The following is a 281709-nucleotide window of genomic DNA, read 5'->3' on the forward strand; positions in this document are numbered from 1 at the left end:
TGGGTAGATCACTACCTTGTTTGAGTACGCTACAAACGTAATGGGTAGATTCATACCTTGTTTGAGTACGCTACAAACGTAATAGGTAGATTCATACCTTGTTTGAGTACGCTACAAACGTGATGAATAGATCAATACCTTGTTTGAGTACGCTACAAACGTAACGGGTAGATCCATACCTCGTTTGAGTACGCTACAAACGTAATGGGTAGATCACTCCCTTGTTTGAGTACACTACAAACGTAATGGGTAGACCAATACCTTGTTTGATTACGCTACAAACGTAATGGGTAGATCCGTACCTTGTTTGAGTACGCCACAAACGTAATGGGTAGATCACTACCTTGTTTGAGTACGCTACATACGTAATGGGTAGATTCATACCTTGTTTGAGTACGCTACAAACGTAATGAGTAGATCCATACCTTGTTTGAGTACGCTACAAACGTAATGGGTAGATCACTACCTTGTTTGAGTACGCTACAAACGTAATGGGTAGATTCATACCTTGTTTGAGTACGCTACAAACGTAATGAGTAGATCCATACCTTGTTTGAGTACGCTACAAACGTAATGAGTAGATCCATACCTTGTTTGAGTACGCTACAAACGTAATGGGTAGATCACTACCTTGTTTGAGTACGCTACAAACGTAATGAGTAGATCAATACCTAGTTTGAGTACGCTACAAACGTAATGGGTAGATCCGTACCTTGTTTGAGTACGCCACAAACGTAATGGGTAGATCACTACCTTGTTTGAGTACGCTACAAACGTAATGGGTAGATTCATACCTTGTTTGAGTACGCTACAAACGTAATGGGTAGACCAATACCTTGTTTGATTACGCTACAAACGTAATGGGTAGATCCGTACCTTGTTTGAGTACTCCACAAACGTAATGGGTAGATCACTACCTTGTTTGAGTACGCTACAAACGTAATGGGTAGATTCATACCTTGTTTGAGTACGCTACAAACGTAATGGGTAGACCAATACCTTGTTTGATTACGCTACTAACGTAATGGGTAGATCCGTACCTTGTTTGAGTACGCCACAAACGTAAGGGGTAGATCACTACCTTGTTTGGTACGCTACAAACGTAATGGGTAGATCACTATCTTGTTTGAGTACGCTACAAACGTAATGGGTAGATCACTACCTTGTTTGAGTACGCTACAAACGTAATGGGTAGATTCATACCTTGTTTGAGTACGCTACAAAAGTAATGGGTAGACCAATGCCTTGTTTGATTACGCTACAAACGTAATGGGTAGATCCGTACCTTGTTTGAGTACGCCACAAACGTAATGGGTAGATCACTACCTTGTTCGATTACGCTACAAACGTAATGGGTAGATCCATACCTTGTTTGAGTACGCTACAAACGTAATGGGTAGATCAATACCTTGTTTGAGTACGCTACAAACGTGATGGGTAGATCAATACCTTGTTTGAGTACGCTACAAACGTAATGGGTAGATCCGTACCTTGTTTGAGTACGCCACAAACGTAATGGGTAGATCACTACCTTGTTTGAGTACGCTACAAACGTAATGGGTAGATTCATACCTTGTTTGAGTACGCTACAAAAGTAATGGGTAGACCAATGCCTTGTTTGATTCCGCTACAAACATAATGGGTAGATCCGTACCTTGTTTGAGTACGCCACAAACGTAATGGGTAGATCACTACCTTGTTCGATTACGCTACAAACGTAATGGGTAGATCCATACCTTGTTTGAGTACGCTACAAACGTAATGGGTAGATCAATCCCTTGTTTGAGTACGCTACAAACGTGATGGGTAGATTAATACCTTGTTTGAGTACGCTACAAACGTAATGAGTAGATCAATACCTAGTTTGAGTACGCTACAAACGTAATAGGTAGATTCATACCTTGTTTGAGTACGCTACAAACGTGATGAATAGATCAATACCTTGTTTGAGTACGCTACAAACGTAACGGGTAGATCCATACCTCGTTTGAGTACGCTACAAACGTAATGGGTAGATCACTCCCTTGTTTGAGTACACTACAAACGTAATGGGTAGACCAATACCTTGTTTGATTACGCTACAAACGTAATGGGTAGATCCGTACCTTGTTTGAGTACGCCACAAACGTAATGGGTAGATCACTACCTTGTTTGAGTACGCTACATACGTAATGGGTAGATTCATACCTTGTTTGAGTACGCTACAAACGTAATGAGTAGATCCATACCTTGTTTGAGTACGCTACAAACGTAATGGGTAGATCACTACCTTGTTTGAGTACGCTACAAACGTAATGGGTAGATTCATACCTTGTTTGAGTACGCTACAAACGTAATGAGTAGATCCATACCTTGTTTGAGTACGCTACAAACGTAATGAGTAGATCCATACCTTGTTTGAGTACGCTACAAACGTAATGGGTAGATCACTACCTTGTTTGAGTACGCTACAAACGTAATGAGTAGATCAATACCTAGTTTGAGTACGCTACAAACGTAATGGGTAGATCCGTACCTTGTTTGAGTACGCCACAAACGTAATGGGTAGATCACTACCTTGTTTGAGTACGCTACAAACGTAATGGGTAGATTCATACCTTGTTTGAGTACGCTACAAACGTAATGGGTAGACCAATACCTTGTTTGATTACGCTACAAACGTAATGGGTAGATCCGTACCTTGTTTGAGTACTCCACAAACGTAATGGGTAGATCACTACCTTGTTTGAGTACGCTACAAACGTAATGGGTAGATTCATACCTTGTTTGAGTACGCTACAAACGTAATGGGTAGACCAATACCTTGTTTGATTACGCTACTAACGTAATGGGTAGATCCGTACCTTGTTTGAGTACGCCACAAACGTAAGGGGTAGATCACTACCTTGTTTGGTACGCTACAAACGTAATGGGTAGATCACTATCTTGTTTGAGTACGCTACAAACGTAATGGGTAGATCACTACCTTGTTTGAGTACGCTACAAACGTAATGGGTAGATTCATACCTTGTTTGAGTACGCTACAAAAGTAATGGGTAGACCAATGCCTTGTTTGATTACGCTACAAACGTAATGGGTAGATCCGTACCTTGTTTGAGTACGCCACAAACGTAATGGGTAGATCACTACCTTGTTCGATTACGCTACAAACGTAATGGGTAGATCCATACCTTGTTTGAGTACGCTACAAACGTAATGGGTAGATCAATACCTTGTTTGAGTACGCTACAAACGTGATGGGTAGATCAATACCTTGTTTGAGTACGCTACAAACGTAATGGGTAGATCCGTACCTTGTTTGAGTACGCCACAAACGTAATGGGTAGATCACTACCTTGTTTGAGTACGCTACAAACGTAATGGGTAGATTCATACCTTGTTTGAGTACGCTACAAAAGTAATGGGTAGACCAATGCCTTGTTTGATTCCGCTACAAACATAATGGGTAGATCCGTACCTTGTTTGAGTACGCCACAAACGTAATGGGTAGATCACTACCTTGTTCGATTACGCTACAAACGTAATGGGTAGATCCATACCTTGTTTGAGTACGCTACAAACGTAATGGGTAGATCAATCCCTTGTTTGAGTACGCTACAAACGTGATGGGTAGATCAATACCTTGTTTGAGTACGCTACAAACGTAATGGGTAGATCCATACCTTGTTTGAGTACGCTACAAACGTAATGAGTAGATCAATACCTTGTTTGAGTACGCTACAAACGTAATGGGTAGACCCATACCTTGTTTGAGTACGCTACAAACGTAATGGGTAGATCCATACCTTGTTTGAGTACGCTACAAACGTAATGGGTAGATTCATACCTTGTTTGAGTACGCTACAAACGTAATGAGTAGATCCATACCTTGTTATAGTGCGCTACAAACGTAATGCGTAGATCCATACCTTGTTTGAGTGCGCTACAAACGTAATGGGTAGATCAATACCTTGTTTTAGGACGCTACAAACGTAATGAGTAGATCCATACCTTGTTTGAGTACGCTACAAACGTAATGGGTAGATCCATACCTTGTTTGGTACGCTACAAACGTAATGGGTAGATCACTACCTTGTTTGAGTACGCTACAAACGTAATAAGTAGATCAATACCTTGTTTGAGTACGCTACAAACGTAATGGGTATATCCGTACCTTGTTTGAGTACGCTACAAACGTAATGGGTAGACCCATACCTTGTTTGAGTACGCTACAAACGTAATGGGTAGATCCATACCTTGTTTGAGTATGCTACAAACGTAATGGGTAGATTCATACCTTGTTTTAGTGCGCTACAAACGTAATGACTAGATCCATACCTTGTTTGAGTGCGCTACAAACGTAATGGGTAGATCAATACCTTGTTTTAGTACGCTACAAACGTCATGAGTAGATCCATACCTTGTTTGAGTACGCTACAAACGTAATGGGTAGATCCATACCTTCTTTGAGTACGCTACAAACGTAATGGGTAGATTCATACCTTGTTTGAGTACGCTACAAACGTAATGAGTAGATCCATACCTTGTTTGAGTACGCTACAAACGTAATGAGTAGATCCATACCTTGTTTAAGTACGCTACAAACGTAATGGGTAGATCACTACCTTGTTTGAGTACGCTACAAACGTAATGAGTAGATCAATACCTTGTTTGAGTACGCTACAAACGTAATGGGTAGATCCGTACCTTGTTTGAGTACGCCACAAACGTAATGGGTAGATCACTACCTTGTTTGAGTACGCTACAAACGTAATGGGTAGATTCATACCTTGTTTGAGTACGCTACAAACGTAATGGGTAGACCAATACCTTGTTTGATTACGCTACAAACGTAATGGGTAGATCCGTACCTTGTTTGAGTACGCCACAAACGTAATGGGTAGATCACTACCTTGTTTGAGTACGCTACAAACGTAATGGGTAGATTCATACCTTGTTTGAGTACGCTACAAACGTAATGAGTAGATCCATACCTTGTTTGAGTACGCTACAAACGTAATGAGTAGATCCATACCTTGTTTGAGTACGCTACAAACGTAATGGGTAGATCACTACCTTGTTTGAGTACGCTACAAACGTAATGAGTAGATCAATACCTTGTTTGAGTACGCTACAAACGTAATGGGTAGATCCGTACCTTGTTTGAGTACGCCACAAACGTAATGGGTAGATCACTACCTTGTTTGAGTACGCTACAAACGTAATGGGTAGATTCATACCTTGTTTGAGTACGCTACAAACGTAATAGGTAGATTCATACCTTGTTTGAGTACGCTACAAACGTGATGAATAGATCAATACCTTGTTTGAGTACGCTACAAACGTAACGGGTAGATCCATACCCTGTTTGAGTACGCTACAAACGTAATGGGTAGATCACTACCTTGTTTGAGTACACTACAAACGTAATGGGTAGACCAATACCTTGTTTGATTACGCTACAAACGTAATGGGTAGATCCGTACCTTGTTTGAGTACGCCACAAACGTAATGGGTAGATCACTACCTTGTTTGAGTACGCTACATACGTAATGGGTAGATTCATACCTTGTTTGAGTACGCTACAAACGTAATGAGTAGATCCATACCTTGTTTGAGTACGCTACAAACGTAATGGGTAGATCACTACCTTGTTTGAGTACGCTACAAACGTAATGAGTAGATCCATACCTTGTTTGAGTGCGCTACAAACGTAACGGGTGGATCCATACCTTGTTTGAGTACGCTACAAACATAATGGGTAGATCCATACCTTCTTTGAGTACGCTACAAACGTAATGGGTAGATCACTACCTTGTTCGATTACGCTACAAACGTAATGGGTAGATCCATACCTTGTTTGAGTACGCTACAAACGTAATGGGTAGATCAATACCTTGTTTGAGTACGCTACAAACGTGATGGGTATATCAATACCTTGTTTGAGTCCGCCACAAACGTAATGGGTAGATCACTACCTTGTTTGAGTACGCTACAAACGTAATGGGTAGATTCATACCTTGTTTGAGTACGCTACAAAAGTAATGGGTAGACCAATGCCTTGTTTGATTCCGCTACAAACATAATGGGTAGATCCGTACCTTGTTTGAGTACGCCACAAACGTAATGGGTAGATCACTACCTTGTTCGATTACGCTACAAACGTAATGGGTAGATCCATACCTTGTTTGAGTACGCTACAAACGTAATGGGTAGATCAATACCTTGTTTGAGTACGCTACAAACGTGATGGGTATATCAATACCTTGTTTGAGTATGCTACAAACGTAATGGGTAGATCCATACCTTGTTTGAGTACGCTACAAACGTAATGAGTAGATCAATACCTTGTTTGAGTACGCTACAAACGTAATGGGTAGACCCATACCTTGTTTGAGTACGCTACAAACGTAATGGGTAGATCCATACCTTGTTTGAGTACGCTACAAACGTAATGGGTAGATTCATACCTTGTTTGAGTACGCTACAAACGTAATGAGTAAATCCATACCTTGTTATAGTGCGCTACAAACGTAATACGTAGATCCATACCTTGTTTGGGTGCGCTACAAACGTAATGGGTAGATCAATACCTTGTTTTAGGACGCTACAAACGTAATGAGTAGATCCATACCTTGTTTGAGTACGCTACAAACGTAATGGGTAGATCCATACCTTGTTTGGTACGCTACAAACGTAATGGGTAGATCACTACCTTGTTTGAGTACGCTATAAACGTAATGAGTAGATCAATACCTTGTTTGAGTACGCTACAAACGTAATGGGTAGATCCGTACCATGTTTGAGTACGCCACAAACGTAATGGGTAGATCACTACCTTGTTTGAGTACGCTACAAACGTAATGGGTAGATTCATACCTTGTTTGAGTACGCTACAAAAGTAATGGGTAGACCAATGCCTTGTTTGATTACGCTACAAACGTAATGGGTAGATCCGTACCTTGTTTGAGTACGCCACAAACGAAATGGGTAGATCACTACCTTGTTCGATTACGCTACAAACGTAATGGGTAGATCCATACCTTGTTTGAGTACGCTACAAACGTAATGGGTAGATCAATACCTTGTTTGAGTACGCTACAAACGTGATGGGTAGATCAATACCTTGTTTGAGTACGCTACAAACGTAATGGGTAGATCCGTACCTTGTTTGAGTACGCCACAAACGTAATGGGTAGATCACTACCTTGTTTGAGTACGCTACAAACGTAATGGGTAGATTCATACCTTGTTTGAGTCCGCCACAAACGTAATGGGTAGATCACTACCTTGTTTGAGTACGCTACAAACGTAATGGGTAGATTCATACCTTGTTTGAGTACGCTACAAAAGTAATGGGTAGACCAATGCCTTGTTTGATTACGCTACAAACGTAATGGGTAGATCCGTACCTTGTTTGAGTACGCCACAAACGTAATGGGTAGATCACTACCTTGTTCGATTACGCTACAAACGTAATGGGTAGATCCATACCTTGTTTGAGTACGCTACAAACGTAATGGGTAGATCAATACCTTGTTTGAGTACGCTACAAACGTGATGGGTATATCAATACCTTGTTTGAGTATGCTACAAACGTAATGGGTAGATCCGTACCTTGTTTGAGTACGCCACAAACGTAATGGGTAGATCACTACCTTGTTTGAGTACGCTACAAACGTAATGGGTAGATTCATACCTTGTTTGAGTACGCTACAAAAGTAATGGGTAGACCAATGCCTTGTTTGATTCCGCTACAAACATAATGGGTAGATCCGTACCTTGTTTGAGTACGCCACAAACGTAATGGGTAGATCACTACCTTGTTCGATTACGCTACAAACGTAATGGGTAGATCCATACCTTGTTTGAGTACGCTACAAACGTAATGGGTAGATCAATACCTTGTTTGAGTACGCTACAAACGTGATGGGTAGATCAATACCTTGTTTGAGTACGCTACAAACGTAATGGGTAGATCCATACCTTGTTTGAGTACGCTACAAACGTAATGAGTAGATCAATACCTTGTTTGAGTACGCTACAAACGTAATGGGTAGACCCATACCTTGTTTGAGTACGCTACAAACGTAATGGGTAGATCCATACCTTGTTTGAGTACGCTACAAACGTAATGGGTAGATTCATACCTTGTTTGAGTACGCTACAAACGTAATGAGTAAATCCATACCTTGTTATAGTGCGCTACAAACGTAATACGTAGATCCATACCTTGTTTGGGTGCGCTACAAACGTAATGGGTAGATCAATACCTTGTTTTAGGACGCTACAAACGTAATGAGTAGATCCATACCTTGTTTGAGTACGCTACAAACGTAATGGGTAGATCCATACCTTGTTTGGTACGCTACAAACGTAATGGGTAGATCACTACCTTGTTTGAGTACGCTATAAACGTAATGAGTAGATCAATACCTTGTTTGAGTACGCTACAAACGTAATGGGTAGATCCGTACCTTGTTTGAGTACGCCACAAACGTAATGGGTAGATCACTACCTTGTTTGAGTACGCTACAAACGTAATGGGTAGATTCATACCTTGTTTGAGTACGCTACAAAAGTAATGGGTAGACCAATGCCTTGTTTGATTACGCTACAAACGTAATGGGTAGATCCGTACCTTGTTTGAGTACGCCACAAACGAAATGGGTAGATCACTACCTTGTTCGATTACGCTACAAACGTAATGGGTAGATCCATACCTTGTTTGAGTACGCTACAAACGTAATGGGTAGATCAATACCTTGTTTGAGTACGCTACAAACGTGATGGGTAGATCAATACCTTGTTTGAGTACGCTACAAACGTAATGGGTAGATCCGTACCTTGTTTGAGTACGCCACAAACGTAATGGGTAGATCACTACCTTGTTTGAGTACGCTACAAACGTAATGGGTAGATTCATACCTTGTTTGAGTACACTACAAAAGTAATGGGTAGACCAATGCCTTGTTTGATTCCGCTACAAACATAATGGGTAGATCCGTACCTTGTATGAGTACGCCACAAACGTAATGGGTAGATCACTACCTTGTTCGATTACGCTACAAACATAATGGGTAGATCCATACCTTGTTTGAGTACGCTACAAGCGTAATGGGTAGATCAATACCTTGTTTGAGTACGCTACAAACGTGATGGGTAGATCAATACCTTGTTTGAGTACGCTACAAACGTAATGGGTAGATCCATACCTTGTTTGAGTACGCTACAAACGTAATGAGTAGATCAATACCTTGTTTGAGTACGCTACAAACGTGATGGGTAGATCAATACCTTGTTTGAGTACGCTACAAACGTAATGGGTAGATCCGTACCTTGTTTGAGTACGCCACAAACGTAATGGGTAGATCACTACCTTGTTTGAGTACGCTACAAACGTAATGGGTAGATTCATACCTTGTTTGAGTACACTACAAAAGTAATGGGTAGACCAATGCCTTGTTTGATTACGCTACTAACGTAATGGGTAGATCCGTACCTTGTTTGAGTACGCCACAAACGTAATGGGTAGATCACTACCTTGTTTGAGTTACAAACGTAATGGGTAGATTCATACCTTGTTTGAGTACGCTACAAACGTAATAGGTAGATTCATACCTTGTTTGAGTACGCTACAAACGTGATGAATAGATCAATACCTTGTTTGAGTACGCTACAAACGTAACGGGTAGATCCATACCTCGTTTGAGTACGCTACAAACGTAATGGGTAGATCACTCCCTTGTTTGAGTACACTACAAACGTAATGGGTAGATTCATACCTTGTTTGATTACGCTACAAACGTAATGGGTAGATCCGTACCTTGTTTGAGTACGCCACAAACGTAATGGGTAGATCACTACCTTGTTTGAGTACGCTACATACGTAATGGGTAGATTCATACCTTGTTTGAGTACGCTACAAACGTAATGAGTAGATCCATACCTTGTTTGAGTACGCTACAAACGTAATGGGTAGATCACTACCTTGTTTGAGTACGCTACAAACGTAATGGGTAGATTCATACCTTGCTTGAGTACGCTACAAACGTAATGAGTAGATCCATACCTTGTTTGAGTACGCTACAAACGTAATGAGTAGATCCATACCTTGTTTGAGTACGCTACAAACGTAATGGGTAGATCACTACCTTGTTTGAGTACGCTACAAACGTAATGAGTAGATCAATACCTTGTTTGAGTACGCTACAAACGTAATGGGTAAATCCGTACCTTGTTTGAGTACGCCACAAACGTAATGGGTAGATCACTACCTTGTTTGAGTACGCTACAAACGTAATGGGTAGATTCATACCTTGTTTGAGTACGCTACAAACGTAATGGGTAGACCAATACCTTGTTTGATTACGCTACAAACGTAATGGGTAGATCCGTACCTTGTTTGAGTACGCCACAAACGTAATGGGTAGATCACTACCTTGTTTGAGTACGCTACAAACGTAATGGGTAGATTCATACCTTGTTTGAGTACGCTACAAACGTAATGGGTAGACCAATACCTTGTTTGATTACGCTACTAACGTAATGGGTAGATCCGTACCTTGTTTGAGTACGCCACAAACGTAATGGGTAGATCACTACCTTGTTTGAGTACGCTACAAACGTAATGGGTAGATTCATACCTTGTTTGAGTACGCTACAAACGTAATAGGTAGATTCATACCTTGTTTGAGTACGCTACAAACGTGATGAATAGATCAATACCTTGTTTGAGTACGCTACAAACGTAACGGGTAGATCCATACCCTGTTTGAGTACGCTACAAACGTAATGGGTAGATCACTACCTTGTTTGAGTACACTACAAACGTAATGGGTAGATCAATACCTTGTTTGATTACGCTACAAACGTAATGGCTAGATCCGTACCTTGTTTGAGTACGCCACAAACGTAATGGGTAGATCACTACCTTGTTTGAGTACGCTACATACGTAATGGGTAGATTCATACCTTGTTTGAGTACGCTACAAACGTAATGAGTAGATCCATACCTTGTTTGAGTACGCTACAAACGTAATGGGTAGATCACTACCTTGTTTGAGTACGCTACAAACGTAATGGGTAGATTCATACCTTGTTTGAGTACGCTACAAACGTAATGAGTAGATCCATACCTTGTTTGAGTACGCTACAAACGTAATGAGTAGATCCATACCTTGTTTGAGTACGCTACAAACGTAATGGGTAGATCACTACCTTGTTTGAGTACGCTACAAACGTAATGAGTAGATCAATACCTTGTTTGAGTACGCTACAAACGTAATGGGTAGATCCGTACCTTGTTTGAGTACGCCACAAACGTAATGGGTAGATCACTACCTTGTTTGAGTACGCTACAAACGTAATGGGTAGATTCATACCTTGTTTGAGTACGCTACAAAAGTAATGGGTAGACCAATGCCTTGTTTGATTCCGCTACAAACATAATGGGTAGATCCGTACCTTGTTTGAGTACGCCACAAACGTAATGGGTAGATCACTACCTTGTTCGATTACGCTACAAACGTAATGGGTAGATCCATACCTTGTTTGAGTACGCTACAAACGTAATGGGTAGATCAATACCTTGTTTGAGTACGCTACAAACGTGATGGGTAGATCAATACCTTGTTTGAGTACGCTACAAACGTAATGGGTAGATCCATACCTTGTTTGAGTACGCTACAAACGTAATGAGTAGATCAATACCTTGTTTGAGTACGCTACAAACGTAATGGGTAGACCCATACCTTGTTTGAGTACGCTACAAACGTAATGGGTAGATCCATACCTTGTTTGAGTACGCTACAAACGTAATGGGTAGATTCATACCTTGTTTGAGTACGCTACAAACGTAATGAGTAAATCCATACCTTGTTATAGTGCGCTACAAACGTAATACGTAGATCCATACCTTGTTTGGGTGCGCTACAAACGTAATGGGTAGATCAATACCTTGTTTTAGGACGCTACAAACGTAATGAGTAGATCCATACCTTGTTTGAGTACGCTACAAACGTAATGGGTAGATCCATACCTTGTTTGGTACGCTACAAACGTAATGGGTAGATCACTACCTTGTTTGAGTACGCTATAAACGTAATGAGTAGATCAATACCTTGTTTGAGTACGCTACAAACGTAATGGGTAGATCCGTACCTTGTTTGAGTACGCCACAAACGTAATGGGTAGATCACTACCTTGTTTGAGTACGCTACAAACGTAATGGGTAGATTCATACCTTGTTTGAGTACGCTACAAAAGTAATGGGTAGACCAATGCCTTGTTTGATTACGCTACAAACGTAATGGGTAGATCCGTACCTTGTTTGAGTACGCCACAAACGAAATGGGTAGATCACTACCTTGTTCGATTACGCTACAAACGTAATGGGTAGATCCATACCTTGTTTGAGTACGCTACAAACGTAATGGGTAGATCAATACCTTGTTTGAGTACGCTACAAACGTGATGGGTAGATCAATACCTTGTTTGAGTACGCTACAAACGTAATGGGTAGATCCGTACCTTGTTTGAGTACGCCACAAACGTAATGGGTAGATCACTACCTTGTTTGAGTACGCTACAAACGTAATGGGTAGATTCATACCTTGTTTGAGTACACTACAAAAGTAATGGGTAGACCAATGCCTTGTTTGATTCCGCTACAAACATAATGGGTAGATCCGTACCTTGTATGAGTACGCCACAAACGTAATGGGTAGATCACTACCTTGTTCGATTACGCTACAAACGTAATGGGTAGATCCATACCTTGTTTGAGTACGCTACAAGCGTAATGGGTAGATCAATACCTTGTTTGAGTACGCTACAAACGTGATGGGTAGATCAATACCTTGTTTGAGTACGCTACAAACGTAATGGGTAGATCCATACCTTGTTTGAGTACGCTACAAACGTAATGAGTAGATCAATACCTTGTTTGAGTACGCTACAAACGTAAGGGGTAGACCCATACCTTGTTTGAGTACGCTACAAACGTAATGGGTAGATCCATACCTTGTTTGAGTACGCTACAAACGCAATGGGTAGATTCATACCTTGTTTGAGTACGCTACAAACGTAATGAGTAGATCCATACCTTGTTATAGTGCGCTACAAACGTAATGCGTAGATCCATACCTTGTTTGAGTGCGCTACAAACGTAATGGGTAGATCAATACCTTGTTTTAGGACGCTACAAACGTAATGAGTAGATCCATACCTTGTTTGAGTACGCTACAAACGTAATGGGTAGATCCATACCTTGTTTGGTACGCTACAAACGTAATGGGTAGATCACTACCTTGTTTGAGTACGCTATAAACGTAATGAGTAGATCAATACCTTGTTTGAGTACGCTACAAACGTAATGGGTAGATCCGTACCTTGTTTGAGTACGCCACAAACGTAATGGGTAGATCACTACCTTGTTTGAGTACGCTACAAACGTAATGGGTAGATTCATACCTTGTTTGAGTACGCTACAAAAGTAATGGGTAGACCAATGCCTTGTTTGATTACGCTACAAACGTAATGGGTAGATCCGTACCTTGTTTGAGTACGCCACAAACGAAATGGGTAGATCACTACCTTGTTCGATTACGCTACAAACGTAATGGGTAGATCCATACCTTGTTTGAGTACGCTACAAACGTAATGGGTAGATCAATACCTTGTTTGAGTACGCTACAAACGTGATGGGTAGATCAATACCTTGTTTGAGTACGCTACAAACGTAATGGGTAGATCCGTACCTTGTTTGAGTACGCCACAAACGTAATGGGTAGATCACTACCTTGTTTGAGTACGCTACAAACGTAATGGGTAGATTCATACCTTGTTTGAGTACACTACAAAAGTAATGGGTAGACCAATGCCTTGTTTGATTACGCTACTAACGTAATGGGTAGATCCGTACCTTGTTTGAGTACGCCACAAACGTAATGGGTAGATCACTACCTTGTTTGAGTTACAAACGTAATGGGTAGATTCATACCTTGTTTGAGTACGCTACAAACGTAATAGGTAGATTCATACCTTGTTTGAGTACGCTACAAACGTGATGAATAGATCAATACCTTGTTTGAGTACGCTACAAACGTAACGGGTAGATCCATACCTCGTTTGAGTACGCTACAAACGTAATGGGTAGATCACTCCCTTGTTTGAGTACACTACAAACGTAATGGGTAGATTCATACCTTGTTTGATTACGCTACAAACGTAATGGGTAGATCCGTACCTTGTTTGAGTACGCCACAAACGTAATGGGTAGATCACTACCTTGTTTGAGTACGCTACATACGTAATGGGTAGATTCATACCTTGTTTGAGTACGCTACAAACGTAATGAGTAGATCCATACCTTGTTTGAGTACGCTACAAACGTAATGGGTAGATCACTACCTTGTTTGAGTACGCTACAAACGTAATGGGTAGATTCATACCTTGCTTGAGTACGCTACAAACGTAATGAGTAGATCCATACCTTGTTTGAGTACGCTACAAACGTAATGAGTAGATCCATACCTTGTTTGAGTACGCTACAAACGTAATGGGTAGATCACTACCTTGTTTGAGTACGCTACAAACGTAATGAGTAGATCAATACCTTGTTTGAGTACGCTACAAACGTAATGGGTAAATCCGTACCTTGTTTGAGTACGCCACAAACGTAATGGGTAGATCACTACCTTGTTTGAGTACGCTACAAACGTAATGGGTAGATTCATACCTTGTTTGAGTACGCTACAAACGTAATGGGTAGACCAATACCTTGTTTGATTACGCTACAAACGTAATGGGTAGATCCGTACCTTGTTTGAGTACGCCACAAACGTAATGGGTAGATCACTACCTTGTTTGAGTACGCTACAAACGTAATGGGTAGATTCATACCTTGTTTGAGTACGCTACAAACGTAATGGGTAGACCAATACCTTGTTTGATTACGCTACTAACGTAATGGGTAGATCCGTACCTTGTTTGAGTACGCCACAAACGTAATGGGTAGATCACTACCTTGTTTGAGTACGCTACAAACGTAATGGGTAGATTCATACCTTGTTTGAGTACGCTACAAACGTAATAGGTAGATTCATACCTTGTTTGAGTACGCTACAAACGTGATGAATAGATCAATACCTTGTTTGAGTACGCTACAAACGTAACGGGTAGATCCATACCCTGTTTGAGTACGCTACAAACGTAATGGGTAGATCACTACCTTGTTTGAGTACACTACAAACGTAATGGGTAGATCAATACCTTGTTTGATTACGCTACAAACGTAATGGCTAGATCCGTACCTTGTTTGAGTACGCCACAAACGTAATGGGTAGATCACTACCTTGTTTGAGTACGCTACATACGTAATGGGTAGATTCATACCTTGTTTGAGTACGCTACAAACGTAATGAGTAGATCCATACCTTGTTTGAGTACGCTACAAACGTAATGGGTAGATCACTACCTTGTTTGAGTACGCTACAAACGTAATGGGTAGATTCATACCTTGTTTGAGTACGCTACAAACGTAATGAGTAGATCCATACCTTGTTTGAGTACGCTACAAACGTAATGAGTAGATCCATACCTTGTTTGAGTACGCTACAAACGTAATGGGTAGATCACTACCTTGTTTGAGTACGCTACAAACGTAATGAGTAGATCAATACCTTGTTTGAGTACGCTACAAACGTAATGGGTAGATCCGTACCTTGTTTGAGTACGCCACAAACGTAATGGGTAGATCACTACCTTGTTTGAGTACGCTACAAACGTAATGGGTAGATTCATACCTTGTTTGAGTACGCTACAAACGTAATGGGTAGACCAATACCTTGTTTGATTACGCTACAAACGTAATGGGTATATCCGTACCTTGTTTGAGTACGCCACAAACGTAATGGGTAGATCACTACCTTGTTTGAGTACGCTACAAACGTAATGGGTAGATTCATACCTTGTTTGAGTACGCTACAAACGTAATGGGTAGACCAATACCTTGTTTGATTACGCTACTAACGTAATGGGTAGATCCGTACCTTGTTTGAGTACGCCACAAACGTAATGGGTAGATCACTACCTTGTTTGAGTGCGCTACAAACGTAATGGGTAGATTCAGACCTTGTTTGAGTACGCTACAAACGTAATAGGTAGATTCATACCTTGTTTGAGTACGCTACAAACGTGATGAATAGATCAATACCTTGTTTGAGTACGCTACAAACGTAACGGGTAGATCCATACCCTGTTTGAGTACGCTACAAACGTAATGGGTAGATCACTACCTTGTTTGAGTACACTACAAACGTAATGGGTAGACCAATACCTTGTTTTATTACGCTACAAACGTAATGGGTAGATCCGTACCTTGTTTGAGTACGCCACAAACGTAATGGGTAGATCACTACCTTGTTTGAGTACGCTACATACGTAATGGGTAGATTCATACCTTGTTTGAGTACGCTACAAACGTAATGAGTAGATCCATACCTTGTTTGAGTACGCTACAAACGTAATGGGTAGATCACTACCTTGTTTGAGTACGCTACAAACGTAATGGGTAGATCCATACCTTTTTTTAATACGCTACAAACGTAATGGGTAGATTCATACCTTGTTTGAGTACGCTACAAACGTAATGAGTAAATCCATACCTTGTTTGAGCACGCTACAAACGTAATGAGTAGATCCATACCTTGAGTACGCTACAAACGTAATGAGTAGATCCATACCTTGTTTGAGTACGCTACAAACGTAATGGGTAGATCAATACCTTGTTTGAGTACGCTACAAACGTAATGAGTATATCCGTACCTTGTTTGAGTACGCTACAAACGTAATGGGTAGACCCATACCTTGTTTGAGTACGCTACAAACGTAATGGGTAGATCCATACCTTGTTTGAGTACGCTACAAACGTAATGGGTAGATTCATACCTTGTTTGAGTACGCTACAAACGTAATGAGTAGATCCATACCTTGTTTTAGTGCGCTACAAACGTAATGACTAGATCCATACCTTGTTTGAGTGCTCTACAAACGTAATGGGTAGATCAATACCTTGTTTTAGTACGCTACAAACGTAATGAGTAGATCCATACCTTGTTTGAGTACGCTACAAACGTAATGGGTAGATCCATACCTTGTTTGAGTACGCTACAAATGTAATGTGTAGATCACTACCTTGTTTGATTACGCTACAAACGTAATGAGTAGATCAATACCTTGTTTGAGTACGCTACAAACGTAATGAGTAGATCCATACCTTGTTTTAGTGCGCTACAAACGTAATGACTAGATCCATACCTTGTTTGAGTGCGCTACAAACGTAATGGGTAGATTCATACCTTGTTTGAGTACGCTACAAACGTAATGAGTAGATCCATACCTTGTTTGAGTACGCTACAAACGTAATGAGTAGATCCATACCTTGTTTGAGTACGCTACAAACGTAATGGGTAGATCACTACCTTGTTTGAGTACGCTACAAACGTAATGGGTAGATCCATACCTTTTTTAATACGCTACAAACGTAATGGGTAGATTCATACCTTGTTTGAGTACGCTACAAACGTAATGAGTAGATCCATACCTTGTTTGAGCACGCTACAAACGTAATGAGTAGATCCATACCTTGTTTGAGTACGCTACAAACGTAATGAGTAGATCCATACCTTGTTTGAGTACGCTACAAACGTAATGGGTAGATCAATACCTTGTTTGAGTACGCTACAAACGTAATGAGTATATCCGTACCTTGTTTGAGTACGCTACAAACGTAATGGGTAGACCCATACCTTGTTTGAGTACGCTACAAACGTAATGGGTAGATCCATACCTTGTTTGAGTACGCTACAAACGTAATGGGTAGATTCATTCCTTGTTTGAGTACGCTACAAACGTAATGAGTAGATCCATACCTTGTTTTAGTGAGCTACAAACGTAATGACTAGATCCATACCTTGTTTGAGTGCGCTACAAACGTAATGGGTAGATCAATACCTTGTTTTAGTACGCTACAAACGTAATGAGCAGATCCATTCCTTGTTTGAGTACGCTACAAACGTAATGGGTAGATCCATACCTTGTTTGAGTACGCTACAAATGTAATGTGTAGATCACTACCTTGTTTGATTACGCTACAAACGTAATGAGTAGATCAATACCTTGTTTGAGTACGCTACAAACGTAATGAGTAGATCCATACCTTGTTTTAGTGCGCTACAAACGTAATGATTAGATCCATACCTTGTTTGAGTGCGCTACAAACGTAATGGGTAGATTCATACCTTGTTTGAGTACGCTACAAACGTAATGAGTAGATCCATACCTTGTTTGAGTACGCTACAAACGTAATGAGTAGATCCATACCTTGTTTGAGTACGCTACAAACGTAATGTGTAGATCACTACCTTGTTTGATTACGCTACAAACGTAATGAGTAGATCAATACCTTGTTTGAGGACGCTACAAACGTAATGGGTAGATCCGTACCTTGTTTGAGTACGCCACAAACGTAATGGGTAGATCACTACCTTGTTTGAGTACGCTACAAACGTAATGGGTAGATTCATACCTTGTTTGAGTACGCTACAAACGTAATGAGTAGATCCATACCTTGTTTGAGTAAGCTACAAACGTAATGAGTAGATTCATACCTTGTTTGAGTACGCTACAAACGTAATGGGTAGACCAATACCTTGTTTGATTACGCTACAAACGTAATGGGTAGATCCGTACCTTGTTTGAGTACGCCACAAACGTAATGGGTAGATCACTACCTTGTTTGAGTACGCTACAAATGTAATGGGTAGATTCATACCTTGTTTGAATACGCTACAAACGTAATGGGAAGACCAATACCTTGTTTGATTACGCTACAAACGTAATGGGTAGATGCATACCTTGTTTGAGTACGCTACAAACGTGATGAGTAGATCAATACCTTGTTTGAGTACGCTACAAACGTAACGGGTAGATCCATACCTTGTTTGAGTACGCTACAAACGTAATGAGTAGATCAATACCTTGTTTGAGTGCACTACAAACTTAATGGGTAGATCAATACCTTGTTTGAGTACGCTACAAACGTAATGAGTAGATTCATACGTTGTTTGAGTACGCTACAAACGTTATGAGTAGATCAATACCTTGTTTGAGTACGCTACAAACGTAAAGGGTAGATCCATACCTTGTTTGAGTACGCTACAAACGTAATGGGTAGATCAATACCGTGTTTGAGTACGCTACAAACGTAATGAGTAGATCAATACCTTGTTTGAGTACGCTACAAACGTAATGAGTAGATCCATACCTTATTTGAGTACGCTACAAACGTGAAGAGTAGATTCGTACCTTGTTTGAGTATGCTACAAACGTAATGAGTAGATCCATACCTTGTTTGAGTAAGCTACAAACGTAATGAGTAGATTCATACCTTGTTTGAGTACGCTACAAACGTAATGGGTAGACCAATACCTTGTTTGATTACGCTACAAACGTAATGGGTAGATCCGTACCTTGTTTGAGTACGCCACAAACGTAATGGGTAGATCACTACCTTGTTTGAGTACGCTACAAATGTAATGGGTAGATTCATACCTTGTTTGAATACGCTACAAACGTAATGGGAAGACCAATACCTTGTTTGATTACGCTACAAACGTAATGGGTAGATCAGTACCTTGTTTGAGTACGCCACAAACGTAATGGATAGATCACTACCTTGTTTGAGTACGCTACAAACGTAATGGGTAGATTCATACCTTGTTTGAGTACGCTACAAACGTGATGAGTAGATCAATACCTTGTTTGAGTACGCTACAAACGTAACGGGTAGATGCATACCTTGTTTGAGTACGCTACAAACGCAATGGGTAGATCACTACCTTGTTTGTGTACACTACAAACGTAATGGGTAGACCAATACCTTGTTTGATTACGCTACAAACCTAATGGGTAGATCCGTACCTTGTTTGAGTACGCCACAAACGTAATGGGTAGATCACTACCTTGTTTGAGTACGCTACAAACGTAATGGGTAGATTCATACCTTGTTTGAGTACGCTACAAACGTAATGAGTAGATCCATACGTTGTTTGAGTACGCTACAAACTTAATGGGTAGATCACTACCTTGTTTGAGTACGCTACAAACGTAATGGGTAGATCCATACCTTGTTTGAGTACGCTACAAACGTAATGGGTAGATCCATACCTTGTTTTAGTGCGCTACAAACGTAATGACTAGATCCATACCTTGTTTGAGTGCGCTATAAACGTAATGGGTAGATCAATACCTTGTTTTAGTACGCTACAAACGTAATGAGTAGATCCATACCTTGTTTGAGTACGCTACAAACGTAATGGGTAGATCCATACCTTGATTGAGTACGCTACAAACGTAATGGGTAGATTCATACCTTGTTTGAGTACGCTACAAACGTAATGAGTAGATCCATACCTTGTTTGAGTACGCTACAAACGTAATGGGTAGATCACTACCTTGTTTGAGTACGCTACAAACGTAATGAGTAGATCAATACCTTGTTTGAGTACTCTACAAACGTAATGGGTAGATCCGTACCTTGTTTGAGTACGCCACAAACGTAATGGGTAGATCACTACCTTGTTTGAGTACGCTACAAACGTAATGGGTAGATTCATACCTTGTTTGAGTACGCTACAAACGTAATGGGTAGATCCATACGTTGTTTTAGTACGCTACAAACGTAATGGGTAGATTCATACCTTGTTTGAGTACACTACAAACGTAATGGGTACTCAATACCTTGTTTGAGTACGCTACAAACGTAATGAGTAGATTCATACATTGTTTGAGTACGCTACAAACGTTATGAGTAGATCAATACCTTGTTTGAGTACGCTACAAACGTAAAGGGTAGATCCATACCTTGTTTGAGTACGCTACAAACGTAATGAGTAGATCAATACCTTGTTTGAGTGCACTACAAACTTAATGGGTAGATCAATACCTTGTTTGAGTACGCTACAAACGTAATGAGTAGATTCATACGTTGTTTGAGTACGCTACAAACGTTATGAGTAGATCAATACCTTGTTTGAGTACGCTACAAACGTAAAGGGTAGATCCATACCTTGTTTGAGTACGCTACAAACGTAATGGGTAGATCAATACCGTGTTTGAGTACGCTACAAACGTAATGAGTAGATCAATACCTTGTTTGAGTACGCTACAAACGTAATGAGTAGATCCATACCTTATTTGAGTACGCTACAAACGTGAAGAGTAGATTCGTACCTTGTTTGAGTATGCTACAAACGTAATGGATAGATCAATACCTTGTTCGAGTACGCTACAAACGTGATGAGTAGATCCATACCTTGTTTGAGTACGCTACAAACGTAATGGGTAGATCAATACCTTGTTTGAGTACGCTACAAACGTAATGGGTAGATCAATACCTTGTTTGAGTATGCTACAAACGTGACGGGTAGATCAATACCTTGTTTGAGTACGCTACAAACGTGATGGGTAGATCACTACCTTGTTTGAGTACGCTACAAACGTAATGGGTAGATTTATACCTTGTTTGAGTACGCTACAAACGTAATAGGTAGATTCATACCTTGTTTGAGTACGCTACAAACGTGATGAATAGATCAATACCTTGTTTGAGTACGCTACAAACGTAACGGGTAGATCCATACCTTGTTTGAGTACGCTACAAACGTAATGGGTAGATCACTACCTTGTTTGAGTACACTACAAACGTAATGGGTAGACCAATACCTTGTTTGATTACGCTACAAACGTAATGGGTAGATCCGTACCTTGTTTGAGTACGCCACAAACGTAATGGGTAGATCACTACCTTGTTTGAGTACGCTACATACGTAATGGGTAGATTCATACCTTGTTTGAGTACGCTACAAACGTAATGAGTAGATCCATACCTTGTTTGAGTACGCTACAAACGTAATGGGTAGATCACTATCTTGTTTGAGTACGCTACAAACGTAATGGGTAGATTCATACCTTGTTTGAGTACGCTACAAACGTAATGAGTAGATCCATACCTTGTTTGAGTACGCTATAAACGTAATGAGTAGATCCATACCTTGTTTGAGTACGCTACAAACGTAATGGGTAGATCACTACCTTGTTTGAGTACGCTACAAACGTAATGAGTAGATCAATACCTTGTTTGAGTACGCTACAAACGTAATGGGTAGATCCGTACCTTGTTTGAGTACGCCACAAACGTAATGGGTAGATCACTACCTTGTTTGAGTACGCTACAAACGTAATGGGTAGATTCATACCTTGTTTGAGTACGCTACAAACGTAATGGGTAGACCAATACCTTGTTTGATTACGCTACAAACGTAATGGGTAGATCCGTACCTTGTTTGAGTACGCCACAAACGTAATGGGTAGATCACTACCTTGTTTGAGTACGCTACAAACGTAATGGGTAGATTCATACCTTGTTTGAGTACGCTACAAACGTAATGGGTAGACCAATACCTTGTTTGATTATGCTACTAACGTAATGGGTAGATCCGTACCTTGTTTGAGTACGCCACAAACGTAATGGGTAGATCACTACCTTGTTTGAGTACGCTACAAACGTAATGGGTAGATTCATACCGTGTTTGAGTACGCTACAAACGTAATAGGTAGATTCATACCTTGTTTGAGTACGCTACAAACGTGATGAATAGATCAATACCTTGTTTGAGTACGTTACAAACGTAATGGGTAGATCACTACCTTGTTTGAGTACACTACAAACGTAATGGGTAGATCAATACCTTGTTTGAGTACGCTACAAACGTAATGGGTAGATCCGTACCTTGTTTGAGTACGCCACAAACGTAATGTGTAGATCACTACCTTGTTTGAGTACGCTACAAACGTAATGGGTAGATTCATACCTTGTTTGAGTACGCTACAAACGTAATGAGTAGATCCATACCTTGTTTGAGTACGCTACAAACGTTATGAGTAGATCAATACCTTGTTTGAGTACGCTACAAACGTAAAGGGTAGATCCATACCTTGTTTGAGTACGCTACAAACGTAATGGGTAGATCAATACCGTGTTTGAGTACGCTACAAACGTAATGAGTAGATCAATACCTTGTTTGAGTACGCTACAAACGTAATGAGTAGATCCATACCTTATTTGAGTACGCTACAAACGTGAAGAGTAGATTCGTACCTTGTTTGAGTATGCTACAAACGTAATGGATAGATCAATACCTTGTTCGAGTACGCTACAAACGTGATGAGTAGATCCATACCTTGTTTGAGTACGCTACAAACGTAATGGGTAGATCAATACCTTGTTTGAGTACGCTACAAACGTAATGGGTAGATCAATACCTTGTTTGAGTATGCTACAAACGTGACGGGTAGATCAATACCTTGTTTGAGTACGCTACAAACGTGATGGGTAGATCACTACCTTGTTTGAGTACGCTACAAACGTAATGGGTAGATTTATACCTTGTTTGAGTACGCTACAAACGTAATAGGTAGATTCATACCTTGTTTGAGTACGCTACAAACGTGATGAATAGATCAATACCTTGTTTGAGTACGCTACAAACGTAACGGGTAGATCCATACCTTGTTTGAGTACGCTACAAACGTAATGGGTAGATCACTACCTTGTTTGAGTACACTACAAACGTAATGGGTAGACCAATACCTTGTTTGATTACGCTACAAACGTAATGGGTAGATCCGTACCTTGTTTGAGTACGCCACAAACGTAATGGGTAGATCACTACCTTGTTTGAGTACGCTACATACGTAATGGGTAGATTCATACCTTGTTTGAGTACGCTACAAACGTAATGAGTAGATCCATACCTTGTTTGAGTACGCTACAAACGTAATGGGTAGATCACTATCTTGTTTGAGTACGCTACAAACGTAATGGGTAGATTCATACCTTGTTTGAGTACGCTACAAACGTAATGAGTAGATCCATACCTTGTTTGAGTACGCTACAAACGTAATGAGTAGATCCATACCTTGTTTGAGTACGCTACAAACGTAATGGGTAGATCACTACCTTGTTTGAGTACGCTACAAACGTAATGAGTAGATCAATACCTTGTTTGAGTACGCTACAAACGTAATGGGTAGATCCGTACCTTGTTTGAGTACGCCACAAACGTAATGGGTAGATCACTACCTTGTTTGAGTACGCTACAAACGTAATGGGTAGATTCATACCTTGTTTGAGTACGCTACAAACGTAATGGGTAGACCAATACCTTGTTTGATTACGCTACAAACGTAATGGGTAGATCCGTACCTTGTTTGAGTACGCCACAAACGTAATGGGTAGATCACTACCTTGTTTGAGTACGCTACAAACGTAATGGGTAGATTCATACCTTGTTTGAGTACGCTACAAACGTAATGGGTAGACCAATACCTTGTTTGATTACGCTACTAACGTAATGGGTAGATCCGTACCTTGTTTGAGTACGCCACAAACGTAATGGGTAGATCACTACCTTGTTTGAGTACGCTACAAACGTAATGGGTAGATTCATACCGTGTTTGAGTACGCTACAAACGTAATAGGTAGATTCATACCTTGTTTGAGTACGCTACAAACGTGATGAATAGATCAATACCTTGTTTGAGTACGCTACAAACGTAACGGGTAGATCCATACCTTGTTTGAGTACGCTACAAACGTAATGGGTAGATCACTACCTTGTTTGAGTACACTACAAACGTAATGGGTCGACCAATACCTTGTTTGATTACGCTACAAACGTAATGGGTAGATCCGTACCTTGTTTGAGTACGCCACAAACGTAATGGGTAGATCACTACCTTGTTTGAGTACGCTACATACGTAATGGGTAGATTCATACCTTGTTTGAGTACGCTACAAACGTAATGAGTAGATCCATACCTTGTTTGAGTACGCTACAAACGTAATGGGTAGATCACTACCTTGTTTGAGTACGCTACAAACGTAATGGGTAGATCCATACCTTTTTTAATACGCTACAAACGTAATGGGTAGATTCATACCTTGTTTGAGTACGCTACAAACGTAATGAGTAGATCCATACCTTGTTTGAGTACGCTACAAACGTAATGAGTAGATCCATACCTTGTTTGAGTACGCTACAAACGTAATGAGTAGATCCATACCTTGTTTGAGTACGCTACAAACGTAATGGGTAGATCAATACCTTGTTTGAGTACGCTACAAACGTAATGGGTATATCCGTACCTTGTTTGAGTACGCTACAAACGTAATGGGTAGATTCATACCTTGTTTGAGTACGCTACAAACGTAATGGGTAGACCAATACCTTGTTGGATTACGCTACAAACGTAATGGGTAGATCCGTACCTTGTTTGAGTACGCCACAAACGTAATGGGTAGATCACTACCTTGTTTGAGTACGCTACAAACGTAATGGGTAGATTCATACCTTGTTTGAGTACGCTACAAACGTAATGGGTAGATCACTATCTTGTTTGAGTACGCTACAAACGTAATGGGTAGATTCATACCTTGTTTGAGTACGCTACAAACGTAATGAGTAGATCCATACCTTGTTTGAGTACGCTACAAACGTAATGAGTAGATCCATACCTTGTTTGAGTACGCTACAAACGTAATGGGTAGATCACTACCTTGTTTGAGTACGCTACAAACGTAATGAGTAGATCAATACCTTGTTTGAGTACGCTACAAACGTAATGGGTAGATCCGTACCTTGTTTGAGTACGCCACAAACGTAATGGGTAGATCACTACCTTGTTTGAGTACGCTACAAACGTAATGGGTAGATTCATACCTTGTTTGAGTACGCTACAAACGTAATGGGTAGACCAATACCTTGTTTGATTACGCTACAAACGTAATGGGTAGATCCGTACCTTGTTTGAGTACGCCACAAACGTAATGGGTAGATCACTACCTTGTTTGAGTACGCTACAAACGTAATGGGTAGATTCATACCTTGTTTGAGTACGCTACAAACGTAATGGGTAGACCAATACCTTGTTTGATTACGCTACTAACGTAATGGGTAGATCCGTACCTTGTTTGAGTACGCCACAAACGTAATGGGTAGATCACTACCTTGTTTGAGTACGCTACAAACGTAATGGGTAGATTCATACCGTGTTTGAGTACGCTACAAACGTAATAGGTAGATTCATACCTTGTTTGAGTACGCTACAAACGTGATGAATAGATCAATACCTTGTTTGAGTACGCTACAAACGTAACGGGTAGATCCATACCTTGTTTGAGTACGCTACAAACGTAATGGGTAGATCACTACCTTGTTTGAGTACACTACAAACGTAATGGGTCGACCAATACCTTGTTTGATTACGCTACAAACGTAATGGGTAGATCCGTACCTTGTTTGAGTACGCCACAAACGTAATGGGTAGATCACTACCTTGTTTGAGTACGCTACATACGTAATGGGTAGATTCATACCTTGTTTGAGTACGCTACAAACGTAATGAGTAGATCCATACCTTGTTTGAGTACGCTACAAACGTAATGGGTAGATCACTACCTTGTTTGAGTACGCTACAAACGTAATGGGTAGATCCATACCTTTTTTAATACGCTACAAACGTAATGGGTAGATTCATACCTTGTTTGAGTACGCTACAAACGTAATGAGTAGATCCATACCTTGTTTGAGTACGCTACAAACGTAATGAGTAGATCCATACCTTGTTTGAGTACGCTACAAACGTAATGAGTAGATCCATACCTTGTTTGAGTACGCTACAAACGTAATGGGTAGATCAATACCTTGTTTGAGTACGCTACAAACGTAATGGGTATATCCGTACCTTGTTTGAGTACGCTACAAACGTAATGGGTAAACCCATACCTTGTTTGAGTACGCTACAAACGTAATGGGTAGATCCATACCTTGTTTGAGTACGCTACAAACGTGATGGGTAGATTCATACCTTGTTTGAGTACGCTACAAACGTAATGAGTAGATCCATACCTTGTTTTAGTGCGCTACAAACGTAATGACTAGATCCATACCTTGTTTGAGTGCGCTACAAACGTAATGGGTAGATCAACACCTTGTTTTAGTACGCTACAAACGTAATGAGTAGATCCATACCTTGTTTGAGTACGCTACAAACGTAATGGGTAGATCCATACCTTGTTTGAGTACGCTACAAACGTAATGGGTAGATTCATACCTTGTTTGAGTACGCTACAAACGTAATGAGTAGATCCATACCTTGTTTGAGTACGCTACAAACGTAATGAGTAGATCCATACCTTGTTTGAGTACGCTACAAACGTAATGGGTAGATCACTACCTTGTTTGATTACGCTACAAACGTAATGAGTAGATCAATACCTTGTTTGAGTACGCTACAAACGTAATGGGTAGATCCGTACCTTGTTTGAGTACGCCACAAACGTAATGGGTAGATCACTACCTTGTTTGAGTACGCTACAAACGTAATGGGTATATTCATACCTTGTTTGAGTACGCTACAAACGTAATGAGAAGATCCATACCTTGTTTGAGTACGCTAAAAACGTAATGAGTAGATTCATACCTTGTTTGAGTACGCTACAAACGTAATGGGTAGACCAATACCTTGTTTGATTACGCTACAAACGTAATGGGTAGGTCCGTACCTTGTTTGAGTACGCCACAAACGTAATTGGTAGATCACTACCTTGTTTGAGTACGCTACAAATGTAATGGGTAGATTCATACCTTGTTTGAGTACGCTACAAACGTAATGAGTAGATCCATACCTTGTTTGAGTACGCTACAAACGTAATGAGTAGATCCATACCTTGTTTGAGTACGCTACAAACGTAATGAGTAGATCCATACCTTGTTTGAGTACGCTACAAACGTAATGGGTAGATCAATACCTTGTTTGAGTACGCTACAAACGTAATGGGTATATCCGTACCTTGTTTGAGTACGCTACAAACGTAATGGGTAGACCCATACCTTGTTTGAGTACGCTACAAACGTAATGGGTAGATCCATACCTTGTTTGAGTACGCTACAAACGTAATGGGTAGATTCATACCTTGTTTGAGTACGCTACAAACGTAATGAGTAGATCCATACCTTGTTTTAGTGCGCTACAAACGTAATGGGTAGACCCATACCTTGTTTGAGTACGCTACAAACGTAATGGGTATATCCGTACCTTGTTTGAGTACGCTACAAACGTAATGGGTAGACCCATACCTTGTTTGAGTACGCTACAAACGTAATGGGTAGATCCATACCTTGTTTGAGTGCGCTACAAACGTAATGGGTAGATCAATACCTTGTTTTAGTACGCTACAAACGTAATGAGTAGATCCATACCTTTTTTGAGTACGCTACAAACGTAATGGGTAGATCAATACCTTGTTTTAGTACGCTACAAACGTAATGGTTAGATTCATACCTTGTTTGAGTACGCTACAAACGTAATGAGTAGATCCATACCTTGTTTGAGTACGCTACAAACGTAATGAGTAGATCCATACCTTGTTTGAGTACGCTACAAACGTAATGGGTATATCCGTACCTTGTTTGAGTACGCTACAAACGTAATGGGTAGACCCATACCTTGTTTGAGTACGCTACAAACGTAATAGGTAGATCCATACCTTGTTTGATTACGCTACAAACGTAATGAGTAGATCAATACCTTGTTTGAGTACGCTACAAACGTAATGGGTAGATCCGTACCTTGTTTGAGTACGCCACAAACGTAATGTGTAGATCACTACCTTGTTTGAGTACGCTACAAACGTAATGGGTAGATTCATACCTTGTTTGAGTACGCTACAAACGTAATGAGTAGATCCATACCTTGTTTGAGTACGCTACAAACGTAATGAGTAGATTCATACCTTGTTTGAGTACGCTACAAACGTAATGGGTAGACCAATACCTTGTTTGATTACGCTACAAACGTAATGGGTAGATCCGTACCTTGTTTGAGTACGCCACAAACGTAATTGGTAGATCACTACCTTGTTTGAGTACGCTACAAATGTAATGGGTAGATTCATACCTTGTTTGAGTACGCTACAAACGTAATGGGTAGACCAATACCTTGTTTGATTACGCTACAAACGTAATGGGTAGATCCGTACCTTGTTTGAGTACGCCACAAACAAATGGGTAGATCACTACCTTGTTTGAGTACGCTACAAACGTAATGGGTAGATTCATACCTTGTTTGAGTACGCTACAAACGTGATGAGTAGATCAATACCTTGTTTGAGTACGCTACAAACGTAACGGGTAGATCCATACCTTGTTTGAGTACGCTACAAACGCAATGGGTAGATCACTACCTTGTTTGAGTACACTACAAACGTAATGGGTAGACCAATACCTTGTTTGATTACGCTACAAACGTAATGGGTAGATCCGTACCTTGTTTGAGTACGCCACAAACGTAATGGGTAGATCACTACCTTGTTTGAGTACGCTACCAACGTAATGGGTAGATTCATACCTTGTTTGAGTACGCCACAAACGTAATGAGTAGATCCATACCTTGTTTGAGTACGCTACAAACGTAATGGGTAGATCACTACCTTGTTTGAGTACGCTACAAACGTAATGGGTAAATCCATACCTTGTTTGAGTACGCTACAAACGTAACGGGTAGATCCATACCTTGTTTTAGTGCGCTACAAACGTAATGACTAGATCCATACCTTGTTTGAGTGCGCTACAAACGTAATGGGGAGATCAATACCTTGTTTTAGTACGCTACAAACGTAATGAGTAGATCCATACCATGTTTGAGTACGCTACAAACGTAATGGGTAGATCCATACCTTGTTTGAGTACGCTACAAACGTAATGGGTAGATTCATACCTTGTTTGAGTACGCTACAAAAGTAATGGGTAGATCCATACGTTGTTTTAGTACGCTACAAACGTAATGGGTAGATTCATACCTTGTTTGAGTACACTACAAACGTAATGGGTAGATCAATACCTTGTTTAAGGACGCTACAAACGTAATGGGTAGATCCGTACCTTGTTTGAGTACGCTACAAACGTAATGGGTAGATCCATACCTTGTTTGAGTACACTACAAACGTAATGAGTAGATCACTACCTTGTTTGAGTACGCTACAAACGTAATGAGTAGATCCATACCTTGTTTGAGTACGCTAAAAACGTAATGGGTAGATCACTACCTTGTTTGAGTACGCTACAAACGTCATGAGTAGATCAATACCTTGTTTGAGTACGCCACAAACGTAATGCGTAGATCCGTACCTTGTTTGAGTACGCCACAAACGTAATGGGTAGATCACTACCTTGCTTGAGTACGCTACAAACGTAATAGGTAGATTCATACCTTGTTTGAGTACGATACAAACGTAATGGGTAGACCAATACCTTGTTTGATTACGCTACAAACGTAATGGGTAGATCCGTACCTTGTTTGAGTACGCCACAAACGTAATGGGTAGATCACTACCTTGTTTGAGTACGCTACAAACGTAATGGGTAGATTCATACCTTGTTTGAGTACGCTACAAACGTAATGGGTAGACCAATACCTTGTTGGATTACGCTACAAACGTAATGGGTAGATCCGTACCTTGTTTGAGTACGCCACAAACGTAATGGGTAGATCACTACCTTGTTTGAGTACGCTACAAACGTAATGGGTAGATTCATACCTTGTTTGAGTACGCTACAAACGTAATAGGTAGATTCATACCTTGTTTGAGTACGCTACAAACGTGATGAGTAGATCAATACCTTGTTTGAGTACGCTACAAACGTAACGGGTAGATCCATACCTTGTTTGAGTACGTTACAAACGTAATGGGTAGATCACTACCTTGTTTGAGTACGCTACAAACGTCATGAGTAGATCAATACCTTGTTTGAGTACGCCACAAACGTAATGCGTAGATCCGTACCTTGTTTGAGTACGCCACAAACGTAATGGGTAGATCACTACCTTGCTTGAGTACGCTACAAACGTAATAGGTAGATTCATACCTTGTTTGAGTACGATACAAACGTAATGGGTAGACCAATACCTTGTTTGATTACGCTACAAACGTAATGGGTAGATCCGTACCTTGTTTGAGTACGCCACAAACGTAATGGGTAGATCACTACCTTGTTTGAGTACGCTACAAACGTAATGGGTAGATTCATACCTTGTTTGAGTACGCTACAAACGTAATGGGTAGACCAATACCTTGTTGGATTACGCTACAAACGTAATGGGTAGATCCGTACCTTGTTTGAGTACGCCACAAACGTAATGGGTAGATCACTACCTTGTTTGAGTACGCTACAAACGTAATGGGTAGATTCATACCTTGTTTGAGTACGCTACAAACGTAATAGGTAGATTCATACCTTGTTTGAGTACGCTACAAACGTGATGAGTAGATCAATACCTTGTTTGAGTACGCTACAAACGTAACGGGTAGATCCATACCTTGTTTGAGTACGTTACAAACGTAATGGGTAGATCACTACCTTGTTTGAGTACACTACAAACGTAATGGGTAGATCAATACCTTGTTTGAGTACGCTACAAACGTAATGGGTAGATCCGTACCTTGTTTGAGTACGCCACAAACGTAATGTGTAGATCACTACCTTGTTTGAGTACGCTACAAACGTAATGGGTAGATTCATACCTTGTTTGAGTACGCTACAAACGTAATGAGTAGATCCATACCTTGTTTGAGTACGCTACAAACGTAATGGGTAGATTCATACCTTGTTTGAGTACGCTACAAACGTAATGAGTAGATCCATACCTTGTTTGAGTACGCTACAAACGTAATGAGTAGATCCATACCTTGTTTGAGTACGCTACAAACGTAATGGGTAGATCACTACCTTGTTTGAGTACGCTACAAACGTAATGGGTAAATCCATACCTTGTTTGAGTACGCTACAAACGTAACGGGTAGATCCATACCTTGTTTTAGTGCGCTACAAACGTAATGACTAGATCCATACCTTGTTTGAGTGCGCTACAAACGTAATGGGGAGATCAATACCTTGTTTTAGTACGCTACAAACGTAATGAGTAGATCCATACCATGTTTGAGTACGCTACAAACGTAATGGGTAGATCCATACCTTGTTTGAGTACGCTACAAACGTAATGGGTAGATTCATACCTTGTTTGAGTACGCTACAAACGTAATGAGTAGATCCATACCTTGTTTGAGTACGCTACAAACGTAATGAGTACATCCATACCTTGTTTGAGTACGCTAAAAACGTTATGGGTAGATCACTACCTTGTTTGAGTACGCTACAAACGTAATGAGTAGATCAATACATTGTTTGAGTACGCTACAAACGTAATGGGTAGATCCGTACCTTGTTTGAGTACGCCACAAACGTAATGGGTAGATCACTACCTTGTTTGAGTACGCTACAAACGTAATGGGTAGATTCATACCTTGTTTGAGTACGCTACAAAAGTAATGGGTAGATCCATACGTTGTTTTAGTACGCTACAAACGTAATGGGTAGATTCATACCTTGTTTGAGTACACTACAAACGTAATGGGTAGATCAATACCTTGTTTAAGGACGCTACAAACGTAATGGGTAGATCCGTACCTTGTTTGAGTACGCTACAAACGTAATGGGTAGATCCATACCTTGTTTGAGTACACTACAAACGTAATGAGTAGATCACTACCTTGTTTGAGTACGCTACAAACGTAATGAGTAGATCCATACCTTGTTTGATTACGCTAAAAACGTAATGGGTAGATCACTACCTTGTTTGAGTACGCTACAAACGTCATGAGTAGATCAATACCTTGTTTGAGTACGCCACAAACGTAATGCGTAGATCCGTACCTTGTTTGAGTACGCCACAAACGTAATGGGTAGATCACTACCTTGCTTGAGTACGCTACAAACGTAATAGGTAGATTCATACCTTGTTTGAGTACGATACAAACGTAATGGGTAGACCAATACCTTGTTTGATTACGCTACAAACGTAATGGGTAGATCCGTACCTTGTTTGAGTACGCCACAAACGTAATGGGTAGATCACTACCTTGTTTGAGTACGCTACAAACGTAATGGGTAGATTCATACCTTGTTTGAGTACGCTACAAACGTAATGGGTAGACCAATACCTTGTTGGATTACGCTACAAACGTAATGGGTAGATCCGTACCTTGTTTGAGTACGCCACAAACGTAATGGGTAGATCACTACCTTGTTTGAGTACGCTACAAACGTAATGGGTAGATTCATACCTTGTTTGAGTACGCTACAAACGTAATAGGTAGATTCATACCTTGTTTGAGTACGCTACAAACGTGATGAGTAGATCAATACCTTGTTTGAGTACGCTACAAACGTAACGGGTAGATCCATACCTTGTTTGAGTACGTTACAAACGTAATGGGTAGATCACTACCTTGTTTGAGTACACTACAAACGTAATGGGTAGATCAATACCTTGTTTGAGTACGCTACAAACGTAATGGGTAGATCCGTACCTTGTTTGAGTACGCCACAAACGTAATGTGTAGATCACTACCTTGTTTGAGTACGCTACAAACGTAATGGGTAGATTCATACCTTGTTTGAGTACGCTACAAACGTAATGAGTAGATCCATACCTTGTTTGAGTACGCTACAAACGTAATGAGTAGATTCATACCTTGTTTGAGTACGCTACAAACGTAATGGGTAGACCAATACCTTGTTTGATTACGCTACAAACGTAATGGGTAGATCCGTACCTTGTTTGCGTACGCCACAAACGTAATTGGTAGATCACTACCTTGTTTGAGTACGCTACAAATGTAATGGGTAGATTCATACCTTGTTTGAGTACGCTACAAACGTAATGGGTAGACCAATACCTTGTTTGATTACGCTACAAACTTAATGGGTAGATCCGTACCTTGTTTGAGTACGCCACAAACGTAATGGGTAGATCACTACCTTGTTTGAGTACGCTACAAACGTAATGGGTAGATTCATACCTTGTTTGAGTACGCTACAAACGTGATGAGTAGATCAATACCTTGTTTGAGTACGCTACAAACGTAACGGGTAGATCCATACCTTGTTTGAGTACGCTACAAACGCAATGGGTAGATCACTACCTTGTTTGAGTACACTACAAACGTAATGGGTAGACCAATACCTTGTTTGATTACGCTACAAACGTAATGGGTAGATCCGTACCTTGTTTGAGTACGCCACAAACGTAATGGGTAGATCACTACCTTGTTTGAGTACGCTACCAACGTAATGGGTAGATTCATACCTTGTTTGAGTACGCTACAAACGTAATGAGTAGATCCATACCTTGTTTGAGTACGCTACAAACGTAATGGGTAGATCACTACCTTGTTTGAGTACGCTACAAACGTAATGGGTAGATCCGTACCTTGTTTGAGTACGCCACAAACGTAATGGGTAGATCACTACCTTGTTTGAGTACGCTACAAACGTAATGGGTAGATTCATACCTTGTTTGAGTACGCTACAAACGTAATGGGTAGACCAATACCTTGTTGGATTACGCTACAAACGTAATGGGTAGATCCGTACCTTGTTTGAGTACGCCACAAACGTAATGGGTAGATCACTACCTTGTTTGAGTACGCTACAAACGTAATGGGTAGATTCATACCTTGTTTGAGTACGCTACAAACGTAATAGGTAGATTCATACCTTGTTTGAGTACGCTACAAACGTGATGAGTAGATCAATACCTTGTTCGAGTACGCTACAAACGTAACGGGTAGATCCATACCTTGTTTGAGTACGTTACAAACGTAATGGGTAGATCACTACCTTGTTTGAGTACACTACAAACGTAATGGGTAGATCAATACCTTGTTTGAGTACGCTACAAACGTAATGGGTAGATCCGTACCTTGTTTGAGTACGCCACAAACGTAATGTGTAGATCACTACCTTGTTTGAGTACGCTACAAACGTAATGGGTAGATTCATACCTTGTTTGAGTACGCTACAAACGTAATGAGTAGATCCATACCTTGTTTGAGTACGCTACAAACGTAATGAGTAGATTCATACCTTGTTTGAGTACGCTACAAACGTAATGGGTAGACCAATACCTTGTTTGATTACGCTACAAACGTAATGGGTAGATCCGTACCTTGTTTGCGTACGCCACAAACGTAATTGGTAGATCACTACCTTGTTTGAGTACGCTACAAATGTAATGGGTAGATTCATACCTTGTTTGAGTACGCTACAAACGTAATGGGTAGACCAATACCTTGTTTGATTACGCTACAAACTTAATGGGTAGATCCGTACCTTGTTTGAGTACGCCACAAACGTAATGGGTAGATCACTACCTTGTTTGAGTACGCTACAAACGTAATGGGTAGATTCATACCTTGTTTGAGTACGCTACAAACGTGATGAGTAGATCAATACCTTGTTTGAGTACGCTACAAACGTAACGGGTAGATCCATACCTTGTTTGAGTATGCTACAAACGCAATGGGTAGATCACTACCTTGTTTGAGTACACTACAAACGTAATGGGTAGACCAATACCTTGTTTGATTACGCTACAAACGTAATGGGTAGATCCGTACCTTGTTTGAGTACGCCACAAACGTAATGGGTAGATCACTACCTTGTTTGAGTACGCTACCAACGTAATGGGTAGATTCATACCTTGTTTGAGTACGCTACAAACGTAATGAGTAGATCCATACCTTGTTTGAGTACGCTACAAACGTAATGGGTAGATCACTACCTTGTTTGAGTACGCTACAAACGTAATGGGTAGATCCATACCTTGTTTGAGTACGCTACAAACGTAACGGGTAGATCCATACCTTGTTTTAGTGCGCTACAAACGTAATGACTAGATCCATACCTTGTTTGAGTGCGCTACAAACGTAATGGGTTGATCAATACCTTGTTTTAGTACGCTACAAACGTAATGAGTAGATCACTACCTTGTTTGAGTACGCTACAAACGTAACGAGTAGATCCATACCTTGTTTGAGTACGCTAAAAACGTAATGGGTAGATCACTACCTTGTTTGAGTACGCTACAAACGTCATGAGTAGATCAATACCTTGTTTGAGTACGCCACAAACGTAATGGGTAGATCCGTACCTTGTTTGAGTACGCCACAAACGTAATGGGTAGATCACTACCTTGCTTGAGTACGCTACAAACGTAATGGGTAGATTCATACCTTGTTTGAGTACGCTACAAACGTAATGGGTAGACCAATACCTTGTTTGATTACGCTACAAACGTAATGGGTAGATCCGTACCTTGTTTGAGTACGCCACAAACGTAATGGGTAGATCACTACCTTGTTTGAGTACGCTACAAACGTAATGGGTAGATTCATACCTTGTTTGAGTACGCTACAAACGTAATGGGTAGACCAATACCTTGTTGGATTACGCTACAAACGTAATGGGTAGATCCGTACCTTGTTTGAGTACGCCACAAACGTAATGGGTAGATCACTACCTTGTTTGAGTACGCTACAAACGTAATGGGTAGATTCATACCTTGTTTGAGTACGCTACAAACGTAATAGGTAGATTCATACCTTGTTTGAGTACGCTACAAACGTGATGAGTAGATCAATACCTTGTTTGAGTACGCTACAAACGTAACGGGTAGATCCATACCTTGTTTGAGTACGCTACAAACGTAATGGGTAGATCACTACCTTGTTTGAGTACACTACAAACGTAATGGGTAGACCAATACCTTGTTTGATTACGCTACAAACGTAATGGGTAGATCCGTACCTTGTTTGAGTACGCCACAAACGTAATGGGTAGATCACTACCTTGTTTGAGTACGCTACAAACGTAATGGGTAGATTCATACCTTGTTTGAGTACGCTACAAACGTAATGAGTAGATCCATACCTTGTTTGAGTACGCTACAAACGTAATGGGTAGATCACTACCTTGTTTGAGTACGCTACAAACGTAATGGGTAGATCCATACCTTCTTTGAGTACGCTACAAACGTAATGGGTAGATCACTACCTTGTTTGAGTACGCTACAAACGTAATGTGTAGATCCATACGTTGTTTGAGTACGCTACAAACGTAATGGGTAGATTCATACCTTGTTTGAGTACACTACAAACGTAATGGTATTCAATACCTTGTTTGAGTACGCTACAAACGTAATGAGTAGATTCATACGTTGTTTGAGTACGCTACAAACGTTATGAGTAGATCAATACCTTGTTTGAGTACGCTACAAACGTAAAGGGTAGATCCATACCTTGTTTGAGTACGCTACAAACGTAATGGGTAGATCAATACCGTGTTTGAGTACGCTACAAACGTGATGAGTAGATCAATACCTTGTTTGAGTACGCTACAAACGTAATGAGTAGATCCATACCTTATTTGAGTACGCTACAAACGTGAAGAGTAGATCCGTACCTTGTTTGAGTACGCTACAAACGTAATGGGTAGATCAATACCTTGTTTGAGTACGCTCCGAACGTGATGAGTTGATCAATACCTTGTTTGAGTACGCAACAAACGTAATGGGTAGATCAATACCTTGTTTGAGTACGCTACAAACGTAATGGGTAGATCAATACCTTGTTTGAGTACGCTACAAACGTGACGGGTAGATCAATACCTTGTTTGAGTACGAAACAAACGTGATGAGTAGATCAATACCTTGTTTGAGTACGCTACAAACGTAATGAGTAGATCCATACCTTGTTTGAGTACGCTACAAACGTAATGGGTAGATCACTACCTTGTTTGAGTACGCTACAAACGTAATGGGTAGATCCATACCTTGTTTGAGTACGCTACAAACGTAATGGGTAGATCAATACCTTGTTTGAGTACGCTACAAATGTAATGAGTAGATCCATACCTTGTTTGAGTACGCTACAAACGTAATGGGTAGATCAATACCTTGTTTGAGTACGCTACAAACGTAATGAGTAGATCTATACCTTGTTTCAGTACGCTACAAACGTAATGAGTAGATCAATACCTTGTTTGAGTACGCTACAAACGTAATGAGTATATCAATACTTTGTTTGAGTACGCTACAAACGTAATGAGTACATCCATACCTTGTTTGAGTACGCCACAAACGTAATGGGTAGATCAATACCTTGTTTGAGTACGCTAAAAACGTAATGGGTAGACCCATACCTTGTTTGAGTACGCTTCAAACGTAATGAGTAGATCCATACCTTGTTTGAGTCCGCTACAAACGTAATGGGTAGATCAATACCTTGTTTTAGTACGCTACAAAGGTAATGGGTAGATCAATACCTTGTTTGAGTACGCTACAAACGTAATGGGTAGATCCATACCTTGTTTGAGTACGCTACAAACGTAATGAGTAGATCCATACCTCGTTTGAGTACGCTACAAACGTAATGGGTAGATCCATACCTTGTTTGAGTACGCTACACACGTAATGGGTAGATCTATATCTTGTTTGAGTACGCTATAAACGTAAAGAGTAGATCCGTACCTTGTTTGAGTACGCTACAAACGTAATGAGTAGATCCGTACCTTATTTGAGTACGCTACAAACGTAATGGGTACATCCATACCTAGTTTGAGTACGCTACAAACGTAATGGACAGATCCGTACCTTGTTTGAGTACACTACAAACGTAATGGGTAGATCCATACCTTGTTTGAGTACGCTACAAACGTAATGGGTAGATCCATACCTTGTTTGAGTACGCTACAAACGTAATGGGTAGATCAATACCTTGTTCGTGTACGCTACAAACGTAATGGGTAGATCAATACCTTGTTTTAGTACGCTACAAACGTAATGGGTAGATCCGTACCTTGTTTGAGTACGCTACAAACGTAATGGGTAGATCAATACCTTGTTTGAGTACGCTACAAACGTAATGTGTAGATCCATACCTTGTTTGAGTACGCTACAAACGTAATTGGTAGATCCGTACCTTGTTTGAGTACGCTACAAACGTAATGGGTAGATCCATACATTGTTTGAGTACAATACAAACGTAATGGGTAGATCCATACCTTGTTTGAGTACGCTACAAACGTAATGGGTAGATCCATACATTGTTTGAGTACGCTACAAACGTAATGGGTAGATCACTACCTTGTTTGAGTACGCTATAAACGTAATGGGTAGATCAATACCTTATTTGAGTACGCTACACACGTAATGGGTAGATCCATACCTTGTTTGAGTATGCTACAAACGTAATTGGTAGATCCGTACCTTCTTTGAGTACGCTACAAACGTAATGGGTACATCCATGCATTGTTTGAGTACGCTACAAACGTAATGGGTAGATCAATACCTTGTTTTAGTCGCTACAAACGTAATGGGTAGATCCGTACCTTGTTTAAGTACGCTACAAACGTAATGGGTAGATCCGTACCTTGTTTGAGTACGCTACAAACGTAATGGGTAGATCCATACATTGTTTGAGTACAATACAAACGTAATGGGTAGATCCATACCTTGTTTGAGTACGCTACAAACGTAATGGGTTGATCCATACATTGTTTGAGTACGCTACAAACGTAATGGGTTGATCACTACCTTGTTTGAGTACGCTACAAACGTAATGGGTAGATCAATACCTTGTTTGAGTACGCTACAAACGTAATGGGTAGATCCATACCTTGTTTGAGTACGCTACAAACGTAATTGGTAGATCCGTACCTTGTTTGAGTACGCTACAAACGTAATGGGTAGATCCATACATTGTTTGAGTACAATACAAACGTAATGGGTAGATCCATACCTTGTTTGAGTACGCTACAAACGTAATGGGTAGATCCATACATTGTTTGAGTACGCTACAAACGTAATGGGTAGATCACTACCTTGTTTGAGTACGCTACAAACGTAATGGGTAGATCAATACCTTGTTTGAGTACGCTACAAACGTAATGGGTAGATCCATACCTTGTTTGAGTACGGTACAAACGTAATGGGTAGATCAATACCTTGTTTGAGTAAGCTGCAAACGTATTGGGTAGATCAATACCTTGTTTGAGTACGCTACAAACGTAATGGGCAGATCCATACCTTGTTTGAGTACGCTGCAAACGTAATGGGTAGATCAATACCTTGTTTGAGTACGCTACAAACGTAATGGGCTGTCGGGAACCGTGTGCAAATGTAAGCTCCACCCATCAACACCTCCTACGTATTATGTTAATTATATGTCACTCATTTAAGTTTACTCATTAATATTCATAGTGTTATTGTTATATAAGCATTGTACATTGTACTTGATTTTGAGTGCTGTGTTAGAATAAAGCGTTGTGATAACCAACTCCACTTCACGCCTTTGTTGGCCATTCTTTTTCTCTCCTCTAACGGACCCTATCTCAAGTGCGTAAGCACATGGGCAGATCCATACCTTGTTTGAGTACGCTGCAAACGTAATGGGTAGATCAATACCTTGTTTGAGTACGCCACAAACATAATGAGTAGATCAATACCCATCACATTGTTATTTGTCATTCACAGTCAGCACTTGCAATAAAACAATAGTTATGTACAAGGAACAATAAAAGCTGCTTAATGCAACTGTAAACAATGCGGGTTTCGTCTATCAGGGTTGTTATAGGTGGATGGCTCGCCAGGTTGAATATATGGGAAGTGGTTGTAACGGGGAATGGGTAACTCGCAAGGCAGTGAGTGGTACTCTAGGATCGCTCGACACTTATACGCACCATTCAGTCATAAGGACATCAGTAGTATAGTAGAGCCAGATATTTATTACAACTTCAATCGTCGCCATAAGCCCTCGGTCCTCTTCCCTCCTATTGCGCTACAACCCCCCATTTTTAGAATCGACAGTGTTAATCGTTCAACCAATAGTCTTAATATTTTTCACGCGTTGTCATGACGGCATGTGGACTTCAGCCTGAGAGCCACCACATCCTTCAGAGAGTGACTGCCATAATTACATTGTTGTTTAAAAGTTGTATAAATATGTTCACCCATTTTAATATTTGACACCAGCTGCTTGAACGCGATCTTCATTACACCATAATAATACATAATCACTGAATAAAAGCTTGCCAATTTGTAACAGTCTTTTTTGATTGGCTGCTGTTAAGCTGTTGAGTTTTAATATGTTCTAATCTACGATCATAATTGTATTCACTTCCAAAATTTAGGGGGCTCGACTGAACCCATCTACGGGCCTGGCAATTATGCAAATATTGACAGTTTGGGCTTACTTCTTCGCTACACAAACTGCCACACCATATATCAACTAGCTCTGTATCTTTTAAAAGTTTTCAAGCGACGGGATGAATATGAATCCAGCTTAACTTAGTACCATATGTTTACATGAATGTTGTATTGTTTTTAAAACGTGTTGTGCACTTTTCTACCCATTACATTTTGTACGATGGCTGAGGCCCTGTACAGAAATAAAATTACACCACCTTTTCCTGCTGTACATGTCTGAATGAATGTACCCGGATGAGGGTGTACTTGTTGCATCTTCATAGTGAGAAGCATACTAGGACTGAGTGCGAGCGGGTCATTGGCATCTGAAGATATGGTGGTTATGGGTCGAGCGTTGACTATGGCGCAAACTTCAGCCATTAGTGTGGAGAGCAAATCATGCGTGAACTGCGGTTTGCCAAGTTGGACGTACATAGAGTTAAGGACTTGTCTGACAGTACCAATCTGTCTCTCCCATATGCCCCCAAAATGTGAGGCATGAGGTGGATTGAACACCCATTCACATTGGCGTTCTGTTAGAAACCTTTGCACTTGATGCTGGTCAAGTTCTTCGAGTGCTGCTTTTAGTTCGTTCTTCGCTCCTATGAAGTTGGTGCCCTGGTCACCATCTCAGTTTCTTAACAGGGCCACGAATGGCTATGAAGCGACGCAGTGCGTTGATGAAGGCGGAGGTATCTATTGAGTTGATGATCTCAATGTGTATGGCTGTTGTATATAGACATACATAGATCATGGCCCATCGCTTGGCTTCTGATGAACCCCCTCTCGTTCTCCTGTTCACTACACTCCAGGGGCCGAAGACATCCATCCCCACATTTGTGAATGGTGGGGTGTTTTCAGCTCTGTCTGCAGGAAGGTCTGCCATCACTTGGATTAGATGTTTCGTTCTCAGCTTTCTGCAGGTTGTACATTGATATAGGATGGTTCTTACTAAGTCATGTAGGCTAAGAATCCAGAAACCTTTTGCTCTGATAGCTGCATGTGTGAGTTGACGACCTTGATGTTCAGTCTCATGGTGAATGTGTTCAGCGATAAGTCGAGAGATGTGGCTGTTTTTTGGCAGTAGTATTGGATGGCGGCCGCAGAGATCAAGATCGGTTTGACGAAGTCTGCCTCCAGCACGAATGATTCCATCCTTGTCCAGGAATGGGTTGAGTCGATACAGTGGGCTCCCTCATTTTATGTTATTGTTACCATCATCAGCTGTGTCTGCAATCATCAATACCTTGAGTTCATCTGGGAACGCCACTTCTTGTACTGTGCGGAGGATAATGATCTCTGCACATGCAGCGGTGACAATCTTCGATGGAAGTTCACTATTGTCACTCTGGTGTTTCTGTAACTTGATTATAAGGGTCGCTACTGCTCTCTTAAGAGCAGTCCATGTTGAGAATCGGCGGAATCTCTCAGACCCTAGACAATTAACGTTAGGCTTGTGCTGTTTGGCAGACGTGGCTAGGATGCGTGGTTGTTTTCGAACTTCTGGGTCTTCTTCTGTTATTGCATACTGGATGCTTTCTGTTGTGGGTCCAGATGTTGGGTCAGATTCCCATAGGAAGGAAGGGCCTGTAAGCCATACAGTAGACATCAGTTGTTGGGCTGAAACAGATCTCGTTGCTAGATCGGCTGGATTCTGTTCAGTGGACACATGTCGCCATTGGTTTGGTGAAGATACATTATGTATCTTCTGTACTCGATTTGCTACATATACGTGGAAGCGCTTCGATCGATTGCTCAAGTAGCCAAGGACGATTGTACTGTCAGTGTGATAAACTGTGCGGTCTATAGTACTTCCAATTTCTATAGCTACCTTTTGTGCCAATTGTGTTGCTAAAACGGCTGCACAAAGTTCTAAGCGAGGAATTGACACGGCATGTGAGGGATTGACTTTAGCTTTGCCAAAAAGAAATGCTACATGAACTTTACCATCTTGGTTCACTAGTCGTAAATAAGAGACAGCTGCTATGGCTGCATTGCTTGCATCGGAAAATACATGACATTCACTTTGAATTATGGGACCTAAATCAGGTGGAATGTAACAGCGTTGTAGATGTACTTTCTCTGCATATGTAAGTCTGTTACACCAGTGGGTCCAGCGAGGTAGGTATTCAGCTGGAAGCACATCGTCCTATCCAACGCTGGCCATCTCACGTCCCTTTGGCATTTCTGACATGAGTCCCTTGAGAATGCACTTCCCTTCTATTGTAACTGGAGCTAGTATTCCTATTGGGTCATAGATGGAGTTTATGGTCGCTAATACTCCCCGCCGTGAGAATGGCTTGTCCTTCAAGTCCACTTTGAATGTGAAAGTGTCCGCTTGAAGGGACCATTGTATCCCGAGTGATTGCTGTGAGGGTAGAGTGTCTTGACTAAAATCTAGACATTGCAGGTCCTTGGCGCGTACTTCACTTGGGAGGGCGATCATTACATCCTTGTCATTGGAGACTATTTTGTGGAAATTAATGTTCTTGGTGGCTAACATGTCTCTTGTTCTTTTGATGAGGCTTATTGCTGTCGCTGCATCAGGTTGAGATGTTAAACCGTCATCTACATAGAAATCATTGTGTATGAAGTCTTTCACGTCTTCACCATAGGTGGATTGGTTTTCTGTGGCAATCATTCTTAGGCCTAGTGTGGCTATGGCAGGGGAGGAAATGTTCCCAAAGAGGTGAACATTCATACGGTATTGTATCACAGGTCTCATGGGGTCGTTGTCCTTGAACCAGAAGAAGCGAAGATAATCTCGGTGTTCCTTGTTGACATGAAAGCTGTGAAACATCTGTTCCACGTCACCCATTGTACCTATTGGCTTGCGTCGAACTCGCAGTATGACACCAAGTAGGCTATTCATCTGATCAGGTCCCTGAAGTAGTGCATCATTCAGTGAGACACCTTTAAATCTAGCGCTTGAGTTGAATACTACTCGTATCTGAGATTTCCTAGGGTGGTAAACACCAAAGTGTGGCAAGTACCAAGAATTGTTGTCATCCAATTCTGACTTTGGAACTGGACTAGCATGTTTACGTTCAATGACTTTGCCCATGAACTGCAGGTACTGTTGCATCATTTCTGGTTTGCGTTTGTGCTGGTTCTGGAGATTGCTAAAGCGATTGAGTGCCGACTGTCGGTTGTTTGGTAGTTCGCTCGGATTTTGTTTGAAAGGTAGAGGGAATTCAAGGTTTCCCTGAGGGTTTGTGTGAGCACCCTTTTTCATAATGTCAAGGAACTGTTTGTCTTCAACAGAGAGGGCAACTTTCTCATCATCTGCTGTCTCTTCAAATATGTCTATGTTGGCAGGTTTAGGGGTGACTGGGTCTCTAATATGCAAGTGGTGATCACATTTGAGTGTTGTTCTGTCTGTCGTTTGTGTGTCCAGGTAGTTCACTGTTGCTGTTGTACGGTGTACTGAAGCTCTGATAGCGCCCCTTACAGTTTCCATTCACAGTTCACCAGATACCGTCCACCCTAGGACGGTGCGTTGAGCCCATGGTGAGTTGGTCGGTCCATTTCTGGTCTCTCTGACTTTCAGTGGTTCTGGACAGTTCCTGCCAATAAGGAGATGTATACCAATGTGTTCTCTCAATTCAGGAATTTTGTCGGCTATAGGTTTTAGATGATCAAATTTATTACATATTTCCGGTGAAGGTATTTCATCTTTGTCACTGGGTATGTAATCGTTCTCGAGTAGGACTGGAAGTGTGAACTTCTTCTTGCCATCGATGGATTCAATTATGATGTGGTCACCGTGTCTTCCAGTTCTGCGTTCGCCCTTGGCACTGCATGTTGACAGTTCGTACTCAAGTATTGGACCCTGTATCTCCAATGCATTAAACAGATGGGTGTCCCCCATACATGCAGTGGACTGATCATCAAGTACTGCGTAAGATTCTATGAAATGTGTTGGGTTGGATTGTTTGTAGACTTTGCTAAAACTATTTTGCCACACGAACGTCCAGCTGTGCACTTAATGAGTTTTGTGCAATTTGATGTTACTGCTTGAGCTCCGTCAGTTTTCTTTGGTTCGGTTTCTGCACCATGTTTAGTTGTGTCACCAGGCTTGTGTAGACAGGTTATGTGTTTGGTGCTCTGACAGATACCACACTTGATGCTTCAGTTGCAGTCTCTTGCGAGGTGTTTCTGTGTGCACCTAAAACACAAGCCTTTGATTTTGCATAGATTGATTCTTTCATTTATCGATTGCTTAGCGAATGCCTTACAGTCGGATAAATCATGTCCGGTTACTTCATGGTATACACACTGTTTAACACCTTCAGATGACTTTGTAGCGTGTATACGTGCGGTTGTTCTCGTCTGGATTGGTCTAGTCTTCTCTAGTGCGAAGTTGCTAGGTTTTGGAATGTCAGGATCATTCTGTGATCTTGCAACATCTTTCATGTAGGAGGCAAAGAAACTGAATGGTGGGAATGTTCCATGGCTTAGTTTGTATGTTGATACTTTATCTCTCCACTTGTTGACGATGAATGACGGTAATTTCTCAATTATGGGATTCAATACGTGAGGAGAATTCAGCGTGTTTAGATGTGGGAGTTCTTCCATATGAGCTTCAGTATCTACGCATAGATCTGCCAGGTCACGTAGTCTTTGAGAGTCATCAGCTCTAAATCGTGGAAAGGAGGTTACCTTTTTATAATAACCGCCGTGATTACTTCTGGGTTGCCGAATCTCTCTTCTAATTCCTTCCAGGCTTCTATGTAGGCAGTGCTGGCATCTCGAACATATCTTAGACAGAATCTGTCTACTAATGTTTTCGATTCTCCCTTTGTATATCTGGCTAGGAATAACAATTTCTCTGATGTGGGTACACAAGCTGTTTGCACCATGCATTCAAATGACCGGCGCCAGGGTAAAAACATGACTGGGTCCCCTTCATATATCTCTGGCTCCTGTACAGGTAAACGTTGACGGGCTAGAAGACGAATGTAGTGGTTAGGATCTGGTTGAGTTTGATCGTTAACCTCGGTTGACGGGTTGGTTTGATAGTCTGGGGCTGTCACTTCCGTTTTAATTTGCTCAGAATGTGGCTTGATGTGAGTTAGATTGTGTGGAACACCCAAGGTGGGTTCTTGTTCTGAATAATGTTGAGCCTGTGAACCTGCATTGTGTTCAGTACGGTCACGAAAACGTTGTGCATGATCGTTTGCCGACTGTAGTGGTGAAGTGTACATTTGTCGACAGTTGTTCCGAGGTCCAAGTGCATTAGTACTCGTACTGGTGTCAACCACTTCCCAAATAACTCTTACACAGTTGCGTTAGGGTAACCAGTTTAGTCTAGTGTTCTTTTAGAAGGACTTTATGTAGCGATCTTCAGTCGTACAAAACGCGATTGGCGTACGCGTATGAGACTCTAGCTCATAATAGTTATAGCGAACTCTGACCTACGCTTAACGTAACGCCCGCGCCTAAAGAGGGCGGTATACTGTTAAAAGTGAAAGGGCGTCCAGCACAAGTCTGTTAAAGCGCGGTAGTCGTCGCGCTGCGCATGTTCGACATTTGTGTTGATAAACATTGATTTTCTCACAATCCAACGCGCTCTTCAAATGGAAATCACAAGTATGAGGTTTGACCTGGGCGCGACTTGCACTAATTACCGCCGGTGACTCTTTCGATACCTTCCAATCACATGAAAATTACCTAATTAAAACTTGGAAACGTGTCAGTTCGTACTCGTTGATCTGCGCAACAGTCAAAGTCGCCATCTTTGTTTATACGAGACCCATATATCTCGCACATGCGCATCGCGACGACTACCGCGCTTTAACTGTTACAATTTGGGCACGGTTTCACAAAAGTGGGCGGGGTTTCAAATATATGGGCGTGGTCATTTCTGTAACCTGATGTTTTTGTAACTCGATTTTCGTAACTCGAACAATACAGCATCTCGTCTGCGTGTACTAGAGATGCTGAATTGTCTTGCGTGGCATCTGCATGCCCGCACAACTCACCCTTAGATATGCTTCTGAGGTCAAGGTACCCGTACATACCTCGACTGTTCTACCTTCACCCGGGTACTTTCCTCTCGAATTTAACTGATTTACGTCAGTAATTTGTCAAGAGAACACAATACGCGGCATTATCCATGAAATAATTAGTTTGCTAGGTTTGCTTTTATCGTTTGACTGTCTTATTGGGAAGAAAACTGATTTTGCAGCGATTTCGCCATTACGCCGGCAGTTCTAAGGAATCTTAAAGTCATGGGCTTTGCCGTAATACGTTACCGCTTTGTTTAATTTTGTTACGTATGTGTGTTAGTATATATTATGTGCAGTGTATTTGTTGTGTTCTAATGCGATTTTTATAACAATTGTTCCTGACTGACAGGCTGAAAGTGTTATTATTTGTTTGTTCTGTAATCCCAATTTTCTCTTTCATCTTTCCTCTTACAGATTGTGACCCTTTGCTGTGCTGTGAAAATGAAGTCTATTGTTCTATTTTTTCTTTTAGGTATGTACATAATTTGAAATATCTAAATAATCATAATTTACTAACACAGATATATTCCCTTCATTTACATTATCACGGAGCACCTGAAACCATTGTCATTGCGTCAAAGACTACCCTTGTATCTCTTCATACTCCTGGCATATGAAACAGAATATGACATAGTTTTCACATTAAACACATCGTTTCCTATAGTCCGAGTAGTATTAATTTATCGTTATATGAGATTGGAAAAGCTAGTCATTCCTAAATATATCAGCTTACTACAGTTGGTTGTTTAGACGTATATATTTCCAAGACATGCAGATTTAAAATGAAGTCTAGACATTTACTCTATAGTTAAAATGTAAAAATGCATTTACGAATGGGGGATTCCTCAGTGAGAACGTTACATTGCAATCGACATTATTTAATATTCAACTACAATGTACGTGAAATTACTCCATCCAAATAATTCATTGTTCTCTGTAGTGGAAACAATGATTATTTATTTATTTATTTATTTATTTATTTATTTATTTATTTATTTATTTATTTATTTATTTATTTATTTATTTATTTATTTATTTATTTATTTATTTATTTATTTATTTATTTATTTATTTATTTATTTATTTATTTATTTATTTATTTATTTATTTATTTATTTATTTATTTATTTATTTATTTATTTATTTATTTATTTATTTATTTATTTATTTATTTATTTATTTATTTATTTACATTCTCAGGCATTGTATGCCAGTCATACGCATTGGAGTGTTACAGTTGTTCAAGTGCAACGACTTCAACTTGTAAGTCAGATTACACTACGGCAAGTAAGGAAACCTGTGCCGGTGTGCTCTTCACGGACCCCGTGTGTCAGGTCAGCAATTTCATGTATTTCATGTATATTCATCTGTCATTGAAAGTATCAAGTTTAGAAATAATGTCAAATTGTTTTTACAGGTAAGCAGAACAGATGGGGATGTGAACTTATTAATTCGGTCTTGTAACATCAAATCAGTTTGTGACCAGGCCGATGGATGCATCACTGCTGAAGGTTAGTAACGGTTACCAACACCGTATGGTATGGTATGGTCACGAATAATCACTAAATGTAACCATATACATAGTATGATCACGAGTAATCACTCAATGTAACCATATACATAGTATGATCACGAGTAATCACTCAATGTAACCATATACATAGTATGATCACGAGTAACCACTCAATATAACCATATACATAGTATGATCACGAGTAATCACTCAATGTAACCATATACATAGTATGATCACGAGTAATCACTCAATGTAACCATATACATAGTATGATCACGAGTAATCACTAAATGTAACCATATACATAGTATGATCACGAGTAATCACTCAATGTAACCATATACATAGTATGATCACGAGTAATCACTAAATGTAACCATATACATAGTATGATCACGAGTAATCACTCAATGTAACCATATACATAGTATGATCACGAGTAATCACTCAATGTAACCATATACATAGTATGATCACGAGTAACCACTCAATATAACCATATACATAGTATGATCACGAGTAATCACTCAATGTAACCATATACATAGTATGACCACGAGTAATCACTCAATGTAACCATATACATAGTATGATCACGAGTAATCACTCAATGTAACCATATACATAGTATGATCACGAGTAATCACTCAATGTAACCATATACATAGTATGATCACGAGTAATCACTCAATGTAACCATATACATAGTATGATCACGAGTAATCACTCAATGTAACCATATACATAGTATGATCACGAGTAATCACTCAATGTAACCATATACATAGTATGATCACGAGTAATCACTCAATGTAACCATATACATAGTATGATCACGAGTAATCACTCAATGTAACCATATACATAGTATACAAATTACACAGTGTATATTAGTATTTGTGAACTGTAAAGCTTCACGGCTTGTATAACATATATAAAATAATTACATTTCTTACACGTTTTGAACAAACAATTTTAGACACGTTAGTGTTGATAACTGTTATAAACATATTTTAATCCACGTTCTTTCACTCAACAGGTGTGACTGTATGCACCAGTTGTTGTGATAGTGATTTGTGCAACACTGGTAATTCTGCTACTGGACTGGTCTTCAATTACCGCCTGATGGGCGTTCTGGCTTTGATGGTACTGAGCTCTCTATTTTAATATTGCACAGCCAGTAATATATCAGTAGTAACAAGGACGTTCACTCTGTTAATGTCAGTGTAAAATATACGATGTTTATTACATACAATGTGACAGAGAAATCGACAATAAAAGATTCTGTGTTAGATCATAGCTTTTAGTGAATTTCAATGATTGTTTTGGAATAAAAATTGCAATTAAAATTTTCAAATTGATTTGGAATTAAAGTCAAGGTATTCTTCTCTTTGTACTCTTTCAACAATAACAGCAGCAGCAACAGCAATAACTAATTTCACTGCAATGAGTATTATTCTTTTTGCTAGTTTCAATCTCGCCAAAACCCCTTCACGTTGACACAGGGTAGATGTGACAGGTGCATGCATGGAGTGCGACAAACACATCAGTCAACTTCAATTATGGTAAAGGACACAGGAACATAATAACTTTAGAAACTTTGCACAGTGGGACAAACAGCAAAATATTGTTTATTCACTATAAGCATAGAAAAAACATAAACTTCTACATCAACACAATGATATGCGCTCACACCTAGGATGTGACTCCAATCCAGACCTGGTATCCATGCTGAAGTATAGCTTTTCAAAAAAGCCTCTAAACACGTATTTATTTTGAGAAATCATACCCCTTTTCAAGTGCAAAAAATTGAAATAGAAACCCTATATACATACTTAAAATCATAGTTGAGATAACATGAATACCTTTTTCCACACTTTCGGCCCTAAACACCATAGACGTATTCCTTCAAGTTGGAGAAAAGTATGTATAAGAATAAGGTTATTACGAGAATACTGCAAAGTATGCACGAAGACAGTACAGCAGCAGTATCAACCGACGCGCATATTATTCGGTAGCAGAACTTTGATTGCGCCCTCACAGTTCCCGTTGATCTCGTATGCGAAAAATATATTTATAATATATATATAATTGATGGTTGTATTTTAGTTCCTATGATATTATGCAATATCTCAAATTATGAGTAGGCTTCTACCTTATTACAGACAGTCGCACGAATTCATTGGATTTAGGACACCAAAGTTCAAATCGTCATCAGTAATAATCTGTTTATCTGTAGTTGACAAGTCACCAAGTGTAACAATATATCTTTTCATTTAACTACGAATATTCAGATGTGAAATCATAGTATAGAAAACACAATTTAATATAATGGGTAGAGTAAACTTTAAAATAATTCTAGTTTCAAGCACGATGTATTATTTTCAATATGGTTATTAAATATAATCATACATCTGTCACCGTAACACCATAAGTTTCAGCGTGCCGTAATTTTGCGGTATTTTACAGGATATTTTTATCCTACCATATTAGGAAATGCGAATTCCATATATGGAATGATTACGCTCGTAAGCGTCCTTTAATGATAAAAACAAACATAGCTGTCACAGGGGTTTGACGGGACTACACACAAAGATGTTCGCTGATTCTGTTGTAAATTTTTTGGATTTCGGTTTTCCTATGATGTACTTTTGGAAGGAAAAGATGTTTAATAATAAGACAGACGGTACGCTGCGCGTCGGTCGATACTCCCGTCTTCGTGCATACTTTGAAGTATCCTCGTAATAACCTCATATTATCCAGAGTTATGGGAACTAGAACAAACTAGAAATTGGTGAAGTTCACTGAAGTAGAAATGGATGACCACTTGTTGAATACTTGTTGATTGTTTTTTACGAGAAAGAAGGATCTGAAAATGAGATAATTGAACTGCAGTTCACGGTTTCTATCATACTAAACTGGTCACCAGATTTAACAAGTGTCGCTGATTTTTACTAAAAGTCTACTTTGGGAGCCACTGAAGATTTTAAAACTATACAGTGTCAGTTGATGTTCCAGGTTTGCGATAGTTTGCGACTTTCCCGCCTCAAATGTCATGGCGAACTAGGCCACACCACGTTCTCATTCTTTGTACTATTTCCCTTGGTTACCTGACGTCAGCGTTTACGCATGTGGCACTTCTGTATAGAAAGCAGGGTTTTCCTGTTACCCCAAAAGTTGTGTGAATATGAAAATGTTTCTTTTGTTACACAAATTGCGAGAAATGCCAGAATCATCTCATATAGGTAGTCTAAGCAGACAGACTAAATAGGCATGGCAGTAATACCCAATATTTTAAAATAATTTGTAGTCATAGTACGACGTGCCTAGTTAAAAGCTTAAGCCATAAATATGATAAATTGATTCATAGATAATGTACGCATTAAGAATGGAAACCCATAGTCCGAGTAGTATGTGTATACGAGAATGCAGTTGCTTCGTCGAACGAATAATTGGATGTCTACATCAAGAACAGCGGTCCTGCATTCATCAAAATACAGTGTTACAAAAGACTAAACGTGACCATACGTACCAGCACCAGACGAGGCAACATAGGAATACATAAATACTACCGTAGAGGGACTGTGCGTACACCAATCAAAGAAACTACACATATTGCTTAATGCATACAACTTATTTTAGTAAAAGCATAGAGCATCCACAAAAAAGACAAAACAACTGAAAAATGAAAGAGAACATCTAATAATTACAAACATTATACCTTACAACAGATATTTGAAACTCGCTACACATAAATTTGCATGAATGAAAAAGTGTGTTTGTTACTTACTGTAAACAAAATCGTTAGCTGTCACGATATCCCCAGTCACGGTCATATCGTCGTCCCCGATCATTACAGTACTGTTTTTCAAACGGTGAAGAAAGTCGAAACGGGTGCCTCTTTGTGTCATATTTTATGTCTTTATTGTATTTTAGTCAAAATCCCATAGTAGATACGATATCAATAAAGGTTATTATTATTATTATTATTATTATTAAACGCCTCTGGTGTTTTTCCCGCAAAATTTGCATTTGCAAAATTACAAAGTCGTACTGAATACAAATAAATTTCAATCATTGATACCTAGTTGTAATAGGGTCTTGTAGCAAAATTTCTAATGTTCATCTACAATTATAATTTCATGCTTGGTAAATCTAATCACTATGATTACAGTTTCCTAACACAATGTTGTTACCAGAGGAAACATCGTGCATTGCCAACACTGTGTGTATTGCCGTTTAGTTCTCCTAAATTATTGACATATCACGGAGGATTGTTCTCATTTTTTGACACTCCACATTCGAACCGCATTCGTTGACAAAGTTTATTTTGAAAACAAATACTTCGGGTCAGATTGTTTACAGTCAGTATTAGGCCAAGCAATGCATCTCTTAGAACAGCAAATGTTTCTGGTCAGCTATTTCATCATTGCACAGCGCTCTCTAATGACGAATAGATTAAACCACCGTCCGACGGTGATTAAACATGTCGCGGCAACGACGACGAACCTGGCAAGCTGACGAACCCGTATGGTGTGAATGGTGTGAATTATACACTGCATCGGATTGCTGCTCCATTAATGTGGTCCTCCCTGCTCAGTAAACAATGAACACTCCCTGAGAATACATAAATGCTGCACAATATAACAATAGGACGATTTACTGTCACGCTGTTTTTATTTGATAATTTGTGTGCAATAAAAATCCTTTTTTTGAGTGACAGTAAGAAAAAATGTCAAAATTGTTATGCCCTTTAAAATAAAATTAAATATACGTACAAAAAACGACAAACTCAACAAGCGACGACAAATCACATAAAGTGTCACTCTAACAGTACGGAATTCGTTACGTGAACGTCCTGTTGCAGAATTCATTAACGCACATTATTTTACTGACAATATTTTGTAGAAAACATGGCTTTCACTTGGAGATATTAAATTATAGACTTGTAGTGTATATAAATTCGCAAGACGGACGAATTTTCGAACTGGTGGTTCATGAATACATAAATATACTCAGCGTTAACTCGGTTTCATTGGATTCGACAGCGACTCTCAATGTGCAATGAACAGTATTGTCGTCGTCGTTTGAGTTACCGGTGTTTTTTGATAATGTAGCAATCAGAAACAATTTCCATGGGTTTCTGACATCCTGGACTTACTATATCGTTACTGTAGTGTTATTGGATTCTACCACACACCGTTATTATGCCTGGCTTGGTCGTATTTCGTCGTCGTTGGGCGGTTGGCAGCGACGATCTCATCCTGTCGGCGGGATTCACTCTCTTCATTCACATTGTCTGGTAAGTCATCTGCCGAAATCTCAGCTCTCCTTCATCCCGATTAACTTTGCATTTCCATCTTGTGAGATAATGTTACATCATTCATGTTAATTCGATCGCTGCTACTGGCATACGTATTGGATCGCAGTATCCTGTACGATCGTCTAGTCATTTATCTATGAACATTGTCTTTAACTCATAGGTATTAGTAGCAGACATCATTACGGGTGAGCCCCGGGCGTTACAACCCTATCACTTTTCGCTTCTATATTAATGTTCGCTACATACCTCACCTGCTAATACATGGCCGACCGATTCACTGACAAAGGCTTTTTTAGGGGCAATAATCGAAAGACGTGATATGAGTTTTGAACAGAGAAGTCGTGCCTATACGTATTGTGTGTAATACAGTGTGTAACAACAACCTCACTGACCACACCCCCTTCGGCGGCCTCCCCCGGCAGGGTCGATTACGCTACATTGAATATAATATTAAAATTCTCACTAAATCAATAATTAAATACAAATACTGTTACATATCAATTAGTAAAATAAGTGTTTAGGTTAGCTTGTTTGAAAATGATATATGCCCTGCCCTATATTTGTCACATTTTTATAGGTATTCAAATAAAGTGGTATCATCAATTAAATAGAATAATATGATTCCATGTTGTGATATGATAGATTAACTCCATATTTAACCAGTTTGCATTTTATAATTTCAAACAAATGAATTTTCAGATCTGCTTCAGTGCAGATCTCGTCTAAGTAACAATAATTTTTATTTATATCTGAATTTATTATCATTATTTGTTATAGTACTACTTTGGATAATTAACACCAATAACATTTGCAATTACTGTATGAATATTTTGTTGTAAGTCTTTGATTGCAGTCCCAGTTAGCCCTGCATACATGAACTGTGTGTTTGGTGTTCATATCATAATACAAACAGGTGACCCCCCCCCCATCTGTGTGTAGGGGCATTGACCATTAGTTCGCCCTGATCATCACGGGGCAATAGTTCCCAATATGGGTTTCAAGCAGTTTTACACATGTACCATAGGCATATTGTGACATACTGACTTGCTTGGTACTCAAGTTAGCATTATTGAAATAGTCAACACCACTAGATATTGTCTATTAGTATATTAAATGTCTTTATACTTAAACCATGTGTGTATCTCAGTTTATTTTGTTTCTATTGTCACATGTCAGCTTATTGTATACAGATTGAACTTGTTACAATGTTGTCTAGGCTCCACTGTTTGGTTAATCATAGAAGTACAGTATTAGCTGTCATACTGTCTCAATATCCAAAATGATAGGTAAAAATTAGTATAGAATTATTTTTAGAAAATAATATTTTCTTAATATTGTCAATTTGTCTCACAAATACTTTTCTACCTATGATGCAGTTTACTCTTTGCACTGCTTACTGCATTGTATTATGGGTAAATTGAAAATGACACTTGTATATCGTTAGGATATCAGTTCTATTATTCAAACATATCTCATCATTTATGTCAATTTACCAGCTATGATTGGCTTGTTATAAACATGTCCTTACTTGTTTTCATGTAATTCCTGTAAACTGAAACCACATGTGAGTATGTGAATAGGAATTCACATATGCCACTAAATGATAGAATGTAATGTGATACACATCAATTATTTTTTATTTTTTAATAATGTTTTATTGGTGAATAATAGACAACAGAATGAATGCTTGATTTTCTTGATGTGCATCTCACCTAGAAATTAATCATCCAAAAAAATCGTCTGTATTCTGTTTTGGGTTGCCACATATCGGTATATGGTTGTGATTCATGATACAAAGTTTTCACGTAACCCTGGATATAGTCTAATTTAAGAAAATAATTAAACTGTATCCTGAAAATAACATCCTTAGAAGTGCACGTAATCTAAAAATTGTGTTATTTTCTACTGAGTCATCAAAATTATGCAGATGCATATGCCCTTATAATAGAGTGAATACGGTATTTAATTTCCAACAAAAGGGCATACAAAGCCACATTACTGTTTTTTTTTGTATTTTGAAGACTAAATTCACAAAATAATCAAGAAATGCTAGTATATTATTAGCATGATATTTAGATAAGCTCTTCGAATAGAGCAAATACATAATTTGCATAAAAGTCCTAGTTGTTGGTTGGCAAAATATATATATAAACTATGTTCAAAAAAGCTGAGAATTCTGCTCAGAAAATCTAGATAATTTAGATGGCCTTCAACATTTTCAGTCAAAATATAATGTACATGTATGTTAATAGGTTTTCCCAAAAAATACAAGCAGTTTCCATTGAATTTCAAAAACAGTTTGATAAAAATAGATTTACCTGTGTTACATATTATTTATATTCTAAATTGCAATAAAGAACGAATAAATTCACTTTTTTTCACACACACAAAAAGATTTTAAAAAGGGCTATAATATTAGAAAGTGTGATTGTTAGCACCCCATGAAAATACCAGAATTTGTGACCTTTAGGGGTCATGCAGCAGAGACTTAATGTTTAGGTCTGGATCAAAACTTGTCATCTGAAAAATCAAGGTACTAAATATTGTAGACTTCATTTTGTGTAAAATGACTAACAATGGCCTTGAATAGGGATGTCTACGGCACAATGTATGTATTCAATTTGAATGAAAATACAGTAAAAGCAAATAATAAATGATATTGATCAACTGTAAAAAGTAGACTTATTGCTGTCTGAGAATTTAAACCATACAGGTTTCAACCCATAATGAACATGAAGTTTTCAATTAAAATCTTTTCAAATGAAGTTTGTGCAAATATTACAACTATACAGATGTTCTTACAGATGGTAGTTGGCTACCATTAAAACCAATGTGTTTTTATTGTATTCTGTTATTTAGTGCAAAAAAATGGATTAAACTTTCTTGAAAAAAATGTTTTCTTTTTAGCAATTCAGCACTGGTGTCCAAATCATAACGTTTGATGTTTTATTTGGTAGCATATTGTGAAACACATGTAGTTATAAGATGGTTACCTAATGTTGTCATGGATACCTATGGTTGTCATGAATTAATATTTTACTGATTAGTATTTGATTTTTATGAATAATGCTTTAACATATGCTATGATACATTCTTTCATTCAGTGTGAAACAATTTAGAAAATTGTTTTATGCTAGATGAAAAAAAAACACATGAATAATTACATACTTGTACATATGTAGCCATTACATTTTGAGAAAAAAGGTTGTCTCTATTTGATGTAGGTTAAATACTCACACAGTCAACTGAATTCTCTAGAGATGTCTAGAGATGTCCTACAGAACATTTGTAATATTATGTGCTATTGAATATCATGTGTAATAAAATGATAATACAAAGTCACAATAGTTTTATGTTGGAGATTTTAGATTGCAGAAATTGAACACGATTTTTAGTAATGCGAATCGCAATTTAACCACACTTTAATTAACATGTGTAGAAATGAAAATAAAATATGTCTCTTTCATTTAATATTGAACAACATAAAGCACAAAGTGAAAGCCTATTTTTACTGTATTCATAATTATATACTCAATACATGAAATAACATTTTGAAATGCAGTTTTCATCCCCTCGGCTATTATCCCTGATTTTTCATCAACAGGGCGATTCATGTCCAAATTTGTTGTTCCCCTGGGTCTTTAATAAATAACCTATCTAATGATTTGACAGAATTCATAAGTTTATCAAAAATAGACCTTTTTTCCATTTTTTCACTCGGAAACACAAGAACATTAGGATTTGATTTTCAAAGACGCAGACGTCATTTGAATCAAAACAATTTATTTTATTTCTGAGTTTGTTGTACGTCTAGAAGCATATACAGAATATGAATACAGAAACAAAAGTATGTCTACATATCATCAATGTCCAAATTTTAACAATTCTTTATTGAATATTAACAATTCTTTATCTACTATTCTGTAACGACTCTTGTATGTTTCAGTCTTCATCTCTAATTTAATTATGGTACAACCCAAAAGTTCACCACACTCATGGGAAAATTTGGCTCACCAATTAAGACAAGGATTCCTCATATCTGATTTGGTGAGCAATACTCCAAGGGTAATTACATTTTCACCATTTGTGAAAGGTCTCTATGGAAAGATAAACAAATATGTGCTAAAGATGCTCATAGCCAAGTGGATAGCATTACTTAAAAATGTTAATATTTTTTTAGATTTTATTGCATTAAATTGAGTATTTTTTTTACTTTGCATATTAGTTTAAAGGAGAGTGAAGGATTTTGATAACCTGTGTCGACGTTTGAGCTATTTGGTCGACATTTTACAACTTGTGCTTTTTTTTCTAATTGTGTCTTGATTGTTTTTAATTGAGAGTTGGTATTTTCTAGAAATCTTGTTTTTTTTTGTTCTCTGCTATTCATTTGTGTATATAATTTAAATTTGAACAGAGTGTGGTGTATACAGGCATCCATAGAGTACTCACATCAATAATTTACAAACAACATAGTGTGTAGAAATCTATAGTGTCTAGCAACCTGCAGGGGTCATGGTATTTGCATAACTATGAATAATCATAGCATATTTACATAGTTTCTGAATGACTGATGATAGAAAACAAAATCATTGTCCGATTCTCACAGATGAGAAAAAAAAAAGAACAACACTGAATAAATGCTGTAAACATTCCTACAAATCAATCCAAAACTATAGAGAGCTTTTAATTTCTATGACAACTTTTATCTGATATGGGCTTAGAGAACCCAGTAAATATTGGTGATGATAGTGGGATGGACACTGCGTACCTAGTAAATATGGGTGATTGTAGTGGGGTGGACACTGGGTACCTAGTAAATATGGGTGATGGTAGTGGGATGGACACTGGGTACCTAGTAAATATGGGTGATGGTAGTGGGATGGACACAGGGTACCTAGTAAATATGGGTGATGGTAGTGGGATGGACACAGGGTACCTAGTAAATATGGGTGATGGTAGTGGGATGGACACTGGGTACCTAGTAAATATGGGTGATTGTAGTGGGGTGGACACTGGGTACCTAGTAAATATGGGTGATGGTAGTGGGATGGACACTGGGTACCTAGTAAATATGGGTGATGTTAGTGGGATGGACACAGGGTACCTAGTAAATATGGGTGATGGTAGTGGGATGGACACAGGGTACCTAGTAAATATGGGTGATGTTAGTGGGATGGACACAGGGTACCTAGTAAATATGGGTGATGGTAGTGGGATGGAAACTGGGTACCTTGTAAATATGGGTGATGGTAGTGGGATGGACACTGGGTACCTAGTAAATATGGGTGATGGTAGTGGGATGGACACAGGGTACCTAGTAAATATGGGTGATGGTAGTGGGATGGACACTGGGTACCTAGTAAATATGGGTGATGGTAGTGGGATGGACACAGGGTACTTAGTAAATATGGGTGATGGTAGTGGGATGGACACTGGGTACCTAGTAAATATGGGTGATTGTAGTGGGGTGGACACTGGGTACCTAGTAAATATGGGTGATGGTAGTGGGATGGACACTGGGTACCTAGTAAATATGGGTGATGTTAGTGGGATGGACACAGGGTACCTAGTAAATATGGGTGATGTTAGTGGGATGGACACAGGGTACCTAGTAAATATGGGTGATGGTAGTGGGATGGAAACTGGGTACCTTGTAAATATGGGTGATGGTAGTGGGATGGACACTGGGTACCTAGTAAATATGGGTGATGGTAGTGGGATGGACACAGGGTACCTAGTAAATATGGGTGATGGTAGTGGGATGGACACTGGGTACCTAGTAAATATGGGTGATGGTAGTGGGATGGGCACAGGGTACCCAGTAAATATGGGTGATGGTAGTGGGATGGGCACAGGGTACCCAGTAAATATGGGTGATGGTAGTGGGATGGACACTGGGTACCTAGTAAATATGGGTGATGGTAGTGGGATGGACACTGGGTACCTAGTAAATATGGGTGATGTTAGTGGGATGGACACAGGGTACCTAGTAAATATGGGTGATGGTAGTGGGATGGACACTGGGTACCTAGTAAATATGGGTGATGGTAGTGGGATGGACACTGGGTACCTAGTAAATATGGGTGATGTTAGTGGGATGGACACAGGGTACCTAGTAAATATGGGTGATGTTAGTGGGATGGACACTGGGTACCTAGTAAATATGGGTGATGGTAGTGGGATGGAAACTGGGTACCTTGTAAATATGGGTGATGGTAGTGGGATGGACACTGGGTACCTAGTAAATATGGGTGATGTTAGTGGGATGGGCACAGGGTACCTAGTAAATATGGGTGATGGTAGTGGATTGTCTGCACATGTAACCCTCGCTGCGGCCAGTGGATGTATATTCTCTCTTTTCAGATTTAAAAAAACTTTGTTCATATTTTTTGAACATGTAATTTGTGGCAAACCTCTGTAAGAATAGACAATGTGTTGTACAGTAATATTAATTAGAAATCACAGTTATAGATAAAAAAAAATGAATTCCAAGCATGTTTTTAAAAGTAGTCTTTTGTTATTGTTTTCAATACTGCTATAGAGGACTATATAAAAATGTATGTTTCAGAGCAAAAAAATCTAAAGCTAATTAATATGCAGATGATTCAGATGCTCACTGGTCATCAGCAATTTTTCAATAGTTCACAACAGAGCTTACAATGTAAGTGTTTTTAAATTTACATCTGTAATTTTTCAGTAGTTCCAGACAGAGACTCTGAGAGAGCCTACAATGTATGTGCTCTTTAATTTAAGAATTTCACAAAAAATATAAGAAATAATTAGAAGTGTCCCATAATTTTAATTGTCATTTTGTAACAAATGTCCTAAAGTAATTTTGAAACTAGTGAATCCCTTGGATGTCTGTTTTTTTTGCCAATGAGGTTAAAACAGTTGATGTATTTAATCTGTCATCGTATGTAGCAGACTCTATGTCTACAACATGCAGGATCAGGTAGATGTGATGTACGATCAATGAATTATTAATTTGTGAAAACAAGACTTAGATTTTAAGATTTAGATTTGGTACTAATAAATATGTATCCATTAATAAATATGTATCCAGTAATTTGTGTTTTTATACTGATGTGTCATCAACAATGACATCAGTTATGACATCACTATGACCTCACCATTAGAGTACTATGACATCATACTAACACCAGCATCATATGACATCAGTCTTCTAGTCCTAGAATAATTCTCAGTTAAGAATGGTAATTGAGAAATTATGTCAGTGACCAAATGTTTTAGAAATGTATTACATGCAGTATTGTGTTGAAATATTCAAAACTCAAGGGGTAAATTTAAAAAAAAACAAATAATCAAGACAGAGAAAACAAACTTTGACAAAAGAAAATTGCAGAAAAAAATATTTAATATATTTAATAAAGAAAAGACAGAGAAAACAAACTTTGACAAAAGAAAATTGCAGAAAAAACATTTAATATATTTAATAAAGAAAAGACAGAGAAAACAAACTTTGACAAAAGAAAATTGCAGAAAAAAATATTTAATATATTTAATAAAGAAAAGACAGAGAAAACAAACTTTGACAAAAGAAAATTGCAGAAAAAACATTTAATATATTTAATAAAGAAAAGACAGAGAAAACAAACTTTGATAAAAGAAAATTGCAGGAAAAACATTTAATATATTTAATAAAGAAAAGACAGAGAAAACAAACTTTGACAAAAGAAAATTGCAGGAAAAACATTTAATATATTTAATAAAGAAAAGACAGAGAAAACAAACTTTGACAAAAGAAAATTGCAGAAAAAAATATTTAATATATTTAATAAAGAAAAGACAGAAAACAAACTTTGATAAAAGAAAATTGCAGAAAAAACATTTAATATATTTAATAAAGAAAAGACAGAGAAAACAAACTTTGATAAAAGAAAATTGCAGAAAAAACATTTAATATATTTAATAAAGAAAAGACAGAGAAAACAAACTTTGACAAAAGAAAATTGCAGAAAAAAATATTTAATATATTAAAGAAAAGACAGAGAAAACAAACTTTGACAAAAGAAAATTGCAGAAAAAAATATTTAATATATACATTTAATAAAGAAAAGCAAATAAAGATGAGTATAAAAATATAAGATCATGACAGTAGATTTGGTTCGGTGCAGAGTTTGACCTTTTAATACAAATAAAAATGTTGCAGAAACAACATAAGCAGATTAATTAACTGTAAACTCAAGAGACTGCCATTATTAATTTAATTTACATATAGCAGTCCAGTGTGACGTTATATCATTTATCGTCATGGCTACTGATGTAACGATGTACACTGTAGTATCATACAAGTTACAAAAATAATCAATAATTGAAAAACAACAGATATCAAATCATAATCAATAAGTAATAAAATAAATGAAAAAATAAATATGAAAATAATTATAATATGAAAATTAAAATTTTGTTGAAAATATTAGGATCAGTACACAAAACATTTGAGAATATTCATTGTAATAAAAAATAAATATGTTAAATTAATTATTCATAGCAAAAATATATTTACAGCTTTACAAAGCTAATAAAATTAATTAATTGATTAAATATTTATTAACTTCCTTTAAATGAAAGTATTTAATAAAGAAATATGTTCACTATGATTTCTGATCACTTTTATGTTCATGAATTAGTCATTCATTAACTACTGTGAAATACTTTATTTCAGCTGTAATTAATTTTCGCTGAAAAATCTTTTTGGGCGTTTTGTATGGAATTTATTTTCACTGATTTTTGACAAGTTGAATGTGAGACATTGGAAAAAAAATATATTCGCTGGATTTTATTTTCACTGAAGCATCCCTTCAGCGAAAATAGCGAAAATAAATTCCAAGCGAAATTAAAGTACTGTAAAATGACTAAAATTCACTGGGTTTAAATTTCACTGATTTATCATTTCAGGCATATTCAGTGGGTTTTAAATTCACGGTTTCATCATTTAGATAATGTGTTCTATGCTAAATTTTACATATTCACTGTGTTTTAATTTAGCGCATTTTTCCAGTCAGCGAAATAAGCTAAATTAAAACCCAGTGAATAATTACCCCCTTTACAGTATTCTACAGTATTCTATAAAATTTCAAAAAATATGGCAGTAGACAAATGATGTGACCTAGGGAGTCTGGCTATTTTCGGATATGCCTAGGGAGTCTATTCTCTGATATGCCTCGAGTCTAGCTATCTTCTGATATGCCTAGAGAGTCTAGTTATCTTCTGATATGCCCGGGGAGTCTAGCTATCTTCTATGCCTAGGGAGCCTAGCTATCTTCTGATATGCCTAGGGAGTCTAGTTATCTTCTGATATGCCTGGGGGTCTAGCTATCTTCTATGCCTAGAGAGTCTAGCTATCTTTTGATATACCTAGGGACTCTAGCATTTTACTAATATGCCTAGGGAGTCTAGCTATTTTCTGATATGCTTAGGGAGTCCATCTGTCTTTCGATATGCCTAGGGATTCTAGCTATCTTCTGATATACCTAGGGAGTCTAGCTATTTTCTGATATACCTAGGGAGTCTAGCTATTTTCTGATATACCTAGGGAGTCTAGCTATCTCACCTTACATAACCTTTAAAAGTACATGCACTTCCTAACACTATGAGTATGGTATGGGTTAACTCCATACTAAATTTTGCAAAGAATTGTTGGATAGAAAATTGAACTATAGGGTTGTAGGGTTGTATATGGCTGTATAGAACAGATATGAGCTCAACCCCCAAACACCCTCTGTAGTTCAATTTTCTATCCCACAAAATCCAATATGGAGTTAACGCATTTCTTTCCTGTACATTATATCAGATGACCCCTATTCAGGAAAACTAGTTAGTTCCTTCAAGAAAAATCTGTACAATCGATCCCGTTATTTTGCTTTTGAATTAATTATGTGAATCTCATAAATTGTATCGTTATGGGGATTACATTTTATTAGCTCCACTGTCAACATAACAGAACTTTTTTCTTAGTACTTATTGTCTGTCGTCTGTTGTCTGTCGGTGTTAACTTTAGAACTTTATCTTTGACTTCTTGGAAACACCCAGTCTGTTAGTTTTCATACTTGGTATATATGTACCTTGGGTGGATCTCTCTCAGATTTGTTTTCATCTTGTGAAGATACATGTATCTTCAAATTTGTAATTTTTGGTAAAAAGTGCTATTTTTGACTTTTTCAGATTAGCCTGATTGTGTTAATGCTTTATATGTAGGATCCTTAAGTGGACCTTAGTAAAATTTGTTCATTTTGTTAGGATACCTTCAATTCTTTAATATTAGGCAATGTTTTTGTCATTTTTGATAAAAGTTGTATTTTTGACTTTTCTTAAAAATAGCTAGCTTGATGGCTTCAATATTTTATATGTATAGACACTTCAAGTGGACCTTAATAAGATTTGTTTATCTTGTGATGATACCTAAAATTCTCCATTTTTAGCTCCGCTTTCGACTTTGTCGAGCGGAACTTATCATATGAGTGATTGTCCGTCGTCCGTGTCAATGTTTTACTTTTTCAACTTCTTCTTGAAAACTACAAGCCTGAATGCTTTGATACTTGGTGTATATGTACCTTGGGTAGACCTCTCTCAGATTTGTTCATTTCATGATGATATCTTCAATTCTCTAATTTTGGTGAATATTTTTGTCATTTTTGGTAAAAAGTGATATTTTCAACTTCTTGTTGAAAATCGCAAGTCCAATTGTTTTGATATTACATATATAGGTACTACATGTGGACCTCTCTCAGATTTGTTCATTTCATAATGATATCTTCAATTCTCTAATTTTGGTGAATATTTTTGTAATTTTTGGTAAAAAGTGATATTTTCAACTTCTTGTTAAAAACCGCAAGTCCAATTGCTTTGATATTACATATATAGGTACTACATGTGGACCTCTCTCAGATTTGTTCATTTTGTAATGATATCTTTAATTCTCTAATTTTGGTGAATATTTTTGTCACTTTTGGTAAAAAGTGATATTTTCGACTTCTTGTTGAAAACCGCAAGTCCAATTGCTTTGATATTACATATATAGGTACTACATGTGGACCTCTCTCAGATTTGTTCATTTTGTAATGATATCTTTAATTCTCTAATTTTGATGAATATTTTTGTAATTTTTGGTAAAAAGTGATATTTTCGACTTCTTGTTGAAAACCGCAAGTCCAATTGCTTTGATATATTATACATATAAGTACTACATGTGGACCTCTCTCAGATTTGTTCATTTTCTAATGATATCTTCTGTTCTTTAATTGCCATGTGCATTGCTAACAGCGGAGCTATCTCAGCCGAGAGGCTGCTTGTTTATAAAAAAAAGCATTATTTTCCACTCAGTGAAGCTGAAGCGGACAGACTGCTTGTTGTTCATGGAGCAGTGGATCATTTACTTGATGGTAGTAACAATTGACAGCTTTGATTGTCAAATGACCAAGGTTATCCAATATGCAAATTCTATTGAAGATGGCACAACATACATACAAGGACACTTAGACAAAGCAATCATATATAACTGGGTGTAGTCAAACCCTATTACTTTCATTCATAGTCTCATGTATTTACTGTTATTGGTAAATAAAATAAGTGGTGACTTGTTTACAATGTTTTTTCAACTTGTTTACAATTTGAGGTGAATGACATGATCAAATAAACAAAAGAATATGCAATAATGTGACACAAATTCAATTGACGATGAAGTACATGAATTGCCCAAAATATAAGGCACACAGAGAAAACTTCATCCAAAAAATTGCGATACTACTTTCAACCAAAAAAATACACAATTAACATATATACTCTCAAGCAAAGATCCCAACATAATTAAATTTATAATTAATTATATTATTCAACATTTAAATACTACTCGATAATTACATACATTTTATAATATTTTTGCATATATCTTGTTAGTTTTTTGAAACTTTTTTTTGCTGTATTTATTCTATGTAAATCTTTTTACATGGAGGCAATAAAGTTATTATTAATATTCATAAGGCATTGAAATAGAAGGAGGGAGGAGAGAGAGGAGATACTTTTATTGTAAAGCCATATTGTAGTGAGCCACTGAGACTGAATAGGGTCTGCTTTTTCATTGAGATAGGTAGACATTACTTGCAAGCTGGAAATACTCTTTTGAAAATGTACATGGCTGGTTTGGAAATCAACAACAAAAACTGACAAAAAAGAAATCTATAAAGGGGTGTCCATTTTGGTATTTACCAATAGACAATGATTCTTCTAAACTAAATGTATATAGCTGGCGGTGGTTCAGTTTCATATCAATGGTATATTACACAATCAGCTAGTCTGTATTTAAGCATGAGAAATCTTGCTAATTACCTGAAAAGAGAGAATATTGATTACCATCTAGTTTTTGGTGTCCAATAGTACTATCAGGTTGGGTAATATCACCTTAGTGATTTGTACAATTACAAATTTTCCAAAAAATAGGGAGCATGTACTTTTTAGCTCCGCTGTCGACTTTGTCGAGCAGAGCTTATCATATGAGTGATTGTCCGTCGTCAGTGTCCGTCGTCGGTGTCCGTCGTCCATCGTCCGTTGTCCGTGTCAATGTTTTACATTTTCAACTTCTTCTTGAAAACTACAAGCCTGAATGCTTTGATACTTGGTGTATATGTACCTTGGGTAGACCTCTCTTAGATTTGTTCATTTCATGATGATATCTTCAATTCTCTAATTTTGATGATTATTTTTGTCATTTTTAGTGAAAAGTGATATTTTTGAATTCGTGTTAAAAACCGCAAGGCCAATTGCTTTGATATTACATATATAGGTACTACATGTGGACCTCTCTCAGATTTGTTCATTTTGTAATGATATCTTTAATTCCCTAATTTTGATGAATATTTTTGTCATTTTTGGTAAAAAGTGATATTTTCGACTTCTTGTTAAAAACCGCAAGGCCAATTGCTTTGATATTACATATATCGGTACTACACGTGGACCTCTCTCAGATTTGTTCATTTTGTAATGATATCTTTAATTCCCTAATTTTGATGAATATATTTGTCATTTTTAGTAAAAAGTGATATTTTCGACTTCTTGTTAAAAACCGCAAAGCCAATTGCTTTGATATTGCATATATAGGTACTACATGTGGACCTCTCTCAAATTTGTTCATTTTGTAATGATATCTTTAATTCCCTAATTTTGATGAATATTTTTGGCATTTTTGGTAAAAAGTGATATTTTCGACTTCTTGTTAAAAACCGCAAGGCCAATTGCTTTGATATTACATATATAGGTACTACATGTGGACCTCTTTCAGATTTGTTAATTGCGTGGTGATATCTTCAATTATCTAATTTTGATGATTATTTTTGTCATTTTTAGTGAAAAGTGATATTTTTGAATTCGTGTTAAAAACCGCAAGGCCAATTGCTTTGATATTACATATATAGGTACTACACGTGGACATCTCTCAGATTTGTTCATTTTGTAATGATATCTTTAATTCCCTAATTTTGATGAATATATTTGTCATTTTTGGTAAAAAGTGATATTTTCGACTTCTTGTTAAAAACTGCAAGGCCAATTGCTTTGATATTACATATATAGGTACTACACGTGGACCTCTCTCAAATTTGTTCATTTTGTAATGATATCTTTAATTCTCTAATTTTGATGAATACTTTTGTCATTTTTGGTAAAAAGTGATATTTTCGACTTCTTGTTAAAAACCGCAAGGCCAATTGCTTTGATATTACATATATAGATACTACATGTGGACTTCTTTCAGATTTGTTAATTGCGTGGTGATATCTTCAATTATCTAATTTTGATGATTATTTTTGTCATTTTTGGTAAAAAGTGATATTTTCGACTTCTTGTTAAAAACCGCAAGGCCAATTGCTTTGATATTACATATATAGATACTACATGTGGACTTCTTTCAGATTTGTTAATTGCGTGGTGATATCTTCAATTATCTAATTTTGATGATTATTTTTGTCATTTTTAGTGAAAAGTGATATTTTTGAATTCTTGTTGAAAACGGAAAGTCTGATTGTTTTGATACTATACATATTGTTCATTTTCTAATGATGTCTTCAGTTCTTTAATTGTAATGTGCATTTCTAACAGCGGAGCTATCTCAGCCGACAGGCTGCTTGTTTGTTCTTTGAGTAATTTATCAACATAGAGATTCATATTTCTAAATTATGATATTAGACATGTTTTATATATATGTACAATAGTTTTTCAAATCAAATAGTAAAAATAATACCAATAATATTAGCATGTATACATTCGTAATCATAAACACATATCGTATAATAATATGCCGCAAGACATTGACAAAAAAATGTTAGTAAAATAAATGACTTATTGTTGTTCATGTTGTGTCTTTATTAAGTTTGCTTTCATCATGGTGCATTGATTATTTCTAATCCAGTAGAGAAATCTTTTACGCATGGATTGCTTTTAGAGAAAGTCACGTAAATGATTGTCTGATTACTCACAGCATACCTCGTCCAACACCATGGCACTCAAACGTAAATGTCACACTGTGCTGATACATTATTGATTGCCTGATTCTCATGGGTGCCATACTATAATGATGTCATCTCAAAGTAACAACTATTTGTGAATTCAGATGAAGTGTAGTTATTCTCTGAATTGCAAATTTGAAATATCAACTTTGTCTTTATATTGCTCCCTGTTATTACCTTACTCCATCTTCATTGATTTATTCGTGAGCAATTCTACATACACATGTAATTGTACTGCTTCTCACATGTACATCTGCCATAAACAGAACACTGGTAAACACTATAATTCCTTCTGAAATTATTCAAAAATTATTTAACCTAATTTTTTTATTTTATCATTCTTACCTTGGTGGATCGCATTCATATTTTTAAATATATTTATGGATGTTTTTTTTTTTTTATTTTTTAATGGAATACTTATTCGTCCTATTAATATATTTTCTCAATCCAATGTGTGAGTGGGTAGCTGTACATGTACATAAAAATTTATGTCTGCAATTAAATTATTTTTACTGTAAGTCAGTTCTGATAAAATCTTATTATGTAATATTGAAATGCAAAGCTTTTAGATGTTTTTCAAATCTAATTTGTTCATTATTTTGGGTTTGAATATTAAATGAACAATGTACATTTAAATATGTACTAACAGGTTATGTGTTTGCATGTCAAGTTTTATTATCTCCATGACAACATAACGCATGATATTTTTTAATTTTTGTATAGACTATGGTATGTTAATTCATCCAACCCTTAAAACACCATGATTCAAGGCCATTATTGTGTCACATACCAACATTTTATGTATAGGCTTCTAAAAGCATAAATATAATGAATGTGGTCTTGTCATCATAATAAACACTACAAACTGGTTTTTCTACAGAATCACACAAATAAACATTATTATGGTTCATAGTGAACTGAAAATAAAATGACATTGTGCATCGACTGTAACACGTTTTATTTTAGTTGCTAGAATTTTCATAATTCGATGATATAGTGCCATTTATAAAAAAAAAAACTTGCAAAAGACGCTTTGACTTCAGAAACCGAGTAAAAGTTAGCAAGTGATGGATTTAATATTATGTGGTTTGTGAATGCAGTCATGGGTGACTCTGTTTGATCGGTTCTTATGTACAAATATTTCTAGTAGTCAATTGACTGCAGACTACCGGTAATTCATATTCAACTCGTCAGAATTCTTCATACAGCTGAAATTTGTAATCACAAATTGTCAATCATTTTAGCTTATTAACCAATCAAAAATCCCCAAACGTCTTAGCTTAGGCTAAATGAGCCAATCAAAAATCCATTAACATCCCAGCTTTGACAAAATGAGCCAATCAGAAATCCTTAAACATCCTAGCTTAGGAAAAAAAGGCCAATCAGAAATCCCTAAACATCCTAGCTTGGGAAAAATAGACCAATCAGAAATCCCCAAACATCTCAGCTTAGGCAAAATAAGCCAATCAGAAATCTTCAAACATCCTAGCTTAGAAAAAATAGGCCAATCAGAAATCTTCACACAATCAACATCTACAATTGACTGTCAGAATTAGCTTAGATGGATTGGTCCCTTGGTATGTACATGTAGCTTGTAAAAAGTGTTGACATGATTTATAATCATGGACAATAGAACCATAGGCATCCAATTAATTATATTAATTGCCTTTCTCATGGCTGCATGCATTATGAGGTGTGAAGCAGTACTATTACCTTCTCACAATCATGTACGTAAGTCTTACATTACATTATAAGCTAGTTGACTCTCTGGTTGGCAGGCAAAGTAAAAATCATTCAGTATTATATACTTCATACTTAGTTATTCCATGCGAAAATAATGTTGTTATAAAATATTGTGTTATATTTAATATTGGCAGCTTATCCATTTTATCTTCAAATAATTTTAATTGTGACTATTGATTACTGTATCTATAGCGTATAATTTCAATATCTCTTTTTTTTTTTCTATAATATACAGTATATTGTTTCTATGTTAAATCATGGTTACGGTCTATAAACCACAAGTGTGAAAGGTGATTGGTTAATAATAATGTGTCGTAACCAGAAAATGAGCATGATTTAACTAATTTGTATAGTGGCTGTTTTTAATTAGAAAGGTTTCAACCAATCAAATTGTTTTTTGTAAATACATGTAGTATAATTAGTAGTTGCTTATTCAGAGTTGTCGGTACTTTGATCTCATTCAGAATAACTAGGTCACGGCTTATAACCATGGAAATTTAGGACAATTTGTCATCTATGTAGTAAATAAATATAAATATAAAATTGATATACCCAGTAATATTTCTCTAGTGTAATGTAGCATATACTCATTTTTACAATCATGTTTTGTCACCACATGCTCCTACTTTGCTTTGAAGTGTCCGCACTTTTATGTACTTGAAAGCAAAAATATATATAATTTAACGTCATGGAGTGTTATACTATGATATGACAGCTGTATGTACTATGAATAGTCTGAATACATGTTTTAATATGACCTCATTAACTTGATTATTATGACTGTTGTGTTTGCTGTATTGCACGGAAACGCTGTGTATATAAATCACTATCAGCAATACAGTCCTTATATTTGCTAACATAATATAAAATAAGTGAGGCAGAAAATTGTTAAATTGGGATTATTGTTGTTGATATTATAAATGATATTGAACGCACAGATGTCACTATGTAGGCAATGAATACAGTGGACATTGTAATGATAGTGTACGTGTACATGTGTAACGACTCAACTACTGGTATAGAAAACTAGTCAATGTTTTACCATCTACCTTAAAATTTCAGAAAGACAATGCGTCTGTCCCCATCACCAACTTTTAATAAAAATCAATTTTATCCGTTCATTATCAAACTATTTTCATAAAAATATAATTGGTATTACATGTAACCATTTCACCACCAGACTTTCTCGCCCACATTTTTCTCCACTTTTTTCTCAAAACATGTCGCAAATAACCAAAATGAAAGGAAAAAAATGGCATTAGCCGTCTCAACATATTAATTTGATTTTTAGTTATTGTCATGCATGTTTTATGTTTTTGTTTATTTTTAGAATTGTGAGGTTAAAACACATTTTATTAACAAATTGTTTTTCTAAGCATTCACAAAATGTGAAGTGAATTTAATAATTTTATAGCTTTTTTCCAAGTTGGATTTAAATGTACCATATGTAATGTGAAATTACAGACTGAGGTGTTTCTCTGATCAAATGTGATTGTTAGTCTATACATGTATGCACATGAATTGGAGATGCACTTCTAATAGAGCAAATACTGTATTTGAAGTTTTTTCAAAAAAATTAAATTCTGAATATTGCATTGATGGTTTCATCATTCAGTTATTCATCTGAAAAACATAACACCCTTCGTACGATTCTTCCTGAGCATGTCCAGAAGGTGACTGTCAAATTGAAACATTTTCAGCTTACATATACATGTATGTCACATACACAAAATGAGATCACCGTGTAAGTACCTGATACAGATTGTCTCCACACTCAAGACTGCATGCTGAATCCACCAGCAGCTTTCCATTCACACTAATGCCGTCACTATAATCTAATTAAGAATTTATCACTGCCATACTGTCAACATATTCTGAAGGACAAATCCAATCATGACTTAATATATAGCACTTATTCACATATTTATACAGATGTGAAGTAGCTACATTCATTTGTCATTTGAAAATCTCAAAATCCATGATTAGTACTTGACTTACAAACAATTATTGTAGAAATACTGGAAATCAGACAAATAAACCCTTTGTGCCTCAATTCAGAAGTCAATGCTTTCAGCTCAACTTCTCTCAATTTATTTTTCTTATTTTTCTATTTTAAACTTTCTATTTTTAATGCGCATACTACATTAAATAATTAATGATTCCTCATTTCCTTTAATCATTTAATTATTTCTCTTAGTTTTTTAATGAGAACGGTTTTACTGTCACCGTCATATTGTTCCGAACACCAATACAGCAACATTGCCGGCTAAGATGCTGACTGGTTTGCTACATGTATGCGTGCCTTTTATGCGATTAGAACAAGCTGGATCAAACCAAATTCAACAGGAGACTTCAAGTGTTTAATATACTGGTAAATAGATGATCATGATGCAATTGCCTTTCAATTTATTTCACTCAGTCGTATACATTCCTATATACATGTAATAAATGGTCATGTGATCCAAATAAAATGTATGTATTGAAATATGAAATATCAGGACATAGTTGATGGTTTGTTTGGTGCATGTCATAACACTCGTGAATGTGATAGTGCATTTAGCTGAACGGCACACCCTTGTAAAAAGTGGTTTGAACTAACCAGTTCTAATCAGGTAACAATCTGGAGATGCACATAACAAACCATTCAGCAACTTAGCCCAATGTTGATGTTTTGGTGTTTGGAACAATATGGCGGTGACAGTAAGACAGTTATAGTGACAAATTTGAATTTATCATCAACACTTTTAATCACATACATTAAAACATATTATTACCCATTTATAGTCATTGTTTTACTTTTCATTATTTTTCTCTTTGTCTTATCATTTTTTTTAGCTCCGCTGTCGACTTTGTCGAGCGGAGCTTATCATATGAGTGATTGTCCGTCGTCGTCCATCGTCCGTGTCAATGTTTTACTTTTTCGACTTCTTCTTGAAAACTACAAGCCTGAATGCTTTGATACTTGGTGTATATGTACCTTGGGTAGACCTCTCTTAGATTTGTTCATTTCATGATGATATCTTCAATTCTCTAATTTTGGTGAATATTTTTGTCATTTTTGGTAAAAAGTGATATTTTCAACTTCTTGTTAAAAACCGCAAGTCCAATTGCTTTGATATTACATATATAGGTACTACATGTGGACCTCTCTCAGATTTGTTCATTTTGTAATGATATCTTTAATTCTCTAATTTTGGTGAATATTTTTGTCATTTTTGGTAAAAAGTGATATTTTCTTCTTGTTAAAAACCACAATCATTTATGTTGAAAAATGATATTTTTGAATTCTTGTTAAAAACCGCAAGTCCAATTGCTTTGATATTACATGTATAGGTACTACATGTGGACCTCTCTCAGATTTGTTCATTTTGTGATGATATCTTTAATTCTCTAATTTTGGTGAATATTTTTGTCATTTTTGGTAAAAAGTGATATTTACGACTTCTTGTTGAAAACCGCAAGTCCAATTGCTTTGATATTACATATATAGGTACTACATGTGGACCTCTCTCAGATTTGTTCATTTGGTAATGATATCTTTAATTCTCTAGTTTTGGTGAATATTTTTGTCATTTTTGGTAAAAAGTGATATTTTTGACTTCTTGTTAAAAACCTCAAGTCCAATTGCTTTGATATTACATATATAGGTACTACATGTGGACCTCTCTCAGATTTTTTCATTTAATGATGATATCTTCAATTCTCTAATTTTGATGAATATTTTTGTAATTTTTGGTAAAAAGTGATATTTTCCACTTCTTGTTGAAAACCGCAAGTGTGATTGTTTTGATACTATACATATTGTTCATTTTCTAATGATATCTTCTGTTCTTTAATTGAAATGTGCCTTGCTAACAGCGGAGCTATCTCAGCCGAGAGGCTGCTTGCTTACATTTATTACATATCAGTCTTATTTCAATTCAATATTTTTATGATTGTTTTGTAAAAAATAATATTTTAAAAATGTTTTAGTGTGCATAAATATTCACAATATATTTTTTTGTTTTGTGTTTTGGTATATTTATCGAATTTGTTTCTTTTTCTGTCATTAATAATTTGCATATAAATTATCATAGTATATTTGAAATACATTGTATATTTGAACAGTCCTGTTTCTCTGCTCTATACATCTATTCAGTTGTCAGGGGAATATAGAACTTGTCTGAACTTAATTTGCATAGTATGCACTTTATAGTCTCGTTCTAGTTCAGTTGAGATGTAATTTGTCCTTTAACCGATGGATATCTTATAAAGCTCACCCAGAAGACAAACAAAATGTTTACTCAACTACTTCAATCTCTTCAAACTTGGGTGTTTTTTCAAATGAATGAACTTCAAACTATGTTATCTGTTTTGAAATCATCTTGTAAAGTACTAAATATAGAACTCATTTGGATAAGCTGTGAGTAAGCATCTATTAGGTTTGCTTTTAGGAAGTATTCTGTATATTACTGTTACACCGATCTGTCATTGTCTCTTATAATCCCCTCCTCCCCAGGATGCAGCAACCATGCAGAATACTGCATACGCTCTGTATATGTCCATGCACAATGTCTATATATATAAGGATACATGTATGTGATTGGCTTATACTCCACGCTGTATATGTCCATGCACCATGTCTATATATATAGGGATACATGTATGTGATTGACTTATACTCCACGCTGTATATGTCCATGCACCATGTCTATATATATAGGGATACATGTATGTGATTGGCTTATACTCCACGCTGTATATGTCCATGTACCATGTCTATATATATAGGGATACATGTATGTGATTGGCTTATACTCCACGCTGTATATGTCCATGTACCATGTCTATATATATAGGGATACATGTATGTGATTGACTTATACTCCACGCTGTATATGTCCATGTACCATGTCTATATATATAGGGATACATGTATGTGATTGACTTATACTCCACGCTGTATATGTCCATGTACCATGTCTATATATATAGGGATACATGTATGTGATTGGCTTATACTCCACGCTGTATATGTCCATATTCTACTATGATAATGATTATAATCTTCATTCAAACCGTATCCCGATGTTGTAGAGAAAACAATAAAGTAACAACAACTGAGGACCCCAAAAAAAGCACTGATAAAAAATAATAAACAAAAATGTGAAAAACAAAAAAAAATAATTTGCTTTCTGTATGTGGTGTTTGGTTGAGGCAGCTGGCATTTTAGGATTTTAGTATAGGTGGGACATGTGATTGGCGTTTACTGTATGTACACTGTGTATGTCTATGCACCACTATACACATGTATAGAGATATGTGATTGGCTTTCATGTATATATTTCTCTTTTATAATATGCTTGGGTAGTACAGCTATATAAGCTTTTACTTTTAGTTTCAAGCAGCCTAAGGCCAGTGTACTATGAACCATAGTAGTTTAAGTATGGGTTGGGAGTTAAACTGAATGTATGTCACTTACTTATTTATTTATTTATTTATTAACACACAACATCCCTCGGAGGGGATGAAAAGGGTTACAAATCAGATATTAGTAAAAGAAAAATAACCACATAAAGAGTAAGGGAACAAAAAGGCATAAAAAAAAAAAAAAGATAATAAGTTGAATACAAGGAATGTATTACTGGCTTAGTTTATGTAGGTGCTGCTGTCTTGTATTAAAACAGTTTTTTAAATATTGCGCTAAAGGAATTGACATTTTCTCGTCACTTAGTAATGATATGAATTTATTTTCATTACTAAATTTGTCAAAATTTGGTATACGTTTATTAGCTACAATGTAAAGTTTTGATCTTATTTCATTGTAATGAGGACAATTTGTGACAAAATGTTGTTCATCTTCAACATGGTCATTGTCGCACATATTGCAGACTCTGTCTTTAAAATCCAATCCTGTATGCCGGCCTGTTTCAATTTTCAGACAGTGGTTGCCAAGTCTAAATTTTGTTAAGGATTTGCGAAGTTCACTGTTTTTCATAATTGTTAAGTAGTTTTCTTGTTCTATTTTGGTTTTAAAAAGTTTGTAGGTTCTTAGTTTATTTTTAGAATTTGATTTTTTCCTATTGTCATTATTTATTTCATTTTTCCACTCAGTTGTAAACTCTTCTTTTAATTTCTCATCAATTGTTTTTAATTTTGATAATGAGATAATATTTGTTTCATTTAAAAGATAAGAATGGTTAATATTATTTAATATCAGATCAAGTTTTTTAAACCATTTACTTTTAATAATTTTATTGACATAGTATGCTTCTTGAAGTAGAGTATTTGTGGAATTTGCAATACGATTGGCATATTTTATCATTTGTTTCTTAATAAAAGAGTCAAGAGGTAATTTTCCCAATTCACTATATATTGCCATGATTGGTGTATTTTTTGAGATACCAAGAATGTACCGATAGTATGTAAGCTGAACATCCTCTACAATTGATTTTGTAGAGCTTTCTTCTCCCCAAATGTCACTGCCATACACAATAACTGGTCTGATAAGTTTATCAAATAGTGACAGTAGTATGGACATGTCCAGATTACCAGATCCAATTTTGGTCTTTAATGAGAATAAGGCTTTTATTCCTTTTCTTTTTAGGTTTTTCATTGCATCTTTAAATTTACCATTTGGACTCATAGTTAAGCCAAGATAATTGAAATCTTTAACTATATTGATTTCTTTTCCTTCATAAAAGAATATTTCCTTGTTAAGGAGTCTGTTACACTTATTGAATATCATTATTTTTGTTTTATCTGTGTTGACAGACAACTGCCATTTTGATGTGTAGGCTGATATGTTGGATATGCTTCAAGTGACTAGTCACATAAATGTATTCTTGAAGGTCATACATACCTTGAGGCAAATCTACAAAAATGTAACTATATACTTGGTTGGTTAAACCACAAAGCTAAAACATCATTTTCAGGTGAATACATGTATGTCAACTTTACTGGTCTAGCAGGATACTGCAAACTCAAGTGTCTATATGGCATTATCAGTATTAATCTTACACATTCAGTCATATTTCCTTACACCCAATCGATAGTAAGATATTGATTGAAACTGTGAGCTTTACTATATCATGAATTTTAATATTAACTGTCACCTTCTCTGTGCCTCATTCTATGTAAATGTGCATGTGTGATCATTAATGGTGATGCCTCTGACTTAATGCCTGCCTTAATCGTGAGAAAAGTCACGTCTGTATTCAATCCATCATGAAGTCTGAAATGACAAAACGATGTCTTGCTGAGTATGACAGACAACATGTCTTTCTTTGATATTATTTGAGTCAGATCACATTGTACATTTGTACGTGTAGCTCTCATTATAAATCAGTTTTCTTTTTATCTTAAGTTTAAAAGGTTGTTGATTTACCTCAGTGTGGTACCAACAATTTTTATGTTAATTTAAGAAACGGTACTGTTTAATAATGTGACAAGCTATATATAATCTACTGGTAGTTTCACATTTCAACATAATTTCCACTTCCTGTTTTTGTTCCCCGACTTCCAATCATTTTGCATCTATACACTATCAATCAGTTGACAGCATTACAATTGCAGCAAAGTAATATTCATAAAATAAATAAATAGTTTAAAAAGACATGTATAACATGTGTGGATGTCTGTCTTTTATTCTAATTTCAAACAAAGTATTCACTACCTTAGTTTACTTATTTTTTTTAGGATTAAGGATATTTATTTTAAGAAAATTCAAAAATTATATAAGAAACTGTGAATACTACAAATTACTTGTATCTGAGTTAAAATATGTACATCGTGATGTCCTCGTAATAACCTTATTAGTATACACCAACTATACATGTACATGTATTATGTAGTGTTTGAATCCCATGACTGCAGGGACAGGTGGTAAATTTAACATCAACAAATTGACAGTCACAGAGGTGTATGCTGTTGATAATGAAGCAAAGTTTGTATCAAACATTTTTTTCTCCATTTTGTTTGTGAAGCGTTATATGACATATTTGTAGTTTACATATAGTGAACATATTTCATGTTTAGCAGTTGCAGCTGTCATTTCTATTGTACATTATGTGTTCAGTTCAGCTTACTCATTTCTAAATGAACATTATGTGTTAAGTACAGCTTACTCATTTCTAAATGTACATTATGTGTTCAGTTCAGCTTACTCATTTCTAAATGTACATTATGTGTTCAGTACAGCTTACTCATTTCTATTGTACATTATGTGTTAAGTACAGCTTACTCATTTCTAAATGTACATTATGTGTTCAGTACAACTTACTCATTTCTAAATGTACATTATGTGTTAAGTACAGCTTACTCATTTCTATTGTACATTATGTGTTAAGTACAGCTTACTCATTTCTAAATGTACATTATGTGTTAAGTACAGCTTACTCATTTCTAAATGTACATTATGTGTTCAGTACAACTTACTCATTTCTAAATGTACATTATGTGTTCAGTACAACTTACTCATTTCTAAATGAACATTATGTGTTAAGTACAGCTTACTCATTTCTAAATGTACATTATGTGTTAAGTACAGCTTACTCATTTCTAAATGTACATTATGTGTTCAGTACAACTTACTCATTTCTAAATGTACATTATGTGTTAAGTACAGCTTACTCATTTCTAAATGTACATTATGTGTTCAGCACATCTTGCTCATTTCTAAATGTACATTATGTGTTCAGTACAACTTACTCATTTCTAAATGTACATTATGGGTTCAGTACAACTTACTCATTTCTAAATGTACATTATGTGTTCAGTACAACTTACTCATTTCTAAATGTACATTATGTGTTAAGTACAGCTTACTCATTTCTAAATGTACATTATGTGTTCAGCACATCTTGCTCATTTCTAAATGTACATTATGTGTTCAGTACAACTTACTCATTTCTAAATGTACATTATGTGTTCAGTACAGCTTACTCATTTCTAAATGTACATTATGTGTTCAGTACAACTTACTCATTTCTAAATGTACATTATGTGTTCAGTACAGCTTACTCATTTCTATTGTACATTATGTGTTCAGCACAGCTTACTCATTTCTAAATGTACATTATGTGTTCAGTACAGCTTACTCATTTCTATTGTACATTATGTGTTCAGCACAGCTTACTCATTTCTAAATGTACATTATGTGTTCAGCACAGCTTACTCATTTCTAAATGTACATTATGTGTTAAGTACAGCTTACTCATTTCTAAATGTACATTATGTGTTCAGTACAACTTACTCATTTCTAAATGTACATTATGTGTTCAGTACAGCTTACTCATTTCTATTGTACATTATGTGTTCAGCACAGCTTACTCATTTCTAAATGTACATTATGTGTTAAGTACAGCTTACTCATTTCTAAATGTACATTATGGGTTCAGTACAACTTACTCATTTCTAAATGTACATTATGTGTTCAGTACAACTTACTCATTTCTAAATGTACATTATGTGTTAAGTACAGCTTACTCATTTCTAAATGTACATTATGTGTTCAGCACATCTTGCTCATTTCTAAATGTACATTATGTGTTCAGTACAACTTACTCATTTCTAAATGTACATTATGTGTTCAGTACAACTTACTCATTTCTAAATGTACATTATGTGTTCAGTACAACTTACTCATTTCTAAATGTACATTATGTGTTCAGTACAGCTTACTCATTTCTATATGTACATGTGTTCAGTACAACTTACTCATTTCTAAATGTACATTATGTGTTCAGTACAGCTTACTCATTTCTAAATGTACATTATGTGTTCAGCACAGCTTACTCATTTCTATTGTACATTATGTGTTCAGTACAGCTTACTCATTTCTAAATGTACATTATGTGTTCAGCACAGCTTACTCATTTCTAAATGTACATTATGTGTTCAGCACAGCTTACTCATTTTTAAATGTACATTATGTGTTCAGTACAGCTTACTCATTTTTAAATGTACATTATGTGTTCAGTACAGCTTACTCATTTCTAAATGAACATTATGTGTTAAGTACAGCTTACTCATTTCTAAATGTACATTATGTGTTCAGCACATCTTGCTCATTTTTAAATGTACATTATGTGTTCAGTACAACTTACTCATTTCTAAATGTACATTATGTGTTCAGTACAGCTTACTCATTTCTAAATGTACATTATGTGTTCAGTACAACTTACTCATTTCTAAATGTACATTATGTGTTAAGTACAGCTTACTCATTTCTATTGTACATTATGTGTTAAGTACAGCTTACTCATTTCTAAATGTACATTATGTGTTAAGTACAGCTTACTCATTTCTATTGTACATTATGTGTTAAGTACAGCTTACTCATTTCTAAATGTACATTATGGGTTCAGTACAACTTACTCATTTCTAAATGTACATTATGTGTTCAGTACAACTTACTCATTTCTAAATGTACATTATGTGTTCAGTACAACTTACTCATTTCTAAATGTACATTATGTGTTCAGTACAACTTACTCATTTCTAAATGTACATTATGTGTTCAGTACAACTTACTCATTTCTCAATGTATATTATGTGTTCAGTACATCTTGCTCATTTCCATTGTACATTGTGTTCAGTACATCTTGCTCATTTCTATTGTACATTATGTGTTCAGTACATCTTGCACATTTCTATTGTACATTATGTGTTCAGTACAGCTTACTCATTTCTATTGTACATTATGTGTTCAGTACAACTTACTCATTTCTAAATGTACATTATGTGTTCAGTACAGCTTACTCATTTCTATTGTACATTATGTGTTCAGCACAGCTTACTCATTTCTATTGTACATTATGTGTTCAGTACAGCTTACTCATTTCTAAATGTACATTATGTGTTCAGTACAGCTTGCTCATTTCTATTGTACATTATGTGTTCAGTACAGCTTACTCATTTCTATTGTACATTATGTGTTCAGCACAGCTTACTCATTTCTATTGTACATTATGTGTTCAGTACAGCTTACTCATTTCTAAATGTACATTATGTGTTCAGTACAGCTTGCTCATTTCTATTGTACATTATGTGTTCAGCACAGCTTACTCATTTCTATTGTACATTATGTGTTCAGTACAGCTTACTCATTTCTATTGTACATTATGTGTTCAGTACAGCTTGCTCATTTCTATTGTACATTATGTGTTCAGTACAGCTTACTCATTTCTATTGTACATTATGTGTTCAGCACAGCTTACTCATTTCTATTGTACATTATGTGTTCAGTACAGCTTACTCATTTCTAAATGTACATTATGTGTTCAGTACAGCTTGCTCATTTCTATTGTACATTATGTGTTCAGCACAGCTTACTCATTTCTATTGTACATTATGTGTTCAGTACAGCTTACTCATTTCTATTGTACATTATGTGTTCAGTACAGCTTACTCATTTCTAAATGTACATTATGTGTTCAGTACAGCTTGCTCATTTCTATTGTACATTATGTGTTCAGCACAGCTTACTCATTTCTATTGTACATTATGTGTTCAGCACAGCTTACTCATTTCTATTGTACATTATGTGTTCAGCACAGCTTACTCATTTCTATATGTACATTATGTGTTCAGTACAGCTTACTCATTTCTATTGTACATTATGTGTTCAGCACAGCTTACTCATTTCTATTGTACATTATGTGTTCAGTACAACTTACTCATTTCTAAATGTACATTATGTGTTCAGTACAGCTTACTCATTTCTATTGTACATTATGTGTTCAGTACAGCTTACTCATTTCTAAATGTACATTATGTGTTCAGTACAGCTTGCTCATTTCTATTGTACATTATGTGTTCAGTACAGCTTACTCATTTCTATTGTACATTATGTGTTCAGTACAGCTTACTCATTTCTAAATGTACATTATGTGTTCAGTACAGCTTGCTCATTTCTATTGTACATTATGTGTTCAGTACAGCTTACTCATTTCTATTGTACATTATGTGTTCAGTACAGCTTACTCATTTCTATTGTACATTATGTGTTCAGCACAGCTTACTCATTTCTAAATGTACATTATGTGTTCAGCACAGCTTACTCATTTCTAAATGTACATTATGTGTTCAGTACAACTTACTCATTTCTATTGTACATTATGTGTTAAGTACAGCTTACTCATTTCTAAATGTACATTATGTGTTCAGCACAGCTTACTCATTTCTAAATGTACATTATGTGTTCAGTACAGCTTACTCATTTCTAAATGTACATTATGTGTTCAGTACAGCTTGCTCATTTCTATTGTACATTATGTGTTCAGTACAGCTTACTCATTTCTATTGTACATTATGTGTTCAGTACAGCTTACTCATTTCTAAATGTACATTATGTGTTCAGTACAGCTTACTCATTTCTATTGTACATTATGTGTTCAGCACAGCTTACTCATTTCTAAATGTACATTATGTGTTCAGTACAGCTTGCTCATTTCTATTGTACATTATGTGTTCAGTACAACTTACTCATTTCTATTGTACATTATGTGTTCAGTACAGCTTACTCATTTCTAAATGTACATTATGTGTTCAGTACAGCTTGCTCATTTCTATTGTACATTATGTGTTCAGTACAGCTTACTCATTTCTATTGTACATTATGTGTTCAGTACAGCTTACTCATTTCTATTGTACATTATGTGTTCAGCACAGCTTACTCATTTCTAAATGTACATTATGGGTTCAGTACAGCTTACTCATTTCTATTGTACATTATGTGTTCAGTACAGCTTACTCATTTCTAAATGTACATTATGTGTTCAGTACAACTTACTCATTTCTAAATGTACATTATGTGTTCAGTTCAGCTTACTCATTTCTAAATGTACATTATGGGTTCAGTACAGCTTACTCATTTCTATTGTACGTTATGTGTTCAGCACAGCTTACTCATTTCTAAATGTACATTATGTGTTCAGTACAGCTTACTCATTTCTATTGTACATTATGTGTTAAGTACAGCTTACTCATTTCTATTGTACATTATGTGTTCAGTACAGCTTACTCATTTCTATTGTACATTATGTGTTCAGCACAGCTTACTCATTTCTATTGTACATTATGTGTTCAGTACAGCTTGCTCATTTCTATTGTACATTATGTGTTCAGTACAGCTTACTCATTTCTATTGTACGTTATGTGTTCAGCACAGCTTACTCATTTCTAAATGTACATTATGTGTTCAGTACAGCTTACTCATTTCTATTGTACATTATGTGTTCAGTACAGCTTACTCATTTCTAAATGTACATTATGTGTTCAGTACAACTTACTCATTTCTAAATGTACATTATGTGTTCAGTTCAGCTTACTCATTTCTAAATGTACATTATGGGTTCAGTACAGCTTACTCATTTCTATTGTACGTTATGTGTTCAGCACAGCTTACTCATTTCTAAATGTACATTATGTGTTCAGTACAGCTTACTCATTTCTATTGTACATTATGTGTTCAGCACAGCTTACTCATTTCTAAATGTACATTATGGGTTCAGTACAGCTTACTCATTTCTATTGTACATTATGTGTTCAGTACAGCTTACTCATTTCTATTGTACATTATGTGTTCAGCACAGCTTACTCATTTCTAAATGTACATTATGGGTTCAGTACAGCTTACTCATTTCTATTGTACATTATGTGTTCAGTACAACTTACTCATTTCTATTGTACATTATGTGTTCAGTACAACTTACTCATTTCTAAATGTACATTATGTGTTCAGTACAGCTTACTCATTTCTATTGTACATTATGTGTTCAGTACAACTTACTCATTTCTAAATGTACATTATGTGTTCAGTACAGCTTACTCGTTTCTATATGTACATTATGTGTTCAGTACAGCTTACTCATTTCTATTGTACATTATGTGTTCAGCACATCTTGCTCATTTCTATTGTACATTATGTGTTCAGCACAGCTTACTCATTTCTAAATGTACATTATGTGTTCAGTACAGCTTACTCATTTCTATTGTACATTATGTGTTCAGTACAGCTTACTCATTTCTATTGTACATTATGTGTTCAGCACAGCTTACTCATTTCTATTGTACATTATGTGTTCAGCACAGCTTACTCATTTCTATGTGTACATTATGTGTTCAGCACAGCTTACTCATTTCTAAATGTACATTATGTGTTCAGTACAGCTTACTCATTTCTATTGTACATTATGTGTTCAGCACAGCTTACTCATTTCTATTGTACATTATGTGTTCAGCACAGCTTACTCATTTCTATTGTACATTATGTGTTCAGCACAGCTTGCTCATTTCTAAATGTACATTATGTGTTCAGCACAGCTTACTCATTTCTATTGTACATTATGTGTTCAGCACAGCTTACTCATTTCTATTGTACATTATGTGTTCAGTACAGCTTACTCATTTCTATATGTACATTATGTGTTCAGCACATCTTGCTCATTTCTATTGTACATTATGTGTTCAGTACAGCTTACTCATTTCTGTATGTACATTATGTGTTCAGTACAGCTTACTCATTTCTATTGTACATTATGTGTTCAGTACAGCTTACTCATTTCTATTGTACATTATGTGTTCAGTACAGCTTACTCATTTCTATTGTACATTATGTGTTCAGTACAGCTTACTCATTTCTAAATGTACATTATGTGTTCAGTACAGCTTACTCATTTCTAAATGTACATTATGTGTTCAGTACAACTTACTCATTTCTAAATGTACATTATGTGTTCAGTACAGCTTACTCATTTCTAAATGTACATTATGTGTTCAGTACAGCTTACTCATTTCTATATGTACATTATGTGTTCAGTTCAGCTTACTCATTTCTAAATGTACATTATGTGTTCAGCACATCTTGCTCATTTCTATGTGTACATTATGTGTTCAGCACAGCTTACTCATTTCTAAATGTACATTATGTGTTCAGTACAGCTTACTCATTTCTATATGTACATGTGTTCAGTTCAGCTTACTCGTTTCTATATGTACATTATGTGTTCAGCACATCTTGCTCATTTCTATTGTACATTATGTGTTCAGCACAGCTTACTCATTTCTATTGTACATTATGTGTTCAGTACAGCTTACTCATTTCTATTGTACATTATGTGTTCAGCACATCTTGCTCATTTCTATTGTACATTATGTGTTCAGTACAGCTTACTCATTTCTAAATGTACATTATGTGTTCAGTACAACTTACTCATTTCTAAATGTACATTATGTGTTCAGTACATCTTGCTCATTTCTATTGTACATTATGTGTTCAGTACAGCTTACTCATTTCTAAATGTACATTATGTGTTCAGTACATCTTGCTCATTTCTATTGTACATTATGTGTTCAGCACATCTTGCTCATTTCTATTGTACATTATGTGTTCAGTACAGCTTACTCATTTCTATTGTACATTATGTGTTCAGCACAGCTTACTCATTTCTAAATGTACATTATGGGTTCAGTACAGCTTACTCATTTCTATTGTACATTATGTGTTCAGTACAGCTTACTCATTTCTAAATGTACATTATGGGTTCAGTACAGCTTACTCATTTCTATTGTACATTATGTGTTCAGTACAGCTTACTCATTTCTAAATGTACATTATGTGTTCAGCACAGCTTACTCATTTTTAAATGTACATTATGTGTTCAGCACAGCTTACTCATTTCTAAATGTACATTATGTGTTAAGTACAGCTTACTCATTTCTAAATGTACATTATGGGTTCAGTACAGCTTACTCATTTCTATTGTACATTATGTGTTCAGTACAGCTTACTCATTTCTAAATGTACATTATGTGTTAAGTACAGCTTACTCATTTCTAAATGTACATTATGGGTTCAGTACAGCTTACTCATTTCTATTGTACATTATGTGTTCAGCACAGCTTACTCATTTCTAAATGTACATTATGTGTTAAGTACAGCTTACTCATTTCTAAATGTACATTATGGGTTCAGTACAGCTTACTCATTTCTATTGTACATTATGTGTTCAGTACAGCTTACTCATTTCTATTGTACATTATGTGTTCAGTACAGCTTACTCATTTCTATAGTACATTATGTGTTCAGTACAGCTTACTCATTTCTAAATGTACATTATGTGTTAAGTACAGCTTACTCATTTCTAAATGTACATTATGGGTTCAGTACAGCTTACTCATTTCTATTGTACATTATGTGTTCAGTACAGCTTACTCATTTCTAAATGTACATTATGTGTTAAGTACAGCTTACTCATTTCTAAATGTACATTATGTGTTCAGTACAGCTTACTCATTTCTAAATGTACATTATGGGTTCAGTACAGCTTACTCATTTCTATTGTACATTATGTGTTCAGCACAGCTTACTCATTTCTAAATGTACATTATGTGTTAAGTACAGCTTACTCATTTCTAAATGTACATTATGGGTTCAGTACAGCTTACTCATTTCTATTGTACATTATGTGTTCAGTACAGCTTACTCATTTCTATTGTACATTATGTGTTCAGTACAGCTTACTCATTTCTATTGTACATTATGTGTTCAGTACAGCTTACTCATTTCTAAATGTACATTATGTGTTCAGCACAGCTTACTCATTTTTAAATGTACATTATGTGTTCAGCACAGCTTACTCATTTCTAAATGTACATTATGTGTTCAGTACAGCTTACTCATTTCTATTGTACATTATGTGTTAAGTACAGCTTACTCATTTCTATTGTACATTATGTGTTCAGCACAGCTTACTCATTTCTATTGTACATTATTTGTTCAGTACAGCTTACTCATTTCTATATGTACATTATGTGTTCAACACAGCTTACTCATTTCTATATGTACATTATGTGTTCAGTACAGCTTACTCATTTCAAGGCTACATTTCCTTCTGAGAGATTACAATCTAATATTTTGCTGTGTTTGATGTTATCACATTTTGCGTAGGAGTCTTCGCTGAATAATCAATAAACAGTAAAAGTAACGTTCTATAAATTAATCACTCTTGTGTACAGTATAGTGCCTGTCAAGGTGAATCTTGTAGTGAGTCGTGTGTTATGTTTAGTTCTTGTTTAGTTAATTTCCAAAAATCTGTAATTTCTCATCTGTGCATACCAGTATGCACTTTCATTCATTTCACGATTTGATTCAAGATGGCTGAGTGGTGGCCATTTTGATGCTTAAAATTCATCAAAATTGAGCATTTCTGCAATTCTGCAACCTGATCTTTGTAGTGTATGGATTGGGTTTTGTTCAAACTTGGTACCTACATTGGACATAATGAGACCTTGATGCACGTCTTTTTGTTTTTAAGATCTATTCTATTTTTTTTTAACAAATGCTGTTCCAGATCCATATCTCTTACATGCCTTGACCAATCACGTGTTATCTCTATAAATATATACAATCATACATATATAGTACATCCTGTCAAACATGTGCTCATGTATTTGTTTGACAGTCAGATTCAAGATGGCCAAACGACAGCCATTTTAATGTTAAAAATTCCACAAAATCAAAAATTTCTGATATTTCGGATCCATTCATAAATGGACAGCTTTTGTCTATCTTGGTACATACAATGAACATATATATACATGTATATATAAAACAATGTATATATAACAAGACCATAATGTGTTTTTTTAGATGAGATTCAAAATGGCCGAATGCCAAATGCTTTTCTATGCCATGTCATACATCTGGTTATTGCAACTTTGACTACATTATATATCATGTAATTTGGTTCATGTCCTGATTAAAAAAGGCTGACTATTTCAGTTTTGTTTACTAATACTTGTTGTTTTATTTTTCATATCCTTATCACAACAATCATCCAGTAATATTGAAAGCATGAAGAAGATGAAATATCATTTTCAGCTTGAACTTCTTTATTTCTGTACTGTAAAATAAAATGTTGATAAATCAGACTGAAACAGCGAACTGTTTTAGTTGAGCATGTAGCTTAGGGTTCCAGTGTGCTAAGGTTACCATGGTGATAGTGCTTGTGATAAATTACTATAGAGTAATTGCCTACAGACAGCTCACACAATATACATGCCAGCACTGTAATTGGCATACATGTACATGTAATACTTTTTCCCAGTGTTGGGTCACAAGTTTCTTATTAGCTTCCCTCATAAAAACCTGTTTACACCTGGATTGATGTCACCTTAGTTGAACTCCTGTAACTTGAGACCACCTTGATACAATCATATAGTCTAAAGTCATGTCCTACAATATTCATGAAACTCTGGGGAACTCGACAGTCTCCATTTGTCTACTTCCTCCCCTGTATGGACAGTCTCCATTTGTCTACTTCCTTCCCTGTATGGACAGTCTCTGTTTGTCTATTTCCTCCCCTGTATAGACAGTCTCCAGTTGTCTACTTCCTCCCCTGTATGGACAGTCTCCATTTGTCTACCTCCATCCCTGACTGGACAGTCTCCATTTGTCTACTTCCTCCCCTGTATGGACAGTCTAGTCTCTGTTTGTCTATTTCCTCCCCTGTATGGACAGTCTCCAGTTGTCTACTTCCTCCCCTGTATGGACAGTCTTCATTTGTCTACCTCCATCCCTGACTGGACAGTCTCCATTTGTCTACTTCCTCCCCTGTATGGACAGTCTCTGTTTGTCTACCTCCATCCCTGACTGGCCAGTCTCCATTTGTCTACTTCCTCCCCTGTATGGACAGTCTCTGTTTGTCTATTTCCTACCCTATATGAACAGTTTCCGTTTGTCTACCTCCATCCCTGACTGGACAGTCTCCATTTGTCTACTTCCTCCCCTGTATGGACAGTCTCTGTTTGTCTACCTCCATCCCTGACTGGACAGTCTCCATTTGTCTACTTCCTCCTCTGTATGGACAGTCTCTGTTTGTCTACCTCCATCCCTGACTGGACAGTCTCCATTTGTCTACTTCTTCCCCTGTATGGACAGTCTCCATTTGTCTACTTCCTCCCCTGTATGGACAGTCTCTGTTTGTCTATTTCCTCCCCTGTATGGACAGTCTCAATTTGTCTACCTCCATCCCTGACTGGACAGTCTCCATTTGTCTATTTCCTCCCCTGTATGGACAGTCTCCATTTGTCTACCTCCATCCCTGACTGGACAGTCTCCATTTGTCTACTTCCTCCCCTGTATGGACAGTCTCCATTTGTCTACTTCCTCCCCTGTATGGACAGTCTCTGTTTGTCTATTTCCTCCCCTATATGGACAGTCTCCGTTTGTCTACCTCCATCCCTGACTGGACAGTCTCCATTTGTCTACTTCCTCCCCTGTATGGACAGTCTCCATTTGTCTACTTCCTCCCCTGTATGGACAGTCTCTGTTTGTCTATTTCCTCCCCTATATGGACAGTCTCCGTTTGTCTACCTCCATCCCTGACTAGTCTCCATTTGTCTACTTCCCATTTGTCTACTTCCTCCCCTGTATGGACAGTCTCTGTTTGTCTACTTCTTCCCCTGTATGGACAGTCTCCATTTGTCTACTTCCTCCCCTGTATTGACAGTCTCCATTTGTCCATTCCTACCCTATTTCTCACCCATTCCTACTACATAGTCCAAATTTGTTTAACCCCCATGCCATCTACAGTCTTCATCTATCTACCTGCTTTCCCTCCTGGACAGAGTCTCTGAGTCTGTCTATACTCTATATGATGTATATTGATAATTTGTGTCCCCATGTATTGGTCTACGGATCATTGTATAATTTTCCGATACCCTGATGTCTATACTTAGCATGTGACCAGTCATGATTGTGTTTATTGACTTTATATGGATAATGATGGCTTTTGTATTACCTGTACATGATTGGTATGAGAATACCTCATACTTGTACCAGGTTGTCTCTCAAATCAAACATGCACATGTTTCTATTGCCATGGTAATCTGAGATTGCAAATATAAATTGATTTGATTTTTGGCATGTTTAATAGATTGGCGGAATCTGTTTTCCATGGCAACACTTCCAAGTATTTCTATCAAGGATTAAATTACTCTACCTGATTGCAGTACATGCACTTCACATAATCAGACTGCAGTAGTTGCCCATAGCAACAGCCCCTCGATATCTAATGACCTTTTAACTACTGCATGCTTTCCTATGAAATACAGATTTATTTTTTATCGTTATCCATTGATTTTGTTGTTGCATATTTACTATTTATCATAGATGACAGCTGGTGTCTAAATACTGTACAATAGTTTGCTGATGTGTGTGTTATATTGGATATAGTTCTATTGTACAGGTGTCTGTGCTTTTCACATATTCAATTCATAATTGTACTACCATACATTCCCATGCTTGTAAATGCTGTTGAGTATTAAGTATGGATTATATGGATGGATTATTGTGGTAACACACAATTGAAAATTACAACAGAAAATAGAATTTGTAAAAATGTATGATGTACATGTATCCTATTTTAGTTGGGTGTCTGGGGAATGGTGGTAGGGTGGGGGTAAGGTGGTGCTGACAGTAGTGTCAGTAGGGGTAATATTAGTGGGTGGGTATCAGTTGGGTGGGTGGGGGAAGGGTTGGGATGCTAGATGTGCCATGTAATTTTATGTAATGTAATATGGGTTATGTAATCTTTATGGAATTTAAAAATTATTTTTTCAAACTATGTTAATAACTGTTGTATTATTAATAATGTCATATGGCATGTTACATGGATCTATGCTGAGTCAAATTCTCTCCATTAAAACTGATCCCTAAAAAAAATGGAACCCAACCTTTACTTAGATATATTTTTTTTTAAATGTATTACGGTAGTTGAAATGCTTCATGATCACGGTATTAGCATCTCTTATGATAGGGTGCTTGACATATCTGCTCAACGAGGCGATGCAACGGTCTCCCAGTTCAATATGGAAGGTGTTGTTTTTCCATTAATTCTTGGAAAGGATATTTTCACTACTGCTGCTTTGGATAACAATCTTCAACATCATTTCACATAACTAGTATTTCCATCTTTAAGCATCCAACATCGGATAACAATTTCATTTCCAGTATGTATTTTAAAAATGCTGATTATTAATGCTTTTGTAGTAGACATCTGTTATACGCATATTGTTTGTATATTTGTTATAAATGGTGACATGATATTCATATTTATAATGTACATGCAGTGACTACCAAACTGTCACATGCCAGCATATTTCATCAACAATGTATTTGTATTTGACCTTGGTATTGGTCTATTCCCAATTAACCAGGACATATAGGCGGTTTATATTAATATGTTGAATATATCGGTTACAGTTCATAGATGCTGCTGGAAGGCAAAATAAATGATGGTAACTGTAATGAGGTGAAATGTAACATATGTGGGTTTAGCTATCCTCTGGCAAATACCCAACCACACTGATGACGTCTCATATACCCCTCCCCCATTTCCCCAGCTGACACCACTGCTACTGACCCCCTTCTCCACCCTTCTCCACCCACCCCTCTCCAGACACTACCTTAACAACTGGAAAAATAAATACCATTAAATCCCATATTTAGTATTTTAGTGGCACATATGCTTACATAAATAAAAGAGGTGTGACTGTGGTCAAAATAAGTCATACTTTGAAAGGCAGTGGTCGTCTTACAGCACATGTTCAAATTTTGTGTAAACAAACAGTGTATTTTACACTTGTATATACGTCACTATGGATACCATATCAAAAGGACCCAGTATACCAAATTTTACATGCAATTTTATTTGAGATACACTTCTAATTGAAAAAATTAAATTATGTTAGTTAAACATACTTTAATTTGAATCATTTTTTCGTCATTCCTGAACATATTTTTTCCCAGTTTTTTTTCTTAAATTGTCTATACATTACCTATGCTGTGTGCATTGTTTCATTACAATGGCCAATTAATGTTAACAGCATATCTGATTTGAATTACTAAGTCACAACACTTCAGTAAGCTCAGTTAGTTTCTAAATATTTGCAATTATAAATAATTATGACCACCTCTCAATTAAATAACATGCCAAGGTTCAAAAAAGAACTCAAAATATATTTGTTTTCACTATAAGTTTGCAATTTTTGGTTGGTTAAATGATTGATTAATTGGTTAGTGATTGTTTGATCAATTTGTTATTTAGTTGGTTGATTGATTGGCATATTGGGTAATTGATTGGTTGATTGATTAAATGGTTGATTAGCTGCTTAATTAGTTGATTGGGTGGTTGGTTATTTAGTTGATTGATTGATTGATTGATTGGTTGGATGCCAGGTTAATTGGTTGATTGATTGGTTAATTGGTTGATTGATTGGTTAGTTGGTTGGTTGATTGGTTATTGGTTGGTTGATTGGTTAGTTAGTTGATTGATTGGTTGGTTGGTTGGTTGGTTAATTGATTAATTAATTTATTTATTTCCTTATTTATTTACTCTGTATTTCTATATATAGCTCTATGTATTATTTATTTACTGTTATAATTAGTCTTTGTAGCATATTTTGTAATAATCAATTTTGTTAGGCGTGTGAATACTACGCCCTTGTATTGTTTTCCCATTGAAATAATTTTATACATGGAAACAGACTTACAGAGCATTACGATTGCTATCTTCTGTTACCCCAGCCATGGATCAGTTGCTCATTCATTTTTACCTTGTCCATACCATCAAAGATGGAAGGGAAAGGTATATTAAGGGAAAAATTTCTGTCCGTCGTTGTCATTGTCGTCAGCGGCGTCGTCGTTAATAATTGTTATTGTGTGCATAATAACTTTACTAATTCTATTCCAAACTTCATCAAACTTGGTCACCTTATTCATCAATTTAAAGTCTTCCCTGAGTTTGAACAACAGATGTCCTGTATGAAAATATCATGCAAAAATTGAGAAAATCAGTTTCTACTTGACTGATCACTGGTGATACACATTCAAAGGTCACTGATCTCAGTGGAAATATGCATTGTTGTATGTGTTCAATGAAGCAAATCATTTATCTTGTATTAATATCCTTGGTAATGTATCTCCCAAATCCCATGGGAATACTATACTGGGTTTCAAAACCAACTCATGGAGAGATTTTTTGTACAGTCTGATACACATTTACAAACCTACCAATAAAATCTTTACAGAAAACAAGATGTCAGAAAATCAATATAAGCACTCCTATGAACTGGGTGCCAAATTTTGATCAAGATCTGAAGCTAATAGAAATTCTGTTTAGTTCAAAGTTATCAAATCAAAAACAATACATAAAAAGCAAAACGTTGCATCCACATTTTGAAAAGAAAATTGTAAAAAACAATACATGAAAAATACATTAAAAGAAAATTGTACTAAAAAATGTGTATTTTGTAGTTGACAAACAGTTCATTTGACAAATGAAAATTCACAGGAATTTGTTTCAGCTATTAGAACAGAATGGTAGCGCTTTTATAATAATAATTTAAAAGCCACTTCAAAAACAAAGATTGCAGTGTTTGAAGATGTAGATTCTCAGGAGGCAACAGTACTGTTGACTTCTCTCTCCACTGGACACCAACTAACTATTTAAGTTGATTTGCAACATGATAGCTATTCATAGAGGATGTTTTTTTTTACTTTTCATATAATACAGTACCGTTAAAGTCCTAATATAAACCGCATACGTAATAGTAACCGCACCCCCAATTCTGGCTTCGAGGTTGAAGAGTTCTTAACAAAAATTGAAAACTTGAAAAGTACCTATTACTAACCGCACCCCCAATTCAACAAGACCGTGACTGACTTCATTGTTTCAACCAGCTGGTCCAAAACGGCATTGTTCCTAATCCTATTCATTTGTTTCGACAACGTGCCTAAAAATAGTCACACCTATTTATTGTTCAGTGGTGATAGGATGTCAGACACACAATGAAACTGCTTTTGTTCTGGCGGCAACCTCTGTCAATACTCTTTCTGAATACGTCTGTGTTTCGTAAGTTTTCGACAATGAGCTGTTATCACCGTAAAAGTGTTAAATTCTTCTTCAATGCTCAGTTTATCTTTCGAAAACAAATAATTTCTTGATTTAAAAAAAAAAATCATGCCGTTTTCCCATGGAAATCAAAGCCAAGAGATCGCACTATATTATCGGTAAATCTCTTCCGTGTTCACCATGAGGTCGCTGAACTTTCATTAACATATTTAAATGAGCTATGTAATTTAGACACGTGGGCACCATCCACCATTTTGATTGGTTAATTAGCGACATGACCTATTCGGTCAATAAAACGTCACGTGTGCATTCAAAAACATGGCGGATATCGTATCGTATCGACCGTTTACATGTGACTGAAATCATTCGTTTACGGTGAAACTAAGTTTAATTTTACTTGCATTTCATAACAATTCAACGGATTTATTTTTTGTGCGTTATTGTAATCACTACTGAATAATAATCACCAATTTAAACACTTCGAAAACAAGTAAGTTTATTCACTTGTGAACCACAGCATGGCCGGATTGCGCTACCGTTCCGTGATCATTTGCTACTAAAGCAGTACATTTGTGTTTGTTTTTATTTGAACCTTCTGTTAGAATATACTTTTCGTTACCAAGAAAATTTAAAAAAATCAATGCATATTACATTAAATATACTGAGTATTTTTTTATCATGTGTACAGTTTTTTTGATTGACTGTAATTTTTCAACATTTCGTAACGCCTATTTTAGAACCAAAGTAAGGCCTTTCACTCTTCCCTGACGCCTATTCAAGAGATTGTACGGTGTATTGTTTGTTTTGTGCAAGTGTTGTGGGCAAAAAATGACCATGCCCATTTAGTGATTGCAATATGTACGTAATAGAAACCGCACCCCGAACTTGAACTTTTGATCCCAATTTTCAAATTGATACATTGTAATATAAACCGCGGTTTATATTAGGACTTTAACGGTAGTCACACAATGAATATAATAAGGCAGTTCATATTTGTCTCAGTAAATTAATTTTTGACAGACATCTGTACAAAATACTTGTACAAAAGCCAGCTAAGATTTTCTGTTATCTTGCATGTTTTATTAATCTATTCACATCTAAATGCAGCACTTTTTTTCTGAGATGAGGCATTTGTTTTTATACTAAAATATCTGAATTACTTTGAATAAAGCTGGAAATTATGTTCCTTAGAATAATTAAACAAATTAGGCACCAATGTTTTTGTAAGATATTTACATCTATCAAGAACATTCAGTAGACGCATGTGTGATTTTTCATTCAAAGTCTTTGTCATGCAGTCTTTGCCACAATTGTGGTTTATAAAAATATTAATTTCACCTATAGGCAGACCCGAAAATGTTAAGTTGCCAATATTCCCATAGTCTGTAATTCCAAATTATTTTTTATCTTTGCACTCAATCCTCTCCTCATATAGAGGGCAATATATTCTGAATATATCATAGCTTCCCTAGAGTTTGTAATGACTTGTCCCTACAACATCCACGCCATACATGGTTTTTGATATCTAAGGTGTTTATATAGCAAACTGTCTGAAATACAAATACATTTGTCACAAAGCAACTAATTACTAGTAGTCTCATTATGAGAAACTTGTCTAAATTTGCCTCATTGTGAGAAACATATTTAAATTCACCTCATTATGAAAAACTTACATTTACAAACTAGCCTCTTTGTGAGAAACATGTAAATTTGTCTCATTGTGAGAAAATCCTGCACAGCAAAAATATTAAAAATGTGTAAGAAAAACTACATTGAAACAGTTCATACCTTTAAACAAAATACATAAGTTATCTACATGACACAGATAATTAAAGATAATTAAAGAGTTAAATTGTCAGACACATGTACTCTCATCATATACAGAGCAAGCCATTTTTGGTTTAACTATGTTTTTTGCTGCTATTAATTTAGTCAGTCTGTGTCTTAAAGTGGGGAAGTCATCACCTGTGCATACAACAGAAAACCATAGCATGTTGTTGTTTACAAACAAGCATCTACCAATTAGGATTTGTGTTATTTTTATGCATTTTTATCATCGCTTAGGACTCAAATCCCACGTGTGCACAGGTGACAACCTCTACACTTTAGGATCCCAAATTTTTAGTGTAAAATATTTGATTTTTTATTAGAATTGATTTTCGCTGAAGGAATGATTCAGTATTTGTATTTCAGACAGTTTGCTATATAAACACCTTAGATATCAAAAACCATGTATGGCGTGGATGTTGTAGGGACAACATTCGGGGTCACATTCGGCAAAGCGCCCACCCCTTCAAAATGCAACTAATTTAAAACTTGGTCTTGCGTAACGAATCTTGGTAATCGTTTTTATATGATATAGCGTGGATATCGACCGTTGTGAACATGTTGTGAATGCGTAGAACGCGGTAACCGTGCGTAAACTACGCGTCGACAATGACCTGTTAATACAAGTAAAATGCGGTAAATATTTCATGCCATATTCAGTTTACCTCTCAAAAATGGCGAGTTACTAGTTTTTTGGAAAAACTATGTCGTTTATTCGCTGAAATCAATTCCAACAGATCGTACTTCGACATCGATAATTCACTTCCGCATTGCGTTACCGGAAAGTCTTCGGGAATTTCCGAAGAATTGCGTCAGTACAACACAGCATTGTGATTGGTTAATAACCAACTTGACCCATTAGGTCAAAGGACGCCACTGCAGGTGAAATCTGCAGGGCTCATACCACTAATTGAATTTCCATAGACGACAATGTTAACATATGACGAGATTGCTATATGAAAATGACGAAGAAAGTTGAAAATATGGCTCAAAAATGGGAAATCAACATGCCAGTAATCAACCATATGAAAAAAACTAACATGTTGGCCAGCTCAAACTCTTGCAAATCTCAGGTAAACAAGACACACCTACTGTATTTGGATTGCACCAAGAGAAATCACTGGAAAAACACCAAGATTAGAACATCCATTAACACACAGAATAAACCCACAGGTACACAGCCGCTAAGTAGTAAACAAAAGACCACATGTTGGTCTCACCTCTGACCCAGGTGATTACGCCCTCAAACAGGGAGCACCTGAGAAAAATAATATTTAAAAAATTTCATTGGTTCTTGCTGGGCATTTAAATTGAGGGCTACGAGCAGCCATTGGTTAATTAGTGGCATGAGACCTGCAAATGCATCATGGCGGAAAGTGATTTTCATCGAGAGTTTGCGTACGATCCAACACCTTCGTCAGTGGAGATAATATGACAATTTTGACTTCGACTGTGTTCCAACAGACTCAAATGTTTTTAATTTCGTAAATTCTGGTGGTACGTAATTAATATTGTAATAAAATGTGCATATTTTTTGTGATCATTTCTGTTTCTTCATTGTGAAAATCAATGACGACTCAATTAATTTCGTAATTTGATTTCCCTCAAAGACGTAATCTGTTACTTGATGAATCAAATTTTTCATTTGCACTCTTTTTCGAGGGGGGTGCTCGGGTAAGCGCCCACCCCTAAAAAATAGTGATTTTCTGAGTTGAGGCCCCTGGGCGCTAACGCGGTCGAGTACGGTATAATTATATAAACTCCGCACATACAGACATCTAAAAACAAAATTCACTTTTGAAAAATATTTAGAAACTGTGCAAAATCCCTTCCACAGGTCATCCATGACCAAACTAAGAATTAGTGCTCATGTGTTAGGAATAGAAACTGGAAGACATAAAAACATTGACATTTCAAAAAGAAAATGTCAGTTTTGTCAATTAAACGAAATAGAAAATGAAGAGCACTTCCTTCTTAAATGCGGTCTCTATAAAAAAGAAAGAAATGAGCTTCTCAAAAATTTGATGCTACCTCCAAAACTTCCAGACAAAGAAAAAGTAGTTGCAATACTAAACAATGGTAGTAAAAAATTAGCTCCTCAAATTGCTAAGTACATAGATGATTGTTTTAAAATCAGGGAGAACAACCTGAAAAAAGTACTACCAGCTGCCTCAAAATGAATAAAAAACATTTACTTTCATTTATTATATTTTATTAATACCTTTGTTTTATACTCTTTTAATCTCATTTAATTTTTTTGTTTTCATTGCTATACCTTTATTGTATTCTTCAATCAAAGTCCCATAGAGGATACGATAACAATAAAGATGATTATTATTACACAAGTCATATACACACTGAAAATTTGAACAAAATTTACATTCTGTATTTTTCAAATTATGGATGAAATCATTTCCCTAATATTTTGCAACAGATGTTGTTATGTCCATATATTACCCATAATTCATTGCTGTAAAACCAAAGTGATGGACAACTTATACTAATTAAAAAGTTGATTATTTATAAAACGAGACATAATAGAGAAAAGCAGTAAATTGCATTTCCTTTCATTTGTGGAGTTCTTTTTATCTAGGAATATCACGCTGTTAGCCAATACTTCCCCTTTAAATGTTGCATTGAGTTTAGCGGTACTCTGAATACAAAGCAAAAGCTGTCACCTACTTTTTTTATGAACTGAATGTCTGCATTTAGATGTGGCTATTAATATCGTAATAAAACACTACAGTAAGCTACAAAGGTTTTGTGCTACATCCATATTTCATTGTAGACAATTTTGCTTGATTGCCTCCTTCATCGAAGGCTGACCAATTTTCCTAGAGCTTCCTACCTAGAGAATCAAATGTTTGTTTATTTATCAATTGATTCATTAAAAAAATGTGTGTCTCACTTGAGTGTATATTCAACAGTATAAGTGAGGTTGCCATAACTCTCCAGTTAGCAGTTAGTTTTTTTTAGTTACATCATATACATGTAAGTGAGTATGTAAAAGTAACCAAGACATTTCATTTCATTCATTGCTATATCTGTTCTACTATATGATAAATTGCATGACAAGTTTCATGGGTTTATTTTGTACACTTATGCAGCTATAGTTGAGAAAAGTGGTCCGATACTTTTTCAAAAATTGGTAGCATTTTGAACTTTTTAAAACAGTCTCTTGCAATTATTCAAAATAACAAAAATCAGTCCCAGTTTTTTAACCATATATCACCTGCCAAATATCCCATAATATCTCCATGGTAGCAATCTATGGTTAAGCACTCAACAAAATGGTCACCGTTCACTATTAAAAGACAACAATCATTTTCTCAAAAAATAGTTGGTTGACCAATACAATTACAGTACAGCCAGTACAATTTATTGCAAAATAAATAAATTCTGGGTGTTTGTATTTATGAGTAGGCTTCTACCTTAATGCATTATATCCCACATTCCCTTCTTTTTGTTGATGGCAAGCTATTGTATCCTGTTTTGTCACTATTATATTGGAATTATCAATTGATTTTAATTTCACAATTGTTGCAAAATCAATCCATAAAATTGATTGAATAATCTTTTCGAATTTAAAACCAATTAATATGCTTTAAAATATTAAAATTATTGTGAAACACACCATTCCTATAAATTGCACCGTCTAGTGATATACTGTAAAATACTTTAGTTGGAATTAATTTTCCCTAAAAAGAATTTTTGGGTGTTTTGTATATGGAATTTATTTTCACTTATTTTTGACAAGTTGAATGTAAAATATGGGGAAAAAGGTATATTCGCTGGATTTTATTTTCACTGAATTATTCCTTCAGTGAAAATAGCAAAAATTAATTCGTATTAATTAAGTATTTTACAGTATATGGGTGATGGCACTATCGCTCAAATTGCCAACTGTGTAGTCATTCATCATTTAGAATTAGGTAAATCTCAACATATAATCTTTATGATTGGATGACCACAACTGATTAAAATGGCGTGCACTGCTTTTGTTGTACCCATACATTTTCTGTATACATCATAGAAACACTTCGTACTAAAAAACACAATGTATATAAATGGTGTATTAAATATGAACAATGTATTTGTTTATTTGTAGGTTAATTGTGCTGTCTGTAGTGCTAGGTGTTGTAGAGTTTGACATGTCAGTATCCTGTATACGCAATCTACATGACCATGTCTTAGGATATATAGTTATTCTGTGTGTGTGTATAACATTAGAAGCTCTCATATCATGGTTGAGTCTACGCGGTACTATCATGTATACCAGACCAAGAGACAAGATAGCTTATATTTTATATGTCAGATTAGGTAAGAACTACAATGAATTCATTCACTTATCATGTTTCACTGGTCATGTTTATTTTATTTTGATGGGAAAACCCAAATTTCTGCATCAATACTGTAGAACACGTTGTAATAGCGGTATGCAATTTTACCGAATTTGATTCTTGGCATGAATTAACAGAATCTTTATTTAGCTAAAGTGTTGACTATCTCCCTGTGAAAATATACTTTCTGTTAAATTAGCTGCATTTTGGCCAAATTACAGATTAGCTAAATTAGCTAAAATAACATGTTTTACAGTAGAAGCAAATAACCATAGTATGCAGGCTTCCATGGTCCAATCTATTTGTCATAATTATGGTCTGACATCTATCAACCGAATGCCAATTCAATATTTGTATGCAATATCTTGTGATACCTTTAATGCATCATGTTTGTTCCTTTCTTTACAGCTGTGTTAGTTGTTGAACTTGTTTGGTTAATTTTTGGTTTAGTATGGGTAGCAGATCATTATAATGTATGTCCAGCTGGTATGGCCAAACGAACAGTCTTAGGTAAGTAATCAATATTCAACCAAATAAATAGTAATTATTCATGCAAAGGATTGGAGAGTTGATGCACTCAACCAGATGCTTACGATGCTTACAAGCTGCTGCTGCTCCTGGGAATGCAAAAATAGTTGCATTTGTTATGTGTGGTTTCCGACAGTCACATGGTGGTCACATGGCAATCACATGTTGGTTACCTGATGCATGGCCACATGTGACATGTGACCCTTCGTCCAGTTTCTGCAGCCATTCACCAGCAGAGATTTTATGCTAAGATTAACTATTAGTTCTGAGAATGTCCTAATGGCATTTTGTGATTTATTCTGATGAACAGCTTTTTGACCTATAATGATTTCAACCTGTACAGTTATTATCAATTCATCTTTTTGAATAAAAGCTCTTATTTTCAACCACAACATATTCTGTGAGAGTGTTCCAGTCATTTATAATTCTCTGGTTAATAACATTTTTAATTTTTAATTCAGGTCTGCTAAATTGCTTATAAAACTGCCCTGTAAACTCTACATAACCACTCAAAAAAATGATTATAGTGAACTTTCCCAATGCCTGCTCTGAGTTCAAAGACTTCAATTACATTCCCTCGTCTTCTGTAAAACCATTTATTTTCATTAGCATTTTATTTCACTATTTTGATGTTTCATTGAATTTTAATTTGGCGTAGAAACAAAAAGTTCTATATTTGTTATTTTTCATGTTCATATGGATTTAATTTAGCGAATTTTATTTATCAAAGAAAATATCAAAATTAAAAACGATTGAATAATTAGTGCATTTTAATACAGTATTTGGACTGCTACCTGCTGCACAGCAATTGCCATTGTGTACTGTAAACAGATTAATTTATACTGATTTTCTGTGTTGTGGGACCCCAGAAAAAAATTGGCAATATTCACGAACATTTGTCTTGTGAAATTAAAGCAGTTTACAGTATAATTTTTCTATAAGTATATAGCAATAACAAATCATTTGTAGATAAGATTACTTTCTAATTAAGAAGGCATGGTGTATGAATTCATCTACAGATTTGATAATATTTTTATTTGTGCTTTGTAAGAAATGAATGATTTTTTGTATTTCAATGGAAATCTTACTGATGACAAATATTTTCGATGTGATAGATACATGAGGCATTCCATGAAAAAGTCATCCTCTATTTCTTGGAGTGAGCATTGACCACAAATTCTATTTTCTAAAGGTGTTTTGGGATTAGTATGTCTTCCCTTTTCAATAGGTAGGTTATGGTTGCTTGTTCTAGACTTGGCTACTGAAAAACTTTGTTTTGTATTCAGAATAGTATTCTTCAAAATTGTATTTTGTTTTAATGTAGCATGTGTCCTCAGTTAATTTTTTTCTTTCACCTTTTTTTGGCTCCATCGATTAACATGAAATCATGTATGAAATCAAACTACCAGTACCGAATCAAACTACCAGTACATGTACTTTATTATGTTGGTAGTCTGATCAGTCTTGAAAGGACTTATCTTAACTTATTGCTGTTGCCTGGTTACTACTTCACCATGGCAACACACCCAAACCATGTTTAATCAATTTTTCTGCATTGCAGGTATAGTGGTGTGTAATTGGGTTGTCATGTTTACATTGTTTTGGATTCTCTGGTGTACGTTTGATAGAGCAGGAAGAAGTTGGGTCAAATTAAAACGTGACAAAAAGCAAGAAGCAATCAAACGATCAATGAGTCGAGTGGAAAGAAGAATGAGCCGAGCCAAGTGAGTCACTTTATTTTTACTTTGTCCATATCATTCTAGATTGTTCACTCTATTGTACAACTTTCTTTTGTGGTTACAATTACTCATCTTTATCAAACTTCTTTTAAACTTGGATATTTACAATATTCATTTGTGTTCTATATATATATTTCAATATATTCATCAAATTTCCACAGTTTCTACAATAACTCAAACAATTTTTATCTGACCATTTCAAATTTGAAAATTTTATGAATTGCTATGAAATGTCAACACAGTTAATTTTGGTGTAACTAACAAATACAATTTTCAAGATACATGTATGAGGTAAGATTTGGCTGAAATAAAACATTTGTTAGACATAGAAGTAAGTGGATAGAATAAATACATTTATACTGCTTGATAATAAGAAAGAGATGTTAGTAATATGCTTTCAAGATCTGTTAATTAGATAAGTGTAGTGAAGTGATATGTTCATTATATAGTATAGATAAAAAAAAAGTGACAAGTACAGTGTACTTTTCCTGAAAAATCGAGCTAGTATTTCATTTTGTTTAATATATATTACTGGTATGTTGATGTTATTATTATCACAAATTATTAAGAGAATACTATTCAATGATAATACTATGGATTCCCATAGCAGTTGTTTCAGAAAAGTCCATTTTGTCACTAGATTTTCTCTGAAATCACTCCATGGTATTTCCATGGTATATGTTCTAATCTATAATTAAATAGTGTTTTTAAAACAAGATATTGTGATGAAATAACAGTGAACAACCTTAACTGGGTGTGTGATTTGATTTATTTTATTAGCAATAGAAATTTATGCGACATCCTAGTCTATCCCTGGTGATAATTACTCATGTGAAATATGCACTGGGTAGTCTAGTTTCTATGGTTACTCATATATTGTATTTTATTTCCAGGGAAACTCAAGATTTGTATGAGCAGAACTGGGATCGTCGGTTTCGACTTCTATGTTGTTGTGCGGGAGTGGGAGAGTCCAAACAGGTGATTTAAACTGCTTTACTATTTACCACAAAATTCAAGGTTATTATGAGAGTACAGCGAAGTATGCATAAAGCAGTATGGTGATCATATTGATCAATGCATAGTGGAGGTTGATGCGGTTCCATGCTGCCTGAGTGCATACTTTGCGGTGTTCTCATAATGACATTATACATCTTTTTTCTGCTTGTAATAATAATGAGAGATAACAGCCTAAAATGGCAATGAGAAACAGTTTACACTGTGTGAACATTTGCATTCAGTGATGTTTTTTTTCATTTTCGTCATGCACTATAGCACTTCTACATCCAATGTAAACAGTGAAAAGTTTTTGAATGTGACGTGAATGTGACACATTTTCCAAATAAGGAAAACATTGAAATGTATTCGTAACACTTTCTACCACGATCGTACATTATTTTACGCACAGATAAAGTTTTTTTTTCAGTATCAGATGTATAATAATTAGGTTTATCTGCTTGTTTTTTGATAATTTTGCAAGCAAGCAGAAACTACTGTCACAAACATATTCATAATAATTCTATTGTAACTTTTTTCCAGAATGCATTCGGAGATGTTGCCAGGCTATTTTCTGAGTTTTTCCATGAATTAGATGTGGTACCATCCGATATCATAGCAGGTCTATTGCTTCTTAGAGAAGAACAGAAAAGGCGACGTAGAGTCATTGTAGAAAGTCAATCAAACAACGTCTTTCAATTTTTATCCGGTGTTCCTATAGCACCAAGCACAAATTTTTTAAATCTTCAGGACCCTGTGAGTGTTATCATCTCTTGATATATCCTGTGTAAACTGTTTCAAGTGTTACAATAGACCATTTTCTGTTATTGCGAGATCCCGCATTATGCATAAAATCAAACCTAAAAACAGGGCAAACAAAGGTCATAGCTTCGTAGTGGCGACAAACATTGCGTGGAATTCGACAAACGAGAAAGTATTTTGGGGAATATTTCCATGCTTGATAATGTGCTGTACACATTTGATGATGGTCAATTTCGATGAAGTAAAGGTATTCAAACGCAATATTTCCCTGTCAAAAATCGGCCTTTCAATGTGAACTACAAAATAAAAAAATTTAAGTTCAAAACCAAATCTTATGATTTTTTGCTGCAGATGGTAGGTGCTCGTCTTTCACGCAACTCGCGAGATCTTGCAGTTGAACGGAAAATCACCTATTCCAGAATATCTTGATGTAAAATTGGTTAATTTTTTTAACCTTATTCCCACCAATTCCCTATTTGCATTATGTATTCACAAAATAGTCCTGTTATTGTCTGCACTTTCTTTCAGAAGATTGGGACAAAAATAGCCAAATTTTTTGAGTATAAAATGAAATTGATTCAAATTTTGTCTGTTGGCTTCAAATTTAGGGTTCCTTTCCAGAAATATTGAAGAATATACAAGAAAAATGTGCAGAAAAATTTGGGCGAGTCTGGTGGTGAAAAGGTTTATATTGTCTTTTATACCATGAGATGTTAGTAAAATCACTATCATCTTATTTTGTCTGTTGAAAGAACACCTTTGAAGTACATGTATCGGTATGAGCCTAAGGCTTCTATAATTTTCTATTTACATCTGTCTGTTACGCTAGTCTGATTAGATCAATAACCTAACTTGCTGGTTAGCAGGGCAGTTTAGAATCGCTTTTTGAGTATATTTCACTGTGTTTGGCTGCAGGAAATTTGCATGCCCTTAAATGGAAATAGACATAACCATTGTCATTGGTCGCAGGAAATTTGCATGCCCTTAAATGGAAATAGACATTCAATATGTGTTGACTAGTTGGTTGGCTAAATGCCGCCCTCTAAATAATATCTATGAATTCATGTCCAAATGTACTAGTATTAGGATTTCAAAAAGTGTATTTTTAAAACTTTGTGAATAGGTCACAAGAGCTTGCATGACAAAGATTAGATGGGATGTTATTCCAAGATGTGGCTGCTATTCAGGCAACAATTTTGCTTCCCTTAGGTTTTGGATAAAACATGTGGCGATTTTAGTTGTCTGCCTAGAGTATATAGCTGTAGAAGTTCTGTCATATATTGTGGCCTGGTATCATCTGTGGACTGAGTACATTGACAAATACAACCAACTTTAAATAGTATGCAGTAAGATATTAGTAGTCAGTGTTGAGATTGGAGAAGTGAACTCACATGTGCCGACTTGCTGACTTCTTGGCTTTACACATACAGTAAACGAGAGGCTGCTTAATCCAGTCATGAGTAGATAAAGGTCTATGTTGTGCACACACATCTCTAATAATTTTCTAACCAGTTTATGTTGCCTATTTTCTTGTCTGTAGGAAACAAAAAATGAATTTTTAGAAATAACGCATTATTTTAAGTATGCATTAGCAGCTTATGGCTGGCCATTATTCATGATGATGAATAAAGCTACTGGTTTATGTAGAATAGCAAAGAGTTGTACACGGTAAGAGAAATAAGTTCAATATCAAACTAGTTTCTTTCCACAGTATTTTTCATTTTGTCTAGGTTCTTAAAATCAGCCAATCCATGGCCAGGTAGTATCATTCATTTTGTCTAGGTTCTTAAAATCAGCCAATCCATGGCCAGGTAGTATCATTTTGTCTAGGTTCTTAAAATCAGCCAATCCATGGCTAGGTAGTATCATTCATTTTGTCTAGGTTCTTAAAATCAGCCAATCCATGGCCAGGTAGTATCATTCATTTTGTCTAGGTTCTTAAAATCAGCCAATCCATGGCCAGGTAGTATCATTCATTTTGTCTAGGTTCTTAAAATCAGCCAATCCATGGCTAGGTAGTATCATTCATTTTGTCTAGGTTCTTAAAATCAGCCAATCCATGGCCAGGTAGTATCATACATCTGGTCTAGGTTCTTAAAATCAGCCAATCCATGGCCAGGTAGTATCATTCATTTTGTCTAGGTTCTTAAAATCAGCCAATCCATGGCCAGGTAGTATCATACATCTGGTCTAGGTTCTTAAAATCAGCCAATCCATGGCCAGGTAGTATCATTCATTTTGTCTAGGTTCTTAAAATCAGCCAATCCATGGCCAGGTAGTATCATACATCTGGTCTAGGTTCTTAAAATCAGCCAATCCATGGCCAGGTAGTATCATTCATTTTGTCTAGGTTCTTAAAATCAGCCAATCCATGGCCAGGTAGTATCATTCATTTTGTCTAGGTTCTTAAAATCAGCCAATCCATGGCTAGGTAGTATCATTCATTTTGTCTAGGTTCTTAAAATCAGCCAATCCATGGCTAGGTAGTATCATTCATTTTGTCTAGGTTCTTAAAATCAGCCAATCCATGGCTAGGTAGTATCATTCATTTTGTCTAGGTTCTTAAAATCAGCCAATCCATGGCTAGGTAGTATCATTCATTTTGTCTAGGTTCTTAAAATCAGCCAATCCATGGCTAGGTAGTATCATTCATTTTGTCTAGGTTCTTAAAATCAGCCAATCCATGGCCAGGTAGTATCATACATCTGGTCTAGGTTCTTAAAATCAGCCAATCCATGGCCAGGTAGTATCATTCATTTTGTCTAGGTTCTTAAAATCAGCCAATCCATGGCCAGGTAGTATCATACATCTGGTCTAGGTTCTTAAAATCAGCCAATCCATGGCCAGGTAGTATCATTCATTTTGTCTAGGTTCTTAAAATCAGCCAATCCATGGCCAGGTAGTATCATACATCTGGTCTAGGTTCTTAAAATCAGCCAATCCATGGCCAGGTAGTATCATTCATTTTGTCTAGGTTCTTAAAATCAGCCAATCCATGGCCAGGTAGTATCATTCATTTTGTCTAGGTTCTTAAAATCAGCCAATCCATGGCTAGGTAGTATCATTCATTTTGTCTAGGTTCTTAAAATCAGCCAATCCATGGCTAGGTAGTATCATTCATTTTGTCTAGGTTCTTAAAATCAGCCAATCCATGGCCAGGTAGTATCATACATCTGGTCTAGGTTCTTAAAATCAGCCAATCCATGGCCAGGTAGTATCATTCATTTTGTCTAGGTTCTTAAAATCAGCCAATCCATGGCTAGGTAGTATCATTCATTTTGTCTAGGTTCTTAAAATCAGCCAATCCATGGCCAGGTAGTATCATTCATTTTGTCTAGGTTCTTAAAATCAGCCAATCCATGGCCAGGTAGTATCATTCATTTTGTCTAGGTTCTTAAAATCAGCCAATCCATGGCCAGGTAGTATCATACATCTGGTCTAGGTTCTTAAAATCAACCAATCCATGGCCAGGTAGTATCATCCATCTTGTCTTGGTTCTTATGATCAGCCAATCCATGGCAAGAAGTCGTTCATATAAGAACCACTTTATTTTTAGCTAGGCTCAAAAAACAACATGTCATCATTCTCGTCAGTTATTAAAAGTGTGCTTTTTTTTTAAATATTTAATTTGTAATTTATTCTAATCATAATCCGTTTTATTTGCAGTTGTTGCTGCTGCCTGTTAAAGCATGCCACTGCCGAGGTGAACAAAGACAACTGCTGTCAGTGCAATTTTATAGCTTTGAGAAAACAACTTGGACTTCCTGAATCGGATATTATCTATGCAACGTTTCATTCAGCGGTTAGTACTCATCCTGATCTATCAGACATAGACAGTTGCATGCCAGCAGGATTGAGAGATCTTACCATGGATAGAGTAGGTGGAACAGAGTTAGTGGGAGAAGTCTGGGATTCTGATGGGAATGAGAGTAGTCTGGATGATTATGTAGATCCTAGTTGCATGTCAAATAGAGATAACAGTAATCTGTGGGACACTCAGGACTTGGAAGAAGAATTTTTTGATAAGTTTGCTTCAGATTTACAGGAAAGAGCTGAAATTGGTGGAGATGGAAGTAGCGGACGTGGATCACATTGCAGCACTCCGTGTGATGTAGTAACACCAAATATGGTAATAATGTGATGCAGTCATAAATGCTTCAAGTGATGCAGCCTTTACTATGTCATCAACTGCAGTCTCTTCATTCCAAATCTACCTATACTTTAGTCTCAGTTATTAAGTGCTTTCACTCACAATATTTTGTTTTATTTCGATATGAGCTTAGAATTTTGGAAAAAACAAATGCTTTGTTGGCAGTGTAAAACTCAAGTGTGTCATTAATTGTGAGGGTTATATTTAGTAACTGAGAATTATTGTTGATGTTTCCATGTATTATCACTGACCCAATGTAACCAAATATGGAAAATACCATATATGCCAAGTTATGGATGGCTTACCAAATATGGCAAGTGTACCAAATATGGGGGTGGCTTGCCAAATACGGCAAGTATGCCAAAAATTTATCCATTCTTGTGATATTCATGTTGACATCATCATCAAGACTGACCAATCAACACACACCAATTTCCAATAACCATTTCTCTTTTAATCTTTTCCAGGTCAGCTTACTAACTACCTTTAATTTAACAAATCATTTCACCATTATGTACTAATAATAACAATAATTTGTCAATATATTGCACATTGATCTCCATAAGGCAAACTGAGCTCACATTTTTGTCAAATTTGTGTTTTTCTTTTCTATTAAAGCTGTATTTTCTGTATTTGCTTTCAAATTTATTTATAAAATTGAAATTGAAGTTATAAAAATAAATGTTCATTGAAAAAAGTATTAGTGATTAAAGGAATTACATTGTATTGACAATAATTAGTGATCTCCAAAAAAGCAGATGTACTTAACAAGCTATATCCTGCAAAGGGCACCTTCATTAAAACAAATTGAAAATTGGGCAGCACTACAGAAAATACAGCCACAGGATAACTCTCACAGTCATTTTTCATATAACTGAGTAGCTCAAGAGTGTCAGTCTGCAAAAGCTGGTGGCGCTGGGAATAAATGTCATAATGTTCTATTTTGTTTCACTTAATTCATATATATGCTGGTAACAAATGTTGTCATTTGTGTGATATGTATGCTTATTTCACTGTGAAAGGAATATGTGTTTGTTTGTTCTTGTTGTTTTCAGTCAATAAATATATTGATTTGAAAATACAAACAAAAATACAATTGTAAAATGGAGTAAAATTTAATTTCAGGTTTCAGAAATACCATTCTTTGTGGCTTTAGATCATGCCCGTAAAAAGGTAGTAATATCTGTGAGAGGAACTCTATCATTACAAGACTGCTTAACTGATTTAAGTGCAGATATATCAAAGTTACCGGTAGAAGGAAACCAAGATGACTGGCTTGGACATAAGGTAAAATTTGTGATGGTGAAAAACATAATAAATCTTTATAATAACGAGGACTGTGAATACAGTAAAGTTTTAGCATGGCTTAAGCTGGCTTTGCTTTTTTAGCTCCGCTGTCTACTTTGTCGAGCGGAGCTTATCATATGAGTGATTGTCCGTCGTCCGTGTCAATGTTTTACTTTTTCGACTTCTTCTTGAAAACTACAAGCCTGAATGCTTTGATACTTGGTGTATATGTACCTTGGGTAGACCTCTCTTAGGTTTGTTCATTTCATGATGATATCTTCAATTCTCTAATTTTGGTGAATATTTTTGTCATTTTTGGTAAAAAGTGATATTTTCGACTTCTTGTTAAAAACCACAAGTCCAATTGCTTTGATATTACATATATAGGTACTACATGTGGTCCTCTCTCAGATTTGTTTATTTCATGATGATATCTTCAATTCTCTAATTTTGATGAATATTTTTGGTAAAAAGTGATATTTTCGACTTCTTGTTGAAAACAGCAAGTCCGATTGCTTTGATACTATACATTTAGTTCATTTTCTATTGATATCTTTTGTTCTTTAATTGCAATGTGCATTGCTAACAGCGGAGCTATCTCAGCCAACAGGCTGCTTGTTTTAACTTTTTCTACCACCAGTTCCCTTTATTCATCACCAATTCACAAAAAGTCCTGTTTATAGTCTGCACTTTCCTTCAGAAGATTGGGACAAAAACAGCCAAATATTTTGAGTAAAAACTGGAAATTGACTCAAATTTTGTATGTTGGCTCCAAAATTTGGGTGCATTTCTGGGAATAATGAAAAATATAGGAAAAAGGTACAGAATTATTTGGGCAAGAAAGTCTGGTGGTGAAAAAATTAAAAACTTATTTATTGTAGTGTTTTAATATGCGATATATTACTCTGTACAAGTTAGATATGTATCAGTAAGCTGGCTTAAAGCTAGCGAAATTGGATGGATGGCAAGTCCCTCAAATACTGTAGTGATGAGGTACTTTTACCAATTCATTTAAATACTGGACCATATTGGGGTACTTTTGACCAATCCATTTTGGTATTGGACCATATTGGGGTACTTTTGACCAATCCATTTTGGTACTGGACCATATTGGGGTACTTTTGACCAATCCATTTTGGTATTGGACCATATTAGGATACTTTTGACCAATCCATTTTGGTACTGGACCATATTGGGGTACTTTTGAGCAATCCATTTTGTTACTGGACCATATTAGGATACTTTTGACCAATCCATTTTGGTATTGGACCATATTAGGATACTTTTGACCAATCCATTTTGGTACTGGACCATATTGGGGTACTTTTGAGCAATCCATTTTGTTACTGGACCATATTAGGATACTTTTGACCAATCCATTTTGGTATTGGACCATATTAGGATACTTTTGACCAATCCATTTTGGTATTGGACCATATTAGGATACTTTTGACCAATCCATTTTGGTACTGGACCATATTGGGGTACTTTTGACCAATCCATTTTGGTATTGGACCATATTAGGATACTTTTGACCAATCCATTTTGGTACTGGACCTTAATGGGATACTTTTGACCAATCCATTTTGGTATTGGACCATAATGGGGTACTTTTGACCAATCCATTTTGGTATTGGACCATAATGGGGTATTTTTGACCAATCCATTTTGGTACTGGGCCATATTGGGATACTTTTGACCAATCCATTTTGGTATTGGACCATAATGGGGTATTTTTGACCAATCCATTTTTGTACAGGATAATATCGGGATACTTCTGACCAATCCATTTTGGTACTGGACCATATTGGGGTACATTTGACCAATCCATTTTGGTATTGGACCATATTGGGGTACTTTTGAGCAATCCATTTTGTTACTAGACCATATTAGGATACTTTTGACCAATCCATTTTGGTACTGGACCATATTGGGGTACTTTTGAGCAATCCATTTTGGTATTGGACCATATTGGGGTACTTTTGAGCAATCCATTTTGTTACTAGACCATATTAGGATACTTTTGACCAATCCATTTTGGTACTGGACCTTAATGGGATACTTTTGACCAATCCATTTTGGTATTGGACCATAATGGGGTACTTTTGACCAAACCATTTTGGTATTGGACCATAATGGGATACTTTTGACTAATCCATTTTGGTATTTAACCATATTGGGATACTTTTGACCAATCCATTTTGGTACTGGACCATATTGGGATACTTTTGACCAATCCATTTTGGTACTGGACCATATTGGGATACTTTTCACCAATCCATTTTGGTATTGGACCATAATGGGGTACTTTTGACCAATCCATTTTGGTACTGGACCATATTGGTATATTTTTGACCAATCCATTTTGGTATTTGACCATATTGGGGTACTTCTGACCATATTGGGGTACTTTTGACCAATCCATTTTTGTACTGGACCATATTGGGGTACTTTTGACCAATCCATTTTGGTACTGGGCCATATTGGGGTAGTTTTGACCAATCCATTTTGGTATTGGACCATATTGGGATACTTTTGACCAATCCATTTTGGTATTGGACCATATTGGGATACTTTTGACCAATCCATTTTGGTATTGGACCATATTGGGATACTTTAGACCATATTGGGATACTTTAGACCAATCCATTTTGGTACTGGACCATATTGGGGTACTTTTGACCAATCAATTTTTTTATTCAACCCACGACTGGAAAACTAAAATACGATTATTTATTCAGGGAATGGTTGAGGCTGCCATGTATATAAAAAGAAGACTGAAAAATGAAATGATACTTGCACGGGCTTTTGGTCATGATAAGGTTTGTTCATTTATTTGCCATGGCAACATGAGGTTGCGACTCATTGCGATTCCAAAACACTTACCACTTACAATACCAAATGTAACCATAATGTATATGGACATTACAATGTATATGATTTGTTTTCTTCAGGAGAAAGGAACACATACGTATGACTTGGTGCTAGTTGGTCACTCATTGGGTGCAGGTACAGCTGCTATTCTTGCCATATTATTGAGACCTGAATTCCCGTCTCTATTTTGTTATTCATATTCACCTCCAGGTGGACTTTTAAGGTAATAACTGTTTTGTATATGAATATTTACAATATACCACTCCGTGTTTGTTTTATTCAGAATAAAAATGCTGTATAGGTTTTTGGTATTGATTCTCTAAACCAATTTTTCCACATAAAATATTTCCTGCTGTCATATATAAACTTTCAGATTTGAGTTGTGTATTTGAAATAGAAATAACAATCATACCAATCCAATATCCAAATCATATGTCTAATGGGGAAAAGTATAAGTCCATGGACAAAAAACGCTGTACAAGAGACACAAACAACACAACACAAACACAGACAAGTCAGTGAAAGAATGACATCTGAACCCAAGCCATGAAATGGCAGTCTAAAAAAATTCTGTGTGATCCTGGAAAATTATTTTTAAGTTATTTTAACATTGTTGCTATATGTGTATTGTGTGTTTGTTGCAGTATGTCAGCTGTGGAATACACCAAATCATTCATAACCTCTGTTGTAGTGGGTAAAGATTTAGTGATTAGATTAGGATTAGCACAGATGGAATATATGAGATCTGATCTTATATCCTGTATTAAAAGGAGTCAAGATCCTAAAGTAAGTCTTTCAACAAGTGGAATACTCGTATTTGTGACATGTGCTAGTAATTTCAACCACTGGAATACTGGAATAGTGATTCAACCAATGAAATAGATACATTGAAATATGCTAATTAGTATTGTGATGATAATTCAACCAATGAAATACCTTTGTTTGTATCACATGATAGTCATTCAACCAATTAAATGTCTCTTTTGTGATGCTGCAACTGCTTCATATTGAAGAGTTAACTTAGGTATAAAATGGCTGGAATACCGTATTTGCTCTATTTATGCATGTACATTATCGGTGTGTTTCTATGGTCAAGTAATATTTCTATGATTTAGTATACAACATTTTGTACCATAGCCTAGTAGTTGTCTGTATTGTACCATTCTTTTTGTTTTTTGAATGTTTGTTAGACTTCAACTTATTTTTAACACTCTCAGAAAACTGAATATATACCGGTAGTAAGACTAGGAGATTTGCTTATTTTGCATAAATTATCATTTACTTTGTTTCAGTGGCGTATCATCTTAGCAGGTCTGTTCTGTTGTTGTAATATTAGTGAAGAGAATATGCTGCCAGCTGGAGATGACTTCTCTCCATCACCAACTAGAGTTGATGTTGCTGTTCATCCCAGTGATTTATCAATATTATTATCTACACATGTACCACTTTTTCCTCCCGGAAAAATCATCCACATTGTCCGCAGCCATCCCAAAGATTTGGGGTAAGTTTATTTGTACTGGTCATTTCTTTCTGGAATCATCTGGACGTCATCTGTGATACATGGATATATTTGCATCTAGTTTAATAATACTCATGACTGCTAACTTTGCTAACATTGTAAATATTTCTACTTTAAGGTGTATAAGAAATGGGGCTATATATCATGCTATATTAGTGGACAATAGATCTTTTGATGAAGTCATTGTTTCACCTGTTATGATGAATGACCATCTGCCATATAATGTCATGGATGCATTGGAAAAGGTCAGTTAAACCACTCTTTATCTTCATTGATTCATTATCAATGTTAATTTTTCATTTATTCACATCAGAGACTGGTGTGTATGCAGGTGTAGTCCCATTGATTCAATGTTTTTGAAGCCTTTCATTGATTCACTTTCTGTAAAATGCTGATAACCCTGCAGAGTCTGTCATTGAATCACTATATGTAAAGCCTGTCATTAATTCACTGCATGTAAAGACTCATCAATTTACTGTATTGAAGCCTGTCATTGATTCACTATATGTAAAACATGTCACTAATCAATGCATGTATAGTCTGTCAATGATATACTGTATTGTCTGTCATTGATTCATTTCAAATTTGATTGAAGGAAAGAGCAAATTAAAAAAATTAGTGTATTTCAGAAGTGGCATGTAGTATTGCTGTGAAATTGTGTGTTAGTTTACAGTGGTTGGCATGGTAACAATATTTGCAACAGACTAACTCTTTATGTACAGTGTCGCTGACTGCTCATTTGTGTTTATCACTTTATTCTATGATGTTGAACTATTCATATTTATTATTTTTGTATTTAAACTTTGTTTTTAATTACATTTCAAGTGTATGAAACATGCTCTTAAAAGAAAGTCTGCAATTGTCATTCCAAAAGACCTGCCAGAATGTGATTCGATCAGTGATCAACTCACTATGGATGCAGTCAATCCAACCAATGGACATGATGATGTCTCCAGGAATGGCTATTACCCAGAAACTGTGAGAAGAACGGAATCCCTGTCAAGTTGGGAATACCAGAATACGGAAGAGAAAGAAAGCGATGAATGTCCATCTGCTAGGATACCACCGCAATGTCAGGATATGTATTCTGGAAAACAGAGTTCTGAAGCAAGTAATGATATGGAGAGTAGTGGCAATGATGAATGGCATAGAGCTCCTCTTGCCAGACCAGAAAGTCTATCAGCATCAAGTTCTATGTATTCTGTTGTCTCAGAATCCCGGAAATCTTCATTTAATGCAAAAACTGGAAGGGCATTTCGTCCTGAAGGATACTGTTATTATGTTGATCCTGTGGAATCACCGGAAGAAGCTTACGGAAGAACATTTGCACCAGCACCTTTATCCGGCCGAAATCAGATAACAACATTAGCCACAATAGAAGGGACACCGACACACTACGTGGGCGGTGTGACACCTGACTATACAAACAAAGCGTCAGGTTTGGAGTACGTAAATGAAACCCCACTTAGCACAGTTCAAAGTTCAGACTCAGGTGTTATTACAACAGGTGAAGATATCCCATTAACAGTTTTGACACGTCCCTTGCCTGAAGGTTCACCTCCACCCAAACCACCACGTTTACAATCAAAATCAAATCAAGATAATCCAAAAGGTGAGTACTATATTCCTCTCTCCTTTAGTTAAATGGTATGACTTTCTTTGCATGAGTAGATAGACATGAGTGGACAATTCCATTCACTGTGGGGGTGGTCAGGTCAAATGAAACTATTAAAACTATTTGAGTTGAAAATTTGAAAAATGTACGGTATTTGTTTTAAAGCTTCAAACTTAATAAATTCTCCACCAAAATATAACAAAGTTATTCAAAAATACATAAGGGAACATACTCACTCACTCTAAAAATGAAAATAAAAAGAAATATGAGTGTTCTGAGTCAATATATGAGTACTGACATTAAAATTTGGGTCTCCCTGATATCTGATTTGTCTAAAATATATACAATTGTAAATTGTTTAATTTTTCTATACTTGGGATTCTAATGATTTTATGATTATATAGCATTAGTGAAGACAAAATTAAGACACCAGAACAATTTTCACTGCTATAAAACGATTTCCAATGACTTTCAAAATTTGTCTATCACGAAATTAACCCTTTTGAATGCCCTAGTCTACTTTTGTCACTATTCACAAAAATGAATTTGCATATTATTTTTTTTCCATATTTTTGCAAAGATTTTGACCAAGGTCTGCATCCAATGAGAAATTATGTTCATTTGATGCAAAATTAAGAAAAACAAATTATATAAATGTGGAAATATATGGTTCTCAAAGAGTTGACCTTTTCACCACCAGTTCCCTCTTTTCATCACAAATTCACAAAATAGTTCTGTTTATAGTCTGCACTTTCCTTCAGAGACAGAAATAGCGAAATGTTTTGAGTAAAAACTGAAATTTGACCCAAATTTTGTCTGTTGGCTCCAAAATTAGGGTTCATTTCCAGAAATATTGAAGAATATAAGAAAAAAAGTGCAGAAAAAATTGGGCAAGCAAGTCTGTAGTATTTTTGTTGCTAAATCTCAAAATTACAGTTGACATATTTAACATGACAGCCAGGTGACCTTTTGATATTTTTATGAATCTCAGAGTTAAAAATAATGTATTAGAAATAAACAAATATCTTGTCACCATAATCCTGAAAATAGTTGTAATTTGTTTAATGAGAAGATATCAAGCAAACAATAAAATTAAATTTGCGTCTTTTACTCCTTTTCATTCTTGTACAAATATTTTGTGAGATCTTTGCAACATTGTTTATGAGTACAAACTATGAACCAATTAACGTAAAATATATATTACAATTTCAATTATAAATATTTTAAACTCAAAACAATGATAATTATCATCAGCTGATATTTCACAATTGTAAACAATGTACTGTATGATAACAGATTAGAATGTCAAGTACAATCCTTGCTGACTAGGTCATGTGTATGTGAATGTTACCACATGGAGTAAGGGTGGAAAATCACACTTAGAGATATTTTGTCCTTTTTAGATGATGGTTTTTAATTCCTGGTAAAGGTTTATCCAAGTTGGTAAGATGTGAATTTTTTGAAAAGCTCACAGAGCATGGTGAATTATCATGTAGAGGTCAAAGGTTAAAATGCATGACATCCATCTGTAGGGGGCAGTGTTTATAAGTCTTTTAGGCTGTGCGAACAAATACATAGACTCTTCTCCCGTGTTTATGAGTGTATACACACCTTATATGGTATGCTAGAGTGAGTTCTAATGAATATTTATTAAATCATGTGTATCTTCCTCTATTATTGGAAGCATATACCATATTTAGTGATATCTTGATAAAGAGCAAATACTGCCCCCTACAGTTGAAACCGCATGCCCAGAAATGAACTTAGTCATGGATCAATAACTGGATTAAATAATAATAATTCAGTTGGTGTGAAGACACATGAATAATTGACGACTTCTTCATTTGCATACTAAATTCATCTTCTTTTTCAGGTGTTATGGTATATGGATGTTCTAAGTTTTCATTTCTCCTTCATTCTGTAATTCTCATACTAACTTCATGTTTGTTTCATTTTAATATCATCATTGTTATCCATTGTTTTAATCAATTATGCTAATCAATTAATGGCTTGACTTTATTTTCACCATGCGTTCATTGTATTCACTTGTGGCTGTTGCTCCCACACAGTTGTTCATTTTGTTGAAGATTTATACTACCCGCAAATACCCCAAGTTGGTAGGTCTTGCATCGTTGATTTTATCTTAGTTTGTAGTATGTAGATTTCATTTGTAGCCATTAACAGATTAACACAATGTTTCTTCCTGCACTCGTTAGTTCAAGTCATACTGCCCTCTGTGTTGTCTTTCCTGTTACACTGTCCTCTGTCGTTTCATTTCATAATATTATGCCTTTTGTGTTTTCATGGGTAGAAATCTAGATAGAGAGATGACATTGTCTTCAAGTCTCTGGAAATTAATGTCGTACAATACCGTATGTGAATGTAACATGGTATCAACTATGTTTACCTAGCTAATAAGTTTACTACCAGTACTATTTTATTGTTATTCATTGTCTGTCAGTCAGTTCAAGGGTGGCAGGCAAAAGTGCCTGGGTTAATACAATACTAGAAATAATACATGAATATTTTCATTCTTGGATAAAATAAGTTATTAGTAACATTCTAGAAATGGGAAAAAAACAGTACTACGAGCATTGCCGTGGTGACATGTTTTGATCAAACTCATACATGTAGTGGTTTTGCTCAAACTCTGAGTTTTAGAATACGTCTAGTGCGTACAAAACATGGCCACGCGCTTTTTGACAATGTTCAAATGTAGGACGCTTTCACCCCACTTTTCATAATAAATAGACGGGGTATGACACCTCCAAAGCTGACCAATAGGTGATCGTCATATAGAACATGTGACCTGCAATTTTTCGTCCAATGTTCGTACCAGTGCATACGTGTACTACTGGTATGCTCTTCTTCGCATTATTAAGCATGTTATTAAGCATGCCATTTATAAAACAAAGTCCAAAAAAATCAAAACCATCACATAAAAATTACGTACTATTTTACATTAAAACAATGATGATGTGGTTATTAGGCAATCGACTGTCAGCTACGAATACCACAAATAATGTACGAGAAGTCTGGTACGTGATGTGTCCGAAAATGGGATGCGCCATGTCATACCCCGTCTATTTTATAGTTTAGCGAGATTTCTCATTTATAGCGGAACACAGATGCACACACAATTGTGAAATGGAAGCACGTGCAATTCATTGATAGCGGCGCTGTTAAATATGTATGCTGCTATTGATAACTTACAACTTATCTTATTAAATAACTTATCTAATACGTGTCAAATTGGTAAGGAAATTAAATTTACATATAATGGCGCAGTATCTAGTTGGTGTGTATATTTAATACGAATATTATTTTTTAAATCTTTCAAAGCAGAATGTATCACTGATCCAACACTTTTGCCTAACGCCTTTGGTTAGTTTCAAAAAGTTGTATATTGGCTATTGTGCATACTAATTAACTGATTTGCATTTTGTGTTGCAATTGTTATTTGCAGATATACCTCACCGTTCGTCACTGCCGACCTCACCCGCACCGACTCTTGGACGAGGTTATACAGAGTACATGCCTCTGATTTATCCTGACTTTGACGATGGAATGTTTAGTCCAATTGTGAAAGATGACAATGCCAAGGAGACTGACAGATTAACTGGTGATGAGAGACAATTTGTAACATCCACACCAAGTGTCAAAAGAAATCTATCAAAGGAATACCAGGGACTTAAGGATTACCAGGGACTTAAGGAGACAAAGTGTTGATATTACCTAGGACTTAAGGAGACAAAATATTGATTTTTAAAATCATTTTTAATGTTGTCTTGAAATCAAGATATTTTTTTTTCAAACCTGCTCTGGATTTTTGTTATCATTATTTACAAACTGTATGCAATATATGTTTTATTTATGATTTATTTTGCAATAAGTGGTGGCCCTGTAAGTTACTGGTTTATATTTTTTTTTGAGAAGGTGTATATCACATGTGAATACATTTGTTAAGTTCATATAACCAGTTTGGGTGAGTCAGGATTCAGAATACAAGACGAAATGTGGATCACAAACACTGCGAATACTTTGTTTTTTTAAGTTTGATACATGCTGTGTATTTAGTATGACACTGGTAAATATAAATTAATTTAAGAATTTTAAAACCCCAAACAATGAAAAAAAAAACCCAACCCCAACCCCAACCACAACCCTTACAACTATACAGACCCCTCACTGACCTCCAACCCCAACCCTTACAACTATACAGACCACTCACTGACCTCTGACCTTAACCATTACAACTATACCGATTCCACACTGACCTCTGACCCTAACCCTATTTGCTCACCACTAAGGTTCTCTGTTTTATTTGAAGCTCATGTAAATTACAGATGTGTTTTTTGTCTAAATGAGTCATAATGAAGTAAACTAGGGTACCACAAATATGATTTTAGGTTTGTATAAACCCACATTGCCATCCCACTTCATCAAGAAGCAGTTTATGTTCATTATTGCAATTCATTTTCTAAAACCGTGTGATGTAGATTTCATAGATTTGGTTCTGCATAGGCCTAGTGTATACATGAATATATAAACAGATACTCTCAACTGATATGTGTAATGTATATATCTCAATCATAGTTCAGCAGACTTATTCAGTAAATAACCCATTTTGAATAACTATTTTGCTCCATACATCAATGTTTAGTGGCAGTGATTCATTCCAGCCTTACTGGACTGTGATATACCCAGATGATCCTATTCTGAACTGTGTATTTAATTTGAATAGAGTTGAATTGACACTTGTCCACCCGAACTTACCATGTACATATACCCAACAGTCACCTGACCTTACCCTGTTCCCAGCAATCACCTGACTGCATGCACACCTATATGACCACCTGACCTTACCCTGTACCTACCATAGTCACCTGACTGTACAGGTGTATGACCACCTGACCTTACCCTGTACCCACCATAGTCACCTGACTGTACAGGTGTATGACCACCTGACCTTACCCTGTACCCACCATAGTCACCTGACTGTACAGGTGTATGACCACCTGACCTTACCCTGTTCCCAGCATTCACCTGACTGTTCAGGTATATGACCACCTGACCTTACCCTGTACCCAAGTCACCTGACTGTACAGGTGTATGACCACCTGACCTTACCCTGTTCCCAGCATTCACCTGACTGTACAGGTATATGACCACCTGACCTTACCCTGTTCCCACCGTAGTCACCTGACTGTGCACTGTAGCCATGCTAAATATCACATAAATTACACAGCACTGCCACTATATCCAGTCACATGCTGTACTTATTATTATTTTATTATTATTTACAAAACAGGAGCAATCTAATTTATGGTAATTGTGAAGGGTATTTTTTTTTTTTTTTAAATCTAATTTTTAAATTATTTCAGTCTTTGATAGTACAAAGATCAGACTTTTTTGTAAGGGTGACTGTAATTGTTTCCTTTGCTTCTCATGTAGAGTGATATGACACCTAAAAAATGCAATGTTTCTGCATAGCGCCCTCTGTTGACATGGTGACTGTGTGCACCGTCAAATATTTCAGCAAAAAAAAAACAAATTTGGTTAGTTCTGGTTGGAGAAAGGAATGAAATAAGTTTTAATAAAATATGCAGATAATAGTTTTATCCATTTCTATCACAATTTGTGTGTAAACTAATGATTTATTAAATGTCAGTACTGTATGCATGTTTTGAAAAAAATTCAAATATCAGCATTTTTCTTTTCTATCATATTTAATACTTATTGCCATGCGTCAATGGAAGATAAGGGTAAACATTGAACTGTGGCATTCTGGGAATATTTCATCTTACAAAATCATATCAAATATAGAAAAACAACATTGGTGATCCAGTACATCCACAGCGACTGATTTTATCAAACCTTTATTACACACATACTTCCAACTGATGTCATTTTATTGTTGATTCAACCAAGATTGTCCTGTGTGTGTATGTGTCTTTGGATGTTTGTCACTTCTCAACTTTTGTATTAACAGTTTTTTATGGAGCTTGGTTGCAATGACCTAATGAGGACGTGGTTGTGGCATGCACAATGTGATTGCTAAAAAACCACTGGTTACCTAGCATTGGCAAGAAAAAACAGAAATCAGTACTATTGGCACTATAATCATCCCCTGAAATTTTTATAGTATCATTTTCCAATTGTATCATACCACTGCTCAATTTTTGAAATTTTGTTTTATTTCCAAAATGGCAAGCCTTTGAATTTTCGCTTGAACTATATTCGACTACCAACTTGTGCTCTAGTTCGTTTGGCACTAATGCCACAAACCTTTAGCGACATCCACCTGTGATTACATGTCTGTCGAATTGATACGGTATCAATGAAATCATTGTTGACTATCTGAGGTTGCATGCCCTTACTAAAATGTACCTATGATTACACTTGTATTATATTTTTCAATGTCAATGTCACTCATTTGCATATTCGTTCATTTTTCAAGTGATGTAATTAGTTGACTTATGACATTATTAGATAATTCTGTAAATAATTTGAGCTTCCATTTTTTATGTAGTTTTATATCATTGGTGAGATGAATGTTTTTTCTTCATTTACTGTTTTCTTCGCTGATGTATTTATCCAAATCAAGCCATATTCCACACAGTGTTTGTTCAAAGTGGATAATAATGTCCAGTAGTGTTGCCATGGAAATAAGCATCAGTACCACATCCACATTTCTGTAACCATCATTAAGAAAATACCTTCTTCCTTCATACCACAGCCATCATATCACAACATGTTATTGATATCACACACAAATAGAATATATCACAGCTTTCAAATCACAACATATTGTTTTCATTCATACTAACATTTTTCAATAGCTATATTAATTTTCTCTTTTAAGCTGCATCGCGTCTCTCTTAAAACCCAATTAGTATGCAGGGACTGTTGTGTTGATTTATGCATATTCCTACTGTGACACTTACCCCAACCATGGAACTTGGTGTAATTTTTATCCTGCTAGTAGAACTTTATTTTTGATGTATACATAAAATACCATGGCAACAAAAATTATCTTAAGACATTTGTAAATAGCATTTAGTGATTTGCACTCCATTACACCCCCCTCCCACTCTCCCACCTCTTAGTAGTCCATGCTGAAAAAACTTTTCTGTCTTGATAAGCATTATGAAAGCACTTTCTTCAAATATATTTAGTTTGGTTCCAGCTATTGAACATCAATAAATAAATAACAATTTGTTTTTATTTAAATATATGCAAATTGTATCAACTATCTGTGTCCATTTATTTTTAATTCTAACAGCATATATTAACAATGTAGCAAATAATTAAATTGATATCTCTTGCCAGATAATTTATTCTTGCCATTATTGTTTTGTAAATATTTCCTAGAAAGTGCAATGCCTTTTTTGATGGTCAGTTATGACAGTGTCCGCTGTTATTTTAGCTTATATTACAAATTATATTGTAACTATTCTATGTGCTTTTTTAAAAAAATGGTTGGCCCAAGTTGATGGAATATTTTTCACAAATAAAAACACATTAGTTTGTTTATTGATCTCCTTGTGTACATCTTAATTGTCAAAATTCTATAACCCACCAGACCATTTTCCTGTTTAAATACTTTCTATAACCCACCAGACCATTTTCCTGTTTAAATACTTTCCATAACCCACCAGACCATTTTCCTGTTTAAATACTTTCTATAACCCACCAGACCATTTTCCTGTTTAAATACTTTCCATAACCCACCAGACCATTTTCCTGTTTAAATACTTTCTATAACCCACCAGACCATTTTCCTGTTTAAATACTTTCCATAACCCACCAGACCATTTTCCTGTTTAAATACTTTCCATAACCCACCAGACCATTTTCCTGTTTAAATACTTTCTATAACCCACCAGACCATTTTCCTGTTTAAATACTTTCCATAACCCACCAGACCATTTTCCTGTTTAAATACTTTCTATAACCCACCAGACCATTTTCCTGTTTAAATACTTTCCATAACCCACCAGACCATTTTCCTGTTTAAATACTTTCTATAACCCACCAGACCATTTTCCTGTTTAAATACTTTCCATAACCCACCAGACCATTTTCCTGTTTAAATACTTTCCATAACCCACCAGACCATTTTCCTGTTTAAATACTTTCCATAACCCACCAGACCATTTTCCTGTTTAAATACTTTCCATAACCCACCAGACCATTTTCCTGTTTAAATACTTTCCATAACCCACCAGACCATTTTCCTGTTTAAATACTTTCTATAACCCACCGGACCATTTTCCTGTTTAAATACTTTCCATAACCCACCAGACCATTTTCCTGTTTAAATACTTTCCATAACCCGCCAGACCATTTTCCTGTTTAAATACTTTCTATAACCCACCGGACCATTTTCCTGTTTAAATACTTTCCATAACCCACCAGACCATTTTCCTGTTTAAATACTTTCTATAACCCACCAGACCATTTTCCTGTTTAAATACTTTCCATAACCCACCAGACCATTTTCCTGTTTAAATACTTTCTATAACCCACCAGACCATTTTCCTGTTTAAATACTTTCCATAACCCACCAGACCATTTTCCTGTTTAAATACTTTCTATAACCCACCAGACCATTTTCCTGTTTAAATACTTTCCATAACCCACCAGACCATTTTCCTGTTTAAATACTTTCCATAACCCACCAGACCATTTTCCTGTTTAAATACTTTCCATAACCCACCAGACCATTTTCCTGTTTAAATACTTTCCATAACCCACCAGACCATTTTCCTGTTTAAATACTTTCCATAACCCACCAGACCATTTTCCTGTTTAAATACTTTCCATAACCCACCAGACCATTTTCCTGTTTAAATACTTTCCATAACCCACCAGACCATTTTCCTGTTTAAATACTTTCCATAACCCACCAGACCGTTTTCCTGTTTAAATACTTTCCATAACCCACCAGACCATTTTCCTGTTTAAATACTTTCCATAACCCACCAGACCATTTTCCTGTTTAAATACTTTCCATAACCCACCAGACCATTTTCCTGTTTAAATACTTTCCATAACCCACCAGACCATTTTCCTGTGTAAATACTTTCTATAACCCACCAGACCATTTTCCTGTTTAAATACTTTCCATAACCCACCAGACCATTTTCCTGTTTAAATACTTTCCATAACCCACCAGACCATTTTCCTGTTTAAATACTTTCCATAACCCACCAGACCATTTTCCTGTGTAAATACTTTCTATAACCCACCAGACCATTTTCCTGTTTAAATACTTTCCATAACCCACCAGACCATTTTCCTGTTTAAATACTTTCTATAACCCACCAGACCATTTTCCTGTTTAAATACTTTCTATAACCCACCAGACCATTTTCCTGTTTAAATACTTTCTATAACCCACCAGACCATGTTCCTGTTTAAATACTTTCCATAACCCACCAGACCATTTTCCTGTTTAAATACTTTCTATAACCCACCAGACCATGTTCCTGTTTAAATACTTTCCATAACCCACCAGACCATTTTCCTGTTTAAATACTTTCCATAACCCACCAGACCATTTTCCTGTTTAAATACTTTCTATAACCCACCAGACCATTTTCCTGTTTAAATACTTTCTATAACCCACCAGACCATTTTCCTGTTTAAATACTTTCTATAACCCACCAGACCATTTTCCTGTTTAAATACTTTCCATAACCCACCAGACCATTTTCCTGTTTAAATACTTTCTATAACCCACCAGACCATTTTCCTGTTTAAATACTTTCCATAACCCACCAGACCATTTTCCTGTTTAAATACTTTCCATAACCCACCAGACCATTTTCCTGTTTAAATACTTTCCATAACCCACCAGACCATTTTCCTGTTTAAATACTTTCCATAACCCACCGGACCATTTTCCTGTTTAAATACTTTCCATAACCCACCAGACCATTTTCCTGTGTAAATACTTTCTATAACCCACCAGACCATTTTCCTGTTTAAATACTTTCCATAACCCACCAGACCATTTTCCTGTTTAAATACTTTCCATAACCCACCAGACCATTTTCCTGTGTAAATACTTTCTATAACCCACCAGACCATTTTCCTGTTTAAATACTTTCCATAACCCACCAGACCATTTTCCTGTTTAAATACTTTCTATAACCCACCAGACCATTTTCCTGTTTAAATACTTTCTATAACCCACCAGACCATTTTCCTGTTTAAATACTTTCTATAACCCACCAGACCATGTTCCTGTTTAAATACTTTCCATAACCCACCAGACCATTTTCCTGTTTAAATACTTTCTATAACCCACCAGACCATGTTCCTGTTTAAATACTTTCCATAACCCACCAGACCATTTTCCTGTTTAAATACTTTCCATAACCCACCAGACCATTTTCCTGTTTAAATACTTTCTATAACCCACCAGACCATTTTCCTGTTTAAATACTTTCTATAACCCACCAGACCATTTTCCTGTTTAAATACTTTCTATAACCCACCAGACCATTTTCCTGTTTAAATACTTTCCATAACCCACCAGACCATTTTCCTGTTTAAATACTTTCCATAACCCACCAGACCATTTTCCTGTTTAAATACTTTCCATAACCCACCAGACCATTTTCCTGTTTAAATACTTTCCATAACCCACCAGACCATTTTCCTGTTTAAATACTTTCTATAACCCACCAGACCATTTTCCTGTTTAAATACTTTCCATAACCCACCAGACCATTTTCCTGTTTAAATACTTTCCATAACCCACCAGACCATTTTCCTGTTTAAATACTTTCTATAACCCACCAGACCATTTTCCTGTTTAAATACTTTCCATAACCCACCAGACCATTTTCCTGTTTAAATACTTTCCATAACCCACCAGACCATTTTCCTGTTTAAATACTTTCTATAACCCACCAGACCATTTTCCTGTTTAAATACTTTCCATAACCCACCAGATCATGTTCCTGTTTAAATTCTTTTTATAACCCACCAGACCATTTTTCTGTTTAAATACATTTTACATTTATCTGACCATTTTAATGGCGTTTATTCAGCATGAAAGCTAGTTGATTAGCGAGTTGTGCTGATTTTCATGGAAAACTTGTACTGCTAAATTTGCGTGTAAAATTTGTTGAGTTAGTTGTACTGACAGATTTGTGTGTACGATTTATTATGCGAGTTATACTGGTAGACTTTTATGAAAGACTAGTTGTATCGGCCGATTTTCATGAATAACTTGTACAGGCTTATTTGTTTGCATCCCCATCTTTATCTAATTACAAACTCAAAAGATACCGTTTTATACATCAGTGGAATTGGTATGTGCTGTATTGCACATGCATTTTAGAGAATTATCCAAAGCGTGGTCTGGATATCATGTATGGCAAATGTACTCAATTATTTTTAATAACATTTTCATTTCCGCAGACTATATCGCATGGCATTGAGTTGGCTAAATTGGTGTATATATATGGACATATAAATTTGGTGTTTACTGATAATAATCTTCCATAACTTGCATCAAAGACGGACTGATTAGCGTGATGTGAAATACCAGACAAATGACATCATATCTAGATTGTATCATCCGCGCGAACCACAAATTAAATTTAAGGCAAGCCCAATCGTACAGCAGCTCAACCTGTGTCGAATTGTGTTGGATAGGGATGAATTCTAATTTTGTGTATCCGTGTTTGCAACAAGTTATTTGGGGTTATCCGTTTTATTTTTTATGTGTGTATTAAAGTATAGAATAAAAATATCATAAAATAGGTAGTCAGTTTGACAGAATATATGTTTCCAAGAATCGCTGGAATAATTTTCTAGTTGTGATTATTAGTAGGCAATAAATTCCAGTCAGATGTTGCTGCATATGTCAGGCTATGTTGGTTTACGGTGAGGTTCATCTTGGCGATAAAAAAATGACTTGCTGAAAAAAATCTGGTTTGATAGTTTTGAGACTAAAAATAATGGTTAAGTAATATTATATATAATAGTGGTTAATAATCTGAACGAGAACAAAAATAAAAGATTGAAATTTTGTGAGTTTGTAGATGTCTAAAATGTTGAGTTGTTGCAAGAGAGGTGCATTATGGGCTTTGCAATCCCAACACGTGATAAGGCGAACAGTTAGAAAGGAGATGTTTCTTATCAGGAACTCTTACAAGTTGTATAGTCTGGCCCGAACGTAAATTCCGGTACTATATACCGGTAAGGCGTATACTTATCTTACCTTTTGTCGTCCTTGTCGTTGTCTTCCTCTTGATTTGGTCTTTGCGATTGTCATATAACTATAACACAAATTGCATTTAATTGTGAACTGACAATCAGTATATAATCTTAGTTGGTTGCCCCGTGCATAAATTATTAACGTACCCAAAGACCCTCTATCACATTGAAATACACAGTAATGTCAAAAAAGAGGTTTTAATTGTACAGCCGTTTTACAATATCAATAGTACACAGGGAAACATGAATTTACTGTACCATAGATAAATTACCACACATGTCAGTGCAGAACAAATGGGATGATTCGGGGTGGGCAAAGCCCTCTCAACATAGAGAACGACGCCACCAACGGTGCCGACAGGCGAGTAAAACCTTGAAGCAGGAAACGGGCTGTTATAAAAAAACAATGAAACTACTGTTATTATAATTTCAGAGCTCCCGCAATTAAGAATACAATAAATTGACCAATACTAGTAAATTACACGAATAATTACCAAAAATAATATTCAAAACACAAAGCCAGTAATCCCGAGCCTAATGTGTGTGTCCGACACTAATATGAAAATTTGTGCTTACAACTCTTTCTAGGAGATTTGGATTATAACACGATCTAAATCCAATGTAAAGCCTATAAACGTTCCATTGTTTTTAGTGCCAAACCCCTTTGTTAAATACAAAAAACAAATATTTCGAGGCTCCAAAAGGAGCCGCTATTCCCCGTTAATCTACGAGGAGGGGTAGTATAACGAAGTTATACTGCGAATTTGACGAGTTTTGCACGGCTTATTTTAAATCCTGTGGTCATGGCGGATGTTTACAGCGCTATTGTGTAAATCGCAATTCTAAACCAGGTGTAGTCAAACGCAATTATCAGCCGTGCTCATTGGCTATAACAGATGTGTTGAAAAGCTCTAGCCAATCGGCATTTACTCAGCAGAGTTTGTTTTGTTTAACAATAGAATCCACCAACAGTGGACTTTATTGTATTACCATAACCAACACTGATTGGACCACGTAGAATTGCATAGAAAACATTCGATCACGTGAATTTGGTGCTCATTTGTGAGAACAGTGTAGCACGTTGTTGGGTGAACTCCGGAGATCCGCCAGAATCATGTCTGCTCAAGAATTTGCTGCTCCGGAAATTGACTGGGATTTGGAAAACTGGTTGTCCCAAATTGATGTGGACGACGCCGAGGACTTTAAACCACAGTCACTTGGGGGCTGAAAATCAATAAATACTAATTTTCAAAAAAAATCATCCGCTATACGTATATAAATATTTATATATTTATAACTGTGACTGTGATTTACCGCTATCTGCGCGATGATTGTAACCGCCCTGACCTAAATTTTATGGACCAGGGCAACCACGACTCCTTAGGTTTCAGAAATACGCTGGATGGTGTCATGAAGACACTCTCTCACTCTGGTATTGGTATCCGAAAAAAACAAGCCGAGCCATTTTCGCTAAATGATGAAGAAAAGCTATGGGCACACGCGTTTGGTACAAATACCGCATTAGGCATGAGTTATGCAACCTACTTTTACATGTGTAAAATATTTGGACTGCGTGCCGCTGATGAACATCCAACACTAACGGTGGACCAACTCACCATGCACAGCGACGATATGGGGGAGTACATGGTATTCCAGGGAAAACCATCGAAAACTGACCAGGGAGGATTCTAACGCAAACCAGGGCAAAAACACTACGCGCAACCAGAAAACTCGCGCTGTGTTGTAAACTTGTTTCGGACATATCTGTCATGTATCCCAAACAGCGGGCCATTCTATAGAAGACCACTGAAGTCAAAGAATGGCGAAATAAAGTTCTCTGCACAAAAGCTTGGTGTTCATACATTGCAGGGATACAGTAAGATGACTGATCTCGCTGGGATAAAAGGTTATCATACTGGGCATTCAGGAAAGGTACATATTAGAATTTGCACTTTAGTAATGCAATGTTCGATTTCCGCGCTGACGAGAAAGTCATAACTTTATGTCGAAAATAATCACTACTCGTTAACTCCATTTTTTCATGCAAACTGTTTGGTGGAATACCATTTAAATATTATATTCACTGGCACGATATGCCGGATTCATTTCACGCGATAAAGATTTAATGCAAACTGCTTTGGCGTGTTTTAAAAAAGCTGAACGATTGAACGTACTATAACAATATATTGATATTTTAAATTGCTATGAGGTGGACTGTTACAAGCTATTGTACTTTCATATTAATACATTGTATTTTATTTTAATTAAACAGGTTACACAGGCAACCACGCTGTTCCGGCAAAATTTCGACGAGCAGCTAATAGCAGAAAGAACGGGTCACTCCAGTCTAGCAATTAGAAGCTACAAGCGGACGAGCAACGAGCAGACGAAAGCGGTGTCAGACGCATTGCAGCCACCCAAACAGAAAACTGCGAAAGAAGCGCAAACGCATGACATATCCACCACCCCAACAGACGAGGACTAATCTAATACCACTGTCATAACCGATTTTTCCCAAGTGTCCGTGAATTTTGTAAAAGGAAATATGAAACTTGAAATACGTTTTTAAAATGTATCGTATAATCGTATAATTGCGTATTTAAATAATTAAATGAAAATTCCACCTTGTTCTTTGTTTTCATTCAGTGGCCACCTGTTATGTTAATCAGCTTTCCACTCCTGTTGTGCTCATGAATATTTAAATTAACCCATTCATTATTAACAGTCCCGGCTTGTTAATCCATTGATAAAACAGTACCGTTAACAGGAATGCATAATTAATTAGGTTGAAACTGTCCGCTAACGAAAGTAAGAAACATAGTTAGAACAATGGCGACGAGACAAAAAGTAGTATAACTATTCTTAGCCACACCCAGACCATTCATCAAAACGCGTGGTCTGGGGTATACTAGTACTCTGACCCATGCCGAGAACTTCCTGTTTGTAATGCTATATGATAAATCAGATTAACTATCACGTGAAACCAAATGAAAATCATTCTAAAATAACCACGGTTACTAAAAATGACGGTTAGGAAACGCTATTGTTAAAAGGTGTGAATCTGCCTAATCCCTCAAGGATACGTGTCTCGCTGTGTACGCCCTCTATTGCTTGAAATTTCAAGGCCCACCATTTTGTTTCTTTTTTGTGTCGATCACTTGATGTTCCGCGAATTTGAAATTTTAAGCTCGTTTTCGATAGAATATCCACGTTTAGTGAACAAGCTCTACGAAGAACCTCGCGTACATTTCGGATGAGTACTCTTTGTGACTGTGAAAACATTCAGAATCGAGAATCGTCATTTATCGTTTTCACTGTTGTCGTGAGAGTAAGCATGGGTCCCGGTAGAAAAAGTGACAAAAATTCTAACCCCTAAGTCACTATTTTAAAATACATTATATTATAAAAAATACTACCAAATGAATTTTTAGTATACTACTGTGCGTACTTATGAAGGTTGTGTGCGATTTGGGGGCTTATTAGAGTAAATTTTATCGTTCTGCTTTCTAGCTGCAGTTCTGTAGCTCGCTTGGTTTCGCTGTCGGTTATTTTGTTCGTCGTGGTGTTAACGCGAAACCAGGTTTCGAGCGAGCTACAGAACTGCAGCTATCTGCTTTCGCGTCACTGTATCAGCCATTTTGTTTAAAGTCGTAACACTTTTTTTGTAGACGCCGTAGAAATTGTTGAAAATGTATTCAACATTTTCCGCCAGTTTCATAAAATGCCTGTTTAATTGTTCTTGTCTGTCCTTGTTTCAGTTTTTTGGAAAATTTTTCATGTTGCAATATTCAGCGTGCCGTTAAATGTGGTTTTAGTCAACGCTACAATTTTTGAACACATTGAACTGTCGGTACAACTTTCTAGCAGTCTCTTCGCCAAATCATTTTTTCGAACCCTTTTTAACCGTTCTTAATTTCATTGGAACTGCCTGTTGTTGCATATTTGGTCTGCTTACATGCATTTTGTAGAGCATGGGCGGGTCATTTCAGTTATCTTATCGCATATTTTGTTTATTTCCAACAAAATGTACGTGGTATCATGGCTCCTCATTAAAACTTTCGTTTGGCTGAAATATAAACACTTGTATGGTTTCTTTGACGTCTTTTTTTCTGATCATGTTTTGTTGGTTTTTTTATTTCAGTTTTCTGCCGATCTTGTTATTTAGAAACGAAAATGCCATACAAGACAGGCAAATTTGTATTGAGTTTAAACCGAGCGACAGGTTTTGTCAGGATTCACTGTAACAACTTACACTGAAAGTATCTTACAAGTATCTTACAAGTATCTTACAAGTATCTTACAAGTATCAACTTACACTGAAAGTATCGACAGAGACACAATAAAATGGCGTGCAGTTGTTGATTGTAATGAACTCTGGGAAAAATGACATCATAATTGCGTGATTTCCTGTCTACATTTTATCACAGATTAGTACGTCTTTTGTTTCAAATGTTTACCCGCGACACGCATCCAATGAAAAGAACATGGTTCGTTTCCTAACCGTCTTTTTTAGTAACCGTGAAATAACGTATTTATACTCAATCTTCAGCAGAACGTAGCCGTTAACACTTGCAAAACGAGTCTGTTTCGATCGATCATCGCTTAAGCAGCATACAATTTTTGTTTTGGCTCATTTAAAAAATGCGAACGGTGTCAATATTCAAAACTGCATTTAGTCTGTCTCTGGCGTGCTTCAGAATGATAGATCTTGGCCGATCGTATTTTTTTTTACAAAGGACCTGAATGTACAGCACTAATTTCACCCATGGACGTACTAGAGTACTAGAGTACGTCCATGTTTCACCCAACCTCCTGCTCGCTTCTGCTTTTCGATAATATTTTTCACTCGCTTTTGCAACCGCTTGTTGAATAATTTACGCTTTATTTTTCGACCGCGCGAACCCAGAAATATCGCCCGTCTGCTCGCTCGCATTTTAAATCTTTGTTTTTTTTTGGAAAACACATCAATATGTTCCTGGTTCCTGGGCGATTTTTCGGCAGTTTTTAAAGTTTTTTTTTAAATATTTTGGCGTAATTTTTTGGACATTTAAATTTTTCCTGACGCCTAAAATAGTATGGTTATTGTGACTAGCGTGAATAGGTTAGCTTCGTTTTGACAATGCCCTGTTATCACTGTAAACAATGTTAAATTGTTTTTCTAATGCTCAGTTTATCTTTTGAAAACAACTATTTTTTTATTTGAAAAAAAAAATCATGCCATTTTCCCATCAAAATCCAAACTACAACATCGGCAAATCTCTTCCGGTAATTTGAACACGTTGGCATCATCCAGCATTTTGATTGGTTAATCAGCGATTTGACCTATTATGTCAACTATGCAAGAGAAAGGACATGGCGGATACTCTACAGCATCGAGCGTTTATATGCGACCGGAATCTTTTGCTTACAATGAAACCAAGTTGAATTTTATTTGCATTTCATAACAATTCAACGAATTTATTTTTTGTGCGTTATTATAATCACTACTGAGTAATAATCAACAATTGTAAAACGCATGACCGGGTTGCGCAACTATGATTGTTTGCTACTACGCATTGCAGTTAGTTGGTTTTCGTTTATACTTATTTGAAACTTCGTTTAGAATATACTTTTGTTACCAATAAAATGTATTTGAAAGATGACACTGGGTGACATTGTAATGAATATTTCAGGCGGTCTACTTTTTAATTCAGCAAGAATTATTAGTTATTTTTAATTCTGTAATGATTTCTTTCGTCTTGGGTGGCCCAACTGCCGGCGTTGAAAGTCGCGTGGGTGGATTTTTTAATGAAAATAGAAGTACCCAAACAATATTTGATGATAATTTTTTTGAAATTTTGAACCCCAAATAAGCGCCCACTTCGCGATATTTCGGATGGGTGAATTGACGGCAGAATCAGGTACTAGTATACGCGGGGAGGGAGTCCAGAGAGGGAACAGCCAGCATCCCTTTTACGGGGAAAACGTGAAATCTCGACGGATTTGTTTCGTTCTCACATGCAATATTAGGTTTTGGGGGCTTCTGGGTTCAAAAAAGATGAATAAATCAACCAAAAAGCAAGCGTTTAGAGACATACCTATGCAGAAGTTGGTTTGCCAGTACTTAATCCATTTTTAACACCTAGGCTACTTTATTGACATTGGTTGTTTATTTCATGGATTTGGCACTTGAGGTGGCTGATAAGCCGTGTCGAAAACGTGCACAAAACGACCATTCTGTGCACGTTTTCGACACGGATTAAAAACCAGTTGTAAGCACAAATTTTCATATTCAATTTTCACGAGTGCAATAATTATCGGCTTCTATCGGGCTATAGTAGAAACGTTGCTACACGTAGGATTCAGTTCGATACCCAGCCTCGGTTTCTCGTAGATTAACTCGTAGAATTTGTGCCGAACACAGAATGACCGTACACAGTCCCTCTATCACCGGTCTCGAAACGGCCGCTGTCCTATTGTCCTATTGCGCGTAGCGGGTAAATAAACCATTGACACCTATACGTAATCCGCAGTTGACGCAACTTGTCAGGGGTCATCTTCAAGTTGACCCGCATATCATTACCATTAATGATTTACCCGACATGCTTTGCGAAAAAAAATTGTGCGGTTGCGCAGAAGTTTTCAGAACCAGAATCAAAACATTGGAAGTCGATTTTTGAGCAGCATGTCGTGGAAGTACGGAAATGATTTTGTTGGCTTCGAGGACGAAGATATCGAATGGGATTTTGTGATGGGACAGGAAGACTTTTTCCCCTCTAATGCTGCCGATGTTCCAGACGATATGAAAGTACATGTACGCGAATCTGCTAAACGGAGAAATTTCGTCTACGTCTGCCCGACTTGCGACAAGCAGTACAAAAGTTTAAGTGGCTTCAAGGGGCACATGAAAAATGTTCATGATACAAACGTCAAAGGTATGTCCGTTACTATTGCTGTATGATCGAGGGGAATTAGTAAATGTTTGGTCTAAATGTTGTTCGAATTTTTTTTCATATTTTTAGCACAGTTGCATCAGGCAGCTGGTTGCATCTCCAACGATTATTAGTTGTCTGAGATTGCATGTACTTCCGTTTCACGGCGCTCCTGTGACAATATCTTGGGCAAGGAGGAGGCAATAAATTTGAGTACAATAATTATACGAAAAAGAGCCTATTGCTTTTTATTTGGGTCGGCAGACTCGCCGTGTATGAATCAAACTGGGCAGACACGATAACATGAAGTCGACATCACTACCAACTTGTCGCCTCTTGTGAAAGTGTGAATGAGTATTGTTGACCGAAAATCCTCACGATGTCTTGACGAATATGAAAATATGAATGATTTATTATGAATATATTTATTTATAAGTTTTAGTTTCTATCTATGGTAATCTGTATACTTCATGGTTATATTACATTGTTTTCAGTTCCTGAACACTAGCAAACTGGCAATATACAATCTGTGAAAAGAAGGTCCAGTGAAGAACACAGCAGATCAGGTAGACATTTTTTTATTACAGGTTTAATCTCCATAGAGCCACGTTATAATTTTTTTTAAGATAGGCTCAAAGAATTTTTTGTGGGCCTGATTATTTTTTTTAGATAAGCTTAATAAATATTTTTTTCAACTCAAATGTACTGAATATGAATTATTACTAGCCATCTAGTATCCATGAAGGAAGAGCATTGTAATATCCTAAAATAAAAATATAGTAATTTAAAAAATGCAATTACCATGTGCAATAATTAAGTTTTTCCGTTTCAGGTTTTACCAGACCCAGCAGTGTATAACAAATTGTTGTTGCAAAGGCCTTACACCACAAGATGGTTTGGCATGCTTTTTTTAATATGTGGGTAGACAGAAAAACCACAGATGACATAATTAATGTATTTATGGATTTTCGGCCCAGTGACACAGATATAGATGAACTGTTCAGAACATGCATTTTTAACTTTGCAGTGTTGGCAAGAACCCGAAGGGACACCATGGACTACCAGTCTGAAACAGTTGAAGCAGCAAGCACAAGTGAACTAAGTATTGAGGAAGAGCAGGCACTCAGATATTTTGCTGATTACATTCCCTACAACTTAAAGAAAATGGCAATGAAAGCACAAAAGCAAAATTAATTAAAATTTGTATTTATTTATTTATTTATAACTTATTTACATCTAACAATAAATACAAAAAACAGCAATATATTAGTATATCTTGTTTTTTTACTATTTTACATTGTTTTCAAAAACAGAAATACTAACACTTCTGTTTGGAAAGAGAAGAGGAGGAGTATCATCTACTATATGCTGTAAGGGCCTTCTCTTGTGTCTCCCTGTATTGCCTGTGATGCACTGCATGTGATAAGATTTTTGAAGTCTGATGACATTCTCTTGATACCCAAAAGCCATAACTGTTGGGTGGTTATTTGCTCCTCCTCCTCTGTGCCGATGCTTACTGAAGTGGGCTTGTAGTGGGTCTTGACGGAACCTCTCACTCAATATAAAATCCACTCCATGGTTTAGTAGGTATTTAGATACTTCTACAAAAGAATGCACTGGGAAAAACAAAACAAAAATAACTCGTAAGATAAATTTTAAATTACTAGCATATTACCAATTTCTGGAAAACTTTACAGTGAATAACAATTTCACATAAAATAAAAATAAGTGCGACTCAACTCACCAGTCATTTTCAATTCATCAACCGTTTGTTTACTAAGACACATAGCATTTCCAGCACTTTGAGAATATAATAACTTCCACATTTAATTCTTACATGTTGCATTGTAGCATCATTAGCAATGGTAACATGCGATTGTGAAAAGTCATCACATTCACTGGACTTTTTTTTCAAATTGCTTGTAGTAACTCTTGGGCCTCCGAAAACTGTTCTTCTTACGAGGCATGGTTGTCAAGAGCTTGTATGGCTTCAACAGCTGCACGTTCTCGTCCGACAATATAAAAATAAAATAAAAATGTAAACAAAGATATTTCACCGAATATAACGAAACAGCAGATACCCAAATATACCTTAACCCCACAACTCATTTGTTAATCTTCATAACAACCAGTATTGGGTATTATTATCTACACCGGATTTGTATTATTCTCAAAAAAGGAACCGAAACGAGAAACTCTCGTTGATGTATTTACGCACAGTTCGGTATCTAAAATGGCGTCGAGTTGAACCACGAGTTTCGAAAAACACACACAGAAAATCTATTTTTCGGGACACAAAAAAAATGTTGGCAGCACAGAACATCTTTTACCGTGAATGGCACCTTCAACAGCACATAAAATAGTGAATTTAGTGATCATAACGTAAGAATATCTGATTTAAAAAACACGACCCATTATCGCAACAATCGACTATTCTCAGGATGTTTGGTCGTATGTGAATAACCAAGATCACACAGTTTTCAAGAATTCGACAAAAAATAATACGATATAAACACTCCCACTCGAAGCAAATACACTTCCACCCGCCAAAACGATGCGAGTTGAAGATTTTGCTAGCATATCAAGCGAGAAAAGGGAACCGAAAAACTACCGACATGTTTTGAGCGATGAACTTTTTGACAAAATGGAGGTCAGAAAATCGAGGTCAAATTTTCAAGATCGAAAAAACTACGAAATATTCGAAATGAAAGAATGGATAATAACTCACCTGTTAACTAATGGTATTTCGCTTCGGTAATAACAAAAAGTTGTTAAATATATGAAATTTTACAGCTAAGAGCAAGGAATAAAATACGGAGCCCTCGATCATACGTTGTCCAAAATGGAAAGCGACGCTATACTGTCACGTGACTATGCGACGCCAACAACCGCTACACGCACTCACTGGATGTTTATTGCTAATCCCCCCTAAGACAATAGGCGTTTCGAGACCGGTGATAGAGGGACTGTGGACCGTATAATGAATATCCGGCACGCGCGTGACACGCGTCTCTTTTGAATGGACGATCGTGTGTGTCAAAATCTGCTAGATCGGCTGTGAAATAATCCGACCTCTGGCTGTATAGTACATTTCCCGCATACACTAAATTTAACACAACATATATATCATGACAAACCTTGTGACAGTAGGTAAATGGTAATTTCAACCAATCAATCAATCAATCAAATATTTATTTTACCTAATAATCTACACTTGTAATTTACAAAACAAATTAAAAGAATCAATAATAAATAGGTAAATCTAGTCTGATTCCTCAACAAATGAAATGTAATATTAATAATAATAATAAAAGGGCTAATTGGAACTGGTGTTGTTGTTATATGCCAAGTATATTATATCTGTTAAACAATGGGAGAGTATGTGAAAATTGAGGTGAACCAGAAATAGTACGTACAATTCGTTTTTGAATAGTAAGTATTGGATGTAAATGAGTTTTATAGGTATTTCCCCAGGTTTCTAACATATATGAAATATGTGGCAAAATAAATGAATTATACAATAATAATAAAGTTGACCTTGGAACATTTTTTTTCATTTATATATGATACCTGCTTTGACACTTGTTTTGCTCATCACATGATCAATATGGTTTTTTTTTCAATTTAAATTGTGGTCCAGCAGCACACCAACATATTTCATACACTCTACCTCACTAATGATTTGGTTTCCAATTGTCAAACTCCCAAAAGTCGCTACTTTTGTATTTTTTTATCTCTGAATAGTATATATTCAGTTTTGTTAGTATTTATTGTCAGTTTATTACCGTGAATCGCACCAGTCAACTATTTAAATTTTCATTAACATAATGTAGGTTAATACTGTTCCCAGATTAAAACTTTGAATGTATGAAATAAACTGGTGTCGTCTGCAAACAGACGGATATTAAAGTACGTAGATGCAAATGCAATATCATTAACATAAAGAAGAAACAAAGAAGGACAGAGTACATACCCCTGCGGGACACCGCTTATTGTTACATGTTGTTCCCTGTTTTTTAAATAGCTCTCGATCAAGTCTAAATGTAGGCCTCGAATCCCATATCCAGATAATTTTCTAAGTAAAACTGAGTAATTATTATTATATCAAGTTTGGAGTAGTCCCGAAATGAGATTTTACCAGTTTCCGGAAAGTGCGTTTCTAAATCTTGGAAAATTCCAAAGATTGGTAGGTGATCGGATATTTCCACCTCTATTGTCCCGGTACTGACAAAATTTGAATATTTGTGAATAAATGGTCAATTACACTATGCGAGTTAGTTGTTATGTGTGTGGGTACAATTTAATAATTTTTTTAAAGTTGTAGCATGGCAGTGTATGACAAAAGTATTTAACATGACTAGAGTAAATTGTTTAAATTAATATTCAAGTCACCAACTAAGACACATTATTTAAATTTAAATTTTCAACGACCTACATGGTACCGCATACACTATGTCAGCGGGGGGTGTCACTGACATGAAATACTACAAATGTCTGATGGTAAGTATCTTTATTGCCCAAATGACGGTGGATTTAAGTTTCAAGTTACCATATTGCTGTCAATAAGAATCACCACTGTCATTTGCACTAATACATTGGTTTATGTGTGGGTGATTCAAAAACATAACTGAAGTATGATTCCTGTTTGCAGGGTCTTGAATTATGTTTTTAATCCCAGGTCTAGGCTAAACTATTTAAATGCTACTTTACCTCCATATTCATCAGTAAGGTGATCAGTATTCCATATTTTGTCCATAAAATATCAGGTTTTGAATATAAGGACCTTTGAAAAAGTAAATAAATGCTTCACACTTCTAAACCAAAACATTGATAATTTACTACCTACTTCTAAACAAAACAAAATGACACTCCAGTCGGGCGGCACATACCCCATCTTAGCCAGCCAAGAACCATTTATTCGGCCGAAACCTCAACATTAACTGTTCGTGGGCCGGTTATGAATGGCCGGCTTTAGCGAAACAGTGCGATTCGGACGATGCACATACCCGTATTGCACTTCTATGGAATTACCCCCCCCCCCCCGGGTAAATCACCAGGCACGCGATATTGTGCACTAACACAACGCTATTATTTATACCACATTTTCCAATCATGAAATCACCACCACATCCCACACCCCAGGAAAACCCCAACTGATCGTTGTCGGTGGGGGTGGTGGGATCGATCGTCATAGGGCCAAGCCAGCCGTATACGTACCCACTTGCAAATAGAATATTCCGCGCAAAGGGGTCTGGGTAAACAAGGTTAACAAACGCTGTGTTTCGGTGAGTAGCTTATTATATTGATGTCTATTTTACCCTGTGTCTATCTAGTATATTCCTTTTATATTTGCACAGGACACGATCCATATTTACGAAGCGATTTCTGTCCATTAGCCAGTCATTTTACATAAGTGTATTTACAATAATATATTGGTTTTCCAATCACAAATCCCATCACCCGCTTTTGTGGACGTGACGCCATTTTGTTTCCGCGTTTGTTTGGAACCACATGTCCAGTAGTGTATTTGTACGATGTGGGCGATGGAGTTTTCCCTCCGAAAATCTGTCCGGCAACGGTCTGAGTATTTGTGTCGCGTGGTCACATGAATTTCTAATCGGCATCGGTTTTATTCATTGGAATAATAAATTAAATGTTACTAGAATTTGGTGTAAATTGAGTTTATTTAAAAAGTAAGTAATAGTCTTTATTGAAGTCGTATCCTAAAAATGGACATAGATCTAAGTACAATAAAGCATGGTTGTCATTCCATGTTAGAAACATTCAGAATAAAAAAGAAGATACATTAGTATAAAAAAACTAAACTAAACAACAAACTTGCCAGAAAGTGGGTTAGAAATGCAAATTCATAAAGTAAATGTTGGGATTATTTATTTCGATATCTGTGAGGCAGCTGTTTTTTTAATTTGCTTTCTTTTAGGTTGAAACATTCGTATATGTATTTTGCTAGACATTTTAGCATGACAGTATTCTTTGTGCCTAGTATGTTGTTAAAGCTTGTATCAGTGTTTCCCTCAGAACACTGTCTAATTGTGTTGAGAAAGATCTGTCTTTCACTATTGTATAACTGACATTTTAACAGAAAGTGCTCTTCATCTTCAATATCATTTGTATCGCATACAGGACAGCTTTTTTCAGTAATATTAATTTTATGGTATCTGCCCATTTCAATTTGTAAAACATGTGCACTTAATCTTAGTTTGGTCATTGATGATCTGTGTAGTGGGTTATTTACTGTCAGCAGATAATTTTCAAGTCCAAATTCAGTTTTTAATTTTCTATAAGTACATAGTTTATTTCTGTGGTTAATACCTTTATTGTCATTGTTTAGAGAATCCCTACTGTTTATTTTGAAGTTTGTTTCAAGTGCTGTAGTAATATTATTTATTAGGTATTTGTTCTCATTAATCTTTCCATTTTCCCACTCATGTTCCATATTAAGGTCTTTGAGAATTGAGTTGTGAGTGAATCTTTCGTTTAACGTACAGCAAGCTATATTCAAAATCGTGTAGATCCACTGTTAACATCGTAGTTGGGTGTGAAAAGTTGGATTGACCCCAACAAGAAATCAGAATAATTTTGTAAAACAAACATAAAGGACAACTGTTGTGTCATGTTCTGTCTATTTTGTGTCCCACTAAACAACTAGCCCGGGTACTACCGGGAAGTAAATTATGTCCTAAAAGTGACCTGTAAGTGGTGGAGTTTGTAAAAAACATGTACAGTTCATTAAATACACGATGTACAGCAAAAAAATATGTATTTGTAGAAGATCGTTGACACGAATGGCAATAACCTTCCGGTTGATCGACTGTGCCCGATCCAATCGACAAACTTACATGTCAAAGAAAACTGTTAAATACATGCCTTGTGGTTAGAAACGTTCATAAATCATTGGATGCATGGTATACGGCAAAAACAGAATATATTTTAGTGTTATTTCGTGTCCCGGTAGGCATCAGGCAGTCTCTGTAGTTGTTTAGGGAGTACGGTCTATTTTGCCAATCAGCAATGGATCTTTAATTAAATGGGTAGTCAATAGTGTAGAATAATCAGTGTTCTCCACAACCCAAAATAGCTGGTCGGTCTAACTAGCATAAATTTGCATATTGATTTGCATATCATTTACATACAACATTCTAGCATTTATGTCATGAACTGCAATACAGTTATTTACTGTTCTTTTTTTAATTTAATTGAAACATGTTACAGTCTTTTGAGATACAGATAGATTGGTCAATATCAATATTTATGAAATGCAAAGTTTGAAATTGGTGATTTATACGTTTTCAAAATATTCTGCGTTCATGAAATGCAATTCGAGTAACGAAGAGCAAGTACAAAACATAATTGAGTTATGATGTAGAAAATATACGAGGTGATTTGTCCGCTAAGCCAAAACGGACGGTTTGTCAAAATAAAACCCATATTTTTTATTTGTGGCATCAGCACTCGCCCGTGCCGGCGGACGGTGCGATACATTTACGTTGTTTTGGAATTCAAGAAAAAATGCTAGCAGTCAGCAAAATAAAAGAATCTGCTATGTTCTCGAAAGATGATTCGGCATAAAAAAATCGATAAATTGAAAAAAGTAAGTGGAAAAGATAACTAAAATATGTATTCAATTACAAATACTCGGGGTAAACTAATCCGGCAGCCATGTTTGATGTTTTTTACCGCTTTCCAAATTCAGTACACGAACACCCAGAATGCGCTGTACCCCTATGCAACTTACATACTAAATCGTTACAGCGCCAACAGCGGTGGGTGACCGACCGACGGTCGCTGAATGGGGTAGGCCAAAAGGTCATCAGTTTGCCTTCTACATGCTGTTTTCACGATGAAAATCGAGCGAACGTTGTAAATACGACTAGAATTTTTTTTTTCAAGTTTACATGCAATCTGCTAATATATTTGTTTATTTTCTGTGCATATACATTTCGTTTGTATTTACTTCCATCTTTCGTGATCGGAAGACGATTATTAAAAATACAGTTGTAAATTGAAACCACTGTAATTGCGTAAGTGGCAACAATGTCGGGCGACAATGAATTCAGGCGATTGACACATTGCCATGAATACACTTGATAACTGCTTGCAGACTTCCAGTGGTCATTGTTTATGTCCGGACTCTTGAAACAATAGCAAAATAAAGGGTTGGGCAACTACTCTTTAGGCTTGGGAAGAACAATTCAAGCTTTTTACAAATAATTTCAGCTGGATGTACGTTGGTGGGCGGGTGTTGAGAGTAACTAGGCGGTCGTAAAACTTGCCCACCTAAAACCCCTAGTGGAGAACACTGATAATTATTCATTAATGATTATAAAATTCACTAAATTGTAAAAAGACTGGAACTTTTACTCTTAAATTTAATAATGTCAAATCTTGTGATAATTGAAATACATGTACCATATATGTGAATACAGATTTGCATTGTGTGATCCTGGCAATGCATTTTGTTTTATCGTAATGATAGGCCAGAACAAGAGAGTGCACAGAAACCAAAAATCACACTTATTGGATACTCAATCATTAAGATACAACTTCTTTTTACTATGGACACTTGTACACCTTGTCTCATATTGTGGTGACAAAGCAAATTTACGTTGATCAGTGAGGGAGGTTGAAATGAAGTACGTCTTTAAGAATATTTTATAGGGCTTAGTGTTCTCTCCAGGCCTCTTAAAGAGTATCGGGTTTGATACTGTTCTTTCTTTCCACAATACTGTTTCCCTCAAGCTGGGCTGTTTCCGATTTGTTTCGATGAACGTTTTGTCTTATGTGGGCCATTGTTTTGCAAGGATTAATAAGTAATTAGGGTCAGACAAAGCTGTTTTAGGTGGCTGAACAGAACATGTGAAATGATCGATTCTAAACTATTATCTGGATACTAGTATTCAACGGCGAGTCTGCAGATACTTCAGCCGACTTTCAAGCATGAATACATGTATAGATGGAAAACCGCATCGAAAACTCCATTGATTTAATGAATTTGTTTTTAAACATTTTATTTTGTTAATTTATAATTATGATGATAGCCATGATTTAATAATAAAAGTTAACCTGAAACTTCATTACATAAATGTGATGTACAAAGTATATGTGAATTCATACCCTAGTCCCTGCATGGTTAGCATAACAATAGATATGGTAATTGCACTTAAATTTGCATATTCTTTCTTATTATATTGTTATGTAAATTATCCGAACTGTTAAAACTAATCCTGGGGAAACACTCGGCTTACCATCAGGTTAGAATAAATGTAACTTGTTAAATAGTATTCCTGTACTATTCACAACATTGCAAAATTAATATTTTTCTCAAAGTTCTAAACATGCAGAGATTTGCGACTGTGGAGCCGTAGAGCGTCCATCAGTATTTTTTAACTACATGACTGTCCAGCACACAATTTTTTAAAGTGAATTCCCCAAAATATCACACAATTCAGTATTACAAACCTTACAAATCTACACTGAGAATTTAGAAACAAGTGAGCAAAGACCAGTAGGTTTGCATTGAGCCCCAAGATCAAATGTTTTATTTTCTAAATGTTGTGGTAGAACACTTCTCGCGGGAAGACTCGATATGGCTTATTTAATTTATTACCATGGCAATACCATAATAATAATATCTTTTAGTGTCTATTCTATTTACTGTAATGCATGTTTGGCATCTCATTTATCTTTGTTACGAGTCAGTTGATGTCTTTGTACTGCCTTCTTATATGTTTTGTTACGAGTCAGTTGATACAGTACACTGTGCACACAAGGTTCCAATTTTCTCGCCAGTGGCGAAACCATGGTGAGGCCATGTCTCGCCAGTGGCGTACCAGTGGCGAGGCTGTTGGAAGGCTCGCTCTCAAAGAAGCGAGCCCAAGGTCGAGCTCGGCGTGATTAGTCAGATACGGCGTACCTTATTATACTCGGCGCGATCACGGGCGCGACCGATGTTTTTTTCACCACAACAGAAAACATAGTTTCAGTTCTCTTACATTGTTGTTTATGAATGTAGATTAAATAACGGATAAATTGCGTAATGTGTTGCAAATAGCGTGGCCAGTGGTAAATTTAACATTGAAATTTGTGCGTGTTTGTTGATTTGTGAGTTGGAATCGGTTACTGAAAAAGTTAACCGGGGATTGAATTGTTGTGTACCCTGTCCTGTTCTGCTTGTCTTGTCTTGCGTACAAGTAGTGTTGTAGTTGCTAAATTAAAACTCGATGGCATCCCGATTTCCTAATATGAAATCGACGATTTGCGAGTCTGAATTTGATGCGTGAATCGACCAGGGTTCACCGTAAGATAACAAACGTCACTCCGAATCACCCAACCCCGATCTTGTAAAACGGTTCTCATTACACAACATAATGATCGTCACTAACCTTTTTACTCGCCTAAATTCCAACTGTAACTCACTATAATTATACTCAAGGCATTTGCGACGTTTAAAGAGGTAAAATGCCACGACAAAGTAAAATTGTTCATTTAAATTACGTGGTGGCATCACGTAGGCACGATGTACGTTTTCTTCAAAGTTCAGTCAGAGGTCAATGAAACCACATGGTCGGCACCTAACGTCACAGAAATTATGCAAGACGTTTTCAAATTAAAAATCCCTGTCGAATTATTAAATGGTGTCTCGAAAAGGGATTTTTTATTTGATGCCCGCTTAGCACTAATTGTAAGTTGTGCTTTGAAAATCAGAAGGTCGCAATTGTTTATGTCGTTCGCACGGGAGATGGAAAATAATGGCGCGTTTGTTGCTCTTGCATTTATATGGTAGTATTACTACAATTGGCATACTTGTTTTCAGCTTTCAATCTAAATGGATACAGAAAGCCCCAGTAACGTACTAGTACATGTATATATATTTTAGAGTCGTCAAGGTTAAAGCTTGGCACGCTCACATATAAAATATTTATTTTTCTGAAAAAATAAATAAATTACACAATTATTACTGTGCTAGGACGCTGTTTATTCACGCACGGTAACTAAAAAAGATTCACGCTTCCTATTAGTTCAGTGGATGCGTCTCAGCAGTTGTATCCATGCGTCGCGTTTTAAAAAGTAACGTACTGAATTCAAACTAAAGGTCACATGTTGGAAAATAATAATAGTTTGCCATGGAGGTATTTATGTTAGAGCTGTGGTTAGTCACAGTCCGTCAACAAGGGAGGGACTGTGGTTTAGCGTTAATCCGATGACACTAAACATACACTATTTTTGTTAAAAGACGCTAATGATTTGAAAAACACTTGTAGGGTAATCGAAAAATAAGAAGAAATTGCAAACAAATTTGAAAAAAGACGAGCTCTAGTTTAGTAAAATCGGCAGATGAAAACCCCAAAATGAACCGTTTCCAAAGTGATAGCGTGACCTTGCATCGGACATATTGATATGTAAACGACTAATTTGTGAAACAAACAGGAGCAGATAAGATAAACAAAAAAGGACCAACGATTTCAAACAATGTATTCCCACCTCTAATTTATTTAAAACGTCACGTGTAAAACCGTGTTTGTCGTAGCAGGCCGTCAAAAAATGGTAACCCCCATTAGTATGCACGGGTGAATTGTTTTTACTTTACAATAATTTTGTCAAGCACGAACGTCGTCAGATTCGTTTTTTTTGTTGTTGCCTAAAGTCTCTTGGCCAATCAAAAATAAATAATTCACGCAACGGTGAGATGATTAACATAGGTCACCCGTTTGGCCCCAAAGACACACTTATGTTCATCAAATTGACCTAGGAATGATTTCCAGACAGTTTCGGATTCAAATAGAAAATATTATTATTTTGGATGACAGTTGTTTTATTTTTGCGAAAAACGGGTGAAAAATATGATGTTTGTATGTGTGCCTGGTTAACCATTCCCGGTCTGAGGTGATTTCCAGACAGTTTGAAAGTTTCGGGAAAATGTTTTTTTTTTTTTGAAAAGTTTGTTTGCCAAACTGAAACATGCCAACGGTCGTGATAATACTATGAACAGCAGATGTTTTATTTTTTAGCTCCGCTGTCGACTTTGTCGAGCGGAGCTTATCATATGAGTGATTGTCCGTCGTCGTCCGTGTCAATGTTTTACTTTTTCGACTTCTTCTTGAAAACTACAAGCCTGAATGCTTTGATACTTGGTGTATATGTACCTTGGGTAGACCTCTCCCAGATTTGTTCATTTTCTAATGATATCTTCTGTTCTTTAATTGCCATGTGCATTGCTAACAGCGGAGCTATCTCAGCCGACAGGCTGCTTGTTTTAAAAAACGGGGAAGAACTGTTTTCCTGTCAATAATAAAAATTGGGGCAAGTTTACACAGAGCGACATTTCTTAACATACAGCCGCCTGCTATAAACGTAAACGTCGCAGTGAGACTGCCAAAAAGACCGGTACAAATGGTCTCTTGTAATAACTTATTCACTGCCTGAGAGCGTCTCAGTACCAAGGTCGACATGGCCATAAAAGAAAGTAAATTTAAACATTTGTAGTTCCCTCTGCTGCAGTTACAGTTAAAGCATATACGGGGTTCTTGCTGTTTGGTCTCGCCACTACGTCGACGGCGTGTAGATAGTGGGCGACCAGCCATACGAACTGGACGAGACGTTGACCACAACCAGAGTGAAGAAAAAAAGGTTCTCTGCTGCTGAATTAATGGCTACACTGATTTATTCTCGGTAGCCAAGAAACAAGAGTATTTTTCTGAAAGCTTTTCGCCACTGCTGTTAAAACGTCCTCTCGATAATATTGGATACCAATACGGTATTAAATAACTCATATACTTTGCGTGCACAAACCAAATGGTCCCTATCAGAACCAACACATCATCCAGAATAACAACTATAGTAAAACAGTTTTTTGCAATAACTCAGTACACATGAAACATTTGTTATGCTCCACGCTGGTCGTGATGATATTTCTGTACTTCATTCAATCACATTTTTTTATTGAAATAAAGTTACACCATGGTCTCACACAGGCACACATATTATTCACGTCGGAAACTCTGACACAACTGGCGTTTAAATTCTAAGTGACACTGATCAGTCCCTCGTCCAAGCAGAAGCCCGCATTTCACGATGTGCCGAATCTACAAGTGAATTGCATGTTACACCAATGGTTAGTACACCGCATATGAAAACACGCAAATGGGTTTGAAAAGAATAAAAACAAGATGCGCGCTGACATACATTAAACATGTCCCTGTGTAATACACAACACTGATAACCAACATACAAATGTATGTGCAAAAGTACATATTCAGTGGACATCAGAGTCACTAAGGTTCAAAGGGTGATGTGTAAATGTGAGGTGCGCCCTGGTGGCGCGCCGATAGACGCGCCCAGTAACATCATCGAGCCCGTGTACGTAAAAAGGCATGACATTTTATAACATTGACATACAACGTGCATAAGATTGCCTCACTTGTCAGGAGTTTGTTTCACTCACGTCAGTGTATGAAACTGGCTATAAATTAATTACAAAATAAAATACAGAATACATTGTTATTGTTAAACTAGACTAGCTCATTTTATCGATGATTTTCGCCGTGAGAAAAGACCAATGACAGCTCAGCTTATTTTCTGATAGTCCTATCGTATACATCATCACCTTCCTTCCATTTTTGTCTTTGTTTTCATTTGCGGAGGCTTAATCCCATGAAAACGGTTGTCATCATACCAATTTTCCAGACACTCAAGTATACACACAAAATAGTCATAGTTATGTATTGATCGGCCACCGCAGTGTCACAGGATTTTACGATACATATCAGGTACCGTCACCAATATCATCTATGTACACATTATACTGTGTCATTTAAAATTAGCTACTTATTATATTGCAAGACAAGCCTTCATAAAAATAGGCCAGGTTACGATCAGAATAACTCACGAACATTGCAGCGTTGAGATTTGAGGTTCTGTCCAAACATACTAAATAACACCTACATGACATTATAAAGAATGCAATCCACATCAACGCAAATTATAATACTATCACAATGTACACGTTTTACTTGTTAGTACATTTTGACTGAAGCAATGAAATTATATAAAATTTATATTAAATGGTAAGCAGTATATTACGTACCGTAAAAACCCTCAAATAAGAGCCACTTTGTAACACTTTCATTTCTGGGTGGTGCTTATTTGAGGTAACATTTTGACAACTTTGTAGCCAGTGGCTCTTAAACCAGGGTGATCAAACTTTTTTATTGTGAAATGGGGAAGGGATAGGCAAACACACACACAACCAAAACAGACAAATAATTATTAATGATGTATCATTGCAATTAATTTATTCTGTAAAAATACTGTTATGGGAATAACAAATGTCAAATAAATAAGAACGGCTGCTCGCTGACCGTGCTGCTTAGCGTACACGACGATTCGACGTTTCACCGACAATGTGTAGCGATGCCTGAAGTCATGTTTCACTGACAATGCGTAGCGATGCCTGAAGTCGGATTTGGTAGCACTCTCAGGGTCTGACCCACACTTGTACTTCCGTTGTACAATTGTTTACCAAGTCTGGTACGGCAAACTCCAATTTTTTTTCTTGAAAACTGGGAATAACTTGCGTGGCTGTGGCTGGCGTGGTGGTTGATTTGGTGACGATATAAAATAGTTTCGATAGAATTTATCTGACCAGCAGCGACAGGAGCATGGAACGAATGAAAAAAATGATGCCCAATCATTTGTATTTATGGCAAAAACAATAAAGAAAACGCGTTTTTCTATAGATTTTTACAGCTTGGGTACTTGGGCATTGTTTTAATTGCGCTAGACGTCTGAAAGTACAGCTTTGGTTTATATATTTCCTGTTTCATAATCAAGCCAGCTTATAATGATATGTTAATGATATTCACGTACTTCACTGTCCAGGCAAACTATAGCCCCACCCCTATATAACCAAATACGAAACGATACCGAGAAAGTAACAATTACATGTATTAAAAATAATTTCCTGTGACCAATCGGAGAGACGAAATCATTTACGAAAGCCCAGGCCTGTTACAAGGCATTTTCTAATTGGTACAAGTCCAGATTATTTTCAATTCTCACAAATAGCTAATTTAAATATTTGGGTCAGGCGGGTCACGTCGACTTTGCTTTGCTGTAAGACAAGTTGATCGCGCAAGTTTGTGGAACTAATCCATTCGACTTCAATTTTGATTATTTTCGGCAAGAGAGTCCTCTCCAAACTAATGCCAGTTATTTTGTCACTTCCCTGAACATTTTTCTCGAATCACCCCAAAACGAACGTCTCAAATGAAATGCCAAAAATAACCCAAAACCACGATCAGCGAGAGTGGGCTGCGTAATCATTACATTCTCACAGTCGGAGCTAAGTCACGATCCCTCAAACGTTGCCAAGACCGGATTAACACCTCTGTTCCCCCCCCCCCCACGCTAACCAAATTTCCCCCACGCTCAGGAATAAATCTTTTGTTTTCTATTGACTTCCTGTTCCGGTCCATCTGTGAGAAAGTATTTTCGATACCTCCGATTTTCCGATAAAGGCGTTCTAAAATCGTGACGTTTTTTACTTGGTTATAAAGACAACATTGGCAATGAATATCTCAACGTGTCCTTCGGTGTTTCGGCAAAAAACATAGTTACTACTAAATAGTTTGTGAATTGGTCGATTGTGTGTCAGAAATTTAAAATAGACAAGTTGACAGTCACATTCACGCTCTCAGTGTATTTCTTTCGTCTGTCATTCTTCCGTTTTCAATTATACTGGACATCAGGCAAGCTATGGGGATAATCTTTATTTGTCTCACACCTTCTGTGGGGCAATAAACAATGCAGGGTGGAAGTGAGGCACGACAAGCTTGTGTCTGCCTGATTGTAAACAACCGGGCGGCTGGCGCTTATTTCTGGTTTCTTATTGACAAAACCACTCAACTCTTGGTGGCTCTTAATGGAGGGTCAAATGTAACAAATTTTCACTGAGTGGCTCTTAATTGAGGGTGGCGCTTATTTGCGGATTTTTACGGTATACAATTAATGTAAAATATATGCAATGTAGTATTGTATTGTATGCGGATGCGGTGCATTCTTGATTTCAGGTATCTTTCGTAAACATCTTTCCTGTATTTTTGCTTGGCTTAATTAGTATATGTATTCTTCGAAATTGTACAGGTCGTGGAGTACAAATGTAGATAGAAAACTGGGACGATATGCACCTAGTCTGAACACTACAATGAAAACTTAGTAACCAATACTGTTAGTCAATATTTGTACTATACTGTACTATAAGTAGAAATTGAAGGCTTGCATGATGTTACGTAACTGTCGCTACACTAGAGTAAACTACACATTACAAGATATCTGTTCTTCCTATCATGGAAGTCGGTCCTACTTTCCTCCATTCCATTTATTGGTAAATTGGTAATGATAGTATATTTTACCGAAAACATATTCAGCAACGTGGTAGTATGTAATACTAAATATGACATGTCAAATAATAATTCGTGTGTAACTCATCTCCCCTATACATCCGTTCCACTCACATTTGCAAATTTAAGAAGGCAAATTAAAAGCCCGTCTAGCCAATAATAATAACATAAAAAATCACGGGAAAACGTCGCAATCAGTCTCCAATAATAGAATTACACGGCAAAATATCCGTTGTTAATCGAAGGGAAGCACCGTGACCGACCGAGAATCGCTTGAGTAAAATGCATGCACTACGCAACAAAACAGATGTTTAGTACAAAGTAACAACAGAGTTACGTAAATCCATACGTACTATTGGCTAGCGGTGCCCTAAAAAGTCGACGTCATGGCAACCAGCTAGACAGCTTTTCATTTTTCTTTTGTTGCGTCTAGGTCTCGGCGACACTTACTGCATTGGCATTTTAATTAAAAAAATCTTACCGAAGTTCGCGTGAACACAGGACAGAGAGAACTTGACGGTTATGTCTTAGTTAAAGTGCCTGTGCAATGCCCACCCACACGCTTCCCATTTTAGATCTGTGCCTCACTGAAGTGGGCAATTATTGATTTTTTTGCTGAAAATGATTACTCGTATCCAAGTAAATTTGAGATATTTCCCGTGCTGTAGCCACGCCCACCTATCCTGGAACGGTAGACTGTTTCCGGATTTCCGACTCTCGCCGAAAGTGCGCCACCAAATGCAAAAATATGAGAGGAAGCCATACCCCTGGGCCGTACTTTTATATCACTGTGTCATTCAACGTACAACTGTACTTTTAAACGATATACATTCTTTAATCGGCATTTCTTTTGTCTATTTTATTTTATTTTTGAGAGAGCGAATTTTTAGAAGTTGTTTTCACAACAAACTGTTATGATGGTTAAACGTTGTGTTGTGGGCGGTTGCAGTAATGCGTATAGTCATAGTGTAAGTATTTCCACGTTTCCAATCGATCCGAAGGTGCGAAATCGGTGGACGAAAGCCGTGAAAATAACGAGAAAAGGTTGGGGTGGACTTCCTTGTAACAGCGTCATATGCAGTGTCCACTTCACCTCAGATTCTTTTTTTTTTTTTTTGAAAAACTGTCCTTGTCCATGACAAAACAACTAGGTTTTAACGAGAAACGCTGACAATACAAAACGTTTTTGAAAAAATAGATTCCAAACCAGCCCATGATCACGGAGACCGATTTCAGAAGGAAGAGACGTCGAGTATGTGTTTCAAATGATTTGATTTTTTTGCAATCCTGATTATCGCTTTATAGAGACCACCCGTGTTATGTAAAAAGGTAGCAGTAATTTTGATAATGACACGAAAACGAAGCGTCGGACAAACAGGAAATTACACAGCCCTCAGGCTGTTTTCATTTTTGCAGGCTAAAAGTGTCTGAATTGTTCGGTTATTGGTGTTGAATGTCAAATTCACACCTTTGTTGCCTTTACTTGCAGCTTGATCGGCGTAATAATTTACGGAATAAGAATCCGGGCTTGAGCTGTCAATGTATTTTTTTAATATGATGTCATAATCATGAAAATCACGCTAAATCCACTCTGAATTTGTCTGTATGTGAGTCGCTCTCAATAATTTTTGTTATCCAATTAAACGCTGCCATTCACGCACTTGTCCCCCTCATGACCCGAAGCGTTCACCCATTACAACGCGGCAGTCATTTATTCAGTAACTGTGTTTTGTCGTTTTTTTAAGAATTATTTCTCTATTTTATAAATCAATAGTGTCTAGTAACCTGCTAAATAAGACGATTCAGCCGTCAAATTCGATTTTGTCCAATGCTGGAGTCCAGCGACAGTGTACAAACGTGCTCCGGTGACGGTGACGACCACGGTGACCATGACACCGGACCGGACATATTTCGCATCTGACTCAACCCCATGCAACAAACTTGATACTACAGTACAGTTCTCGCGGAAGCTTTGGCTTCACTTCAGCTTCACCTTCGCTTCAGCATCGCATCATTATGGCATTGTTATGGCTTCAGCATCGCATCAATGTCGCGACATTAAAAAGTTAGGCGGTTATCGCTTTGCTTCATTGTGGCCTCATTATGGCGACAATGTGGCATCAGCATCGCTTCCTCAAACAAAGAAGTACAGAACTCATTTCGCCCAAGCTCTCGCCCGCTTCCGCTTTTCAATCGCTCGCTTTTACGTCCACTTGTTGAATTTCCGCTTTATTTTCGACTGTGCAAAAATTCGGACTACTAACAATTTTCTGTTTATCATAGATCACGGTTACTAGTTTAGTAACCGTGCGTAGATGTTGAACAACGGTCAAAAGTTCAAATACTTTTTGTTTTAACTATCTATAATTATATGCACGGAATCTGACCCTTTCACCTAGATTTGGCAGGGATTGACTATTTTATTTTAAACAATATTCTGACGTGACGCACTGCTACAAAATGTATTTCAACAGAAGTACGGCATGGTTGTCCGGGTTTCTTTTCCTGACTGTGTTGAGTTTACGATTTGTATAATTATTATTTCCCCCAAGGAGAACACAAGCCGAAGGACCATGAAGCTAAATAGAAGTCCCACGCATGGACTGAGTGAAAGAAAATATTTCTGAGGCTAAAATAAAACCTAATATCTCTTTGTGTATTTGTCAATTTTGCATATATTTGGTATGACAGTATGTTCGTAAATATCTGGAAAAATCTCGTCTTTCGTTAATAATTTCATTTGTTTGAAATGTCTACCGACCATGTCCCGATAATTTGTTTGGAATATCGATCCCCGTTGGTTTCTCCAAACGATCCCGACGTCCATTATTCAATACAATCAGCATTTATTTATCGTAATTCATGGGGATCATGTCCCGTAATTTGCGGGCTGTAAAACCAAATAATTAAACAAGTACTATTTATTATATATATTTTTTTTTACCTCATGAAACTACAACACAGCGTAGAGTTGTCGCGGTGAAACAGTCGCCTTGAAATCGATGGAACTTCAATTATCCATTTCTCGCCTTGAAATAAAATTAAAAAAATTCGAAGAGCATCGGGGGATATATTATTAACCAGTCTTACCAATCGCTAGCTTTATTTTATTCAAATCCATAAAATTCACGAGTTTTTCGACATTTGTTGGCAACTTCCGCGCTAAAAATGGTTGAAAATGTGGGTGTGATTCTCTCACAAAGTCCCGTTGATAATACGGACAAATATGGTTCTGTGACCCAGGTCGTGCTCCGATCAGGTGACTTTCAGCAAATCAATGATGTTGTAACAAAGCATATTTGACGCTAATTGAAGAGTCGTCGTACCGTCCAATCTCCGGCGTCGATTCACTGTGCTGTGACAGGCTTCACAATCATTCACTGAAAAACATCGGTATATTTTGACAAACGGCTGGGATTTGACCTCAGTTCAAAAAAAAGAAAAAAGAAAAACTGGGCTGAGATGCAAATCAGTTTTGCAAGTTGGGAAATAAGGTAAACCAGATTGGGGTCGATGATATTCAGTATCGAAGGACTTTCGTGTGTATAATGAGTTTCAAATTGTTCATCGACTGGTCACCAAATATTTACGGCTACAACTAAATGAACACTTTTTTTCTGAAGCCCAATAAATTATTTCTGCATGTCAAGTGCTATTCGATTTTTTACCAGGCCTGTGGCTCGTTTTTACTCGAAAATATTTTTTTGAGAGAATACTTTTAAAGTACGTATAGATCTAGCTCAGGTCACTGATCGTGACTTAATTTTGAAAATTGGATGTAAAATTTTACCAGCCCGACGCCGCCATCACAACCATCCAATCATAGTTGGAAATTTTCGCACTTGTTTTGGAACTTTGTATCAAGATGGCAGGCGACAACGCCGAAGCACCAGGGGGCGTACGTGTGTTTTGCTTGTATTAGTAGTCCGGGCATGGGATCGGACTTGGCTAAAACTGAACGAAACACAGAAAAATAACACCAAAATGAGGAATCTGAATCTGTTCTCTTACCAGCAAATAAAATGAACGAAAATAAGGTAATTTTATAACAAGAACAGTTTCATTTCGTATAGCAAATTGTGTTGTTTCCGAACGACGATTGCATCATGTGATTTAAAAATCATTACGTTTTTCCTTGCAGTCAATATGACACTCCGTCACCTTGCAGATTGCAATGTACTTCATATAGGTTTTGGTACCCAATACTCGCAACATTAAATAATTAAACAAAATATCTGTTTAAAATGTCATTTTAATCTTGGTCATATTATTTTATTCCCCTTACCGCTTTGAATTTCAAATCGATTACATGACAAACTTATATACTAGTGTTTTTCTGTACTGCCTTTCCATGTGAAAATAATGAGGTCATACTCATGTCACAATACTTTGAAGCTGATGCCATGTTGATGCCATGAGACTGCGAAGCTGAGGCCACGATGATGCCACAAAATAAGCCAGGCGAACACAGCTTCAATTTTCAATAACGCGAAGCTGATGCCACAATGATGCGATGCTGAGGCGACAATGAAGCCATGCGTAGGCGACAATGATGCCACAAAAGCCAAAGCTTCCGCGAGAACTGTACTGTATGTGTTCATTATGGTCCATTCTTCCTCGACGAACAAGTACATAAGTGGCAATTTAGTCAAAGACGAGAAAACAGCATAAAATACACAAAAATAAAATTTCCGTAGACTGAGTTAAAAACACATTTTTTCACTTAAAAAAATTATTTATGCTTAGAAACATAAAAATTAATAATATTTATGTATCAATGGATAATTTTAGGCGTGAAAATAGCAGCCATTTCACAGGCACTTTAAAGCGCGGTTATTATATTATCTAATTCGAAAACATACTTGTATAATTTCTGTTGCTGACCACATGGTTTTAGCATGGAGGTTTTAGTTACGACATTGTCATTGACCTCTGACTGAACTGTGAAGGAAACATACATCACGCAATGACTCCACGTAAAACAATTTTACTTTGTCTAGCATTTTACCTCTATGAACGTCGTGATGACTGTTTATACATTGGAATTTAAGTGAACACAAACAGTTTGTGACGATTATTTTGTCACATAATGAGACCCGTTTTACAGATCGGTGCAGGGGTGAATCAAGACATCGGTAATATAATGGTGGACCAGGGACTGACTGATTTACATGCATGGCAAAATTACTCGCATATCATCAAAACAACATGATAACATATATTTGGAAATTGTGTTGTCACTGAGGTTTCGGCACAGAATGTTTTTGTTTTGTTTTATTTTTACAACTACCAATGATATGAAATCGACAATCAGATACACGTACACATACCCACGCAAATCTCACAAAACGATCGGGTCTGTAAAGATTAAGGTCCACTCGGGGAAATAATTCAATCTGACAAATCTTAATGATGAAATCAACAAAACAAACATTTTTTAACTTTTCAAACAACACTCGTGTAACGACGCTGAAGTGATATTTTATGTTTTGGTGTTCCAAGAAATACCAGTCGCGCCGGTGATCGCGCCAAGTTAAATAAGGTGCGCCGTATTTAACTGACCGCGACGAGCTCGATCTTGGGCTCGCTTTTTTGAGGGCGAGCCCTTTAATGACCTCGCCACTGGCACGCCATTGACTCAACATTGGCGAGACATGGCCTCGCCATTGCCTCGCCAATGGTGAGAACACATGGGTCCTTGTGTGCACATTGTACTGTATGATCTTTGTACTGCCTTCTTACATGCTTTGCGATATTCTCATGATATTCTTGTATTGTTTTTTTTGAAATTCAAGCATAGTAAAATTGTCATGCCAAGAAGTCTTCAGAAAAACCACTTTGTCTACTCTTTGTGTCTTTTCTAGCTTGGGTGTAATTGATATTCATGCTAAAAAGATTGAAATGACAATGATTTGTTTCTTACAGAATTTTAAATCATGGATCCATACGGTAATCGAGGATATGACAGTGGAAGCATGGGATTGTCTCATCTAACACATGAGATAGAGTCTACACTTGATAACATTGGTGCATTAGATCCACAGACCGCCATGCAAATTAGAAATTTACAACAAAAAGTAGCACAGCAACAGAATGAACAGATGAGACGAGATCAAATGTTTGCTGCAGAAAGGGAACGCATGCTAGAAGAAGTGGCCATGAGAGAACGTTTAGTACAAGAAGCTGCTATGCGAGAAAGAATCTTGGAGGAAACCAGGTTCAGGTATACACAATATCTTATTATCAAGTTTTTGTTTGTTAAAACCTTGTGCTGGTCGCACAACTCTTGTACTGGCTACTCGACTTTTGCACTGGTCACACGACTTTTGCACTGGTCACACGACTTTTGCACTAGTCACACGACTTTTGCACTGGTCACACGACTTTTGCACTGGTCACACGACTTTTGCACTGGTCACACAACTTTTGCACTGGTCACACGACTTTTGCACTGGTCACACGATTATTGCACTGGTCACACGATTATTGTACTGGTCACACGATTCTTGCACTGGTCACACGATTCTTGCACTGGTCACACGATTCTTGCACTGGTCACACGATTTTTGCACTGGTCACACGATTTTTGCACTGGTCACACGATTCTTGCACTGGTCACACGATTCTTGCACTGGTCACACGATTCTTGCACTGGTCACACGATTCTTGCACTGGTCACACGATTCTTGCACTGGTCACACGATTCTTGCACTGGTCACATGATTCTTGCACTGGTCACATGATTCTTGCACTGGTCACATGATTCTTGCACTGGTCACACGATTCTTGCACTGGTCACACGATTCTTGCACTGGTCACACGATTCTTGCACTGGTCACACGATTCTTGCACTGGTCACACGATTCTTGCACTGGTCACACGATTCTTGTACTGGTCACACGATTCTTGTACTGGTCACACGATTCTTGCACTGGTCACACGATTCTTGTACTGGTCACACGACTTTTGTACTGGTCACACGACTTTTGTACTGGTCACACGATTCTTGTACTGGTCACACGATTCTTGCACTGGTCACACGATTCTTGCACTGGTCACACGATTCTTGCACTGGTCACACGATTCTTGCACTGGTCACACGATTCTTGTACTGGTCACACGATTCTTGTACTGGTCACACGATTCTTGTACTGGTCACACGATTCTTGCACTGGTCACACGATTCTTGCACTGGTCACACGATTCTTGCACTGGTCACACGATTCTTGCACTGGTCACACGATTCTTGCACTGGTCACACGATTCTTGCACTGGTCACACGATTCTTGTACTGGTCACATGATTCTTGCACTGGTCACACGATTCTTGCACTGGTCACACGATTCTTGCACTGGTCACATGATTCTTGCACTGGTCACACGATTCTTGCACTGGTCACACGATTCTTGCACTGGTCACACGATTCTTGCACTGGTCACACGATTCTTGCACTGGTCACACGACTCTTGCACTGGTCACACGACTCTTGCACTGGTCACACGACTCTTGTACTGGTCACACGATTCTTGTACTGGTCACACGATTCTTGTACTGGTCACACGATTGTACTGGTCACACGATTCTTGTACTGGTCACACGATTCTTGTACTGGTCACACGATTCTTGCACTGGTCACACGATTCTTGCACTGGTCACACGATTCTTGCACTGGTCACACGATTCTTGCACTGGTCACACGATTCTTGTACTGGTCACACGATTCTTGCACTGGTCACACGATTCTTGTACTGGTCACACGATTCTTGTACTGGTCACACGATTCTTGTACTGGTCACACGATTCTTGTACTGGTCACACGATTCTTGTACTGGTCACACGATTCATGTACTGGTCACACGATTCATGTACTGGTCACACGATTCATGTACTGGTCACACGATTCATGTACTGGTCACACGATTCTTGCACTGGTCACACGATTCTTGCACTGGTCACACGATTCTTGCACTGGTCACACGACTCTTGCACTGGTCACACGACTCTTGCACTGGTCACACGACTCTTGCACTGGTCACACGATTCTTGCACTGGTCACACGATTCTTGCACTGGTCACACGATTCTTGCACTGGTCACACGATTCTTGCACTGGTCACACGATTCTTGCACTGGTCACACAATTCTTGCACTGGTCACACGACTTTTGCACTGGTCACATGACTTTTGCACTGGTCACATGACTAAGACTTATTCTTTCATTGCATGTTTTGTACACAGAGGTCGTATGGATGATCGTGGTATGCAGTTTGACAACTATTATAGTGGTCCTCAAGGTGGTAGAAGAGATTACAGCGGTGGGGATAATAGGGACAGGAGATTCCAGAATATCAGGTCACCTGATAACAGGGGTAGAAATAGGGTAAGTAATGTACAGTTGTCATGGGAAGTAATAAGAGATACAATAAAACACAACACGTCTTTGTAGCTAACATATTATTTAGCTTAATTCAAGATGCCGCTAATTTAAAATATATTCTCACAATAAGATTGTTGGCACTAAATTAAGATTCTGTTAGTTCTTGAATTGAGTTAATTTTGCTAAAAGAGCATGTATCTATTTCAACATGTTTTACAGTCTCTCTGCATATTGCCCAATATCAGATTTATTTATTTTGACAATTTTAGCTCCACTATCATTAATTACAGCAGAGCTATCTATATATATATATGCATTACTCTGTCTCATTGCTGTTGCTGTGTATTAGTCTGACTCATTGCTGTGTATTAGTCTGACTCATTGCTGTGTATTAGTCTGACTCATTGCTGTGTATTAGTCTGACTCATTGCTGTGTATTAGTCTGACTCATTGCTGTGTATTAGTCTGACTCATTGCTGTTGCTGTGTATTAGTCTGACTCATTGCTGTGTATTAGTCTGACTCATTGCTGTGTATTAGTCTGACTCATTGCTGTGTATTAGTCTGACTCATTGCTGTGTATTAGTCTGACTCATTGCTGTGTATTAGTCTGACTCATTGCTGTGTATTAGTCTGACTCATTGCTGTGTATTAGTCTGACTCATTGCTGTGTATTAGTCTGACTCATTGCTGTGTATTAGTCTGACTCATTGCTGTGTATTATTCTGACTCATTGCTGTGTATTAGTCTGACTCATTGCTGTGTATTAGTCTGACTCATTGCTGTGTATTATTCTGACTCATTGCTGTGTATTAGTCTGACTCATTGCTGTGTATTAGTCTGACTCATTGCTGTGTATTAGTCTGACTCATTGCTGTGTATTAGTCTGACTCATTGCTGTGTATTATTCTGACTCATTGCTGTGTATTAGTCTGACTCATTGCTGTGTATTAGTCTGACTCATTGCTGTGTATTAGTCTGACTCATTGCTGTGTATTAGTCTGACTCATTGCTGTGTATTAGTCTGACTCATTGCTGTGTATTAGTCTGACTCATTGCTGTGTATTATTCTGACTCATTGCTGTGTATTAGTCTGACTCATTGCTGTGTATTATTCTGACTCATTGCTGTGTATTAGTCTGACTCATTGCTGTGTATTAGTCTGACTCATTGCTGTGAATTAGTCTGACTCATTGCTGTGTATTAGTCTGACTCATTGCTATGTATTACCGGTAGTCTGACTCATTGCTATGTATTAGTCTGACTCATTGCTATGTATTAGTCTGACTCATTGTGTTTACTTACTCAGAACAGAGACACGAGACCACAGTTAGCTGCAGGAGCAAAACGCAAACCTGACCAGAGAATTCAGGATAAAAGCAGAGAAAGAAAAGTGCCAAAGAAAGATGAAAAAGGGAAAACTGAAGGACAGCCCAAAAAAACGCCAGTGGCAGCACAAAGTGAAAAAACACCAAGTGAAAAATCTGATAGGGTAAGAAATACATGTATTTCAATTGTGGTGATAAATATATACATATTACTATTTTGCATTAATTATTCAAATCAGAATTTATGATGATTAACATATATATATTCAAAATATTTTATTTTCACTAGTTTATTTTTCGCTATTTTTAAAGGAAGATTCAGTGAAAATAAAATCAAGAGAATATACATTTTAATCTATATTTCACATAAAAAATTGGTGAAAATTCACTAAATATATAAAACACAATGAATATGCACAATAACAAATGTATGGTTTCCATTCAAAAACCTTCACTAAATTTAAATTTGATTTTATTAGTCCCCGTTCGAACGCAGTTTTGACCTCCGTACTTCCGTCCGTGCGGACCTGTATCTTAGAAATGCCTGGACCAATCACAATCAAACTTCACACATACATCATACATGATATTATACATATGCACATCAATTTGTTTCACTATCTGATTCAAGGTGGCCGAATGGCGACCATTTTTGTTCTAAAAATCATCAAAATCAAGCATTTCTCGGCTGTTTACAGATGGATTTTGTTCAAACTTGGTATATACGTTGGACATTATAGGACCTTGATGCACATCATTTTGTTTTCAAATAAGATTCAAAATGGCCGACTGGTGGCCATTTTGTTTTAATAAATGTGGTTCTAGTGCCATATCTCTGACTTGCTGTGACTGATTATGTTCAAATTTTAAATATTCATTATACATCATGTCATAGATATACAGATATATTGGTTTGACGATCCTATTAAAAATGGCCGTCTGTGCGTGCATCCGTACTGATTCATATTTCAGAATCTTTTGGACCAATTTTGTTCATTCTTTGCATGTGCCTAGTACTTTATGTGGGACATATGCACATGCAGTGGTTTAGCGATTCAATTCAAAATGGCCGACTGGCAGCCATCTTGTTTTTAGCTCCGCTGTCGAGCGGAGCTTATCATATGAGTGATTGTGATATTTTGTAAAAAGTGATATTTTCAACTTCTTGTTAAAAACCGCAAGTCCAATTGCTTTGATATTACATATGTAGGTACTACATGTGGACCTTTCTCAGATTTGTTCATTTTGTAATGATATCTTTAATTCTCTAGTTTCGGTGAATATTTTTGTCATTTTTGGTAAAAAGTGATATTTTCGACTTCTTGTTGAAAACTGTAAGTCCAATTGCTTTGATATTACATATATAGGTACTACATGTGGTTCTAACTCAGATTTGTTCATTTCATGATGATATCTTCAGTTCTCTAATTTTGATGAATATTTTTGTCATTTTTGGTAAAAAGTGATATTTTCTTCTTGTTAAAAACCACAATCATTTATGGTGAAAAATGATATTTTTGAATTCTTGTTGAAAACAGCATGTCCCATTGCATTGATACTATGCATATTGTTCATTTTCTAATGATATCTTCTGTTCTTTAATTGAAATGTGCATTGCTAACAGCGGAGCTATCTCAGCTGAGAGGCTGCTTGTTTTAATTAATGCTGTTCCAGAGCAATATCTCTCAATACTCATTTGACGATCAGATACAAATGTCAATCATTTAAATGTTAAACAATCATCATAATCATATTCCTGACATGTTTATATTCCAGCTATATTACTATAAACAAAACTATATATCTTAAATTCGATAATTAACGGGGACTGTGCCATGCATGGCTTGTTTAAATGGTGTCTCTCCATCATCTCTGTTCAAAATACCATGATTACATCGGTCAGAGGAGCGGTGAACGCGATGACGAGAGAGATTTGAATACTATTTTTATGAGCAAAAACAAGTCTTGTGGAGCTGTTCCTCACAAGATATCAGCGGCCGTTAACGTCTAAGACCTGTTTCTGTCCCTCAACAAGATATCAGCGGCCGTTAATGTCTAAGACCTGTTTATTAACTAGATATATTTTTCACTTGACAGCTGTGGTATTGTAAACTGTGTGAGCGAACACTGGAGTCCACTCAGGTAAGCAGATTGCTCAATTTAATGCTATATTCTCACTTCATATTGTGGCATTCTATCCAGGTTAATAACATAGTAACATAGAAAAATGTTGTGGTATTTGCATAATATAAAATTTATATGTAATATATTATTTTCATAATGTCTAATTTACATCTTAGATGCTTGTTAATTACGACTGCATAGTTTCTGTTAATTCTCACAAATTATGGACAAGGTGAAATATACATATTTATATTTATTGACGTATGAGCGATGTAACTATGTTGTCATATTGGAGTTATATTTATTTACGTATGAGTGATGTAACTATGTTGTCATATTGGAGTTATATTTATTTACGTATGAGTGATGTAACTATGTTGTCATATTGGAGTTCTATTTATTTACGTATGAGCGATGTAACTATGTTGTCATATTGGAGTTCTATTTATTTACGTATGAGCGATGTAACTATGTTGTCATATTGGAGTTCTATTTATTTACGTATGAGCGATGTAACTATGTTGTCATATTGGAGTTCTATTTATTTACGTATGAGTGATGTAACTATGTTGTCATATTGGAGTTCTATTTATTTACGTATGAGTGATGTAACTATGTTGTCATATTGGAGTTCTATTTATTTACGTATGAGCGATGTAACTATGTTGTCATATTGGAGTTCTATTTATTTATGTATGAGCAATGTAACTATGTTGTCATATTGGAGTTCTATTTATTTACGTATGAGTGATGTAACTATGTTGTCATATTGGAGTTCTATTTATTTACGTATGAGCGATGTAACTATGTTGTCATATTGGAGTTCTATTTATTTACGTATGAGCGATGTAACTATGTTGTCGTATTGGAGTTCTATTTATTTACGTATGAGTGATGTAACTATGTTGTCGTATTGGAGTTCTATTTATTTACGTATGAGTGATGTAACTATGTTGTCATATTGGAGTTCTATTTATTTATGTATGAGCGATGTAACTATGTTGTCATATTGGAGTTCTATTTATTTACGTATGAGCGATGTAACTATGTTGTCATATTGGAGTTCTATTTATTTACGTATGAGTGATGTAACTATGTTGTCATATTGGAGTTCTATTTATTTACGTATGAGCGATGTAACTATGTTGTCATATTGGAGTTCTAGTTATTTACGTATGAGTGATGTAACTATGTTGTCATATTGTAGTTCTATTTATTTATGTATGAGCGATGTAACTATGTTGTCATATTGGAGTTCTATTTATTTACGTATGAGTGATGTAACTATGTTGTCATATTGGAGTTATATTTATTTACATATGAGTGATGTAACTATGTTGTCATATTGGAGTTCTATTTATTTACGTATGAGCGATGTAACTATGTTGTCATATTGGAGTTCTATTTATTTACGTATGAGCGATCTAACTATGTTGTCATATTGGAGTTCTATTTATTTACGTATGAGTGATGTAACTATGTTGTCATATTGTAGTTCTATTTATTTATGTATGAGCGATGTAACTATGTTGTCATATTGGAGTTCTATTTATTTACGTATGAGCGATCTAACTATGTTGTCATATTGGAGTTCTATTTATTTACGTATGAGTGATGTAACTATGTTGTCATATTGGAGTTCTATTTATTTATGTATGAGCAATGTAACTATGTTGTCATATTGGAGTTCTATTTATTTACGTATGAGTGATGTAACTATGTTGTCATATTGGAGTTCTATTTATTTACGTATGAGCGATGTAACTATGTTGTCATATTGGAGTTCTATTTATTTACGTATGAGCGATGTAACTATGTTGTCATATTGGAGTTGTATTTATTTACGTATGAGCGATGTAACTATGTTGTCATATTGGAGTTCTATTTATTTACGTATGAGTGATGTAACTATGTTGTCATATTGGAGTTCTATTTATTTACGTATGAGTGATGTAACTATGTTGTCATATTGGAGTTCTATTTATTTACGTATGAGCGATGTAACTATGTTGTCGTATTGGAGTTCTATTTATTTATGTATGAGCGATGTAACTATGTTGTCATATTGGAGTTCTATTTATTTACGTATGAGCGATCTAACTATGTTGTCATATTGGAGTTCTATTTATTTACGTATGAGCGATCTAACTATGTTGTCATATTGGAGTTATATTTATTTACGTATGAGTGATCTAACTATGTTGTCATATTGGAGTTATATTTATTTACGTATGAGTGATGTAACTATGTTGTCATATTGGAGTTCTACTTATTTACGTATGAGTGATGTAACTATGTTGTCATATTGGAGTTATATTTATTTACGTATGAGTGATCTAACTATGTTGTCATATTGGAGTTATATTTATTTACGTATGAGCGATGTAACTATGTTGTCATATTGGAGTTATATTTATTTACGTATGAGCGATGTAACTATGTTGTCATATTGGAGTCCTATTTATTTACGTATGAGCGATGTAACTGTTGTCATATTGGAGTTATATTTATTTACGTATGAGTGATCTAACTATGTTGTCATATTGGAGTTCTATTTATTTACATATGAGTGATGTAACTATGTTGTCATATTGGAGTTATATTTATTTACGTATGAGTGATGTAACTATGTTGTCATATTGGAGTTCTATTTATTTACGTATGAGTGATGTAACTATGTTGTCATATTGGAGTTCTATTTATTTACGTATGAGTGATGTAACTATGTTGTCATATTGGAGTTCTATTTATTTACGTATGAGCGATGTAACTATGTTGTCGTATTGGAGTTCTATTTATTTATGTATGAGCGATGTAACTATGTTGTCATATTGGAGTTCTATTTATTTACGTATGAGCGATCTAACTATGTTGTCATATTGGAGTTCTATTTATTTACGTATGAGCGATGTAACTATGTTGTCATATTGGAGTTATATTTATTTACGTATGAGTGATGTAACTATGTTGTCATATTGGAGTTCTACTTATTTACGTATGAGTGATGTAACTATGTTGTCATATTGGAGTTATATTTATTTACGTATGAGCGATGTAACTATGTTGTCATATTGGAGTTATATTTATTTACGTATGAGCGATGTAACTATGTTGTCATATTGGAGTTATATTTATTTACGTATGAGCGATGTAACTATGTTGTCATATTGGAGTCCTATTTATTTATGTATGAGCGATGTAACTGTTGTCATATTGGAGTTATATTTATTTACGTATGAGTGATCTAACTATGTTGTCATATTGGAGTTCTATTTATTTACATATGAGTGATGTAACTATGTTGTCATATTGGAGTTATATTTATTTACGTATGAGTGATCTAACTATGTTGTCATATTGGAGTTATATTTATTTACGTATGAGTGATGTAACTATGTTGTCATATTGGAGTTATATTTATTTACGTATGAGTGATGTAACTATGTTTTCATATTGGAGTTCTATTTATTTACGTATGAGCGATGTAACTATGTTGTCATATTGGAGTTCTATTTATTTACGTATGAGTGATCTAACTATGTTGTCATATTGCAGTTCTATTTATTTATGTATGAGCGATGTAACTATGTTGTCATATTGGAGTTATATTTATTTACGTATGAGTGATGTAACTATGTTGTCATATTGGAGTTCTATTTATTTACGTATGAGCGATGTAACTATGTTGTCATATTGGAGTTATATTTATTTACGTATGAGTGATCTAACTATGTTGTCGTATTGGAGTTATATTTATTTACGTATGAGTGATCTAACTATGTTGTCATATTGGAGTTCTATTTATTTACGTATGAGTGATGTAACTATGTTGTCATATTGGAGTTCTATTTATTTACGTATGAGCGATGTAACTATGTTGTCATATTGGAATTATATTTATTTACGTATGAGTGATGTAACTATGTTGTCATATTGGAGTTCTATTTATTTATGTATGAGCGATGTAACTATGTTGTCATATTGGAGTTCTATTTATTTACGTATGAGCGATGTAACTATGTTGTCATATTGGAGTTATATTTATTTACGTATGAGTGATGTAACTATGTTGTCATATTGGAGTTCTATTTATTTATGTATGAGCGATGTAACTATGTTGTCATATTGGAGTTCTATTTATTTACGTATGAGTGATCTAACTATGTTGTCATATTGGAGTTCTATTTATTTACGTATGAGTGATGTAACTATGTTGTCATATTGGAGTTCTATTTATTTACGTATGAGTGATCTAACTATGTTGTCATATTGGAGTTCTATTTATTTACGTATGAGCGATGTAACTATGTTGTCATATTGGAGCTATATTTATTTACGTATGAGTGATGTAACTATGTTGTCATATTGGAGTTATATTTATTTACGTATGAGCGATGTAACTATGTTGTCATATTGGAGTTCTATTTATTTACGTATGAGTGATGTAACTATGTTGTCATATTGGAGTTCTATTTATTTACGTATGAGTGATGTAACTATGTTGTCATATTGGAGTTCTATTTATTTACGTATGAGTGATGTAACTATGTTGTCATATTGGAGTTCTATTTATTTACGTATGAGTGATGTAACTATGTTGTCATATTGGAGTTCTATTTATTTACGTATGAGTGATGTAACTATGTTGTCATATTGGAGTTCTATTTATTTACGTATGAGCGATGTAACTATGTTGTCATATTGGAGTTATATTTATTTACGTATGAGTGATCTAACTATGTTGTCATATTGGAGTTCTATTTATTTACGTATGAGCGATGTAACTATGTTGTCATATTGGAGTTCTATTTATTTACGTATGAGTGATGTAACTATGTTGTCATATTGGAGTTCTATTTATTTACGTATGAGCGATGTAACTATGTTGTCATATTGGAGTTCTATTTATTTACGTATGAGTGATGTAACTATGTTGTCATATTGGAGTTCTATTTATTTACGTATGAGCGATGTAACTATGTTGTCATATTGGAGTTATATTTATTTACGTATGAGTGATCTAACTATGTTGTCATATTGGAGTTCTATTTATTTACGTATGAGCGATGTAACTATGTTGTCATATTGGAGTTCTATTTATTTACGTATGAGTGATGTAACTATGTTGTCATATTGGAGTTCTATTTATTTACGTATGAGTGATGTAACTATGTTGTCATATTGGAGTTCTATTTATTTACGTATGAGCGATGTAACTATGTTGTCATATTGGAGTTCTATTTATTTACGTATGAGTGATGTAACTATGTTGTCATATTGGAGTTCTATTTATTTACGTATGAGTGATGTAACTATGTTGTCATATTGGAGTTCTATTTATTTACGTATGAGTGATGTAACTATGTTGTCATATTGGAGTTCTATTTATTTACGTATGAGTGATGTAACTATGTTGTCATATTGGAGTTCTATTTATTTACGTATGAGTGATGTAACTATGTTGTCATATTGGAGTTCTATTTATTTACGTATGAGCGATGTAACTATGTTGTCATATTGGAGTTATATTTATTTACGTATGAGTGATGTAACTATGTTGTCATATTGGAGTTCTATTTATTTACGTATGAGTGATGTAACTATGTTGTCGTATTGGAGTTCTATTTATTTACGTATGAGCGATGTAACTATGTTGTCATATTGGAGTTCTATTTATTTACGTATGAGTGATCTAACTATATTGTCATATTGGAGTTATATTTATTTACGTATGAGTGATGTAACTATGTTGTCATATTGGAGTTATATTTATTTACGTATGAGCGATGTAACTATGTTGTCATATTGGAGTTCTATTTATTTACGTATGAGCGATGTAACTATGTTGTCATATTGGAGTTATATTTATTTACGTATGAGCGATGTAACTATGTTGTCATATTGGAGTTCTATTTATTTACGTATGAGTGATCTAACTATGTTGTCATATTGGAGTTATATTTATTTACGTATGAGTGATCTCACTATGTTGTCATATTGGAGTTATATTTATTTACGTATGAACGATGTAACTATGTTGTCGTATTGGAGTTATATTTATTTACGTATGAGCGATGTAACTATGTTGTCATATTGGAGTTCTATTTATTTACGTATGAGCAATGTAACTTTGTTGTCATATTGGAGTTCTATTTATTTACGTATGAGTGATGTAACTATGTTGTCATATTGGAGTTCTATTTATTTACGTATGAGTGATGTAACTATGTTGTCATATTGGAGTTCTTTTTATTTACGTATGAGTGATGTAACTATGTTGTCATATTGGAGTTCTATTGTTTCCATTAATTATGGAGAAATGTGAAGGTGACAAAGTTTTGGAGAATCAGAAACAACTTAATTCTTAAATTAATTTTAATTCTGTAGTTGGTTGAAATTCTAGAAGCCAATAATTTATCAATTTATTAGGTGGTACAATTTATAGAGTTAGTTTTCAAGGTATTTATCCTTGTATTGCAGCTGTATTTCCTGCATCTTACATCTAACAAACACAGACGATTAAAAAGTCTTGCATGGAAAGAAAAGAAGTTACCTGAAAAAGACGAAGATGACAATAAGATAATTTCAGATGTTCCAATAGGTAAGTGATATGAATGTTTGGTAAACTACTTTGCAGTGATAAAATCCTCTTTCAGTGTGCATTTTTGACTCCCATGTGCGAAGCACAAAATGGGAGTCTTTGCAGTTAGTGTGTCTGTATGTGTGTGTGTGTGTATGTGTGTATGTGTGTCCGACTGTTCCACTGCTATCTCAAGAACCATACATCGGTTTTTGATGAAACTTGGTGCATAGATGCTCTGGGCCAATGCGCAGATTTGATTAGGTTTTGGTAAAAATCCATGCTCTTTAATTACCTAATTTGCATGATAATTAGCTAATTTTTAGCTGTTCTATGACTGTTCCATTGATATCTAAAGAACCACTCATTGGATTTTGATGAAACTTGGTACATAGATGCTCTGAACTAATGCTTGGTTTTGATTAGGTTTTGGTTAAAATCCATGCTCGTTAATTACCTAATTTGCATGATAATTAGCTAATTTTTAGCTGTTCTATGACTGTTCCACTGATATCTAAAGAACCACTCATTGGATTTTGATGAAACTTGGTACATAGATGCTCTGAACATATGCGCAGATTTGATTAGTTTTTGGTAAAAATCCGTGCATATTAATTACCTAATTTGCATGATAATTAGCTATTTTTTAGTGGTTCCATGACTGTTCCACTGATATCTAAACAACCACTCATTGGATTTTGATGAAACTTGGTACATAGATTTTCTGAACTAATGCTAGGTTTTGATTAGTTTTTGGTAATAATCCGTGGATACTAATTACCTAATTTGCATAATGATTAGTCAATTTTCGGTTTTTCCACTGATATCTCAAGTACTAATCATCACATTTCAATGAAACTTGGTACATAGATGTCATATGACACTGCACAGACCTGATAGTTTTTATGGTAATATCAGTACATGTAATTACCTAATTTGCATAATTAATTAATTTTCAGCTTTTGATACAAGTAGTGAGCATTACATTTCAATGAAACTTGGTACTTACATACTCAAGGACTATGCAGAGATTGATTGTTTTGGATAAATATTTGTGCATATTAATCACCTAATTTGCATAATTAGTTAATTGTCGGCTTTTCCACGGGTGTCTCAAGTACTAATCATCGCATTTCAATGAAACTTGGTTCATAGATCCTTTAGGACTATGCAGAGACCTGATTAGTTTCAGGGTAAATAATTGTGCATATTAATTACCTAATTTGCATAATTAATTTTCAGCTTTTCTACTGATATCTAAAGTACTAATCATCACATTTCAATGAATCTAAAATTATGCAGAGACCCAATTAGTTTTTGGTAAATATTTGTGCATATTAATCACCTAATTTGCATAATTAACCAATTTCCAACTTTCACACTGATATCTCAGGTACTACCATAAAAACCCTCAAATAAGAGCCACTTTGTAACACTTTCATTTCTGGGTGGTGCTTATTTGAGGTAACATGTTGACAACCCTGTAGCCAGTGGCTCTTTTCATTGTGAAATAGGGAAGGGGATAGGCAAACACACACACAACCAAAACAGACAAGTAATTATTAATGATGTATCATTGCAATTAATTTATTCTGTAAAAATACTGTTATGGGAATAACAAATGTCAAATAAATACGACGATTCGACCTTTCATCGACAATGTGTAGCAATGCTTGAAGTCACGTTTCACTGACAATGCGTAGCGATGCCTGAAGTCGGATTTTGTAGCACTCTCAGTGTCTGACCCAACACTCAAATCACTTGTACAATTGTTTACCAAGTTTGGTATGGCAAACTTTTTTCTTGAAAACTGGGAATAACTTGGTGGTTGATTTGGTGACAATATAAAATAGTTTCGGATAGAATTGATCTGATCAGCAGCGACAGGAGAGGACATACTTGCAAAGGAAGCATGGAACGAATGATAAAAATGATGCCCAATCACTTGTATTTATGGCAAAAACAATAAATAAAAACACGTTTTTCTATAGATTTGTACAGCTTGGGTACTTGGGCATTGTTTTAATTGCGCTAGACGTCTGACAGTACAGCTTTGGTTTATATTTCCTGTTTCATAATCAAGCCAGCTTATAATGATATTCACGTACTTCACAGTCCACGCAAACAGGGTCAAACTATAGCCCCACCCCTATATAACCAAATACGAAACGATACCGACAAAGTAACAATTACATGTATTAAAAATAATTTCCTGTGACCAATCGGAGAGACGAAATCATTCACGAAAGCCCAGGCCTGTTACAAGGCATTTTCTGATTGGTACAAGTTTATTTTCAATTCTCACAAATAGTTAATTTAAATATTTGGGTCAGGCGGGTCACGTAGACTTCACTTTGCTGTAAGACAAGTTGATCGCACAAGTTTGTGGAACTAATCCATTCGACTTCAATTTTGATTATTTTCGGCAAGAGAGTCCTCTCCAAACTAATGCCAGTTATTTTGTTACTTCCCTGAACATTTTGTCTCGAATCATCCAAAAACGAACGTCTCAAATAAAATGCAAAAAATAACCCAAAATCACGATCAGCGAGAGTGGGCTGCGTAATCATTACATTCTCACAGTCGGGGCTACGTCACGATCCCTCAAACGTTGCCAGGACCGGATTAACACCTCTGTTTTCCCCCACGCTAACCAAATTCCCCCCACGCTAAGGAAAAAATCTTTTGTTTTCTGCTGACTTCCTGTTCCGGTCCGTCTGTGAGAATGTATTTTCGATACCTCCGATTTTCCGATAAAGGCGTTCTAAAATCGTGACGTTCTTTACTTGGTTATAAAGACAACATTGACAATGAATATCTCAACGTGTCCTTCGGTGTTTCGGCAAAAAACATACTAGTAGTTACTACTGAATAGTTTGTGAATTGGTCGATTGTGTGTCAGAAATATAAAATGGACAAGTTGACAGTCACATTCACGCTCTCAGTGCATTTCTTTCGTCTATCATTCTTCCGTTCTCAATTACACAGGACATCAGGCAAGTTATGGGGATAATCTTTATTTGTCTCACACCTTCTGTGGGGCAATAAACAATGCAGGTGGAAGTGAGGCATGACAAGCTCGGTGTCTGCCTGATTGTAAACAACCGGGCGGCTGGCGCTTATTACAGGGTTCTTATTGACAAAACCACTCAACTCTTGGTGGCTCTTAATGGAGGGTCAAATGTAACAAATTTTCACTGAGTGGCTCTTAATTGAGGGTGGCGCTTATTTGCGGGTTTTTACGGTAATCATCACATATCAATGAATGTTTATACATGGATGCTGTAGGACAATAGACAGACCTGGATAATTGTGGGTTAAAATCTGTACATATTAATTACCCAATTTTCATAATTAACCAATTTTAAGCTTTCACACTGATATCTAAAGTACTAATTTCCATTTTAATGAAACTTAGTACAAAGATGCTCTAGGACAATGTACAAACCTAATTAGTTTGGGGTAAAACTCTGTTCATATTATTTCCCCAATTAGCATAATAATTCATAATTTTTTGGTTCTAATCACATTTCAATTAAACTTGGTACATAGAGTTTTTGTTACATTGCGCAGACCTCATTAGTTTTACAATCAAATCTGTTCATGTTAATTTTCTGATTTGCATAAGTAGTTAGGAGTTCTTTCTAAGCTTTCTTTGATTGTTGTTGTAAATGTTGGCAACATGCTCTCAGTGCTGTGTTCTGAGATGAAAATTTGAGATCGCCAAATGCAGCAAACTGAACAAGATTTCTGAATAAAAACAATTCAGTATAACCTTCTGACCCTCTTGTAACAAGAGCATGTTTATATGCATTTTAACATCGATATCAATATGTGACTTTTAGTGAACTCTAAACCTGAACTCCAATCGCTGTCATGGCATTTTTCGATCTACGTTTTTTTTTTACCACAAGTATATGAAAACTTTGGGGATTTTTTGTTCAATGTCTGAAGAAAACCGATTAAAATTAACGGAGGTAACATGTACTTTGTGCTCTATGGCTCTGGATTGAAGGCATCCATTTGTGTAATTTGCCATGGAAATAACAAGAATTATTACATAGACTATTAGTTGATTCATCCTTGTTCAAAATTTGTATTCAAATTATACAACCATAGCATTAAATATATAAATGGAGTGTATGCACCATGGCAATTCAACCAATACCAAAAAGCGTATTTGTAACTATAAATATTGCAGTACATATGTGATAATATTTGATACCATTTTATGTTTCAGGTCAACAGTATTTAATGGAAGCATTTTGCTGTTCAGTATGTCGTGGTATGGGTGTGTTTCCTAGTGCTGACATCGCTCTGAATAAACACTGTAAAACAGAGGGTCACTACTGGGCTGTTCAGGTATGTATACTTACAACAAGTCTCAGAAGTATTGGGGCAGCCAATTTGCAAACTACTGTAGAATACTTTATTTTCGCTTGGAATTTATTTTCGCTATTTTCGCTGAAGGGATGATTCCGTGAAAATAAAATCCAGCGAATATACTTTTTTTCCTATATTTCACATTCAACTCATCAAAAATCAGTGAAAATAAATTGCATAAAGAATGCCTAAAAAGCCTTTTCAGCGAAAATTAATTCCAGCGAAAATAAAGTATTCCACAGTAGCTAGCGAATTGGCTAACTGCTTGGGTTTTTGACTAAACAGTTGGCTTTCAAATCTCACTGGCGCCGACTCGTGGTCGCGTTCACTCTGGGCGAGCCTATATTGCATTAGGGGACATAGAATGCTTTTACGTACGTAGCCAGGTACATGTTTGGATTCCCCTGAATGATTTGCTTTGCGAGGAGTAATAATGTATAAGTAGTTTTCCTGGTAAGTCTGAGAATAGCCACAGTCAGCTAACGTACAAGTAATAATATGATAAGCGATTAATCCACCGATATTTACTATATATATGGGGGTAGCCATCTTGAAAACTGATTGAAACTAAATAAAGAGACAAGTTGAGAAACAGATTCCTACAAATCAGGGAGAAAACAAACTTGCACATCTAAACGATTAGTTGGGGTAACATTAAGCCAACCGCTAATAAAATTCGACATCACTTCATTACACGAAGAACACAGAACATTTTCCCTGGTATATTTGAAAGCGAAATCGCCATCCAACTGTAAGGCCGTCGCTGACGAGCTTCTAAAGTATGACGGCCGTCCTTACTAGGGTCCCTGCTGTTATATAGATTCACCCAAAGTGGGCGTGACTACAAGACGGTGCCAGCGAGATTCGAAAGCCAACCGTTTAGTCAAAACCAAAGCAGTTAGCCAATTCGCTAGCGAGTTTGCAAATTTGCTGCCCCAATATTTCTGAGATTTGTTGTAATGACATGAATACAGGAGGACCAAATAGTTTTGTCAGTGTCTAAAACGTGTATACAATATTGTACTGGTTTTGAATATTTCAACATTGTTAGTCAAGTGTTTACCGAAAGTCAAGAAAATATTTTAAATTCTTGGGATTCATTGATGTTTCAATGGTGAATTATTTTATGCAAAATAAAGTGAATACCATATGTACCATGCGTAATATTAAATTTTACTATAATATAATAAACTCTGGGCAGCGCACGTCGATCTCATTATTCATGTACATTTTGACTGAAGTCTAATAACCACTTGTTTGTATTAGGTGTGACCATGGGCAATGACCTCCAGAGCTCGCGCACTGTGACATTAAAATTTGGGCCACCCAGCTTGACACAAATCAATGCAATGCAAATCAATTTGTACAAGTATGTCACAATCAGTCATTGACTGTGATTACATTACTTGTTCAAATTTAGTATGTCTGTATACTTGTTGGTTGCAAATATTACATTGGACAATTTTGATGATTGTTACTTCACAACTTACTTTTGTTTTGCTTCCCAGAGACGCAAGAAAAAAGAGGAAGAGAAAGCAAAAAAGGATGTTGACGACACCAAAAAGGAAGCTGAGAAGAGTGAAAGTGATAAGAAAGAGGAGACGACTGAAATGGAAACTGATGCCAAGGAAACTGAGAAGGAAGATAAAGAAGTGAAGGAGAAAGGAGATGCAGAAATGAAAGAATCACCAACTGAAGAAGAGAAAAAGATAGATGAGAAAGAAGCTGTTGGGAAGACAGAAAAAGATGAGGATAAAGAAGAGAAGGTGGAGGGAGGCCTGGAGGAGGAACTGTTGTTAGGAGATGATGGAGAAGATGATGCTGACTTGTCAATTAAAGAGGAAGATGAGGTAATCTTGAAAAAAGAAGATGAATTAACAGCAGAAGAAGAAGACACAATTCTTGGTAAAGTAGATGAAGAGGAATCTAAGAAGGATGTTGAACCTGTGAAAGCAGAGGAGGAACCCCAAGGTGGTACTGATGAAATCGCTGGTGAAGAAAGTCCTGCGGCTGAGGAAAAGAAAACTGGAACTAGGTCAGCTAGAAGGGGACGTGGAAGAGGACGAAAGAAGTAAAAACTTTTTGTCTTCATTCTTTTTAATATTTGATCATTTATACACCTCTTAACAAAGGCTGATAAATTCCCCCACTTTCTATTCTTACTTTTTGAACTGAGCTTTCCATATGTTCAGTTCAGATGAATACAGAAAGGAACCAGCTGCCAGTTTATTACAAGCGCCATTGAGAATACCATAGTGATAATTTTGTGTCTTAGTTAGTGCCATCTTTTTATTACTTTAATCTGATAAGTTCTTAAGTACATATTATTCCTGTTTGGAATATGAATTGATATCTTGTAAAATGTGTAATTGGGACTGCAAGTTTATTTAAAGCATAGTTGATTATTTTTAGAAATCATGCCCCATTTTCTTTATTAACCTTTTCACCACTAGTTCCCTATTTTTATCACAAATTCACAAAATAGGTCCTGTTTATAGTCGGCACTTTCTTCAGAAGATTAAGACAAAAATGCTAATATAAAACCATTTTTTTTTAAAGTAAAAACTGAAAATTTACTTAAACTTGGCTCTGAAATTAGGGTTCATTTCCAGAAATATTGAAGAATATAAAAAACAAGTGCAGATAATTTTTTGGCCAAGTAAGTCTTGTGGTGAAAAGGTCAAGTAATTAGCCAAGTGTTTTTTACATATTGGTTGTGCATTGTGGAATGTAGCATACCTGCAACGAAAATTTGATTTATTCCTGAGTCTGAACTTTCATAAAAATTACATTACATGACATTTAATTTCACTGTGAGCATTCCTGAATATTCAGTATAAGATGCATTTTTAAATTAGACTGAGGTCTCAATTATGTATTTTATGCTCTACTCCCTCTATAGTCACATGTATTGGGTTTTTGATGTCTTTCTAATTCCAATGAAAACCAGTGATAAATTTAGATGTGCTTGATTAAAAAAACAAGTCCAGTGACTAGTTACCTGGATATAATTATTATGAAATCATTGATTTTCTGTTTCTCAATTGTGTATTTTCTGATTTGTATCGTATACCAACATGTATCTGGTTGTGTATGTATGAATTAAAATAGTTTCAGTAACAATTTGTTTTTTTTTGCTTTCATTTTACAAGGAGGGAATTATGTGTTACAGGGGCATCTCAATCCAAACCTAATCTCACAAAAAATTTGCTTTTTGGATAAAAATTACAATGGATAACATAAACAATAGTGTCCCATGATTCCTTGGTGCAATCCCTGGGTTTGGCAGGTTCCCCTTTAAACTGTTGTACATTTCGTACAGGGTTCGCCCCAGGGCATTAAAGAGTAGAGGTTTCAGACTGTTTAATTTTAGATAAACAATAGAAACAATTTAGCATAACAATGAATGCAGAAGAGGTAATTAATATGTACATGTATTATTAAAGGGCGACATTTGTGTTGATAAACATTGATTTTCCCATAATCCAATTTGCTCTTCTAATGAAATCACAAGTATGAGGTTTGACCTGGGCGCAACTTGTACTAATTACCACCGGTGACAGTCAAAGTTGCCATCTTTGTTCATACGAGACCCATATATCTTGTGCATGCTTGGCGCAATGGCTTTCGCCCTTTAATCTAATTAGCCGATACAGGTTTTCTAGGGAGAACACTGATGTATTAGTTTATGATAAATCATATTAGAATTTGATCATAAACGTGCATGGAGTATCGGGTATAATGTGATCTATTGGTACACTACAATGTTAAGAAGTAATCATAAAAAATATAGATACTGGTTCAGTAGCCCATGGGGGTCACGACCTCGCTGCAAGCAAAATGCACCATGATATTTCGACAAGTTTTGATATTGTCATATATTGAGAATCTGTGTTAATGACTGACCTAACAGCAAGCGTCCTGAAAACTACATCACAATAGACTGCAAATAAAGGGGCATATACAATTAAATTGAGTGTGCTGGAGTTGCATTCTCGGACAATGACATTCGAAGTGTGAAATACTGACCGGGATTGAATATACGGCACACATCCTGCTTGACAACAGCACCCTTACAGAACGCCCGGACGCCCCTATGTTAATAAACTGATAAACGTTGTGTGAAAGTTTCACTTAAAATAAACAAGAATTGTGCGAGCTATTTAGATTTGAACTTCCATGGTAAACTGAAAAACACAAGTGGAGATAATGGTTAATTTGCATAACCATTCACTCAGTAAGAAGTTTGCTAATGCTCATAATTAAAATGGCTGTAACAGTTCCAAATTTAAACCTATTATCGTTTTGTTAAAAGTTACATATAGTGCACAACATGGAGATCCTGTCATTACTTTTTTTTTCACCATGTTTCTTTTTGATTATTTATGTACAGCCTTGCTAAATCTTGCTAAGCATTCAAAAGAGAGAATATTTGTACCCGTTTTCTATATTTTAAAATCGTTTTTTGAGCATGTTCCACTATTCATAATGCTGTGAAATTTTAACAGTCTATAGCCAAAACTGTTTGGATAATAAAAAGCAAAAAAAAGAAAATTCACTTCCAAGTGCCCACGAACCTGCATCTATACCTTAAAAGTACATGCACTTCCTAACACTATGAGTATGGTATGGGTTAACTCCATATTAAATTTTGCAAAGAATTGTTGGATAGAAAATTGAACTATAGGGTTGTAGGGTTGTATATGGCTGTATAGAACAGATATGAGCTCAACCCCCAAACACCCTCTGTAGTTCAATTTTCTATCCCACAAAATCCGATATGGAGTTAACGCATTTCTTTCCTGTACATTATATCAGATGACCCCTATTCAGGAAAACTAGTTAGTTCCTTCAAGAAAAATCTGTACAATCGATCCCGTTATTTTGCTTTAGAATTAATTATGTGAATCTCCTAAATTGTATCGTTATGGGGATTAAATTTTATTAGCTCCACTGTCAACATAACAGAACTTTTTTCTTAGTACTTATTGTCTGTCGTTTGTTGTCTGTCGGTGTTAACTTTAGAACTTTATCTTTGACTTCTTGGAAACACCCAGTCTGTTAGTTTTCATACTATATATGTACCAAAAAAGCAACAAAAAAGAAAATTCACTCCCAAGTGCCCACGAACCTGCATCTATACCTTAAATGCTGCAGGCATTCACTTATATGGGGAATTATCAACGATTTGATTAAAATACACCAATATAAGGGCCGGAATGGTAAATTTAGTACTTTTTATCATTATAGAGGAAGTGAACTTTAAATAATTTGCTCTACTATTATATTTATCATAGCAGTATTTCCCTTAACTTCCAAACTTAACATGATTGTAATGATTTGAGGCTATGACGTTTAGTTTAGTTATTTGCATAATGATATTGATACATTGTCATGGAACATCTCGAGTATTTAGACTCAGTTTCAGGTCTAGCAGTTGAGCAATAAACACCTACAAGTGCTCCTCTCCAGTGCGTTATTCCCCTCCGGATTTGGTGACCAATACTCACTTGGTTTACTCTACCTTGAGAAGTCTGTTCTCAGTTTACATATGGTGGCAGCGGTGGGATGTTAAGTCAAAATAATGACAAAGGAGAAGAACATCCCATAGTATACATCAGTAGGAAGTTGTTGCCTCGTGAAATGAATTATGCAACTATCAAGAAGGAATGTTTGGCCATTGTTTGGGCAGTGGAAGCATTATACCCATATTTGTATGGTAGAGCATTTACTGTTCAGAGTGACCATCATCCTTTAAAATGGCTGAATCAATTGCGCGAACAAAATCGTAGACTGATGCGTTAGAGTCTGACCCTGCAAGGGTACCAGATAAATTTTCAACATAAAAAAGGGGTCGAAAATGGCAATGCTGATGGCTTGTCAAGAGCATGGCAGTCAGATGTGGATTGACTTCCCAAATTAGTTGTCAGCAAATGATGAGTGTTGTGTGCGGCTTGGTGCTTTTCTATCACCTAAATATCATGTGCTAGATATTAAGTTTATCCAGGTACTACAGTACAGCCATATTTTGGAATTGTTTGTTGGTGTTTATGGTTATATATTTAACTTGTTATTATTGAGTTCAAAGTATTTTCAAGTGTATCTCAAAGTTTTTAAAAACAGAGTTTTCATCCTCTATAAGGGGAAAGGAATGTAATGATTTGAGGCTATGACGTTTAGTTTAGTTATTTGCATAATGATATTGATACATTGTATGGAACATCTAGACTCAGTTCCAGGCCTAGCAGTTGAGCAATAAACACCTTGGCTACAAGTGCTCCTCTCCAGTGTGTTATTCTCCTCCCAGATATGGTGATCAATACTCACTTAGTTCACTCTACCTTGAGAAGTCTGTTCTCAGTTTACATGATATTCCTACCTAATAATGATTTTTTAAGTTGGGGTTCGGCTCGGGTTTAGCTGATTATTTGGATTGAATCTAACTTGGTACACATTGTCACAGACCAGTTGTTGAGAAATAACAGTACAGGTATGATGTATTCAATGGTATTACATTTACGTGTAATACTCACGTATAATAATATTTATTATAGACATCCAAGAAACATAGATTATAAATCACTCTTGTGATAATAAAACTGAAATGAACAAAAAAGTGAGAAACATATTTTATATATATATATACACGGTATATAATAATCAAGTTCCTTCCGAATGTCCAGGTGTCATATTTTTCTTACCACGAAACTACAATCAAACAGTCACTCAAATTTTTCAGTGTGTTTATTAAATCTTTCCCAACATCCCATAATGCTATCTTTATTTTGTATCTATGGTAACATCTTCTTCCTCATCACTCGAAGCATACATCACTAATGGTTTTAACAGACTGTCATCTACAATTTTACTCTTCGTGACATTAGCTCCATCGTTTGTGGTTTCAACTTTCATCTTGGTTTTCCTTAGAATTTGTTTTGGTTTTACAAAACAGATGTTTTTCTTTTTTTCTGCAACAGGTTCTTTTACATACTTGTTCCGTGATTGTGTTTCATGTTCCAATCTATGTCCATGTTGTACTCGATCCTGAAAGAATGAAAAATTTTTGTAAATTCAAATACATCACCACTATTAGAAATACCGGTAGTGTTGTGGAAATCAATGACGATGCAATTAATTTGTCAATTTAATTTTCATCTAAGTGGCGTAATATTTCCCCTAAGCTGGCACACTTTGAAGTAAAATTATCTTTTGCATAATTATTCAAGCAGGGTACTGGTCTAAGCACCGTCCACCCTAAAAATATGATTTCTGGAGTATCTAAGTCAAACAAGTATGATAAATAGACATACACCCACCACTATCCAGACACACAGACGCCAGTATGACATTAACTTGCCATTGTAGTACTGCTACACACAGGGGGCCAAAATAGTGTTAAGATATGTTACCTGAATTTCAGATTCTGTGCTTTGAGCTATTAACTTTTCAATTCTCTGCCTAGCATCATTTATTTGTTCTTCTGTACCATTTATCCAGAGACATCGTGTTTGATTCTTAGAAGTCACTGATGAATAAAATAAACACTTGATAATTTTGCTCAGATTGTGGCTGTGAATAATCTCATTGCAGTGAAATACATTATACTTGTTAAAATGCTATTAAGGTAGAGATGCAGGTTCGTGGGCACGTTGGGAGTGAAATTTTTTTTCTTGCTTTTTATTATCCAAACAGTCTTGGCTATAGACTGTGAAAATTTTGGAGAATTGTGAATAGTGGAACATACTCAAAAAACGATTTTAAAATATTGATAACCGGTGCAAACATTCTCTCTTTTGAATGCTTAGCAAGATTTAGCAAGGCTGTACATAAATAATAAAAAAGAAACATGGTGAAAAAAAAGAAATGACGGGATGTCCATATTATGAACTATATTTAACTTTTTACAAAACGAAAATACATTTAAATTTGGAACTGTTACAGCCATTTTAATTATGAGCATTAGCAAACTTCTTACTGAGTGAAATTGTTATGCAAATTAGCAATTATCTCAGCTTCTTTTTAGTGCACATCCCAGAACTTTAAAAAAAAATAGCTCCTAGACGCTTTGACCTTTTGTTTTGAAATTTTCACAAATGATTGACAATGTGTTTATCTTCAAAACGCCGTTGGGGCATTGTTTTTGGTTGAACAGTGTTACAACAATCGAACAGACAACTGGCCTGGGTGTTAATTTATGCATAAACTTGAAGTAGTGAAATTTTAGCTGCTGCCCTGCAAAATTGACAACTGGTAGACAGTTTTCAAGACGGCACTTTCTTCATAGTAAACAGATGTACCCATAAACCAATTTTGACAGGAAACAGAAGCATGGTTTAGAAGCAAATTTTTTTTAAATCACTTTTGACCAAAAAAGCACATTTTTGTGCATATTTCAAACTACAGTGTCCATAAAAAAAAATACTAAACAATTTTTAAAATTCATACAATGAGATTTCCGAAAATATATAGTTTTGTGGACAAGGGAGGTCATCTTGGTTTCCTAATTAACTAATTAAAATACCTGTCGGGTAAACTGCATCTCTACCTTAAGGCAATCTCAAGTGATCTTGAATTGTTGACCAGCTCAAGTGACCCTTGCCAAGCTAAGATGATAAAAACTCCACACACAAATATGAGTGGAGAAAACGCAGATCTGACATATAGTCACAACAATGAACCTATTCAAGCTGTTAGATATAATAACCTGATTCTAATTGGACAGTGTAACCAATCCCTTGATTTTCACAAAGTTACACATTGCTATGAAAAAGGTTTCAAAACGAACTTGATCAAAGCGGAAATAACATACTCAACCATGTGATTCAAATCACTGTTAAAAATAATTGTCACATTCTGACCCAGGCATGTCTTTTTACACAAATATTAACCCCCCCATCGTGTACATGATAACTCACCTGTGTCCAGTTTTATACAAGCACCAGTTTCTCTCCGCACCCTGTTAATCTTTACCCCATTAAATCCAACAATATTACCAGTGGCCTCCTCTGGGACAAGTATCTATAAAGAAAACAATTTGTTTCAAAGGTTTATATGTGAGTATAAAAGAAGCTTAGAGATAGGTAAGCATGTGTCAAAATGGGTCCAAGACGTCATCCAGCAAATTGGTGGGTACATGCAATATTGGCGATCACTGCATTCTATTTACACAGTATTCCCAATAGAGAATTCAAAATTTGCTTCACTGTTTAATTTGGACTGCCATTTTTGTTTGATCTTGCATGATGATAGCAATTTTTTTCTGTTCTGTTTTGTTTTTATATTTGCATATTTTATTTGGTATATAAATATATTTATTCAAATCGTCTTTATGTTTATATTATTAAATGATATTGTAGATAGTAACTGTATGTGTTGTAATAGGTAATACTTCCTGCTGTGTCTGTATAATAGACATGAGTGAAAAAAAGGATGATAAAATTCAAGTTTTTATAGATTAGATGAAATAAGCAAAGTTAATAAAGTGTATATGTCACCTTAATTTCAATGGTTGTCTCTATAATGTTTTGAATTCTTCGTCTTGCATCGTTTCTTTGACTTTCTGTTCCACTAATTTGGAGACTTTGTGTTTCATTTGAGGAATTCTCTGATAAATAAAAAAACAAAACAACAATTTTGTTTAAAGCTAAATGTAATATATGCACATAGCAAGATAAGCAATAGATATTACTTTAAAATATTTGCTGAAAAGACATTAACACTTTTTTGTACGAAATTTATTTTCATTGATGAGTTGAATGTAAAATATAGGAAAAAGATATTTTCGATTTTATTTTATTTGATTCATCCCTTCAGCGAAAATGAAGTACTTCACAGCAATAGAACCACTTAAAGTCTTAATATGAAAATGAATTAGAATGCATTTGTAAGCAAATTCATTGGTGTTATGACTGTAATATTTAAATTAGCTTGATTGAGTTGCAAATAATAAAGAGATGATAATGAAATATATTCAGGTCTCCAACCATCCTGGTGTTCTTTTTAAATTTTGAACTATCAGCCAAAAAGACAAAGTATAGATGACATCATTTTTGGATAAAAAAGAAATTCTGTGATCGATCTAAATTTTGAATGTAAAAATAGCTAACTATTTACATGGCTGTTTTGTTTTGAGGGGACACAGCCATGCTGACAAATTGCTCACTAACCGTAAAATCATTTATTTTCACAAATTTGTCATGGAAACAATAAGTTTTATTGTTGTTTTACCTGTCAGCGAAAATAGCAAAATTTAAACCCAGTGAATAATTAACACATTTACAGTATATAATAACAGAAAGCTAATAATTTGATGGCAAATATAAGGTTAATTAACATATGTTAATTTGCATAGTAATAAATATTGATAACATTTGAAATACTTCATACGATGACATGCATTAATTAATTAATGTTACAATAAATTATAACAAAAAATAGCAAACTGAAAATGAACAAATCTGACAGAGGTCAACTCAAGTACTTGCATGCCAAAAAACAAATTGGGTTGGTAGTTTTCAAAAAGAAGTTGATGAGATCATTTTTTACCAACAATGACAAGAATATTTGATAAAATACACAATGTTGGCAACATGGCTGACAACTTACCTTTGTTTAATTTTATATAAGCACCTGTTTCTTCCTCTATCCTGTGAATTGTTTTCCCATTATGCCCAATAATTGCACCAGTGGCTATCTTTGGAACAAGCATCTATCATGAATAAAATTATTTTCAAACGAAGAAACATCTTTAGCGAGATCAAGAAGAAAAGTACAAATGCTCTCTTAAATTATATGGAACACAAATCTCAATACAATCACTGGGCACCACATCACACACCTCTCAATTAATTATACAGTCTGCAAATGTATTCAAGCTAGCATCAACCTTGCTAATATAGCTCTGCTATTGGAAGTCACCACATCACATCCATCTCTTAGTTAACACATATGGGTGAGACAAAAATATAAAAAGTCAAAAGACATCGATAGACATGCAACCCGGAAAGAGTCAGCGGCACATTTTAACAAGTTTTTAGAGATAGCGGAGTGAGTGCAGGTGGGTACAAACGTGGGCAGCTAGAAGAACTATTTAAGACAGCTGGGAAACGATGATTTTTCAGAGAAAATAGACTAAAATTGAGATGGTACGTGTGTGTTTCACAGAGTAAATATGACCATGACATAGTTTTCCAACTTCCAAAATACCTGCAAAAAATATGAAAATATCATGTGAAAACCAAAGATAATTTGCATGCTCGTTATTCTTGCTTAGACAGAATGGTGTTGAAATTGTCAGAGGCTGGTACGAGTTAGTTGAAAGATGATGACAGTTGGAAACATAGATGTTCGATGTACTGTGATGAACATGCAAATGCTGGGAATTTGGCATTTGAAGTTTGTGGTCTGTTGAAATTGAAATCTGTGAAGTGAATGGGATATCTGTGGAATAACCAGTGCAAATCAGTCAATTATTGTGACACAAGTAATAACAGACATACCTCTATTTTGTACTCTGAATCTGTGTCCAGCTATTATTGATAACAAAAATAAAATGTAATTATTAGCAAAACAAATTTTCAATATAAAAACAATAAAGGATTACGATATATTAATAAGACAATTGTTTTAGGAATTCTGAGAGACCACCTGTAGGCTAACATGTAATATTATGACAGGAAAAAGTGTCCAAGTGTTGGGAAAGAAAACCCCATTATTTAACTAACAATACACTAATTCAAATAATTACATGTGTCTATACCAAGAACTCCCCCACATGTATGCACTGAATCAACTAGAGTCAGTACAAGTTAACACCCACAGCATGTTTTTGTGAGACTGTTTCATAGTGCAAAAGTGTTCAAATTAACATAAATGTTACCTGAATTTTAGATGTTGTGACTAATGTTATCAGCTTTTGAAGTTTTCGTTCAGCATTTTCTAATTGATCTGCTGTTCCATAAATTTTAAAAATTCGTGATTTATGATCTGATGAATAAAAAAAATAAAAATTTTAAATACTAAAATCCTAAAGTTAAAATAATATCATGCAACCACAGATAAAAACAACAATCTAGTATTAAAATTGTGTTAATAGTGCAAAGATTTTCAAAAGTCAATAATTTCATCAAATAAGCATAGTTACACTCTATAGTGACCATAAATACACTAGTTATATAATCCTGTTCTCTTGATCACACAATGTGACCATGAATATCGTACTCGTCCGACTTAGCAACTATGCTTGACTTAGAGCCCACCCAAAATACTCCAGATTTGAATGTCTAGTCATAAGACCTTTGACGAATAAATAATTAAATTTATATAATACAATGTGCATATTGACCACCCTGAATATTGTGTGAATATTACAGACCATGGCAACCGTGTTTCATGTCATTTTTTGTCAAAATTATTTTTAATAGATCACACTTTGACATTGATATTTCACTTCCGCATTGCGTTACAGGAATGCTTTCAGGAATTCCCAGAGAATTGCATCGGTGAAACACTGCATTCTCATTGGTTAATAAATTTGACATATTATTCTACATGATGTATAGCAAATCTATAAACTTCTGTAAATTACTTTCTTTTCACTTAGAATTTATTTATTTCGCCGTTTTCGTTGAAGGGATGATATCTTTTTCCTATGTTTTACATTCAAAATTCTCCAAAATCAGCGAAAGTTATCTTTCTACATATAACAGCCAAAAGTTAATTACTGCAAAATAAGAGAACTGCATGTTAATTAGTGACTTTTTATTTGTAAGACAAGTTGAATCTACACATGCTAGACAGAGATCTGATTCTGCAATGGCCAATATTAATTGATTTTGATGAATTTTCAGTGTTAAAATGGCCAACTTGCATCCAACTGTAATTGGATCAAATAAATCTACATACCTGTATGTGTGACATGGTTTTTAATGTAGGTGAGTTGAATATGACCAGTCAGGTATGTCAGAGATATACTCAAACCAGTCAGGTATGTCAGAGATATACTCAAACCAGTCAGGTATGTCAGAGATATACTCAAACCAGTCAGGTATGTCAGAGATATACTCAAACCAGTCAGGTATGTCAGAGATATACTCAAACCAGTCAGGTATGTCAGAGATATACTCAAACCAGTCAGGTATGTCAAAGATATACTCAAACTAGTCAGGTATGTCAGAGATATACTCAAACCAGTCAGGTATGTCAGAGATATACTCAAACCAGTCAGGTATGTCAGAGATAAACTCAAACCAGTCAGGTATGTCAGAGATATACTCAAACCAGTCAGGTATGTCAGAGATATACTCAAACCAGTCAGGTATGTCAGAGATATACTCAAACCAGTCAGGTATGTCAGAGATATACTCAAACCAGTCAGGTATGTCAGAGATATACTCAAACCAGTCAGGTATGTCAGAGATAAACTCAAACCAGTCAGGTATGTCAGAGATATACTCAAACCAGTCAGGTATGTCAGAGATATACTCAAACCAGTCAGGTATGTCAGAGATAAACTCAAACCAGTCAGGTATGTCAGAGATATACTCAAACCAGTCAGGTATGTCAGAGATATACTCAAACCAGTCAGGTATGTCAGAGATATACTCAAACCAGTCAGGTATGTCAGAGATATACTCAAACCAGTCAGGTATGTCAGAGATATACTCAAACCAGTCAGGTATGTCAGAGATAAACTCAAACCAGTCAGGTATGTCAGAGATAAACTCAAACCAGTCAGGTATGTCAGAGATAAACTCAAACCAGTCAGGTATGTCAGAGATAAACTCAAACCTGATTTATTAACTTCTTTCACCACCAGACTTTTTCGCCCAAATTTGTCTGCATTTTTTTTTATATTCTTCAATATTAGTTTTTACTTGAGAAATTTGTCTTTTTTTGTCCCACTCTTCTAAAGGAATATGCAGACTATAGATGGGACTATTTTGTGATGAAAAGTGGGAACTGGTGGTGAAAAGGTTGAAGCAAAATGATCGCTAGTCAAATGTGATTTGTAAAACAAAAAGCCATGCATGGCAGTCCCCGTTATCAAATTTAAGATATATAGTTTTGTTTATAGTAAAATAGTTGGAACATAAATGTGTCAGAAGTATGGATCCAGAAGATGATGCTTGATTATGATGATTTTTTAACATTAAAATGATTGACATCTTGTATCTGATCGTCAAACGAGTACTTGTCTATATTGAGAAATATTGCTTTGGAACAGCATTAATTAAAACAAAATGGCCATTTTTGAATACATCTATATATCTATAATTTGATGTAAAACGAATATATAAAATTTGAACATAATCAGTCAAAGCATATCAGAGATATGGCTCTAGAAACGCATTCATTTAAACATAGTGGCTGCTAGTCAGCCATTTTGAATCCAATCTGAAAAATAAAATGACGTGCATCAGGAACCCATAATCTCTAATGTATGTACCAAGTTTGAACAAAATCCATCCATAAACGCCAACATTCAGTTCTAGAATGCCAGAAATGTTTGATCTTCAAAAACGTTACATGCATCAAGGTCCTATTATGTTAATGTATGTACAAAATGAGATCCGGTTCTGGAATGGAAAAAATGCTTGATTTTGATGAATTGAATTGTCAAACAAATGCACATGAATGATGTGTGTGAGTTTGAATATAGCAGGAACTGGAACTGTCTCACACACTCACAGAGCAGTTTTTAAATTAAGTACCTAGTGTCAGACTTCATCTGAACAGAACAAATAATAGTGAATCTTTCATTTTTTCTGTCAATCATGTGTATTTCACATATTTTTAAACCATAGACTCTATAGTCCATGGTTACACATACTAATACTACCATGGTTAACAACTCACCTTCGTCAAATGTTATAAAAGCACCAGTTTCTTCTTGAATCTTGGCAATTCTTTCCCCACGGCGACCAATAATGGCACCAGCATTTCTCATTGGGACAACCACCTATTATGAACAAAAATAGTTTCAAACATTTAGTAACGACATAAATGTCACAATTCTAAATTATGAAAAATAATCATAACATATAATTTCAAATTTTTGTTTTTGTTAATAGTGTGAATAATATATATTTGTAATTGAAAATTTTGGAAAATTAAAAGAATTGATTATGTAAATTGTATACATAAAATCGTACACTGCAACTATAATAATAACAAAATTTACTTCCAATCGCCATTATGCCGAAGATCTCAGAAACTGTTTTGTATAGATTAGAATATATAGTTCCAGGAGGCATTACTTCAATTTCAGAGATTCATAAGGTCTCATTTATTTCAGCACACCATAGTACTTCAAAGTCAAAACAAGAACTACTCCCTCGAAACATTTTCTCAAAGCACATTATTAGGATTGGTTCAATTCAAAGTGGAAGAATCCATTTTCATAGCAATGTACATTGTAATACACTGTTATACAATACAAGTAAACAGTAGAAATCCAAACCATTCATGTAAATAAATTTGAATTGTTGATTGCAAAGATCTCTCAGCACTAGAAACTGCCGACAGTACCACACAGTATTCTGAATGGTTAATTGCATTCTTGGCCCAAAAGATCCAAGTTCACATGGTAGGTCATGCTCAAGAAAATATGGTGGAACGCAGCAATTGTACTAAATTGATTAAGTGTTTAAAATATTCTTTTACGATAAAATAAACTTAAAGTTCCACATCAAACCAACTGAATAATAAACAATGCTGTAAAAGAACCTCAAAAAAGTAAGTTATTTTTGCATGCACGTCTGTAGTCACAGACATCACATTCATTTCAATCGTTTTTTTTGCCTGTAATTGAAGCATAAATTTGAATCATTGGTCCCAAACAAATTTTCCAAACCTAAAACAGCGCAACACTGTGACTGTTCAAAATTTTATAAGCGAATAATTTCTTAAAAATCACTTAAATGAATATTTCCAATAATACAGAAAATATGAATGTGAAACAAGTCATTGTCAATGACACGTCCCTGTTCAGTTCATATTTGAGTGACATATACATTCAAAGCAGATCATGACCGAAATGCACCTGCATATGTACAACACATTGTGCTAAATCTGAACAAAATCCATCCATGCATGACTGAGATCCGGTTCTGGAATTGTGAAAATATGTGATTTTGATGCATTTTCGGCCTTAAAATGGCCATCATTCCGCTATTGTTAAGCAGATCATGAAACAAATGCACATATCTATTTGTGACATGATGTACCATGTGTGTGTGAAGTTTGAACTTGATCAATCCAGACATGTCTTGGATACAGATCCAGAACTGAATTCTTTAACAAAATGGCCGCCAGTCGGCCATTTCGAACTTGATCCGAAAAAAAATGACGAGCATCAAGGTCCTATTATGTTTAATGTATGTACCAAATTTGAACAAAATCCGTCCATGCATAACTGAGATCCGGGTCCGGAATGGTGAAAATGTGCGATTTTGATGCATTTTCGGCCTTAAAATGGCGCTATTCGGCTAGCGTTAATCATATCATGAAAAAAATGCATGTGCATATGTCCCATATAATGTGTGATGTATGAGTGAAGTTTGAACTTAATCGGTCCATGCATGTTCGAGATACAGGTGACCACGGACGCACGGACGGACGGACGGACGCACGCACACAGGGCAAAACATAAGTCCCCGTTTTCGGACTACGTCCGAACGGGGACTAACAAAGCTAAATTGAACTTGGTCAGGAGTTCATACTGAATAATAACATTTTTATATATGACAAAATCCTAATTTTTATGATGGCAGGGCTTCACATTGTGGGATAGAATAAATGAAGATAAGATGAAACAAATATTGTAATGTACAGGCAACTCCTAAATGTCATACATCCTGGTACTTTTGTTGCTATGACAGCACCACAAACATACACAATTGGGGCATTTTAATGAATATTTTTGTTCCCAACAGAAATATTTCACTTTAATAACTGAAAATAAATATTGGTATCTGGAATTGTGCTGAAATATCAATAAAATAAATTTATACTTTTGATTTTCATACCAATGAAAACACCAGGATGTGAAACCTTCAAAGGTCAAAGTGACCCATAGTTACCTCAATATTGCGTTGAGTTATGACATCCATTATTTTGTGAATTCTCTTTCGTGCATTTTTTACTTGATCTTCTGTTCCATCAATCCGAACAACTTGCACCTGACTCTTATGATCCTCTGAGATATAAACAAATAATAATTTTAGTATAAATAAACAAATAATAATTTTAGTATAGATAAACAAATAATAATTTTTGTATAGATAAACAAATAATAATTTATGTATAGATAAACAAATAATATTTTTTGTATAAATAAACAAATAATAATTTTAGTATAAATAAACAAATAATAATTTTTGTATAGATAAACAAATAATAATTTTTGTATAAATAAACAAATAATAATTTTAGTATAAATAAACAAATAATAATTTTTGTATAGATAAACAAATAATAATTTTTGTACAAATAAACAAATAATAATTTTAGTATAAATAAACAAATAATAATTTTTGTATAGATAAACAAATAATAATTTTAGTATAAATAAACAAATAATAATTTTAGTATAAATAAACAAATAATAATTTTAGTATAAATAAACAAATAATAATTTTTGTATAGATAAACAAATAATAATTTTTGGATAAATAAACAAATAATAATTTTAGTATAAATAAACAAATAATAATTTTAGTATAAATAAACAAATAATAATTTTAGTATAGATAAACAAATAATAATTTTTGTATAGATAAACAAATAATTTTTGTATAGATAAACAAATAATAATTTTTGTATAAATAAACAAATAATAATTTTAGTATAAATAAACAAATAATAATTTTAGTATAAATAAACAAATAATAATTTTTGTATAGATAAACAAATAATAATTTTAGTATAAATAAACAAATAATAATTTTTGTATAGATAAACAAATAATAATTTTTGTATAGATAAACAAATAATAATTGTATAGATAAACAAATAATAATTTTAATATAAATAAACAAATAATAATTTTAGTATAAATAAACAAATAATAATTTTAGTATAAATAAACAAATAATAATTTTAGTATAAATAAACAAATAATAATTTTAGTATAGATAAACAAATAATAATTTTAGTATAAATAAACAAATAATAATTTTTGTATAAATAAACAAATAATAATTTTTGTATAAATAAACAAATAATAATTTTAGTATAAATAAACAAATAATAATTTTAGTATAAATAAACAAATAATAATTTTTGTATAAATAAACAAATAATAATTTTAGTATAAACAAGCCATGGCACAGTCCCCATTAGTTATCGAATTTAAGATATATAGTTTTGTTTATAGTAATATAGCTGGAATATAAACATGTCGGGAATATGATTATGATGATTGTTTAACATTTAAATGATTGACATTTGTATCTGATCATCAAACGAGTATTGAGAGATATTGCTCTGGAACAGCATTAATTAAAACAAAATCAGCCATTTTGAATACATGTATAATGAATATATAAAATTTGAACATAGTCAGTCAAAGCATGTCAGAGATATGGCTCTAGAAGCCCATTAATTAAAACAAAATGGCCACTAGTCAGTCATTCTGAATCTGATCTAAAAAATAAAATAACGTGCATCAGGAACCCGTAATGTCTAATGTATGTACCAAGTTTGAACAAAATCCATCCATAAATGCCAGAAAATTTTTTTTTCGACCATTTTTAATAAGATCGTCAAACCAATAAATCTGTATATCTATGACATGATGTATAAATGAATATTTAAAATTTGAACATAATCAGTGAAAGTAAGTCAGAGATATGGCACTAGAACCACATTTATTAAAACAAAATGGCCACCAGTCGGCCGTTTTGAATCTTATCTGAAAACAAAATGATGTGCATCAAGGTCCTATAATGTCCAACGTATATACCAAGTTTGACTGTGTCCGAACAGGGACTAATAAACAAATAATAATTTTAATACACATATCAAGGTGAAAACGTAGTGTGGTAGTGAGTACTGTGAAGTCTCTTTTAAAAGCTGTATCCCTAATAGAATTCACACCTATTTTTTTGAACCATTGAGAACCACCAATTCAACATCACTCATACATGTATGTGTAGATGCTCTAATAAAAGCTGCATCTTCTCTCTTGCATTGTACCATTTTAATAGAAGTCATAGCTTCTAATACAGATTTTACAGTACTGCCAAAATGTGTTACATTTCACCAGATCTACTGACCAGTGGACTCTTGATCTGTTTATGAGATCCTTAACTTTTCCTTAACTTTTTTTTTCACGATGAATTTACTGTAATTTTCCTGTGGATATATTTTTTCATTTCAGCACCCACTACAAGCTTCTAATGGTCCACTCCTTAATTCTGAAATGTTAACAAGTTCATGTGACAGAGACACCATGAATTTTTTTACAGAGCTAAAAAAAAAATTATCTCTCTACAACTTACGTGGGTCAAACTGTATAGAAGCACCTGTTTCATCCTGTATTTTGTGAACTACTGCCCCACCCCGGCCAATAACAAGACGAACAGCTTTTCTTGGGACAAACATCTATAAAGAAATGCATTGAAACATGTTATGATGGCAATGGCACCAATGGCAAGATACAGGAATACCACAACTACAGGGCTTCTACTTCAAGGGGGCATAAAAGGCAATTAGTTTCTTTTGAGATTCCTCAAATGTTCCATTCTGTTCAAAAACAATATGGCAGATACATTAATGTGTGTTATACTTTTTGTCTTGTCGCCATTGTTCTAACTATGTTTCTTACTTTCGTTAGCGGACAGTTTCAACCTAATTAATTATGCATTCCTGTTAACGGTACTGTTATATCAATGGATTAACAAGCCGGGACTGTTAATAATGAATGGGTTAATTTAAATAGTCATGAGCACAACAAGAGTGGAAAGCTGATTAACATAACAGGTGGCCACTGAATGAAAACAAAGAACAAGGTGGAATTTTCATTTAATTATTTAAATACGCAATGACGATTATACGATACATTTTAAAAACGTATTTCAAGTTTCATATTTCCTTTTACAAAATTCACGGACACTTGGGAAGAATCGGTTATGACAGTGGTATTAGATTTGTCCTCGTCTGTTGGGGTGGTGGATATGTCATGCGTTTTCGCTTCTTTCGCCGTTTTCGGTTTGGGTGGCTGCAATGCGTCCGACACTGCTTTCGTCTGCTCGTCCGCTTGTAGCTTCTAATTGCTAGACTGGAGTGACCCGTTCTTTCTGCTATTAGCTGCTCGTCGAAATTTTGCCGGAACAGCGTGGTTGCCTGTGTAACCTGTTTAATTAAAATAAAATAAAATGTATTAATATGAAAGTACAATAGCTTGTAACAGTCCACCTCATAGCAATTTAAAATATCAATATATTGTTATAGTACGTTCAATCGTTCAGCTTTTTTAAAACACGCCAAAGCCGTTTGCATTAAATCTTTATCGCGTGAAATGAATCCGACATATCGTGCCAGTGAATATAATATTTAAATGGTATTCCACCAAACAGTTTGCATGAAAAAATGGAGTTAACGAGTAGTGATTATTTTCGACATAAAGTTATGACTATTTCTCGTCAGCGAGGAAATCGAACATTGCATTACTAAAGTGCAAATTCTAATAAGTACCTTTCCTGAATGCCCAGTATGATAACCTTTTATCCCAGCGAGATCAGTCATCTGCTTACTGTATCCCTGCAATGTATGAACACCAAGCTTTTGTGCAGAGAACTTTATTTCGCCATTCTTTGACTTCAGTGGTCTTCTATAGTTTGGGATATACGACAGATATGTCCGAAACAAGTTTACAACACAGGCGAGTTTTCTGGTTGCGCGTAGTGTTTTTGCCCTGGTTTGCGGTAGAATCCTCCCTGGTCAGTTTTCGATGGTTTTTCCTGGAATACCATTTACTCCCCCATATCGTCGCTGTGCATGGTGAGTTGGTCCACCGTTAGTGTTGAATGTTCATCAGCGGCACGCAGTCCAAACATTTTACACATGTAAAAGTAGGTTGCATAACTCATGCCTAATGCGGTATTTGTACCAAACACGTGTGCCCAAAGCTTTTCTTCATCATTTAGCGAAAATGGCTCGGCTTGTTTTTTTCGGATACCAATACCAGAGTGAGAGAGTGTCTTCATGACACCATCCAGCGTATTTCTGAAACCTAAGAAGTCGTGGTTGCCCTGGTCCATAAAATTTAGGTCAGGGCGGTTACAATCATCGCGCAGATAGCGGTAAATGGCACAGAACATTTGTCTTAATGAGTCTGGCGGATACTGTTGACCATCTTGTCTCCGACTTTCAATGGCAAATTTACATAGCCAGAAATCAAAATCCTTCTGGACTAAATTTTCATCCAGAGACGGAACCAAATGATACACTTCTTCATCAGATTTATCATACTCAACTTTAACATTACGTTGCTCTTTCCACTCATTCCATGTTTTGACGACCCATTTTGTAGCGCTGCGAGTTGTCTTGGGTATGCGTGACTGCTGGTATTCGGTGACTTGTTTGCTGTCAACTGGAGGCAAAAAACGGAATTCTTTCTGAATATCGCTCAGTTTAAAGTCCTCGGCGTCGTCCACATCAATTTGGGACAACCGGTTTTCCAAATCCCAGTCAATTTCCGGAGCAGCAAATTCTTGAGCGGACATGATTCTGGCGGATCTCCGGAGTTCACCCAACAACGTGCTACACTGTTCTCACAAATGAGCACCAAATTCATGTGATCGAATGTTTTTTATGCAATTCTACGTGGTCCAATCAGTGTTGGTTATGGTAATACAATAAAGTCCACTGTTGGTGGATTCTATTGTTAAACAAAACAAACTCTGCTGAGTAAATGCCGATTGGCTAGAGCTTTTCAACACATCTGTTATAGCCAATGAGCACGGCTGATAATTGCGGTTGACTACACCTGGTTTAGAATTGCGATTTACGCAATAGCGCTGTAAACATCAGCCATGACCACAGGATTTAAAATAAGCCGTGCAAAACTCGTCAAATTCGCAGTATAACTTCGTTATAACTTCATTATACTACCCCTCCTCGTAGATTAACGGGAAATAGCGGCTCCTTTTGGATTTCCCGTTAATCTACTCGTAGGGGTAGTATAACTATCAGTTAATTACTGTAAAATACTTTATTTAAGCTGGAATTAATTTTTGCTGAAAAGGCTTTTTGGATGTTTATTTTCACTGATTTTTGACGAGTTGAATGTAAAATATAGGAAAAAAGGTACCGGTATATTCGCTGGATTTCATTTTCACTGAATCATTCCTTCAGCGAAAATTAATTCCAAGCGAAAATAAAGTATTTTACAGTATTAAACTGAATGGCAATTTGCTTGCTCAAAAACTTGACTGACATATTTTTGACAAAATTGTTGGTAAATAAATGTTTATGGTGCCAGAACTGATAATCATATTTTGTGACAAATAGACTCATGAAATATTGCCCTCTGTTGATGAAATGGTAAAACCTGCAAAATTAGTGTGCTGTTGAATGTATTAGGAAAACAAATAGTCTAAACACCCCATTTTTGAGAATGCAATCTGAGAAACATTTTTTTTATTTGCTTGTGTGATGTCGTCAATGATCACATCATAGATAACAAATCAATTTCAACTCTTACCTTTCTTAAATTATGATTTTTTCTTTGTCTTCTGTCAGACTGAAAATGGTAAAAAAAATCATTGCTTATGAAAAATTGTGTCATAATTTATAGGAAACCAATAAATGTGAAAATAGGATATTTGCCCAGCAAACAAACTCAAGCTCTGGTTCAGCCTTGGACAAATACATCCAGAAGTCAGAGAAGTTCAGGTTACTGAAAACACACTACCAGTACTTTATAAAAACTTACCTCTCTATTATCATATCGTCTATGTTTCCTTTCAGACTGAAACAGTTAAAACAAGTAATTGCATTAGAATATCCCAGTGAATTATGATGTATGTTTCATGGAAAAAAAATAGCTGCCAGTCAGCCATTTTGAACTTGATTCGGAAAATGAAATGACGTGCATCAAGATCCTCTTGTGCATAATGTACACGTATATAGCAAGTTTAAACTAACTCTGCCCACACACGACTGAGATCTAGTTCATAAAATGGTGAAATGTTTTATTTTGATACATTTTGGCCTTAAAATGGCAGCCATTCGACCATCTTAAATCTGAAAATGAAATAAATGCATGTGCATATGTCTGATGTAAGAAAGAAGTTTGAGCTTGATTGGTCAAAGCAAGTGTAAGACACTGCTGGATATGAACGAACACATGCACGAACAGATGCACACATGAAGGTCAATCCATTAGTCCATGTTTCCGTCTTAAAGGATATTATTTATGAGTATACATGTACTACTTGAGCACAAACTTTCAACTAAATTGGGAAAAATATTAGTGAGGAATCAGCATAGAAATAAATAAAAACAAATTCATCACAAATCGAACATTTTTGTCTGAATCTCAACAAAAATATGATCTGCACCTGCAAACAAATATGCATGTTTGAATGAAATCGCCTTGTTCATCTCAGAGAAACGATTCTGGACATGTTTAACCATGAGAAATGCACATTTGATGACTAAAATGGCCGTCAGCCAGCCATATTTGATGACTAAAATGGCCGTCAGTCAGCCATATTTGATGACTAAAATGGCTGTCAGTCAGCCATATTTGATGACTAAAATGGCCGTCAGTCAGCCATATTTGACTGAATGACAAAGATAATTGGCATGTACATGTGAAGTTTGAATGAGATTACATAAAGCATGTCTGAGAAACTATTCCAGATGCATGGATGGACATACAGGACTAAAAATGCCAAATTCTGATAAACCAGACTGATGGATGATTGATAACAGTTCAAATTTTTTTCTTACCTGATATTTAGTGGAAATATGCATAGTAGTTTTCAAATGAAGTGAAGCTGTCATTTCCTAGAAAAAATAGAAGCAAATATAGCATAACTGTTAAAAAAATAATAATTAAATATGCATATATTTCACATTATATTATACCAGTATATCGACAAGTTGAAACCATTGATTGGTCAATTAGTATACAATTTAGCTAATTAAGAAATGCAGATTAATTCCAAAGTAGTGATTCGGAAAATTATGTGCATCAATTTCCCATTGTGTACCAAGTATGTAGTGTTAGACAATCAACTACAAAAACAGTACACATCTAGCATGTTTTAACCCTTGAAATACAGCACAAAAAATTAAAATCACATCGTCACATTATTTTTCTATTTAACCAGGGATGAGAAGATCCTTTTTTTTGACAGCCACAATAAATACTTTTATTAGTAGTTTATACAGAAGATAACAATGACAATACGTACTTTTGACTCATAAACCGAATCTTCCACTTTTGATACTAATACAATTTACTTTTTTCCCAAATGAATGTGAATCTTTGGCAGAAACTGTCACACTGCCAAGTGTACAGTACCACATACTGGATATTTAAGTATTTGTATTTAACCATCACTTAGGAACATTTCACTGTTACATTCAAGATTGTGCAGCAACATTGTCAAATCATTTTCACATTGCAGCATTTGTTACACCTTGAAAATGAGTAATTTATTTACTTGTGAAACATTGTGACAAGATTATACTACTGTGATCATTTGTTCTATGCTTTTTCATTCCCAACAAAATAACCAGTGCATATTATATTAAAATCACAAGGTATTTTGTTGTTGTGTTGAAATACCAAAATTTGTTTGTTGTTAGACTGTAAACTGTTTGTGATATCTCTTTTAGAATCACATTGAATTAGAGTGATGCCAACATGTAAATTAGAATACTTATGATAATTACCCGGTACATGTACTCACATCTTTTGCAGGAACTGGTTCTTTGCAAAGTGTGCAGTGCCACATGCGTGCATTACGTCTCACCAGAACACCATCATCCTAGAAATAATATTCATAATTATTTTGATTTGAACAATTATTCATAAATTACAGAGTACATGTCTCACTATGAATTTTCACTGAACCAATATTTATTATTAATATTAATTATTATTGAATGCAACACGGATGAGATTTGTTGATGCTGTAGTGCGATCTTTTGGCTTGGACTTTGATGGGAAAACGGCATGATTTTTTTCTTCAAAAAATTGGTTGTTTTCAAATTATAAACTGAAGAATATTTGAAGAATAATTTAACATTGTTTACAGCTCATTGTCGAAACGAAGCTTACCCATTCACGCTAGTCACTTGAATAGCCGTCAATGACTATGGTAAAACTTAGGCATCAGGAAATTTAAAATACTAGTAACACCTTAAAAAACTGCCGAAAAATTGCCCTTGGCAATTTCTTTGTCCCATTTTATTTTTTTAAAAACCCAAACTGCCAATTAACGGCCCAGAGTGAATTTACAACAGAATCAAGGTTAACTCAAATCAGTAGCATAATATGAGGTTATTGCAAGGATACCTCAAAGTATGTTCGAAGACAGTACAGCGAGGTTATCAACCGAAGTGCAGCAGAGGTCGATGCAATGGTGTAATGTCTCAGTGCATACTTTAAGGTATCCTCAAAATAACCTTATTATTATACATCTTTACCAAGGATACATCATGGGAATGCCGAAATTCAAGTTTATAACAGAAACAGCGAATTTCTTTGTGTGGATTCCGGTCAAACCCTGGTGGCAGCCATGTTAGTTTTTATTATTAGAGGACGCGCATAATCATTCCATATTTGGAATTCGCATTTTCTAATATGATAGGATGAAAATATCCCGTAAAATACCACAAAATTACGGCACGCTGTAACTTATGGCGTTACGGTGACAGATGTATAATAATATTTATTATTATTATATCAAGTTTAACTCAAATCAGCAACCTAATATTTATTATTATTATATCAAGTTTAACCCAAATCAGCAGCATAATATTTATTATTATTATATCAAGTTTAACCCAAATAAGCAACCTAATATTTATTATTATTATATCAAGTTTAACCCAAATCAGCAACCTAATATTTATTATTATTATATCAAGTTTAACCCAAATAAGCAACCTAATATTTATTATTATTATATCAAGTTTAACCCAAATTAGCAACCTAATATTTATTATTATTATATCAAGTTTAACCCAAATCAGCAACCTAATATTTATTATTATTATATCAAGTTTAACCCAAATCAGCAAACCCAATATTTATTATTATATCAAGTTTAACCCAAATCAGTAGCCTAATATTTATTATTATTATATCAAGTTTAACCCAAATCAGTAGCATAATATTTATTATTATTATATCAAGTTTAACCCAAATCAGCAAACCCAATATTTATTATTATATCAAGTTTAACCCAAATCAGTAGCCTAATATTTATTATTATTATATCAAGTTTAACTCAAATCAGCAACCTAATATTTATTATTATTATATCAAGTTTAACCCAAATCAGCAAACCCAATATTTATTATTATATCAAGTTTAACCCAAATCAGTAGCCTAATATTTATTATTATTATATCAAGTTTAACCCAAATCAGTAGCATAATATTTATTATTATTATATCAAGTTTAATCCAAATAAGCAACCTAATATTTATTATTATTATATCAAGTTTAACCCAAATCAGCAACCTAATATTTATTATTATTATATCAAGTTTGCATGCTAAATCATTGAAATACATCTTATTTTTACCACAGACTTTTTTTGTCATTTACAGTAAGCAGATGTGCTTCTAATAAAGCAAATACAGAATTTTAAAAACATAACTGCAAGCAATGATTAGGGTGGTTCCAAATAGATATGATTTAACAATTACTTTATATATTTAATGAAATACAGTGTATATGATGACTAGATAATTTGGTCATATATTTTGTCAGACAACAAAATTATCTGCAACAGTGTTTGCAGCAGTGTTTAGTACATTACAGTTATGCATATTAAGGACACATGAAACTATTTATACTAAACCTGTAATTAATATGCATGGATGTCAGCCCTGAAGTAATCAGATCCGTGGATTATCAAAAACCAACCATGTATATAGTTTCATTATTATTATTATTCATCATTATTACTCAAGTTATCTGTGGAACACCTTTTAATTGGTTAATTTATGCAAATTATGTTATCGGTAAGTACATAATTTAACCCTAAACTATTTTTCCAGAGCATCTATGTAGCAAGTTTTATTAAATATGATGTGTGGTTAATATATTGGTGAAAAAGCTAAATATTGGCTAATTAATATACAAATTAGGTCATTAATATGAATGAATTTCAACTAATCAGGTTTGCATATTATCGAGGAGCTTCTATGTTCCATGTTTCATTAAAATCTGTTGAATGGTACTTGAGAAACAAGTGGATCATTAATATGCAAATTAGGTCAATAATTATGCATGGTTTTCAACCAAAAACTAATGAGGTATGTACATTGCTCCAGAACATCTATGTAAGTTTTATTGAAATATGTTGAATGGTTTTAATATGCAAATTTGGTAATAAATAAGCACAGATTTCAACCCAAAACTAATCAGTTCACATACACACACACAGACACACAATCTGCAAAGACTCCCATTGTGTGCTCCGCACATAGGCAATAAAAACATTCCTACCGACTGCCTTTGCTTTTTTCTATCTGGACTATACAAGCGTTGATGTGTAGGCGATCGATTGTCATTGCTTGGAAAATAGGATTTTTCTTTGCTGGCTGACCTTTTAGTTCCTTGAGAAAAATGAGCATTGCCAGATGCAAAATTATCAACAGTGGAAGGGAGAAGGTGCAGCTCAGGATCAATCCTATGTCTTGAATTATTTTGTTCATCAAAGCTTGATGTTGTATGGGAATGGTCATCACTGAATGGTGTTTCATTGTGCAAAGGGCTAGACAAGCCACTACCACCAGGAGGCTCTTTCTGCCGAACACACATATATTTTAACCAAATTTTTTCTAAAGCTGTTGTGCTATCATCTTTGTTAATTGCTTCAAACAACTTAATAATTGATGCTTCTGTCTTGTAACCAGTATTTGGACTATCCCACTGATCATGTTCAACCAGCTTATCCTGAGGTATGTAATCTAATCTATTTAAGTCTTGGCTTAATGAACATCTACGCTGAGTAGACATGGACAATGATATTTCCTGTTGAGACTTTGGAAGTGTATCATGATGTCGGGAGTGCAAATCACCAGTTGATACAGATGAGAAAACTGGTTTTCCCCGCTGAGAATATTGATCAATGATAACAGGTGAATGCAGTGGGTCTTGCCCTGGATAAATCCCTCTTCTAGAATCATCTTGTTCTATTTGTTGGGATATGTGATAACCAATTTGTGATGCTGTGGAATAATGGTCACCATGCAAAGATGATGTTTCACTAGGCAAAGTATCAAAAAATTCACTTTCAATAGATGGCTTTTTTTGATGTGTATGCCGAACATGCATATATTTTAACCAAGCCTTCTCCAATGGTGTTGTGCTGTCATCTTTATTAATTGCTTCCAACAGCTTATCAGCTAATGCTTCTTTTTTGCTATGAGTCTGTGGACTATCCCACTGCTTGTGTTCAACCAGCTCTTCCTGAGGAAAGTGATTTAATTGCTGTCCTAGCCTAGAAACTCTCTGTTGAGAAGAAGGATTTTGATCAGATGAGAAACCTGGTGTATCGTGCTGAGAGTATTGATCATAGTCAGATATGAATGGTACCCTCTGCAAAGAATAGGGATCAAGTTTGGGATCATCACCTTGATCTTGCGGTTGTGGCTCATGTAGAGAAAGTTCAGAAGCAGGCACTCCAGTTGGTGTTCTCTCTCGAGAATGGGGGTGTGGGAGATGAAACACATCTCTGAAAATAGACCAGGCATCAGATGTCAATTTGGATATTGATTTTGTTTGTTCAGAATCTGTATCACAAGCTGAAAATTGAAACTCTCGTTGAGTAAATTCAGTAGATTCTCTCTGTTGGTTGTAGGGTCCCAGTGTAGATGAAGCCATAAATTCTCTCTGTTGGGAATAGGGGTCGAGAATAGTCGAAGTCATAGATTCCCTCTCATGGAAGTAGGGTCCAGGAGAAGATGGAGCCATAGATTCCCTTTGTTGAGAGTAGGATCCAGGAGTAGACGAAGGCATACATTCCCCGTGATGCAAGTAGGGTCCAGGAGTAGATGGAGCCATAGATTCCCTCTCATGGGAGTAGGGTCCAGGAGTAGACGAAGGCATAGATTTTCTTTGATGGGAGTAGGATCCAAAAGCAGAAAAACCAGGTGACTGACTCGACTGGAATTGGGATACATATGAAGGGACCCCTACTCCACTATGTTGACTTGATTTCAATGGTGCTTGATGCCTACAATTTAATCTAATGGGGTCTCTAAATGCATCTGCCATCTGTTTTCAATTTCCTGTTTGTCACAAACTGGGCAAATTCGGTCCTCCGCTAAAATGTTATTATATCTGCCCCTTTCGATTTGAAGGGTATGAGCACTTATTCTGAGTTTTGTCATAGCTGCTCTATGATTTGGATTTTTGATTGTGGTGAGATATTTTTCATATGCAAATTCTGTTTTAATTTTCCTATAGGTTCGTAACTTGTTTTTATGGTTTTTAACTTTATTGTCATCGTGTAATGTTTCTGTACTATGTATTTCAAAGGATTGTTCTAGTTTGCGCGTTACTGTTTCAGTGATTTGTTTTTCATCAAGAGATTTATGGTTTTCCCAAATATTTCCCATATTTAAATTTTCTAAAATTTGTTTTATGTCTGTTACCCAGTTGTCTTTTCCTTTTTTATCAAGATGTATCCCAAGATTGTAAGCTTCATGTACTAGCGAATTTGGGTTAGAATTATTAATTTTGATCCAATATTTGATCATATATTTTAAGCTTGATGCTAGGAGAGGATATCTTCCCAACTCTAGTAGGCTTGCCAAATTACTTGCTTTGCTATTTACTTTTAGAAGGTATTTGCAGAAATGTATTTGTACTTTTTCCATTGGTGTTGACAGATTTGCCATTAGATGCGATTTATTGATGTTCTCGCTCGTCCAAATTTCACTGCAGTAAAGCATAATTGGTTTTACGAACATTTTTAAGTATGTTTTGATTGGAATTAGTTTTTCTGAGAATAGCATTTGTTTCATTTTGAAACATGCCTTCATTGCTCTAGCTCTGAGGTCTTCTTGTGCTCCGATGAATTTACCTGATTTGTGTAGTTTAATGCCGAGGTATGTGTAGGTTTTTGTATTTTCAAGTTCCTTTCCATCAACATAAAATTTTAGTTTGTCCTGTGATTTTTTTGACCTACTAAACATGATGATTTTTGACTTAGAGATATTAATATTGAGTTTCCATTTCTGACAGTAAGTTTCAAGAGAATTTATGGCATTTTGTAAGCCAGTATGTGATTGGGATAATACTACAAGGTCGTCTGCATATAGCAGACATGGGAGACTTGTGTTTAGGAGACTTAGTGGGTCATTACGAGCCAAGTCTAATGATGTTTTAATGTCATTTACATAGATATTGAAAAGGAGTGGGCTGAGTCCATCCCCTTGTCTAATTCCTCTATTAATTGTGAAGCTGTCTGTTACACACTGTTTAAGTTTAACACATCCTGTTGAGTTCAGATAAATGGATTTTATGATGTTGTAGAATTTACCTGTAATACCACTTTGGATAAGTTTCCAGAAGAGACCTAGATGCCAGATGGAATCAAAGGCTTTCTGGAAGTCAATGAAACAAGCAAACAAAGTCTTTTTGTTGCTCAGGTATTTTGTGGTTAGTTGTTTGAGGACAAATAAATGGTCTTTGGTGCTACAGTTTGGCATGAATCCTATTTGTTCTCTGATAATTGTGTTGTTTTCCTTTAGATGTTTCAAAAGCCATTGATATGCGCATACTGTATACTGTGGGATACTTTATTTTCGCTCGAATTAATTTTCGCTGAAAAGGCTTTTTGGGCGTTTTGTATGGAATTTATTTTCACTGATTTTTGATGAGTTTAATGTGAAATATAGGAAAAAAAGTATATTCGCTAGATTTTATTTTCAGCGAAAATATATAAAATATATAAAATGTTTTGTAGTTTTATGATCAATATTTTATTATGGACACATTTTACATGTATCTCTATTAATAAACCATTACTATATGTCACTATTCCTTAAACCATCAAGCATCAGTAAGTAAGTGTATGAGATAGGCAGCTGAGACAAAACAATACAAGATAGCACAGCCAGTCTGGTTGCAGAAATAAGACTTTTGTTTAATGCTGAAAAGGTGAAGTAAATGGCCTCAGTTTGGAGCATTTTTTTTTTTAACAATTTTGACTTTGAAGGAAGGGAAAATTCATTATTTGCGATTTTTTCCTCATCACTCTCATGAGAGCGGTCAATTTTTTTCCTCATATAGTGTTTCTCTCTACTTGTAGATTTTATGAAAATGCAGAGTGTAAATTTGTAAAAGTTCAAATGTTAGACCCCTCACACTATACATGAACCTGTAGCTTCTTGGCCATAAGGCACCAACCATTTGAAATCGTGGGGGTGGCTGGAAGCTGTCACGCTGTCTTGTCTGCACCTTTTATTATTCTAGAATGCGCCAACACTGTTTCCCTGCAACACCTTACTTGCAATTTGTTTTTCACTCGTTGACTACCGTAGCTTGTATTTTTTTAAACAAATCTTCTACCCCTGAGTTTAGATTCGGTTTAGGGTTACTGCAATTTCGCTTTCTCAACAGAACACATGTGCTCAAGAATCGTCTGATTGTTAGTGTTAATGTGGCGTAACAGGTGTGAACAGTGAACACGGCCAATTTCGTGCTCTTGAGATTTTCACGGGAAAACTACCTCAAATTCGTGATACTATATCATTATCCACTAAAGAATGAAGTGCGACGACTGTAATATAAAACGGGGAGTGCATTTGTGCCAAGGAGATTTGCAATTGTGTGAAAAATGCAAAAAGAAGCGTTTCCAGCACGATGGTCACTCGGCAATGACAGGCACGGTGGTGAATGCCACTGCAACAGATGATGGTAACAACAGTGAAGCCAATATACTAACAATTCTACAGGAAATACGTGGAATTAATGAAAAGTTGGAGAAAATGGGTGCATTGGAGGCAAAACTTGAAAAGGTAGAAACATCTATGCAATTTATTAACGCTTTGTTTGAAGAAAACAGAATGAAATTAGAGGAGGTGCAGGCTGCTAACCAATTACTTGTGGAAGAGAACAGAGTCCTGAAATACAGAGTCTCGGATTTAGAATGTAATCATAACGAATTAGATCAGTATATAAGAAGAGAAAACCTTGTCATTAGTGGTGTGCCACAAACAGAAAGTGAAAATACAGATGCAATAGCTCTGAAAATCGCTCAGATCGCGGACAAAAACATCACCATGTCGGACATAGATGTCTCGCATCGTATCGGAAAACGAAAGCCGTCGGTTGGTCAGTGTTACAATCCCCCCTCTCAAATTATTGTCAGGTTCACAAGTAGAAGAGCTCGCGATGCTGTGTACAAGGCCCGCAAAAACCTGTCAACCGTTAAAACATCGAGTCTCGGTTACGAAGTTACAAATGATATATATATAAATGAGAACTTAACGCCTATTGGGAAAGCTTTATTTACTAAGGTAAACACCAAAAGGAAACAGTGTGGCTGGAAATTTCTATGGACACATTATGGCAAAATTTTAACAAAGAAAGACGAGAATTCACCAGTTGTCTACATTCCAAACGAAGACAGTCTTTGCAAAATATGTTAATGTGACTGTTTGCAGCGTGAAAAGCTGAATTATTCATGGATCCTGACGTAACAGACTCATTGCTATCCAGTAATTACAACTGTGAATCTTATTCAATCGAGCAATTTAACAACAGTGAGTCATTGTCAGTAAATTCCTTTTCTGCCTTACATTTGAATGTTAGATCCATTAGTGCACATTTTGACGACCTTTCAACTCTTTTACACCTTCTGAAAATGAAATTGTCAGTCATTGGTCTCAGTGAGACGTGGTTGCACAGTAATTCTGACACCTCAATTTATAATCTGCCATCTTACAATTTTATTTCAAATTGCCGCACATCTACTTCAGGAGGTGGTGTTGGTCTCTATATACACGAATCATTGCCTTATACTGTTATTGACTCAGTTATTCTAAGTCATTGTGAGTGTTTATTTGTTGAAACTACATTGGACAACAAACAAGTTATAATAGGTGTAATTTACCGTAAGCCCAATACCTCTGTGCAAGATTTCCTTGATAGTTTTGAGCATTGTCTTGAAACTTTTTGTGCCAATAAAAAATGTATTTTTCTTGGCGATGTCAACATTGATGTTGCTAGCAGCAATAATGCGCATGCTGCCTATGACACAGTTCTCAATGCCAATAATTTTCAACAAATTATACACTCTCCAACTAGAGTAACCGAATCAACATCTACAACAATAGATCACTGTCTTATGAATTTTTTTGATTATTTTATTGAAGCCGGTACCCTAGAGGCGGATCTTAGTGATCATTTTCCAATTTTTGCTGTTTTTAAACATTTACGTCATATATTTAACACAAATCCAACAAATAGTTACAAACATGACTTTTCTTTGTTTAATCCTGAATCATTCAAAGCGGATGTTGCAAAAACGTCATGGATACCAATTTATGAAATATCAGATCCAAATTTGGCCTACGACGCCTTTTACAAACTGTTTAACAACGTTGTCGCTAAACATGTCCCAAGGATTAAAACTCGTTTTTCGTCCAAATCACTCAAAAAGCCCTGGATTACTAAGGGACTGCTTGTCTCTATTAAAAATAAACACAAACTATTTTCTAAAACAAAACGACATTCTGTCAGCTCAATAGTACATAATCAGTATAAAAAGTACCGTAATATTCTCTGTAAACTGTTGAAAGCTGCCAAAAAGTCGTATTTTCGTGACAGATTTTGCACCTCCGCTGGCAATAATAATAAAACATGGCAGGCCATTAATGAAATAATGAATGGAAACATGTGCAAAGCTGGAACCCCTCAAAAATTAAAATCAACCACCAAACCAGAAGAATTTGTTACAAATAGTAAGGATATTGCACATTTGTTCAATTCTTACTTTGTTAACATTGGCCCAAAGCTTGCTTCGGAGATTACCTGTAACACCAATTTTAATGACTACCTTGGCAACAGACAATCAGAGTCATTTTTCTTTCGCCCTGTCTGTGCACACGATGTCTTAAATGAAATTGACAAATTTGACATTCGTAAATCCGTTGGTTATGACGGTATTCACCCAAAACTTGTGAATGTGGCTGCTGAATATATTGCCGAACCAATCGCCTATATTATAAATTGTTCCTTGTCGAAAGGCGTATTCCCTGACAAACTGAAAAAAGCACGGGTGACTCCCATTTTCAAGAAAGGGTGTGCTTATGAAGTTGGAAACTACAGGCCGATTTCCGTTTTACCTGTCTTCAGCAAACTATTTGAATCATTCACCAATAAACAGTTGTGTGCCTTTATGGACAAATTTAAAATTCTTTCAGAAAATCAGTACGGGTTCCGAAAGCAATATAGCACTAAACTCGCCTTAGCTGATCTCACAGCTGAAATCTCAAAAAGAATAGATGAAGGTTTTGTCACACTTGGTGCTTTTATAGATTTGAGAAAAGCTTTCGATACCATTGATCACAGTATTTTGCTAGCTAAACTACAACAATATGGGATTAGAGGGTCAACTTTGAACTGGTTTAAAACTTTTTTGGACGGTCGGCAACAATATGTCAGTACTAAAAACAATGATTCTGACTGTGAAACTATTTCCACAGGGGTACCACAAGGGTCAATCCTAGGCCCTCTTCTTTTTTTAGTTTATATTAATGACATTTCTCGATCATCCCCCCTTTTTTCATTCAGACTATTTGCTGATGACACCAGTCTATTTTATTCCGTAAAAGACCGTTCTATAAACCTTCACACACTTAATATTGAATTAAATAAAGTTGCTACCTGGTGTAAATCAAATAAATTAACTATAAACATTGACAAAACAAATTTCATGATTTTTCAGACAGCTCAAAGAAAAACAACTATTGAGGGCGTATTATCAATTGATGATTTGTCATTAAGAATGGTGTCGTCAGCTGTTTATTTAGGTGTCACGCTTGACTCAACACTTTGTTGGAGACCCCATATCGATAACATTGTTAAAAAAATCAGTAAAACAATTGGGATAATCTCATACTTGAGGCATTATTTACCAAAATCCATTATGATATTACTTTACAACTCGTTGATTCTCCCACACATTGCTTATTGTATAGAAATATGGGGACACACTTTTAGCACATATATTGATCCAATTTTTAAATTACAAAAAAAGTTTGTCAGATTAATTTCTTTCTCTCATTTTCGAGCAAGTATCACACCACTTTTCCTGCAACTTGGCATTCTTGATGTGTATAAATTATGTAAGTACAATACATGTTTATTTGCATACGATTTGAAAAATGGCCGCCATGCACACTCTCTGGATCATTACGCCTTATCAATATCACATCCATACCATACACGATCAGTAACCTCTGAGAAACTTGCCACACCACAAATTAATTTAAGTTCAACTAAGAAAAGTCTGACATTTTCTCTTGTAAAACATTGGAATGAGCTCCCAACTTCGTTAAAAATATTAACTTTACGAAACTCGTTCAAAACGGCATTAAAAAAATATCTTTTAACTAATGTATAAATACTTGCATTATTGTAGTATATGTATTAGTATTGTCTATTTTTGTTTTCTTCATTATTATTGATTATGAGAGTTTGTAGTCTCTTTACTTACTTAATTATGTATTTATTTATTTATTTTTAACTTAACAATATAATTTTTTTGTGTATCACTATTCACAACAACGTATATTTTAACAGTTGAGTATGGTTTTGGGGCCAGGGACTAGATTAGTTCTGCTAGAACTACCTCTCTGGTCCCCACCAGGAATAATATATATATTATTATTATTCATTCAGATAAAGTTCCCTGTACAATTGTCTCTTTTTTCTGGTGGAATAAATCTATTCTATTCTATTCTATTCTATTCTAAATGGTCTAACCCTAACGTCGCCGTGTTTACTGCAACCATGAAAGGTACCTTCCATGCTGCAACATTGCAATTGTTTTCACACACCTGATAGACACACTAAGCAAAATAACACTGCTTATACATTCAAATAAAGATTGAAAATTGAGTTACACTCACCGATTGGACTTCACAAATTCCCCGTCCACTATTTCAACCCCCAAATCAAAGCAAAACAAGGCTATACATTTCGCCGTTACGGCCCTGAACTAGTCACGAAATAACGCGGATGGTGAAACAATGTGAAATTATCGAACTGTAATTTGAGTTTTAAGTTCTAGTAATTACCTGTATCAATGCGATCTTCGTGTCTTCGCAGTATTTTACGTCTGTGTCCAATCGACATGCCAGAAATGTTTCTCATGGACGCCATCTTGTATTCTTCAGTATTAGTTTCGGATTCGTATTCGGTTCCGCGAAGCATGAATACAAATAAAATAAACAACGAAAATGAACTGAACAACGAAATGTTAGTTCATTTCATATCACAATATTCCTAATCAATGAAAACAAAATTAATGTATTTAGAATATACTGAAATGCAAACACACAAAATTAACGCAGTAAAAAAAAAGAAATTAGCCACGCTAGTTTGATTCAAAGGGAGGTGGTCACCGCGCCACGCATGCGTGAGATGATGATGGGACTCATAACTATAACTATAACTATAACTTTATTGACATTATTCATTTTGAATCTATAACTAAATAACAATTCCTAAATACATAAACAAAAACATACTAAAACAGTTTAACAAAAGGGCTTGGAAAAATCAGGGAATTGATAATTACCGTACTGTGTCACATTACCATACTTTCTTTTATTTATTTATTTATTTATTTATTTATTTATTTATTTATTTATTTATTTATTTATTTATTTATTTATTTATTTATTTATTTATTTATTTATTTATTGCTTCCCTTTTGTAACAGGGGCTCACTATGTAAACTAGGAACTGCACCAAATAAAAAATACCAAAATTATAAAAATGCCAAGCTGTATTGATTTGTATCATATGAACAAAGATGGCGATTTTGACCGTTACGCAGCCCAACGAGTACAAACTCGGACGTCACTAATATGACATTTCCTTTGTGATTGGAAGATATCGAAGGAGTCACCGGCGGTAATTTGTGCATGTAGCACCCAGGTCACAACTCGTACTCGTGATTTCCATTAGAAGAGCGCATTGGATTGTGGGAAAATCAATGTTTATCAATTAACACAAATGTCGCACATGCGCGGCGCGACGATCACCGCCCTTTAAGGTTAGCCCGCACCAAATCAGATTCAGTCAATTCGTCCCAATTCACATTCGTCCCACAAGTCGATTCGTCCCATTTCACACTCGTTCTACAAGTTGATTCGTCCCAATTCACATTCGTCCCATTTTTTTAATTTTTGGTCAGCATTACGATCTTGAGCAGGGTCAATTTCTATGTTTGTGTGCAAGAGGTTGACATCGACGTGCGGTATATCCTAAGTCTTGTCGGTTTACGTTGCAGGTTCGGCCAACTGTTACTGACACGCTAAATAATAACTAATAACTCCACGTTGCGTGTACGGTGAATTTGTATTTATTAACTAATATCTTGTACGTTGCGTGTACATGTATTTGTATGAATGCTATGAATTATAGGCAACAGATGTAACTTGCATTTCAATTTATTTTGAGCATTCCATCATTCTACTCCTTCTACCGAATTATTACATTATGTTCACGCGTTGGCTGTCTGTCAACCATGGTATTGAATACAACTAGTTGCTTGTGGTTAATATTAATAGTGTATTTTTCGTGTGATAAATATTCGGATGTAACTTTGTCTGTAACTTTCATATTTTATTTTCACGTTCGAATATGTCCGAGAAAGTTGGTGTGATTTGTTTTAAGGATGTAGTAATGTAAGATGTGGGCAAAACAGAAAAAGCTTGATAAAAGAAATAATAATGACTAACAATTTTTACATGTTATTGTAGCCCTTGCAACACTCTATCCAAAAATTATGATAACACTAATGTCAACATTAATTACGTCACGTGACTGCTAAATAAACAAAAACGATTGTTCTGCTATTTTTACTGTTACTAAAAAACGAAAACACATGAGAAAAGGAAAACTAGAATGTTCCCAAACATAATGTAAAATAGATAGTTTCTGAATTGTTTGGTTCGTTTACAAAGTGGCGGAGAAGAATTCTGTAATAAATTAGAGTGCTCTGTTTTCACAGGTCAATTAGTCATGAAGTATTACTGATACTTGAAAAAGATTTTATATTTTGTTTTCAATTGATCTTGAGTTCAATCTCTGAAAAAAATCAATGAAATCGGACAAGAACTGTTTGCGTAATCGTGATTTTTGTGGTTTTAGACACGTTACGTTTCAAAGGGCTGAAAAGACTAAAAAACCAAAAGTAGCACAGTCGAGAGGATATTTTCTGTCCGGCGCATCGTATTCAGTTATTTGTTTTTTAAGACAGCTATTGTGTTGGTTTTATAAAAATCAAAACAACCCGTTTGGTACATGGCCGATAAAGTTATAAAAAAATTGATAATTTGAAAAAAGCAACGTGAAAACGAAGTATGGCCGCCCTTGAATAAACAGTGTAATCCCGTTATCAATTTAATTGCTTGACAAGCTTAGTTTCGAGTGTTATCCCATATCACAACAAACAATTGTTTATGTACAAAACGTGTGACCGTTAAACTTGAACACTGTCATGTCACGCTCCCTTTCTCGTAAGCCACGGCACCTGAACCAAGCGAAAATGTCATCAGAGCAGAACTACATAATGAGATGCGAGTACTCGGTTAAGCTACGCTTTTTTTATTTTTTACTAAATACCGCCGATGAAACTTTTGTTGTTGAATATCGATTAAAAATCGTAATTCAAGTAAAAACAAGGGCCTACTATTTGCTGACTGAATCCGCTTGGAAGCAAGTCAGTCAAGCTTGCAGACAGCACTGTTGTGAATTACACGTCGTCGTTTTTGCTCTATAACTCGTTACAATCGGAGTTTCGTTTAGTTTATTTTTGTCGACTTGCAGTACGATTGTTATACAATTATTACCAGCACAAAACAGTTTTCATTTCCAAGAGCTATGAATGTACGTGTAACTTTTACGTGTAGCTTTGTCTACGAGCCACTGACGCGTCACTCAAATTCACTTGAAAATCTGCCGTCCCACATGACACAATGGACCTGATTAGACTATTTTTGACTACCTCGTATTCTTAGCCAATCCGCGTGCATGTGTTATGTTCGAAAGGCCACATGTACACCGGAGACTAAAGTGAGATCCCCAGCCATAACGAGATTCTTCATGGATATATATTTTTCCCTTTTTACACCGAGAACATTTACAGTGGTCAGCCAGATTCGAAATCAATATATCCAGGTCGACGAGCCTCGTGTTATTCGCTTCACCGCAAGCGTTGCCAGATACTGCAGACTTCGCTGGCGATATTTGTCGTTTCGACATGCTCATCCTGTGTGTTGATGTCGTGTCGTTCAGTCTCCAGTGACAGTATATTGGCGTCATCATTCGAGGTGGTTACTATGGTGTTTTCAGTCTCCGGTGTGGTGGAGCAGATGTCACTTAGGTTTTCACTCGACTTGTCTGTTGTCGACTCGTCCGACTTTTTCCCGTGCCATTTTTTAAAGTAAACTTGGTCAATACAAAATAAATGAACAGTATTATATAGTGGAGAAAAGCGAGACGATGAACTATCAGCAACGAGTGAGTGTATCCGGTCATTTGACTGGACGCGTAAACACGATGTTTATTTGCGGGATTAAGCTAATTACAAATGTTATTGTTTTGGCTAAGAGGGGTTTAGCCGAAGTGCACATTGCCGGGATTTCAGTTACTTGTAAATTATTTGTTATTTTTTAAAAAGCCGTTTTTTCTTGAAATAAAAACGTGATTTAATAAAAAAAAGTATAGCCTATAGGTATGAGTCACCGTTTAATAAAAGAAAAAAAAAATCACCACGAAAGTCTACTACATCCTTAATATGACAACTTCCGTGGAGTTCCGTGCATGGAAGATAGTAGGGGAAGAGAGAGGAAATACTTTAATCCAGATTTCACTCTTTTTTTTCCAAGTCTCATAATCTGACGAATCTAATTGTGGGACAAATCGACTTGGGACGAATGTGATTTGGGACGAATCGACCCCCCTCCCCAAATCCAACTCGGCCGAAATTAACTCGCTTGATACCAGACTGAAGTCTACAACACCGGTATTTTTTTTACGTTGAAATCAACAACACCGGTTGAAAACGAAATACTGTTTGTTTCGGGCGAGTTGGTTTAGGAACCCCGTTTGAACAACATAAAATACCGAGATTCACTTTCAAGTCGTGTTTTTCCAGAAACTGTTGAAACAAATGAAAACCTTTTTTCAAACTATTTCCATAGAAATCCATAGTAAAACATTATTTCATAGGAAATAATTTGCAAAAAAACATAAGTACATTCATAACGACATTGTTTTATCGTCGCGAGTTACTGAAAAAGATTTCGGAGATATGGCATATAAACCGTTGCTTAAGGAAATAGAAAAAGAAATGGTTCCATGAGACATTTTTTGCGCGAAGTAGTTCGGTGACTATATGTTTTATGTAATTTTACTGTTTCGATCCACAATAAAACGAAATCATTTTAAAATTGAACGTCAAGAAAAAACTGATGATATGGTATAAAATCGGCATAAAATGATTTCTCGATATGTTTTGATATTTGTATTTATTTATTTATTTATTTATTTATTTATTTAGCATATATCTGAATGCACGTCGATACATTATGCCATAACGTTTGAATTCAAAACTCGTTTAGATTTGTACCGGATTGTTTGAACGATTTAAGTTTTGCCCGCACCAAACTCAACTCGTCCGAAATTACGGTAACTCGCCCGATACCAACCCGAAATTGACAACACCGGTATTTTTTTGCGTTGAAATCGACAACGCCGGTTGAAAACGAAATCGAGTTGGTTTAGGGTGAGTAGGTTTCAGGTGCGACTTGACCGGAACCTCGTTGGAACGGCTTCTGGTCAACTCGACCCCCATTTAAGTGTAGGTATTGTCCATAAGTCGATGTCGGTGACACACTGCGTTGTCGATTTCACCGACTTTTGTGCGCTATCCTCGTGTGCGCTATGGTTAATGGCTAGCACGTTGTAAATTTCACTAACTTACGCTATACCTACGTGGGTGGCCCCAAAGTACACTACAGCGAGCGAACAAACAACATTGCGCCCGTCCTCGCAGCTTCACAGTCGTACACGTGATGATCGTGCAACGGAAGTTGGGCGGTGATCGACCATCTATCGTTATACTATGCTACCTCATAGAAAAAATAATGTAATTTTCTTTATTTTAAGATATGTGACATTTTATATTACAAGAAATAGTTTCAGAACATGTTACCATGGTTACCCATGACAAGGATGTATATATATCTCAACGCAAAGTTTTAAAATGGTTACAAATGGTACTACTTATCTTACAATGTACTTGTTCATTTCTAGAAGTATTTAAAAATAAATAATTTTATGAATATTATTTTTCTAAAAACAAAACAAAACCATATTTAAAAAATTCTATATACTATTGACTATCATACATTCAAACCTGTATCAATGACCACCTCTATATAAAGATTGTTTATAATGACAACTTTTTAGCATCCCATGGCATAACATAGCATCGTGTGTATAAAGACCAACCTTTCAAGAATAATTTTGCTGATTTGTTTCAAGTCATACTTGTTTGATTACTTTGTGTGGTCACTATACACAGGTTTGACTACCTTGTGTGGTCACTATACACAGGTTTGACTACCTTGTGTGGTCACTATACACAGGTTTGACTACCTTGTGTGGTCACTATACACAGGTTTTATTGTACCTTGTGTGGTCACTATGCACAGGTTTGACTACCTTGTGTGGTCACCATACACAGGTTTGACTACCTTGTGTGGTCACTATACACAGGTTTTATTGTACCTTGTGTGGTCACTATACACGTTTGACTGTACCTTGTGTGGTCACTATACACTGGTTTTATTGTACCTTGTGTGGTCACTATGCACGGGTTTGACTACCTTGAGTGGTCACTATACACAGGTTTTATTGTACCTTGTGTGGTCACTATACACGTTTGACTGTACCTTGTGTGGTCACTATACACTGGTTTTATTGTACCTTGTGTGGTCACTATGCACGGGTTTGACTACCTTGTGTGGTCACCATACACAGGTTTGACTGTACCTTGAGTGATCACTATACACGGGTTTGACTGTACCTTGAGTGATCACTATACACGGGTTTGACTGTACCTTGTGTGGTCGCTATACACAGCTTTGACTGTACCTTGTGTGGTCACTATACACTGGTTTGACTGTGCCTTGTGTGGTCACTATACACTGGTTTGACTGTGCCTTGTGTGGTCACTATACACTGGTTTGACTGTACCTTGAGTGATCACTATACACAGGTTTGACTGTACCTTGTGTGGTCATTATACACTGGTTTGACTGTACCTTGTGTGGTCACTATACACTGGTTTGACTGTACCTTGTGTGGTCACTATACACAGATTTGACTGTACCTTGTGTGGTCACTATACACAGGCTTGACTGTACCTTGTGTGGTCACTATACACTGGTTTGACTGTACCTTGTGTGGTCACTATACACTGGTTTGACTGTACCTTGTGTGGTCACTATACACTGGTTTGACTGTACCTTGTGTGGTCACTATACACTGGTTTGACTGTACCTTGTGTGGTCACTATACACTGGTTTTATTGTACCTTGTGTGGTCACTATACACTGGTTTTATTGTAACTTGAGTGGTCACTATACACTGTTTTAACATGATTATTTGCATTTGTCGAAAACACACAAGTGGCATTCTGTCTTAATTTTCCAGATATGTGGTTATTAATACAGCAAAGTATGTACAAAGGCAGTGCAGTAATCATATCCACTAATTGATATTCTGTACTACCTTAATTCCTGCATGTACATACTCCAAACCTTTACTGATTTCTGCCATTGGTGGCGTGGTTGAGGGTCCAGAATCAGTCTCTGCCACAGACAGCTTATACCTCAAGGGATTACACATTTTTTCATATACGCTATATTACTCAGTTTTCTGTAAGGCTTGGGGTGACACCATCATAATCACAATTCAACTGCTGCCCTGTAAATTGGTTTTGGCTTTAATTCCAGAACTGGTCAAACTAATTAGTTTGCATGCATGTGTAGTGATATGAAGTATAGATTCCTTGTAGCACCACGAAGTCGGGCCAGAAATTAGGGGAGTGTGTGAAAAATGGAACTTCTTACGACAGGTTGTTGAGTAAATGCAGCGAGAGAGAACGAAGGCACTTCACAAAGTGAGCTCTAGAGATAATGCAAGTATATATAGAATGGTTCACTTACAGTCAATTGGTGGACCTCTATCAGATTTTGTTGATTTGGTGTTGATACCCATAACCTATTTTTAGCGGATATTTTTGAAAACTACCAGCGCAATCGCTTTTATACTTGGTATTTAGGTACTTTGGGTGGCCATTCAGTAGAGTGCACCAATCAGTGATCATAGATGACAGATCAAATCACTGGACGATTTTAATATAGGAAATCATTTTCGCTCTCATGCAATTTACTCGACTCTGACCAAAACTGTACGCTTGTAAAACCATTTTCTGATAATCGTAAATAAAAACATGGCATTACTTTGGATCGGATAAAAGCTGCAATTGCCATCTTTTATTGAGATCAAAAGATTTTTAATAATTAAACGATTTTGAAGTTCAGAGTGAATTGTTTTTGTCTTAACGAATCTGATAACAATTTTCAGTCACGTACAAAGAACAGTTTAGTTTAAAAGTAACCATAATTTTAAACTGAACTAATGGACATGTATAAGTTGCATTATTATACATCGCACACTTACCACTCAATAAAATGCTGTACGGAGTATTCTTCAATCTGTTATCTCTTATTAAATTATTTCTACAAGCAGGGAATAGATGAATAATAACAAGCTTATAACAAAAATACTGGATAGTATGCACTCGAGAAGTACGTGATGTATCGGGTGATATGACTCGCGTTGTGCATGCTTTGCAGTATTTTTGTAATAATCTCTAATATTTCGATAGATGCAGTGGATTCTGGGAGCACCTGTCTTCTGCATGGTTGCATAATTGTGCTAAACAATTTACAGCAAACTGTACATACATGTAGGCCTATTTTCACATTGCATAACATTTGGTCTATTTCTACATGGACAATACCCACATATTTACTAATCATTTATAATGTGGCATATCCATGTATTTTAACTTGCTTTTCTTGCAAAAGATAACCACAGGATATGGCATGAAAATAACTTTCACTTACCACAAATGTTACGCTTCCTGTAATAGTATCACAAATAAATAATCACACATTTTAATTTGTTTCTTTAATGTATTACAAATATCAGTTTTTACAATATAATGTTTTATCCAAGACATTTATGGTAAGCATGGTGTCCTACCACCATATCATCTCCTACGCTATGTACAAGTCCTTATAAATACAATAAATGTGTGGATGACATCAAATGTACACAACATGTGTATTCAAATCACACCATTTCACACACTTCAATGCATACACACCACCATTAAATTTATTCAATACCCCTCCCCCACTCATTTAATTAAACCACCCACTGTGGAAACAGAATACAAACAATCTAAAACAATATACAAATATTAAAAAATTATTACAAATAATCAATACTTAAAAATATTTAAAAAAAATTATTACAAATAATCAATACTTGAAAATATTAAAAAAGATTATTACAAATAATCAATACTTAAAAATAAAATAAAATAAAACTGTAATTTGAAATATTAAAAATAAAAATATTAAAAATTAAAAAAATAAAAAGATCAAACAAACTAAAAATATCCTCAAATATTAAAAACAAACTGAGCTAATTAAGAATGAAAAGATCAATATGTACTGAACACTGACCCACAAAAAACTAATCAAAACACCCACTGTACCCCCCCCATAAACATGTTTATTCACCCCCAAAAAAAACCTAACTATTCTATTCTATTCTACCCACACACATTCATATTACAATTTAACTCCTTCATACACACCCACACACATTCATATTACAATTTAACCCCCTCACACACACATTCATATTACAATTTAACCCCCTCATACACATTCGTATCACAATTTAACCCCCCACATACACCCACACACATTCATATTACAATTTAACCCCCTCACACACATTCATATTGCAATTTAACCCCCTCACACACATTCATATTGCAATTTAAATCCCCACACACACACCCACACACATTCATATTGCAATTTAAATCCCCACACACACGCTTGCATATTACAATTTAACCCCCACATACACCCACACATTCATATTACAATTTAACCCCCTCACACACATTCATATTGCAATTTAAATCCCCACACACACACTTGCATATTGGGAATTTAACCCCAAACACATGCTTGTATTTCCAAACACATTTAATTATTATTTACATTACATTACATTATTTACAAAATGTTTTCAACGAAAATATATTAATTAAATAATAAATTGTTGCACAAAAGTACATGGTTTGTGAAAAAAATGGTTCGGTGACAGATCACAAACAATGAATGTCATTGTTGACTTTATGCGCAAATTTGCACCCCTTGTGCAAGTGATAATGGTACATCTAGTATGTCGATATCCTAACAGGGAATAAACGAGTTAAAAATATATCTGTGATTCAAACATTCTCATTTAATGCATAGCAACCAATATACAACATTAGAAAGTTTAGATATATGTGAATATATACATATACAATGTTTGTCTAAAAGATATACCTGCATGATAGCAAATTTGACCATTGTACTTTTGTTACTATCCCTACTACTGAAAACACTGTTTTACACTTTCTTGCTGTATTTTGTCTCATTAGAAAATACTAACAGTGTATTGTAAAAATATGTATAACTCACAATCCAGAGTCCATCAAAATGTACTTTTTTATACCATTCTGAAATCATCTGGTACCACCATTCACTAGTTCTAGGATTTATAAAGTCTGGAAACACGGTAACATTGGTCCAAACCTTAAAACAAAAATAATTAAAATGTGCGTCATGTCAACATATTCTCACAAATACAATTCTACACAAATACAAAGCATAATGTAAATAAATTTCCTCGCATAGAATACATACCTTCCCTTCTATGTATTTTCCATCCAGTTTAATAAAGATGTCCATTTTTTTACCAAGATCGAATGGTTCATATATATTTTTAATAGCATTATTCATAATAGAATTCAAAATGTTCTGAACAATAATAATTTCTTACAAGATTCTCAATTTGGATTTAGAAAGAATAGGAGGACAACAGACAACATCTTCATTCAATTATCAATAAACAACAGACAACATCTTCATTCAATTATCAATAAATATACAAATAGCATTGGCAAGAAATATCTTTATGCCTGCTTTGTTGACTTACGCAAAGCTTTTGATAGTGTTTGGCGTGAAGGGCTATTATTTAAATTAGGGAAAGCAGGAGTGACAGGAAAATGTATAAATTTGATTCAATCAATGTATTCAAATACTAGCTATGCTATTAAGACTGGTCAGGGGTGCACCAAACCATTTGTATCATCTAGTGGTGTTAAACAAGGATGCAACTTAAGCCCATTACTATTTAACATATACATCAATGACCTATCTGACAGTCTTAAAAAATCTGAGTCTGTCAGTCTTAATGGCACCAATATTAATTGCCTACTTTTTGCAGATGACATTGTCATTTTTTCAAACACAAGTACAGGACTACAAGATAATCTTAATTTGTTTAAAAGCTACTGTATCAAATGGAGACTTGGAGTTAATATTAACAAAACTAAAATTATTATTTTTAATAACAGGGGAAGAAAGATAGATGGCAAATTTTACTTAGGAGACCAACAGGTAAAAGTTGTCCCAACATATACCTACTTAGGTATCACTTTTCAAAGTAGTGGTAATTTTACAATTGCTATCAATAATCTAGTCAAAAAAGCAATGCGTGCAATAGGTGCATTAAAACAAACACTTAGCCTACACAATTATATAGTTTCGCCAAAAAATGCTATTCAGTTATATCGCAGTACAATCCTACCCATTTTATTATATGGATCTGAGATATGAGGGGCTTTTACTTTCAAACTTGTTAAAACAAAAAATAACGAAATAACTGAAGACAATTTTATACAAAGTCTGTTTAATGACGAAACATACTTTGAACAACTCCACATTAAACTTTGCAAACAGATTTTAGGTGTTAATAATAAAGCCAGCAATGCAGCAACTAGAGCTGAACTTGGTAGCTATCCTCTCATTATTGACATTAGTTCACAAACATTGAAAAATTATGAAAAGCTAAAATCAATTAAACATAATCATCTTCTGGACTGTGCTTTTAATACTGACAATAAAATGAACGGTAATTCATGGACAGCATTTGTTAAAAGATTATTCACATTAACTAAAATTAGCGATGAATCTAACACTATAGAATTCAAAACCAAATTCAAACAAGTTTACTATAATAAAGTCTGGTTGCCAACGGTATTTAAATCAGAAAAGAATAAGCTACGTACTTTTAACAAGTTTAAACAAAATTTTGAATTTGAACCATATTTAGAACAAATCAAAAATGTGCAACACAGGGTCAGCTTCACTAAGTTTCGCATTTCTTCTCACGTGTTGCCAATTGAAAAACTTAGATATAATAAAACACCTCCGGAGCAAAGGTTTTGTTTTCTATGTAATGAACAGGCTATTGGGGATGAATTCCATGTTTTACTCAATTGTAAAAATAGTCAGATTGTACAAGCTCGTACTAAATTTGAAGCTGAATTAGCAATTTATGATGACAACATTTGCAAGTTATCAACTCTTGAGAAATTCAAGTGCTTGCTAGGCACTAAAGATAGCTTCATTGTCAATTGCTTGGGAAAATTTATTGATTTTATATCTAAGCTTTAGTTTAGTCTATTGTTTTGTTTGTGTTTTTCTTGACCATTGATTTATTGTATGTTTTTTTCATTCATGCTAAATTTTGTGTCAAATAAAATATCTATCTATCTATCTATGTACCAGGGGCACTGTCAGCGGCAATACCAGGATCCTTTCAATCAAAACAAACAAAACAATAAGCTCTGAACTTTAGTATTACCAATGTCAAGATCAAAAGCTCTTGAATTGTGTAGGAAGTGTTATTTGGAATTCCTATTCCAGAGACTGAGCGAATTGAGGGTACACTTCTTAGTTTGTATGCTAGTGGCTTGGTGAATAATATGTAGAAATTTTTGGTTTGAGTCAAACATGTTTTAGTTAAGTCTAAATTATGTAACCAGCTTCCAAAAGTTGATTTGAATATATGTCCAATCAAAATTACAATGACATAATAATCTACTGGAATCCCAAATTATTTTGATAAATCAAAACTATTCGTATGACCATTTAGTGTAGAGCCTGATCAGTATATGAATTACATTTCCTATGACATTTTACACTTATACACATGCATGGGTTAAAAAATACTGAATCCCTAACTTACCATGATATGTATATAGTGTTGGCCATTGTTATGAAGTTCATCAATGAATTTTGGTAAATCCCCAAATACTTTCTTATTTAAAGTGCAATCTTTGTAGGCTACAGCGCAGTCAATGTCATTCCACTGTACATCCTAGTTCAGAGAAGTAAATTTAAATATTCATGAGAATTATCTTTAAACATAAACAATTGATAAACATTTTTAAGTTTGATGAGAAGTACAAAAATTATTAGAAAAATTATGACACAAGCTATCTACTGATAAAAAGTCTAAAATAACAATACCTGTGGTATTTTGGCATTTCTCATTCTGTCAGTGACTTTTCTTGTACCATCAACAGTTTCATATCTCCATCTACACAGGTGGAATCCCAAACCCCAATACGGTGGCATAAATGTTCTTCCAATCACTTCAGTGTATTGCTGTATCACTTGGTCAAGGCTGGGTCCAAAGAAGACATAACAATCTAAAACACCACCAACAGTCCTCCATGTGATGGATGGAGACGTCTGAAAAATTGACTCTGAAAACAGTAAACAAAGGAATAATTTGATATAGCTAGGGTAACACTAGATCTCGTTAGTTAATAAGGTTAATACATAAATAAATGAAGGAGCCATAAGGAGGGTGGAAACCAATTTATGTAGCATTTTTAGTTAGAACTTGCTGACTATGCAGTCAACGAAGCAAAACAAATTTTTACGATAAACATTTTGGTTGAACACAATGATACATCATGAAAATAAACTAATGTTTGAGAATCATGCGCTTGATACAAGTTGCAATTGGGTCAAATATGTGTTGTTTATTTGAAACAAAATTTTAATGCGTAAGGTTCATATCCATTGCTTTGTAACCACAGTCCTTTCAATTAGTGTGACTTCAAAGTAATTTTTATGTTTTTCCAGATTATGAAGGATTATACTCAGGAAGTATATGTTGCATAGTGAATTGTAAAAAAATAGTATAATATACAAAATTGAGGATTGTTCTATCTTAACTTCTAAACCTTTTCAACATCAGACTTTCTCGGCCAAATTTTCTGCACTTTTTTTCTTATATTCTAATTTCAGAGCCAACAGACAAAGTTTGAGTCAATTTTCAGTTTTTACTCAAAAATTTTGGCTAATTTTGTCCTAACCTTCTGACGGAAAGTGCAGACTATAAATTAGACTATTTTGTGAATTGGTGATGAAAAGAGGGAACTGGTGGTGAAAAGGTTAACAGTTCCATGACAATTTCTCAGAGAATATACAACTATCATACATACCCATAGCATTGCTGTTGAGTAAGAACACACCATGTGCATTGCCATCATCTTCAATAGACAGATAGAATGGATGAACACTATACAAGTTTAAATTTTCCTAAATAATGGGAAAATAAATAAATATCATTAATATTTTCCAGTTTTCAAGTCAGATAAAACACAAATCTATTAACAGCGCCCTCTGTAGTCCATATTACATTGTACTTACAGCGTGGAAAACATCCCTGCTCCAGAAAGCATATCTAGACCAGTTGACATCATGTAGAAAACTACCACAGTGTTCACCAAGTCCATATATGTACTTAGATGCCAGTGAACTTGACAGCTGTATGAACTGATCAGCAAATATTAGTGGACCAATGCCACAATTAAACCTGTGCATATAAACAAAAGAAACAAATAAATCAGAAGATTGAGGGCACATTTTTAGTTTTAGACCCTTCTCCTAAAAAAATGTTTTATATTGGACAGCAGCCTTAATTAGGCTTACAAGATAACACATGCATTGGAAGCATATAATAAACATTGAATATGTATCTTGTGGTATTGAATAATCTTACTATAAAATATTATTGTTTTGACTAAAATTACTAATCAAAGAAAGCTTAGAAAGAACTCCCATGTGCTGAGAGTATTGGAAACACGTTAAAAAATAATTCGAAAATACTTGTCCTTGAGATATTGATGGAAAAGCTGAAAACTATTTATGCAAATCATAAAATTAATATGAACAGATTGTAAAACTAATGAGGTCTGCACAATGTAACAGACCATCTATGTACCAAGTTTTATTGAAATGTGATTAGAACCAAAAAATTATGAATTATTATGCTAATTAGAGAATTAATATGAACAGATTTTAACCCCAAACTAATCAGCTTTGTACATTCTCTTAGAGCATCATTGTACTAAGTTTCATTGAAATGGAATAATTAGTACTTTAGATATCAGTGTGATAGCCCAAAATTGGTCAATTATACAAATTAGGTAATTAATATGTACAGATTTTAACCCACAATTAATCAGGTCTGTATATTGTCCTACAGCATCCATGTACAAAGTTTCATTGAAATGTGATGATTAGCACTTGAGATATCAGTGTGAAAATTGGTTAGTTATGCAAATTAGGTGATTAATATTCATAAATATTTACCGAAAACTAATTGGGTCTCTGCATAGTTCTAGATTCATTGAAATGTGATAATTAGAACTCGAAATATCAGTGGAAAATCTGAAAATTAATTAAGATTATAAATAAAACATTTTTTTTTTCAAACTGCCATTTTTTATTAAATTATTGTTTAAACCTTTATTTACCATTTGGTCGTCACTGAGCATCTAACACCCATGTATCGTTCTTGACATATGGCCTCGTTTTATTGAAATGATTAAATCTCACCAAAGGAACATTATGTACCTAGGATGAGAGCAATTTGGCTAGTGTTCAAGAAGAAGTTGTTTGGAAAAAAGGTGACGTGAGACAACGGGCAATCATCTATACCAACCGTCCTGCCTGTCATCTTTAACAGTGGAGCTAAAAAGCAGTACCATATTTTATACATGCATCTCAAAACTAGGTGAAAGGAAAAAATAATTTGCACTGTATTGCTACCCTTTTTAATGATTTACTAGAACAAGTGGTTTCATGTTTTAAATAGCTCCATGGTTGTTGCAACAACATGTTTGTGTTACACAAGTGTCCATAAAAACCCTAATGTCTGAAAATAACAAATTAATAACGCAAAATGAATCAGAAATGACTAAAATACCATCACAAAAACTAAAGACCAACACTAAAAGAGCTATGGACCCCCAGCTAGTATCAAAGTAATTGAGCTGGTAGTTTTCAAGTAGAAGTGGAAAATAGCCTTTTTTAACAAAAATCACAAAAATATTGAAGTTATCGCCACAATATGAACTAGTCTGACAGAGGTCAATTCAATACATGTGCACTATCGATATCAGCTGTGTAGACCAAAGCATTTTAATAATTTTTGGTAGCTAATTTGTATAATTGTTGGCAGCCTGTTGAGTTAAAAACCTAAACCTTGCTTGTTCATGTTTTGTATTGATTATAAGAGTTTAAAATACAAGCATGCCATCCCTTGTAAAAAGATTGATTTTCTAAATATAGAGAGAAGTATATTCATGGGTGCCATGCCTATGTTACCCCACACTTCAATACTAATTCCAAATACTGTACAATACTTTATTTTAGCAGGAAATAATTTTCCCTGAAAAGATTTTTTTGGTTTTTTTTTGACAAGTTGAATGCAAAATTGGATGCAAAATATAGAAAAAAAAGTATATATTCCTGGATTTCATTTTCACTGAATCATTCCTTCAGCAAAAATAGCGAAAAATAATTCAAAGCAAAAATAAAGTATTTTGCACAGTATGGTTTTGAAACCTACATAAATTGCTACAATATCAAAATGGAATAACGATATATACTCACTCATCTCTGTCAGTTCATACAAGCTATGTACATCATAATGTTTTGACTTGTACTGATCTAATGAAGCACACAGTGTGAAAGCTTTTAATATGCCCTCAAATATGTCTATTAAAAATAAGTAAATCAGCATTATATTATGAGGTTATGACAGGAATACAGCAAAGTATGAACAAATTAAGGCAGTACGGTTATCGTATCAACCGATGTGTAGTGGAGGTTGATGCATCAAGCTACTGCCCAAGTGCAAATTTTGCATTATTCCTGAGATAAGAGGGCTGAAAAGGCAATGAAAAACGTTTCGCACTGATTATAAGCACTTCAATACTGTAAAATGACTAATTTTCACTAGGTTTAAATTTTGCTAATTTATCATTTCAGGCATATTCAGTGGGTTTTAAATTCACAGTTATATAATTTAGATAATGTGTTCTATACTAAATATTACATATTCACTGGGTTTTAATTTAGCGCATTTTCCAGTCAGCGAAATAAGCAAATTCAAAACCCAATGAATAATTAACCCCTTTACAGTACGTCTAAAATAAACAAAGGAAAACATTTCTAAATAAGGGAGGGATTCAAATGCATCTATAACACTTTCCAACACTGCATTTTGCAAAATAATGCAGCAGTGAAAATTTACTCTGGTGTCCTACAACACAGGTTGTCAGTGACTTTCACGGAATTATTTCTTTACAAATCATGAAATCATGATAATTTCTAGTAGTGAAAATATAAACAGTTCACGGTACCTACCTGGTGTATATGGTGGATAATCATACTTAGATTGAGGACAACCAATCAATGATCCATTGCCAAACTGAAGTGGTTCATTCATATCCTACAACGACAATTATGATATTATTAGAGTTTTTAGAATTAAATGGAAAGATAAATAAGCAATTAAATAAGCAGATAAATAAGCAATTGTTATTAAGAAAGGTATGAGAAAATGAAATGTGTTGAAGACATTCTGCTCCATTAATCACAAGAAATCCTCAGTCTCAAAAGAGCACCTCAATGTAAACAAAAGTACATGGTTTGTGAAAAAAAATGGTTAGGTGACAGATCACAAACAATGAATGTCATTGTTGACTTTTTTATGCGCAACTTTGCACCCCTTGTGCAAGTGATAATGGTACATCTAGTATGTCGATATCCTAACAGGGAATAAACGAGTTAAAAATTTATCTGTGATTCAAACATTCTCATTTAATGCATAGCAACCAATATACAACATTAGAAAGTTTAGATATATGTGAATATATACATATACAATGTTTGTCTAAAAGATATACCTGCATGTTAGCAAATTTGGCCATTGTACTTTTATTACTATCCCTACTACTGAAAACACTGTTTTACACTTTCTTGCTGTATTTTGTCTCATTAGAAAATACTAGCAGTGTATTGTAAAAATATGTATAACTCACAATCCAGAGTCCATCAAAATGTACTTTTTTTATACCATTCTGAAATCATCTGGTACCACCATTCACTAGTTCTAGGATTTATAAAGTCTGGAAACACGGTAACATTGGTCCAAACCTGAAAACAAAAATAATTGAAATGTGCGTCATGTCAACATATTCTCACAAATACAATTCTACACAAATACAAAACATAATGTAAATAAAATTTCTTCGCATAGAATACATACCTTCCCTTCTATGTATTTTCCATCCAGTTTAATAAAGATGTCCATTTTTTTACCAAGATCGAATGGTTCATATGTACCAGGGGCACTGTCAGCGGCAATACCAGGATCCTTTCAATCAAAACAAACAAAACAATAAGCTCTGAACTTTAGTATTACCAATGTCAAGATCAAAAGCTCTTGAATTGTGTAGGAAGTGTTATTTGGAATTCCTATTCCAGAGACTGAGCGAATTGAGGGTACACTTCTTAGTTTGTATGCTCGTGGCTTGGTGAATAATATGTAGAAATTTTTGGTTTGAGTCAAACATGTTTTAGTTAAGTCTAAATGTAACCAGCTTCCAAAAGTTGATTTGAATATATGATGCATTGTCCAATCAAAATTACAATGACATAATAATCTACTGGAATCCCAAATTATTTTGATAAATCAAAACTATTCGTATGACCATTTAGTGTAGAGCCTGATCAGTATATGAATTACATTTCCTATGACATTTTACACTTATACACATGCATGGGTTAAAAAATACTGAATCCCTAACTTACCATGATATGTATATAGTGTTGGCCATTGTTATGAAGTTCATCAATGAATTTTGGTAAATCCCCAAATACTTTCTTATTTAAAGTGCAATCTGTGTAGGCTACAGCGCAGTCAATGTCATTCCACTGTACATCCTAGTTCAGAGAAGTAAATTTAAATATTCATGAGAATTATCTTTAAACATAAACAAATAATAAACATTTTTAAGGTTGATGAGAAGTACAAAAATTATTAGAAAAATTATGACACAAGCCATCTACTGATAAAAAGTCTAAAATAACAATACCTGTGGTATTTTGGCATTTCTCATTCTGTCAGTGACTTTTCTTGTACCATCAACAGTTTCATATCTCCATCTACACAGGTGGAATCCCAAACCCCAATACGGTGGCATAAATGTTCTTCCAATCACTTCAGTGTATTGCTGTATCACTTGGTCAAGGCTGGGTCCAAAGAAGACATAACAATCTAAAACACCACCAACAGTCCTCCATGTGATGGATGGAGACGTCTGAAAAATTGACTCTGAAAACAGTAAACAAAGGAATAATTTGATATAGCTAGGGTAACACTAGATCTCGTTAGTTAATAAGGTTAATACATAAATAAATGAAGGAGCCATAAGGAGGGTGGAAACCAATTAATTTATGTAGTATTTTTAGTTACAACTTGCTGACCATGCAGTCAACGAAGCAAAACAAATTTTTACGATAAACATTTTGGTTGAACACAATGATACATCATGAAAATAAACTAATGTTTGAGAATCATGCACTTGATACAATTTGGGTCAAATACGTGTTGTTTATTTGACACAAAATTTTAATGCGTAAGGTTCATATCCATTGCTTTGTAACCACAGTCCTTTCAATTAGTGTGACTTCAAAGTAATTTTTATGTTTTTCCAGATTATGAAGGATTATACTCAGGAAGTATATGTTGCATAGTGAATTGTAAAAAAATAGTATAATATACAAAATTGAGGATTGTTCTATCTTAACTTCTAAACCTTTTCAACATCAGACTTTCTCAGCCAAATTTTCTGCACTTTTTTTCTTATATTCTAATTTCAGAGCCAACAAACAAAGTTTGAGTCAATTTTCAGTTTTCACTCAAAAATTTTGGCTAATTTTGTCCTAACCTTCTGACGGAAAGTGCAGAATATAAATTGGACTATTTTGTGAATTGGTGATGAAAAGAGGGAACTGGTGGTGAAAAGGTTAACAGTTCCATGACAATTTCTCAGAGAATATACAACTATCATACATACCCATAGCATTCCTGTTGAGTAAGAACACACCATGTGCATTTCCATCATCTTCAATAGACAGATAGAATGGATGAACACTATACAAGTTTAAATTTTCCTAAATAATGGGAAAATAAATAAATATCATTAATATTTTCCAGTTTTCAAGTCAGATAAAACACAAAAAAAATTATCAAATTCTCGAACTGACAAAAACTTAATCTGGAAAACTATTAACAGCGCCCTCTGTAGTCCACATTACATTGTACTTACAGCGTGGAAAACATCCCTGCTCCAGAAAGCATATCTAGACCAGTTGACATCCTGTAGAAAACTACCACGGTGTTCACCAAGTCCATATATGTACTTAGATGCCAGTGAACTTGATAGCTGTATGAACTGATCAGCAAATATTAGTGGACCAATGCCACAATTAAACCTGTGCATATAAACAAAGTAAACAAATAAATCAGAAGATTGAGGGCACATTTTTAGTTTTAGACCCTTCTCCTAAAAAAATATTGGGCAGCAGCCTTAATTAGGCTTACAAGATAATACATGTATTGGAAGCATATAATAAACATTGAATATGTATCTTGTGGTATTGAATAATCTTACTATAAAATATTATTGTTTTGACTAAAATTACTAATCAAAGAAAGCTTAGAAAGAACTCCCATGTGCTGAGAGTATTGGAAACACATTAAAAATATTCTAAAAATTATGAATTATTATGCTAATTAGGGAATTAATATGAACAGATTTTAACCCCAAACTAATCAGCTTTGTACATTGTCTTAGAGCATCATTGTACTAAGTTTCATTGAAATGGAATAATTAGTACTTTAGATATCAGTGTGATAGCTCAAAGTTGGTCAATCAAACAAATTAAATTAATATGTACAGATTTTAACCCACAATTAATCAGGTCTGTATATTGCCAATTCAATTCATTTATTTAAAGTCAGTTTGAAATACCTAGCCAAAGGCTAATATCACTGGCTACTAAAAATTACATCAAACAAAAGCAAAAATTTACAAACATCAAACACAGAGAAAAACAACAATACATCCATGTACAAAGTTTCATTGAAATGTGATGATTAGCACTTGAGATATCAGTGTGAAAGTTGAAAATTGGTTAGTTATGCAAATTAGGTGATTAATATGCATAAATATTTACTGAAAACTAATTGGGTCTATGCATAGATTCATTGAATTGTGATAATTAGTACTCAAAATATCAGTGAAAAAGCTGAAAATTAATTAATTATGCAAATTAGGTAATTAAAATGCACAATTATCTACCCTAAAACTAATCAGGTCTCTGCATAGTTTTAGAGGATCTATATACCAAGTTTCATTGAAATGTGATGATTAGTACTTGAGATATTCATGGAAAAGCTAAAAATTAACTAATTATGCTAATTAGGTGATTAATATGTACAAATATTTATCCCAAAACTATCAATCTCTGCATAGTCCTTGAGTATCTATATACCTAGTTTCATTGAAATGTGATATACTTGAAATATCAAAAGCTGAAAATTAATTAATTATGCATATTAGGGAATTAATATGCACTGATATTACCTTAAGAACTATTAGGTCTGTGCAGTTTCGTATGACATCTATGTACCAAGTTTCATTGAAATGTGATGATTAGTACTTGAGATATCAGTGAAAAAACCAAAAATTGACTAATCATTATGCCAATTAGGTAATTAATATGCACAGATTTTACCAAAAACAAATCAAATCCTAGCATTAGTTCAGAGCATCTATGTACCAAGTTTCATCAAAATCCAATGAGTGGTTCTTTAGATATCAGTGGAACAGTCATAGAACAGCTAAAAATCAGCTAATTATCAAGCAAATTAGGTAATTAATATGCATGGATTTTACCTTTACTGGTGCACGAGACGCAGTATTTCTTTTCCACAAGAGATTTCCAATCCCATCCCTCCAGCCCTCGTCTGGCAATGGCTGTGTGTGAAACGGCTTATCTCCCAAGACCAATGGAGTACAGCATTCTACGGAACATAGCTAAATATTATCATAACATCAGTCGTCTGTTTCATGCCTACTATTATTCACCTTGTGTTGATTTTAAGCGTGTTTTTACCCAATCTCACCAATTATAAACATTCTATGCATTGAGTATTCTAGTTTTATCAATACAAAGTGTAATTCTATCAAGAGTACTTTTTATTATTCAGTATACAAGTAGTTTATTCATTATAGTTTAGCGATTTATTTGATTTAATTTTAATTAATGTTACAAAAATTAACAAATTTTGATTAATAACTATTTACAAATAGAAATTGTGGCCAGTGGTTTTTCAACCATCAAAATTTACGTGGTGAAGCCATTTTGGTTTTGCATTGTGTTTGATTGAGACGAACAACAGTTCATGACTTTTTCAATGTAGATAAATAATTATCACTTACAGAACAGTTTTAGAAGATTTTCTGATTATTGAAATACCAAATCTTTCACTTTTATGATTGTACTTGAACTCATATTTGATACTATCAAGTGAGGCTGATTTCTCCACTGTTGGTACATCAATAGGAACTTCATAGCATTGATTGTTAGGATCAAAAATCTAATTAACATAAAGAAAAAAGAAGTTCTATACTTTAAAACTTAGTAAACAGACAAATACTTGTATCATATATCACATGGTGTACGTAAGTTGATTTTGACATTTTTAAGTTCATAGCAGTTGACAACAATAAACTTGGACGGACGGACGGACGGATGGACAAAAAGCTCATCATCACTCAACTATTTAAATTAGCTTGAGTACTGGTTACAAATCTTTACTAATAACTTTCATAAATACTGAATCAAGTAGTATTGATGATAATTATTGGCTAAAACCAACTAAAATAATCATAATTGTAGAGCAGTCATAAATATCACATTGTACATTTAACAACCTAACAACCATAACTATTGGTTACCAATGACCTAACTACCATAACTACTGGTTACCAATGACCTAACTACCATAACTATTGATTGCCACTGATGTATGACCATAACTATTGGTCATCAATGATCTAATTATCAGATATGTAGCTACTGATTCCAAATGTCCTATCATAACTAGTTGTTAACAATGACCTTATTATTATATATATTGGTTACCAATGACCTACCAGTAACTATCATAGTTATTGATTACAAATGTCCAAACATAACTAGTTGTTACCAATAACCTAACTGTCACATACACTGGTTACTAATGACATAACTATTTTAGACATGAGTTACTAGTCCCTTGACTAGCAAAGGTGTTAACAATAACCAAGGTAGTTATTGATAATCAAAGTTTTGTTAATGTAATGTTAATTCAAGTTTCACCTGTCAGAAAGCATGAATGACTGATTTACATTTTGATAACCTTATGCTGGAGAACATCTGATTCGGTTGTCAATTTCCAAATACACATCTAGCTGTAACTCTATGATGTCATCAGAATAGGGTGTTGGGACGTCTAGACGCAATTCTGCGGTTGTTCCAAATGGTGTTTGTCTGGGAATATCCATGTGGTAAGAATCAAAGTGATTTGGATAATAGCAAGATGATGAACCTTTGAATAATTCAACCTCCTTTTGTACATATGGTTCGTACTTACTCCTCAATCGCAGCGGTTTCTCATGCCAATAACACAGTTTTCCTTGCTCACACCGGGTTCCGGGTAACAATCTGACGTCTCGACTTCAGGAATCTGACATTCTTTACTCAAAGTCAACAAAATTTCGTCGTCAGAAGACCTTTCATATTTGCAGTAGTTTTCTTGAAATGATATTTCTCGTTCTAAGGGTGGATGTGCTTTGCTTTCCTCATGCAAGTATTTTTCACTTTGACACTGATCATCATGCGAAGCCAGCACAAATATTACAAGAACCAAAATGAGAATAACAAACTCTTTAAATTTGTGCCTGCACATTTAAAACACATTTCCACATGTCAGCTCACCTCTGCTGGTAGTTCTGATATGGTATTAATCAGTTATACTGAAAAACAAAAATATATTTTATATATGAAAATGGATTCTGCTGCAAAGATTGTAAATAAAACATTTTTTTTTTTCAAACTGCCATTTTTTATTAAATTATTAAAATTATTGTTTAAACCTTTATTTACCATTTGGTCGTCACTGAGCATCTAACACCCATGTATCGTTCTTGACATATGGCCTCGTTTTATTGAAATGATTATATCTCACCAAAGGAACATTATGTACCTAGGATGAGAGCAATTTGGCTAGTGTTCAAGAAGAAGTTGTTTGGAAAAAAGGTGACATGAGACAACGGGCAATCATCTATACCAACCGTCCTGCCTGTCATCTTTAACAGTGGAGCTAAAAAGCAGTACCATATTTTATACATGCATCTCAAAACTAGGTGAAAGGAAAAAATAATTTGCACTGTATTGCTACCCTTTTTAATGATTTACTAGAACAAGTGGTTTCATGTTTTAAATAGCTCCATGGTTGTTGTAACAACATGTTTGTGTTACACAAGTGTCCATAAAAACCCTAATGTCTGAAAATAACAAATTAATAACGCAAAATGAATCAGAAATGACTAAAATACCATCACAAAAACTAAAGACCAACACTAAAAGAGCTATGGACCCCCAGCTAGTATCAAAGTAATTGAGCTGGTAGTTTTCAAGTAGAAGTGGAAAATAGCCTTTTTTAACAAAAATCACAAAAATATTGAAGTTATCGCCACAATATGAACTAGTCTGACAGAGGTCAATTCAATACATGTGCACTATCGATATCAGCTGTGTAGACCAAAGCATTTTAATAATTTTTGGTAGCTAATTTGTATAATTGTTGGCAGCCTGTTGAGTTAAAAACCTAAACCTTGCTTGTTCATGTTTTGTATTGATTATAAGAGTTTAAAATACAAGCATGCCATCCCTAGTAAAAAGATTGATTTTCTAAATATAGAGAGAAGTATATTCATGGGTGCCATGCCTATGTTACCCCACACTTCAATACTAATTCCAAATACTGTACAACACTTTATTTTAGCAGGAAATAATTTTCCCTGAAAAGATTTTTTGTTTTTTTTGTATGGAATTAATTTTCACAGATTTTTGACAAGTTGAATGCAAAATTGAATGCAAAATATAGAAAAAAAAGTATATTCACTGGATTTTATTTTCACTGAATCATTCCTTCAGCGAAAATAGCGAAAATTAATTCAAAGCAAAAATAAAGTATTTTGCACAGTATGGTTTTGAAACCTACATAAATTGCTACAATATCAAAATGGAATAACGATATATACTCACTCATCTCTGTCAGTCCATACAAGCTATGTACATCATAATGTTTTGACTTGTACTGATCTGATGAAGCACACAGTGTGAAAGCTTTTATTATGCCCTCAAATATGCCTATTAAAAATAAGTAAATCAGCATTATATTATGAGGTTATGACAGGAATACAGCAAAGTATGAACAAATTAAGGCAGTACGGTTATCGTATCAACCAATGTGTAGTGGAGGTTGATGCATCAAGCTACTGCCCAAGTGCAAATTTTGCATTATTCCTGAGATAAGAGGGCTGAAAAGGCAATGAAAAACGTTTCGCACTGATTATAAGCACTTCAATACTGTAAAATGACTAATTTTCACTAGGTTTAAATTTTGCTAATTTATCATTTCAGGCATATTCAGTGGGTTTTAAATTTTGCAAAATAATGCAGCAGTGAAAATTTACTCTGGTGTCCTACAACACAGGTTGTCAGTGACTTTCACGGAATTATTTCTTTACAAATCATGAAATCATGATAATTTCTAGTAGTGAAAATATAAACAGTTCACAGTACCTACCTGGTGTAAATGGTGGATAATAGTACTTAGATTGAGGACAACCAATCAATGATCCATTGCCAAACTGAACTGGTTCATTCATATCCTACAACGACAAGATTGCGTCTCGTTATTGAAGAAGAATAACTTACAGTAATTATGATATTATTAGAGTTTTTAGAATTAAATGGAAAGATAAATAAGCAATTAAATAAGCAGATAAATAAGCAATTGTTATTAAGAAAGGTATGAGAAAATGAAATGTGTTGAAGACATTCTGCTCCATTAATTACAAGAAATCCTCAGTCTCAAAAGAGCACCTCAATGTAAACAAAAGTACATGGTTCGTGAAAAAAATGGTTAGGTATAATCACAAACAATGAATGTCATTGTTGACTTTTTTATGCGCAAATTTGCACCCCTTGTGCAAGTGATAATGGTACATCTAGTATGTCGATATCCTAACAGGGGATAAACGAGTTAAAAATATATCTGTGATTCAAACATTCTCATTTAATGCATAGCAACCAATATACAACATTAGAAAGTTTAGATATATGTGAATATATACATATACAATGTTTGTCTAAAAGATATACCTGCATGTTAGCAAATTTGGCCATTGTACTTTTATTACTATCCCGACTACTGAAAACACTGTTTTACACTTTCTTGCTGTATTTTGTCTCATTAGAAAATACTAACAGTGTATTGTAAAAATATGTATAACTCACAATCCAGAGTCCATCAAAATGTACTTTTTTATACCATTCTGGAATAATTCAACCTTCTTTTGTACATATGGTTTGTACTTGCTCCTCAATCGCAGCGGTTTCTCATGCCAATAACACAGTTTTCCTTGCTCACACCGGGTTCTGGGTAACAATCTAACGTCTCGGCTTCAGGAATCTGACATTCTTTACTCAAAGTCAACAATATGTCGTTGTCAGATGACCTTTCATATTTGCAGTTAGTTTTCTTGAAATGATATTTCTCGTTCTAAGGGTGGATGTGCTTTGCTTTCCTCATGCAAGTATTTTTCACTTTGACACTGATCATCATGCGAAGCCAGCACAAATATTACAAAAACCAAAATGAGAATAACAAACTCTTTAAATTTGCGCCTCCACATTGAAAACACATTTCCACATGTCAGCTCACCTCTGCTGGTAGTTCTGTGTAGCACCATGATATGGTATTAATCAGTTATACTGAAAAACAAAAATATATTTTATATATGAAAATGGATTCTGCTGCAAAGATTGTAAATAAAACATTTTTTTTTTCAAACTGCCATTTTTTATTAAATTATTAAAATTATTGTTTAAACCTTTATTTACCATTTGGTCGTCACTGAGCATCTAACACCCATGTATCGTTCTTGACATATGGCCTCGTTTTATTTATTATCTAATAGGCCAGTCAAATTATGAAAATATTGGTGAAACCCCATAAAAATTGAAACAGAAGGTACTAGTATTTCAGTTATTCGCATCTTAGTAACATACAAAAAGTAGAGAAAAATTGAAGGATATTTCATGTTAATTTTAATTGGATAATTCGAAAAAGAATATACCCATTGGCTACGTAATTCAACATTGACACGGCACATAATACCACACCTGTTACTAACTATCTCACACTTCTCAATGCTTATAATTTAACCCGTTTTTCAACAATCCAGCACAACAATCGACCATTTAGTAACAAATATCACTGATCACTTTATTCAAAGTGGCACGATCCTAATTAGTGATCATTATCCAATTTTTAGTATCCTTAAAAATTTTAAATATGTTTTCAGGCAAAAAATCGGTATTTACAAATACGACTTCCAAAACTTTAATTCAGAGGCCTTCTTGGCCGATTTAAGCACTACTTTATGGCGATCTGTTTATGAATGCTCTGATCCGAATACTGCCTATGCAGAATTTTATGTTAAATTTATTAATGTTTCTATGAAGCATCTTAAGGTAGAGATGCAGGTTCGTGGGCACTTGGGAGTGAAATTTTTTTTTTGGCTTTTTATTATCCAAACAGTCTTGGCTATAGACTGTTAAAATTTTGTAGAATTGTGAATAGTGGAACAAACTCAAAAGACGATTTTAAAATATAGATAACAGGTGCAAACATTCTCTCTTTTGAATGCTTAGCAAGATTTAGAAAGGCTGTACATAAATGATAAAAAAAAATATGGTGAAAAAAAGAAATGATGGGATCTCCGTATTATGCACTATATTTAACTTAACACAAACGATAATACATTTAAATTTGGAACTGTTACAGCCATTTTAATTATGAGCATTAGCAAACTTCTTACTGAGTGAAATTGTTATGCAAATTAGCAATTATCTCAGCTTCTTTTTAGTACACATCCCAGAACTTTAAAAAAAATAGTTCCTTGATGCTTTGACCTTTTGTTTTAAAATTGTTTATCTTCAAAACGCTGTGGGGGCATTGTTTCTGGTTGAACAGTGTTAAAACAATCGTACAGACAACTAGCCTGGGTGTTAATTTATGGATAAACTTGAAGTAGTGAAATTTGAGTTTCTGCCCTGAAAAATTGACAACTGGAAGACAGTTTTCAAGACGGCGTTTTCTTCATAGTAAACAGATGTACCCATAAACAAATTTTGACAGGAAACAGAAGCATGGTTTAGAAGCTAATTTTTTTTAAATGACTTTTGACCAAAAAAACTCATTTTTGTGCATATTTCAAACTACAGTGTCCATAAAAAAAATACTTACAAAATTTTAAAATTCATACAATAAGCTTTCTGAAAATATATAGTTTTGTGGTCATCTTGGTTTCCTAATTAACTAATTAAAATACCTGTCAGGTAAACTGCATCTCTACCTTAAATGGAAACAAGCAACCTGTCGGCTGAGATAGCTCTGCTGTTAGCAATGCACATTTCAAATAAAGATATCATTAGAAAATGAACAATATGTATAGTATCAGAGCAATGCGACTTGCTGTTTTCAACAAAAATTCAAAAATATTACTTTTCACCAAAAATGACCAAAATTAAAGAATTGAAGATATCACCACAAACAAATCTGAAAGAGGTCCACATGTAGTACCTATATATGTAATATAAAAGCAATCAGACTTGTGGTTTTTAACAAGAAGTCGAAAATATCATTTTTTACCAAAAATGATAAAAATATTCACCAAAATTAGAGAACTGAAGATATCATGAAATGAAAAAACCTAAGAGAGGTCTACCCAAGGTACATATACACCAATATCAAAGCATTCAGACTTGTAGTTTTCAATAAGAAGTTGAAAAAGTAAAACATTGACACGGATGACGACAGACGACAACGGACAATCACTCATATGATAAGCTCTGCTCGACAAAGTCAACAGCGGAGCTAAAAAGGATTACAGTGATTACATACAGTGAACTGGAGTAATTATGATGAGAGTCACAGTGATTACAGTGAACTGGAGTAATTATGATGAGAGTCACAGTGATTACAGTGAACTGAAGTAATTATGATGAGAGTCACACTGATTACAGTGAACTGGAGTAATTATGATGAGAGTCACACTGATTACATTGAACTGGAGTAATTATGATGAGAGTCACAGTGATTACAGTGAACTGGAGTAATTATGATGAGAGTCACAGTGGAAAATAGGTAAAACAATTTAATAACTGATCTGAAATACTTACCAATTCTAAAACAGCTTTCTTGAAATTTTTTTTGTGTTTTTCAATTTTTTTGTTATTTTCTTTTTTCTGAGAAACAGCAACAACCCCTGCAAACACAAGAACTTCCAACAGCAGCAGAAAAATTGACATCAGTTAAAAATGCAACAAAACAACCAACTTCAAGAATAGCATCAACTTTTGGCAAGACAAGAACGTCTAGAACAGTAATAAACAAACCAACCAACTCATTCATGACAAGAACAACAATCGCAATCACCATCACCACTCACATCCTCACCCATACCCCACTACAATCAACCCCATTGTTAATCCACTCATGTCATCAACCCAGCTGCATTATTGAACAGTCAAACCTGTGTATATCTAGCCATGAATGATGTTGAAAATTACTGATACTAACACAGGTTTGACTGTAACACATACCTCCCATTGCCCCCCACTCACCATCCCTGCCACAAAAACACAAACCTGCTTTCATCACCACAATGTGTGCTATCATCCAACCATCTGTGCTATCAACGATACCATCTAAGCCAATAAAGCAGTGTCCTCCTAAAAATATATACTTCATGTTGTATTTATAGCCAACTTGTCAGACAGAGAAACAGATTGAGCAATAATTTGTCTTTGAGACTCATAAATGTTCAGAGCTGCAGTTGCCCTACACTTTACAATGAATGCAGGTGTCACTTCCTAGGCCAACAGGATCCAGACTATCTGATAATCTCCTTTTATGCAGTATTTGTCACTAAATTCGCAGAGGCTCAAACAGATTGAACAATAATTGGGCTGTGATGCAATCCGATGAGCTCCAATTCAGTCATCTTGAAACAGATCATGAAACAAATTCATGTACATATGTATAATATTATGTATGATGTATGTGTGAATTTTGAATGTAATCGGTCCAGACATGTCCAAGATATAAGTATGGATGCAGGCATGGACAAACACACAGAATTCAATCCATAAGTCTCTGATTTTAAAGTGCATCTGAGCACAGACTAACAAATTCCTGTATTTAAGCCTATGTTCTAATGCAAATATTTCTATGTGGTGTGAACATAGCAATAACAATTAGCATCAATGACGACAAAGAAGAAAAGGTTTGAAGCCTGGATCCAATCATTTTTATAACACAAGATACAAGGTTGATAACCTTGATAACCTGATATAAAACTGATGAACTCCCGAAGAATAAATCACTAACACTTTTACCACAAGTTATAAAGTATGTATTCTTGCTCACTCACTCAGTTGATCAACAACTGCCATGGTCCCTCTCAGGCTAAGTCTATTGTATCACGCAACACTGACCACTACAATATTGAAATGCCTTGTGACTGCCATGGTCCCTCTCAGGCTAAGTCTATTGTATCAGACAACACTGACCACTACAATATTGAAACGCCTTGTGACTGCCATGGTCCCTCTCAGGCTAAGTCTATTGTATCAGACAATACTGACCACTACAATATTGAAATACCCTGTGACTGCCATGGTCCCTGCCAGGCTGAGTCAATTGTATCAGACAACACTGGCCACTACAATATTGAAATGCCATGTGACTGCCATGATCCCTGCCAGGCTGAGTCTATTGTATCACACAACACTGGTCACTACAATATTGAAATGCCATGTGACTGCCATGGTCCATGCCAGGCTGAGTCTATCGTATCAGACAATACTGACCACTACAATATTGAAATGCCCTGTGACTGCCATGGTCCTTGCCAGGCTGAGTCAATTGTATCAGACAACACTGGCCACTACAATATTGAAATGCCCTATGACTGCCATGGTCCATGCTAGGCTGAGTCTATTGCATCAGACAATACTGACCACTACAATATTGAAATGCCCTGTGACTGCCATGGTCTCTGCCAGGCTGAGTCAATTGTATCAGACAACACTGGCCACTACAATATTGAAATGCCCTGTGACTGCCATGGTCCCTGCCAGGCTGAGTCTATCGTATCAGACAACACTGGCCACGACAATATTGAAATGCCCTATGACTGCCATGGTCCCTCTCAGGCTAAGTCTATTGTATCAGACAACACTGACCACTACAATATTGAATTGCCCTGTGACTGCCATGATTTCTGCCAGACTGAGTCTACTGCATCAGACAACACTGGCCACTACAATATTGAAATGCTCTGACTGCCATGGTTCATGCCAGGCTGAGTCTATTGTATCAGACAATACTGACCACTACAATATTGAAATGTTCTGTGACTGCCTTGGTCCCTGCAAGGCTGAGTCTATTGTATCAGACAACACTGACCACTACAATATTGAAATGCCCTATGACTGCCATGGTCCTTGATAGGCTGAGTCTATTGTATCAGACAACACTGACCACTACAATATTGAAATGCCCTGTGACTGCCATGGTCCCTGCCAGGCTGAGTCAATTGTATCAGACAACACTGGCCACTACAATATTGAAATGCCCTGTGACTGCCATGGTCCCTGCCAGGCTGAGTCTATTGTATCAGACAATACTGACCACTACTGTATTGAAATGCCCTGTGACTGCCATGGTCCCTGCCAGGCTGAGTCTATTGTATCAGACAATACTGACCACTACAATATTGAAATGCCCTATGACTGCCATGGTCCTTGATAGGCTGAGTCTATTGTATCAGACAATACTGACCACTACAATATTGAAATGCCCTATGACTGCCATGGTCCTTGATAGGCTGAGACTATTGGATCAGACAACACTGACCACTACAATATTGAATTGCCCTGTGACTGCCATGATTTCTGCCAGGCTGAGTCTATTGTATCAGACAACACTGACCACTACAATATTGAAATGCCCTATGACTGCCATGGTCCCTGCAAGGCTGAGTCTATTGTATCAGACAACACTGACCACTACAATATTGAAATGCCCTGTGACTGCCATGGTCCTTGATAGGCTGAGTCTATTGTATCAGACAATACTGACCACTACAATATTGAAATGCCCTATGACTGCCATGGTCCCTGCAAGGCTGAGTCTATTGTATCAGACAACACTGACCACTACAATATTGAAATGCCCTGTGACTGCCATGGTCCTTGATAGGCTGAGTCTATTGTATCAGACAACACTGACCACTACAATATCGAAATGCCCTGTGACTACCATGGTCCTTGATAGGCTGAGTCTATTGGATCAGACAACACTGACCACTACAATATTGAAATGCCCTATGACTACCATGGTCCTTGATAGGCTGAGTCTATTGGATCAGACAACACTGACCACTACAGTATTGAAATGCCCTATGACTGCCATGGTCCCTGCAAGGCTGAGTCTATTGTATCAGACAATACTGACCACTACAATATTGAAATGCCCTGTGACTGCCATGGTCTCTGCCAGGCTGAGTCTATTGTATCCGACAACACTGACCACTACAGTATTGAAATGCCCTATGACTGCCATGGTCCCTGCCAGGCTGAGTCTATTGTATGATGCAACACTGGCCACTACAATATTGAAATGCCCTGTGACTGCCATAGTCCCTGCCAGGCTGAGTCTATTGTATCAGACAACACTGACCACTACAGTATTGAAATGCCCTATGACTGCCATGGTCCCTGCAAGGCTGAGTCTATTGTATCAGACAATACTGACCACTACAATATTGAAATGCCCTGTGACTGCCATGGTCCCTCCCAGGCTGAGTCTATTGTATCAGACAATACTGACCACTACAGTATTGAAATGCCCTATGACTGCCATGGTCCCTCCCAGGCTGAGTCTATTGTATCAGACAATACTGACCACTACAGTATTGAAATGCCCTGTGACTGCCATGGTCCCTGCCAGGCTGAGTCTATTGTATCAGACAATACTGACCACTACAGTATTGAAATGCCCTATGACTGCCATGGTCTCTGCCAGGCTGAGTCTATTGTATCAGACAATACTGACCACTACAATATTGAAATGCCCTATGACTGCCATGGTCCCTCCCAGGCTGAGTCTATTGTATCAGACAATACTGACCACTACAGTATTGAAATGCCCTGTGACTGCCATGGTCCCTATCAGGCTGAGTCAATTGTATCAGACAACACTGACCACTACAGTATTGAAATGCCCTGTGACTGCCATGGTCCCTGCAAGGCTGAGTCTATTGTATCAGACAATACTGACCACTACAATATTGAAATGCTCTGACTACCATGATCCCTGCTTGGCTGAGTCAAGGACACTCAAAGACATCACCAATTGATGTTACCTGCAGCTCAATCAACAATAATATATGATACCATGACAACCTGTCTCATCATAGATCAGAAGAATATACATGTACTTTAATGTTAAGACATAGAGAAGTATATGAAGAAGCGAAAATCACTGACATTTCATTTCTGTTGCCAAAACATACAAGTGATTTCTAATGACATACACACACCCCATGGGAACTACTCTTCCAAAAATAAAATATATGGTCAGAAATTAAACAAGATATGCTATTCATGCATTTTTGTATGCAAACTGAATTTTCTTTGTGCAGACTCATATATGGAGATATAGAAGTATGGTTTAAAAGCACGATTACAGGCAGTCAACCACCTTTGACTCGATTGCGAAACTAATTGTCATGGACATGTAATCTAACATGTATAATTTGAAAAACCCATGTCAACGATACATTTAGAAAAAAATAAGATAGCTGCCAGTTGGTCATTTTGGATTTGAATATGAAATGAATCATGATGAACATATATCTCAACAAATTGAGATTGCAAGTCTGCCAGTTACAACAAAATGTTGACAAATTGACAAATCCTGTCAAAGATAACACATTTAAAAAAAACAAAATGGCTGCCAGTCAGCCACTGTGGATTGAATCAGTAAACCACTGCATGTGCATATGTCACAGATAAAGTATGAGGCACATGCAAAGAATGAACAGATTTGATCTGAGATACAACTCCAGATGGACAGAGAGACATAAACAAAATTATAATAATATCAAATGACCAATTCTGAAAAAATACGACTTTGATGACCATGGAAAATTCAGAAGGATTATGGGGATGCTACAAAAAATCTTGTCTTGTGGTAAAAAATCTTGCACAAATCTGGAAGCCGAAATAGAATAAGCAACTGCAGTCATTGGCCAAATAGTTGTGCAATATTTTGGTAGTAAAAATGGAGGGGGATGATTATTGTTTTTTTCTCATTGATTATTGGTTGATTTTAATTATCCAGCCACGCAAGGTTTCAGTATTCAAATGCAACTTGTGTTAGTTTTAATGGTTCCACTCACATTATTCTTTACTTACAAAGTAATATTGCTGTTTATAAAAATGGGGCTATGAATTTTTAGGAGAACACTGCATCAACCCCATCCAAATCATCAACACACCATTGTCACAATGCCAAGCACCTGCAATCCACACCATACCGACACCAACCTCGCCATTTTACCCTCACTCCCAATCATTCCAAATCTACACCAATAGACCCAACACAAGACAACACCGCAACATCAATCATACACCTACCATGCCATTGTCACCAGCCACAACATCAAAAACACCAGCCACAGTAACAGTCACCGTAACATTACCTGCATTAGAGCCACTATCAGCACAAAAAACATCAACCAATAGATCTTATATGGCCACAACCTCATCGCTTCCACAACAGATCCCATATCAGTTGACCAAGACATCATGAGCTGCATCTTGATATTATCAGCTGAAAAGAATGATTGCAGTCGTATCCTCACCAGATCAGCCGTATCCAGCCAGCCCAGCGATATCCTCTTCTCTGTCCATTGCACAGTTGAAAGTTTAATTCATTTTAAATATATGTATATATGGACTATTTTAGATTGTATTGTTGCACATGATAGAAATGTTTTTTTTCTCATTTATTCTAAAACAGAGGAGTGTTGGCAACCAACCAATCAACTCAGCAGATCGTGACATCACAAACTGAACATGATTATTCATGGTAATAAAGTTTGTCAAAAATAAAGAGAACTGTATTTCTAAAGTATTTTATATCTAGCCCATGTACGAGGTGACCAAATTATGAATGGGGTTAATAGTCTTATTTCTGTTAAAATGTAACTGATACTATAAGTTGGGGCAAGATGGCCACCGCAATTAGTATGCTAATTGGAATTGTGACATTAACGATGTTTAGAGATCAAGCTATGATTCCAAATACACTTTTTCGGGGGCATGAATATGTACTCTAGCAATTACACTCATCTCGTTGGGCTTTTGATGTATAAATTTTTTTGTTTTCGATCGAAACGAACTGCGACATGTAAAAATCATGAGTTTAAAATGGCGGCTAATGTATGCAAAATGCCTATCAATCACAGTTTGAATAAAGACATAAATGATTGAAGAAGATACATGACATTTTGAGATTGTCTAAGCAAGTCCGTCAACTCAATGTCAAACCATTATTCAAAACGTACAAGAAAGTCTGCCAGCCACAACAATTCCAGATGTACAAGAAACCGTATTGCTAGTTTCTCAGTTCAATGTCAAATCATTATTCAAAACATACAAAAACCGTATTGCTAGTCAGCCAATTTCAATGTCAAACTATTGTTCAAGACGTTCAAGAAACCGTATTGCAAGTCTGCCAGTTTCAACGTCAAACCATTATTCAAAACGTACAACAAACCATCTTGCAAATCTGCCAGTTACACCATCAAACCATTATTCAAAACATACGAAAAACCATATTGCAAGTTACAACGTCAAACAATTATTCAAAACGTACAAGAAACCGTATTGCTAGTCTACAAGTTTCAACGTCAAACCATTATTTAAAAAGTACAAGCAACCGTCTTGCAAATCTGCCAGTTACAACGTCAAACCATTATTCAAAACATATGATAAACCGCAATGCAAGTCTGCCAGTTTCAATGTCAAACTATTATTTAACAAGCAGCCTCTCGGCTGAGATAGCTCCGCTGTTAGCACTGCACATTTCAAACAAAGAACAGAAGATATCATTAGAAAATGAACAATATGCATAGTATCAATGCAATGGGAATAGCTATTTTCAACAAGAATTCAAAAATATCATTTTTCAACATAAATGATTGTGGTTTTTAACAAGAAGTCGAAAAAAAACACTTTTTACCAAAAATGACAAAAATATTCACCAAAATTAGAGAATTGAAGATATGATCATGAAATGAACAAATCTGAGAGAGGTCTACCCAAGGTACATATACACCAATTATCAAAGCATTCAGGCTTGTAGTTTTTAAGAAGAAGTCGAAAAAGTAAAACATTGACACGGACGACGACGACTGACGACAAGGGACAATCACTCATATGATAAGCTTCGCTCGACAAAGTCGACAGCGGAGCTAAAAAGTACAAGAAACCGATTGCAATTCTGCCAGTTACAATATCAAACTATTATTCAAGATGTCCAAAAAACCGTATTGCAAGTCATCCAGTTTCAATGTCAAACCATTATTCAAAACTTACAACAAACCATCTTGCAAGTCTGCCAGTTACAACATCAAACCATTATTCAAAACATACGAGAAAACATATTGCAAGTCTGCCAGTTTCAACGTCAAACAATTATTCAAAACGTACAAGAAACCGTATTGCAAGTCTACCAGATTCAACGTCAAACTATTATTCAAGACGTACAAGAAACCGTATTGCAAATCTGCCAGTTTCAACGTCAAACCATTATTCAAAACATACAAGAAACCGTATTGCAAGTCTGCCAGAGTCAACGTCAAACTATTATTCAAGACGTACAAGAAACCGTATTGCAAGTCTATCAGATTCAACGTCAAACTATTATTCAAGACGTACAAGAAACCGTAGTGCAAGTCTGCCAGTTTCAACGTCAAACCATTATTCAAAACATACAAGAAATGTATTGCAAGTCTGCCAGATTCAACGTCAAACCATTATTCAAAACATACAAGAAACCGTATTGCAAGTCTGCCAGAGTCAACGTCAAACTATTATTCAAGACGTACAAGAATCCGTCTTGCAAGTCTGCCAGTTACAACGTAAAACAATTATTCAAAACGTACAAGAAACTGCACTGCATATCTGCCAGTTACACCGTCAAACCATTATTCAAAATGTACAAGAAACCGTATTGCAAGTCTATCAGATTCAACGTCAAACTATTATTCAAGACGTACAAGAAACCGTAGTGCAAGTCTGCCAGTTTCAACGTCAAACCATTATTCAAAACATACAAGAAATGTATTGCAAGTCTGCCAGATTCAACGTCAAACCATTATTCAAAACATACAAGAAACCGTATTGCAAGTCTCCCAGTTACAACTTCAAACCATTATTCAAAACGTACAAGAAACTGCATTGCTAGTCCCTCAGTTCAATGTCAAACCATTATTCAAAACGTCCAAAAAAACGAATTGCATGTCATCCAGTTTCATTGTCAAACCATTATTCAAAACGTACAACAAACCGTCTTGCAAGTCTGCAAGTTCCAACGTCAAACCATTATTCAAAACATACGAGAAACCGTATTGCAAGTCTGCCAGTTTCTAAGTCAAACCATTATTCAAAACAAAGAAGATACTGTATTGCAAGTCTGCCAGTTTCAACGTCAAACCATTATTCAAAACGTACAAGATGTCGTATTGCTAGTCAGCCAGTTTCAACGTCAAGCCATTATTCAAAACGTACAAGAAACCGTATTGCAAGTTACAACTTCAAACTATTATTCAAGATGTACAAGAAACCGTATTGCAAGACTTCCACTTTCATCGTCATACCATTATTCAAAACGTACAAGAAACCGTATGCAAGTCTGCCAGTTTCAATGTCAAACCATTAATCAAAACGTACAACAAACCATCTTGCAAGACTGCCAGTTACGTCAAACCATTATTCAAAACGTACAAGAAACTGCATTGCTAGTCTCTCAGTTCAATGTCAAACCATTATTCAAAACGTACAACAAACCGTCTTGCAAATCTGCCAGTTACACCGTCAAACCATTCTTCAAAACATACGAGAAACCGTATTGCAAGTTACAACGTCAAACAATTATTCAAAACGTACAAGAAACCGTATTGCAAGTCTGCCAGTTTCAACGTCAAACCATTATTCAAGACGTCCAAGAAACCGTATTGCAAGTCATCCAGTTTCAACGTCAAACCATTATTCAAAATGTACAAGAAACCGTATTGCTAGTCAGCCAGTTACCAAGTCAAACCATTATTCAAAACATACAACAAACCGTCTTGTAAATCTGCCAGTTACACCGTCAAACCATTATTCAAAACGTACAAGAAACCGTATTGCTAGTCTGCAAGTTTCAACGTCAAACCATTATTTAAATAGTACAAGAAACTGTATTGCAAGTCAGCCAGTTTCAACATCAAACCATTACTCACAACGTACAAGCAACCGTCTTGCAAATCTGCCAGTTACAACGTCAAACCATTATTCAAAACATACGAGAAACTGTATTGCAAGTCTGCCAGTTTCAATGTCAAACTATTGTTCAAGACGTTCAAGAAACCGCAATGCAAGTCTGCCAGTTTCAATGTCAAACTATTATTTAACAAGCAGCCTCTCGGCTGAGATAGCTCTGCTGTTAGCACTGCACATTTCAATTAAAGAACAGAAGATATCATTAGAAAATGAACAATATGCATAGTATCAATGCAATGGGAATTGCTATTTTCAATAAGAATTCAAAAATATCATTTTTCAACATAAATGATTGTGGTTTTTAACAAGAAGTCGAAAATACCACTTTTTACCAAAAATGACAAAAATATTCACCAAAATTAGAGAATTGAAGATATGATCATGAAATGAACAAATCTGAGAGAGGTCTACCCAAGGTACATATACACCAATTATCAAAGCATTCAGGCTTTTAGTTTTCAAGAAGAAGTCGAAAAAGTAAAACATTGACACGGACGACGACTGACGACAGCGGACAATCACTCATATAATGAGCTTCGCTCGACAAAGTCGACAGCAGAGCTAAAAAGTACAAGAAACAGATTGCAATTCTGCCAGTTACAATATCAAACTATTATTCAAGACGGTCAAGATACTGTATTGCAAGTCTGCCAGTTACAACATCAAACCATTATTCAAAACATACGAGAAATCGTATTACAAGTTTCAACGTCAAACAATTATTCAAAACGTACAAGAAACCGTATTGCTAATCTGCCACTTTCATATTTCAAATTATTATTCAAGACGTCCAAAAAACCGTATTGCAAGTCATCCAGTTTCAATGTCAAACCATTATTCAAAACATACAACAAACCATCTTGCAAGTCTGCCAGTTACAACGTAAAACAATTATTCAAAACGTACAAGAAACGGTATTGCAAGTCTGCCAGTTTCAACGTCAAACCATTATTCAAGACATACAAGAAACCGTATTGCTAGTAAGCCAGTTTCAATGTCAAACTATTATTCAAGATGTACAAGAAAAAGTATTGCACGTCTGCCAGTTACAACGTCAAACCATTATTCAAAACGTACAAGAAACTGCATTGCTAGTCTACCAGTTACGTCAAACCATTATTCAAAACATACGAGAACCCATATTACAAGTTTCAACGTCAAACCATTATTCAAAACGTACAAGAAACCGCATTGCAAGTCTGCCAGTTACAACGTCAAACCATTATTCAAAACGTACAGGAAACCGTATTGCTAGTCAGCCAGTTACCAAGTCAAACCATTATTCAAAACATACAACAAACCGTCTTGCAAATCTGCCAGTTACACCGTCAAACCATTATTCAAAACGTACAAGAAACCGTATTGCTAGTCTGCAAGTTTCAACGTCAAACCATTATTTAAATAGTACAAGAAACTGTATTGCAAGTCAGCCAGTTTCAACATCAAACCATTACTCACAACGTACAAGCAACCGTCTTGCAAATCTGCCAGTTACAACGTCAAACCATTATTCAAAACATACGAGAAACTGTATTGCAAGTCTGCCAGTTTCAATGTCAAACTATTGTTCAAGACGTTCAAGAAACCGCAATGCAAGTCTGCCAGTTTCAATGTCAAACTATTATTTAACAAGCAGCCTCTCGGCTGAGATAGCTCTGCTGTTAGCACTGCACATTTCAATTAAAGAACAGAAGATATCATTAGAAAATGAACAATATGCATAGTATCAATGCAATGGGAATTGCTATTTTCAATAAGAATTCAAAAATATCATTTTTCAACATAAATGATTGTGGTTTTTAACAAGAAGTCGAAAATACCACTTTTTACCAAAAATGACAAAAATATTCACCAAAATTAGAGAATTGAAGATATGATCATGAAATGAACAAATCTGAGAGAGGTCTACCCAAGGTACATATACACCAATTATCAAAGCATTCAGGCTTTTAGTTTTCAAAAAGAAGTCGAAAAAGTAAAACATTGACACGGACGACGGGCGATGACGACTGACGACAGCGGACAATCACTCATATGATAAGCTTCGCTCGACAAAGTCGACAGCAGAGCTAAAAAGTACAAGAAACAGATTGCAATTCTGCCAGTTACAATATCAAACTATTATTCAAGATGTTCAAGATACCGTATTGCAAGTCTGCCAGTTACAACATCAAACCATTATTCAAAACATACGAGAAATCGTATTACAAGTTTCAACGTCAAACAATTATTCAAAACGTACAAGAAACCGTATTGCTAATCTGCCACTTTCATATTTCAAATTATTATTCAAGACGTCCAAAAAACCGTATTGCAAGTCATCCAGTTTCAATGTCAAACCATTATTTAAATAGTACAAGAAACTGTATTGCAAGTCAGCCAGTTTCAACATCAAACCATTACTCACAACGTACAAGCAACCGTCTTGCAAGTCTGCCAGTTACAACGTAAAACAATTATTCAAAACGTACAAGAAACGGTATTGCAATTCTGCCAGTTTCAACGACAAACCATTGTTCAAAACATACAAGAAACCGTATTGCAAATCTGCCAGATTCAACGTCAAACCATTATTCAAAACATACAAGAAACAGTATTGCAAGTCTGCCAGATTCAACGTAAAACAATTATTCAAAACGTACAACAAACCGTCTTGCAAGACTGCCAGTTACAACGTCAAACCATTATTCAAGACATACAAGAAACCGTATTGCTAGTAAGCCAGTTTCAATGTCAAACTATTATTCAAGATGTACAAGAAAAAGTATTGCACGTCTGCCAGTTACAACGTCAAACCATTATTCAAAACGTACAAGAAACTGCATTGCTAGTCTACCAGTTACGTCAAACCATTATTCAAAACATATGAGAACCCATATTACAAGTTTCAACGTCAAACCATTATTCAAAACGTACAAGAAACTGCATTGCTAGTCTCTCAGTTCAATGTCAAACCATTATTCAAAACATACAAGAAACCGTATTGCTAGTAAGCCAGTTTCAATGTCAAACTATTGTTCAAGACGTTCAAGAAACCGTATTGCAAGTTACAACGTCAAACAATTATTCAAAACGTACAAGAAACCGTATTGCTAGTCTGCAAGTTTCAACGTCAAACCAATATTTAAAAAGGACAAGAAACCGTATTGCATGTCTGCCAGTTTCAACGTCAAACCATTATTCAAGACGTCCAAGAAACAGTATTGCAAGTCATCCAGTTTCAACGTCAAACCATTATTCAAAACGTACAACAAACCGTCTTGCAAGTCTGCCAGATTCAATGTCAAACCATTATTGAAAACATACAAGAAACCGTATTGCAAGTCTGCCAGATTCAACATCAAACTATCATTCAAGATGTACAAGAATCCGTCTTGCAAGTCTGCCATTTACAACGTAAAACAATTATTCAAAACGTACAAGAAACTGTACTGCATATCTGCCAATTTCAACGTCAAACCATTACTCACAAGGTACAAGAAACCGTCTTGCAGATCTTCCAGTTACAACGTCAAAACATTATTTAAAACATACGAGAAACCGTATTGCAAGTCTGCCAGTTTCAATGTCAAACCATTATTCAAAACATACAAAAATAAAACGTCTTGCAAGTTTTCAAGTTTCAACATCAAACCATTATTCAAGACGTTCAAGAAACCGCATTGCAAGTCTGCCAGTTTCAATGTCAAACCATTATTCAAAACATACAAAAATAAAACGTCTTGCAAGTTTTCAAGTTTCAACATCAAACCATTATTCAAGACATACAAGAAACCGTATTGCTAGTAAGCCAGTTTCAACGTCAAACCATTATTTAAAAAGTACAAGAAACCATCTTGCAAATCTGCCAGTTACACCGTCAAACCATTATTCAAGACATACAAGAAATTGTATTGCAAGTTACAATGTCAAACAATTATTCAAAACATACAAGAAACCGTATTGCTAGTCTGCAAGTTTCAACGTCAAACCATTATTTAAAAAGTACAAGAAACTGTATTGCAAGTCTCTCAGTTCAATGTCAAACCATTATTCAAGACATACAAGAAACCGTATTGCAAGTTACAATGTCAAACAATTATTCAAAACATACAAGAAACTGTATTGCATATCTGCCAGTTTCAACGTCAAACTATTATTCAAGATGTATAAGAAACCATCTTGCAAGTCTGCCAGTTACAACAATTCCAGACGTACAAGAAACCGTATTGCTAATCCCTCAGTTCAATGTCAAATCATTATTCAAGAGATACAAGAAACCGTATTGCAAGTCATCCAGTTTCAATGTCAAACCATTATTCAAAACATACAAAAAAAACGTCTTGCAAGTCTGCCAGCTTCAACGTCAAACTACATGTATTATTCAAGATGTACAAGAAAAAGTATTGCACGTCTGCCAGTTACGTCAAACCATTATTCAAAACATACGAGAAACCGTATTGCAAGTCTGCCAGTTTCAATGTCAAACTATTGCTCAAGACATTCAAGAAACCGCATTGCAAGTCTGCCAGTTTCAATGTCAAACCATTATTCAAAACATACAAAAATAAAACGTCTTGCAAGTTTTCAAGTTTCAACGTCAAACCATTATTCAAGACGTACAAGAAACCGTTTTGCAAGACTGCCAGTTACAACGTCAAACCATTATTCAAAACGTACAACAAACCGTCTTGCAAGTCTGCCAGTTACAACGTCAAACCATTATTCAAGACATACAAGAAACCGTATTGCTAGTAAGCCAGTTTCAACGTCAAACCATTATTTAAAAAGTACAAGAAACCATCTTGCAAGTCTGCCAGTTACAACATAAAACAATTATTCAAAACGTACAAGAAACTGTACTGCATATCTGTCAGTTACACCGTCAAACCATTATTCAAAACGTACAAGAAACCGTATTGCTAGTCTGCCAATTTCAATGTCAAACCATTACTCACAACGTACAAGAAACCGTCTTGCAGATCTGCCAGTTACAACGTAAAAACATTATTCAAAACATACGAGAAACCGTATTGCAAGTCATCCAGTTTCATTGTCAAACCATTATTCACAACGCCTAAGAACTGGCCAAAGCTACCATACATTGTGTGTACAAAACTACCTTAACAAAACTGTACAAAACTACCTTAATAACAAAACTGTACAAAACTGCTTAACCTTCGATAATTACATGGATATCGCTTGGTGACTTGTTTGTTAGATTTACTATGTACCTGCTCAATGTCCAGCAATGTGCATAGTTACTTGTATTGTTCAACACTTTTTACACACCAAATCGCTCATAGTGTCCTGGGCATAAGTGTCTACACTCCGACCATTGATAAGTTATTCAGCAGCAAGGCCAATGTACATGAACTGATCTAACGCTAACAAATGTTTGGGATATCCTAAATAGTACAATATTATGTTTAATATTAGTCTAAAGAAACTTGTATTGCTGTTTTATTGACCTAAAAAGTGTTTTGACACAGTATGGAGGACAGGTTTAAGATTAAAAGTATGTACTCAAACATCAAATTTTGTGTAAAACTAGGAAACAAGCTGACACTACTTTTTCAAACTGACAATGGAGTTAAACAAGGATATCCACTCAGTCCAACACTGTTGAACACTTTCATTAATGACGTTGTTGACGTTTTAAACACCAAAAACGGCGAACACCCAATACTCAATAACAAACCATTGTCAAGCCTACTATTTGCTGATGATATCGCCATGACATCAACATCGAAAGAAAGTCTCCAATCATCACTCACAGCCTTGCATAATTACTCTGAGCAATGGGGTTTACAAGTCAATGTTGCAAAATCAAAAATAACAATTTTTACTAAGAATGGACACAATTCACATATGATAATATTAGAAAAAACTATTTCACATACTTGGGTACAACATTCAACACCAACAGATCACTAATGACAACCATGGAACGACTCACAGAAAAGCAAGAAAAGCTGAACGCTTAATATCTACAACAGTAACAGCAATAACATTAAAATGAAAACAAAATTATTTGAATCAATTCAGTTACCAATTCTCCTATATGTGTTCTCCTTGAACATTACTTTTAAAAGGGATCATGGTTAGGACTCAACAAAATACAAGACTTATATGAGATTGATATTAAGACTATATCAAAACAAACATTTTATGATACAGTTAGAAATAACACTATAACAAATCTTGGCTAAAAGACATTAATAGAACTGACCCAAAACAGAAATTATATTAAAATGATGTCACAGCTCAGACTGAGTAGCCACAAGGTACAAATTGAACAAGGTCACCACAAACGTCCTAAAATACCTAAGGAAGATAGACTATGCAAAAAGTGCAATGTTGTAATAGATGAAATTCATTTTATTACAACCTGTGACAATTACAACAATGAACACACAAAAATGTACAGCCATCTCTCAAAACAAATTCTAGACTTTCAATACTGTTCTAAAACAAACAAATTTATAACAACAATGAACACTCAAGACATACACCTGATCAGACAGGTAGTTCATTATTTAAAAACTTCATTTACGGTACTAAACATATAGTTACTCTTTTATAGATTTGTTGTCTTTATCTTCTTGTATTCTACTTTTCTATACTTTATTACTTCAACTTAAGATGAACGGTCATTATTCAATACGGTGTAATAAAGATATTATTATATTATATTATTCACCATTGATAATGTATTGATAATGTATTGATAATGTATTGATAATGTATTGATAATGTGGTGTTTCTCCCTCTTGCTGGTGTTCGACTGCGATAGGTGTTGTAATATACCTTGTCTTGTTGTGGCAAGTCATGCGTATTTGGGATGATACTCAATGGATTATCATAATTATTAAATGCATATTTATATCAATGCTTGTGTTTCTAGCAAGGACATGTGGCTAGTGCGTATTGTAAAAGGTGTATGTCATTTAAAAGAACCTATTCACAGATTGCGAGGCTTTACTTAGGCTCATAGGTGGAGCTGGCCACTACCAGTTTATATATGGCCTCAACTAGATTTGGCATCTGTGACAGTGACCATGGCAGGTATTAATGCCGTCAAAACCAAGTACAAGCTGCGAATGGACTAGGTCTCAAATAGGCAACTGAGAGCCTGTTAACTGACTTTATTATATTTGCCGTTTTATTATGGTGTTATTATTATTGTGAATTTTTTGTTAAAGAATTCATAGTTTGAATTAACATATTCAAATATTAGGTTATGCCAAACGTAAATGTGAGATTCAATCTATTGTGCTCGAAAAACTTGAAATTACAATTTTGTTTGTGTTGTATTGATATTGTTTATCGTACTGACCTGTATTGTATTGTTAGTTACTAGTAATTTCCACTAGGTTTTGTTGTAGACATGTCATAGTAGTATAAGTACATATTGAGATGAGTACCTAATCACAGCACTGTTGTATTGAATTCAACAATATAATTTTTGGTGAGATAATTTACAACTTGATATACTATTTTTATGTTTTTTGAGAATTAAATAATTCCTGTAAATTTGCGACAATCTGTCTTGTGATTCATTATTTATATTATTTCTTTCTTGACGATTATTATTAGTCTGTCATGAATACCGTAATAATAATCATCAATGACAATAATAGGCAAATCCAGTGCTTACCCACTTGACATTAAAACAGAGAGACCAAAGAACAAAGTTAGAAGACACAAATTATTCTGCAGTGATGTATCAAACATTACACGATCACAGTGAGGCATGACATCTTTTGATTTTGCAATGATGAACAAGACTCTTACTTAAATAGTTGTGTGATCTCTTCTGTGTTTGTGGCCAAGTTCTTAGAGGGTCCAACAAGTGATTGAGCAATACCAAGTCTAGGTTGCCTTTAGATGCTCATCGTTGCAGGTGTACTATACTGAAGGGATGAGTTGGTGTCACCTCCCAGGCCAACATAACCTAGGCAAACCAATGAGCTGCAAGTGTACTACAGTGAAGGGATGAGTGGATGTCACCTCCCAGGCCAACATAACCTAGGCAAACCAACGAGTTGCAGGTGTACTACACTGAAGGGATGAGTGGATGTCACCTCCCAGGCTGACATAACCTAGGCAAACCAATAAGCTGCAAGTGTACTACAGTGAAGGAATGAGTGGATGTCACCTCCCAGGCCAACATAACCTAGGCAAACCAATGAGCTGCAAGTGTACTACAGTGAAGGGATGAGTGGATGTCACCTCCCAGGCCAACATAACCTAGGCAAACCAATGAGCTGCAAGTGTACTATAGTGAAGGGATGAGTGGATGTCACCTCCCAGGCTGACATAACCTAGGGAACCCAATGAGCTGCAAGTGTACTACAGTGAAGGAATGAGTGGGTGTCACCTCCCAGGCCAACATAACCTAGGCAAACCAATGAGCTGCAAGTGTACTACAGTGAAGGGATGAGTGGATGTCACCTCCCAGGCTGACATAACCTAGGGAACCCAATGAGCTGCAAGTGTACTACAGTGAAGGAATGAGTGGGTGTCACCTCCCAGGCCAACATAACCTAGGCAAACCAATGAGCTGCAAGTGTACTACAGTGAAGGGATGAGTGGATGTCACCTCCCAGGCCAACATAACCTAAGCAAACCAATGAGTTGCAAGTGTACTACACTGAAGGGATGAGTGGATGTCACCTCCCAGGCCAACATAACCTAGGCAAACCAATGAGCTGCAAGTGTACTGCAGTGAAGGGATGAGTGGATGTCACCTCCCAGGCCAACATAACCTAGGCAAACCAATGAGCTGCAAGTGTACTACACTGAAGGGATGAGTGGGTGTCACCTCCCAGGCCAACATAACCTAGGCAAACCAATGAGCTGCAAGTGTACTACAGTGAAGGGATGAGTGGATGTCACCTCCCAGGCCAACATAACCTAGGCAAACCAATGAGCTGCAAGTGTACTACAGTGAAGGGATGAGTGGATGTCACCTCCCAGGCTGACATAACCTAGGGAACCCAATGAGCTGCAAGTGTACTACAGTGAAGGGATGAGTGGATGTCACCTCCCAGGCCAACATAACCTAAGCAAACCAATGAGTTGCAAGTGTACTACACTGAAGGGATGAGTGGATGTCACCTCCCAGGCCAACATAACCTAGGCAAACCAATGAGCTGCAAGTGTACTGCAGTGAAGGGATGAGTGGATGTCACCTCCCAGGCCAACATAACCTAGGCAAACCAATGAGCTGCAAGTGTACTACACTGAAGGGATGAGTGGATGTCACCTCCCAGGCCAACATAACCTAGGCAAACCAATGAGTTGCAAGTGTACTACACTGAAGGGATGAGTGGATGTCACCTCCCAGGCCAACATAACCTAGGCAAACCAATGAGTTGCAAGTGTACTACACTGAAGGGATGAGTGGATGTCACCTCCCAGGCCAACATAACCTAGGCAAACCAATGAGCTGCAAGTGTACTATAGTGAAGGGATGAGTGGATGTCACCTCCCAGGCCAACATAACCTAGGGAAACCAATGAGTTGCAAGTGTACTACACTGAAGGGATGAGTGGATGTCACCTCCCAGGCCAACATAACCTAGGCAAACCAATGAGCTGCAAGTGTACTATAGTGAAGGGATGAGTGGATGTCACCTCCCAGGCCAACATAACCTAGGCAAACCAATGAGTTGCAAGTGTACTACACTGAAGGGATGAGTGGATGTCACCTCCCAGGCCAACATAACCTAGGCAAACCAATGAGCTGCAAGTGTACTACACTGAAGGGATGAGTGGATGTCACCTCCCAGGCAAACATACCTAGGAAAACCAATGAGTTGCAAGTGTACTACAGTGAAGGGATGAGTGGGTGTTACCTCCCAGGCCAACATAACCTAGGCAAACCAATGAGTTGCAAGTGTACTACAGTGAAGGGATGAGTGGATGTCACCTCCCAGGCCAACATAACCTAGAAAAACCAATGAGCTGCAAGTGTACTACAGTGAAGGGATGAGTGGATGTCACCTCCCAGGCCAACATAACCTAGGCAAACCAATGAGCTGCAAGTGTACTACAGTGAAGGGATGAGTGGGTGTCACCTCCCAGGCCAACATAACCTAGGCAAACCAATAAGCTGCAAGTGTACTATACTGAAGGGATGAGTGGATGTCACCTCCCAGGCTGACATAACCTAGGGAACCCAATGAGCTGCAAGTGTACTATACTGAAGGGGTGAGTGGATGTCACCTCCCAGGCTGACATAACCTAGGGAACCCAATGAGCTGCAAGTGTACTACAGTGAAGGGATGAGTGGATGTCACCTCCCAGGCCAACATAACCTAGGCAAACCAATGAGTTGCAAGTGTACTATAGTGAAGGGATGAGTGAGTGTCACCTCCCAGGCCAACAAAACCTAAGCAAACCAATGAGCTGCAAGTGTACTATAGTGAAGGGATGAGTGGGTGTCACCTCCCAGGCCAACATAACCTAGGCAAACCAATGAGTTGCAAGTGTACTACACTGAAGGGATGAGTGGATGTCACCTCCCAGGCCAACATAACCTAGGCAAACCAATGAGTTGCAAGTGTACTACACTGAAGGGATGAGTGTGTGTTGCATTGTATTCTCAGTAGTTATGTTATGTACTCAACAATCAAAATACAATTATATTAAATCTAGATTTAGAAACATTTGATACAACTAAAATAACAAAGTTTGCTGAAACTATTTCATATAATACAAGAAAGCATATTCCTAATTGACAGATACTTTTAACCATCACTAGCACCTTAATGAACTAATAAACACACAAATAAATATAAATGTATTATACCTAGAACATTTACATAAAATAAATCCTGATTCTGTTTAATCCTAGAGGAAATGTCAAGAAATGTCAAGCATTATTTCTCTGATCCTTATACACTATAGTTTGATTGCAGCTACACCATACCAGTCATCTATATATAACATAAAAAACTGATTTATTACTATATGTCTACTTATGTCACTAAGCTTATGCTTTCTTGTATTACTTGTAATAATTTCTAGCAAATTTATGATTATTGACTTATCAGTCATTGTGGTATACTCAGCACTTCAATTTATCTAGTTTACTTTTTTTATTGAGTTCAAGAGGACATAACATTCAGATTTTTTTTTCTGGGAATTGTATTCTTTGCAGAAATCACATTTTTTTCTCTAAACTTCTGATCAAGGCTAACAAAATTTTGATTTTCTTGGTTAATTCTCCAAAATTGTGTTTTTTTTGAATTACTGGTAATTTAGAATAAACAATGTTGAGGAACTGTTACGAAATAGTGTTAGGGATGGTAGAGAAAACAAAGGAATACTCAAGGAAGTTAAAAAAAAGTATGAGAAAAGATAAAAGGAAATAGGCTGGTGATCAAGCATTTGAGGCAGAACGTAGAGGCTGCTGGTAATGGGTAAATGAAAGAATTGTTTGAGAGAGGGATAACATTAACATCAGTGCCAAGGAAAGTATTTGGTAGAGTAACAATTGATGGGATGAGAAGTGAACACAAATTTGAGAAATGAACAAGCTGGATCCAAAAAAAGAAGTACAGTGGAAAAGATATTCATACTTTGCAATATAATCATTGACAAGTAAGATGTGGAATGGCAGTCTACTGTATATGTGACATTTGTGGATTTAGAGAAGGCATGGGAATCTGTACACCAAGAGAGCCTGTGGAGAATACTGTTCAGCTATGGAATTCCACAAAAATTAATTAAAATGAAGCAATTAGATGCCATGTCTCGTTTCATTTTCCTAATTGTTGTGATATGAATTATGAAGAACGTTACAAGGAAAATAACACAGGAATCATGTATAGTAATCATGTGAACATCAGACGATTTGAAATTTTCTGATGACATTACATCAAACATATGCAGTATCTGAGAAATCAGTTTGCAGCCAAGACTGAATACTGTCACGCGAGAATTCGTCTTGCAATTAAATTTGTGTACAGGTGTATGTAGTGATTGCAGGGACAGGTGTATGTTGTATTTAATTTATTCAAATATTGTTTTGTTGTGTTTGCGTGGTGTGGTCAGAGGACACGTCACTCTGACTCAGGATGCCACAGTAGCAAGACTGGCCTTTAGTAGTTTGTAAGCAAACTGAGAGAGATGAGCCAACACGTTTACCACAGAGTGCCTGAGACACACACGTCTAGGTATAAGCTGGGGCCAGGTCATTGTAGGGAAATTAATTCCATTACTTCTGGCGGAAACCGTGCAGGGTTGTGAACCCGGTGTTGTTGGGAGCCAGCATTTTACCAGAGGAAAACTTTTACAGACTCAGCAAGCTGTGCTCCAGGGGCTCGTCTGTATAGAGTAACATTGTCCAATACGAGTACAACATTCTTGTAATTTTCACATTTATATTGTTAATTTATGTATTCATTATAACATTTACAATGAAGCACGAGTTTGTTTGTGCTTAGATTGGATAAAAACATACATACATCTATGACGAAATTGTACGAAATACTGAGTATTGTATGTAGCCGTTATTGTATATTATCGCATCATTGTATACTTTTATTGAATAGTGCCACTTGATATTTGAGCTTGTAATATCATGCACCAGAATCAGCTACATTTGACTGTTGTTGTATCCCCATCCCATGCTCAGCCACTATCACTCTCAAAGTCAGGATATTTGGAACACATCTTTACATTATTTGAACTCTATCTTTAGGTATAAACTAATTTAAATAATTAACAGTACTGTATACCTGGTTTAATTTCTGATCTGTGTATAATTAATATGATTATTATATTTTCCTTGTTTGACAGTGTAGATGATCACTGCGTAATATATTTCTGATTGTGACAAGGTTAATAAAAGTATTTACTATTATACGTCTTGTATATGAACTGTATTTGTGGGAATGATAGCTAGACCAAACATTGCCAAATTGTTCCCAGCCTATGCCAGTGACAAATATCAAATAACAGATTGTTGAGACAAAAGGTAAACAGCAAATCCAACAGTAGAATAGTCATAGACGATGACCAGTTAAATGAAGTTGACCAGTTTACCAAATGAGGAGACAAAGTCAGCCAACACTGTGGTGAGGTGAAGATATAAACAATCACTTGTATTACCTACCTAAGTATTATGTATTTTCTTCTAGCTTTGTTCTTTTGTCTCACTTATGGATGCAAGACATGGAAAATCAACAAAAGTGACAACAAGAGGCTGGACACATTTCAATTCAAATGTCTGAGGAAGATACTTAAAATTATGTTGTATTCTATAGTGACATACTCAAGAAAAACAAATATAAAACAGATCAGCAGTGAAGTCAAATGCAGTAGATGGAAATAAATTAACCATATTCTAAATAATGAAGAATAACTGCCATTGCATGGCAGCCTTCAAATTGGCACCAGAAAAAACAACAAGCACATCTCGGCTGAGATAGCTCCGCTGTTAGCAATGAACATTTCAATTAAGGAATTTGATGTACTTGATGTATCTATATGTATAGTATCAAAGCAATCTAGACTTGCGGTCTTTAAAAAAATGACAAAAATATTCACGAGAAATCAGAGAATTAAAGATATCATCACAAAATGAACAAATCTAAGAATTGTAGTTTTCAAGGAAAAGTTGAAAATGCAAAAAGTTGACATGGATGACAGAGACGACGGACAATTACTCATATGATAAGCTCCCTTTGACAAGGTCGACAACAGGGCTGAAAAAAGTAGGGTGCCCTAAAACCCTAGAGAGGGAATTAGACAAAGTAGTGTTAACGGATATCTATTTTGTCATGATTAAGATTTGCTATGAAATACATGCAAAATTCAACTCAGTTCTATTGTAAGTGAATGTATCAATCAGTTGGTCAACTTCTTTTTTAGTGACAAGAATGATTTACACTGCATAAGTACAATAACATTGGATTACTATTTAATATCCGATCTTGGTGGGTAATTATATTAAAAACATCAAATTCTCATGATCAGCAGTATAAATGTCTTCATTTTGTGCAATTATATTTCTACATATTAAAAATTATACAAGCTATAGTCACACCAAAATTGAACATTGTGTTATGATTGGTAAATTTGAAAATGATCAGATAAACATTCCTTGTGTTCTTGTATCCACAAGAAAAAAAGCTTACACCCAACAACAACAACAACAACCATGAAGAAAATTTTGATCTCATACTTTTATCTTTACTGTTATACTTTAATATCAAAGCAATCAGACTTGCGGTTTTTAAGTCAAAAATATCACTTTTTACCAAAAATACTCACCAAAATTAGAGAATTAAAGGAAACATCATGAAATGAACAAATCTAAGAAACGTCTACCCAAGGTACATATACATCAAGTATCAAAACATTCAGGAGTTTTCAAAAGAAAAAATAAAAAGTTGACACAGACGACGACGGGCAATCACTCATATATAATCTCAGTTCAACAAAGTCGACAGCGAGCTAAATAGTTGAGATAATACAAATCGTTTTTTATGCACTCCCAGGATAGACAACCCGAACAATATCTTAACTCATCAAGACACCAGTTTACCCAATTTATCATGGAAATTGCAATGACAATCGACAAAATAATTTCTTGCTGAACAAGTAGCGCCCCAGCAATTCTGCTAACGTAATGCAAATCTCAACTATCTACACCATTTTATCTACACCAGTCAAATTACTGGATAGTGTTCCTGTATAGACAAGAAATTAAAGAATAAAAGATTGATCACATATCTTGATCACCTCAAAAGATTTAAATGTATGCAGAAAAATGAATAGCCTGATGAGCCCTTACCATCACTGGTTTCACACTGGCAGATCATGCCTTGAACTGATTAGCCTGATGAAGCCTTACCACCCACTGGTTTCACACTGGCAGATCATGCCTTGAACTGATTAGCCTGATGAACCCTTACCAGAACTGGTTTCACACTGGCAGATCATGCCTTGAACTGAATAGCCTGATAAACCCCTTACCAGAACTGGTTTCACACTGGCAGATCACGTCTTGAACTGATTAGCCTGATGAACCCTTACCAGAACTGGTTTCACACTGGCAGATCATGCCTTGAACTGATTAGCCTGATGAACCCTTACCAGAACTGGTTTCACACTGGCAGATCATGCCTTGAACTGATTAGCCTGATGAACCCTTACCAGACCTAGTTTCACACTGGCAGATTATGTCTTGAACTGAATAGACTGAAGAACCCTTACCAGAACTTGTTTCACACTGGCAGATCATGTCTTGAACTGAATAGACTGATGAACCCTTACCAGAACTGGTTTCACACTGGCAGAACATGCCTTGAACTGAATAGACTGAAGAACCCTTACCAGAACTAGTTTCACACTGGCAGATCATGTCTTGAACTGAATAGACTGAAGAACCCTTACCAGAACTAGTTTCACACTGGCAGATCATGTCTTGAACTGAATAGTCTGATGAACCCTTACCAGAACTGGTTTCACACTGGCAGATCATGCCTTGAACTGAATAGACTGAAGAACCCTTACCAGAACTAGTTTCACACTGGCAGATCATGTCTTGAACTGAATAGTCTGATGAACCCTTACCAGAACTGGTTTCACACTGGCAGATCATGCCTTGAACTGAATAGACTGAAGAACCCTTACCAGAACTAGTTTCACACTGGCAGATCATGTCTTGAACTGAATAGACTGATGAACCCTTACCAGAACTGGTTTCACACTGGCAGAACATGCCTTGAACTGAATAAACTGATGAACCCTTACCAGAACTGGTTTCACACTGGCAGATCATGCCTTGAACTGAATAGCCTGATGAACCCTTACCAGAACTGGTTTCACACTGGCAGAACATGCCTTGAACTGAATAAACTGATGAACCCTTACCAGAACTGGTTTCACACTGGCAGATCATGCCTTGAACTGAATAGCCTGATAAACCCCTTACCAGAACTGGTTTCACACTGGCAGATCATGCCTTGAACTGAATAGACTGAAGAACCCTTACCAGAACTAGTTTCACACTGGCAGATCATGTCTTGAACTGAATAGACTGATGAACCCTTACCAGAACTGGTTTCACACTGGCAGAACATGCCTTGAACTGAATAAACTGATGAACCCTTACCAGAACTGGTTTCACACTGGCAGATCATGCCTTGAACTGAATAGCCTGATAAACCCCTTACCAGAACTGGTTTCACACTGGCAGATCATGCCTTGAACTGAATAGCCTGATGAACCCTTACCAGAACTAGTTTCACACTGGCAGATCATGTCTTGAACTGAATAGACTGATGAACCCTTACCAGAACTGGTTTCACACTGGCAGAACATGCCTTGAACTGAATAAACTGATGAACCCTTTCCAGAACTGGTTTCACACTGGCAGATCATGCTTTGAATTGATTAGCCTGATGAACCCTTTCCAGAACTGGTTTCACACTGGCAGATCATGCTTTGAATTGATTAGCCTGATGAACCCTTACCAGAACTGGTTTCACACTGGCAGATCATGCCTTGAACTGAATAGACTGAAGAACCCTTACCAGAACTGGTTTCACATTGGCAGATCATGCCTTGAATCGAATAGACTGATGAACCCTTACCAGAACTAGTTTCACACTGGCAGATCATGTCTTGAACTGAATAGCCTGATGAACCCTTACCAGAACTGGTTTCACACTGGCAGATCATGCCTTGAACTGAATAGACTGAAGAACCCTTACCAGAACTAGTTTCACACTGGCAGATAATGCCTTGAACTGAATAGACTGATGAACCCTTACCAGAACTGGTTTCACACTGGCAGATCATGCCTTGAACTGAATAGCCTGATGAACCCTTACCAGAACTGGTTTCACACTGGCAGATCATGCCTTGAACTAATTAGCCTGATGAACCCTTACCAGAACTGGTTTCACACTGGCAGATCATGCCTTGAACTGAATAGACTGAAGAACCCTTACCAGAACTAGTTTCACACTGGCAGATTATGTCTTGAACTGAATAGTCTGATGAACCCTTACCAGAACTGGTTTCACACTGGCAGATCATGTCTTGAACTGAATAAACTGATGAACCCTTACCAGAACTGGTTTCACACTTGCAGAACATGCCTTGAACTGAATAGACTGATGAACCCTTACCAGAACTGGTTTCACACTGGCAGAACATGCCTTGAACTGAATAAACTGATGAACCCTTACCAGAACTGGTTTCACACTGGCAGATCATGCCTTGAACTGAATAGCCTGATGAACCCTTACCAGAACTGGTTTCACACTGGAAGAACATGCCTTGAACTGAATAAACTGATGAACCCTTACCAGAACTGGTTTCACACTGGCAGATCATGCCTTGAACTGAATAGCCTGATAAACCCCTTACCAGAACTGGTTTCACACTGGCAGATCATGCCTTGAACTGAATAGACTGAAGAACCCTTACCAGAACTAGTTTCACACTGGCAGATCATGTCTTGAACTGAATAGACTGATGAACCCTTACCAGAACTGGTTTCACACTGGCAGAACATGCCTTGAACTGAATAAACTGATGAACCCTTACCAGAACTGGTTTCACACTGGCAGATCATGCCTTGAACTGAATAGCCTGATAAACCCCTTACCAGAACTGGTTTCACACTGGCAGATCATGCCTTGAACTGAATAGCCTGATGAACCCTTACCAGAACTAGTTTCACACTGGCAGATCATGTCTTGAACTGAATAGACTGATGAACCCTTACCAGAACTGGTTTCACACTGGCAGAACATGCCTTGAACTGAATACACTGATGAACCCTTACCAGAACTGGTTTCACACTGGCAGATCATGCCTTGAACTGAATAGCCTGATAAACCCCTTACCAGAACTGGTTTCACACTGGCAGATCATGCCTTGAACTGAATAGCCTGATGAACCCTTACCAGAACTAGTTTCACACTGGCAGATCATGTCTTGAACTGAATAGACTGATGAACCCTTACCAGAACTGGTTTCACACTGGCAGAACATGCCTTGAACTGAATAAACTGATGAACCCTTACCAGAACTGGTTTCACACTTGCAGAACATGCCTTGAACTGAATAAACTGATGAACCCTTACCAGAACTGGTTTCACACTGGCAGAACATGCCTTGAACTGAATAAACTGATGAACCCTTTCCAGAACTGGTTTCACACTGGCAGATCATGCTTTGAATTGATTAGCCTGATGAACCCTTTCCAGAACTGGTTTCACACTGGCAGATCATGCTTTGAATTGATTAGCCTGATGAACCCTTACCAGAACTGGTTTCACACTGGCAGATCATGCCTTGAACTGAATAGACTGAAGAACCCTTACCAGAACTAGTTTCACACTGGCAGATAATGCCTTGAACTGAATAGACTGATGAACCCTTACCAGAACTGGTTTCACACTGGCAGATCATGCCTTGAACTGAATAGCCTGATGAACCCTTACCAGAACTGGTTTCACACAAGCAGATCATGCCTTGAACTAATTAGCCTGATGAACCCTTACCAGAACTGGTTTCACACTGGCAGATCATGCCTTGAACTGAATAGCCTGATGAACCCTTACCAGAACTGGTTTCACACTGGCAGAACATGCCTTGAACTGAATAGCCTGATGAACCCTTACCAGAACTGGTTCCACACTGGCAGATCATGTCTTGAACTGAATAGACTGATGAACCCTTACCAGAACTGGTTTCACACTGGCAGAACATGCCTTGAACTGAATAGACTGATGAACCCTTACCAGAACTGGTTCCACACATGCAGATCATGCCTTGAACTGAATAGCCTGATGAACCCTTACCAGAACTGGTTTCACACAAGCAGATCATGACTTGAACTGAAAAGACTGATGAACCCTTACCAGAACTGGTTCCACACATGCAGATCATGCCTTGAACTGAATAGCCTGATGAACCCTTACCAGAACTGGTTTCACACTGGCAGAACATGCCTTGAACTGAATAGCCTGATGAACCCTTACCAGAACTGGTTTCACACTGGCAGATCATGCCTTGAACTGAATAGCCTGATGAACCCTTATGAGAACTGGTTTCACACTGGCAGATCATGCCTTGAACTGATTAGCCTGATGAACCCTTACCAGAACTGGTTTTACACTGGCAGATCATGCCTTGAACTGAATAGTTTGATGAACCCTTTCCAGAACTGGTTTCACACTGGCAGATCATGCCTTGAAATGAATAGCCTGATGAACCCTTACCAGAACTGGTTTCACACAAGCAGATCATGGCTTGAACTGAATAGACTGAAGAACCCTTACCAGAACTGGTTTCACACTGGCAGATCATGCCTTGAACTGATTAGTCTGATGAACCCTTACAAGAACTGGTTTCACACTGGCAGATTATGCCTTGAACACTTAGTATAAATATTAGTATAAATGAAAGAATAAACGTAGAAATTGGTGGATATATTGGGTTTATGGTTTGCAAAATTCCTTACCAACTGTACCCAATATGTAATTGTAAACCATTAAAATGTTTAGCTGGCAGAAGAAGAATTCCTCAAGGCAAGGTAATTCTGCCATTTCAGGTCGTGATACATTGTAAGTGCCATGGGAAAAATGGTTATAATTTTGGATATCAAGTTGTGAGTCATGGCTGTAAATTTACCATGGTGTCACTTTACTCCTACTGCCTCTGTATACCCTGCAGGAGTAAATGGGGACCAAGTATATGTAATGATTGCCATCATGCAATGTCAGTATGCAGCAGGCAGGGCTGTCAGCTCCCCAGAGAGTTGAGATGGCAAATAAGATCGACTCAGTGATGATTATGATGCCATAAACATTCATGAAACCATACATATATTGACAATATCACTGACCTACAGAATGATCTGCATTGAGTCTGCAACTAGAAAAACCTCAGATACAGTACAAGGTACTTTATTGGCCAATTAATCACACCACTCTACCAGGGACAGAAATCCATGAAAGGGATTGTATTTGGGACCTTGGTATCCAACAGTGAATAAATGTATTTCAATGCACATAAGAATACAAATTACACATTTGGGTGAATGTGCCTAATTTGCATAAATCCAATATGGCTGCCAACACTCCTCACAACATTTTTGGCCATTCAGTAAGCAGCTAATTCAGCGATCGTATCTATATACAGTTCAAAATGTATATTGAGCATGGAAAACCTTTTTAAGGATGACATTGAGCATAGGTAAGGTTTATTAACTTGCATAATTCTTTCATAGCCACCATGCAACACTGCTCAGAAATACCTTTCAACATATTAGTTCTCTTATTGGTCAATACTGTGGTCATATAAATTAGTTTATTACTTAGCTGTGCTTATGATGTGTTGGTTTCTTAAGTAAAATTCAATTTAGTTTCATTGATTGCATGCAAATTAACACTCAACGAAATGTTAGATTTTATATTATGCACTTCATCATTTGATCCGATAAGTCAAGCCAGTTATTGACCAATCAGAATGCTGGGTGGTGTATCTGAATTTATCCCAAAATTTCTGAATATTGAAGATGATGAACACAACAATGCCAGTTATAGATTTTTTTTATCAAAACAATGGAAAACAAAGTTCTATTTTTATTAAAGAGACAGGAGATGAACTGAGCATCAAAGAAATATTAAGAGCGCATTGTCAAAACAAAGTTTACTCATTCATGCTAGTCACAATAAGCATAAATATGTTTAATTTAGGAATCACGAAATATTGTGTTATTTAAAGTTCCCTCACAACTATAGACATAATCTACTTTACAAGTTAAATATACATCTCAGGATAAAATACATTACCATTTGTTAATTCATTTGCAACCAGACTCTCTCATTAATCTATGTATATTAGAATTTTTTTTTGATTCAGTATATTCAATACACACTTAGGAATATAATCCAACTAACATTGATGTGTATTATATGTTGTATGTGACAACATGAACAAAAATGGTACCATGGTATCAGAGTTAAAAGATATGGTCTACTGCCAAAAATCACGTGGACCAACTTATGGCTCCACCCATATGATAATCCATTTTGTTACACTGAATCCCATTGGCTATTCTTTCTTAGTTTCTATTGGTGCATGTCAACTGTCAGTGCTAATCAATATTCATGTTTTATCTATATATTGTACTTGAAAATAAAGTTTGTTATTGATGATACGAACTTCTTGGTATCGTGTATCATTTCCAGGCCATTCCGTCCTATCGTGTCAGAAACGAAACTAATATATCATGCACATGTTTACATACAAATAAAATGTATATACCAAATTTGAACAAAACCATACAATGTTCTATATCACATATTTACAGACAAAGATGGCCTCAAAGCAGCCATCTTTAATTTAATTAAATCATGCATGGAAAATCTAAGTTTTAGATAAACATCAATGAAATCAGACCAAGTGACAGAACTTGCATAGTATGGCCAAAAACAGAAATGGCTGCCAGTCAGCCATCTTTGATCTGCTTATAAAACAAACTGACATATACAGTGTATGATGTATGTGCCAAATATGGATCAAATGGTACACAAATCTTGAAGATATGGTGTAGTATTGCCAAAAAGCAAGATTGCTACCAATCTGCCATTTCTGATTCAATTGTGAAACAAATTGTCATGAACGTAATGGACATTAATTACCAAATTTAAATGAAAAAGGATTAAGCATTTTTTAGTTAAAAAAAATGATGGCACCAGTCAACCATGTTGAGTCCAATCTGACAAACAATGTGACATGCATTAAGGTCTCATAAAGTTCAATGTACATGTCAAGTTGGAGCAATCTGTAGAAATCTGTATCTATGCATGACCGAGATTCAGATCGAGAATTACAGAAATGCCCCATTTTGATGAATTTTTAACATTAAAATGGCAGCAATTCTACCACCTTAAATTGATTTATCAAACAAAAGATGTGCATATGTGCAACATGATGTATAATGTAAATTTTGAAAATGTTTGATCAGGAAATGTTAGTAGCAACCATTTTGAATCCAATCTGAAAAAACAAAATGGTTTTCATGCAGGTCCCATAATGACTGATGTTTCTCCTAAATTTGAACAAAATCCGTCTATGAGATCTGGTTTTGTAATGACAGAAATACTTGATTTTCATAAATTTACAACATTAAAATGGCTGCAATTATATATTCAGATGCATGACATATATACATGTAATATATAAAAGTTTGAACATGATTGGTCAAGGCATGTCTGGAAAACCACTCATTAAAACAAAATGGCCACCAGTTGGACATTTTGAATAAAAAACCCAAAATGAGATCTATTGAGGTCTCACCACTTATGGGATCCAGTTTAGATATGACAGAAATGCATGATTTTGATGAATTTTTATCACGAAAATGGCTGACAATTCACCATCTAGATTCAGATCATAAAACAAATGTTGCCCAAGATATGTGATATATCTGTGAAGTCTGAACGTGATTGAGCCAGGCATGTCTGAGATACAGGGAATGCATGCACACAGAAAGGTGTCTGAACAGTTAGGGCAGAGTAAGTAACTATTTTAAGTACCATTTCAAACAGATTCATTGAGATCGAGTCGTGCAACAGCCTCTTCAAAACATTCTGATAACTCGATTACTGAGCATAGTCACTGGATACAGTTTCTGTAGCAGGTAGACCAGCTGGTGAGCGGCAGTCACTTTAAATATATTCATTGGGAATATAAATTAGCACATGTATATGTAACACAATCACCACAGCTAAACACGTCTTCATCAGTCTTTGTAAATGAATGCATGTAATTACCTCCTGTGTGTATCACTGAAAGAGAATCTTACTATTCTGCCTCATCATCAATGAAAGAGTATTCCTGATCAACACCCAACACTGAACCTCTATCCCAGTATTCTCTACATACAGAAGGAGAGTCAGGATCTGCCTTGTCACAGTAGCACCTCATTGTTGAACAGTCTGTCTTACAGGAGTATCTTAGGATGTAAAGAATTGAGTAAAGAATGAAGAAAGTAAGTAAAGAATGAAGAAAGTAAGTAAAGAATGAAGAAAGTAAGTAAAGAAAGTAAGTAAAGAATGAAGAAAGTAAGTAAGTAAAGAATGAAGAATGTAAGTAAAGAATGAAGAAAGTAAGTAAAGAATGAAGAAAGTAAGTAAAGAATGAAGAAAGTAAGTAAAGAATGGAGAAAGTAAGTAAAGAATGAAGAAAGTAAAGAATGAAGAAAGTAAGTAAAGAATGAAGAAAGTAAGTAAAGAATGAAGAAAGTAAGTAAGTAAAGAATGAAGAAAGTAAGTAAAGAATGAAGAAAGTAAGTAAAGAATGAAGAAAGTAAGTAAAGAATGAAGAAAGTAAGTAAAGAATGAAGAAAGTAAGTAAGTAAAGAATGAAGAAAGTAAGTAAAGAATAAAAAATGAAAAATAGTAAATAAAAAATGAAGAAAGTAAGTAAAGAATGAAGAAAGTAAGTAGAGTGAGTGAGTCAAATCCTTTCCACATCTGCACTTTATAGTCAAATCTGAGCTTGAATTTGAGTTATAACACTGAAACCTACTCCGTGGCAGAACCGCCCTTATGTAAAGTATCCTATAAAACTTCTATAGGATTGTAAGTAATGCTATAGGATCAAACAAAATCTTATAGAACAGTTTGTCCTATAAGACAGTTAACAAATCCTATATAATGCATAAATCCTATAGAACTGATCTATAAAAGCATAGGATTTAGTAATATTACTGGCCTAGCACTATCCTATAGGATATTACCAATATCGTAAAGGACTGGGTTCTATCACGATTACTGGGAATCGTGTAGTATTTTCTAATTAAATCCAATAGGATATAACAATATCCTACAAGACTAGATCGGATAGGATTTTAAATATCCTATAGGACTAGGTAGGTTCTATTAGGTTATTAGCTTTATCCTGAAGGAGCAGGTCCTATAGGATATCAGCTAAGCGACTGGATTCTATATGGTCCTATTGATGTAGTTTATAGGATTTTGTTTTCAAAATACTATAGCATTGTTTTCAAATGGATCACATAGAACCAGATTTTTACATAGGATACTTATATAAGGATTGAGCTTGCCAAGGTCCAAGGTGTCTTCTGTTTGGTATCCCCCCTATAGAGTTTCAAAAAAAAAACAGATGTGGAAATGCTTTGATCTATCACAAATGAATCTGGTTTGAAAGCATGGATTAACATTATTCTAGTGATGACAGACAGAAATGTAGCACAAGAAGCATTTCTGGAAATCATCAGATACTCCTGCAAGACAGACTGTTCAACAATGAGGTGCTGCTAGTCACAGTGCAGATCCTGTTCTCCTGCATGCAGAGAATGCTGGGATAGCGGGTCAATGTCAGCTGATGATTGGGAAGACTCTTTCATTGATGATGAAACAGAATAGTATGATTCTCTTTCAGTGATACACAGAGAAGTGAATTATATGCATTCATTTACAAGGACAGATGAAGACATGTTTAGCTGAGGTGATGGTGTTATAAATACATGTGCCAATTTCTTTACCCAATGAGTATATTTAAAGTGACTGCCGCTCACCAGCTGGTCTAATTGACACTCTATGCAATGACTATACTGAGTAACTGAGTTATCAGAATGTCTTTGAAGAGGTCATATATTGACATTTTTAGAATCCACTGATAAACAAGCATTTACATATGAATTTAATTGTTTGTGATTGTAGGTAGGTTTAATGTGATGAGCACCATTAATCATATGCATGACAATTGTCTGAAAGGTGTTAATCATTCTTTTCCAGTAACTCACATTTTGGTGTATAGAGAGGTTCTGGTAATAAAGCCATTAACATTTTCAAAACCACATTTTCTTGCCAAAATTTTGGAGCTAACAGACAAAATTCAATTCAAAATTTTTACTCAAAAAATTTGACTATTTTTGTCCCAATCTTCTAACTGATGGTGAAAAAGTTAACTTTAAAATCAGATAAAACATAAACATGTCAGAGATTTGGATCCAAAAGGTGATTCTTAGTTATATAATGATTTTCTAAGATTATAATGATTGATATCTTGTATCTGATCGTCAACTGAGTACTTGTCCATATTGAGAGATAGTGTTCTGGTAGAGCATTAAATTTAAAAATGGCTACTGGTTGGTCATTTTGAATTCATCTCTAGATGTACAACATGATGTATAATGAAAACAGGCAGAAAAGCAATTTCAAAGACTTTGACTTTGTTTTAATGAAAACTTGAAGTAAACACGAGGGTATACATATTATTATTTATTTTGGAAACTCAATTTTTAACTGAAGGAATTAAACTAAATTAAATAATCATGTTAGAAATGACTACTGTTCAACCTCAGACGTTTAATTGTACTTAGCGTATTTACTATGACAATCAACCAATTCGATAAAAACAGCCTACAATGCCTACTTCCATGGTCACAGCCAAATCGCTGTTAAATTGAAATAAAACAAGTCATTGAAAATGACATAGTCCCCGTTAAATTTTGGAAAGTTCTCTTTGTGCTTGTCATATTAAAGCGGAGGGGTTGACGTGAGCGTGTCCTTGAAACTTGAGCTCCAAGTGGCGTATACAACAGATTGTTTATTTACATCAAAACATGTGTTCCGTGTAGTAGTAATATGGCCAAAAATAAAAACAGCTGTTATTCGGCCATCTTTGTTCTGACTATGAAACACACTGATACGTATGATGTATGTGCCAAATACGAATGAAAATGGTACATAAATTGTGGAAATATAGTAGTAAGGCCAAAAAGTCAGATGGCTGTCAATTCTTGACCAGATTTTGAAACAAATTGTCATGGACATGTATCCTAACATGTATAATCTATGTACCAAGTTTGAATGGCAACTGACAAAGCATGTCCAAAATACAACATTTTCAAAAAACAAGATGGCTGCCAGTCGGCCATTTTGAATCGAATCGCTAAACCACTACATGTGCATATGTCCCACATAAAGTACTAGGCACATGCAAAGAATGAATGGAATCGGTCCAAGGGATTCTGAAATATGACTCCTCTTGGCCGACTCTGGCTAGCGAACGACGCCTTAGGGCGTTGTGTTTTCTGTGCTGGCGGTGCCCTCCGCTTGCCCTTGGCAGGGCCAACTGGCTAGCGGATTCGATCTGAACCCTCTGGTTCATTGCACTTCGAAGCTCCGAGACTGTACCCACCATTCCCTGAACAAAGAGGGTGGAGGATGTCCAGTCTGCGTCACTGAGGTGGGGACGTACCCCGACTCAGCTTGTCAGCAAAAACATGTGCGTCTAAGGCTGCGTCTCGTAGCACAGTAGTGGCCCCGGCCAAGAGAGCCAGGCGACACTCGGGTGTGTTGCATGTAGATGTGTGGTGGCCCACCAGTAAAAATGTCGCCTGGTCTAGGAGGCTGGTGCGTTCTGCCTCCAAGGTCTCCAGAGTCCTGGGCACGTACAATAATGCGCTCAAGCAGCTATGCCCTCAGGGCTGGATGGCTCGTCTTCGATTGGCAAGGACGCCCATAGGACACGGCTGTCCCCCTTTGCCCGGTTTGCCAAATTCGTGGTACTGGGGTCTGGGGAAGGAGCCTTGGAATCCGGTTGGGGGCGTTTTGGTCTCATCCCACGCTAGGGGGTCTGATCCCGAAACCACACCGACCGGGTAAAGTAGGCCCGGTGCAATTAGCCTGAGACTCGGCCTCCCCCCAAGATAGTGGGAGAGCCGCGACTGGGAACGGGGGTTCCCCGGAAGAGATGTGTTTGTATGCAAACATGCTTTCGTGTTTCTTCCTGCTTGCCCACGAGGGAACACAGTGGAGACAGCTCGCTCCGACTGCGTCTGATCTACCCGGCCTGCCAAGGACGCAATTGCCCTGACAGTCCTTCAACCAAAGCCCTCAACTCGGAGGCAAACCCGGCACCGTGTGAGGAAGGGTCGACAAAGGGGCCTGCAACGGGCCCCATAGGAGGAAAGCCTCTAGGGACACAGCCTCGCTGCAGCCGGTAAAATCGGGTAAACCATCCCCTGAAAAAACAGACTGAGGATGCCCTCTGATCAGCGGGGGAGACCGAGAAAAATATCAGTACCCAGAGCTCCACCATCGGGCCTCCTACTTGACGTCCCTGTACACGAAGCACCGGCAGCCGAGTGTGATTACTTTCCACTCATGCAAAACATGAAATTCACTTTAACCGATTTGTTTACTGGACGCGCGACATTGCTGTGACGCGGTCAGTCTCAGCGATTTTGATGGCTCTGAAAGAAAATCTCAGGCCTCAGAACTCCAGTGAAAAAACACACAACTTCACGCAAAAAACCCGAACCCCGCACACAGCTACAACAAAGTATCTCGGATGCGGGTTCTATGCTGGTAAATTCTGAATATAACCACTGCACAGTCAACTTGAAACACGAGGAGACCAAAAAGAAAACTGCAGCGAGCCCTGGTGCTGTCATTACAACTCTATATTGCTAAATACATTGTAAATAAAAGACGACATGCATGAGGGAAAACGAAATACAGTTGTAAAAGGTGCCGCTGCGAAACCAGCTAGTGGCTACGTAGTGGCGCCGGGTTTTAATCTCTTTGTTGTGAAAAATACTACACACAAAGGGGAAACGACACGAGGGTAAAAATGACAAGGAAAACTTATCCTACCAGCTACAATGTCGGATGCCGTGCAGCGGCAACAACCCACGCTAGAAACCCGGACAGGAATAAGCAACAGAGCAAGGCAGAGCCGCTCAGAATCATTCCCGACGAGGCGGAGATGAAAGTGATTGACGGCTGCCTATGGCACTGCCATGGGACCTAACGTAAGGGACGTAAGGAGTAAAAGAATCTTGGGGTCATGGGGCTTCCCCTGACCTAGATTCTATCTCTCAGTCACCGGCAGAATCGCTGATTAATGCCTACAGTTCAAAATAGTCATTTTGATTGAGCGGAGTCTATGGTGGGTAATTGAACATGGTAAATATGTATGACCTATGTACTAAATTTTAATGAAAACTGACAAAGCATGTCCAAAATACAACATTTTCAAAAAACAAGATGGCTGCCAGTTGGCCATCTTTGATCCAATTGTGAAATAAATCGTCATGGACATGTATCCTAACATGTATAATCTATGTACCTAGTTTGAATGAAAACTGACAAAGCATGTCCAAAATACAACATTTAAAAAAAACAAGATGGCTGCCAGTTGGCCACTTTGAATCGAATCGCTAAACCACTGCGTGTGCATATGTTCCACATAAACTACTAGGCACATGCAAAGAATGAACAAAATTGGTCCAAGGAATTCTGATATTACGCACAGACGCACGGACGGTGACCGAATTATAAGTCCTCGTTTTCGGACTTTGTCCGAACGGGGACAAAAAATCACAGAAAACAGAGAACTCTAAGACAGGAAGAGAAACACGAGTGATATAGTTTCACCTCAATCAATACAGTATTACCCACGATGCACTATTCCCATGAGCGTGGGTATGTGGAAGTACATAGCCAAGCATACTGTGGTCAAGAACAAGGTAAGAAATTATGTGACGAGACCATCCCGATTTGCCATCGATTTCCGGGTTCGGGTGCGTTTCATACAAGAAGATCGATACGAACTACACCGTCGAGTGTAGTAGACATAATCCCGATGGCAATAGGAAGTTCGAAGGAAGCTAATACAGTTGATTTATAACAGACGAAGTAAATGGAAATAACTTTTCAGTCCTCGTTGAGGCACAAATGTATTTAAATGAGTTGGTAAACAAGAGACGATCGCAAATCCACGTTGTGGCAGATTTAATACACACAACTACAATTTGTAAACTAAACTAAAGTTTACAAACACCATGGTCAGTCCCCCAAATTCAAAAGGGATTTTTGAATGCACCTGGGAACACGAGACGAACAATTGTGCATACATAGATGACGACTCCACGTTATACGCAGCGTGAAAATGGCAATTTAAACTTTGCTTGCAGATTTTCCGGGGCAGATTTACATAATACTACAGTTCGATAACATGGCCAGTCACATAAAATCCATCAAAATGGAACTGCAAGTCGTATAATGCCAAAACAACATAACTTTCGAAATACGTTCGCCAGAACACAAAGCCTAAACTATGAGAAATTCGTAACACATAATTCGAGTGATGGTATAACAAAACTCATCATTTGTAAATTCAATCCATCAAAAAAGTATGAAAAACATTTTTATGAACAATTTTTATTATATAAATACACTTTGAAGAGAAACAAGATTCATAAACATAAATCTATTTGAATACATTCTCACTACAAATTTCACAATACTTATTTTCTAGTGGAGTTTCTTCACAGCACAAATTAATGGGATCATGCACACGTGTGAGTACTTCAGTGACACATTTTATAGCTACACCCAAAATAGTCCATCAACGTGCACTACATCATTCTGAAAACATCCACACATTTTCATATAATTTCCATGCACTTTTTGACCTTTCATAAGTACAGACCTCAAATACACTACAATTTACTCCAAAAAAAAACAATTTTCCTGGTACATTCCTACATTCTTGCATACTCATGAGGGATTCAGACACATTCCAAGCTAAACAATTTTCTTGGACTCATAACAAAGCTGGTCAATCCTTTCCCAGCAAAAAAAAACCAGAGCTGAAAATCAAGAAAAATTGAACTCTTACGAACAAGTTTTGTGCAGTTTCTCAGAGGGATCGCGTAAAAGTGTATCGCGAGCCAAGCCAAGCGCGAGGAAGCCTGCGACAGTAACTGTGAGTAATAATAACGTTCAATTGAATTATCATGTCTCGATCACCGTCACCCCATCAACGCAGGGTAGGATTCCAGATTGGCAAGACAGATTCGTTTGATGAAAGTGTAGAGGAATGGAAGATATACATAGAAAGACTAAAATATTATTTTAGTGCGAATGACATTCCGACATCAAAACACTTGCCGATCAACAGACGGGGGACTCTGTCAACAACTATATGCAGCCGAGTTGAGACAACTTGCAAAAGATTGCAACTTTCGTGATTACTTCAATGATGCATTACGTGACAGATTTGTTTGTGGTCTAAATATGGATGCTATTCAGAAACGCCTACTTAGGGATGACACTATAACCTATGAAAACGCCTTGAAAACTGCAGTTGCTATGGAGACAAAGATCACATGGAAGTGAAGGGCAAGGCTGATTTTTTCTGTTAATAAAGTGAGCTATACAAAACGTTGTACTGAGCACCATACTGTCAGCAAAACACCATGCTACAAAAAGGCCATGATCAAGACAAATGTTATTTTAAAGATGCAGAATGTCACAATTGTAAAAAGAAAGGACATATTGCAAAGGTATGTAAATCAACAGCGACTAAAAGTGACACAAAAAAGAGAAATAAACCCAGAATTCATGTCGTGGAAGAAAACTGTGACAGTGATGAAACTGAGTACATGGGAACCATTCACAAAGTCCACAGTATCAACAAACCACGCAGCAAACCAATGTGGGTTACTCCAATAGTTGCAGGAAAGGCATTGCAAATGGAGTTAGATACTGGAGCCTCTGTATCACTGATCTCATGGCAAGATTATAAAAGGCTCTTCAATAGAATTAAGTTGAGTAAAAGTTCTATATCCATGAAAGCATTCACTGGTCATAACCTTGAAATCAAAGGGAAGATAAATGTCTGTGTTGAATATGAAGGAAATACACACCAGCTTGATTTGTATGTACACTCCGACAGTGAACGCAATCCTGTACTGGGAAGAAAATGGTTATACGAAATGCAACTGAACTGGAATGACATTAAAACAGTGAAAATTACTTCAGAAGTGAAACCAAGTAAACTAAGATAAGAGATTGAAACCCATACTGGACAAATATGGTACTTTATTCCAGGATGTACTGGAAACAATGAAACGGTAAATCCAGTACTGAAAGTTGATCAGTACCCAATACCAAGAATTGAAGACATATTCTTGGAACTTGCCGTGGTAAGAAATTCACCCAGATTGACCTACGCCAAGCGTACCACCAAATAGAAGTAGATGAAGAATCCAAGAAATTCTTCACTATAAATACGTCAAAGGGATTGTATAGATATAACTGCTTAGCATTTGGTATCGTCTCTGCTCCTGCAATACATGTATGGCAGCGCTCTATTGAACAGATATTGTCAGGTACTAAATGTATCATAGATGATATGATTATCACTGGCAAGGACGATAACGAACACCTCGGCCTCGCCAACATTGATGCAGTACTGCATAATCAGAATCTGCGAGTGAATCTGGATAAATGTGATTCTTTCAGGATGAAATCGTGTTCTGCTCACACAACATTGATAAAGATGGATTACACATGATGCAAGAAAAGATCAATGCTGGGGTAAACGCACCACATCCAAATTATGTCTCACAAGTTAGAGCATTCATAGGATTAATCAATTATTACAACTGCTTCCTGTCAAACTTATCTACAGTATTACATCCACTGAACCAGCTACTACAGAAAGATCATAAATTCGAGTGAACTGAAAAGTGTACCCAGGCTTTCAAGGAAGCTAAACAGTTGATAACATCTGACAAGGTATTAGCACACTATGATCCAGACCTACCAATCAAGATGACCTGCGACGCGTCACCTTATGGATTGGGGGGCAGTGATATCACATGTCATGTCCAACGGAAAAGAAAAACCGATTGCCTATGCATCCAAATTACTAGTGAAAGCTGAACGTAACAACTCGCAAATTGAAAAATGGGGAGTAAAGAAATTTCACTACTACCTCTACGGTCAACAGTTAACACTAGTTACTGATCACAACCATTAGTATAAATTTTTCATCCAGGAAAAGGAATATCAAAAACAACAGCAACAAGGCTACAACGCTACACAATATTTCTTACTGGATACAGGTACATTGTATGATATCCAGTACAAGAACACCACCAAACAATGCAAAGCAGATGGTCTGTCTCGACTACGCCTGGACATCATGGAAGATTCTGTTGATATTTTACACCTTACACAATTTGATACATTACCAGTAATAAGTTCTCATGTGAGAATGCACACACGCCGAGACCCAATACTCTCACGAGTATATGAAGCGGCCATGAATGAATATCAGCACATTATACCAGCATAAAGATGAGACAACAGTGTATCAAAGTTGTCTTATACCCCACTTATACGAGTTATCATTCCAACAAAACTTCGCAATTCTTTGCTAGAAGAGCTACACACTGGTCATCAAGGAGTAGTCAGAATGAAGGCACTCGCCAGAAGTTACATATGGTGGCCAGGCATTGATAAAGACATCGAGCATACAACCAAACAGTGGCCAGGATGTCAAGAACACCAAAGTATGCCTAGAGTTGCACCACTGCATCCCTGGGAGTGGCCGG

The 281709-nt window shown here is 35.9% G+C and overlaps 8 protein-coding genes, 1 long non-coding RNA gene and 2 pseudogenes across 11 annotated transcripts; 5 read left to right on the forward strand and 6 right to left on the reverse strand.

Annotated features, from left to right (window-relative positions):
• Nucleotides 1-41404: 41404 nt before the first annotated feature.
• On the reverse strand, nt 41405-42130 carry LOC144352802 (uncharacterized; annotated as a pseudogene).
• A 309-nt stretch (nt 42131-42439) lies between these two features.
• LOC144347726 (uncharacterized) lies at nt 42440-44704 on the reverse strand. Its single transcript, XM_085506288.1, has 2 exons — nt 43417-44704; nt 42440-43284 (listed from the first exon to the last, which is right to left on the reverse strand). The coding sequence occupies exons 1-2, from the start codon at nt 44702-44704 to the stop codon at nt 42440-42442; spliced, it is 2133 nt and encodes a 710-aa protein (XP_085362414.1).
• A 2968-nt stretch (nt 44705-47672) lies between these two features.
• On the forward strand, nt 47673-50144 carry LOC102801485 (uncharacterized). Its single transcript, XM_006817094.1, has 4 exons — nt 47673-47727; nt 48456-48589; nt 48673-48766; nt 49811-50144. Exons 1-4 carry the CDS (start codon nt 47697-47699, stop codon nt 49936-49938), a joined length of 387 nt encoding a protein of 128 aa, XP_006817157.1. The 5' UTR covers nt 47673-47696; the 3' UTR covers nt 49939-50144.
• A 3679-nt stretch (nt 50145-53823) lies between these two features.
• Nucleotides 53824-123425, forward strand: LOC100372023 (diacylglycerol lipase-alpha-like). Its single transcript, XM_085506340.1, has 16 exons — nt 53824-54073; nt 100186-100397; nt 100826-100927; nt 102507-102669; nt 103578-103662; nt 104221-104433; nt 105980-106107; nt 108106-108241; nt 109715-109876; nt 112618-112698; nt 112831-112973; nt 113395-113536; nt 114043-114251; nt 114388-114514; nt 115095-115881; nt 119351-123425. Exons 1-16 carry the CDS (start codon nt 53979-53981, stop codon nt 119611-119613), a joined length of 3048 nt encoding a protein of 1015 aa, XP_085362466.1. The 5' UTR covers nt 53824-53978; the 3' UTR covers nt 119614-123425.
• A 6055-nt stretch (nt 123426-129480) lies between these two features.
• Nucleotides 129481-129816, forward strand: LOC144359569 (uncharacterized). Its single transcript, XM_085506289.1, has one exon. The coding sequence runs from the start codon at nt 129481-129483 to the stop codon at nt 129814-129816; it is 336 nt and encodes a 111-aa protein (XP_085362415.1).
• A 4727-nt stretch (nt 129817-134543) lies between these two features.
• On the forward strand, nt 134544-136297 carry LOC146735422 (uncharacterized). The gene is made up of 3 exons (XR_014931215.1): nt 134544-135038; nt 135530-135601; nt 136063-136297. It is a non-coding gene; the product is annotated as an uncharacterized LOC146735422 (long non-coding RNA).
• A 4-nt stretch (nt 136298-136301) lies between these two features.
• On the reverse strand, nt 136302-137964 carry LOC146735423 (uncharacterized). The gene is made up of 3 exons (XM_085506341.1): nt 137764-137964; nt 136780-137032; nt 136302-136651 (listed from the first exon to the last, which is right to left on the reverse strand). The coding sequence occupies exons 2-3, from the start codon at nt 136859-136861 to the stop codon at nt 136323-136325; spliced, it is 411 nt and encodes a 136-aa protein (XP_085362467.1). The 5' UTR covers nt 136862-137032; nt 137764-137964; the 3' UTR covers nt 136302-136322.
• A 2283-nt stretch (nt 137965-140247) lies between these two features.
• On the forward strand, nt 140248-177366 carry LOC146735424 (uncharacterized). 2 transcript variants are annotated; one of them, XM_085506344.1, is made up of 8 exons: nt 140248-140320; nt 157379-157676; nt 159691-159832; nt 161138-161320; nt 163254-163298; nt 169761-169881; nt 174101-174222; nt 175752-177366. In XM_085506344.1, exons 2-8 carry the CDS (start codon nt 157390-157392, stop codon nt 176316-176318), a joined length of 1467 nt encoding a protein of 488 aa, XP_085362470.1. In that variant the 5' UTR covers nt 140248-140320; nt 157379-157389; the 3' UTR covers nt 176319-177366. The 2 variants fall into 2 exon arrangements, with proteins under 2 accessions (XP_085362470.1, XP_085362471.1); XM_085506345.1 differs by lacking the exon at nt 163254-163298.
• Nucleotides 177367-180969: 3603 nt separating this feature from the next.
• On the reverse strand, nt 180970-203566 carry LOC144344677 (uncharacterized). Of its 2 annotated transcripts, none has more exons than XM_085506343.1 (15): nt 201947-203566; nt 199173-199250; nt 198205-198261; nt 197183-197218; nt 196952-196990; nt 193746-193848; nt 191325-191440; nt 189100-189202; nt 186122-186192; nt 185742-185771; nt 184849-184951; nt 183738-183847; nt 183159-183261; nt 181653-181768; nt 180970-181287 (listed from the first exon to the last, which is right to left on the reverse strand). In XM_085506343.1, exons 1-15 carry the CDS (start codon nt 203549-203551, stop codon nt 181024-181026), a joined length of 2934 nt encoding a protein of 977 aa, XP_085362469.1. In that variant the 5' UTR covers nt 203552-203566; the 3' UTR covers nt 180970-181023. The 2 variants fall into 2 exon arrangements, with proteins under 2 accessions (XP_085362469.1, XP_085362468.1); XM_085506342.1 differs by having other exon boundaries at nt 186122-186228.
• LOC102809142 (zinc finger MYM-type protein 2-like) lies at nt 194254-196062 on the reverse strand (annotated as a pseudogene).
• Nucleotides 203567-219196: 15630 nt separating the features above from the next.
• On the reverse strand, nt 219197-228203 carry LOC102803131 (lysosomal alpha-glucosidase-like). Its single transcript, XM_085506290.1, has 8 exons — nt 228180-228203; nt 227638-227722; nt 226878-226986; nt 224632-224797; nt 224424-224520; nt 223438-223676; nt 220540-220653; nt 219197-219232 (listed from the first exon to the last, which is right to left on the reverse strand). The coding sequence occupies exons 1-8, from the start codon at nt 228201-228203 to the stop codon at nt 219197-219199; spliced, it is 870 nt and encodes a 289-aa protein (XP_085362416.1).
• Nucleotides 228204-281709: the final 53506 nt, after the last annotated feature.

The sequence above is a fragment of the Saccoglossus kowalevskii genome, chromosome 12 (genome assembly GCF_978046115.1).
Source record: "Saccoglossus kowalevskii chromosome 12, keSacKowa6.1, whole genome shotgun sequence".
Lineage (NCBI taxonomy): Eukaryota > Metazoa > Hemichordata > Enteropneusta > Harrimaniidae > Saccoglossus > Saccoglossus kowalevskii.

Coding starts and splice junctions, on each gene's coding strand:
- LOC144347726 (XM_085506288.1), bottom strand. CDS start 44,704: ATGGAAACTGTAAGGGGCGCTATCAGAGCTTCAGTACACCGTACAACA. Junction 43,285..43,416: donor GTCAGAAATGCCAAAGGGAC/GTGAGATGGCCA, acceptor CACCTGATTTAG/GTCCCATAATTCAAAGTGAA.
- LOC146735424 (XM_085506344.1), top strand. CDS start 157,390: ATGGATCCATACGGTAATCGAGGATATGACAGTGGAAGCATGGGATTG. Junction 163,299..169,760: donor GAACACTGGAGTCCACTCAG/GTAAGCAGATTG, acceptor CTTGTATTGCAG/CTGTATTTCCTGCATCTTAC. Junction 174,223..175,751: donor GTCACTACTGGGCTGTTCAG/GTATGTATACTT, acceptor TTTGCTTCCCAG/AGACGCAAGAAAAAAGAGGA.
- LOC102801485 (XM_006817094.1), top strand. CDS start 47,697: ATGAAGTCTATTGTTCTATTTTTTCTTTTAG. Junction 47,728..48,455: donor TGTTCTATTTTTTCTTTTAG/GTATGTACATAA, acceptor TTACATTCTCAG/GCATTGTATGCCAGTCATAC. Junction 48,590..48,672: donor TCACGGACCCCGTGTGTCAG/GTCAGCAATTTC, acceptor TTGTTTTTACAG/GTAAGCAGAACAGATGGGGA.
- LOC100372023 (XM_085506340.1), top strand. CDS start 53,979: ATGCCTGGCTTGGTCGTATTTCGTCGTCGTTGGGCGGTTGGCAGCGAC. Junction 100,398..100,825: donor TATTTTATATGTCAGATTAG/GTAAGAACTACA, acceptor CTTTCTTTACAG/CTGTGTTAGTTGTTGAACTT. Junction 102,670..103,577: donor AGAAGAATGAGCCGAGCCAA/GTGAGTCACTTT, acceptor TTTTATTTCCAG/GGAAACTCAAGATTTGTATG.
- LOC102803131 (XM_085506290.1), bottom strand. CDS start 228,203: ATGGCCAAATTTGCTAACATGCAG. Junction 224,521..224,631: donor GCAGGGATGTTTTCCACGCT/GTAAGTACAATG, acceptor CCCATTATTTAG/GAAAATTTAAACTTGTATAG. Junction 220,654..223,437: donor GAAATGCCAAAATACCACAG/GTATTGTTATTT, acceptor TTTTGTTTTAAG/GTTTGGACCAATGTTACCGT.
- LOC146735423 (XM_085506341.1), bottom strand. CDS start 136,861: ATGTGGAAGTTATTATATTCTCAAAGTGCTGGAAATGCTATGTGTCTT. Junction 136,652..136,779: donor TGATGAATTGAAAATGACTG/GTGAGTTGAGTC, acceptor TGTTTTTCCCAG/TGCATTCTTTTGTAGAAGTA.
- LOC144344677 (XM_085506342.1), bottom strand. CDS start 203,551: ATGCCTTCGTCTACTCCTGGACCCTACTCCCATGAGAGGGAATCTATG. Junction 198,262..199,172: donor AACCAGTTCCTGCAAAAGAT/GTGAGTACATGT, acceptor TATTTTTTCTAG/GAAATGACAGCTTCACTTCA. Junction 183,848..184,848: donor TTATATAAAATTAAACAAAG/GTAAGTTGTCAG, acceptor TTTATTTATCAG/AGAATTCCTCAAATGAAACA.
- LOC144359569 (XM_085506289.1), top strand. CDS start 129,481: ATGGACCAGGGCAACCACGACTCCTTAGGTTTCAGAAATACGCTGGAT.